This window comes from Hyperoodon ampullatus (assembly GCF_949752795.1).
Source record: "Hyperoodon ampullatus genome assembly, chromosome: 15".
Lineage (NCBI taxonomy): Eukaryota > Metazoa > Chordata > Mammalia > Artiodactyla > Ziphiidae > Hyperoodon > Hyperoodon ampullatus.
Window position 1 is genome coordinate 70,410,540 of NC_136928.1, and position 243,793 is coordinate 70,654,332.

At 39.2% G+C, this 243,793-nt stretch overlaps 5 protein-coding genes across 9 annotated transcripts; 3 read left to right on the forward strand and 2 right to left on the reverse strand.

Moving 5' to 3' along the window:
• Nucleotides 1-1,997: 1,997 nt before the first annotated feature.
• Nucleotides 1,998-4,727, forward strand: LOC307064251 (serine/threonine-protein phosphatase 1 regulatory subunit 10-like; the record flags this gene model as incomplete). Its single annotated transcript, XM_079720731.1, has 1 exon — nt 1,998-4,727. The coding sequence occupies one exon, from the start codon at nt 1,998-2,000 to the stop codon at nt 4,725-4,727; it is 2,730 nt and encodes a 909-aa protein (XP_079576857.1).
• A 12,707-nt stretch (nt 4,728-17,434) lies between these two features.
• Nucleotides 17,435-29,423, reverse strand: MFSD2B (MFSD2 lysolipid transporter B, sphingolipid; the record flags this gene model as incomplete). Its single annotated transcript, XM_079721517.1, has 14 exons — nt 29,233-29,423; nt 25,289-25,414; nt 23,993-24,117; nt 23,332-23,455; nt 22,938-23,016; nt 22,718-22,848; nt 20,783-20,873; nt 20,545-20,666; nt 20,032-20,115; nt 19,641-19,721; nt 19,326-19,435; nt 18,825-18,968; nt 18,269-18,439; nt 17,435-17,459 (listed from the first exon to the last, which is right to left on the reverse strand). Exons 1-14 carry the CDS (start codon nt 29,317-29,319, stop codon nt 17,435-17,437), a joined length of 1,500 nt encoding a protein of 499 aa, XP_079577643.1. The 5' UTR covers nt 29,320-29,423.
• Nucleotides 29,424-31,024: 1,601 nt separating this feature from the next.
• Nucleotides 31,025-77,728, reverse strand: UBXN2A (UBX domain protein 2A). Of its 3 annotated transcripts, XR_013811307.1 has the most exons (8): nt 77,500-77,728; nt 54,652-54,706; nt 50,918-51,056; nt 45,454-45,560; nt 42,181-42,318; nt 40,852-41,010; nt 37,921-38,137; nt 37,777-37,855 (listed from the first exon to the last, which is right to left on the reverse strand). XR_013811307.1 is itself a non-coding variant. In XM_079721519.1 (7 exons), exons 2-7 carry the CDS (start codon nt 54,690-54,692, stop codon nt 31,062-31,064), a joined length of 630 nt encoding a protein of 209 aa, XP_079577645.1. In that variant the 5' UTR covers nt 54,693-54,706; nt 77,500-77,728; the 3' UTR covers nt 31,025-31,061. The 3 variants fall into 3 exon arrangements, 2 of the variants coding, with proteins under 2 accessions (XP_079577645.1, XP_079577644.1); XM_079721519.1 differs by lacking the exons at nt 37,777-37,855; nt 37,921-38,137 and adding an exon at nt 31,025-31,107; XM_079721518.1 differs by having other exon boundaries at nt 37,759-38,137.
• On the forward strand, nt 56,691-59,374 carry LOC307064597 (serine/threonine-protein phosphatase 1 regulatory subunit 10-like; the record flags this gene model as incomplete). The annotated part of the gene is given in 3 exon segments (XM_079721241.1): nt 56,691-58,880; nt 58,884-59,274; nt 59,277-59,374. Coding segments are annotated over 3 exon segments (2,679 nt in total).
• Nucleotides 77,729-92,714: 14,986 nt separating the features above from the next.
• On the forward strand, nt 92,715-243,382 carry ATAD2B (ATPase family AAA domain containing 2B). Of its 3 annotated transcripts, XM_079720413.1 has the most exons (29): nt 92,715-92,976; nt 115,839-115,990; nt 121,782-121,831; nt 122,185-122,338; nt 123,578-123,680; nt 125,321-125,433; nt 126,278-126,315; nt 128,563-128,679; nt 131,469-131,544; nt 139,953-140,051; nt 141,634-141,745; nt 142,149-142,264; nt 143,968-144,142; nt 151,906-151,994; nt 159,011-159,170; nt 163,740-163,830; nt 169,640-169,951; nt 172,495-172,630; nt 180,289-180,475; nt 191,529-191,714; nt 203,520-203,655; nt 205,705-205,886; nt 209,654-209,813; nt 230,089-230,211; nt 233,104-233,241; nt 236,679-237,362; nt 239,932-240,059; nt 240,369-240,497; nt 243,260-243,382. In XM_079720413.1, the coding sequence occupies exons 1-29, from the start codon at nt 92,761-92,763 to the stop codon at nt 243,299-243,301; spliced, it is 4,404 nt and encodes a 1,467-aa protein (XP_079576539.1). In that variant the 5' UTR covers nt 92,715-92,760; the 3' UTR covers nt 243,302-243,382. The 3 variants fall into 3 exon arrangements, with proteins under 3 accessions (XP_079576539.1, XP_079576538.1, XP_079576540.1); XM_079720412.1 differs by lacking the exon at nt 126,278-126,315 and having other exon boundaries at nt 125,321-125,429; nt 205,705-205,901; XM_079720414.1 differs by lacking the exon at nt 126,278-126,315 and having other exon boundaries at nt 125,321-125,429.
• Nucleotides 243,383-243,793: the final 411 nt, after the last annotated feature.

Below are 243,793 nucleotides of genomic sequence, written 5' to 3' on the forward strand. Positions count from 1 at the left end.
TTGCCTTACTGTAAAAGTAAAAAGAAAAATAAGGTAAAGTTCTTAATACAGTATTTTAAATAAATTCATTCCAACGTATGCATTAAGATTCTTTACCATTAAGTTATTATGTACTCCTAAAGTAGGTCTTAAGACCCCTAAAGGGGTCTTCAGAACAAGTGACCTAACTCAAAGCTGTCACTTTCACTTAAAGTAAAGCAATAAAAAGTAAATTTTGGATTTGGATAATCTGACAAAAGAAAGATTTCATAAAAGTTATGATGAGGGGAATTCCCTGGCGGTCTAGTGGTTAGGACTCTGTGCTTTTACTACCAAGGGCCCACGTTCAATCACTGGTTGGGAAACTAAGATCCTGCAAGTGCTCGCGGCCAAAAAAAAAAAAAAAAAAAAAAAATTTATGATGAAAAATAATGTATGCTTTGGTCTAATAACAAACAAAAGTGAATGTCAACATTTCACTCAATCTCCAATACTAACAAAATATCAAATCAATATAAACTCATTCTTTTTTTTCCAATGTAGATGATTTTTATTGTCAATATTCTTTTTTTTTTAAACATCTTTATTAGAGTATAATTGCTTTACAATGGTGTGTTAGTTTCTGCTTTATAACAAAGTGAATCAGTTATACATATACATATGTCCCCCTATCTCTTCCCTCTTGCATCTCCCTCCCTCCCACCCTCCCTACCCCACCCCTCTAGGTGGTCACAAAGCACAGAGCTGATCTCGCTCTGCTATGCGGCTGCTTCCCACTAGCTAGCTATTTTACATTTGGTAGTGTATATATGTCCATGCCACTCTCTCACTTTGTCCCAGCTTACCCTTCCCCCTCCCCATATCCTCAAGTCCATTCTCTAGTAGGTCTGCAGAGTGAAGTCAGTCAGAAAGAGAAAGACAAATACCGTATGCTAACACATATATATGGAATCTAAAAAAAAAAAGACCAAAAAATGGTCAGAAGAACCTAGGGGCAAGACGGGAATAAAATAGAGCTCCTTCACAACAAGAGGAGCCACCTCGGCCAAGGACGACCCCGCAGTGCACAAGGCGGCAGCGCATCTGCGTCAGGACGGAAGCCTGAAAGGGGAGCCGGAAGCCTGAAAGGGGAGCCGGAAGCCGGAAAGGGGAGCCGGAAGCCTGAAAGGGCAGCCGTAGGGAGGGGCCAGTTTCAACTGCGTCACAATCGAATTCGGCCACACAATTGCGTTTTTGCTGAACCAGCCACTACGACTCTTAGATCCCACTCTTACAGTTTGTACTTGAAGCAATTTTGAAGTCGATTTTGACCGCGATCCTCTCTCACTGCGCAGGCACCGGTCCGATTCTACCAACCCTTGGTGAGAAATGATCTCGACGGCGGAAGTGGTGGAAGCAGAGGAAAGGGAGGTGCTAGGCCGCTAGGTCAAGCGCACGCGTTCGGAGGCCAGGAAGGAGGCGGAAGAGGGTGCCCGGGTGAAGAGGCTGAGCGAAGGGTTTGAATTTTCTCGGAGAAAGACAGGCCGGCCACGAGGAGAAAAGAAACAAGCCGCAGCAACATCTAAGCCCTTGAAAGGATCCCGAGAGAGGGGGGAAGGGAAAACAGCAGCCACCAGCGCAACCACTTGTGTCTTCTGGCCCTTCCCACCTCTCTTGCCCCCCCGCCACCAGCCCACGCTGCCTGGGACTTGAAATCTGTGGCCGAAGGACCGTCACCACATAACGTCAAGAATAATCAACCACCCTCCCTTCCCAAACCCACCCAAATTCACTCATCCAGCGTTTCCTTTTTTTAATCCACTCAGAACTTTTTTTCTAAGACCCCCCCATCCCTACATGGAGTTGGGTGGTGGGGGAAATGAATACTGAGTTGGCCTTTATTTTTTTTAAGGAGACTTTTTGATCCAATGAGGCCCCCCAAATAATTGAGTTTTGGGTCCTCTTGGTAGTTTTATTTTTTTTCTCCAAAATTTTAACCCCCTCCCCCCGTGAGCCCGAGGTGGATAAAAACCTCGATCATGGGTTCGGGTCCCATAGACCCCAAAGAGCTTCTCAAGGGCCTGGAAAGCTTCCTTAACCGAGATGGGGAAGTCAAGAGTGTGGATGGGATTTCGAAGATCTTCAGTCTTATGAAGGAAGCACGAAAGATGGTGAGCCGATGCACTTACTTGAACATTCTCCTGCAGACCCGTTCACCAGAAATATTGGTCAGGTTTATTGATGGTGGTGGTTACAAGCTTCTTAACAATTGGCTGACATATTCAAAGACAACCAACAACATTCCCCTCCTGCAGCAAATTCTCCTGACCCTGCAGCACCTACCACTCACTGTTGACCATCTCAAGCAGAACAACACAGCCAAACTGGTGAAGCAGCTGAGCAAGTCAAGTGAGAATGAAGAGCTCCGGAAATTGGCCTCAGTCCTTGTCAGCGACTGGATGGCAGTGATCCGCTCCCAGAGCAGTACCCAGCCTGCTGAGAAAGCTAAGAAGAAACGGAAAGAAGGGGGAAAGAGTCGAACCACCCCTCCTGAGCGACCGTTGACTGAGGTGAAGGCTGAGACTCGGGCCGAGGAGGCCCCGGAGAGGAAGAGGGAGAAGCCCAAGTCCCTCCGAACCACGGCGCCCAGTCACGCCAAGTTCCGCTCTACCGGATTAGAGCTGGAGACCCCGTCTTTGGGGCCTGTGAAGAATGATGCCAGTGCAGTGGTGGTTTCTGACAAGTACAACCTTAAACCCATCCCCCTCAAGCGTCAGAGTTCCACAGCTGCCGCAGGAGTTGCTGTGCCCCGTGCAGAGAAGAAATACAAGCCACTCAACACAACACCCAATGCCACCAAAGAGATCAAAGTGAAGATCATCCCGCCACAGCCTGTGGAGGGCCTGAGCTTTGTGTATGCGCTCAATTCAGCCCCTGTTCCAGGCATTAAAATTAAGAAGAAGAAGAAGGAGGTGCTGTCAGCCACAGCTGCCAAGCCAAGCCCATTTGAAGGGAAAACGAGCACAGAACCGAGCACAGCCAAACCTTCTTCCCCAGAGCCAGCACCTCCTTCTGAGGCTATGGACACAGAACGTCCAGGGACCCCAGTTCCCCCTGTTGAAGTCCCAGAGCTCATGGATACTGCCTCTTTGGAGCCAGGAGCTCTGGATGCAAAGCCAGTGGAGAGTCCCGGATATCCTAGCCAGCTGACCCGGAAAGGCAGGAAGAGGAAAGGTGTGACCTGGCCTGCGGAGGGCAAACTGAGAGAGTATTTCTATTTTGAACTGGATGCAACTGAACGAGTGAACGTGAATAAGATCAAGGACTTTGGCGAGGCAGCTAAGCGAGAGATACTGTCAGACCGACGCGAGTTTGAGACGGCCCGGCGTCTGAGCCACGACAACATGGAGGAGAAGGTGCCCTGGATGTGCCCACGGCCCCTGGTGCTTCCTTCGCCTCTTGTCACCCCTGGAAGCAACAGCCAGGAGCAGTACATCCAGGCTGAGCGAGAGAAGGGGATCCTTCAGGAGCTCTTCCCGAACAAGGAAAGTCCTCACGAGCCTGATCCTGAGCCCTATGAGCCTATCCCCCCCAAACTCATCCCCCTAGATGAGGAATGTTCCATGGATGAGACCCCATATGTTGAGACCCTGGAGACTGGGGGAACCGGTGGCTCACCCGATGGGGCGGGCGGTTCCAAGTTGCCTCCTGTTCTGGCCAATCTTATGAGAAGCATGGGTGCCGGGAAGAGCCCCCAGGGTCCTGGAGGAGGAGGCATCAATGTGCAGGAGATCCTCACCTTCATCATGAGTAGCCCTAACAGTCGTCCCTCAGAGGAACTGCTGAAGCAACCAGACTATTCAGACAAGATCAAGCAGATGCCAGTGCCTCATGGACTCTTAGGCCCTGGTCCCATAGCCAATGGTTTCCCACTGGAAGGCCCTGGGGGCCCCAAGGGCATGCAGCACTTCCCCCCTGGGCCTGGCGGACCTATGCCAGTGGGTCCACATCTTCTGGGTCCCCCACCCCCTCCCCGGGGGGGTGATCCCTTCTGGGATGTCCCAGGTGACCCCATGTGGGGTGGCCCAATGCATGGAGGACCAGGTCAGGGACTATACCATAGGGGCTGTGGTGGCCGAAGCGGGAGTGGACCACCTCCTCCTCCTCCATTCCGAGGGGCCAGAGGAGGTCGCTCTGCAGGAGGACCTCCAAATGGACGAGGGGGCCCTGGTGGGGGCATGGTCGGAGGTGGTGGGCATCGTCCCCATGAAGGCCCTGGTGGCGGCATGAGCAGTGGCAGCGGACATCGTCCCCATGAAGGCCCTGGCAGTGGCATGGGCAGTGGGCATCGCCCCCACGAAGACCCTGGTGGCGCTGGCATGGGTGGTGGCAGTGGCCATCGTCCTCATGAAGGCCCTGGTGGAGGAATGGGTGCTGGTGGTGTACATTGGCTCCATGAAGGCCCTGGACATGGGGGGCCCCATGGCCACTGGCCTCATGATGGCCCTGGTCACCGAGGCCACGACCATCGAGGGCCAGCCCCTCATGAGCACCGTGGCCATGATGTTCCTGGCCATGGCAGAGGGGGCCACCAAGGGCATGATGGAGGCCACAGCCGTGGAGGAGACATGTCAAATCGCCCTGTTTGTCGACATTTCATGAAGAAGGGTAACTGCCGCCATGAGAACAACTGTGCCTTCTACCACCCGGGTGTCAATGGGCCCCCCCGCCCTAGGGACCACCTGCCCGCCCCGCCCACACTCCTGTGAACTGCAGCCTTGCTCCTTCCACCCTTTTATGGCTTCTGTGAGGCCCATTTTCCCCTTTCCCCAGCTGATGAGGAGCCGGCCCCCTCAGTGCCCACCTGCCTGGGTTCCTGGGGGTTTTCTGATCACTGGTGCACATTGATGTACATATTTTCCTCCAGTATGGGGAAGAGAGAGACTGGACACATTCTGTACCCTGGACTGCTGAAGAGGAGACCCGGTTGGCTTTACTTTTTGAGGAGATTTGCCCTTTATGCCAAGCGCCTCTCCGGTATTACCCTTTATGCCTGAGAACCTAAAGCTGGTTATCCTGGAGAACACCTGTACTCTCCTCTTGTGGGTCCTCCACATGCACACAGAACTCTGACACGGGATCAGCTGCACTTATGAAATCATCCCCGCCAAATTCATGCTTCCTCGTGGGGTGGGGAGATGGTAAAAGGGGTATTGTGTATCCCACTGCACTGAGAGGACTCAGGCTGGATTTGAGTTCTGGAATACATCATCCCCACTCCTCCCCTGACACAGGCTTTACATTGAGTCCTTTCTCAAGTAAGATGTTGCAATCTTCCGTGAACACCCAAGTTTGCATCATGGGTATGCTAGGTTCAATGATGGCAAATTCACATCGGCATCCGGTGAAAAGTTTTAGCTGGCATAGGTGAGGCCACTGGTGGTGGTCCACCCTTGCCTGCAGCTCATTCTGGAAATTAAAACACTTCAGTGAGACCAGCTTTTCAACTGAAGCCCGGTGTGCTGGGCATGCCAGTCACACTACATGCACTGCCTCTGGGAGTTAGTGCGCTCCTGGTGCCCATCTGGAACCTTGTGGGTGTGAGGCCTCCAGCTCCCTTGTCCTGTCAGCCACCTCTAAAACCCAACCAGGTGCCTTCCTGGGTGGATTTGATAAGATGACCTGCCCTCTCCCAGCCCTCTCCTTCACCTGTCTCAGCATCAGTTGTTTTCTATGAAAACAGTGGATTGGTTGGGTTTTGTGCAGGGTCTTGGGTTAGAGCCACAATGGATTTGAGGATGAGTATTTTCTTTTTTCTTTTGGTTTTGTATATTTTGTACATTAATAATAAACAGTGGAAAGAGAAGTATTTAAAAAAAAAAAGAGGAGCCACCTCAATGAGAAGCCCACACACCACAACTAAGAGTAGTCCTCACTCACTGCAACTACAAACAGCCCACGCACAGCAACAAAGACCCAACGCAGCCAAAAATAAATTATTCAATTTTTGAAAAAATGGAGAGAAGCAAGAGTGAAAATAGTTATTGTTTGTGGGGGGATAAAAAATTGTGGATTATTTTCTCTCTTTCCCAAACTTTCTGCAATACTCTTTTGCCCTTACAACAAAAATAATATAAGAAATAAGGAAACAAATCAATGTTTAAAGGAGCCCAAGCCATCTGCCCTTTTTTTTTTTTTCCTGCGGTACGTGGGGCTCTCACTGTTGTGGCCTCTCCCGTTACGGAGAACAGGCTCCGGTGGCACAGGCTCAGTGGCCATGTCTCATGGGCCCAGCCGCTCCACGGCATGTGGGATCTTCCCAGACCTGGGCGCAAACCCGTGTCCCCTGCATCGGCTCGTGGACTCTCAACCACTGCGCCTCCAGGGAAGCCCCCATCTACCCTTTGAGAGGTCCTGGAAGCAATGACAGACTAGAAGCAATAAGCATACCAAACGCCTACATCTTGGCTTCTAACTAAAATTTTCCAAGAAAAGGAATCACGGCTCCTTAGAGAAAAGACTGATTCCAGGGTTGGACAGAGAAAGAACAAATGAGCCCGAAATATGTTGCACCAGAATGTAAGATGGTGTTCAGTGAATGATGAAGACATATCAAAAGGACACTGAAGCCACCTGAAGGGGTTCCCACTGGACAAGTCTGGGAAATGGAACATCAAAATAAATAATGATACTAATGGATTATAGCTCATTGAATACAACAAAAACCCATGAGGAGTCCATACTATTAGATCTTAAAAAATCAGGAAAAGATGGACTTTTAAATAAATTCAACAGTCATATGGAATCACCATTACCAAGATAAATTCCAGATATATCCAAGATCTAAAATTTAAACATTGAACCTGAGGGTGATGTCAGCAAAATGAAAGAATAGGCAGCTCCAAGCTCCTGTCCCCACAGAAACATTGAAAAACAAGCAGAAACTATTAGAACCAAGTTAGAACTCTGGAAAGTAGTCAAAGGTTTACAGCTATCAAACAAATGATGAATCAAGAAAAATACAACTTAAAAACAGCAGGGAAAACAAACCAATTCATAACTGGGCAAAGGATGTGAACAGACATTTCTCCAAAGAAGAAATATGAGTAGACAATAAGCACATGAAAAAGATGCTCAACATCACTAGTCACAATGAGATACCACTTTATACACATCAGAATAGCTATTATTTAAAAAAACAAAAATAATAAGTGTTGACAGGGATGTTGAGAAATTAGAACACCAGAATATTGCTGGTGGAAATGTAAAACAGTACAGCTGTTGTAGAAAAGGATTTGGTGGTTGAGGCATTACTCACAATAGCCAAGAGGTGGAAATAATCCAGATGTCCATCAACAGATGAATGTCTGAACAAAATGTGGTATATACATACAACGGAATATTAATTAGCCGTAAAAAGGAATGAGGGCTTCCCTGGTGGCACAGTGGTTGAGAGTCCGCCTGCCAATGCAGGGGACACGGGGTCGTGCCCCGGTCCGGGAGAAGCCACAACAGTGAGAGGCCCGCGTACCACAAAAAAAAAAAAAAAAAGGAATGAAGTTTTGATACATTAAGGGACTGGGAGAAGAGAGGAATGTAGAATTACTGCATAACGGGCACAGAGTTTCTGTTAGGGACCATGAAGAAGTCTTGGAAATGGACAGTGGTAATGGTTACACACCACTGTGAATATTATTAATGCTGCTGAATTATAGACTTAAAATTGGTTAAGATGGCAAATTTTATGTTATATATGTAGGTATTTTACCACAATAAAAAAAAACTTTAAAAAGGCAAACTTTTTAATTATTAAAGAAAACATGGTAAAGTTCCCTTATACCTTGGAAGAGAAGACAACTTTCCTATAACTCAAATCCAGAAGCAATAAGGCAAAAGACTGATACATTTAACTATGTAAGAAGAAAAAAATTTTTTTTTAATTTCTACAAAGTAAAAACACAGATGACAAACAAAAACAAACAAATAAGCAAAGGGAACTGGCATTACAACTAAAAGGTTAATATATAAAGAACTGATACAGAGAAGAAAAAGGCCAACAATCAAAAGGCAACAAATATGAACAGAGGCGTCTCAGAAAGAGAGAAGCAAATGGCCCTAAAATATGTGAAAAGATGTCAGTCTCACTTATAATGAAATAAATGCAATTGAAACTATATCATGATACCATTTCTCACCGATCAGACTGGCAAAAACTTACAAGTCTTGCAACACATTTTGTTGCTGAGAGTGTGGGGAAACAGCCTCAAACATTTTTGGTGGGAATGCAAAATGGCACATATCTGGGTAAGGGAATGTGGCATTACCTAGTCACCTATGCATATGACAAAGAATCTCTCCTTGACCAAACTGTAGTTAGGCTCCTCTGAGGCACCTTCTCAAGGAGGCATGACCTTGGGCTTCCATTTCTGTTCCTGTAGAGCCCAATTTTAGCAAGAATCCTGTTAAGCAGCTTTACCCAGAATCCCTCCACCCTTGATACCTGATCAAATTCCTCACTCTGCACTCCCCCCACAACCCCGCCACGATACTGATCACCCTGGCCTGCCTTCAGCAAGAATCTTGTAGTTCAGTTTAGCAAGAATCCCACCTTACCTTTGAGGTATCTCTCAGTAATTTTCCATCCACTGACCCATACCTTGCTCTTTGACTATAAATCCCCAGTTGTCCATCTTATAAAAAAAAATTATTTTATTTATTTATTTATTTTTTGGCTGCATTGGGTCTTCATTGCTGTGCGTGGGCTTTCTGTAGTTGCGACGAGAGGGGGCTACTCTTCGTTGCGGTGCGCGGGCTTCTCATTGTGGTGGTTTCTCTTCTTGTGGAGCACAGGCTCTAGGCGCACAGGCTTCAGTGGTTGTGGCACGTGGGCTTCAGTAGTTGTGGATTGCAGGCTCTAGAACGCAGGCTCAGTAGTTGTGGCGCACTGGCTTAGCTGCTCCGTGGCATGTGGGATCTTCCCGGACCCGGGCTCGAACCCGTGTCCTCTGCACTGACAGGCGGATTCTTAACCACTGCACCACCAGGGAAGCCCCTGTCCATGTTATATTCAGAATCGAGTCCAGTTCCACACTGAGGTCTCTTTTCCCCTATCACAATAGTTTCTGCTTTAACTACTGTCCAGCTCTGTTTTTTCTTTGACACGTATATCTAGAAATCCCATTATCTAACAATCCATCCCAATGATACTTTACCAAAAATATAAAAAGGTGAATACACTAGACTATTCGCTGTAGTATTATTTACAGCATTGATTGTAACAGCAAAGCCTGTAAAAAACCTCAACTTGTCCATTAATAGGGACTTCTTGAATAAACTATGGTAAATCCACACAGTGGGATGTACTGTTAAGTGAAAAAAGCAAAATGGAGAAAAATATATATGATACGATACTGTTTATCTAAGAAAGAGGTGAACATGAATATACGTATATTTGTTTACATTAGGAAAAAATGAAAAAGTAAACCAAAAAATAAATAATAAGGTTACTTATAAAGTGGGAGAGAGGGCACTGGGTGAAGGGAGTAAGGGCAGAACCTGGATTTCTCTGAATATATCTTGATTTTTAGATCAACTTTGGACCCATGTAAATATTTTATGCACATATAAAACAAAGGTAAATTTAAAAAAAGCAATCCCTAAAAACTGAAAGTAAAAATGAAATGAATTAACTGAACTGACAGAGAGGAATTATTTCAAGTAAATTTAAAACATGGTAATTTTACCATATATCCTAGTGGGATGAACCCAAAGAGGAAAAATGAAGTTTCTAGTAGTCATATTATTAGCAATAATATATTAGTATTGTTTATATGAAAAGTATGGTATAAAGATAAAGCAGTGGGTCTCAACCAGGAGGCAACAGTGCCCCTAAGAAGATATGTGGCAATGGCCGGAGGCATTTTTGGGCTGTCACAACAACTGGGGTGGAGGGTGCTACTGGTATCTATTAGATGAGGTTAGGGATGCTGCTGAAAATCCTACAATGCACAAGACAGCCCCCACAAGAAAGTATTGCCCAAAATGTTAATAGTGTTGAAGTTGAGAGACCCGGAGATAAAGCAAAGAAGTAATTATGATCTGTCCCTAAAAACCAAGATTTTTTTTCAGAGTAAGAGTAAAGAGATAGAAATATAAAAATCAAAGAAGCCAAGCAAAAATCCTGTCATCCTATATTTTAAATCGGAAACATCATTACGAACATTATCATTTCTCTTAAGAAAATACATAGTGGCTCTGTCCACTGAAAAGGCCAAAAAGCAATAAGCAATCAGACAACAATGAGCACAGCACACCTACCGCCCAGATTTGTGGTCTCCAAATACTATTTCCCACCAAAAGAAATCAGTTTCTTAGAGAAATGGCTGTCTCCAGGTCTGGGGCAAGAAATATGCACTTTATGCCTTGTATTGACACCTTGGATTAATGTCAAAAGGAATCAGAAGTTGGGAATTCCCTGGCGGTCCAGAGGTTAGGACTCGATGCTTTCACTGCGGGGGCCTGGGTTCGATCCCTGGTCAGGGAACTAGGATCCCCCAGGCCATGAGGCACAGCCAAAAATAAAACAAAACAAAACGAAAAAAAGGATTCAGAAGTCAGTTTGAAAAGGCTACCATTGGTGAAAGATGGGACTGAAAAACAGCTACATGAATTGAAACACATCAAATACAAGTTCATACTGATACTCATTAAAACACAGAAACTCATTCACAGAAACACAGAAACTCATTTCCAGAACAGTAGGGTACCAATTTATTTTGAAAACTGGCAAGTAAGGGAAAGAATCAAGTATTCATCCTGCCTTTCCTGTATGAACTAACTCAGAGTAATCAAAGAGTTAATAAAAGAAGTTTCCTTTATAAATGAATTCAGCTAAATGAAGGTTTATAGAATTAGAGTATCTCCAATTTGCAACCCCTAATGCCAACAGACCTAGGCAATGATATCAATGGCTGCTAACATCACACAAAGGAAACAGACATAAATATATGCCTCAGTGTGAAAGCTCAAACCACCACGTGTGAAGCCTTCTTTCTAAAATGAAACTGAATCCATTCAAGCCTCTAGGTCTAAACAGCAGATTACAGGAAATATAGGGCACAGAGGAACATGATCAGATGACATCACAGGGGCGCAATCAACAAAATCCAGCACTCGGGAAATTCTTCAGGAGAAATGATCCATTTTCTTCAATATATATATTACCAGGGAGAAAAAAGAAGTAGAAACAATCTTTTTAAATATTTAAGAGATATATCAATTAATTACAACATATGGACCATATTTATGTTATTATTTAAAGAAACTAAATGGAAAAAAGCTATGAAACAGGAACATTTGAACACTGGATGGATATTTGATGATATGGGGAGTAACTGTTAATTTTAAAGGTGTGACAATGGGATTGTAGCTTTTTAATGAATTTCTTTATTCATATATATATTTTTATTTTTGCCTGCGTTGGGTCTTTGTTGCTGCGTACGAGCTTTCTCTAGTTGCGGTGAGCAGGGGCTCCTCTTCGTTGCGGTGTGCGGGCTTCTCATTGCGGTGGCTTCTCTTGTTGTGGAGCACGAACTCTATGCACGCGCGGGCTTCAGTAGTTGTGGCATGTGGGCTCAGTAGTTGTGGCTCGCAGACTCTAGAGCACAGGCTCAATGGTTGTGGCACACGGGCTTAGTTGCTCCACGGCATGTGGGTTCTTCCTGGACCAGGGCTTGAACCCATGTCCCCTGCATTGGCAGGTGAATTCTTAACCACTGAGCCACCAGGCAAGTCCCCTGTAGCTTTATTCTTTTTTTTTAAATTTATTTATTATTTAATTTAATTTATTTATTGTTTCTGGCTGCATTGGGTCTTCGTTGCTGCGCACAGGCTTTTCTCTGGTTGCGGCTAGTGGAGGCTATTCTTCATTGCGGTGCGTGGGCTTCTCATTGTGGTGGCTTCTCTTGTTGTGGACTATAGGCTCTAGGTGCACAGGCTTCAGTAGTTGTGGTTCGCGGGCTCTAGAGCGCAGGCTCAGTAGTTGTGGCGCACGGGCTCAGCCGCTCCGCGGCATGTGGGATCCTCCCAGACCAGGGCTTGAACCCGTGTCCCCTGCATTGGTAGGCAGACTCTGAACCACTGCGCCACCAGGGAAGCCCCCTTGTACCTTTTTCAAGTACTTGTTTTAGGGACTTCCCTGGCGGTCAAGTGGTTAAGACTCCGTGCTTCCACTGCAGGAGGCATGGGTTCAATCCCTGGTCAGGGAACGAAGATCCTGAATGCCGTGTGGTGAGGTCAAAATAAATAAAGTATTTGTTTTAGCTACATACTGAAATATCTAGATGAAATCCAATTACTAGAATTTGCTGCAAAATAATCAAGTGGGGTGAGGAGTGGAGGGAGTATAATTGAAACCAAAATGGCTATGACTTGATAATTAGTGAAGCTGGGTAATGAGTATACATGGGAGTTTACTATTCTCCACATTTTTATATATGTTTGAAATTTTCATAATAAAAATTGGGATAAAAGAACTATCTTAAAAATATGTACATGTAGAGTTGTACAATGTCATTTCATTAGCTTCTTAAAAGGCAGTACTTTTGCTTTATCAGTAAGTTACTCAATAATCCAAGAATGGCAGTAGTTCCAAAGATCTGCATCCTCAGTGAGAAATAATGTATGTGAATCTTACTCCCCAAATTAGAAATGTGAAGTGGGGAAGAGTACTATGAACTCATATTTAAAGTGATGAACATGAGAAATAGATTGATCATGTTTAGGATAAAGATACATCTGTTTTAAGACAACCAAAGGAAAAAAAAAAAAGACAACCAAAGAGCTTCATAAGACATTTGGTTGACTCACGGCTTAAAGGCAATGTGGGCACAGAGAGAAATTTTAGCAGCACACGGATGTGCAGTGTGAAGTCAAACACAGACAATAGTTATAAACTGCCTATTGCACAATTAAAGTTATCACTTGTCAACATTCACGGTAGGAAAAATCAGATCTGTTCTATGGAACCTGGAATGCCTGATTATTAAAGGAAAACACAACCAAACGGATTATGGAGAGAAAAGTACAATGCTTTAGTAAACCTATATAGTTATAATTTGTAACCAGACTTTTAATTAAAAGTCCCCCAGACAAGATTACAATTACTTTTTACATGAGCTTAAAACAGTTAAGAGAATGTTACTATTAGGTCACGATAGACTGTTTATGATAATCAAGGTCCCAGAGTCTACTCTCCAGATTTAAAACGAAAGAAAAACAATTTTGGACTTCCCTGGCAGTCCAGTGGTTATGACTCCATGCTTCCAATGCAGGGGGAGCAGGTTCGATCTCTGGTCCGAGAACTAAAATCCCACATAAATAGAGTGGGGTAGAGGTGGTGGTAGTGAATGAAATCACATGGCCCTGGGAAGCCTAAGATGACCACAGAGCATCAAAGGAAGATGAAGCAACGGAAAAGTCAGAAAATGTATGGTCAGAGATGGTGGAGGAGAACCGGGAGGGAGGTAAGGGAGCCAAGGAGGACAGGGTTTTGAAGCAGCATGGTCAGCATTATGGCTACCTGTGATTGAGGTTTCCTTGGTCAGTGTTACCCCACCTAATCATTAGACCTGTCCCAACACGTAGGTAACAGTGTACACATTTCTTTCAAGAAATAAATGGAGGGACTTCCCTGGTGGTCCAGCGGTTAAGACTCCGTGCTCCCAACGCAGGGGGCCCGGGTTCGATCCCTGGTCAGGGAACTAGATCCCTCATGCTACAACTAAGAGTTCACATGCCTCAACTAAAGATCCCACCTGAGGCCCGTGAGCCATGGCCGCTGAGCCTGCGCGTCCGGAGCCTGTGCTCCGCAACGGGAGAGGCTACAACAGTGAGAGGCCCGCGTACCGCAAAAAATAAATAAATAAAAAAATAAAGATCCCACCTGCTGCAACTAAGACCTGGCGCAGCCAAATAAATATTTTTTAAAAAATGGAGGCTCAGATTTGTTTTAAAAAGTTGACTAAAACCACTAAGAGAGGAAAGCAACATACAAACTCCCTTCTCCCTTTCTCTGATGCTGGAGTGCGCCTGCCAGGCTGCACTGTCTCCTCAGTGGGGAGGCAGAGGCCAAGTTCAGTGGGTTAAGGAGGGAATGGTAGGGGCTTCCCTGGTGGCGCAGTGGTTAAAAACCCGCCTGCCATTGCAGGGGACACAGGTTCAAGCCCTGGTCCGGGAAGATCCCACATGCCGCGGAGCAACTAAGCCCGTGCGCCACAACTACTGAGCCCGCACGCCTAGAGCCCGTGCTCCGCAACAAGAGAAGCCACTGCAATGAGAAGCCCGCACACGGCAACCAGAGAAAGCTTCACAGCAACGAAGACCCAACACAGCCAAAACAAATCACACTCAAAAAAAGGAGGGAATGGCAGGTGAGGGTCAGGAGACAGGAGACAACGCTGTGGAGCGGGGGGGCGGAGGAGAAAGTGAAGGGAACAGGAAAGGCTGTTTTTGTTTGTTCGAGGACGAGGGCACCATGGACATTCACTTGTTCAGTTAGCAGACATTTATCCATGTTGAACGTTCACCTCTGGGCACTGAGGATGTAGCCCTCGTGACATTTCTGTTTTAACAGGGGTGTCAAGCAGTAAACAAGAAAGCCGTTGATAACTATATAGTTGTATGTGGAGGTGGGTTCTACTGAGCACAAGCAAAGTGGGTGGAGCGTAGAGAGCTGGGGGTGGAGCAGGCGATTGTGGGGAAGCAGGAAAGGCCTCCCTGAGGAAGTGATACTTCAGGAGAGACCTGATCTTGTGAGACCTTGAGGGGGACTGTTGATGGGATGCAGGGGTGGGGCTGAGAGGGCCTTGAGCAAGTGGATGGCATGCTCTCCTGGATTTAAGTGGGGATGGAAAAGGTCGTGGAGAGGGAAGGGACAAGGGGAGATGTCTGCCTTTGCTGGCGATAGGCCCTGGGCTGGCCGTGGTGGTAAGGAGAGATCTTCTCCCGCTGAAGCAGGAGGACGGGCTCTGAGGAGGGTGGGTGTCACGAGAGGGACGTGGATATGGGGCGAGCTCAGTGGGCAAATGTGAGCCGAAGGTCGAAGAGTAGGAATAATGGAATTACAGTGGAATCGAAGCATAGCGTCAGAGGCAGGGACGCTGGCGTTTGGTTTCAGAGGAGGAGTGGTCCTGTGATACCGAAGTCCTGGGTCAGCCATACCTCCAAAAACTATTTTAAGCCCTGGCTAGCTCCACAAGCTTTGGAATCAGGCCAACTTGGGTACAAGACCGTTTCTACCACCAACTGATCTTAGGCAAGTTGCTGAATCTCTCTAAGCCTGTTTCCTCATCTGAAAATGAGAATCTTAGTACCTGCTTCATAGGGCTGCTATGAAGAAGAAATGGAATAATACCTTTTGGCCAGCCCATGATTACCTCCTGTCTCTGAGATCTAATCCCTAACCCCCAGAGGTGGCCCCCTGCAGCTGTCTTTGTACAGTGAAGCTCTGATCCTTGAGACTGCATTCCCGGGAAATAGCACAGGTAACATAAAATGTGGCACAAGCTTCTGATCCCACCTGCGTTGCCCAGGTTTCCAGAGCACAGCATAACATAACATGGTAGAAACTACCTGGTCTTCGGTCGTACCAGGTACTGTCTCCACAGGGCCAGTGATTTTCCAGTGTTAAGAAACTGTTCTGTATGTGTGCGTGTGAGTGTGCAGTGTGTGAGGTATGTGTGTGGTGTGTGCGCCTGTGCACAGCGGGGGGTGAGTAGATCTTCCTATCAGCCCCTTCCTGAACCGGTCAGGTGGACAAGGAAGAGAGACGGAGCCCAGCTCTTTCTCTGGGGCCCTGTGACCTCAAGGATCAGATGCCCATGTCAGTGTCACGGGTCCAGAAAGTTCAGGTATCAGACAGACTGGGTCACACTCTGCACTCTCTCTCTGAGGTCAGCTTCCTTCTTGTGCTATAGCATTTGTAGAGGAAGCTGAACACTTTAAGCTCTGAGGGGCACATCCTGCCTGAGTGTGTCTGAGCTCTGGCCGTCTTAGACCTCGCACCTAATCTCACACCTAAGAGGCAGCCAGAGGTCTAAAGAGGAAGGGGGCCTAGCCCTGGGCAGTGGGCTCAGGAGGGGACTGAGCTGGGGGCTGGGAGAAATGTGGGGGGCAGGTCTATACCTCCTGGTCTCCCTTGAGGTATCTGGGCTTCTCTAGGAGGAGTTGCTGGGGCATCAGGGTCCCCACAGGTTGCTCAACTCTTCCCCAGGCCCCAAACCCACATGAGCCACCTGGCCACTATCGAGTCTCAACTTTTTTTCTCTTCCAAAGGAAGGAAGTAACCCACCTCCCACATGGCATCTCTGGTCTGAGGAAATGCAGACTCTGGGACATGTGGCTGATGGGCCACAGCCAGTTTCAGTGACATCAGGCACCCTCCCCTTCCCTCCTCGGGACGGGACTTTCCCAGGAGGTGGGATGAGAAGGCTGGCCACAGGCAAATTTTACAGACTCAATAGAAGATAAACCCTTTAATTTGTTTCTGAAAAAATAAATCTCAGTGGATCTTTCTTCCCCAAAGACATGGCCTCTAGAAAACGGTGGTTCCTGTGCTTTTATAAGATAAACTTTCAGGGGACTTCCCTGGCCGCCCAGTGGTTAAGACTCCGCACTTCCACTGCAGGGGGCACGGGTTCCATCCCCGGTCGGGGAACTAAGATCCCGCATGCGGTGTGGCACAGCCAGAAAAACAAAAAGATAAACTTTCAGAAAAATATTTCCACAAAAGTAACTTTTGTTCATAAAAATGATGGATCTTCGGTGGCTCAATATCAGTCAGTGTCCGCTTCTAGAAACAGTGTCATCCACTTAGCTGTACAAAGGGAAAGAAACACCTCATGCCCTGCTCAGTGTATCCCCACCACTGGCCCCATTCGCTCCCTCTGGGGTCTTCTGGCCTCGCTGCATCTGTCTCTCTCCTAATTGGACATCCCAGCATGTCCGTCTGTCCCCACTCTGCCCACTCACGTGCTGTCAGCCTCTCTCAGACATCCAGTGGAACATCAGGGGAAACGAGTTCTGTGTGTCTGTCCTGTCAGGTAGCTTTGCCATCCAAGCAGGTTGGTGGGCCTGGTGCTCCCACAGGAAGTCTGCAGACCAGGCTGTTAGGGGCTTCCTTTTTCCAGGAATAGTTGCTGCTGGTATGCTTTCCAGGTCACAGGTTGCCTGGAGCTGGGTAGTCAGGGGCACAGGCCTATCTGAGATGTCCTGCAGTCAACAGGCAAGACATGACAGGTGGGGGTCCTGGAGCCCAGGCCACTCCCTTCAGGAGAGTCACCGAAGACGCCATATCCCAGGGGAAAAGACAGGTCGTGTGTAAACTGTGAAGCAGGGGTGCCGAAGGGCTGAGAAGAAAGGGGGACTTGGAGTCCAGAAGACGCTGCTCCTGCCGCTCCAGCTCACACGAGTCTCAAGTTCAAGCGAGGCTGTAGCTGGTCCTCCTGTCGGAAAGGGAAGAAGCCAAAGGGAAGGAGGAGGTGGGTGGTGCCCCGTGGAAGTATCAGTGGCTGCTCCTTGTCTCTCTAGCAGCTCCTCCCCTTCTCAACCCCGTGAATGAAGCTAAAACCCTGTTCTCCCGAGTCCCACCAAGCAGTTCCCCATCCACCTGTTATTCCCCGAGTGTAGCGCATGAGCTCAGTAAGATGGGCTGGAGTCCCAGGCCGTCCACAGCAAGCAGTGAGGGACCCATGACAAAGCCACTTCCTGCCTATCGTGTGTGGTCCTCTGTATCTACATGGACTCGTGTTTGTAAACGCATGAGCATCGGCAAAAACGTGGACAAGGCTCGTGAACGTCTGCTGGACCAGACGTGTTGATACTGCAGCGCCTGCTTGGCCTCAGGCTCTGGGCTGAGCTCTTGGGACGCAAAAATGAAGAAAACAGACCCAGCTTTCAAGGTCCCCCCAGTCCACTGCGAAAGCCAGACAGTGAGCAGATCACCCTCGGGCAGTGGGATCGGTGGTGGTTCGCAGGGGGAAGAACAAGGTCAGAGAGAGCTGCTCGGTGCAGCCTGCGGCGGGGAGAGCGGGAGACGGCTCCCGGGCTGGAGGGTGGTGCCATCCACCGGGACCGGGGCACAGCAGGAGCAGCGATTGGGGAAGAAGATAAATTCGGTTTGCGGCCCATTTAGACTGACTGCCATGCTTGTGGGACATCAGGTGGAGGTGACCAAATGAGAGCCGTGCACATCTGCATGCCTCCCGGGCGTTGGCAGCCCTCCTGTGTATACCCGTGTGCGAGAGGTGCCTACCTCCCAAGGGAGCGGGAGCTGTTCCGACGTGGCACCTTTGGAGTGCGGCCGACCAGCAAGATGCACAGACCGATGAGGATCAAGCAGGTGGGCATGGCAGCGATGAGGACTTTGAGGGTCACCACTACCTGTTCCGCCTGCTTGCAGGCTCCTGGCTCATACCCCGCAAAGCTGGGGAAACACCATCCAATGCATCCAGCTCAGAGCCTGGCTTCCTGACGGAGGGGTCCCAAATGCCCAACCACCACGCTATCCTGAAACTTGGATAGTTTCCTGGCCACATCAGCCTAACTATGGGGGACGGAGTGTGAGGGAACGAAGAGACCAGGGAGTTCAGAGAAAGCTGAGAATGTGGGAAGCAGAGGCTTCAGAAGGGGTACAGCCACCAAGAAGGGCCCCTTCCAGTCATTTGCACAGAGAAAGCTAGGGTGGAGGTTCCCACACACCCTCCAGACTCACGGGTGACCCCTGGCTGGCTAAGGTGGGGGACTCTGCCCTCTGCTTCCCACGCCGCTAGTCTTTTGTGCCTCTGGTACAGCCCAGCTCTGTGACTCACTCCAGGCTGAGAGTGGAGATGCCCAGGGCGCCTGCACCTGAAAGCTTGGTGAAGAAGACATAGGATGAATAGAAGATGGTCTCCAGCCCTGGGCCGTGCTGGTGCTGCAGCTGGAATTCATCCACCACATCTGGAAGCATGGACCTGGGGGAGGGGGCTGCAGAATTATCCCTTTTATCCTCTCAACAGCCACCAGCCCAGGAGCTCTCTGGGGACAGAGAGTGAGGCAGATTCACCCCTGCGTCCCCGCTGCCCAGGACCGGCCCACAGAGTCAGGCAATATTTCCCCAACACACAACTGTCCACCATTCCTGCCGCCTGGCGCTCTTTCGGGAGGGCTCCACAGATGGCGCTGGCAGCCTCCATCTCCTGCAAGGCGGGGAGGGCCCCTCCCCAGCGCAGCCTGTGCACAAGGCCTGGGACAGCAGGTTGATGTGAAGGAGGGATACCCAGTAGGAAGGACGTGAGGCTCCCACTCCCATTTCCCTTCACCCAGCCTACCAGGGTAGCAGCAAGGACACGGCAATGCTCACGCCAGATACAAAGGCCACGACGTATGCCACGGGTGCTGTGGGCACAGCAGCCAGCAGGATTGCAAATGGCACCATCCCCTAGGGAGACAGACACACTAGCTGCTCCCTCCACCTGCACCACCCCCCCTCAACTGCTCTTCGATGCACACACCCACCGCTCTACTGATGAGCCCTGCGCCTGGTCCCCTGCAAGGCACTGAGCACTGCCGGCCCCCAGGAGGCTCAGGCTCCAAGGTCACTGCCCCCCAATATCCCTCCAGGCCTTGCTTCCTGCCTCACTCACAAAGATCCCGAAGGCCGACATCCTCTTCCCAAATCGCTGCAGAACCCACTCCCACATCGGGGTGCTCAGCACTGCCGAGACCTGTGAGCGGACAGAATCATCCCAGCCCAGGACACGCCACCTGCGCCTGTGCCTGTGCCAGGCCCTCAAAGCCCTGACTTTTAAGAGGGACCCTCGACGTTGACCTTGCCCCCTGGCTGGAAACAGTGGCTGTGAACTTTATGACCCTGGCCCCAATTCCACCCTCTGCTGAAATACAGGTGACCAAGACCACAGCAGAGTCCAGAACACTGACCACCGGAAGTCCGGCCACGTGTGTCATGGCAAGGGTCACACATCCCCAACTCAGGCCCCCGAGCGCCCTTGCCTCTACCGCCCCAGGTCCCCTCACCAGGATGGTTATCACCAGGCTCTGCACGTGGTCATGGAGCCGGGAGGCGTGAGCGCAGAACAGGACCAGGTAGTTCTGCTCCACCTGAGCAGGTCGACAGGAAGTGGGCGTGTATGGGAAATGGCAGAGACGTGGACGTCAAGGGCAAGGCCAGGGTCTCAAGTCTGGCCTCCCCTTTGGGACCTCAAGCGTCCGGTTCCTGCCGCCATCACGCAGTCCCCTCCCCAACGAAGGACGCGTATCCCTGACACACGTATAAATGCCATTCCTAGTCCCCCTCCCCGGCACAGCTGAGAACCACCCCAGACAGCGTCAGCTTCCTGGTGTCTGGGCCCTGACCCTCCCCAGCCCCACAAGCTCTAGGCAGGTTTCTCTCCTCCCAGCACCAGCCTCGCCAGGCGCTTGCCAGCCACTGGTTTCTCTCTGGTGCAGTGGGGACGAGAGACACCTGAACCTACGCAGGGTCAGTATGGCCAGAGCCAAGCCAGTGGGGATCAGCCTGGCCAGAGGTACCTGAACGGCTGCCGAGATGAACAGGAAGGAGATGACCAGCTTCAGGTAGGGCGGGTGCCGGACTGTGAGCCGCAGCCCAGCCAGGAAGCTCAGGCCCTGGCCGGAGCCTCGGGCAGAGGCATCTGCAACACAGGAAGGGGACATCTTGGCTTGGTGGAGTTCAAAACCCAAACCCACGCCCAAGAGGAGCCCGGCCGCAGCTTCTGCTTCCCCCACCCTGCCTGCACCCCGCACCTACCCGGTCGCTCCTTCACCCCCAGGCAGAGCAAACTACTGCACACGGGGTACGTCACAGCAACCACAGTGGCTGCCGTGCAGTAGAGACGAGTCTGTGGGACAGGACAGGACCTCAGTGGGGCTGATGTCTCCAACCCACGGAGGTGAGGATACCCAGGGGCCGGGCAGGAGTACGTCCCAGTGGGAGCACAGGGACCCTCAGCCCAAGCCCAAGGATGCGGGGTGCCCCTCCGCCCCACCAGCCCAGCAGGACAGGCAGATCTAAGGGCCCAGAGTGGTCCTTCTGCTGGCCCTCTGCCTCCTGCGGGCATCCATGCAGCCATGGGTCTAAACCCCCTTCGCCTCTTTTTTTTAAGCAAACGTTCATTGGGGCTGATTTCTGCGTGCTAGACCCTGTGGTTACGGTGATGAATAAGTGATCCTGTGCATCCACAATAAGGGGCTTGGAGTGGGTGGGGAGACAGATCCAGGAGCAGACAGTGTGATGCATGATGACGCAGATAAATGTCAAAACCAGAACGGTGCTACCTAGCATTCAGAGGAAGACACATATGTAATAAAATACATTCAAGGCATGCATGGGAGTAACAGCCACCCAATTCAGGACAGGGGTTGCCTTTGGTGGGGGGAGAAAGAGGGAGATGGGCAGGGCTTCACCAGTGTGGATCCAGCACAGTTGCACAGGGTCCCACATTCAGAAGGCACTGCACTTGGGAGTTAATGCTCCGCTGTCTTGAAATTCGTGATGATTTTATCTATGAATTTGTGTTTTGTAAGTGAAGTCGATGGAACAACAGAGCTGGAACTACCAAGAGGCACCTGAATGCTTCTCGCCTTGGCTCACACGAGGCTCCGCCTCCCGGGAGGGGTTCTCAGCCTCCTGCTCCCTACTTCTTGGCATCCCAGGCCCTGCCCAGCTCCTGCTCTCCAACCCAAGGCCACTGCCACCCTCTGTTCCACCCTCACCCAGACAGTGACCCAGTAGCTTTGGGGAGGGCACTTGTAGAGGCCTCAGTGGGGCCTAGGCATGGAAGAGGGGAGGGTGAATCTGCAGGTCGCAATCCCTCTGATCCCAGGCTCATAGCACCATGATGGGGTTTGAGGGCAACTGGGCAGAGTCTCTCCCCGACCCTGACTCAGGCAATCCCTAGACCGGGGCAGTGGGCCATGGGAAGGGGAAGCTGACTTCCCCGCTCTCTCTGGGGCTCTACAGCCTCACTGTGCACTGTGCTCAGGCACATTCTGTAGCCGGGCTACCGAGGGGTCTGGGGATGGGGGGGTACACAAGGACTTCATTGTAATGTTTCCTTACGGGTGGTGAACCATGGGTGTTGGTGGTATTATTCTCATACCATTAATTCCCAAATGTTGGTGGAGGTGAGTGATGTCATTTGCTTAAGGAGAAAGGGCTGGGGGGTGGATAGAAGATGAACTTGATGGATAAATAGAGGCACGTCCCCTAATTGCTGAAAAGGGACCTGCTTTGAGGAGACACGAAGGGGTACTAGCCCTTTCACACTGGGGGTGGGGTTGGCGTTGGCAGTCACCCGTTCAGGGATGGGTAGGACTGGTCATAGGTCAGGTTTTGCCCAGGGCTCTGCCAGGACACCAAACCGTTCTGCTGTCTCTCTCCCCTGTCCCTGCCTGTGGCCCTTCCCCACCCCATCCCTTCTCTGGGGTCCGCCTCCTCCCCTCCAGATGGCCTGCTGATCTGTTGTCTGACTCCATGTTTAGAAGGCACCCAGCAGAAGCAGAGTTAGCAGGGAGGACGGAGGGCCTGGGCTCAGCTAGAGGAGCAGGGAAGGAACGAGAGGGCATGGTGTGCAGAGCTGAGCCCCCAAACCACCATGAAGAGACCTGGGGGAGAAACGGCCCTGGAAGAAACAAGTGACCCGAAGCAGGGGTCCCAGTGGGTCTGGGTAGCCTGGGCACTCACCGCGTTGGGGGAGATGGACACTTGTCCTGGGAGCGCAGTCTCCTTGCACCTGTGGGACCCGTGGGCACCAGACACGATGAGTCCATGGACAGTGGCTCCCATCAGCGTCCCTGCCATCTCCAAGGTCATCCCTGGGACACAGCGTGGAGCAAGGTGACAGCTGGTGGGGCCAGGGGCAGATCCATCCCACCCCACGCACCCCACGCCTGCCTGCACTCACGGTACACGGTGGCCGAGTCCCGCTCCCTGGGGCTGGGGGTCAAGAGCATGGTCAGTGCCGTGTAGGGCACCTGGAAGAACTGAGGCACCGGGCAGAGTTTAGGATGGTGCCTGCCACCAGACTGCCAACCCAGGCCAGCAGCTTCCTGAGGCCAGGCCTGCGCCAGGCTGGCACGTCCCCACTGATCCCCTCAACCCGGAGTTAGGGGCTGAGGGACAGGAGGGGCACCCAGCCTGGAGCCCACGCGAAAAGCTAATGGTCTTTGGCCACCTGGTAAGCGGGTGGGCAGCGGGGACCTGGACCCCTATCCCCAGCACACACACACTTCAGAGGGGCCTCCAGCCAGCACTGGGGTTCCAGGAGTCCAGGCCGAGGAAGGGGGCCACCTGCTTACCGTGGCCAGGGCCTGGAACAGGCAGTAGAGGGCTGTGTACCAGAGGCCGCGCAGGCTGGTGAAGGGGGGCAGGAACCACAGGAAGAAGGAGGCCAAGGCAATGAACGGCGTGCAGCCCAGCACCCTGTGGAAGCACAGCCCAGGTGGAGCGCCCCGCGGCATCAGGACAGAGGATGCAAAGGGTGGGCCTGGAGCAACCTCACCCCTCTGGGTTCAAGCTCTTGGCCCCTGGAGAAACCCTGGGCTGGGGCTCTCAGGGTGGGTGGGAGCCATGGAGGGCGCGAGGTGGCCGAGGGTGAGGAGGTAGCCAGGAGTAGGGGCTGGGGCACTTAGTGGCTGGGTGGTGCCATTCCCTGTTCCCGGGGCCACAGGCAAGTCACATCTTCTCTTTGAGACCTTCCAAGACACCCAGCTCAGCCTGGCTGCACTCCTAGACTCCCAGGGCCAGGCCTGCGACTCTTGGAGGGTTTGTCCAGCTCCGTGCCACCAGGTGAGGGAGAGGTCTATGAACACCTGCATGACTCAGTCAGACCCAATCCACTCCTGTCACCTACTGTTCAGACTTGTCCTCTAACCATCCACTAAGCAGCAGATGTGACAAACACAGTGACCTCAAGCCAGGGGTGGGTGCCAGGATCCTGAGGACCATGGGGCTGCTCACCAGGGCATGAGTCGTCCAGACCCTGTCCTCCTGCTTCTGTTGATGAAGAACCCAGCCAAAGGGTCGGCAACTGCCCCAGACACCTTCCCTCCAAACAGGACAAGTGACACCTGGGCAGCAGGGATCTGAAAGGGACAAGGGAGGGGATAGCCAAGGCCCGGCAGAGTCAGAGAGGGTGTCTAGGCCTGCCCGCCCATCAGGAGGAAGATCTGGGAAACTGACAGGGGCCAGAGCCACAGGGCAAAGGTTTTTTGGTCTCTTCCCCAAGACAGGAATCCAGAGAGCTCCGAGGGCATATGTGCACCAGTAGAGAAGGGGGAGGGAGTGATAGCTGTTCCCTAGCACATTCCTGTTATACTTATGCCCGGTCACTTTCGGAGAAGACTTGAGAGATCCTCCCCTGAGGGCTCAGTGCAAGAAGCGTGCACTGAAGCTGACAGTCAAAGGCAGACCTTGTGTTTCACAGTGAAAACGTTTTATTGATTTTTCTGATTACATAAATGATACACTCATTATAAACACATTCAAACAGTACAGAAAAATATTGAGCAAAGCTCATCTGAAATCCCACCATCCTGAGACAACTGCCAGGAGTGTTTTGATCATCCTGTCCTGCGTTTCCTTATGTGCATCTGCAATTTATAATTTTACACAAATGGGATCGTATCAGCGTCATTTTAAAAAATCACAGAAAGATAAATAAATAAATCATGGATACCTTATTAAAAAGTCCTTTTTTGTTTACCCTCTATCCTCCACCATTCCCTCTTATAGCCAACATCAACACTCTGGCGGATATCCTTCCGGAATTTACTTTCCCCATGCTCATCCTTTAATCATGTACAGACATATATACATCCATATACCCATGCACCCACATATATGGGGCATGTATTTGTTTTGCTAAAATAGGATCATTTTATATACCCTTCTCTAAAACTAACTTTTCTCACTTGACAGTGCATCATGGAAATCCTTCTGAGTCAACTGGTATAGATCTAACTCATTCTTTTGAGTGACTACACAGTAGCCCATTATGTGGATAAAGCCCAACTTATTTTCCAACTACTTCTATATTTTGGGGCATTCATGTTGCTTCCCACTTTTCCACTACAAACAGCCTGCAGTACACATCCTTGAGGAGGCTGCCCGCAAGAGCATTTGTTTTTTTCTCAGGCTCGGGTCAGAAGTACCATCTACCAAGCATGATGGGGGTGGAAGTAAAGGTGGGGTGAAAGGACCAGACACCAAGGCAGACGGAAGCAGGGGGCCCCCGAGGCTGCTGCCCACACTCACCTGTGCCACATCGAGCAGGAAAACTTGCAGGTAAAAGGCTATGGCGCTGGAGGCCACCTGGTTGGGGACCCCTCCAATGCCGTAGCACACCTTCGTACAGAATGAGAGGCGACCAGCTCCGCTGTCCTGGGGGAGACACAGGAGCTAAGCCCCCACAGACACCCAACAGCTCCCTCCAGCCCCCTGACTTCCAAAAGCATCCTGAGGTCCCTATGTCTTGAAGGCTTTTCCAGCAACCTCTCAGTCCTAATTTGTCCCAAATCATCTTAAAAGGAAGTGAGACAGAAAAAGGAAAAAAAAAAAATCCTAAACCATGACCTCTAAGCATTTCCAGGGGGAAGTTCTTCCTTATATTTCCCCACAGTGCTTCCTGCTGCAGTCTGTTTTATTCTCCAAGTCAGCAAGCCAGAGTGAACTAGGGGTCGGGAGGCCCCTAACTTTGCCACCAGCTTCCTGTGTGGACTTTGAATAAATCACTTTATCTCTCTAAGCCTCATCTGTCAAATGGATATTCCTGCCAACTTCAAGGGATTTTTTTTTTACATCTTGATTGGAGTATAATTGCTTTACAATGGTGTGTTAGTTTCTGCTTTATAACAAAGTGAATCAGCTATACATATACATATGTTCCCATATCCCCTCCCTCTTGCATCTCCCTCCCTCCCACCCTCCGTATCCCACCCCTGTAGGTGGTCACAAAGCACCGAGCTGATCTCCCTGTGCTATGTGGCTGCTTCCCACTAGCTATCTACCTTACATTTGGTAGTGTATATATGTCCATGCCGCTCTTTCACTTCGTCACAGCTTACCCTTCCCCCTCCCCATATCCTCAAGTCCATTCTCTAGTAGCTCTGCATCTTTATTCCTTTCTTACCCCTAGGTTCTTCATGACATTTTTTTTTTTTTTTTTTTTTTTTTTTGCGTTACGCGGGCCTCTCACTGCTGTGGCCTCTCCCGTTGCGGAGCACAGGCTCCGGACGCGCAGGCTCAGCGGCCATGGCTCACGGGCGCAGCCGCTCCGCGGCATGTGGGATCTTCCCAGACCAGGGCACGAACCTGTGTCCCCTGCATCGGCAGGCGGACTCTCAACCACTGCGCCACCAGGGAAGCCCTTCATGACATTTTTTTCCCTTAGATTCCATATATATGTGTTAGCATATGGTATTTGTCTTTCTCTTTCTGACTTACTTCACTCTGTATGACAGACTCTAGGTCCAGCCACCTCACTACAAGTAACTCAATTTCGTTTCTTTTTATGGCTGAGTAATATTCCATTGTATATATGTGCCAGATGTTTTGATGAGCAAATGAGGCAATGGCTCCGGGAGCTGATCGTTAAATATTCGGGACTTTTGCAAGCCAGTGATTACTGGCAGCCTGAAATTGGCCATGGTGAGAGTATTTACACCACAGAAATCAGTAAACAGCAAAAATCAGAGTTTTTCTTTTCTGGAGAGACTGTTTACCAACCCACCACTAAAATGAAGTAACGCTTATGACCCCTAATAATATGTGTGTGTGTGTGTGTGTGTATCCCTATATATATATATATATCCCTAAGCTACCCAGTGAACTCCAGACTCAAATTAAACTGTCTACTCACAGCCCCACATGGTTGCCAAACAGGCATTTCAGCTTAGCATGGTCAAAACACAGCTCCTGATTTCCATCCCATTGTCTTAACCTCTTAACCCTGTCGTCCCGTCCCCATGGCATTAAATAGCCCCAATGTCCGCTCAGCAGCTCAGACCACAAACCTAGGAGTCATCCCTGATTCCTCTTTCCCAATTCCCCTAATCTATCAGTGACAGCCTCCTAAGTGGCTTCTCTGCTTCTACTCTCGTTCCCTACTATCCACTCTCCATCCAGCAGCCCAACTGATCTTTTCATAACATAAATCAGATTGTGTCTCATCTCTGCTTAAAACTCTCTAACAGCTTGCCATTACAGTCTGAATAAAACTCCAAGTCCTTCCCATATTGCCTACAGGAGCCCACCCAATCAGCCCCCACTCCCTTTCCCACCTCACTTCAGGTAGCTCTCCTCTACCATGGTAGCCTCCTCCTTCTTGTTACTCAAAATGACCTTTTCTGTTGCTGCCTCAGGGCCTTTGCACTTCCTGTCCCTTCTGTCCGGAAGGCTCTTCCTCCCGGTCTTTGCAAGAGCTGACTCCTTGCCATTCAGGCTGAAGCCTAAATGTCATCTCTTTAGAGAGGCCTTCCCTGACCACCCAAATCTCTCTCTCAGTTGTACTAACTACAGGATATATTCTTATTCATTTCCTGCCTCTCCCCACCAGCATATAAACTCTCTGAGAGCATGAACTATATAACTTTGATTCACCACCATGTCCCCAGTACCTAGAACAATGCTGGGCATATAGACAATATATATATTTGTTAAAAGAATAAATGCCATGAAGACACTGTGGAAAGTGCTATTTCTTCCAAAGACGCTGGGAATCCTTCTCTTTCATTTTTTGCCCGGGGATGGGAGGGGAAGTGGAGAGGCCCGTGGTTTCACCCATTTTTGTATCTTGCCAGACACCCCGAAGGAAAGGAAGGTCTTCCCAGATAAGGGTTTATCCAGTCCTCTGCACTCTGCCTACCCACACATGAGGCAGGATGTGGGCTTCTTTTCTGATATTTTTGTGAACACTATTTCAACTTCCAGAAAGCTTAACAACGGGCAGAATCCAACATGATAACTCTCCCCCCACCCTGCCCCCTCCATAATGGGACCCTGGTTTCCCACTAAACATAACTATCAAGTTTCTGATACATAGAAGGCACTTGAAACAGACATTCCAGCTGAAACTAGGTATATGATACAATCTTGGAATCTTGAGGAAGACAGTTTTACCTACTTAAATCATAAGCCCTTCACAGTCAACTGAGATCAAGTTTCAGATTTAGACAAATTCGACACATTTGAATGCAAACCCTGTCTGCCATTTCTAGCTGTGTGACCAGGACAAGGTACTCAGTGTGCTGAGCTTCATTTCCTCACATTTGAAATGGGGATAATACACCTCATAGAGTTGTTATGAGAATGAAATGCTAGCATTTCATGGACCATGTTTCCCCTCTAGCCATTCATCTCACCCTGAATTTCTAAATTTCCCTGGGAAGTGAGAGCCCCCAGAGGGCCTCTTAATCTTGCTTGCTTTCTTGGAGGCCACAATCTTTTGCTCCGAGGTGCCGGGAGAGGAAGCACTGAGTCAGCATAGGGAATTGAAGCCACAGACAGAATGAACGCGTTGAGCACAGGGCGGGCAGTGGATTTTTGCACTCGGCGGGAAAGTTGAGACGTCCTAACTCCTCTCCAACACAGCCACCCTGAGTGACATGCACCCCAGCCCCATCCAGGGGATGGGGGGAGGGGGGATGCGAGGGGCTGAGGGCGCCCCTAGGTTCCCGCCTGCCCGCTACCCTCACTTGGGAGCCCGGTTGCCAGGAAGGACATCTCTAGAGGCAGTCTCCTCAAGGAGAGCCCGGTGCCTGGAGGAAGCCAGCTTTGAGAGGGTCGCTGTGGCTGCCCGCAGCACCTGCCCGGAGACTGGGGAAGGGAGGCAGCCTCCTCACGCACCACTCAGCGTCCTGCCTGCCCAGGGTGCAGGGGGCCTGGGGAAGACCTGGAGTGCGGTGGACAAGAGCCCTAGACTGGCCCTGGCCTCACTAGGTGGAGGAATCAGCAGCTTACTTCGCTTGCCTAGGACTCGGTTTCCCATCCTGTTCTCTTTGGGGCTCCCGAACACCCTCAAGCCTCTCGGCTCTCAACTGTCAAACCCCACCAGGGGCAGTTCAACAACCTGGAGGCTTGCCGGGGCTGGCTGAAGGCTTACGCCCAGACGCCCGGAAGGTGCCCGGGGCCCGTCCGGCCCAGCGCCCGCTCTGCGCCCGGCTCAGCCTCCGCGCCCCTCGCGCCCCTCGCTTTGCGCTCACCGAACCGGGCTCCAAGGTGTGCGCTTCCGGCGGGGGTGGCGGCGTCTCGACTGGCGGGGCCGGGATCCCTTCGGGGGACACTGCCATGGCGCACGGCTGCACGCTCTCGGTGTTATCGCCCGGCCGGCCGCCCCCGCGGGGAGGGCGGCTCCCGGGCCGAGAGGGCGCGGCGCGAAGAGGGGCGGGGCGGCGGGCGCGCCCCGGGCCGGGGGCAACGCGCGGGAAAACGGGGAAGCCGCGAAGTGCGCGGGTTCGGTTTCCCAAAGTGAAAAACGCCAGAGCCCACATTTGCCGGGGGAAAGGCTGGCCAAGTCACTCGGGACCGTTTTCCTTGGGGTAGGTCTCCGAGGGAGGGAGGGAGAGCCAGCGGCCGTTCGCGCTAAACTCGCCTGCTAAATCCTCGTGAAAGCCGACAAACAAATTCATTAGAAAAACGAAGCAATAGAATTGACCTGCTCAGACTAAGATTGTGGCTGAGTAGGCTTACAACACTCTTTAAAAAGTTGATACAGGATGCCCGAAATACACATTCTCCAACCTCATACAGACAATGGGTATGGCCATGTAACTAAGTCCTGGCCAGTGAATAAAAGCTGAGTGGTGTAGGCAATTTCCCAGAAAGGTCCTTAAAAGAAAGGGAAGGGGTCACATCACATACAAAATTAACTGAAAACCCATCACAGACGTACGTGTAAAGGCTAAAACTATAAAACTCTTAGCAGAAAGCAGGAGCATATCTTCATAATCTTGGGTTAGACAAATGTTTCTTAGATAGGACGCCACAAGCATAAGTTGGACTACATCTAAATGAAAAACTTTGTGTTGTAACCTATGCAACCAGTGAAAAGACAACCCACAGAATGCGAGGAATGTTTGCAAATCATAAGGATTTGTTCTGGAATATATAAAGAACTCAAAACTGAACAGTAAGAAGATAGCCCAATTAAAAATTCGGTGAAGGATCCGAATAGATATTTCTCCAAGATAGACAAATGGGCAATAAGCACAGGAAAAGATACTCATGTCATTAGGGAAATGCAAAACTACAAGATACCACTCCACTAGGAGGGCTATAATTATATAAAAAGACAGTAACAAGGCTGGGGAGAATGTGGAAAATCATACATTGCTAGTGGGCATGTAAACTGTGCCGGTGCTTTGGAGAAGTTTGGCAGTTCTTCAAAAGTTAAGTATGAAATTATATGACCCAGCATTTATTCCACTCCTGAGGAGGCAACAGAGATGAAAACATGATCACCCAACAACCTGAACACAAATGTTCATAGCAGCACTATTTTTAATAGCTAAAAAGTGGAAACAACCCAAATGTCCATCAACTAATGGCTATTTAGGTTAGCAATAGTCATACAATGGACTATTATTCAGCAATAAAAACGACATGGATGAACCTTAAAAACATTATGTTGTGAAAAAAGCCAGTCACAAAAGACCACATATTGTTGATTCCATTTACATGAAAATGTCCAAATAAATAAACCTATAGGAAGAATGTAGACTTGTGGCTGTCTAGAACTGAGGGTGGAGAAAGACTATTAATGGGGTTTCTTTTAGAGATAAAAATGTTCTAAAATCAGATTGTGATGGCTGCACAATCCTGTGAATATACTAAAAAAACACTGAGTTGTACACTTTAAATGGGTGAATTGTAAGGTATGTGAATTACATCTCAATAGCTTTTTTAAAAAAGGGAATGGATATGCTTCTACTGGATGAAATGATGAAATGCAAATGTGATGGCTGGTGCCAACAGGCTATCTGAAGACCTAAAGTTAACTGGTGCTGAGATCCGCAGATTAACAATACTGGAGTCATGACTTTTGATCTAGCAGCTCTGAACTGCTTCCCTCCGGACTTCTGCATGGGAAATAAAATAAAATGTATTCTGTAAGCCATTATTTTGGATTTCCTATTACAGCTAAATCTAACCCGAAAGTATACACTACCCAGTATAAAGCAAGTCATCCCATTTTCTATGCCTCAATTCCTTAATCTAGAAAATGGGTACCTTCAGTTTCCTTGATTGCAGCCCTAGCAAACAGTGCAAAGATAACTAGGTAATGCATGTGTTAAATATTTAATTTCTTGGAAACTAAACAAACTCAAGGTGAGTTTCTTTGGATAATTTATGTTTGAACACAACACTTTATATGCAATTTCAGCAGGTTTGGAAACACTTCACTTACGATACTTATACTGTGTTGCATGTACTACCACAATTTTACTTTTGAAGGGAAGTGGGCAACAGAAAAAAAACAAAAAACACCTCCCTCTCTTTTTTGCACAGAAATGTAACTAAAAGGCAGTTTTTTCCCTAACAGTTACTATTCTGCTTAAAGTGACAGTATATTCCTAATGCAATTTTTAAAGACAAATAGACTTCAATAAATAAAACAGGCCGACAATAATCAAGAAGCCTGCCTTTGGAAACAAAACTAAAGACTGATACACTTAAAAACATCTGAAAGGATGCACACCAATATGTTATTAGTGGTTATCTCTGAATGGTGGAATAACAGGTGAGCTAAAGATCATTTTAGCATAACTGTATAATTTTCTCCAATGAATATGAATTATCTGTGCAAAAAACATACATTTAAATCAAGTGACAAAGAGCCAAATATTAGTCTACTGAATAAGCCACTTCTATTTGAAGATTCAGTGTGATGAGCAATGTTTAAATTAAATGGTTTGTACTAAGAGCAAAGGGGTAAACCTTACTAAGGAGGCTTCATGCTAGTTCAACTAAGGACACAAAGGATGGTGTAAGAAGTAAACACAACCATTGAGTTAGTATTAAAAATATCACATTTTAACACTTCTGAGTACTAAATGAAAGTAACATTGGTTAAAGTACCTGGCAAACAGAAAGCACCTAATAAATGTTTGTTGATTCTCAAACTGAATGACTTTGCCAAATAAAAATGACAAACGCATCCATATGTAACTATTTCATAACAAACAAATGTAAATTATCTCACTGATCCTTTTAATGAACAGTAAGTATTTCATCTTTTTTTTTTTTTTTTTTTTTTTTTTTTTTTTTTTGCTGTAGGCGGGCCTCTCACTGTTGTGGCCTCTCCCCTTGCGGAGCACAGGCTCCGGACGCGCAGGCTCAGCGGCCATGGCTCACGGGCCTAGCCGCTCTGCGGCATGTGGGATCTTCCCAGACCGGGGCACGAACCCGTGTCCCCTGCATCGGCAGGCGGACTCTCAACCACTGCGCCACCAGGGAAGCCCAGTATTTCATCTTTAAGACAACAGTTCTTTAACCATTAGCAAGATTGCTTTCAAAATACTTCAAGGCACTGAAATAGATGCATACATAATTTCAACACAATTAAGTATAAAGAAAAGTATTCTGAATGACAGAAGTATATAAAATAAATAAGATCATCTTTATAACCTGGATAATGCATAGTAATTTAACCAATAAATTAGAATCTGTAAAATTAGATATGTACTTCTGCATATCACCCCCAACAATGGTTTTACACTGATTGATGCCACTTTTGAAACTACTTAGGTCAAACTGTATTCCACATCTAAGATGCTGGCTTTATTTTCAAGTTTGCCTTCCCTTGCTAAATTCGGTTTGTTTTCTAAAGTCAACATGTTTTGGGTATTCTACATATTTAACTAACAACTTTAGAATTTTAAACTTTAATGTAAAAAGCTTTATCAGATGGTTCTCACTTTAGAAAACCTTTAAGTATATCATCCACATTAATCAGAGTTTTCACAGTTACAAAAATGAGGGTTCTTGCTGATGGCAGGTCTTTCTCTACAGAACTTCTCACTGGGGTGTATTCTGCATGTACACACAAGAAAATCTCTAATGTGTCTTTTGGTTATTACTATAAACTGGAAAATCCACAAAGGAGGTCTTTTTATATGTACAAGAAAAATATTTCCAACAAGAAGCCCCTTTATAGAAATATATGGAGAATCAAAAATTGACTTATATTTATGCAAATGAAAATTATAAAATGCTTCATGATAGGCCTATGTGAAACATTTTCTTACAGATTCTTGAAAATATATTAACAATAACTTACGTTATATCTGATTTTACCATCCCCTCATTTTTTTAAGAATGCCATTATTTTTGTTTTACTAAAGAGACGACTCTACCACAGCCGTAAACGTTACAGACAATAAATATTTTCTATTATATATCTGTTCATTTCTGAGGGTATATGACAAAAGGTAAAGGCTCTCCTTTGTTCTCCCTCTCTTCCTGATAAAAAGACCTCTACCACCTAGAAGGCTGCGAGCTAGAAAAGGAAGCATTCTTAAAATGAACTTCAAACATAAGATATACCTTATAAATCAGGTCATCTAGTTATGTGTATATTTCCCTTTTGTTGTCCCTGAGCCTTTAATAAAAACCTCATTTAAATGTTGCAGCCTTGGGCCTCCCTGGTGGGGCAGTGGTTGAGAGTCCGCCTGCCGATGCAGGGGATACGGGTTCGTGCCCCGGTCCGGGAGGATCCCATATGCCGCGGAGCGGCTGGGCCCGTGAGCCATGGCCGCTGAGCCTGCGCATCCGGAGCCTGTGCTCCGCAACGGTAAAGGCCACAACAGTGAGAGGCCCGCAGACCGCAAAAAAAAAAAAAAAAAAAAAAATGTTGCAGCCTTGTCTCAGCTGTGCTTACAGAAGATAAAGCACAGGTTTATCTCATGATTAGTTCAGAATTAAAGGGTGGGAGGACAGTCTAAGAAGAAACTGGTGGATTACAATAAAATTTAAAGGTCTAACAGTCCGATTTCAGTTGAGTCTTGCACGGTCCATGATGCAGCACACAGGTTTTATTTTATTAGGGTGGAAGCTTAGTGCAGGATTTCCTGAAGACTGGTTCTCCTACTACATACCTAAGAATTACTTGGGATTAAAAATGTAGACATCTGGAACCCATCCCAAATACAATGAACCGTTAAAATGTGTGCGGTAGGTGGCAGGTAATAGGCATTCTGAAAAGCTTCCCAAGTGATTCTTACATATTAAGGCCTGAGAATCACTGCAAATCACTGCTTTTATAAGATTAGCTCTTGCAAGGGTTCTGCAAGGTCAAAACTATTTTCATAATTATACTAAGATGTTATTTGCTTTTTTCACTTTCTCATGAATGTACAGTAGCATTTACTATAGGCTACATGATGTGTGATACTGCAAAAGACATACAGAAGCAGATGAGATTCCATCTGTCTTCTTTAAATCAGACAGTAAAGATATTTCCAAAAAATGAAATACAATGCCACGTTTCTCACTAAATCTTTTTAAATTTTGGAAAATAGACACTTTTCATAAATATGTTCTTTATATTAACATGTTATTTTTAATGACTATTTTATAAGTTTTTATTTTAAATATTAGTATTTATAACCCACATAAGCAAAAGGTCTTGAGACCAAAAAGTTTGAGAACTGCTCTTTCCAGCAGACATCCAGCACCCTATGAACATTACTGCTGTTAGGCATGGCCACTTAGTGCCTTGGCACATTCAATGTATATTTCACTTTAAATATGATTCAATAGATCGTCTGCAAAAAGCTTCTTAAACTTATTGTCAGGCAAGGGGATTTAATCTGACAGGGAAATACTGAGTGTAGCCAGTTTTAGTTAAAAATCTAGCATGTTTGGGCTTCCCTGGTGGCGCAATAGTTGAGAGTCCGCCTGCCGATGCAGGGGACACGGGTTCGTGCCCCGGTCCGGGAAGATCCCACATGCCGCAGAGCGGCTGGGCCCGTGAGCCATGGCCGCTGAGCCAGCGCGTCCGGAGCCTGTGCTCCGTAGCGGGAGAGGCCACAACAGTGAGAGGCCCGCGTACCGCAAAAAAAAAAAAAAAAAATGTAGCATGTTTTCCTTAGTGACATCAGAATGTAATAAATAATCCTGTAATATATAAATGAGCTGTGTGATGTATGAAATAGAAAACCATACTTTACACGACGCATTTAAAAAATGTTAATTAGTAACATGACAACACTAGCATTAGATTCTACATGAGTGGTGGCAAACAAATGGTCCACTCCAAATGTTAACTAAGAACAAACCCCTAATTTAATTTTTTTTTTTTTTTTTTTTTTTGCGGTACGCGGGCCTCTCACTGTTGTGGTCTCTCCCGTTGCGGAGCACAGGCTCCGGACGCGCAGGCTCAGCGGCCATGGCTCACGGGCCCAGCCGCTCCGCGGCATGTGGGATCTTCCCGGACCAGGGCACGAACCCGTGTCCCCTGCATCGGCAGGCGGACTCTCAACCACTGTGCCACCACGGAAGCCCCCAAATTCCTAATTTTTGAAAGAAAATAAAGTAGGGGATAAACTGCGGTTCCTAGAGAAAAAAGAATTCTTTTAAATTTATACGTTTCGAAAATGTTGAAATGTATGTCAGCAGATTGATACTGACTTATACTAAGCTACACAATTTTATTCTTAAATGAAAATACATCCCAGATACTGTTGCCAAGTTAATATTTGAGTGTATCTTACCATTAGATAATGCTAATTGAGAACACTTCTGAGGTTGAGGCATAGCTGTGGTGAAAGCAGTTCCTTCCAGCCTTTTGATTGTATCTCAGATATAAAAAAATTGCATTGATGTTTTTAACCTGCCATGTATGATTTTTTAATGTATTGCTATTTAAAAAAATCTGAGACAGCTAACATTTAAACAAATCACTGCTGTTTGGGAATGATGTTTGAATGAAAGATGCTATGAACATATTTGCTAATTTATGCCGTATTAAGATTTTAAATGATATAGTTATTTAATATATCTTACGTTAAATAACTGGTATTTGAAAATAAGTCTATTTTTCTTTCTGAGTAGCCTTCTGGGAAAAGTTCACTGAATATAGTTTCCAGTCATAGTTTATTTTCCTAACTTGTACTTATTTTAAAATCTTCTCATCAGGAGGGAGTTAAATAGTGCAAAGCCCAGCAAATCTGACTTCCCCCTCATTTTGGTGTGCATGTCCACTTATGACCATCATTTTTCTGGAAACTTTCCACTTAGTGTATCAAAAATCAATGTTATGAAAGTCCTTTAAAAGGTTCAGCGGTTTTTTTGAGTCTTTGAATGATTACAGCATTCTGTAAATTGGCTTCTTCCAGTGTGAGTGTTTCATCTAGTAATTTGAGGAAAGGAAGAGCTGTTGCCAGGGAAAAGGGAGGACTTCTTTGAGATCCTTGGTATTTTTCGATGAAGTCTTTGATGTGGCTTACCCTGCAAAATAGCACAAACTATTAATATAATTTTATGAAGACCTGAATTAGTTAATTTAAGGTAATAACTTGTAATGGTACCTGGCTATGTTAATACAGAATAATCAAATTATGATGATGTAAGTACTCACTTGGGCTACCTTTTAAAGGTTCACCCCTGATAATAGTCAGGAATTACTATTCCTTATCTTAGATGTGACAAGGGTATTATAGTTACATTTTGAGTCTCTATTTTTTAGAAACACACTCTGAAATATCTACCTATGAAACTATATGAAGTCTGGGATTTGCTTAACATAGTTCAGTGGGAACTGAGTGATGATGGATCATTATATCCTCTCTTTGCTTTTGCATATGCCTGAAAGTTTCTATAACAGAAAAATCTATATATCTTGCTCTGAATGGATCAGAAATGGTCCAACCAGTAATCCTACACAGACACAGGCTGTATCTCTTCAATACCACGTCAGGCTGTGCTTCAAATCTAGTTAAGAAAATTCTTATCTTTACCCAGTGCAGGTAGATTTTCAGTTAGTATAATGAACACTATAGTGTAATATAATCACTGCAGTCTTTTTTTTTTTTTAATAACAGTGATTTTAAAATATTTATTTATTTATTTTTGGCTGCATTTGATCTTCGTTGCTGCACGCGGGCTTTCTTTAGTTGCGGCAAGCGGGGGCTACTCTTCGTTGCACTGCACGTGCTTCTCATTGCGGTGGCTTGTCTTTGTTACAGAGCATGGGCTCTAGGTGTGTGGGCTTCAGTAGTTGTGGCACATGGGCTCAGTAGTTGTGGCTCGCAGGCTCTAGAGTGCAGGGTCAGTAGTTGTGGTGCACGGGCTTCGTTGCTCTGCGGCATGTGGGATCTTCCCAGACCAGGTCTCAAACCCGTGTCCCCTGCATTGGCAGGCAGATTCTTAACCACTGCGCCACCAGGGAAGTCCTCCCAATCACTGCAATCTTGAAGGTGGCTCAAAGTTATGTTCATGTAAGTATATGCGTGTGTATTTAGAAAGGTAAAGTACGTATACAGTTCATCGAAATTAAGAGGCCACTGGGAGTTCCCTGGTGGCCTAGTGGTTAGGATTCCGGGCTTTCACTGCCATGGCCTGGGTTCAATCCCTGGTCGGGGAACCGTGAATCTGCAAGCCAGGCGGCACGGCCAAAAAAACCCCCCTGAGATGCCACTGATTCTAAGACTTGTCATTTTATATACTACTAAAATTGTAAAAAAATCCAGATTATGACAAAATAGTTTCTTAAACACTAAGAATTTTTATATTTATTGAAAGAGCACTTTTAACTAATTTTCACACAAACATTCATCAAATCACTTTCTTCCATAATAAGATTAGAATAAAATGGTTAAGTCATTCCTAACAGTTGAACGTTATTCAGACTCAGATCCTTCAAATCACTTCTGATTCAGTCATTGATGTACATGTTTTTCCATATAATACTCCTTTCTGTATCATCGGGTGTGTTGATGATACAGCAGTACTTTGAAAAGTTCTCCACTACTGTCTCTGGGATGATCTTTCATCGAGCTGACACTTGTTCTGCATGCTTTGAGGCAGATGCCAAGGCAAAGTCAATTGTGTCATGACTGCCATATGGCCAACAAGAAATTATAAGGATGCATCCCCATTTCAGAGATGCTAAAATGTGAAAAAATGTGCAAACAAGAATTAATGAAATATGACATCATCAAAGACAGAATTTTCCCATTCAATCAAATTCACCAGTTGCCACCCTGTTAATCTGTGCAGGTTACCAAAAAAATCAAGAAAATGGTCACTTGTATTTATTTGGGTACCAACAATTGGATAACGAAAGGCTAAAGCTTATGGCAAAGAATATAAATTAAAAAAAACCCAATAAAGATTAAAGGAACTGTGCAGTAAAAAATAAAAATGTGTACTGTGATCTCTACAATACTACTACAAGAATAAAGAAATGCCAATCTAAAAAGCTATGAGAGGATAAAATATAGTACTCATTAGGCTCAAAAAGAGGCAAGAAAGGAGGAATGAAGAATAAAAAGACATGGGGTAAAGAGAAAACAAAAAGCAAGATGGTAGCCTTGGGCTTCCCTGGTGGCGCAGTGGTTGAGAGTCCGCCTGCCGATGCAGGGGACACGGGTTCGTGCCCCGGTCTGGGAGGATCCCACATGCCGCGGAGCGGCTGGGCCCGTGAGCCATGGCTGCTGAGCCTGCGCGTCCGGAGCCTGTGCTTCGCAACGGGAGAGGCCACAACAATGAGAGGTCCACATACCGGAAAAAAAAAAAAAAAAAAAAAAAAAAAAAGATGGTAGCCTTAAACCTAACTAGTTCAGGATATTATACAACATTACAAAAACTGGACTAAACAGTCCAATTAAAATACAAAGCTTGCTTAATTATCACTTAATAAATACCGTTGGCCAGTCAAAGGTTTTTAAATGCTTCAAGTCATTCAGGGAAAAAAAATGGTAGGTAACTAATTGTTATTGAAAATGCCAGAAGTATTTTTCTAGACAAAGAAGTTGGGATTAAAATATTTTATTTCCCTAAAAAGAAACAAACCTGAGTTGTAGAGAACAAACTTATGGTTACCAATGGGGGAAGGGTAGGGTGAGACGAACTGGGAGAGTGGGATTGACATATATACGCTACTATGTATAAAATAGATAATAATGAGAACCTACTGGCATACAGGCCAGATATGAGAGGGAGTTGTGGTGGCCCAGATCAGGGAATCCGAGTCCAGGTTGGGTGAAGAGGACATCTGTACAGGAAAGCGGCCCATCTTCCTGGTGTCAGAGTCTGACCAGCAGGAGGAGGGCGCCCATGTAGAGGAAGGCAGGTGGGGACGGTTGCAGTATGAGCAGGGTTAGGAGTGTGTCCACACAGAAGAGGTGTTCAGTGCAGAGTGTCAGAAGCCAAGATGGGTTAGGAATATAGGAGAGGTGGTACACAGCAGGCTGTCTCAAGCAGAATAAAAAGAGCATTCATACAGAGGAGGGGCCAACTGCAGTGTGTCAGAACCAGAAAGAGGTGGAAAGTGACCACTCATGGGGGAAGATAGGCAGCACTGACTGCCAGAGCCCAGGAAGGCAAACAGGTCATTGGCATGATGTGATGTGTCAAGAGACCCAGCAGGAAGAGGGAGGCTTCCAGGCTGGGGAGGAGGCAGCAGTAGAAGAAGGAGACTGGTTACATGTAGGAGAACTGATCAATAAATAAATATATTGGGGGCTTTCCTGGTGGCGCAGAGGTTAAGACTCTGTGCTCCCAATGAAGGGGGCCCAGGTTCAATTCCTGGTCAGGGAACTAGGTCACACATGCATACCACAACTAAGAGTTCACACGCCACAACTAAGGAGCCCTCAAGCCGCAACTAAGGAGCCCGCCTGCTGCAACTAAGATCCAGCGCAACCAATAAATAAATAAATATGTTTTAAAAAAATAATAAATATATTGAGAATAACTGGAGCCAGGTTTCTCACTGAAGGAAGTTAAACTGAAGAAAGTGAAGAAGTTAATTACAAATATGGAAAGGGGAAAACTAGAATAAACCCTGTGGTGGTGGATTGAAATTAGAGCTATCTATGTGAACTCATGGTTTTCGCTACGCAAAGATATAGAAATACATTTGTCAATGTGTGTTAGTTTGTGTATATATATGCATATGTGTATGTATGTAGAGACACCTGTAGCTCTTTCCACGCAGAGGGCCTGGAATGGTGGCAATAAGTATACCTAGTAACCAGATCCTCAATACCCTTGGCCACTAAAAAGAACCAGGGCTTCTTAGAAAACGTACAGAATGAACCTGAAAAAATATTTTGTGCCAATAAACAAGAAAATGCTCAAAGGATGATGGGAAGATGTAAAAAGTTTAAAGGAGGTCCCAGGGACTTGGAAACCTATATACAATATGTTCCTACTTTAATTAAAATGAAAAAACATTTTAAGACGAGATAAAAGACTGGAAAAATCCATCAAACTAGTAGTAGTGATTATCTCTGGGTGACGGAATTTAACTTGATTTCAATTTCTTTCAGTACTTTCCTGTATTATCATTCCTTTTCTACAATTAACAGAAAAATACACACATAATGCTAATGATCAACTTAAAAACATACTAAAAATAATTCTTTCAAAATTATGTATCTAGGTAAACAGGAAAACTAATGAAATGATAATCCATAAAACAGACTGAAAATACTTCATTAATGTCCAAGAATTTCCATTGTCATGAAACATTATGCTTAGAGAACTATTTATTAAGATCCTTAGTTCTTAAAAATAGCTGTTGACTGACCTGAAAAGAAGAAATACAATTAAAACTTAGGGAACAAATCAGACAAATAATGAAATGGAAGACTCACCTATGAGAAATGTTAAATTTCTGGACAATCCTTTTCCCATTGGCTAACCAGATCTGTATATTAGTGATGGGTTCCAGAGTGTTTAGTGGGACAGTAGACAACCTATTTTTATTCTCAACTTCAATAGTCTTCGCTTTAGAAACAATTTTTGGTGTAGCACTAAGAAAATCCAGACAACAAGTCAGATGCATGTTTTTCATTAAGCAGAACTTTATCATTAAACAATTACTATAAAAACTTTACAGTAAGTATAGCTTTTCGGAAGATTTTGGCTAGTCACAGCTGTTCCCTAACACAAAAAGATATTAGTATCAGTTATATCCATCATACATGATGATCATAGGAATCTAATAAAATTATGCACATCTAAGTAATTTGTAAGCTTGTGGACTGTTATGTAAGTATACCTGAAGAGTGTACTTATGTATTTGAATCGTGCCTTAGAGAACAATTTTATAGTGCTGACAGATCCATGGACTTTACCTTTACCTACTCCCCAGGTTAAAATTTCTAAAAGAAATGATAAGTTCTCTGTAGAGAACAGCCCTTGGGTTATAAAGGAAATGAAAGGAAACAAAGTATTCCCTCATCACTCTGAAAGTCACATTGGGATATTTTTACATGTGTGGATGAATATGCATTTATATACCTTACCAATCTTCATAATTAATATATGAGAATTCATAAAAATGAAAGCAATCCTATATTTAACCTCTTTGCATATTCTGCCATAGGCATAATTAGATAAGATGAATACTGCAAAGTCTGAGAATATTGGGCTGGTCAAAAAGTTCGTTCGGGTTTTTTGGAAGAGCTTATGGAAAACCCGAATGAACTTCTTGGCCAACCCAATAATTAAAAGCTCTGATACTAACTTTATCAGGCATTATTTCACTTTTATTACCTCAAAATTCAGATACTGATCAGAGGACACAATGCTGAAGGCATTGGTAACTATAATACAGAACCTTATATCCAAAAGCTAGCCTATGTACTCTGTGACATTAATGGCAAAGCTCAAGTGGTGGGTGCAAGGGAGAAAAAATGATTTATCCACCCAATTTTGCCCAACATCCTCATTAAGCCAGGCACTTTTGATCGGACAAAACCAAAGAAGCCGCCATGACTTTTTAGTATAGTGCCAGCATATGTTAATTTACACTAAGGTGAATATGACTTAGAAGTTCTCATAAAAGTTAACATGAAAAATGTCATTTCCAATGGGAGAAATGATAACTCTATATGTGTGGTCTACATAGTAAAATAATGACAAGCTGAATATTAGTCAAACCTCTGCTTATGGAAATTACACATCATGACCCTACTCACCTTCCCAGTCTGTGACCCTGTCCTGAGAAGGGCTGGAACACAGGCTTCGTTGACATACATACTTCATTTTTCTTATCTTCAACCTTAACATCGACCTCCTCTTTATCAAAAACTCCCTGTAATTCTAAAGGTAATTCCCTTGGAAAGTAAAGAAAGAAAGTGATAAAGCCCCTAATATGTTTTTTCTTTCTCTGAAAAACATACTGTGCATGTAAAAAGAATAGAAAAATATACAGAAATAAGAGGCATATATATTCTATACAATAAAAACTAAATGTATTTAAAATAATACAGTTAGAGAAAAATCAAGCTCTTATTTCATTCTTTAAAATGAAAATATAGCTACAGGCTCGTTCTAGAAAAACAAGACATAAAAAAATGTAAACACATGTAGACTTAAGAAAGAAAATGACAGCCCCCTCCCCCCAAAGTGACAGTCTTTATAATTCCACTCTCACTCTAATAAAAAACTTTGCGGTGTATCTCCTAAATTTTCTCTCTCTATATAGTAAAATTCCACATAATAATTACATTTTTTCCAAAGATGGTATCATTCTATGCACAGTATTCTGTATTTTGCAAACTGCTTTAAAAAAAAAAAAAGCAATATACCACAGAAATCTTCTCATGTTAGTATATGGATATATATCATTCATTTTTACCACATGCACATTGTTATTCTGTATAAAGTAGATCAAATGGTACAAACATATAAAATACTCTTTTCATCTTTTTCTTACTGATTTGTAAGAAATATGTATATATTCCATTTACAGGATATATGTGAAACAAGTATTCCCAGTTTGGCATTTGATTTTATATAATCAAATTTATCTTCTTATATTGCTTCTGGGATTCATGCCAACTATAGCTATATGCAACAACATGGATGAATATCCCAAAAAAATAAGTTGAGTAGACACAAAAAATAAACACATTGCATTTACATAGAGTTCAAAAAAACAGATAAAATGAAAAAATTATAAAGAAAAGCAAAAAACCATAAAGCAAAGCAAAGACCAACTTACTACTGAAGTTAAGATAGTATTACTTCTGTGATATTACTACAAATAATGTGTAATTTAATCTTATCATGAGGACGAAGTCAGATAAATCTGAATTGAGAGACATTCTACATAATTTGGGCCCATAATCTTCAAGTGTCAAGGTCATTAAAAACAGACAAAAACAAAAACTGAGAAACTGTTCCCTCCTGAAGGAGACTAAAGAGACATGACATTTACAAGCAATGTGTAATTCTGAATTGGATGCTTTTGCTATGAAGGATAATATTAAGATAAAAAGTGAAACTTGAATACATTCTGAGGAATAATTGGTAATAATATTATACATCAATAGATGGTTGTATTGTGGTTACATAGGAAAATATATTTCCTTTTTAATAAAAATACAAACTAAAGTATTCAGGATGATGGGGCATCACTTTAGCAACTTACTCTCAAATGCTTTTAGAGAAGTTCTTTGTACCACACTTGCAACTTTTGTATTAGTTTGAAAAAGATTCCAAATTAATTATATTATACAATATAGAGCCATTTAAAATCTGTATATACGTTGTACATATACATACATACAGACCTATATGTGTATGTATATATTAAAAATTGGTTAGATGTAGAATACTATCAACTCTTCTGAAATAAAAACTGACCAAAATAAGTACATTACACCATTAAATTGATGTTACACATAAAATCATGTGCTAAGGACAGTGCCATAGGACAGATATTAATTTTGTGTATCTTTTTAGGAAAGCAAGAGCATGAATATGAGCATCAATTGCAGAAAGAATGTTCATGCTTTTTATTCATTAATTTTCTTTCTATCAATCTATCATGAAAGAGTAATCGGAGGTTCTGTTAGAACTTTAATTATAAGAAAACATAGGAGTAAGGGACTTCCCTGGTGGTCCAGCGGTTAAGACTCTGCGCTCCCAATGCAGGGGACCCAGGTTCGATCCCTGGTCAGGGAACTAGATCCCACATGCCAAAACTAAAAGATCCCACATGCTGCAACTAAAGAACCAGCATGTATCAACTAAAGATCGCACGTGCTGCCACTAAAGATCCCACATGCTGCAACTAGGACCTGGCGCAGCCAAATAAATAAAATAAATAAATATTTAAAAAACAAAGAAAAGAAAAGGAAAACATAGGAGTAAAATCTTCAAGGCCCTGTGGCCTGTGTGCCACAACTACTGAGCCCACATGCGACAACTACTGAGCCTGAGCTCTAGAACCCGTGAGCCACAACTACTGAGCACGCGTGGCATAACTACTGAAGCCCACGTGCCTAGAGCTTGTGCTGCGCAACAAGAGAAGCCACCACAATGACAAGCCCATGCACTGCAATGAAGAGTAGCTCCCAGTCGCCGCAACTAGAGAAAGCTGAGCACAGCAAGGAAGACCCAAAAAAAAAAAAAAAAAAAGACACGTAGGGCTTCCCTGGTGGTGCAGTGGTTGAGAGTCCGCCTGCTGATGCAGGGGACAGAGGTTCGTGCCCCAGTCTGGGAAGATCCCACATGCCGCGGAGCGGCTGGGCCCGTGAGCCATGGCCGCTGAGCCTGCGTGTCCAGAGCCTGTGCTCCGCGACGGGAGAGGCCACAACAGTGAGAGGCCCGCGTACCGCAAAAAAGAAAAAAAAAAAAAGTGAGTTAATTTAAGTCAGCTATTGGTTGGTCAGAATTCCAATTCCTGACCCTTCAAAATTACACCTGTGGTTCTTTTAAGAAAACTCATCTTATGAAAAAATCTGAATTTATAAAAGAAAAAGTGTCTTTGAATGCACAGGAACATGTGAACAACATTAAAAAGAATCTTCTAAATGAAATATATCTAAAATATTCTTCTTGGACTTCCCTGGTGCAGTGGTTAAGAATCCGCCTGCCAATGCAGGGGACACGGGTTCGAGCCCTGGTCCGGGAAGATCCCACATGCCGTGGAGCAACTAAGCCCATGCGCCACGACTACTCAGCCTGCGCTCTAGAGGCCTCGAGACACAACTACTGAGCCCGCGTGCCACAACTACTGAAGGCCACGCACATTGAGCCCGTGCTCCGCAACAAGAGAAGCTACCGCAGTGAGAAGCCCACGCACTGCAACAAAGAGTAGCCCCCACTCTCCACAACTAGAGAAAGCCCGTGGGCAGCAATGATGACCCAACACAGCCAAAAATAAATTAATTAATTTAAAATAAATAAATAAATAAATAAATAAATAAATAAATATCCCTCTATTTACAAAGACTGCTTACCCTTTTTTGATGGAGTTCAGAAACTGCTGACTTGCACCATCAGAATAACTTCTGAAATCATCATTGACTGTGAATCCATTTTTCCATAATTTTATACTTACATCTGCCTGCAAAGCAGTAAGAAACAAGATGCATCATGTTAATAAATGAAGTGTACTAATAAACTAAAAGCCCCTTGAAACTTTCTTCTATCAGTGTATATTTTCTGTATCAATCTTTTCTTTAAAATAGAGATATAACTGACATATAACCTTGTATTAGTCTTAGGTATACAACATAATGGTTTGATATATATATCTATTGCAAGATGATTACAGAATAAGTGTAGTTAACATCCACCACCGCACACAGCTACAAATTTTTTAAATATACCATTCTTAACAGCAAGCTTCAAATGTAAAATATCAAAAATTATAATGTATACATAAAATAGGGTTCATAATGAATAATATTTTAAAATAATTCATTAATAATCTTCTTTAAGAGAGGTCATTTGCAAAAATATTCTGTGCCCTATCTAAGAGGACACTAAAGCTTTCTGGCCAGAACAGACTTCTCAACAGTTTAGAGAATGACTCTGAAATGACTTGAATATTAAGAATAATAAAGGGGGGAAAAAACTATGAGTAATTAATGGCTATTCCTTCAAATATAAACTATCAGTGTTACTGTTATCAATATTTCATCTCTCAACATCTTGTGGATCATCTCCTAAGAACATTATTTATTCACTCATTGAATCAAAGAAGTCACTGTACAAATACAGAAAGGTTCAGAAATACAGTAGGATGCAGGGATGCTTCAGGCTGAACACAGAAGGACTTATAAAAAACCATTTAAGAAAATAGACTATTAGAGGCCTTCCCTTGTCTCTAGCATTTATTCATTCAGCATATGTTTATTGAGTGCCTAATATGTAACAGACACTCCACTAAGATGTTAGGGAAAACAATCACAATAATGATAGCATATATTATTAGCCTGCCTGCCTATCTATCTGTCTGTCTGTCTATGTACTTATCTGGGAGAGCACTTGTGTGTACACTTACATGTACCAAACACTGTTTAAAGTACTTTCCCTACATGTATTTATTTAATCCTCCTAAAATCCACACAAGGTGGGTATTATTATCCTTTTTATAGATGGGAAATTAGAAACACAAAAGATTAATTAAATTGCCCAATATCACATAGTCAGTAAGGGTGGAGCTGGGGTTGGAATCCATACTCTTAACCACTATATTATATTACCTCTTTTTGTTTACCTATAACCAAACTGCCAAGACTCTGCTCTCATGGTACTCACAGAAAAGAATGAGAACTAAAAAAATTGTACAAATGAACTTACTTACACAAAAGAAATAGAGTCACACATGTAGGAAACAAACTTATGGTTACCAAGGGGGAAAGTGGCAGGGAGGGATAAATTGGGAGATTGGAATTAACACATATATAAAACAGACACCTAATAAGGACCTGCAGTATAGCACAGGGAATTCTACTCAACACTCTATAATAACCTATACAGGAAAAGAATCTAAAAAAGAGTGGATATATGTATATGAGTAACTGACTCACTTCGCTGTACAGCAGAAACTAATACAACATTGTAAATCAACTATACTCCAATAAAAATTAATTTAAAAAAAAGAAAAGAATGAGAACAAAACAAATAGGAAAAGAGTACATAAAGGTACTGAGGAGGGGAATTCCCTAGCAGTCCAGTGGTTAGGACCGGTACTTTCACTGCTGAGGGCCCGGGGTTCAATCCCTGGTCAAGGAACTATCCCACAACGTGCATGGGCCCAAAAAAAAAAAAAAAAAAAGACACTGAGGAACACAGAAGAAACTTAAAAACAAAAATGCAAACACGATAATTAATAAACTTATATGAGAGGATGTTTGAACGGGAGTAGAAGGGAATATTCAGGGAGCAAAAGAGCTCTTAGAAACTTAAAATGGAGATGAAACAAAAGGATTGAATATAAGGTGGAAGAAATAGTACAATTAAAATAGAACAAAACAACCACGAGGTGGAAAACAGGAGAAACAATAAGAGACTCAGTCCAAGAGATCCATTATCTAAGTAAAAATACTCTAGAGAGACAGGAAACAGAGGGGAGCAAAATATCGAGAAGCAACATGAGAAAATGTCCTAGAAGAGTAAACTACAAGTTTCTGTATTGAATGAATGAAAAAGAATCTATACCAAGGCCCATCAGAACATGAGGAGGTTAAAGAAAAGATTCTAATAGGTTGCAGGGAGCAAAAACATGTCACACACACAGGCTCAGATGCCAAAACAGCAATCTATCAATCATGTGTGAAGGCAGAATAAAGGCAAATTCAGGTGCGCAAGGTTTTAAGCCATCCATTTCCCACGCACTCTTTTTACCCGCACTTTCTGCATAAAACACCTCAAGACTGGCTTCATAAAAGTGGAAACATACAGGGTAGGGGTTGGGAGAGGCACAGAATTCAGTGCACCAGAAGTGAGAGGAGAGATAAATAAAGTGCTCAGGATCATAGATTCCAGGGCAGCAGCAGTGTAACTCCCCTAGAGGACATCGGAGAAAGAAGGGCTTCACCACAGTTGTCCTTCAGAAAAAATTAAACTGGTAAAATTATCTAATATGTTCAAACATACTGGAAAAAGATACAGCCTTCTATCAGAGTTCAGGGATAAATTAATGACAGCCACAAAGAAAATAAAGGCAATATGGAAGGGAAAAAACTACTAATTCTAGTGAAAATTTAAAAGGCAGTCAGGAAAAGAACTATCATCACACACTATATGACTCAGTGATGCTGGACAGTATTTACAAAGTCATAAAGATATAAACAATGATAATTGATTTAATCCCAAATTATGATATAATTATGTTAGTCAAATGAGAGGAGGTGGTTTGGGGATGAGGGGAAGGAAGAATAAGAGCTAAATTCTCATTTTCTATTTTAAAAAAGTCAAGACATAATTTGAAAAAACTAAAAAATCAAGAACTATCATTTTTAGTATATTCTTACAAATACAGTCTTTGTACAAGAAGAAATAGTTAAGACTACCTCTGGGTAGTGATTACCTCTGGGAATTAGATATCATGGCCATGGAGGAACCGGGCTGCTATTTTTCAACCTAAGCCCTTCAGACTTCAGTCTGAAGAACTAAAGAACTCTCTTCGAGCTCTCAATGCAGGGGGTCCGGATTCGATCCCTGGTCAGGGAACTAGACCTCACATGCGTGTCGCAACTAAGAGTTTGCATGCCAGAGCTCAGGAGCCCGCCTGCCTCAACTAAGACACAGTGCAACCAAATTAAATAAATAAAAAATATATTTTAAAAAAATTTTAAGGCAAAGTAGAGTAAAGGGATCTCTTTAATGTCTGACTTCGAAAAGCCAGCTAGATTCTCATAATTGCTGCTGCCTTCAGTCCGCTGTGATATGGCATTTTGATTGAAGTACATTAAAAAAACCAAAAATCAAGCCTCAAACAGATATGTAGTTGCAAAAAGCATTTTAATAGCTTTTCCAAGATACTACCTCAAAATGTAGTAAGTGGTAGTATCTCAAAAGTTAGTTGAGGGCTTCCCTCGTGGTGCAGTGGTTGAGAGTCCGCCTGCTGATGCAGGGGACACAGGTTCGTGCCCCAGTCTGGGAAGATCCCACATGCCGCGGAGCGGCTAGGCCCGTGAGCCATGGCTGCTGGGCCTGTGCGTCCGGAGCCTGTGCTCCGCAACGGGAGAGGCCACAACAGTGAGAGGCCCGTGTACCGCAAAAAAAAAAAAAAAAAAAAAAAAAATTTAGTTGAAAATATCACATGATAACACATATGTAGAATCTAAAAAAATGATACAAGTGAATATATTTACAAAACAGAAACAGACTCATAGATATAGAAAACAAACTTATGGCTACTGAAGGGGAAAGGTGGGGTGAGGGATAAATTAGGAGTTTGGGATTAACAGATAAACACTACTACATATAAAATAGATAAACAACAAGGGCCTCCTGCATAGCACAGAGAACTTATATTCACTATCTTGTAATAACCTATAATGAAAAAGAATTTGAAAAAAATATATAACACATATATTTTATATATATTATATATATCATATATATTTTTATATACATTATATATATTATATATATTATATATATATAAAAAAACTGAATCACTTTGCTGTACATCTGAAACTAACACAACTTTTTTCTTTTTTTGGCCATGCCGCGTGGCTTGTGGGATCTTAGCTCCCCAGCGAGGGACTGAACCTGTTCCCTCAGCAGGGAAAGCTCAGAGTCCTAACCACTGGACGGCCAGGGAATTTCTTAACACAACATTTTAAATCAACTGTACTTCAATTAAAAAAAAAAAAAAAAAAGTCGAGGGACCTCCCTGGTGGCACAGTGGCTAAGAATCCGCCTGCCAATGCAGGCGACACAGGTTCGATCCCTGCTCTGGGAAGATCCCACATGCCGTGGAGCAACTAAGCCCGTGTGCCACAACTACGGAGCCTGCGCTCTAGAGCCTGCAAGCCACAGTTACTGAGCCCACGTGCCACAACTACTGAAGCCTGCGCGCCTAGAGCCTGAGCTCCTCAACAAGAGAAGCCATCGCAGTGAGAAGCATGCACACTGCAACGAAGAGAAGCCCCCGCTCGCCACAACTGCAGAAAGCCCACGTGCAAAAATGAAGATGCAACGCAGCCAAAAATAAATAAATAAAAAATAAATTTATTAAAAAGAAAAGTTAGTTGAGAATCTGAACATGGAATCTTAAACTTAAAGGTATAGTTATTAATATGACAATAATCCTATCAGAAATATCTTTTAAGTTTTGGGAAGCTGTCAAGTGCATGATATCAAAATTCTTACTTTCACTTAACAAAGTTGATAAAATCGTATCTTATCATTTGCAATAAATACTGTAAGTTGTTTCCCTTGAAGTGTCAGATTTACTTCATACATTTTGAGAAAATGTCTGCAGAATATCCAAGACTGAATAACTAGTTGTCTGTAAATCACTTTCATGTAAAAACAGTACACCATGAAAAAGCAGAGTGTTCAGCTTGTATCTCAAGCGATGGTACTTTTCCTTAAGATACTTCTGTATATTGTAGAAATGTTTTACATACACTTCATATTTTATCACATAGAATATTGTAAGATGTGTATTAAAGAGCTGGGAATTAATGAACTGTGTAGGAAATTTTTAATTGAAACGAGTGTTTTTTCCCCCTGCAAGTTCAAGGAAAGAATACAGTAGTTACTGGTACAGAGTAGTGTCACTACCTCAATTCCTCCTAAGGTGCCAGTTTTGCCTACCATTGCTTTTGCAGTATCGGTGCAAACTCAACACAGTGAAAACAGTAAATAGTATCTTACTATTATTATGAAAACAGTTTTGACCTCTAAAGGGCCATATTTTGAGAAGCACTGGGAAAGAAAAAATTTATGGACACTTACCTGTTTCTTTTGTTCAGTGGGAGACAAACATTTGGCACCAACCTTCTGAGCTTCCTCAAAAAGGCTGTCAACAAAATATTCACAATTTGTTTGTTGATTATCAGTAAGAGGTTGGTGGTCAGATCCTGTTTCACAAACCCTATACACACACACACAAAAGAAAAAGAAGCACTATTAACCATTAATTCTCTTAAAAATTTACACAAATTGTTTTAGTTAAAGGATCTAGAACTGACATGCTACCTCCACGCCTGCAGTTGAGACTCTCTTCTGAATTAACACAGGAGATATGTGGCCTCGGGAAGTCGTTAACACTTGTGGTCCAGAGCAGGGTTTTCTCAACTTCAGTCCATTGATATTTGGGGAAGGTTAATTCTTTGTTGGGCAGGCTGTCCTGTACACCATGGGAAGTTTAGCAGCATCTGTGGCCGTTAACCACTAGACGCCAGTAGCATGGACAACCCCCAACCCCCCAGCGTTATAATAATAAAACACATCTTTAGACAATGCCAGATGGCCTCTGGGGGTGGGATGGGCAAAACTGCACCAGGTTGAAAACCACTGGTCCAGAGTAAAAAAACGTGTTCTTTGTAAAGCTCTCAAAATGGCTTTAAAGGGGGTTACTATGTACTTTGTGGTAACACAAAGCACTCTTGAAACTAAAGGTGGTAAGGTGTGAGGAACAGTCATAATCATAGTTTTGCTCCTTTGCACACTTCAGAATGAAATTTCCCACTCAAGACTTTCATCTGTAGTGGTTTAATACTCTACTGGGGGTTTTTTTTTCTTTCTTTCTTTCTTTTTAAATTGAGGTACAACTGACATACATTATTTTAGTTTCAGATATACAACATAACAATTCAATGCTTGTATGTACTGAAAAATAATCACCACAATGTCTAGTTAATTGTTAACATCCATCACCATACATAGTTACAGAATTTTTTCCTTGTGATGAGAACTTTCAGGATTTACTCTCTTGGCAACTTTCAGATATGCAGTACAGTGTTATGAACTAAAGTCTCCATGATGTACATTATATCCCATGACTTATTTATTTTATAACTGGAAGTTTGTACCTTTTGACCACCTTCCTCCATTTTGCCCGCCCCATCTACTGTTTTTGTATGTGTATGTGTGTTTATATTTTGTCATATAAGAAATATTACCTAAGATTTTGTTTGATAAAAGGATGGTTTCTGGTTGATCTTTTCTAAAGTCACATAGAAAATTCATAAATGTACTGAGAGATAATTTCTCAGATTTCTCAGATAATAATCAACACTTCTATAGTTCTTACACTGTGCCAGGATCTGCAAGGCAGATATTTTTATCCACATTTTATAGATAAGGAAAATGAGTCACAAAGAGGTTAAGTTACATGTTAGAGATTACACAGCTAGTAAGTGGCAGAAACAGAATTCAAACCCTGTTAATCTGTCTTCCAAGTCTATGCTCCTAGCCATGATACATTATAAAGCCTCTCTTAATAGCTAATATTTACTAAGCATTTATTAATCCATGTTAGGAACTTTTCTAAGCGCTTTACATGTGTTCACTCTTTCAATCTTCACAGTGACCTAAAAGGCACATATTGTTTTGTTTTGTTTTTAACATCTTTATTGGAGTATAATTGCTTTACAATCGTGTGTTAGTCTCTGCTTTATAACAGAGTGAATCAGTTATACATATACATATGTTCCCATATCTCTTCCCTCTTGCGTCTCCCTGCCTCCCACCCTCCCTAGCACATATTGTTTTTATCCTCATTTACTAGGTAAAGAAAAAGCTTAAGCAATTTGCCCAAGATCACAAAGCTATTGGTAGGCAGAGCTGGAAACTGAACTCAGGCTTCTAATGCCCCTACTCTTTTTCAATTTATTTATTTATTTATTATTCATGTTTGGCTGCGTTGGGTCTTCATTCAGGGTCTTCATCCCTGAATGGTATACTTTAAATGGATGAGTTATATGGTATGTGAATTACGTCTCCACAAAACTGTTAGAAGTCCTAAGTTAATTTTACTCTTTAAACTCAGTCATTCAGGGCTTCCCTGGTGGCGCAGTGGTTAAGAATCTGCCTGCCAATGCAGAAGACACGGGTTCGAGCCCTGCTCTGGGAAGATCCCATATGCTGTGGAGCAACTAAGCCCGGGCGCCACAACTACTGAGCCTGCACTCTAGAGCCTGTGAGCCACAACTACTGAAGCCCACACATGTAGAGCCCGTGCTCCGCAACAAGAGAAGCCACCACAATGAGAAGCCTGCGCACCGCACACACAATGAGTAGCCCCTGATCACTGCAACTAGAGAAAGCCCACGTGCAGCAATGAAGACGCAACACAGCCAAAAATTAATAAATGAAAATTAAAAAAACAAATTAGTCATTCAACTGGGGCTTCTGTGGTGGTCCAGTGGTTAAGACTCCGTGCTTCCACTGCAGGGGGCACGGGTTGGATCCCTGGTTGGGGAAGTTCTGCAAGCCACAAGGTGTGGCAAAAATAAATAAGCAAGCAAGTAAGTAAATAAATAAATAAATAAATAAGCAAGCCATTCAACTTATTTCTGTGTAGAAAAGAGTTAACGTAGCAGGCCTAACTGTTGCTATCCTTTTTACTTTTCTCATGAGTATGGAATTTTAAAATGTGCCTAGTCCCCAGTATAAACCCTAGGCTCATTTCCAATGAACTTCCCTGGTAGACAACATCTCACACGTGCTATATAACTTATTACTGGAGGAATTAAGTGTGTGTCCTGGTGGCTGCACTGGGCAAGGACTCTTACAAGCTTATGCCTGGTTTCCCCTGGACTTCACCCCCTTGCAAAGTATCTTTTCATTGCAATAAAGCTTAGTCATTAGTATGACTATAGGCTGAATCCTGTGAATCCTCTAAGCAAATCATCACATCTGGAGGCAGTCTTAGGGGCTCCTGACATAACCTCACAATTATATACTTAGTATCAGATATTTATAGAAAACAGTAAGTACTCTAGTGAAAAAATAATAAATAGTATTTGTTCGGTATAGAAAGTGTTCACAAAGTATTTGTAAACACCTGTCTCCTTAAATGGACTATGAATGAAAGATATTTACCTTTTCAAGTATTTAAAACACAGAACATAATACAAAAATAAACATTCCACTTCAGAGAAGTGAGAATAAAGAATTTTGTATTAATAAGAACGACAGACTTTGCATCTACCATTTATTGGGTGCCTGCTATATGCTAATACGATGCTCGGTGCTTTAAATTGGTTATCTAATTCTTACAAAAACCTTTCAGGTAACTATGTACACCTCCTCCTTTTTAGATGAGATATTGAAGCTCAAAGAATATACCTAAGTTGCTCAAATGCCAGAGAAGTAGTGTTAAGACAGAGATGGGATTCAAACCTAGGTTTATCTGATTCCACTATATTTCCACTATGAATTCAAGATGGTATAACACAAGAGGCTAATGAAGTAATAAATAGTTACTTTAATTTCCCCCTTAAATAAGAGAAATAATATGTGGGCAGAGAGAAATTTAACACTTAAAAAAATTAATCACAAAAAGACTTAAAACTTGACTAAAATCCATTTAATGCAGCTATGGAAAAAAAAACTTTAAAGTACATTACTATTTGGTATTTAACAGATAATCATGAAAACTTAACTAAGTCAGTGAAACGTAAAAAGAGAGAAAGACAGTAACAAAAGCATTAATAACAAAGAAAATGCATAAATTAACTCACCATTCTTCCTTTCTACTTTCAAGATTATCTACTTCTTTCATTCTCTTTTGCCTTACTGTAAAATTAAAAAGAAAAATAAGGTAAAGTTCTTAATACAGTATTTTAAATAAATTCATTCCAACATATGCATTAAGATTCTTTACCATTAAGTTATTATGTACTCCTAAAGTAGGTCTTAAGACCCCTAAAGGGGTCTTCAGAACAAGTGACCTACTCAAAGCTGTCACTTTCACTTAAAGTAAAGCAATAAAAAGTAAATTTTGGATTTGGATAATCTGACAAAAGAAAGATTTCATAAAAGTTATGATGAGGGGAATTCCCTGGCGGTCTAGTGGTTAGGACTCTGGGCTTTTACTACCAAGGGCCCACGTTCAATCACTGGTTGGGAAACTAAGATCCTGCAAGTGCTCGCGGCCAAAAAAAAAAAAAAAAAAAAAAATTTATGACGAAAAATAATGTACGCTTTGGTCTAATAACAAACAAAAGTGAATGTAAACATTTCACTCAATCTCCAATACTAACAAAATATCAAATCAATATAAACTCATTCTTTTTTTTCCAATGTAGATGATTTTTACTGTCAATATTCTTTTTTTAAACATCTTTATTAGAGTATAATTGCTTTACAATGGTGTGTTAGTTTCTGCTTTATAACAAAGTGAATCAGTTATACATATACACATGTCCCCATATCTCTTCCCTCTTGCATCTCTCTCCCTCCCACCCTCCCTACCCCACCCCTCTAGGTGGTCACAAAGCACAGAGCTGATCTCGCTCTGCTATGTGGCTACTTCCCACTAGCTAGCTATTTTACATTTGGTAGTATATATATGTCCATGCCACTCTCTCACTTTGTCCCAGCTTACCCTTCCCCCACCCCATATCCTCAAGTTCATTCTGTAGTAGGTCTGCAGAGTGAAGTCAGTCAGAAAGAGAAATACAAATACCGTATGCTAACACATATATATGGAATCTAAAAAAAAAAAGACCAAAAAATGGTCAGAAGAACCTAGGGGCAAGACGGGAATAAAATAGAGCTCCTTCACAACAAGAGGAGCCACCTCGGCCAAGGACGACCCCGCAGTGCACAAGGCGGCAGCGCATCTGCGTCAGGACGGAAGCCTGAAAGGGGAGCCGGAAGCCTGAAAGGGGAGCCGGAAGCCGGAAAGGGGAGCCGGAAGCCTGAAAGGGCAGCCGTAGGGAGGGGCCAGTTTCAACTGCGTCACAATCGAATTCGGCCACACAATTGCGTTTTTGCTGAACCAGCCACTACGACTCTTAGATCCCACTCTTACAGTTTGTACTTGAAGCAATTGTGAAGTCGATTTTGACCGCGATCCTCTCTCACTGCGCAGGCACCGGTCCGATTCTACCAACCCTTGGTGAGAAATGATCTCGACGGCGGAAGTGGTGGAAGCAGAGGAAAGGGAGGTGCTAGGCCGCTAGGTCAAGCGCACGCGTTCGGAGGCCAGGAAGGAAGCGAAAGAGGGTGCCCGGGGGAAGAGGCTGAGCGAAGGGTTTGAATTTTCTCAGAGAAAGACAGGCCGGCCACGAGGAGAAAAGAAACAAGCCGCAGCAACATCTAAGCCCTTGAAAGGATCCCGAGAGAGGGGGGAAGGGAAAACAGCAGCCACCAGCGCAACCACTTGTGTCTTCTGGCCCTTCCCACCTCTCTTGCCCCCCCACCACCAGCCCACGCTGCCTGGGACTTGAAATCTGTGGCCGAAGGACCGTCACCACATAACTTCAAGAATAATCAACCACCCTCCCTTCCCAAACCCACCCAAATTCACTCATCCAGCGTTTCCTTTTTTTAATCCACTCAGAACTTTTTTTCTAAGACCCCCCCATCCCTACATGGAGTTGGGTGGTGGGGGAAATGAATACTGAGTTGGCCTTTATTTTTTTTAAGGAGACTTTTTGATCCAATGAGGCCCCCCAAATAATTGAGTTTTGGGTCCTCTTGGTAGTTTTATTTTTTTTCTCCAAAATTTTAACCCCCTGCCCCCATGAGCCCGAGGTGGATAAAAACCTCGATCATGGGTTCGGGTCCCATAGACCCCAAAGAGCTTCTTAAGGGCCTGGAAAGCTTCCTTAACCGAGATGGGGAAGTCAAGAGTGTGGATGGGATTTCGAAGATCTTCAGTCTTATGAAGGAAGCACGAAAGATGGTGAGCCGATGCACTTACTTGAACATTCTCCTGCAGACCCGTTCACCAGAAATATTGGTCAGGTTTATTGATGGTGGTGGTTACAATCTTCTTAACAATTGGCTGACATATTCAAAGACAACCAACAACATTCCCCTCCTGCAGCAAATTCTCCTGACCCTGCAGCACCTACCACTCACTGTTGACCATCTCAAGCAGAACAACACAGCCAAACTGGTGAAGCAGCTGAGCAAGTCAAGTGAGAATGAAGAGCTCCGGAAATTGGCCTCAGTCCTTGTCAGCAACTGGATGGCAGTGATCCGCTCCCAGAGCAGTACCCAGCCTGCTGAGAAAGCTAAGAAGAAACGGAAAGAAGGGGGAAAGAGTCGAACCACCCCTCCTGAGCGACCGTTGACTGAGGTGAAGGCTGAGACTCGGGCCGAGGAGGCCCCGGAGAGGAAGAGGGAGAAGCCCAAGTCCCTCCGAACCACGGCGCCCAGTCACGCCAAGTTCCGCTCTACCGGATTAGAGCTGGAGACCCCGTCTTTGGGGCCTGTGAAGAATGATGCCAGTGCAGTGGTGGTTTCTGACAAGTACAACCTTAAACCCATCCCCCTCAAGCGTCAGAGTTCCACAGCTGCCGCAGGAGTTGCTGTGCCCCGTGCAGAGAAGAAATACAAGCCACTCAACACAACACCCAATGCCACCAAAGAGATCAAAGTGAAGATCATCCCGCCACAGCCTGTGGAGGGCCTGAGCTTTGTGTATGCGCTCAATTCAGCCCCTGTTCCAGGCATTAAAATTAAGAAGAAGAAGAAGGAGGTGCTGTCAGCCACAGCTGCCAAGCCAAGCCCATTTGAAGGGAAAACGAGCACAGAACCGAGCACAGCCAAACCTTCTTCCCCAGAGCCAGCACCTCCTTCTGAGGCTATGGACACAGAACGTCCAGGGACCCCAGTTCCCCCTGTTGAAGTCCCAGAGCTCATGGATACTGCCTCTTTGGAGCCAGGAGCTCTGGATGCAAAGCCAGTGGAGAGTCCCGGATATCCTAGCCAGCTGACCCGGAAAGGCAGGAAGAGGAAAGGTGTGACCTGGCCTGTGGAGGGCAAAGTGAGAGAGCATTTCTATTTTGAATTGGATGCAACTGAACGAGTGAATGTGAATAAGATCAAGGACTTTGGCGAGGGAGCTAAGCGAGAGATACTGTCAGACCGACGCGAGTTTGAGACGGCCCGGCGTCTGAGCCACGACAACATGGAGGAGAAGGTGCCCTGGGTGTGCCCCCGGCCCCTGGTGCTGCCCTCGCCTCTTGTCACCCCTGGAAGCAACAGCCAGGAGCGGTACATCCAGGCTGAGCGAGAGAAGGGGATCCTTCAGGAGCTCTTCCCGAACAAGGAAAGTCCTCACGAGCCTGATCCTGAGCCCTATGAGCCTATCCCCCCCAAACTCATCCCCCTAGATGAGGAATGTTCTATGGATGAGACCCCATATGTTGAGACCCTGGAGCCTGGGGGAACCGGTGGCTCACCCGATGGGGCGGGCGGTTCCAAGTTGCCTCCTGTTCTGGCCAATCTTATGAGAAGCATGGGTGCCGGGAAGAGCCCCCAGGGTCCTGGAGGAGGCATCAATGTGCAGGAGATCCTCACCTTCATCATGGGGAGCCCTAACAGTCATCCCTCAGAGGAACTGCTGAAGCAACCAGACTATTCAGACAAGATCAAGCAGATGCCAGTGCCTCATGGACTCTTAGGCCCTGGTCCCATAGCCAATGGTTTCCCACTGGAAGGCCCTGGGGGCCCCAAGGGCACACAGCACTTCCCCCCTGGGCCTGGCGGACCTATGCCAGGTCCCCATGGGGGCCCTGGGGGTCCTGGTGGCCCAGTGGGTCCACATCTCCTGGGTCCCCCACCCCCTCCCCTGGCGGGTGATCCCTTCTGGGATGTCCCAGGTGACCCCATGTGGTGTGGCCCGATGTGTGGGGGACCAGGTCCGGGGCCATACCATAGAGGCCGTGGTGGCCGAGGCGGGAGTGGACCACCTCCTCCTCCATTCCGAGGGGCCAGAGGAGGTCGCTCTGCATGAGGACCTCCAAATGGACGAGGGGGCCCTGGTGGGGGCATGGTCGGAGGTGGTGGGCATCGTCCCCATGAATGCCCTGGTGGCGGCATGAGCAGTGGCAGCGGACATCGTCCCCATGAAGGCCCTGGCAGTGGCATGCGCGGTGGGCATCGCCCCCAGGAAGGCCCTGGTGGCGGTGGCATGGGTGGTGGCGGTGGCCGTCGTCCTCATGAAGGCCCTGGTGGACGAATGGGTGCCGGTTGTGGACATTGGCCTCATGAAGGCCCTGGACATGGGGGGCCCCATGGCCACCGGCCTCATGATGGCCCTGGTCACCGAGGCCACGACCATCGAGGGCCACCCCCTCATGAGCACCGTGGCCATGATGGCCTTGGCCATGGCGGAGACATGTCAAATGCCCTTTTTATCGACATTTCATGATGAAGGGTTACTGCCGCTATGAGAACAACTGTGCCTTCTACCACCTGGGTGTCAATGGGCCCCCCCTGCCCTAGGGACCACCTGCCCGCCCCGCCCACACTCCTGTGAACTGCAGCCTTGCTCCTTCCACCCTTTTATGGCTTCTGTGAGGCCCATTTTCCCCTTTCCCCAGCTGATGAGTAGCCGGCCCCCTCAGTGCCCACCTGCCTGGGTTCCTGGGGGCTTTCTGATCACTGGTGCCCACTGATGTACATATTTTCCTCCAGTATGGGGAGGAGAGAGACTGGACACATTGTGTACCCTGGACTGCTGAAGAGGAGACCCGGTTGGCTTCACTTTTTGAGGAGATTTGCCCTTTATGCCAAGCGCCTCTCCGGTATTACCCTTTATGCCTGAGAACCTAAATAAAGCTGGTTATCCTGGAGAACACCTCTACTCTCCTCTTGTGGGTCCTCCACATGCACACAGAACTCTGACACGGGATCAGCTGCACTTATGAAATCATCCCCGCCAAATTCATGCTTCCTCGTGGGGTGGGGAGATGGTAAAAGGGGTATTGTGTATCCCACTGCACTGAGAGGACTCAGTCAGGCTGGATTTGAGTTCTGGAATACATCATCCCCACTCCTCCCCTGACACAGGCTTTACATTGAGTCCTTTCTCAAGTAAGACGTTACAATCTTCCGTGAACACCCAAGTTTGCATCATGGGTATGCTAGGTTCAATGGTGGCAAATTCACATCGGCATCCGGTGAAAAGTTTTAGCTGGCATAGGTGAGGCCACTGGTGGTGGTCCACCCTTGCCTGCAGCTCATTCTGGAAATTAAAACACTTCAGTGAGACCAGCTTTTCAACTGAAGCCCGGTGTGCTGGGCATGCCAGTCACACTACATGCACTGCCTCTGGGAGTTAGCGCTCCCCTGGCGCCCATCTGGAACCTTGTGGGTGTGAGGCCTCCAGCTCCCTTGAATCAGCCACCTCTAAATCCCCACCAGGTGCCTTCCTGGGTGAATTCAATAAGATGACCTGCCCTCTCCCAGCCCTCTCCTTCACCTGTCTCAGCATCAGTTGTTTTCTATGAAAACAGTGGATTGGTTGGGTTTTGCGCAGGGTCTTGGGTTAGAGCCACAGTGGATTTGAGGATGAGTATTTTCTTTTTTCTTTTGGTTTTGTATATTTTGTACATTAATAATAAACAGTGGAAAGAGAAGTATTTAAAAAAAAAAAAGAGGAGCCACCTCAATGAGAAGCCCACGCACCACAACTAAGAGTAGTCCTCACTCGCTGCAACTAGAAAAAGCCCACGCACAGCAACAAAGACCCAACGCAGCCAAAAATAAATAAATTAATCAATTTTTTTAAAAATGGAGAGAAGCAAGAGTGAAAATAGTTATTGTTCGGGGGGGGGGGTAAAAAATTGTGGATTATTTTCTCTCTTTCCCAAACTTTCTGCAATACTCTTTTGCCCTTACAACAAAAATAATATAAGAAATAAGGAAACAAATCGATGTTTAAAAGAGCCCAAGCCATCTGCCCTTTTTTTTTTTTTGCGGTACGTGGGCCTCACACCGTTGTGGCATCTCCCGTTGCGGAGCACAGGCTCCGGACGCGCAGGCTCAGCGGTCATGGCTCATGGGGCCAGCCGCTCCACGGCATGTGGGATCTTCCCGGACCTGGGCGTGAACCCGTGTCCCCTGCATCGGCTCGTGGACTCTCAACCACTGTGCCACCAGGGAAGCCCCCATCTGCCCTTTGAGAGGTCCTGGAAGGAATGACAGACTAGAAGCAATAAGCATACCAAAAGCCTACATCTTGGCTTCTAACTAAAATTTTCCAAGAAAAGGAATCATGGCTCCTTAGAGAAAAGACTGATTCCAGGGTTGGACAGAGAAAGAACAAATGAGCCCGAAATATCTTGCAGCAGAAAGTAAGATGGTGTTCAGTGAATGATGAAGACATATCAAAAGGACACTGAAGCCACCTGAAGGGGTTCCCACTGGACAAGTCTGGGAAATGGAACATCAAAGTAAATAATGATACTAATGGATTATAGATCATTGAATACAACAAAACCCATGAGGAGTCCATACTATTAGATCTTAAAAAATCAGGAAAAGATGGACTTTTAAATAAATTCAACAGTCATATGGAATCACCATTACCAAGATAAATTCCAGATATATCCAAGATCTAAAATTTAAACATTGAACCTGAGGGTGATGTCAGCAAAATGAAAGAATAGGCAGCTCCAAGCTCCTGTCCCCACAGAAACATTGAAAAACAAGCAGAAACTATTAGAACCAAGTTAGAACTCTGGAAAGTAGTCAAAGGTTTACAGCTATCAAGCAAATGATGAATCAAGAAAAATACAACTTAAAAACAGCAGGGAAAACAAACCAATTCATAACTGGGCAAAGGATGTGAACAGACATTTCTCCAAAGAAGAAATATGAGTAGACAATAAGCACATGAAAAAGATGCTCAACATCACTAGTCACAATGAGATACCACTTTATACACATCAGAATAGCTATTATTTAAAAAAACAAAAATAATAAGTGTTGACAGGGATGTTGAGAAATTAGAACACCAGAATATTGCTGGTGGAAATGTAAAACAGTACAGCTGTTGTAGAAAAGGATTTGGTGGTTGAGGCATTACTCACAATAGCCAAGAGGTGGAAATAATCCAGATGTCCATCAACAGATGAATGTCTGAACAAAATGTGGTATATACATACAACGGAATATTAATTAGCCGTAAAAAGGAATGAGGGCTTCCCTGGTGGCACAGTGGTTGAGAGTCTGCCTGCCAATGCAGGGGACACGGGGTCGTGCCCCGGTCCGGGAGAAGCCACAACAGTGAGAGGCCCGCGTACCACAAAAAAAAAAAGGAATGAAGTTTTGATACATTAAGGGACTGGGAGAAGAGAGGAATGTAGAATTACTGCATAACGGGCACAGAGTTTCTGTTAGGGACCATGAAGAAGTCTTGGAAATGGACAGTGGTAATGGTTACACACCACTGTGAATATTATTAATGCTGCTGAATTATACACTTAAAATTGGTTAAGATGGCAAATTTTATGTTATATATGTAGGTATTTTACCACAATAAAAAAAACCTTAAAAAAGGCAAACTTTTTAATTATTAAAGAAAACATGGTAAAGTTCCCTTATACCTTGGAAGAGAAGACAACTTTCCTATAACTCAAATCCAGAAGCAATAAGGCAAAAGACTGATACATTTAACTATGTAAGAAGAAAAAAATTTTTTTTTAATTTCTACAAAGTAAAAACACAGATGACAAACAAAAACAAACAAATAAACAAAGGGAACTGGCATTACAACTAAAAGGTTAATATATAAAGAACTGATACAGAGAAGAAAAAGGCCAACAATCAAAAGGCAACAAACATGAACAGAGGCGTCTCAGAAAGAGAGAAGCAAATGGCCCTAAAATATGTGAAAAGATGTCAGTCTCACTTATAATGAAATAAATGCAATTGAAACTATATCATGATACCATTTCTCACCGATCAGACTGGCAAAAACTTACAAGTCTTGCAACACATTTTGTTGCTGAGAGTGTGGGGAAACAGCCTCAAACATTTTTGGTGGGAATGCAAAATGGCACATATCTGGGTAAGGGAATGTGGCATTACCTAGTCACCTATGAATATGACAAAGAATCTCTCCTTGACCAAACTGTAGTTAGGCTCCTCTGAGGCACCTTCTCAAGGAGGCATGACCTTGGGCTTCCATTTCTGTTCCTGTAGAGCCCAATTTTAGCAAGAATCCTGTTAAGCAGCTTTACCCAGAATCCCTCCACCCTTGATACCTGATCAAATTCCTCACTCTGCACTCCCCCCACAACCCCGCCACGATACTGATCACCCTGGCCTGCCTTCAGCAAGAATCTTGTAGTTCAGTTTAGCAAGAATCCCACCTTACCTTTGAGGTATCTCTCAGTAATTTTCCATCCACTGACCCATACCTTGCTCTTTGACTATAAATCCCCAGTTGTCCATCTTATAAAAAAAATTATTTTATTTATTTATTTATTTATTGGCTGCATTGGGTCTTCATTGCTGTGCGTGGGCTTTCTGTAGTTGCGACGAGAGGGAGCTACTCTTCGTTGCGGTGCGCGGGCTTCTCATTGTGGTGGTTTTTCTTCTTGTGGAGCACAGGCTCCAGGCGCACAGGCTTCAGTAGTTGTGGCACGTGGGCTTCAGTAGTTGTGGATTGCAGGCTCTAGAACGCAGGCTCAGTTGTTGTGGCGCACGGGCTTAGCTGCTCCGTGGCATGTGGGATCTTCCCGGACCCGGGCTCGAACCCGTGTCCTCTGCACTGACAGGCGGATTCTTAACCACTGCACCACCAGGGAAGCCCCTGTCCATGTTATATTCAGAATCGAGTCCAGTTCCACACTAAGGTCTCTTTTCCCCTATCACAGTAGTTTCTGCTTTAACTACTGTCCAGCTCTGTTTTTTCTTTGACACGTATATCTAGAAATCCCATTATCTAAAAATCCATCCCAATGATACTTTACCAAAAATATAAAAAGGTGAATACACTAGACTATTCGCTGTAGTATTATTTACAGCATTGATTGTAACAGCAAAGCCTGTAAAAAACCTCAACTTGTCCATTAATAGGGACTTCTTGAATAAACTATGGTAAATCCACACAGTGGGATGTACTGTTAAGTGAAAAAAGCAAAATGGAGAAAAATATGTATGATATGGTACTGTTTATCTAAGAAAGAGGTGAACATGAATATACGTATATTTGTTTACATTAGGAAAAAATGAAAAAGTAAACCAAAAAATAAATAATAAGGTTACTTATAAAGTGGGAGAGAGGGCACTGGGTGAAGGGAGTAAGGGCAGAAGCTGGATTTCTCTGAATGTATCGATTTTTACATCAACTTTGGACCCATGTAAATATTTTATGCACATATAAAACAAAGGTAAATTTTAAAAAAGCAATCCCTAAAAACTGAAAGTAAAAATGAAACGAATTAACTGAACTGAGAGAGAGGAATTATTTCAAGTAAATTTAAAACATGGTAATTTTACCATATATCCTAGTGGGATGAACCCAAAGAGGAAAAATGAAGTTTCCAGTAGTCATATTATTAGCAATAATATATTAGTATTGTTTATATGAAAAGTATGGTATAAAGATAAAGCAGTGGGTCTCAACCAGGAGGCAACAGTGCCCCTAAGAAGATATGTGGCAATGGCCGGAGGCATTTTTGGGCTGTCACAACAACTGGGGTGGAGGGTGCCACTGGTATCTATTAGATGAGGTTAGGGATGCTGCTGAAAATCCTACAATGCACAAGACAGCCCCCACAAGAAAGTATTGCCCAAAATGTTAATAGTGTTGAAGTTGAGAGACCCGGAGATAAAGCAAAGAAGTAATTATGATCTGTCCCTAAAAACCAAGATTTTTTTCAGAGTAAGAGTAAAGAGATAGAAATATAAAAATCGAAGAAGCCAAGCAAAAATCCTGTCATCCTATATTTTAAATCGGAAACATCATTACGAACATTATCATTTCTCTTAAGAAAATACATAGTGGCTCTGTCCACTGAAAAGGCCAAAAAGCAATAAGCAATCAGACAACAATGAGCACAGCACACCTACCGCCCAGATTTGTGGTCTCCAAATACTATTTCCCACCAAAAGGAATCAGTTTCTTAGAGAAATGGCTGTCTCCAGGTCTGGGGCAAGAAATATGCACTTTATGCCTTGTATTGACACCTTGGATTAATGTCAAAAGGAATCAGAAGTTGGGAATTCCCTGGCGGTCCAGAGGTTAGGACTCGATGCTTTCACTGCGGTGGCCTGGGTTCGATCCCTGGTCAGGGAACTAGGATCCCCCAGGCCATGAGGCACAGCCAAAAATAAAACAAAACAAAACGAAAAAAAGGATTCAGAAGTCAGTTTGAAAAGGCTACCATTGGTGAAAGATGGGACTGAAAAACAGCCACATGAATTGAAACACATCAAATACAAGTTCATACTGATACTCATTAAAACACAAAAACTCATTCACAGAAACACAGAAACTCATTTCCAGAACAGTAGGGTACCAATTTATTTTGAAAACTGGCAAGTAAGGGAAAGAATCAAGTATTCATCCTGCCTTTCCTGTATGAACTAACTCAGAGTAATCAAAGAGTTAATAAAAGAAGTTTCCTTTATAAATGAATTCAGCTAAATGAAGGTTTATAGAATTAGAGTATCTCCAATTTGCAACCCCTAATGCCAACAGACCTAGGCAATGATATCAATGGCTGCTAACATCACACAAAGGAAACAGACATAAATATATGCCTCAGTGTGAAAGCTCAAACCACCACGTGTGAAGCCTTCTTTCTAAAATGAAACTGAATCCATTCAAGCCTCTAGGTCTAAACAGCAGATTACAGGAAATATAGGGCACAGAGGAACATGATCAGATGACATCACAGGGGCGCAATCAACAAAATCCAGCACTCGGGAAATTCTTCAGGAGAAATGATCCATTTTCTTCAATATATATATTACCAGGGAGAAAAAAGAAGTAGAAACAATCTTTTTAAATATTTAAGAGATATATCAATTAATTACAACATATGGACCATATTTATGTTATTATTTAAAGAAACTAAATGGAAAAAAGCTATGAAACAGGAACATTTGAACACTGGATGGATATTTGATGATATGGGGAGTAACTGTTAATTTTAAAGGTGTGACAATGGGATTGTAGCTTTTTAATGAATTTCTTTATTTATATATATTTTTATTTTTGCCTGCGTTGGGTCTTTGTTGCTGCGTACGAGCTTTCTCTAGTTGCGGTGAGCAGGGGCTCCTCTTCGTTGCGGTGTGCGGGCTTCTCATTGCGGTGGCTTCTGTTGTTGTGGAGCACGAGCTCTAGGCACGCGCGGGCTTCAGTAGTTGTGGCATGTGGGCTCAGTAGTTGTGGCTCGCAGGCTCTAGAGCGCAGGCTCAGTAGTTGTGGCGCACAGGCTCAGCCGCTCCGCGGCATGTGGGATCCTCCCAGACCAGGGCTTGAACCCGTGTCCCCTGCATTGGTAGGCAGACTCTGAACCACTGCGCCACCAGGGAAGCCTCCCTGTACCTTTTTCAAGTACTTGTTTTAGGGACTTCCCTGGCGGTCAAGTGGTTAAGACTCCGTGCTTCCACTGCAGGAGGCATGGGTTCAATCCCTGGTCAGGGAACTAAGATCCTGAATGCCGTGTGGTGAGGTCAAAAATAAATAAAGTATTTGTTTTAGCTACATACTGAAATATCTAGATGAAATCCAATTACTAGAATTTGCTGCAAAATAATCAAGTGAGGTGAGGAGTGGAGGGAGTATAATTGAAACCAAAATGGCTATGACTTGATAATTAGTGAAGCTGGGTAATGAGTATACATGGGAGTTTACCATTCTCCACATTTTTATATATGTTTGAAATTTTCATAATAAAAATTGGGATAAAAGAACTATCTTAAAAATATATACATGTAGAGTTGTACAATGTCATTTCATTAGCTTCTTAAAAGGCAGTACTTTTGCTCTATCAGTAAGTTACTCAATAATCCAAGACTGGCAGTAGTTCCAAAGATCTGCATCCTCAGTGAGAAATAATGTATGTGAATCTTACTCCCCAAATTAGAAATGTGAAGTGGGGAAAAGTACTATGAACTCATATTTAAAGTGATGAACATGAGAAATAGATTGATCATGTTTAGGATAAAGATACATCTGTTTTAAGACAACCAAAGGAAAAAAAAAAAAAAAAGACAACCAAAGAGCTTCATAAGACATTTGGTTGACTCACGGCTTAAAGGCAATGTGGGCACAGAGAGAAATTTTAGCAGCACACGGATGTGCAGTGTGAAGTCAAACACAGACAATAGTTATAAACTGCCTATTGCACAATTAAAGTTATCACTTGTCAACATTCAAGGTAGGAAAAATCAGATCTGTTCTATGGAACCTGGAATGCCTGGTTATTAAAGGAAAACACAACCAAACTGATTATGGAGAGAAAAGTACAATGCTTTAGTAAACCTATATAGTTATAATTTGTAACTAGACTTTTAATTAAAAGTCCCCCAAAGAAGATTACAATTACTTTTTATATGTGTTTAAAACAAACATTTAAGAGAATGTTACTATTAGGTCACGATAGACTGTTTATGATAATCAAGGTCCCAAAGTCTACTCTCCAGATTTAAAACTAAAGAAAAACAATTTTGGACTTCCCTGGCAGTCCAGTGGTTATGACTCCACGCTTCCAATGCAGGGGGAGCAGGTTCGATCTCTGGTCAGGGAACTAAAATCCCACATGCTGCGCGGTGCGGCCAAAAGAAAAGAAAAGAAAAATAAAGAAAAACACTTTATCAAAAAGATATAATCAAGCTAGACATCTCCAGAAAGCATTAAAAATATTTCAACTCTCAAACAGACTACATCAAATATGCTTCTTAAATTCTCTCTGGAGAATATGTATATAAAAAAACAAATGCCTCTATTTAAAAATATAAGTATTGGGCTTCCCTGGTGGCGCAGTGGTTGAGAGTCCGCCTGCCGATGCAGGGGACACAGGTTCTTGCCCCGGTCTGGGAAGATCCCACATGCCGCGGAGCGGCTGGGCCCGTGAGCCATGGCCGCTGAGCCTGCGCGTCTGGAGCCTGTGCTCCGCAACGGGAGAGGCCACAACAGTGAGAGGCCCGCGTACCACACACACACACAAAAATAATAAAAATAAATAAATAAATAAAAATATAAGTATTAAAAAATGTAAGTATTAAGCATATTTAAACAGAGGGCAGACCTGCTCAGTAACAGCCACTGAAGATCAGATCCATTTCAAAGCAATGAGAAACAAAAAATGGGCACTAGAAGTAGTAGCATACTGCTCCCACTTAAAAGTCTCCAAAGTATCTGGAGGTGGATTTAATCTGGGTAACTGAGGATCCAGCAGCAGCCTTTCCCCAGATAACATCAGTCTGAATGATCTTAGGTCCTGACTTCCATTCCAGTTTCCTGCTGCTAATGGAACTGGGCTCATAACCACAGCCAATTTGGCTGGAGCACTAATTCCCACTTAGCATCTGTTTTGCTAGGAATGAAAGTAGGATAGTAGAGTCTGCTCTGGAAAATATCATTGAAAACTGTTTTAAATGCTTCTATTGTTTTCATTACGAATTGAACATAAACTGTTAGTGAATTTATTTCTTAGCCGTTTTGTAACAAAATTGTGAGCAATTCTGAAAAACAAGGAGAAACTGAAAGGAAGGAAAAATGAGGAAATGCAGTGAGGCAGAGGAGTCAGTACCCAACATAAGGTGGGGGGAGGGCACCTTCAGCAGCACCCCCAACAAGAACTTCACAGGCTGCCTTTTAGCCTTTCAGCTAGCTTTTGGGTAGGAGTTACTAGAGCCACATCCGAGAAGATGGCATCCAACAATCAAGGCAAATTGGATGTCTTTATTGTGTCAAGTGGGTATTTTGTATTTCTAAAGACTTCTTAACCCCTCCTGTACTGCTCTTCAAAATTATTCCCTAGACTTAAAACACGAAAACAGGGCTTCCCTGGTGGCGCAGTGGTTGAGAGTCCGCCTGCCGATGCAGGGGACACGGGTTCGTGCCCGGGTCCGGGAAGATCCCACATGCCACGGAGCGGCTGTGCCCGTGAGCCATGGCCACTGAGCCTGCCCATCCGGAGCCCGTGCTCCACAACAGGAGAGGCCACAACAGTGACAGGCCCGTGTACCGCAAAAAAAAAAAGAAAGAAAGAAAACAGACTATTATTTCATCCAAAGAATTTTACTCAATATTTATTAAATGTAAGGCACTGGATTAAGCTTTAGATTTACAAAGTATCAATAATAAATCAGAGAAGGGGGAGATATTTTTTAAAATATCAAAAATGTATAACATCTTAAATGGATTACACAAATAAACTGTATGCTTTAAAAATGCAACCATTAAAGCTGATTGTTAAATATAAGATACAGCACTGTCAATGTCTTTTTGAGTTTGCAAGTGCTTATTACATTTATTAGATAAATATAATTATGTCATCTCTGGGCCAAGGATAAATCTGAGGTCCAAAGGGAAAAAAAATAGTGTATATATTTGTTTATGGTATGGAAAAAACTTAGCTAAAGCCATGAAAAGAATGTGAAAAGGAAAAGGGGATAAGCATTGTCGACTTTAAAAAATGCACAGTGTGAGAGTTTTGAGTTAAGTTTTATTTGGGGCAAAATAAGGACTGCAGCCCAGGAGACAGCATCCCAGGTAGCTCTGAGAAACTGCTCCAAAGAGGTAGGGGGGAAGGTCAGTATATATGTGATTTTGGTGAAGGGGGAGTACATGCAATCCAGCACAGACATTTTTGCAGAAGGTTTCTGCTAGTCAAGAGGAGTAGATGTCACCATGAAGGATTTTAGTGTTTTTCTAGATATTAGGAAATAACAAGAATTGGGCTCATAAAATCAGCTTCTGAAAATATCTAACTATCTCAAGACCTGTTCTGCCAGTTTTTCCTGGAGTACAGAGTGCCTCATTTCTGCTCTCTACCCTGAACTCCTTTCAGGGGGTGTTGAAAATCAGCAGATGCAGCAGCACATGATTTAATCCTTGAAGAGGTAGATGGCAAGTGCCAATGGAAAATGCCAATTTGTAGTTGACAGCATAATCGAGCTAAAACAGTAATCTATCCTAACAGCAACACAAAACTCAATGCTCAAAATTAATAACTCAAAACACATACTGTTCAGAAATACGGCTGTAAATTACATAAGAAATGGCTATGAGTTCAAAGCAGTTGTCTTTAGGGAAACGGAGTGGGAGCACTTTTAGTTTTAAGTCTTCTGACACTACATATTTGCCTTTTAAACTATATATTGTTTTGATTTAAAAAAAATTTAAAAACCAGAAAACCAACTGAAAATATATTCAGAAAGCCAGAATTTCATGGTTTTCTCCTAAGACCTTGTCCTTCAAATCTCATATTTCTAAAACTATTTAATTGCTTCACTTTAAGAATTACTTTCTTTTTGGGAATTCCCTGGCAGTCCAGTGGTTAGGACTCTAGGCGCTTTCACTGATGTGGACCCAGGTTCAATCCCTGGTCGGGGAACTAAGATCCCACAAGCCTCACGGTGCAGCCAAAATAAATAAATAAATAACTTCCCTTTCAAACATACACAAAAGAATAGAAAAATATAAACACCCATCCCAACTATTCAGATTTCAAAAGCTTTTTTTTTAAGGTTGGACCTCGATGCATGTGGGATCTTATTTCCCAGACCAGGGATGGAGCCTGTGCCCCCTGCATTGGGAACTCAGAGTCTTAACCACTGATCTCCAGGGAAGTCCCAAATTTCAGAAAAGTTTATCTTTTGACTTACTTGCTTCTTTTTTATTTAAGAACCAGTAACAGATAGTTAAATACTACTTCATTTTAAAATATTACATGGGGCTTCCCTGGTGGCGCAGTGGTTGAGAATCTGCCTGCTAATGCAAGGGGACACGGGTTCGAGCCCTGGTCTGGGAGGATCCCACATGCCGTGGAGCAACTAGGCCCGTGAGCCACGACTACTGAGCCTGCGCGTCTGGAGCCTGTGCTCTGCAACAAGAGAGGCCGCGATAGTGAGAGGCCTGCGCACCGCGATGAAGAGTGGCCCCCGCTTGCCACAACCAGAGAAAGCCCTCGCACAGAAACGAAGACCCAACACAGCACAAATAAATTAATTAATTAATAAACTCCTACCCCCAACATCTTCTAAAAATAAATAAATAAATAAATAAATAAATAAAATATTACATGGTATGTCAAATATGTGCATCTTACTACGAATTAATTATACCTAAATAAAGTTGTTTAAAATATTAAAAATGTATATTTATTCAGCTCCTACTATATACCAGGCATGATTCTAGGTGCTTGGGATACATACTGAACAAATAGACAGATCCCAGCCCCTGTGGACATTACATTCTGGTGGTGCTGTTTGCTTTTCAGTTGACAGTTTTCCAACATTATTTTCAACTACTCTAAAATAATCCTTTAGTTTAGATATGATCCTGACTGTCTCATAAACATAACATGTTCATTCCACTTCTTTGTTCACATTGTAACTATCCTTCTGATTTTGGACACAGGCAGCAGTAAGCGGCAGCTTGCACCAAGCAGTAGCAGGAAGCAAGATCTTAGTTCCGGGACACGGAGTCCTAACTACTGGACCACAGGGGCCAGCAGCTAGGGCCTGGGTCCCTGTTTCCTGCCTTGTCAGGAAAGAATTCAGGCAAGGAGGCAGAAGGTAAAGAGGAAAGCAAAAAGTTTATTGGAAAAACAAAGTACATGCAGAAAGACGCAGGGGCAAACTCAGAGAAGAGTCGCGCCCTCGGGAAGTTTAAATCCTTTATAAGGGGGCAGTCTTCCAGGTCTTTGTCTTCTTTTGGCCAACAGTAGTGTTTTGACCCCATGGCTAATTTGCTTCTGGACCCTCCCTTGGGTGCGCACGCACCCCTAAGTTAAGGTGGAGCCCACCATGAAGGCCTCTGGGATGAGATAGCAGGACTTACTATGGTCTGGCATCCCCTGCCTTTTTGACCCCATGAAGGCTTTTGCACATGCGTAATGTCTCCCTTGTCCCAAGGATGGGAAGTGTATGACCTACTGATCCTTTAATAGGGTTTAGTCCCACTCTGTCCCTGCCATAAAAATGCCCAATGTCTGGTTATTTACCCTATTCCTGTTGCTGGTTTTTATAACGAGGTGCAGATCTTGAAATATAAACAGGGGTCAGGTCATAAATATGTAGTCCTGGAGCCCGTTTGTCTCTTGCTTCAGGAAGTGTAAACAGGGGGCTGGTAATGAATGTTCAGCTTGGAGCCCATCTTCTTCTCACCCCAGGAGGTGTGAACAGGAGGCCAGTTGTAAATGCCTAGCCTGGAGCCCATCTATCTCCAGCCTCATTTCTAGGCATTCAAATCTAAATTATCCTTCAAGTCCCAGCTCAAGATCTACTTCTACTGTAAAGGTGAAATAGTAACCTTATTAATAATCTTCTCCTAAAGCATTTAGATTTTTGGCATTTAAATCATATTGTCTGATATTATTTACTATTGTTTCTTTTAGCTCTACTAGATCCAAGATCCTTGAAGACAGGTACCACAACTTACCCCTTTCCTGTTTCTTCCGTAGTGCTTAGCAAGCGCAAAACAAGGAGTAGCCATCCTTAGAGTATCTCACTATGTTTCCTGTTAATAGGTTATCGTTCTCTAGCAAATTACTAATATTTTTCATCATTTCGTAGTTATAAGCTACTGATAGTTGTTTTTACTTGTTTCATGACAGCAAAAGAGAATGAAGAACAGACCCTGGATTCAAAGTATCCTGTACTGGAATACTGCCTACATCCTTTTTGAGCTTAAGTGTTGTTATTTAACTTCTCTAAGTCCTAGCTGCCTAATTTGTAACTTGGAAATAATTATCCTCTTAAGAAGGTTGTTTTGAGAACAAAATAAATACAATAATGAAAATACAATAATGTTATGCTCCTTTCTCTTTTCCCAGCCCACAATCATAACCTCTGTTACAAGGACTTATGGTAAGAAAACACCTTCAGACTTAAGTCTCAAAAGTTTTAATTTGGGGACTTCCCTGGTGGTCCAGTGGTAAAGAATCTGCCTTCCAATGCAGGGGACGTAGGTTCAATCCCTTATCAGGGAACTAAGATCCCACATGCCACGAGGCAACTAAGCCCACGTGCCACAACTATTGTGCTCGTGCATCTCAATGAGAGAGCCCGCATGCCACAAACTACAGAGCCCACGTGCCACAAACTACAGAGTCCACATGCCCTGGAGCCTGTGCGCCACAAGTAGAGAGAGAAAACCTGCATGCCACAACTGGAGAGAAGCCCATGTGCTGCAACTAGAGAGAAACCTGAGCAGACCTGCGCTGTAACAAAAAGGATCCCGCATGCCTCAACAAAGATCCTGTGTGCCACAACTAAGACCTGACGCAGCCAAAAAAACAATTAAGGAAAATAAATAAAAACTCAAAAAAATTTTTTAAATAATAATTTAAAAAAAGTTTTAATTTTGACATGGCTATGAAATTTTAGTTTTAATTTCACTAATTAAACAACATTTGTATATTTACTGACCCTCCCACCACTGTGTGTAAAGCACTGGTTTAGAACTAATGATAGGAGAGTCAATAGGACAGACACAGTATCTATCACCAGGGAGTTTACAGACGAACAAGGAAAAACATACTGAATGTTTTTCCTTGGCATAGGATTATGAAGTAAAAACTCATTCTATAATGGACATAAAGTCACCATTATTTTAGGTATTTCCTACCATAAATTAGTAATATGGAAATTGACCATGTAAAATTTATATCTATTGGGTGTCTATAATCATCAGTCATGTGACACGAATGAACCTAAGTCATTGTGTACTGTATGTAGAGAATAAAAAAGCCATCTGACAAATATCTTAGTTACCAGTATGAGGCTGGGCATCAGAGTGGACAGATGAACAGAATTTCCTTCATTCTGCTTCAGTTTACTTCTAATCAGTACCACTACCATCTTACATTTGTACTGTATATCAGTTTACTCAACACCTTCTCAAATATTATCTCACTTACTCTCAACAACTGCAGTAATAAAATCAGTCAGGAGCCAGAGTAGACAGCTTTTTGGAACATATCGACTAAAAGGAAAATTCAGTCAAAATAGATTTAGACTACTAAGAAATGTAGTCTTTTAAATGTATACATTAGAATTTGAAAGAAAAACTTGCATATGACAAATTTTACTTATTTTTATAAACACACACTATGGGCTATTTTCTTTAAGATTATGGATTTACATCAAGATGTTATGCCACTAGGCCTGCTATGTAGAAGCTGAAGTTTCTCTTTAAAGAAACCATTGGATCACCTTTCAGTTACATCTTCTATGGAATAGGATTAGGGTTCCAAGAGCTAACTATGGGAGCATCAGATCAAACACTTTAAAAAACAGTTTATTTGTATATTTTGTGAATTCTAGTTTATTAACTATTATGTATACAACAAAAAAATGAAATCTTTTGTGAAGTTTCAGCTTATATTAGCTGTAATTGCAGTAATGAAGAAAATACATTTTTGTTGTCTTCTAGAAAAAATTGTTAATAAGGGAGTTATATGCTCCCAAAGACCAAAGTGATAGTGACAAAAGTAATTTAGATGAGAAAATCCTAGGAGAAAGGAGAAAGGTGAAACTTCTGCAGAAACTGTTAAGGTTGCTGAGTCAGCCATCCTCTTGACACCAAGATATTCGCATTTCAGAATGGGCTCCATACTGAAATGTTATTTACCTTGCAAAACCCATCTCAAATACAATCTCCTTAAGAAAACCTTCCATAATTCCTCCAAAAGGCATGAATATAGAATTGCTAACACAGCAAGGAGAGATCAGTTATGTGCTCTTGGTGTTACCGAGTCCAAGCTAGCTCTGCTTGCCACACAACTGGCCAATAAATCGGAGATGAGGTGCTGAGGCAAGGAACACAACTTTATTCGGAAAGCCAGAAGACGGAGCAGATGGCAGATAAGTGTCTCTGAAAAACCATCTTCCAGGGGTGTGGATGCCAGTTTCTTTTATAGCACAGAGAGGGGGAGGAGATGAGGAAGTAAAGTAAAAAGGCCATAAGTTTTGCAAATATCCCCTGGAATGGCCAGCCTCGAGGACAGGATGTGTTAATTTCTTCTTTCTTGTGGCCATCCACAGGTGGAACAGGGTCCAGATGTTCCCCTGAACAAAGTCACTTTGGTTTAACCTTCAGGCAGAGGGGCAGGGTTCCCCCAGGCAGGGGATTATGTATACACACTATCCTTTTAGTGAACAAAAGCAGCAGAAAGCAAAGGTTAAAGAAACAGATCCAACATGGAGTCCAATTTGGCTCTTCCCTGTTAGATTAGAATTTGCCCTACCATCACAGCCACAAACCTAGTCCCAATGACCATCTCTGGGTGGTTTCCCCACATCCATTCTTGTCCCATTCAATTCAGTGTCTACAGAGGAGTCAGGGTGACCTTTTTGATTAAGATACAAATTTGACTGTGTGACTTCCTTGCTTAAAATCCTTCAGGGACCTTCCACTACTCTTCAGATAAGGTCTAAATCCTTTGGATAACATGACAGGGGAGTTCACTGCAATGTTCTATTATTACATTTGAGTGGTTTGAAAACTTCCCTATAAAAGTTTAAAGAAAGAAAAGAAAAAGCTGGTCCTAAATCCTTAACATTGTTTAAAAGGCCCCACATCATCTCTGGGGTCCTAACCACAGCCCCCTTTCGCTTTCCACACTCTATCTAACTGCTCTGACCTTCAGTTCCCAAAACCTTCCCAAGTCTCTGTGGAACTGATTTCCTTTACCTGGACCTTTCTTCCCTCCTTTGGGAGTCACCTTCACCTACTTCCTACTTACCCGTAATAACTTGAGTACAAAAATTACTTTCCTAGGGAAACCTTAACTGATTTCTTCAGCTGGGATACGTACCCCGGTTATACACTCTCACAACACCCTACATTCTTCCTTTGTAGCTTCTCTCTAGGTAGACTGGCATTCACTTGTGTGGTTACTTGTGTCCTCCAAAGACAATGTAAAGTCTTTAAAGGCAAAAACCTATAATGGTCACCATCATATCGTTAGTACTCAGCACACAACAGGTACTAAAAACACTCGGATGATAAACTAGGTAATCAGCATTAAATATTAAGTAATTAAAGTATGCATGGAAAGTATTTACCACACGCAGGGCTAAGAGTCAGTGCTCAACGCGTTGTAGTTTTTGCCTTGCATCATTGTTTGTCTGCTTAATCACTCCCTCCATCCTGCACACAATTCTTATCCATTTTTGGATTCCATCGGTGCCTCGCTCTAACTTCGGTGTTACACATACGTGCTCAACATTCACTGGATTTAACTGCTTTTTAAACCAATACGACTTCCAGCATATTTACATAGAAAACACAACATCAATTTTTAAAGAGTTTCGCATTAAAACTAAAGTATCAATATAATTAAAAACCTTATCAACAGTCCAAAAACACACTTGAGCTATGACTATGAAGTGAAGAAGCTGGTTTTCACGTCGCTTATACAATCTGTCACACTTTACAATTCCACATTGACATAAACACAGACTGTCAATTTCCTATCTTTATTATTACTTTTTTTTTTTTTTTTTTTTTTTTTTTGCGGTACGCGGGCCTCTCACTGTTGTGGACTCTCCCGTTGCGGAGCACAGGCTCCGGACGCGCAGGCTCGGCGGTCATGGCTCACGGGCCCAGCCGCTCAGCGGCATGTGGGGATCTTCCAGGACCGGGGCATGAACCCGTGTCCCCTGCATAGGCAGACGGACTCTCAACCACTGCGCCACCAGGGAAGCCCTATTATTACTTCTTTTAAATTCATTTTTTTTGGTCGCCTTTCGGCATGCGGGATGTTAGTTCCTCCGACCAGGGGTGGAACCCGCGCCCCCGAAAGGGAAGCGCGGAATCTTAACCACTGGAACGCCAGGGAAGTCCCACCTGTCTTTATTTTCAATGATCTCGAATAAGTACGAAGGAAGCAACGCTGGATGCCACACTAACGTTCGTCATTGCTAACAAGTAACAAACTGCAAATAAAAACGGACACAGAGTTTAAAAAAAGAAATTAAATATGAAAACAGAGACCATCTAGCCTACAAAATAAAAGTGAGTTGCGGGAGGCAGCTAATGAAGTTACCGAAGAAATGTCCACCCCAAACAGACATGCTCTGGATTTCTGTACTGCACTTCTGCATTTTGAGAGAGATTAGAGAACTCGAAGTTTCCGAGCGCTCGCAGAGAGAGAAAACCACCGCGACGCTTTCCCGGAGTCCTCCGCTCGGGAAAGCAGCGCAGTCAGCGGGCCCAGAGCCGCGCCTCACCTGCGCTGACCAGGAGTCCCGCCCCGGCCGTCGCGCAACTGTGCCCTTTCGGGGTCGCAGACGCGAGCATCGAAACCAAGACAAAGACCGGGTGCGGCGACTCGGCCCGACCCAACGACCGCCACCGCCCCGCCCGGGAAACGCCCGCCCACCCCCGGCGGGCAGCCCAGCCGAGCGCGGAGCGGCCCCAGGAAACTCACCTCCGGGCGCGGCCGCTGGAGGGGGCCCCGCCGCGCCGTCGCCTCGCGGCCTCGTCCTCAATTCACTCAGGGGCCGCGGGCGCCGCCGCCGCCGCGCCGCCGCGCCGCCGCGCCGCCGCCCCTCAGACTGGGAGGACTACTGTCCCCAGACCCTCTCAAGCTCGGCTGCCGCGCCGCTGCGACCCTGTGCGCCTCCCTGGGTCACTGCCGCCTGGCGCCGAGGACGCGCCAAGGCCGGCTCTGCGCAGACCCGAGAGCGCGCGCGGGGCCGCGGAGGGCGCGCGGGGGCGCGCGGGGGCGGGGCTGGAGGCGCCGGCCGCCTCGGGCCGCAGCGTTACCCGCGCTAATGGCGGCCGCCTCTTTCTTCCCGTGGGCACTGCTGCTCCTTGCCTCTTCACCCGACGCGGAAAATGCAGAGAGCTACCCACCTGAGAACCCAGCATCAACTTACCTCCGTACGTCGTCAGCCGCTGATTGAATCCGTGGAGAGATTTACCTGCATTCTGACCATGTTGAACTTCACCTGAGACCTGTGATTCTGGAAAGAGAAGGTTAAAAAAAATCCTCCCATCCTTTCGTGCCCCTGAAAGGGCTGACAGCAAGGAAGAAACCACCCTTCCCCACGTGGTTTAGATAAGACTCAGGGATGCCCCCTTGTTTACCTATGACAAGGTCAGACATAGACCCTCCAAATGCCCTTTTTTTTTTTTTTTTTGCCTCATAAATGATTAACTTTACTTATTGTTCTCACTGACCAATCTGGACAAAATACCAGCTACCTTGTTTTGACCAAACTTAAGCTTCTCTTCTTCCTCCAGGCTCCTAAACTTTGACCCACCCTCATCCTGATCCAGCGTATGAGCCCTCCTTCACCATCACTCCTGAAAAATAGGCTGACCTCCATGTAAACCACTCTGATCTGCCACGCGATCACTGCCACCTCCACCAACCCATTCCGCTGTGCCCCACACCCAGTTCTTTGTAGCCTTTGTTCGCTCCTCCCTATACAAGAAGGGCCATTTTCTGTCTGACCTTGGAGACAGTTGCAGACTTCACGGTCATAGCGTTCCTCTGTAGCGATGGTTGTTGCCTCATCCCCAAAACCCCACTGCAGTAGTTCCTTTTCCTCTTCTTAGAATAAGCCTTTCCAATAAAGTCTCTCTTTATCTAAATCCAGGATTTTTTTTTTTTTGACAATGGAACATTCTCCCCATTGTAATTATCCTCCAGCCTTATTTCAGTAGCCTTCCCCTCCCCCACATAATCCTTTCAAATATAATCTCTATTTCCCTATTTGTTTTTACGTGACAGTTTTGTTTGTTTTTTTTTTTTACATAAATACTTGGACAAAACATGTATTATTTTAAACTAAGGGACATTTGTTACAGCAGGAATATTCTACTGGGTCAGGCAGTTCAGTGAAAGGTGCATCCTTTGTTCCTCCCTCTCTCCCTTCCTATTTCTTTCTGTCTCTATCTCTCTCTCTCCCTTTCTATCTCTCTCCCTCTCTATCTTTTTCTTCCTTTTTTCCTTATTTTTTTTTAAATAGATCTTGGAGTATAATTGCTTCACAATACTGTGTTAGTTTCTGTTGCACAACAAAGAAAATCAGCCATATGCATACACATGTCCCCATATCGCCTCCCTTCCAGCCTCCCTATCCCACCCCTCTAGGTCATCGCACAGAGCCCATCCCCCTTTTACTTGATAGTTTTTAGTGCTGGGATTCAGATTGATACTGGGCCTCACCTACAGACCCCTGCCATCCCCACACAGGTAAAGGCACCCTGTGAGTCTTTTTTTTGGGGGGGGGTACGCGGGCCTCTCACTGCTGTGGCCTCTCCCGCCGTGGAGCACAGGCTCCGGACGCACAGGCTCAGCGGCCACGGCTCACGGGCCCAGCAGCTCCGCGGCATGTGGGATCCTCCCGGACCGGGGCACGAACCCGTGTCCCCTGCATCGGCAGGCGGACTCTCAACCACTGCGCCACCAGGGAAGCCCACCCTGTGAGTCTTTTGAACTCTTCTTCAGGAGAGCAATTCTGGGATCCCGTGGTGAGTTCAACTTTCAAACCAGTTCTCCAGAAATCTTGTCTGTTGAAGCCACTGGTAAGGAGTTACTTTGATTCCTTAGGGCAAAGAGACTTTTCTATGGATGGCCTTTATGTGAGGCCTCTTCTTTTTCCTGTTCTTCTTTTTTGTCCCAGGACCATTTGATGAAGAGAGGACTCTTCCCTGGTCAAAAATCAACTGACCCTAGATATGTTGGTTTATTTCTGGACTCAAAATTCTGTTCCATTTATCTATATATCTGTCCTTACACCAGTGCTGTTATCCAATGGGGTTTCTGCTGCTTGCCACTTACAAAGTCAGTTACATACTCACAAATGTTGGTAGCAAAGGAAAGGTGCCTCTAATCAGAATGCTGGGGACTTCCCTGGTGGCGCAGTGGTTAAGAATCCGCCTGCCAATTCAGGGGACATGGGTTTGAGCCCTGGTCTGGGAAGATTCCACATGCCATGGAGCAACTGAGCCTGAGTGCCACAACTACCGAGCCCGTGCTCTAGAGCCCGTGAGCCACAACTACTGAGCACACATGCCACAACTACTGAAGCCTGCATGCCTAGAGCCTGTGCTCCTCCTCAACAAGAGAAGCCACCGCAATGAGAAGCCCACACACCATAACAAAGAGTAGCCCCCACTCACCGCAACTAGAGAAAGCCTGTGTGCAACAGTGAAGGCCCAATGCAACCAACAATAAAATAAATAAATAATAAATGAATTTATTAAAACAAAAACAAGAATGCTGGCAATCTGGGGTGATGGTGGACTAAAGGTCCCCCAAAAACCACCTCCGAAAATTCTGCTCAGCCATGAAAGTTTTAAAGGGAAGGAGGGAAGTAATCTCAGTTAATCATTGAGATATGGGGTCAGAGTTGTTGCCATCCCCCACCTGCCTGCAGGCTCGTTGACTTCTTGTGATCTTCCTCTAGATGTTATTATACAGTTTGGTTCACACAGTTTGGTCACACAGTTTGTTCAGGAGATTACTGAAGGGGAAGCTAGGGAAGAGATTTGGTCATCTGTTAATAACTTATTCTTCATTTTGACTTCTTTGATCTATGGAAAGAACCAACAAGTTAGGCAAAATATTGTGTGATTAAAAGATTTGAAAGGTGTGTGTGGGCCAGAGATGAGTAGAGTATGGGGGTTAAAAATTAGTTATAGTATAGCTTTGCTAAAATGACAAGAAAAGGGGCTTTCTGCTGAGGGTGATCCCCTTCAAAGATCTGCTTACAGTACCATAATGTTTTTTTCGTATTTTTTTTTAAGATGTTGGGGGTAGGAGTTTAGTAATTTATTTATTTATTTTTGCAGTGTTGGGTCTTCGTTTCTGTGCGAGGGATTTCTCTACTTGTGGCAAGCGGGGGCCACTCTTCATCTCAGTGTGCGGGCCTGTCACTGTCGCGGCCTCTTGTTGCGGAGCACAGGCTCCAGATGTGCAGGCTCAGTAGTTGTGGTTCACGGGCCTAGTTGCTCTGTGGCATGTGGGATCCTCCCAGACCAAGGCTCAGACCCGTGTCCCCTGCATTAGCAGGCAGATTCTCAACGACTGCACCACCAGGGAAGCCCCCCATAATGTTTTAATTACTGTAGCTTTGTAGTAGGTTTTTAAATCAGGAAGTGTGAGTCCTCCAACTTTGTTCTTTTTAAAAATTGTTTTGGTTATTCCAGGTCCCTTGCAATTTAAGACCAGCTCTTCCTTTTCTGTAAAAAAAAAAAAAAAAAGAAAGAATTTTGATAGGAATTGCTTTGAATTGGTAGATCAGTTCGAGTATTGACATCTTAACAGTGTTAAGTTTTTTCAAACCATGAATATGGACATCTTTCCATTTACTTATGTCTTCTTTGTTTTGTAGTTTTCAGTGTACAAGTCTTATACCTCCTTAGTTAAATTTATTCCTAAGTATTTTATTTTTATTGATGCTGTTGTTGCTTTCTTAATTTCCTTTGGAATTTTTCATCATTAGTGTATACCACTGATTTTTGTGTTGATCTTGTATACAGCATCTTTGCTGAATTCATTTATTAGCTCTGATAGTTGTGTGGGTTTTAAAAAATAGATTCTTGGGAATTCCCTGGCAGTCCAGTGATTAGGACTCCACGGTTTCACTGCCTGGGGCCCGGGTTCAATCCCTGGTCAGCGAACTAAGATCCTGCAAGCCGTGCAGCATGGCCAAAATATAAAACAAATAAAAATTAAAAAATTTAAGATAGATTCTGTAGTATTTTGTACATACAAGATCACATCATCTGTGAATAGAGATAGTTTTACTTCTTCCTTTCTAATTTGGATAGAATTTATTTATTTAAAAATTTTGAATTTTTGCCTAATTATTCTGGCTAGAACTTCCCATATAATTTTGAATAGAAATGGGAAAAGTGGGCTTCCTTGTCTTATTCATAATCTTAAGGGGAAAGCTTTTAACCTTTCACCATTGAGTATGATTGCCCTTTCTCACGTTGAAGAAACTCCCTTCTAGTCATAGTTTGTTGAGTGTTTTTATCATGAAAGTTTCTTGGATTTTGTCAAATACTTTTCTGTGTCAATTGAGATGATCACGTGTTTTTTTCTTCATTCTATTAATTTAGTGTATTACACTGATTGATTTTTTTCAGTGCAAATGTGTTTATTGGTTTCCTATTAATCTTTTAGTTGGGCATCTGGGAAGGGGGTATTAGTACATCTGTAGTTAACCTTCTATTTTAATCTGCTTAACTATATTCAGTGAATGATCTATTTTAATGCCCTTCCATCTTGCTTATTAAAGAACAAGTTCACATCTTGGACTTAGATCTAGGTATACTTATCTGGTGTAATATCTAATAGATAGAGCTCATGGTCCCAAGACCATTTATCAAACAGTCCCTTTTTTTCTTACAAATTTGTAATGCTACCTTATATACCAAATCCCCATCAATGCTGAGGACTGTTTCTGGGCCCTGTATTCTGGGTCTGTGTTCTGTTCTGCTGATCTATTTTTTTACTTCTGTAACAATAGAACAAAAATCAAAATACTGTAGGGTTTTTGTTATTGTTTTGTTTCGGTTTGTTTTTTTACCATTTTTTTTGTTGTTGTTGCGGTACGCAGGCCTCTCACTGTTGTGGCCTCTCCCGTTGCGGAGCACAGGCTCCGGACGCACAGGCTCAGCGGCCATAGCTCACGGGCCTAGCCGCTCCGCGGCATGTGGGATCTTCCTGGACCGGGGCACGAACCCGTGTCCCCTGCATCAGCAGGCGGACTCTCAACCACTGCGCCACCAGGGAAGCCCCCTTTGCCCATTTTTAAGTAGGGTTGTTTTTTATTGTTGAGTTGTAGGAGATTTTTTTGTATTCTAGACTTTAATACCTTATCAGGTATGTGATTTGCAAATATTTCTCCTATTCTGTGGGTTGTCTTTTCACTCTCTTGATAGTGAAGTTTGATACACAAGGTTTTTGGGGTTTTTTTCTTTCTTTTTTTTTTTTTTGCGGTACACGGGCCTCTCACTGCCGCGGCCTCTCCCGTTGCAGAGCCCAGGCTCCGGACTCACGGGCTCAGCGGCCATGGCTCACAGGCCCAGCCACTCCGCGGCATGTGGGATCTTCCCAGACTGGGGCACGAACCCGTGTCTCCTGCATCGGCAGGCGGACTCCCAACCACTGCGCCACCAGGGAAGCCCATTTTTTGGCTTTTTTAAAAGATTTTTTTGATGTGGACCATTTTTAAAGTCTTTTATTGAATTTGTTATAATATCGCTTCTATTTTTTTTTTTTTTTTTGGCCACAAGGCATGTGAGATCTTAGCTCCCCCACTGGGAATCGAAAACACACCCCCTGTATTGGAAGGTGACTTTTTAAAAAAAATAAATTTATTTATTTTATTTATTTTATTTTTGGCTGCATTGGGTCTTCACTGCTGTGCGCGGGCTTTCTCTACTTGCGGTGAGTGGGGGCTACTCTTCACTGCAGTGCGCGGGCTTCTCTTCTCATTGCGGTGGCTTCTCTTGTTGCAGAACACAGGCTCTAGGCACGCGGGCTTCAGTAGTTGTGGCACTCGGGCTCAGTAGTTGTGGATTGCAGGCTCTAGAGCACAGGCTCAGTAGTTATAGCACACAGGCTTAGTTGCTCCGTGGCATGTGGGATCTTCCCAGACCAGGGCTCGAACCTGTGTCCCCTGTATTGGCAGGCGGATTCTTAACCACTGTGCCACCAGGGAAGCCCAGAAGGTGACATCTTAATCACTGGATTGCAGGGAAGTCCCTGATACGCAATTTTTAATTTTGGTAAAGTTCAGTTTATCTGTTTTTTCTTTTTTTCCCCTTGTGCTTTTGGCAGAAACTATTGCCAAATCAAATGTCATGAAGATTTTCCTCTATGTTTTTTTCTAAGCATGCTATAGTTTTTGCTCTTACATTAGGTGTTCGATCCACTTTTTATTTATTTGTTTGTTTATTTATTTATGGCTGCGTTGGGTCTTTGCTGCTGCGCACAGGCTTTCTCTAGTCACGGCAAGCAGGGGCTACTCTTCGCCATGATGTGTGGGCTTCTCATTGCGGTGGCTTCTCTTGTTGCGGAGCACGGGCTCTAGGTGTGCGGGCTTCAGTAGTCATGGCACGTGGGCTCAGTAGTTGTGGATCACAGGCTCTAGAGTGCAGGCTCAGTAGTTGCGGTGCACAGGCTTAGTTGCTCTGTGGCATGTGGGATCTTCCTGGACCAGGGCTCAAACCTGTGTTCCCTGCATTGGCAGGCGGAGTCTTAACCACTGTGCCACCAGGGAAGCCCCTTAAATTTAGATTTAAATAGCCATATGTGGTAGTTATCATATTGGAGAGTATAAAATACTAAAGTCACCAATTCTGATTTTGTCTCATGATTCAGTGTTCATAAAATGTGTCATGCTTCTTAGAAATACCGTCTCTTGGAACTCATCTTCTACTTACGGAATCAGTACCAACTCTTCTCTAAGGACCTCCTTATAGAGTTACAGTGTCTACCTTAACTTCATCAGAAGTAAACCAAAAAACAAAAAACCCAACTAATTTTGTCCTTGCTTATGATTTCAGTTAAGTCTTTATAGTCTATTATCATTATTTTCTGTTCTTATTTTTATCAATACTTTCTCCCAGTCTGTGGCTTACCACAGCAGTGAAAGTGCCAAGTTTTAACCACTGGACTGCCAGGGAATTCCCCATGGCTTGCCTTTTAATTTTCTTAAAAGTGGTTTTCAAAGTGAGGGCCCAATCTATCAACTTTTTCCTTAATAGTTTATGTTTTGGTGTCCTTTTATTTTTTTGGCCATGCCCCATGGCATGCGGGATTTCAGTTCCCTGACCAGGTATCAAACAAGTGCCCCCTGCAACGGAAGCATGGAGTCTTAACCACTGGACCGCCAGGGAAGTCCCATTTTTGTGTCCTTTGTAATAAGACTTTGCCTACCCCGTGGTAGGTTTTATTGTAAAAAATTTATAGTTTTGGCCTTGTGTTTAAGTATGTGATCAATTTGAAGTTATTCTTTCTACATAGAATGAGGTAATGGTCAAGGCTTCCCCCCCTCCCCTGCCACAGGGATATACAGTTGTTCTATTGTAGAATCATTAATTGAAAAGGCTAGGGCTTCCCTGGTGGCGCAGTGGTTGAGAGTCTGCCTGCCGATGCAGGGGACGTGGGTTCGTGCCCCGGTCCAGGAGGATCCCACATGCCGTGGAGCGGCTGGGCCCGTGAACCATGGCCGCTGAGCCTGCGCGTCTGGAGCCTGTGCTCCGCAACGGAAGAAGCCACAACGGTGAGAGGCCTGCGTACTGCAAAAAAAAAAAAAAAAGGATAGAAAAGGCTATCCTTTCTCTATTAATTACCTTGTCCTCTTTGCAAAAATCAATTAACCATATATGTGAGTTTCTTTCTGGACTCTATTCTTTTCCATTGAGCTATTTGATTATATATCTACACTATATTATTATACCTTTGTAGTAAGACTTAAAATGAAGTAGTGTAAGTTCTCTATTTTTGTCTTTTCCTGATTGTTTAGGTGATGATTCAGTTTCTCAATTTCCACAAAATGTCTGCTGGGATTTTGACTGGGATTGGCTTGGATCTGTTGATCAATTTGGGGATAATAATTTTCATCCTAACAATATTAAGTCATCTGGTAAATCTCTCCACTAGATCTTCCTTTCTTTCCTTAGCAGTGTTTTTTAGTTTTTAGTATATAGATTATATATTGTTCATTACAACTGTACAAAAATAAATTTTTTATAAATTGATGTCTTGTGACTTTGCTAAACTTTATCACATATTAGACCTACTAGTTTATTTATTTATTATTATTATTGTTTTTAAGATTTCCCATGAGATTATCATAGGACATAATAGTTCCTTCTTCATTTCCAAATTATATACCTTTTTTTTTTTTGCTGTATACGGGCCTCTCACTGTTGTGGCCTCCCCCATTGCAGAGCACAGGCTCCGGACGCACAGGCCCAGCGGCCATGGCTCACGGGCCCAGCCTCTCCGCGGCATGTGGGATCTTCCCAGACCGGGGCACGAACCCGTATCCCCTGCATCGGCAGGCGGACTCTCAACCACTGCGCCACCAGGGAAGCCCTATATACCTTTTATTTACTTTTCTTTACTATTGCATTGCCTAGGACTTTCAGTCCAGTGTTGAATAGAAATGATTAGAGCAGACATCCTTGCCTTGTTCCTGAAATTAGGGGGAAAGAAATCACTTTTCACCATTTATTATGATGCTGGATATAGGATTTTTTAAAAATTATTATTTATTTTTGGCCGTGTTGGGTCTTAGTTGCAGCACGCAGGACCTTCATTGAGGCATGCGGGATTTTTCATTGTGGCATGCGGGTTTCTCTCTAGTTGTGGCATGTGGGTTGTTTCTCTTCTCTAGTTGTGGCACACAGGCTCCAGGGTGCGTGCGCTCTGTAGTTTGCGGCACGCAGAGTCTCTAGTTGAGGTGTGCGAGCTCAGTAGTTGTGGCACGCAGCCTTGGTTGCCCTGCAGCATGTGGGATCTTAGTTCCCTGATCAGGGACCGAACCCACGTCCCCTGCATTGTAAGGAGGATTCTTTACCACTGGACCACCAGGGAAGTCCCTGTGGTGCTCTTTATAAGGCTGAGGAAATTACCTTCTATTCCTATTTTATTGAGTTTGCTAAAATCACAAATAGATGTTGAATTTGTTAAATGTTTTTTTAGAGCTACTCAGATGACCTTATGGTTTTTCTTCTTTATTGTGTTGATATGATGAATTACACTGATTATTTCAGTTTCAAATGTTTAACCAATATTGTGTTCCTGGGGTAAATCCCACTTGGTCATGATTTATCAGTCTTTTTATATGTTCATGGATTTGATTTCGTAATATTTTGTTAAGGAATTTTTTTGTCTCTCTATATATGTATAATAATTAGTTTGTGGGTTTTTTTTATGCTATTGGTTTTAATATAAGGGTTATGCTGACTTTGTAAGTGAGTTGAGAAATATTTCTTCTTCTATATTCCAAAAGAATCAGGGTTAGGGTTAGGGTAAAACTGGTGTTGTTTTTCCTTACATATTGGATAGAATTCACCAGTGAAGTCATCTGGGACTGGTGTAACATTTGTGGGATAGTATTTAATTACATATTTAATTCCTTTAATTAATAATATGGGTATTCAGGTTATCTATTTCTTTATGAGTGAACTTTAGTAATTAGTTTTATTTCAGGTAATTTGTCTACTTTACCTATGTTTTGGAACTTACTGGCATAAAGTTAAGTTGTTCCTTATTATTTATTAGTTGTCCCTTTAAAATTTATAGTAGAGGTTGGCAATTAGCAGCCTGTGGGCCAAATCTAGTCTGTGGCCTATTTATGTACATTTGTGAACTAAGAATGGTTTTTACATTTTTAAAGTATTGTTAAAAAACAAAGAAAAAACCAAAAACCAAATCAAAACAAAGAGTATGTGAAATACACCATGGGTGGCCTTCAAAGCCTGAGATATTTACAAACTGGCCATTTATAACAAGAAAATAGTTTGCTACTTGAAGTCTAAGATCTTGAGTGATGTTTATACTTCATTGTTGAAATTTGTAATTTGGGTCTTCTCGCTGCTTTCTTTCCCCCTTTGACTGGTCTGGCTAGTGGATTATCTTTTCTTTCTCTCTTTCTCTTTTTTTTCCTTTTTACAGGAATGAACCTTTTCAATTTTTTATTTTATTTTGGGTGTGGCACGCAGCTTGCGGGATCTCAGTTCCCCAACCAGGGATTGAACCCTGGCCTCTGCAGTAAAAGTGACAAATCCGAACCAATAGACCACCAGGGAACTCCCAGGAATCAACTTTTGATTTTGAATTTCTCTATTATTTGCTTTCTATTTTGTTTTATGCTGTCATATATATGATTTCCTTCCTTCTGCTTCAGTGTAATGCCTTTGAGATTCATACGTTTTTATATATATCACTAGTTAATTCCTTTTTATTGTTGAGTAGTATTCCATGTTGGATGTACCAAAGTTTGTTTAACCTTTGACCTATGAGTGACTTTTTTTGGCTATTACAAATAAAACTGCAATGAACTATGGTCTACAGGTTTTTATGTGGATGTAATTTTCATTTCTTTGGAATAAATACGCAGGGTTGCAATAGCTGGACTGTATTGTTAAGTGTCTATTTAAATTTTTAAGAAACCATCAAACTGCTTTCCAGATTGGGATTTGCTGTACCATTTTGCATTCTCACCAGCAATGAATGAATAATCCAGTTTCTTTGCCTCTTCACCAGCATTTGGTATTGTTACTATTTTTTTTAGTTTTTCTAACAGGTGTGTAATAATAACTCATCATGGTCTCAATTTGCATTTCACCATTGGTTAATGATGTTGAAATCTTTCTTTTTTTCAAATATTTTATTTATTTATTTATTTATTTTATTTGGTTGTGCTCGGTCTTAGTTGCGGCACAAGGGCTCCTTAGTTGTGGCATGTGAACTATTAGTTGTGGCACGCACATGGGATCTAGTTCCCTGACCAGGGGTTGAACCCAGGCCCCCTGCATTGGGAGCGTGGACTCTTAACCACTGTGCCACCAGTGAAGTCCCCTGAAAACTTTCAGTATGCTTATTTTCCATCTATATATCCTCTTATGGGAAATAACTTCTGATCTTTTCCTCATTTTCTAATGGATTTTTTTTTTGGATTGTTTTTTTAATGCTGAATTTTGAGAGTTCTTTTTATATTTAAGTGAGTCCTTTGTGAGATACGTGGTTTGTAAACATTTTCTTCCAGTCTGTTGTGTGGTTTTTATAATCTTTACAGGGTCATTCACAGAGCAAAAGTCTTAAATTTGATGAGCTCCAAGTTATTGGTTTTTTTCTTGTTTAGGTCATGCTTCACCTCTAACTCTAATCTTTTTATCCTTATAAGTTCTATATCATTCTTTTAAAATTTACTATCATTTTTTGCTTATTATTAATATTTTCTAATCTTTGATGTATGTTACATATCTGAATATAAAATTGTGGGTCTCATTCTGTTGTCTATTCTTTTGTGCTGGCTGGCTTTTTGTGTGTGTATGTGTTGGCTATTTTTGATGATTTTTTAAAAACTGAGTCATATTCATGAGTTTTTGCATATCCTGTTGAAGGTGCACTCTTTTGGAGATAATTTACATTTGCCTTTGCTTTGTGCTTAGGATCATTTTTGACTTAAGCCTATTTAAATTATCGTCCTGAGGTTTTTCATACCTATCAGATTTGGTGACTTTAGGCTATAAATCTGAGGATCCGTTTGTTGTTTTGAATTCTTAAGGGATATTTTTTTTCCCCTCTCATTCTTAGTGTAAATGTTGGGAAAGGCAGTTCTCCTTGCAGCTTCCTGGAGATTAGTGATGGGAAGGTTGGTTGGTTGATTTCTTTTTTTTTTTTTTTTAATAAATTTATATTTATTTTTGGCTGTATTGGGTCTTCGTTGCTGCGCGTGGACTTTTCTCTAGTTGCAGCGAGCAGGGGCTACTTTTTGTTGCAGTGCGCGGACTTCTTATTGTGGTGGCTTCTCTTGTCATGAAGCACGGGCTCTAGGTGCATGGGCTTCAGTACTTGTGGCACAGGGGCTCAATAGTTGTGGTGCATGGGCTCTAGAGCGCAGGCTCAGTAGTTGTGGTGCATGGGCTTAGCTGCTCCACAGCATGTGGGGTCTTCCCAGACTAGGGCTCGAACCCATGCCCCCTGCAATGGCAGGCGGATTCTTTACCAGTGTGCCACCAGGGAAGTCCCAGTTGGTTGATTTCTAATTCACCCTTATACTAAGGTGTATCCTTTTTGTACCAGGATTTTGCAGGGTTATTACATTAGACTCTGTAACTTGAGCAGGTTCTGGACTTTGTCTTCTGTCTTTCCTATCTCCTGTAGGCAGAGGAAATAGAAGATCAAATTCACTGGAGTTGAGCAAATGTACTGAAAGTGAAAGCTGTCTTTAGAGCTTTGCTTGCTTTTCTGGGTTCCTCCTGTGACTTAGTTTCTGGTCTAAGTATTCCTTAGTATCTTGCCAGCTCATACAGTTTTTTAAAAACTTTTATTTATTTATTTTTGGCTGCATTGGGCCTTTGTTGCTGTGTGCGGGCTTTCTCTAGTTGCGGTGAGCAGGGGCTACTCTTCGTTGCAGTGCGCGGACTTCTCACTGGGGTTGCTTCTCTTGTTGTGGAGCAAGAGCTCTAGGTGCACGGGCTTCAGTAGTTGTGGCACATGGGCTCAGTAGTTGTGGCTCGTGGGCTTAGTTGCTCTGCGGCATGTGGGTTCTTCCCGGACCAGGGCTCGAACCCATGTCCCCTGCATTGTAGGTGGATTCTTAACCACTGCGCCACCAGGGAAGCCCTCATATAGTTTTTTTTGCGGTACGCGGGCCTCTCACCACTGTTGAGGAGCACATGCTCCGGACGTGCAGGCTCAGCGGCCATGGCTCACGAGCCCAGACACTCCATGACAGGTGGGATCCTCCCGGACCCGGGCACGAACCCATGTCCCCCGCATCGGCAGGTGGACTCCCAACCACTGCGCCACCAGGGAAGCCCCCTCATATAGTTTTAAGTAAAGTTTAAAAACGATTTTAATTGATTTTTTTCAGTTATTTTCTTCAGGTCATACTGTGTAAAACAAGCAACTCTTTCATATCTTTTTCAAGCTTTCCTTTTGTCCATGTTTCCTTTCTCCATTTTGTGGTTCAAGATTCATCTCAGGAGTCCCTCTCTTTCTTTCTTTCTTTTGTTTGGCTGGCACAGCATGTGGGCATATTAGTTCCCCAACCAGGGATTGAACCTGTGCCCCCTGCATTGGGGGCTGGGAGTCTTGGCCACTGGACGGCCAGGGAAGTCCCTCTGCCTTATTCTTTCTAATCACACTTTTCTGCAGCTTACTGGTTCCTTGCCTGTCTCCATTCCCTCCTTGTCTGTGACCTCTTTGAGGGCCAGAACTATGTTGTTTTCAAAAAATCTCCATTTCCTGGCCTGACAGAGTATCTAACAGCAATTGGGGTTAGAATAAACATTTGGCGTTAGTAAATGGTATAGGTATTTATAACCTGAATAACAATCTGGCTTTCTCAATTTGGGACTACAAATACAAACACAGAAACAAAGGAAGAAAGCACACAAGTCCTTTGTGTGCTAATTTGCATACCATACACCTCTTCAGGACACTTCAAATACTACTTAAAGCCAGCCTCTTTCTGCAGGAAATGAAATTGTTTATCCTGTTCAGTGATCTCATAGGTAATTGACACAGGAAAACTCATGTCTTCCATTATGAGGTCTCCACACCCAAAGAGGCCGGTTTTAAATTGTGGGTGAAGTGTTCTGGGGAGGGTGTGGTATGCAAATTAGTGTAAGAGGGACTTGTCTGCTTTCCTGGAATCTATTCTGATTTTCCAACAGAAAAACTATTTCCATTCCCATTGCATTATGCAGTTTTGTTGGCCAACTGGGAGCTTGTTGGATGGCTGGAATTTCTAATTTTGATGCAGCTTGTTGATTTTTACAGGACTGTTCTTGAGTCTTCAACTTTTCTTAGCGAGGCAATTTTTGGAAATGAACATAATTCTACTTACAGCATAGCTTTTCATATTAATTGCGTCCCTTAATCTTTTTCTTTGAAAGTTAAATCACACATTTTATATCTTTGTATTCAGCTTTTTGTATTCTTAATTCTTGCGCGGGCGGGGCAGCAGTGCTAAAAGGAGGCTTTTAGTACGAAGAATTCACTCTTCGTGACTACGCCTTAGGTCTGGCTAAGGTTATAGAAATCGGCAGTGCCTTGCTTTGTTTAAAGAGGCAGGGTTCTAGCGTTTGCTCTTTCTTAAGCTAATCGTGTGCCAGATACGGCACAGATATATTTTATCTCAGTTATCATTCACATTTTTACAGCCGTGAAAAGTACAACTCAAGTTCAGTGTCTTGCCTTGGGTATCCCTGGGATTCCAACTCAGGTCACCGCGCCCTCGTCTTCACCTGTTCTCCTCCATCCCCCACCTTTTCGGGTAGTTCCTCGCTCCATCGAGGCCACCTGGGATGATGCTGGGAGTGCGGGGGTAGTCGGGCCTGGCAGGCTACGAAGACTCCACGACCGACTACACCGCGCTAGCTAGTCCCGCGCGCATTCTGGTTTTTCCCATCCCCCCACTTCCTAGGCGGCAGCCAGACCTGGAAACCATAGAGCTGAAACAGCCCAGAGCGTCCCTTCCGTGGCCGCCGAGCGCTGACGGCGCGCCGTTGGGCGGGGCCTACTGGAGGGGCGGGGGAAGAGGAGGGAGAGCCGGCAAGGGAAGGGCTGGCCGGCCTTGCAGCGCCCCGCAGCGGCCAAGTCGGAAGAGGTCTTGTCGGCCCTGCGGCGCTGGAGCCCTGACGCACGGAGCTCGAGAGCGAGAACGGGAGAGAAAGGGGCAGAAATGGCGGCTCCGCTCGGCTCCCGCTGAGTAGGTTGAAGCCGGCGGAGGGTCTGAGCTCTCGGCCTGGAGCATCGCTCCCGTCTCCCGCTACCTGCCTTCGCACGCCGACTTCCCTTCCTCTGCCCTACCCTCGCCTGTCCTCGTCTGCGCTGCGCGGAGTCCGGGTCGTCTTGTCTTTCTCGGCCCGGCTCCACTAGCCCTGACTGCCCGGCCGGCGGGCCGGCCTTCCTCTGCTCTCCCCGGCGCGGCGGGCGCCGCGGGCGCGGCGTGGACCCCGTCCTCCTGGCTGGACCATGGTGAACACCCGGAAGAGCTCTCTCCGCCTTCTCGGATCTAAGTCGCCTGGGCCCGGGCCTGGGCCTGGGGCCGGAGTAGAGCCTGGGGCGACCGGAGGCAGCAGCCATTTCATCTCCTCTCGGACCCGCTCCTCCAAGACCCGCGCTGCCAGCTGCCCCGCCGTCAAGGCCGGGGGAAGCGGCGGCGCCGGCGTCGCTCTGGATGAGGCCCGGGTAAGAGCGCGGCAGCCCGAGTCCGGAGGCTTGCGAGTCGGCCCGGCCGCCGGGGCTTTGTCTGGCCGGGTTGGGGCAACAAGCCTCCAGTGGAGACCGCTCGGGCGGCTGGAGACCGGGTCTGCGGGTGCGTTGGAGGATGGCAGCCGGCTAGGTAGGGCCACGACAGCGTTGCTGGCCCCGCTCTTTTGTGTAAAGAACAGGACTTGAGTCCAGGGGAGAGGGCTATGGAGGGGGTGTCTTTTCGGGGACATTAGAACAGCCTGCTTTCCGTGTCCTTGTCCTGCCTGAGAGGGGAATTCTAGGGGAGCAAGAGCGAAGGGCCAGAGTTCCCGGGTGGAAGGGTTGGAGAGAAGTGAAAGTTTTATGCGGTGTCAAACCCTTCCTGTAAGTGTGTGAGCTCCTGCCGGTGTCTAACTCCAGCTTACTCTCAAACTGTTTGGGGGTGGTTCAAGTTTGTGAGGAAGTGAACGGAGAGCTCCAGTTGGCAGCCAGGCAGGGATGGTGAAAAAAGTTTGGAGCTGCTCTGACACCAACTTTAAAAACAAAATCAACACTATCGCCTCTCCAGGCAGGAGCGATCAAACGTGATGTTTAGCTGGAGAATCAGCCAGCCAGCTAACCAGGGTTCTAGTAGGGACTCGGTAGAGCTTTCTAGTAGAGTCTTGAGGTCACAAAAGCGGCACGTCGAAAGAAACGTGTCGAACATTATTGATGGTAGGCACTATCATCTCCAAATTGTTTGGTGTCTTGGATGTCTCCATTTTTGCTTTGGGAATAGTTTATAAAAGGTGAATTAACACCATCGTCCCACTACTGCGAAAGTGACATATGAAGAAGCCGGTGATGATTTAGTTTTTTTTTTTTTTTTTTTTTTTAAAGTGGTAGATCTTGAAATTTATTACAGGGTAAGGCTCTAAGCTAGCACGTATGTTTTATCACTTTAAAGGAATTGATACGGTTGTGTTATGAGATTGGTTATGAGTTCAGAAAAGGGAGTGTTGCTTCTGTCTAGAGAGAGGCTAATTTTCTAAGAGTAATTTGACTGGAACTTGCTCATTTAACATAGTCCTTTCAATCCACACCATTTTGTTATTATTAGGGGAGGAAAGCAATATTTCATTTTCTGTAGGGGTCTACAAGATTATGTTTGCGTGTATTTTTTTCTCTGTATCTCATACTGTTCTGACACTAATCAGAATGAACCGAGGCAAATACAATAGACATATTTTACTGTACTTATCTGAAATACGTTGTATCTTTGAAAATATAATTGGCCTTTATTTTGCTAAAAACCTGGAAAATATTTTTAAAATTGCTTTATGAGTAGACTTATTTTGGAGCTTATAGCTAGCTCTCTTAGGTTGAAGTAAGAAAGCTAAATCTGAAAGTTATGCAAACTCTTCAGAATAATTATTCTGAAAACTAGACTTTCTGTAGAAATTATTGCAAACATGTACAAGCTTACTGACTTTATGAAGCTAACATATGTTTTAAATAAAAGTAATTTAAGAAAGGTTTGTCCTGTATCCTTAAGGACAAATAAAATATTTAGAGTGTAAGCATTTAATTGTATAATGCTATGAATGCCTAGCCTATTAGAGCAGTGTCTCGTTTATGTGAATCAATTAGCTCATCTGTCACTGATCATTTTGTGGTCCCATTTTTGAATTCATGGATATTATGCTGTCCTTACCCCCTGAGGAATAAGGTGAGGTAATTTGTCAAGCAGCTGTTATGGAGATGTTAAAAGGCAAGGAATCAATAATCTAATGTAGAAATGAACATGCGGTAGCTTTTCAATTGCTAGAAGAATGAAAGATATTAGAGCTCTTTCTAGAAGGATACTAATGAAACTTTGTTTCAAAGATCTTTTTAAAATGTATTAAAAGACCATAAACAACAGGCCAGTGAGATTTACTTTGAAACATTTGATTGTCAGTTTTAAGAAGGTTGCTATTTTGACCCTAGTAGATGATGGAATGATCTAATTGCTTTCTCCGAGTAATTTAAGAGATTTACTAATCCTATGTTGTGATTGGTCCTTTAGAAGAAGATAAATTATAATTCTGAATTTAAGTTTATGTATATTTATGAAGCCGGCTGTATATTTCCTTGTTGTTTATTTCTGAAATGGGTTGATTTGAGTTTGGTAAGCTCTTGCTTTCCAGTTTGTTTTATGTTACAAGAATTTAGCACTCCTGGTTCACCCTTTCTGGTGTGCCTAAAGGCACCCTCTGTGTCTGTGGTGTCTTAGACATTTGCTGTAATCTGTAAAGACTTATTTGGTGGAAAATGGGGTTGCTCATGCCGTTGCTTTAGGAGACTGTTATTTTTGTAGGAAGAAATGTATTCCTCTTGATACGATATAAATTGAAGAGGTTCCCCTTTTTCTATTTTTGTGTGATATTCTTCACTTTACAGTTGATGCTGATTTCCACCCACCCCCCGGCCCTGACTCTTTTTAGACTATTTCATCCACTGTGTCTAGAGACATTTTATTTGCTCTAAAAAGCCTTAGGACCACGATCTGTCATAGCTTTGCTTTTCCCCCAAGTGTGTGTAGGGTGGGGAAATACACACATGATGCATTCTGTAGGTTATTGGAATGATTTTTTTGTGCCTATACTTTAATGTCAAGTTGACTTGTGCTCTGCAGTTAGTTGTATAACAGTTACTGCTATATATTGATACTTGGCTTTTTTGTTTGTTTAACATGTATAAAACTTCACCTCTTTTAGGTTAATCTAAACGTCAGTAATTAGCATTTATTTGCTTCACCTAAGAGTCACTCAGCAAACTAATACTGTAGTCACAGAACTGGAAAGCAGTCTTTGAAAATATTTCAACTCTTTTTCTACCTCTTTTAGGCCTGTTTGTTGGTACTTTTGGCTTGTCACTAGCTTTTTGTATTTTTTGAGCTTTTTAAAATCCACATCTTAGTTGAGAGAATCAAAGTACATATTTTAAGTAACTTTATAGGTAAATTTGTTTGATTTTTGATTTTATCTTTAGAAAATAACCTCTCAGTCCTTCTTTAATATGCTCTTTTATCATTCTGTACTTATTCTTTTCCAACATTCATTCGTTTCCCAATGTAACAGAAGCAGAGTGGTGGAAATTGAGGGTTAAACATGGAAAAGAAGTCTAAGAGGGAAATGTAACCATGTATATAACTCTCAGATGAGTAGGGAAAAATACAAGTTCCTCAGAGTAGAGCAAGTTTTTCCTTATATCAGATTCATATATGGGGCTTCCCTGGTGGCACAGTGGTTAAGAATCTGCCTGTCAATGCAGGGGACATGGGTTCGAGCCCCGGTCCAGGAAGATCCCACATGCCGCGGAGCATCTAAGCCCGTGAGCCACAACTACTGAAGCCCGCGCGCCTAGAGCCCATGTTCCACAAGAGAAGCCATTGCAGTGAGAAGCCCGCGCACTGCAACGAAGAGTAGCCTCCACTCGCCCCACTAGAGAAAGCCTGCGTGCAGCAACGAAGACCCAGCGCAGCCAAAAATAAAATAAATAAAATAAATAAATTTATAAAAAATAAAAAATCTTACCTTTAAAAAAAAATTCATATGGAGCACCATATGGGTGATATTGAGTAATGTTGTAAAACAATTTCCCCGTCACAATTTTGAACCAAAGCAGCTATAGAGTTCATAGGATTATCTCCGGTATCCAACTGAAAATATAACTTTAAAAAATTCATAGCTGATTCACTTTGTTATACAGCAGAAACTAACACAACATTGTAAAGCAATTATACTCTAATAAAAATGTTTAAAAAAAGATAAAATAAAAAAATTAAAATGTCAAAAAAAAGAGGGAAATGTGAAAAAAAAATTCAGTTTTTGGCCATTTCTGTAGTCCAAATATACAAACTTGCAGTTTTTTAGGTCAAGGATGAAATTTACACTTGTAGAAGCGAATGCATATTAATTCCTTAAATCATTTTCCCTGGCAAATAATCTTTTTAACCATCCTTGGATACATCCTTGATTGCATGTCTTCTAAATACCTAATTATAGATAAACCTGTAACCTCTGAAAGCTAGGTGGACAGGTGGTAGGATTAACACTTGTTATGAGAACTAAGGAGCCCAACCAGTGTCTGCACCTGAACGGGGAGTGATCCTGTCTCTTTAAGGTTCCACTTCAGAAAAGTGCCGCATTACTTTGAATTATGTATTTGGTATTTCTTTTTGGACATACATAATGAAGTTTGATTTGTTGATATTTTTGATCTTGTACTAGGAACATTTTATATTTCTGTTATGTCTCTGTGCTGGGGGAGGATTTTGTGAAAAATGAGTAAAAAGCATATGGAATTTTGGATTAAAAGTTCTATGGAAGTACAGAGTTGGGGAAAAAACATACGTAAAATGTGTTAACTTTATTTAAATATGAGCTAGACAGTTTTTAGAGAGGTAAGTATTGTGTGTGGCTTATATCAAACAATAGAAAAGTTATCTGTTAAAATTAATAGGCTGTGGTTTGTATTAGCTTTTAGATACTTTGAGTATATGCTGTAAGATTCTGAACTTCAGATGCTTTTGAACTGTGAGTATTTTGATATAAGATTTTTTTTTTCATTTTTAGATTGTTATTGTAGTTTTTTTTTAAATTTATTTATTTTATTTATTTATTTTTGGCTGCGTTGTGTCTTTGCAGGCTTTCTCTAGTTGCAGTGAGCGGGGGCTACTCTTGGTTGCGGGTTTCTCATTGCAGTGGCTTCTCTTGTTGCAGAGCACCGGCTCTAGGCACGCGGGCTTCAGTAGTTGTGGCACACAGGCTTAGTTGCTCCACAGTATGTGGGATCTTCCCGGACCAGGGCTCAAACCCATGTGCCCTGCATTGGCAGGCGGATTCTTAACCACTGCGCCACCAGGGAAGTCCCTGTTATTGTAGTTTTATCTGGAGGTAGAATATACACCTTTGGTTAAAGTCTTTCTCTCCTAGACTCTTCTATTAGAGTAGGCTGTAAGCTCCCTGGGACCAGCCACTATATTTTATTTTCTTCCAGACTGCTGCATTCCCAGGGCCTAGTGCATCATCTGGCATATAGAAGATGCTTAATAAATACTGATACTTGTTAAATGAATGAATAGCATATTAAGGAGCCGATCTAGTATGTGAAAATTGTGTTGATTGGACTCTGAGAATAGAGGGTAAATAAACCATAGCCCCTACCTTCAGAGCTCTAAGTATGCACACGGTATACACATGAGAAATTATTAACAGGATAAATCAGTTCAAGATAGGGGCCAGGGCTTCCCTGGTGGCGCAGTGGTTGAGAGTCCGCCTGCCGATGCAGGGGACACGGGTTCGTGCCCCGGTCCGGGAAGATCCCACATGCCACGGAGCGGCTGGGCCCGTGAGCCATGGCCGCTGAGCCTGCGCGTCCGGAGCCTGTGCTCCGCAACGGGAGAGGCCACAACAGTGAGAGGCCCGCATACCGCAAAAAAAAAAAAAAAAAAAAAAAAAGAGTTCTAATCCTTTATTCACTGTTTTGAGTGGAATTCTTTGATGTACTTTAAGGATAGGGATTGTCATGTTCACAGCTATATCCTAAGTTTCTGCAACAGTGCCTTCCAGACATAGTGCTCAATAAATAGTACCCCCCACCCCACACCTGTGCCACTCGGCTTGCGGGATCTTAGTTCCCCGACCAGGGATTGAAGCTGGGCCACTGTAGTGAAAGCGCCAAGTCCTAACCACTGGAGCACCAGGGATTCCCAATAAATAGTTTTTGAGTGAAGGAATGGAAAGTAGCCTCATTTGAAATTATTTTCATATTGGAAGTCTTCACTTTTGCTATATTTACATGTTGCAACTTGCCCAACAATTTGGCCCATTTGGTGGTAGCCTAATAAAGAGGAGAGGAGTAAACTAAGGTTTATTTAGCATCTAATACTAGGTGTTTAATGCTGTCTCATTTAATCCCTGCAACAACCCCGTGAGGCAGGTGATGGTATCCCCATTTTACACCTGAGGAAATTGAATTGCTGAAGAGGTTAAGTGGCCTGTAGAAGGCCAAATAGGCGTAAGTAGTAGGGTAATATTTAAATCTAGTTCTGTCTTTTCCATGTGTTTATCTTATTGTCTCATCTGTATTTATCACTACTCTTTGATGCTGTTCATTCAGTTTTCAAAAATATCTGAAAAAGTGAAGAAGGATGCCATTGTACAGTCAGAAAATACTGTATGCACTGTGTATAGACAGATTTTTACTAGAATATCTGGAGTTGTGGTGTTTAGTATTGAGACTGGAAGTATGAACAGTAGCCTATAGGGATATGAAATATAGGGCAGTGATTTTTCAGTAATTGCTTGCTGCCTGATTTCAGGGGGTGCGTGTAGGGAGAGGAGCAGGCATATCACGTAGAGACCACTCTTTGGCAATATTTTTGCTTCCCAGTATTTTAAAGATGGCTTGGGGAAAATACCCCTATAAAAAGACTAAGTCTGAGGCCTTGTGATATCCAGTGTACTTGTGCTGCCATCTTTCCCTCTACTTGATGATACTGATTTATCAGTGTGTACATTTATTTTATGCTCTAGGAATCTATCTCTGGGGTAGATAAGTGTTTTCCATTTGTAAAACATGTTTCATACTTTAAACCTGTTGAAAAGACATTATATGGTATATTTATATATGATGATACATACTATTGATTAAACATGTTTAGCGTTATTGGTTTCTATCTGTATTCTAGGACCCAAATTGGGATCTCTGAAACAGTGGTGCTTCAGCTACCCTTAGAATGAAATGTTCTTGCCAGGTAGGAACTTGGAAGTCATTGAGTTTAACTTTTGGTAGTGAGACTTGCTTATTCCTTTGTTTTTTCATTCAATCAATAAATATTTATCAACCAGCTACTACGTTAAAGTGTTAAGTGCCATGTAGACAAACATTTTGTCTCTTTGGTTCATTGTTATAGGGCTGCCATGTTGCAAAAGTCAAGGAGGCACCATTCACACTATAGTCTGTGTTACTGGCTCCCCCTGGAATTGTGCAGTGCACTCCTTGTATGTTACATACTGCAATTCAATACCCAGAAGTGGAATAGCGTATATGTGTACTTAAATATTATCTGTAGTTTGCTGTTCTGGTCTCCATTTTTGGAGTAGTGTATAGGAGTTCCTATATCCCTACACCCCTGCCAGTATTTGTCAATATCTAGCTTTTTAATTGCTTTTCTTTGGTTATCAATGAGAATGGGCAACTCTTTATGTCCTAGTAATTTTTTCTAAATTTATTTTATTTTGGTTGTGTTGATTCTTAGTTGCGGCCGGCAGGCTCCTTAGTTGCAGCATGTGTGCTCCTTAGTTGTGGCCGGCGGGCTCCTTAGTTGTGGCATGCGAACTCTTAGTTGCGGCACGCATGTGGGATCTGGTTCCCTGACCAGGGATCGAACCTGAGTCCCATGCATTGGAAGGCGGATTCTTAACCGCTGCGCCACCAGGGAATTAAGTCCCTGTCTATAGTAATTTTTAAAAAAATTTCTTCATCTTTAAAATGCTTGTTAATATTTTTGTTTTCTACCGGAGTTGCTATTTTTGTCATGTTTTCCAAGAGTATTATAGATCAGTGGCTTTTAACCTTTTTTGTCCCATAGTAAGGGATACTTTTTATGTTGTGATGCTGTACGCACATACAGTTTTACCGTTCCTGTTTAGGTCTTTGATTTATTTTATTCATTCTACTAGACAACCTATCCTTTGTAGCGCCACTTTATAATATACCAAGTTCCCATATATATTCTGCTTTGATCTCTGTATTCTTTTTTGTTGGTTTATTTATTCTTACAGCAGTATCATACTATTTCTGTGACTGTGGTTTTGAGGTATGTCTTAATATCCTAAAAGGCAAGTTCTTCCTCTTTGTTATTTTTCAAAGTTGACTTACATAGTCAAAAGATTTTGGTATATATTTCCAGTTAAGATTATGGACTTCCTTTAAAGATCCAACTAGAATTTTGACTTTTTAAAAAAATATTTACTTGTTTTATTTATTTTCCTTTCTTCCTTCCTTCCTTCCTTCCTCCCTCCCTCCCTCCCTCCCTTCCTTCCTTCATCCTTCCCTCCTTTCTTTCTTTGTTCCTTCCTTCCTTCCTTCCTTCCTTCCTTCCTTCCTTCCTTCCTTCCTTCCTTCCTTTCTTGTTGCGTCGGGTCTTAGTTGCGGCACGTGGGCTCTTTGTTATAGCGTGCGGGCTTCTCCCTAGTTGTTGTGTGTGAGCTTCCCTCTAGTTGTGGTGTGTGGGCTCCAGGGTGCGTGGGCTCTGTAGTTTGTGGCACGCAGGCTCTCTCTGTGAGGCGTGTGAGCTCAGTAGTTGTGGTGCATGGGCTTAGTTGCCTCGCGGCATGTGGGATCTTAGTTCCCTGACCAGGGATTGAACCTGCGTCCCCTGCATTGGAAGGCGGATTCTTTACCACTGGGCCATCGGGGAAGTCCCATAGAATTTTGATTTAGAAATTTTAAAATTTTAATTTAATTTTTTATTTTGTTTATTTATTTTGGCTGCTCTGTGTGGCTTGTGGGATCTCTGTTCTCCCACCAGGGATTGAAGCTGGGCCCTCGGCAGTGAAAACATGGAGTCCTAACCACTGAAGCACCAGGGAATTCCCCCAACTAGAATTTTGATTGGGAATGTTTTTGAATTCCTAGATTAATTTACAGAGAATCAACACTTTCATATTAAGTTGTCCATGAGCAAGGAACAGCTCTCACATAGCATAGTTTGCATATTTTTCTTGTGGAATTTGATGCTTTTTTTGGTGACCTAATATATTGTCAGTTTTGGTAAACATTCTTTGTGTGATTGGGAAAAATGTATATATTCTATTAGATGTAGAAAAATGTAAGTATATATATATATATGATGGAAAACATTGAGATGGAAAAATATTACAGTGTGAATTTATTGATTGTTCAGATACTCAAATATCCAATTTTGTCCCTTATTAAGATTCTACCTAGGGAGTAGTTCCCTGGTGTCCTAGTGGTTAGGACTCTGGGCTTTCACTGCCATGGCCTGGGTTCAATCCCTAGTCGGGGAACTGAGATCCTGCAAGCCGCGGGGTGTGGCTGGAAAAAAAAAAAAAGATTCTACCTCATTTTTTTATTGTTCAGATTCTTCTGGTATACATATATATATATATATTTTTACATCAACTTTTAATTGTAGAATAGTTTGTAATTTTCTTCCTTTTTAAAAAAGATTTATTTATTTATTTATTTATTTATGGCTGCGTCAGGTCTTAGTTGTGGCACGTGGGATCTTCGTTGAGGCATGCAGGATCTTTTGTTTTGGCTCGAAGGCTTATCTCTAGTTGGGGCTTGCGCATTTTCTCTTCTCTAGTCGTGGAGTGCAGACTGGGCGGGTGGGCTCTGTAGTTTGCAGCACGCAGACTCTGTAGTTGAGGCGCGTGAGCTCAGTGGTTGTGGTGCGCAGGCTTAGTTGCCCCATGGCATGTGGGTTCTTAGTTCCCTGACCAAGGATTGAACCCGTGTCCTCTGCATTGCAAAGCGGATTCTTTACCACTGGACCACCAGGGAAGTCCCTCTTAATTTTCTTCTTGCTTTATTCTTTGATCTATTGGTTATCTAAAGGTATATTTACTTTTCCAAATTGTTGGGAGTTTATTTTCTAATTACCTTTTTGGTATTTACTTCCAGTTTAATACTCCTGTGTGCAGAGAACATATTCCATATGATTTATTTTATTTTATTTTTTAAAAATTTGTGGGCTTCCCTGGTGGCGCAGTGGTTGAGAGTCCGCCTGCCGATGCAGGGGACGTGGGTTCGTGCCCCGGTCCGGGAAGATCCCACGTGCTGCAGAGCGGCTGGGCCCGTGAGCCATGGCCGCTGAGCCTGCGCATCCGGAGCCTGTGCTCCGCAACGGGAGAGGCCACAACAGTGAGAGGCCCGCGTACCGCAAAAAAAAAAAAAAAAAAAAATTTGTATTGGAGTATAGTTGATTTACAGTGTTGTGTTTTCTATATGATTTTGATCTTTTGAAATTTGTTATGACTTATTTTTGTCACCCTGTTTATGGTTAGTTTTGGTAATTGTTCCACATACACTTGAAAAGAATGTGAATTCTGCCATCGGTACAGTGTTATAGATATGTCCAGTAGACCATGTTTGTGCATCTTCTGGTTTTAAAGTTAAGTATTTTCCTTTTTGTGTGTGTGTGTGTGTGGTTGCTCTTAAGACCTAAATGTCTGTTTATTAACTCTTTTCTTTTCTTTTTTTTTTTTTTTTTTGCGGTACACGGGCCTCTCACTGTTGTGGCCTCTCCCGTTGCGGAGCACAGGCTCCGGACGCGCAGGCTCAGCGGCCATGGCTCACGGGCCCAGCCGCTCCGCGGCATGTGGGATCTTCCCAGACCGGGGCATGAACCCGTGTCCCCTGCATTGGCAGGCGGACTCTCAACCACTGCGCCACCAGGGAAGCCCTAACCACATACTCTTTAACATACTCTTGTAATGTTCTACCTCCCTTCTTGCCCTATATTGTCTAGAATTTTTGTTCTCACTTCTTTATGGGTATAAGTACTTTGTCTTTTTCTTTTTGTTGGAGTTTTTTCCAATAACAATAAATTTCACTAAGGTACCAGTTTATCTTACTTTTTATGTCTTGCATTATTATTCTGTATTTATTTCTCTTCTTTGTGAATGCTTCCTCCAAGAATATTTTCAGTCTGGGACTTTTTGTGACAAACTTTCTGAGGCATTACATGCCTGAGAATATTTTCATTATGCTCTTTAATTTAATTTAAATGAATTTAATTTAATTCATTTAATTTAAATGAAAACTTGGCTTGATGCAAAATTATGGGTCCAGTACTTTAAGAATATTACTTTATTGTCATCTTGTATCCAGTGTTACTCTTGAAGTTTGATGTTTGTCTGATTCTTTTGTAGGTGTTCTTTCTCTTTTGAAACTTTGTAGAATTTTTTGGTCTTATTTTCCATAAATTTTACTGTATTTTAGGTGTGGGTTTTTCCATCACTCTCTTGTTTGGCAATCTTAGATCTTTTAGTCTGTGGTTTTTCATCTATTTGATTGTGGTAAATTTATTTCTTAATGGTAATCTAAAATTATTATTATTTCTTCAACTGTTCTCTCTCTTTTCCATTCCTTCTGGAACTCATTTTATTCAGATGTTGGCACCTAGAAAAATTTTGTCTCTAAACTGATAATAAAGCAAACTTTTTAAAGAACTTTTGATGGCATGCTGGAGAACTTTACTGACAGTTATTTGAGTAAACAAGACTTGGTGCTTCTTGTTGCAGACCTCCATTGACCATTTGGTACCTGTATGTCAAGTGGCCCACTTGTCAGGGGATAAAGCCTTGAAGTTGCTTGATGAAAGTTCATTTCCTTTACGACTTAGTAACATCCTTTTTTTTTTTTTTTTTTTTAATGGCTGTGTTGGGTCTTCGTTTCTGTGCGAGGGCTTTCTCTAGTTGTGGCAAGCAGGGGCCACTCTTCATCGCGGTGCGCGGGCCTCTCACTATCGCGGCCTCTCTTGTTGCGGAGCACAGGCTCCAGACGCGCAGGCTCAGTAATTGTGGCTCACGGGGCCAGCTGCTCCGTGGCATGTGGGATCTTCCCAGACCAGGGCTCGAACCCGTGTGTCCAGCCTTGGCAGGCGGACTCTCAACCACTGCGCCACCAGGGAAGCCCCACACAGAATGTTCCAATCTATTTTTTTTTTTTTTTTTGCTGTATGTGGACTTCTCACTGTTGTGGCCTCTCCCGTTGCGGAGCACAGGCTCCAGACGCGCAGGCTCAGCGGCCATGGCTCACGGGCCCAGCCGCTCCGCGGCATGTGGGATCTTCCCAGACCGGGGCACGAACCCGTGTCCCCTGCATCGGCAGGCGGACTCTCAACCACTGCGCCACCAGGGAAGCCCTAGTAACATCCTTTATCTAACGCATACTTCAGTGCTCACACTTAAGGTGAGTGTTGCAGTTGTGTGCTTGATTGTGCAAGTTAAGGGAATCTACTTTTAAAAAACAAAACTAATCCCTGGTGCAGAGCTATACCTCCTTAATCAGTGACACATTATAATAATTTAAAATGTGTATATAGAGACAGTAGGAGAAACTTCTTTGAAAGATGTGTGCAAACAAGAGAGAAACCGGTGCGGGGTGGTTTCTATGTTAAAATTTTGTCAGTATTTTAAATTAATTTAAAATTTTAATTTAGTTTTCATTTTTTAGTTATTACTCTTCTATTTAAGTCTCCAAGTTTATTAGATGGGAGAATTGAGGAGAAATGATAGTTGTCCAAGACCATATGATTTTTTTTTTTTTTTTTTACTTCAGGAAATTATACTGTTTTATTTGAAACAATAAAAGATACTGAGCTAAGTAGGTGAAGACCACAGGTATTATAGAAATATAACCTCTAGGCTTTTTGTTTTAGCTTATTTTTAAACAAAGTATTATTTATGGAACAGTATTTCATGCTAATTCTCATAATGGCTTTAAAAACCCTTGTCTTTCCTGCCTCCCTTTCTTTTGCTTTTTTTTTTGTTATGCATGTTTTTTGTTTTTTTTTATTTTGCGGTACGTGGGCCTCTCACTGTTGTGGCCTCTCCCGCTGCGGAACACAGGCTCCGGATGCGCAGGCTCAGTGGCCATGGCTCATGGGCCCAGCCACTCCGCGGCATGTGGGACCCCTCCGGACCGGGGCACGAACCCACGTGCCCTGCATCGGCAGGCGGACTCCCAACCACTGCGCCACCAGGGAAGCCCTAAGACCATAGGTTTTTTTTTATTTTTTATTTTTTTATTATTTTTTTTTTTGCGGTACGCGGGCCTCTCACTGTTGTGGCCTCTCCCGTTGCGGAGCACAGGCTCCGGACGCGCAGGCTCAGCGGCCATGGCTCACGGGCCCAGCCGCTCCACGGCATGTGGGATCTTCCCGGACCGGGGCACGAACCCGTGTCCCCTGCATCGGCAGGCGGACTCTCAACCACTGCGCCACCAGGGAAGCCCAGACCATATGATTTTTAAAGGCAACAGTTCAACTGGAAATGGAAGTGTCTTTCTTTAATTCTTTAATATCTATTGAGTGACTCGATGTTCCAGACACTGAAGATAAAGGAGTACACAAGACTCTTCACCTCAGCTCCTTGGCAAAATATTTTTATTTAAAAATTATGAAATCAGTATTTCAAATAATATGGAAGTGCACAGAAAAAAGAAGGACTTTCCCCATCTCCCCTAATTCCTCTAGCTCGTTCTTCCTAGGGATAATCACTGTTAAAGCTGGTGTACGTCTTTCCAGACCATTGCACATGTATGTATGAATTATTTATATGTGTATGTGTGTGTATGCATATATATATAATAATAATAATTATTATTATTATCTTTTTTTGACTGCACCACTCAGCTTTCAGGATCTTAGTTCCCCGACCAAGGGTCGAACCCTTGGCCCCTGCAGTGGAAGCACGGAGTCCTAACCACTGGACCGCCAGGGAATTCCCTATATGTGTATACTTTTAACAGAAATAGAATCATACCTTATATACTATTTATGATAGTTAATTTTTCTACTTAAATATGTATCATGTACATTCTTTCATATCTGTCCTTCTTGCTGGCTTTTTAACATTTTGTTGTATCATTACACCATCACTTTAACTTTTCCCTGTTGATACACAGTTACGTTGTCTCCATGTTTTTAATATTATAAATAATGTCACATAAAATGACCTTTCTCTTTTAGGCAAAGTGGAAATAAATACTGAGTCAAAGGTATACTGTACTTTACATTTTTATAGGTTTTTCCAAATTGTTCTATAAATAGGCTAAATCAGTATGCACTCCTCTCCCCAATACTCTCAGCACTGTTAAGTTTTTATATACCTTTTACTGGCCGATTTAAGGAGTTAGGATTTAAGTTTCTTGAAGGGCAGAGTGTTTAATCATCAAGTATCTTTAGTATCTAACACAGTAACAGGTGTTAATAAATTTTGTTTGTGGAATGAATGGATCCCTGAAGATAATTAATAAGCTTATGAAATTATGTTAATACTACAAAGCCAAACAAGTATCCTTACTTGAGACTGTATCCTCCACTGTCAGACTGCAGGTGTAATATTTGTTACTTACACTTCTTCACCTGGTTCTAACAATCTTATGAGGTAAATAGTAGTTTTTGAATTACAGTGGTAGTGCTGCAATATAAGACTGGTTCTGTCTAACTTTTAAGTCTGTGGCATTTTTCGGTATACCTATTGTCTCTTTGTCATTAAAATTTTTTTTCTTTTATTATTTATTTTTGGCTGCTTTGGGTCTTCGTTGCTGCACGCGGGCTTTCTCTAGTTGCGGCGAGTGGGGGCTACTCTTTGTTGTGGTGCGCAGGCTTCTCAGTGTGGTGGCTTCTCTTGTTGCAGAGCACGGGCTCTAGGGCGCACGGGCTTCGGTAGTTGCGGCACATGGGCTCAGTAGTTGTGGCGCACGGGCCTAGCTGCTCCGTGGCATGTGGGATCTTCCCTGACCAGGGCTCGAACCCATGTCCCTTGCATTGACAGGCGGATTCTTAACCACTGTGCCACGGGGAAGTCCCTCTTTGTCATTTTAAGTAATATAATATTTTCAGGTAAAAGAATTATCTTCCAGGAAGAAAAATGCAGTTTAAACTATAATAGGCTATTTTTTAAATCTTTTTACAACTCCTCAGCTCACTTCTATATATTTTTTTCCCTTTCTATATTCTTTCATGATGATTGTTTAGAAATATTAAACTAGTAAGCCATTGCTCTTGGGATATTTGAGGAAATTTTAGGACATTTTGTGTGCCTGAAGTTTTAGGACTTTGTAGAATAGTACTGGCTCTAAGAAAATAAACAGCAGTGTGAGTTTTGTTTCCTGAAGTCATGGTAACTGCTGCCTCTGTGAATTCTTTTTACAAATGAAAGAGAAAGAAATTGACTGAATTTCTAAGCTCTCATGAAAACAGGAGTACCTATTTTTAAGAAAGGTAGAAAAAAAGGCTGTCTTATAAAGGAAATTGGAAAAGATTGATTGCACCCATATACTTTCTGATCTAACCTGTTGGCAGTTCCTATTCTGTTTTTTCTTGTTTCTTGAGGATCTTTTTCTCATCAGTTATCTTGCTCTTTTATTTTTTTGTTTTGGCCTTGCTGTGTAGCTTGTAGGTTCTTAGTTCCCCAACCAGGGATCGAACCTGGCATTGAGAGCGCCAAGTTCTAACCCATGGACCTCCAGGGAATTACCCTCTTTAAAATTTTATTGTATTTTATTCTCTTCTCTGGTTCCTTTTCTTCTGTTTACAAGAATCCAGGTCTTCTTTAAAAAAAAGAAAATCCTTCACTGCCTTCTTTGACTTTGTAACCTCTTTAAGCCTATTATCTTATTCTTCTTAATTCTGACACATAAGAGTAGCTCTGTAGTTTATCAGCTCTACATTCTTACCACTCACTGGGTTCTTCACTTAGCGATTTCCACCTCAGCATTTTGCAGAAATTGCCCTATCAGAAGTTACAGTGACCTCCTAATTACCAATCCACATGTTTATCAGCTTTCATCCTGTTTAGTCTGTTTTTTAAATTTAATTAATTTAATTTATTTACTTTTGGCTGTGTTGGGTCTTCATTGCTGCGTGTGGGCTTTCTGTAGTTGCCGTGAGCGGGGTCTACTCTTTCTTGCGGTGTGCGGGTTTCTCATTGCGGTGGCTTCTCCGTGTTGCAGAGCACAGGCTCTAGGGCACGTGGGCTTCAGTAGTTGCGGCACGTGGGCTCAGTACTTGTGGCGCACGGGCCTAGCTGCTCCATGGAATGTGGGGTCTTCCCGGACCAGGGCTCGAACCTGTGTCCCTTGCATTGGCAGGTGGATTCTTAACCACTGCACCACCAGGGAAGCCCCATTGTTTAGTCTTTTTGGAACCAACTTCCACTCCCCCTGTTTGAGTGAGACACTGTATTTTTCTTTAGTTTATATGAGATCCTTTCTGCTTATTCCTTTAATGTAGGCATTTTTTAAGGTTTTGACTTTGCAGGCGGACTCTCAACCACTGTGCCACCAGGGAAGCCCAAGGTTTTGACTTTTGCCCTCTTGTTTTTTATTCTATATTTATTACCTGTGACGCTTTTATTACAATTTCATATCTATCTCTAGTCCTCACATCACTCTGTCTCAGAACTGCATTTCCGACAGTCTGATAGACATCTCCCTAGATTTCTGGCTAGAATTCTAAACCTTATTTTCGAAATTGGAATTCACTGTTACATTTCTCCCGTCAACATATGCCTCCCGTCCCCCCCACCTTCCTCCATAGCTCCTAAAACACAAAATCCACTTTTTACACCTGCCCAGTCTTTATTTTGAATATTGGTATTACTAATATTTTAGTTATTCAGCTTTATGTAATCAATTTCTTATTTTCTACTTTTACAATTCTATATGAGGCCATCATCAAGACTTGAATTAGGGCTTCCCTGGTAGCACAGTGGTTGAGAGTCCACCTGCCGATGCAGGGGACACGGGTTCGTGCCCCGGTCCGGGAAGATCCCACGTGCCGCGGAACGGCTGGGCCCGTGAGCCATGGCCGCTGAGCCTGCGTGTCCAGAGCTTGTGCTCTGCAACGGGAGAGGCCCGCGTATCGCAAAAAAAAAAAATAAAAAAGACTTGAATTCATCTATTGGTCTGCTAATTCACTTATTTCCTTGAATTTTTCATTTTTTAATGCTGTACTTGGGTACATTCTTTTTGTCTTTACATTGAAGTACAGGTTCTGGATTTCTGACAAATTGTGATCAGGGCAGGAAGCCTTCCCTGAAAACCAGAGCAGCATAAATTCTTCTCTGTTTTATTATTTTCAACTTCTTTTACCTATTTTTACAAGATTTATGGTAGAATAGTGTTCAGTATTTGTGGTAGCTGATGAGTATGGTTTAAGAAATTCTTAAGACTCAAGGAGAAAATCATTTCTGTAAATTGGAAAAATTTTCTGCCTGATTTTAGAAGGTTAGAGTTTAAGAGAAAAAGTCACTTAGGTGGGGATGACTTAACTTTTCCTTTCTGTAGTATTTGACACTGTTACTCTTACACTTCTCATGGAAGTTATCTCATCCTTGAATCATGTTCCTCTGACCATTCTATGTGTTACATTACTGTTACAAAATAAAGTCCACGTGATTTATGATGTCTTCCTTCATCTCTTAGCAGTTTTCATTTTTTGCTTTCAGAGACTTGTGTATTTCTATTATAGTACTTAGTATAACATGCCATATATCATTACTGTGACTGTTTGTGAACTCAACAGATTGTGTATTGGGTTGTAAGTAGGTTTTACTCTTTTTTTACCACCCCCCCCAACCCCCATGTCTTATGTACCCAGTAGGTCCTCAACAAATGTTTGTTAAATGAAATTATTCCCTTAGTTTGAAATGCCTTTCCTGCTCGTGGATTGTAATCACTCTGACACATATTGCTAAATGACTGTGGGTAGGTTGCATAATCTCTCTTAAATATTTTTGTCCTGAAACTGGCAACGCCTTCCCTCAAAGGGTTAGGTTATAATTAACTAGTAAAATGCTTTGAAGAAGTTAAAGTTGAACATTATGATCATCCTATTAAAGGTGAATTGTTAGTATCAGGTTTGTAGGTAAAAACTTTCCCAAAGCTTGAAGTTAATTAAATGGTGTAGAAGTAATTATTTTGTAGTATTTACATTTTGGTTATTTGCTTTATTTAAATCCCTGCATTTCTTTGGAGGGAAGGAGTCTTTTGTAATGCTATTTATTCTGAGGTCTCTGTCACTGAGCCAAGTCACGACTGAAACCCTTTCATTGTAAGAGTGGTACAGTAGTGCAGTGCAGCAGTTAGGATGATGTGTGTCATATTATACTTGAACTGTTTTATATACCAGAGGTCCTCAGACTTTCGTGTACTAAGAATCATTCAGAGGCCCTCATTTAAAATATCCCCACCTCCAGAGCTCTAGTTTAGCAGGTTATGTTTGTTTAATGAGAAGTCAGGGGCTTTATGATTCAGTTAGTATGTGGACAACACTTTGAGAGACACTCCTGAATGCAACTGTAAAAAGCCAGTAGAACGTGAAAGAATTAGTAATAAATAAACACAAACTCATTTAAATCGATATTGAAAGAGTTATATAATAACTTACATTATTTAAAAAATGGCTAGACTTCAAATATTTTACTATTTTGTCTTTAATTCAGTAAGTACATAGTACTTATTCTCAGAGTGTGTTTGTGAAACTTCAGTACCTACAGATGCTCCATGAAAAAAGAGCTTGATCAAATAAGCTTGTGAAATGTTATATACTGTCTTTCATACTTAGAGCTATACTGCATGTTAACTTTTTTTTTTTTTTTTGGCGGCACCTAGCGGCATGTGGGGTCTTAGTTCCCTGACCAGGGATTGAACCCAAGTCCCTTGCATTGGAAGCCTGGAGTCTTAACCACTGGACTGCCAGGGAAATCCCAGCATATTAACATATTAAAGACTTATTAGAAGTCCTGAAGCAAAAAACCTTGGACCTCATTGTTTCTCAAATTTATTTGTCCACGAGTCTTCCTTTGTTTCTCCTAATAATTTCTATTAATTTACAGAACAAACTTGGGAAAGTCTTGCCTTTTTTTCCCTTGGTATAGTGTGGAATTAAAAAGAAGTAGGGTATTTTTTATAATTAAAGAACTTAAAATCTTGCTCGAATGTCAAGACTTGGATGTGATACTTTAAAGATGGTAAATATATAATGCTAAATTGAATATAATTAAGTGCCAAAATGTAGAGTTGCAGCTAGAAGAGGGAAAAAGGTCAATTTAGGTTAGATTCTTCAGGTAAGATTTTGAGGGACAGATGGGTCTTGAAGGATGAGTGGTGGGATTTGATTAGGAGTAATGCTGGCCTGGACTATCTAAATTGGTAAAGTAGTTTACAGGTATCAGTTTCTTTTTTCACAAATATGTCTTAGCTTAGAACATATGACAGTGCTTCCTCAGTGACTTATTTGTTGAATATGTTATATAGTAATGCTTTTCAAACTAACGTGTATAAGAATTATCTGGGGAATCTTGTCAAAAATGGTTTCTGATTGGATGGGTCAGGAGTGCAGCACATTTGAAATGACAAATGTAGAGGCTGATCAAGTCTTGGATCAGTAGTTGAGTAAGATGACCTTTGAGGCACACTTTAACCTTGGTATTTTATAAATATTCTAGGGTGGAGTGTCTGAGGTAGTAGACAGAGAGCAATATTAGGAATGGAAGGACCTAAATTCTATGTTTTTTTTTTTTTCCTCAAGTCTGTCAGTCATTTGTTAGCCATATGACCTTGGGCTAGTTAGTTAACTTATGTCTGAGCTTCTCTATTTACTCTGTTAAAGGGTGGGGTTGGAGAAGGCAAGGGCCTGAGGAAGTGAAATAATACAATTTAAAAAAACCCATTTCTGTGACCTCCCTGGTGGTCCAGTGGTTAAGAATCTGTGACCTCCCTGGTGGTCCAGTGGTTAAGAATCTGCCTTCCAATGCAGGGGACGCAGGTTCGATCCCTGATCAGGGAACTAAGATCCCACATGCCATGGAGCAACTAAGCCGGTGTACTGCAACTACCGAGCCCACGTGCTCTGGAGCCCGCATGCCACAACTAGAGAGAAGCCCGCATGCCTCAAACGAACAGCCCGTGCACTGCAACTGAGACCCAACACAGCCAAAAAAATAAATAAATAAAATAAAAAACAAATAAATAAATAAAGTTAAAAAAAAAGAAACATCCATTTCTTAAGTACATTAAGCATGTTTACTGTTAAATACTATTACATGATTGAATTGCATCTTAAATGGTTTTTCCCACCTCTACGTGGGATGGTTTGGAAGTAGCTAACTAGTTTTTCTGGGGAACTTAAACTAATAAGCGGAGGTGTATGTTACACAGCTAACATGTTTATTATCCTTACTTATAGACATTTTGTTGTTTGAATTTCTAATCGTTTTTTCCTTTGTGCCTTTTAGTATGAAATGTGGTCTTGTGGCTTTAAAACTAGTTCATGGTAAATTGTATTACAGCACAAAATAAAAAATTGGTCTTTTTGTGAAAAACATTTTAGTAAGTGGATATTAATTCTATAGGTTATACTTGGATACCTTTAAACATATATTGCAAGTATGTCTCATCTTTGTTTGCAAGTGGCTACATTTTGACTAATTATTTGTGTAATGTAGTCGTGTTGCTTTGGGAACATATGATACAGAAATGACATTTATGAAATGGATAGTTTTTATATATTTTTCCTTTTTTTAAATAAATTTATTTATTTTTGGCTGCATTGGGTCTTCGTTCCTGCACGTGGGCTTTCTCTAGTTGCGGCAAGAGGGGGCTGTTCTTTGTTGTGGTGCGCAGGCTTCTTGTTGTGATGGCTTCTCTTGTTGTGCAGCCCAGGCTCTAGGCACGCGGGCTTCAGTAGTTGTGGTGCGTGGGCTCAGTTGTGGCTCGTGGGCTGTAGAGCGCAGGCTCAGTAGTTGTGGCGTATGGGCTTAGTTGCTCCGCAGCATGTGGGATCTTCCCGGACCAGGGCTCGAACCCGTGTCCCCTGCATTGGCAGGCGGATTCTTAACCACTGCGCCACCAGGGAAGTCCCTATATATTTTTCTTAAAAGAATTGTAGCATAAAGGGAAATAACTCAAAAATGTTTAAATGGTAGTATATTGAAAATGATCATACATGCTTTTGAAATACTGATCAATAATCTTAAGTGATCAAGTATTAGCATATGAATTAAATCTTCTCTAAAGAAAAGGTAACCCTTTCCTCCACTCTCTTCCCCACCTGTCCAGCATCCAAGGAATTGGGTGGCGAAGAGGAAAGCTGCTCCTCAGAGACAGTGACTCCCCTAGTTTGAAGACATGAAACTAGGGAGGGGTTAGTGGAAGTGTGATGGATGGAGGTCTCGGGTTGAGAGATTGGTTACATTACACAAATTAATTAATTGAAAGAGCAAATGAATAAATGTATTTGAAGATAATGGAAGCCGTGTTTCTCATTGGAAAGGACTTACAAACAAAAAGGGAAAGTCTAGAAAGAAACTTAAGATATGGAATTAGTTGAAAGCATTGGTGTACACACATTTTTAAAATTATTATTTATGCACAGATAAAGAAATAGATATAGATGTCTATATTTCTATGTATCTATATAAATTAATATATCCTAGCTTTCTCTGCTGAGAGGACTGAATAGCAGTGAAACCCCGGTAACATTGAGCACACCTAGTGCCCAGATCTTGATTTCTGAATACTATCCTTGACTAAGAGGAACCTGAGCTTAATTTCTAGGGTCAGGAAGGGAGAGTACAAGATGAGCCTACAGATTTCTTTTGTGCCAGAAAGTAAGGAAGTCCTCAAAATGATGGGGACATGTCAAAAGAATATTGGAACCACTTTGAAAGGGCTCCTGATGGCCAAATCTTGTATAATTTGAGCAAAGAAATAGAGTAATGGATTAAAACCCCCAGAATAAAGTAAGAATCCATGAATCCATACTGATATAAATAAATGAGTGAATGAATTGAGAAAGGAGGGTTGGGAGGGAAAATTCTTTTTATTTATTTTTTGGTTGCATTGGGTCTTAGTTGTGGCACTCAGGATCTTTTGTTGTGGTGTGCAGGCTTCTCTCTAGTTGTGGCGCACGGGCTCATTAGTTGCGGTGCATGGGCTTCAGAATGCGAGGGCTTAGTTGCCCCGTGGCCTGTGGGATCCTAGTTCCCTGACCAGGGATTGAACCGGTGTCCCCTGCATTGCAAGACAGATTCTTAACCACTGGACCACCAGGGAAATCCCGGGAAAATTCTTTAAAGTAGGATGCCAACTAAAACATATAGGAGTGATACGATTAGATAATTACCATCATGATGGTATTGGATAAAGGCAAGAGCATTCAATGAATGCTGTGGCTAGTGGGTGGAGGTTTGATGAGGAACAGGATATTGGTGGATTATCAGAATGGTTTCATATAAACTAATCAAATACAAAGGGAAAAATAGTGACTTTATGGTGGAGAAACCTGGCAGACACCAACTTGACTAGGTGATCAAGGTTATACCTAATGATGCGTAGGTATAGTATGCATAATATCATGTCTGTATATTCTTTCTATGAATGTTATGGCCTGACTTGGGTTACGAGGAACATCAGATGCCCACATCACAAAAGGGATGAGGAACCAAGCAGGAACCATCTCTGACTGACCCAGACTGATAGTCATCCTGGAAAATAAAAAGCCTATATTCTTTACAGTCAAGGGCATGAAAATGGGGAAAGATTAAAGGATTGTTCCAGATAGAAGGAGACAGAGGAGATATGATAAGTACATACAATATATGTTCCTGGTTAGGATCCTGAACCAGAAAGGAAAGAGAGACCTTGTTGGGACATATGATAAAATTTGAATGTGTCCATGGACTGGCTCTGTGTTATATCAATGATGATTTCCTAATTGGGAGGGTTGAACGATGCTAATATAGCAGAGTGTTCTTATTTTGGGAGTTACACACCGGAGTATTTAGGAGAGGAATGATGAATCATGTCATAAAAAGTTGTATCTACACATATTCTGTAGGCTTGAAGCTATTTTAAAATAAAAACAAACTAAACATACTTTTCTGAGGATACATTTATCTTTCTAACTTTTTTGTTTCTGTATTTACAGATTATTACATTTTGCTACACTTGTAGAGAGATTCCTTCAGTAAATGTTTATTGGTTGAATAAGCACCGTACTTTTTCCAAGAATTTAAGAATTCTGTTAATTTTAATAGGATAATAAATACATTTTAAACTTTGTCTTTCAGAAAGCTGAAGTTGATGGTAGTTTAAGTGATAGCCATGTGTCTCCTCCAGCCAAACGCACTTTGAAACAACCTGATTCTGTTTGCAAAGACAAATCAAAATCACGAAGTACTGGTCAGCGAGAGGAATGGAACATATCAACTGGACAGGCCAGGTGAGAATGAAGAACTCCTCCATTGTTTTTTCATGAATTATTTGATGTGATTCAGGGCTGATAATTGCTAATTTTCTTAAATTGTAAAGCCACCTGGCTAGAAATACTTATAAATTGTATTAAGCTTATTTTATAATTTCTGTATGTAATTTTATTATCTCTAAATATGCCAAAAATATATGTAGTATATAATAGAAACTAATATTACTAAAGCAATAAGAATTTGGATAGGTCTTGAATGTGCATATGTGTTTATAGTCCTGAAAATTTAAATAAAAACATATGGTTAAAATTATATTTTTTACTTGAAAATAAGATAAAATCTCCCCTTCCTAAAATTAAGTATTCCACTTGAATTGGTATACTAAAATGTAATAAAATCTAAATTAATTTTTAAAGAAATCTTTTCATCTCTCTGGTTGTTTTCAACTTAAATTTGCTTTGTGTCTGTTTCGATATGTATTAGAAAACAATTTTACTCACTTAACCAAAGTAAGTGGTACTAATTTAATGTAGATAGGATAGGTGTACACACACTCAGAAAAGATTTAAATTTTGAGCTTAGAGTCTTTAGCTTCTCTTTTTTCCACTGTTTGATGTAGAAGTGCTGATGATGTGCCAACTGCAAACCAGAAGTAAAAGGGAATTCCCTTTTGACAGTATTTTGATTTTATGTGTGTAGGTAAATTCGGGATACTCTTAGGCTTTAATGAAAATAATCTTTGCAGTTATATAGATTTTGACAGGCATTGTACATTTACTAGTCTCTAAAGAGTCTTTACCTATTTTAATATGTATTTAAAATTTTAAATTTTGCATTGGCTGGGATTTGAGTAGAAGATTATGTGAATCATAGTCTATTGATTTTTTTTAACTTTACCATACTCCTTCATCTGTGAGATGAAACAGATCCAGATAACTATAATGATGTTACTTAAAATAAGTACATCCTTTTAAATACACTTCTACACTTTATCTGCCTGTTGTAATCTGTATCCTGTATTTATTAAATGAGTGAATCAAGCTTCTTTTTCTAGTAAATGTTTTAAAAAGTGTTCTTGTAGTGTTAAAAGTTTGACCTTTAATTGTAAGATAATTTTTACAGTTTAATTCAGGTGTAAGTTTCTGATACCATAGATTTCCCACATCTTATCCACTCAAATCTTTTATGTAAATTAATCTTGATCATGTCTTTCATGTAAAAAGGCTTAAAATTTTTTTGAGGGGAGAGATCTCGTTTTGCTTCCATTTAGGTACCTTAGAGTTTGATATTCCTTTAAAAAAATATTAAGTACATTTTGAATAAAAAGCTTAAGAAATAATGAATACTAATAAAATTTACTTTTTTTTGGCAGGAGAATAATGTTTAGCAGTTCAAACAATTTAAAAAGTTTTTTGAATTAAACTTTCATCAAGGGATGTGATTAAGTGCTACACTGTTAGAATTAGACTCTTTTAGTGTTTCAGATGACCTGAAAAGAAAATGCCATTTGACCTATCAGATTCAACAAAATTGAATTTTAGGGAAACTTGTAGTTAAAGATATTTTAGATTTTGAGATAGTATAAATACAAAAATCAGGATTTATTTGAAGGCTTGTATTAATTTTTATGTCATGAACCTGAGAATCCTAATTCCTTTATTTTGGTACTCTGAAGTCTTCAGAGTATCTAAGGTAAAATGACTTTCACAAAAATAATTTGTTAAAATACAATTCATTGGAGGAAAATTGAATATAGATGAGAATTAGTATTAGCTATGAAAAATAATGAATCCTAAAGAACTTTATTAACAACCACTGTATTCTTTTTTTTAAAACAAGTTACTTACTTACTTACTTCTTTCTTTCTTTCTTTCTTTAATTTATTTACGGCTGCGTTGGGTCTTCGTCACTGTGTGCGGGGCTTTCTCTAGTTGCAGCGAGTGGGGGCTACTTTTCATTGCGGTGTGTGGGCTTCTCATTGCGGTGGCTTCTCTTGTTGCGGAGCATGGGTTCTAGGTGCACGGGCTTCACTGGTTGTGGCACGCAGGCTCAGTAGTTGTGGCTTGCGGACTCTAGAGCACAGGCTCAGTAGTTGTGGCTCACGGGCTTAGTTGCTTCACGGCATGTGGGTTCTTCCTGGACCACGGCTCAAACCCGTGTCCCTTGCATCAGCAGGTGGATTCTTAACCACTGTGCTACAAGGGAAGTCCCGAAAATTTTGTTTTGTGGTCAGATGATGAGGGAGTAGTGAGGTGAGGCAGAAATGTAATCACCACTGCTGAGGCTCATTAGAATGAAGGCTGGTAGTGGTTAAAGTCTTTCCAAATGATTGATTTTGCTGAATTGAGGTTTAAAATTCTCATAAATCATGGAATGCCTTGGGTTTATGTGGGAAAGGGAGAGTAAGTAATGATTTTTGAGTCTGATATTGCATTTGTAGTGTGCTTCACATAATTAAAGGTGTGGAAACTTTTAATGTAATAATTATCTAATGCAGAGTGATACTGTCTCCATTTAAAAAATTTAGGATACAGAGATATAGGGAAATATCCCACACCCACACCCTCCTTTTTTTTTAATATCTTTATTGGAGTATAATTGCTTTACAATGGTGTGTTAGTTTCTGCTTTATAACAAAGTGAATCAGCTATACATATACATATATCCCCATGTCTCCTCCCTCTTGTGTCTCCCTCCCTCCCACCCTCCCTATCCCACCCCTCTAGGTGGTCACAAAGCACCAAGCTGATCTCTCTGTGCTATGCGGCTGCTTCCCACTAGCTATCGATTTTACATTTGGTAGTGTATATATGTCCGTGCCACTCTCTCAGTTTGTCCCAGCTTACCGTTCCCCTTCCCCCAGTCCTCAAGTCCATTCTCTAGTAGGTCTGCGCCTTTATTTCCGTCCTGCCCCTAGGTTCTTCATGACCTTTTTTTTTTTTTTTTTTAGATTCCATATGTATGTGTTAGCATACGGTATTTGTTTTTCTCTTTCTGACTTACTTCACTCTGTATGACAGACTGTAGGTCCATCCACCTCACCACAAATAACTCAGTTTCATTTCTTTTTATGGCTGAGTAATATTCCATTGTATATATGTGCCACATCTTCTTTATCCACTCATCTGTCGATGGACACTTAGGTTGCTTCCATGTCCTGGCTACTGTAAATAGAGCTGCAATGAACATTGTGGTACATGGCTCTTTATGAATTATGGTTTTCTCAGGGTATGCCCAGTAGTGGGCTTGCTGGGTCATATGGTAGTTCTATTTTTAGTTTTTTAAGGAACCTCCATACTGTTCTCCATAGTGGCTGTATCAATTTACATTCCCACCAACAGTGCAAGAGGGCTCCCTTTTCTCCACACCCTCTCCAGCATTTATTGTTTGTAGATTTTTTGTTGATGGCCATTCTGACTGGTGTGAGGTGATACCTCATTGTAGTTTTGATTTGCATTTCTCTAATGATTAATGATGTTGAGCATTCTTTCATGTGTTTGTTGGCAAACTGTATACCTTCTTTGGAGAAATGTCCATTTAGGTCTTCTGCCTATTTTTGGATTGGGTTGTTTGTTTTTTTTGATATTGAGTTGCATGAGCTGCTTGTATATTTTGGAGATTAATCCTTTGTCTGTTGATTCGTTTGCAAATATTTTCTCCCATTCTGAGAGTTGTCTTTTGGTCTTGTTTATGGTTTCCTTTGCTGTGCAAAAGCTTTGAAGTTTCATTAGGTCCCATTTGTTTATTTTTGTTTTTATTTCCATTTCTCTCGGAGGTGGGTCCAAAAGGATCTTGCTGTGATTTATGTCACAGAGTGTTCTGCCTATGTTTTCCTCTAAGAGTTTTATAGTGTCTGGCCTTACATTTAGGCCTTTAATCCATTTTGAGTTTATTTTTGTCACAGCCCCTTTTAAAAATAAAGGAGACTTCATAATCATAAAGGATTTATTAGAGGATTAATTTAAGCAGTGAACCCACCTGGTTACATTTTAAGTGATTAGTTTTTGGCAACATCGATTTAAGAGACTTTTTAGGCACCTTTATTATTGTATCGGCAGACCAACCCTTAAAATCCCAATATTCTCTATTTTTATACCCAAGTATTTCATATTCTACCTCCTTTTTCTCCTTTTTATAAAGAGAAACGATAATTGTAAAATGATGACAATAAACTATAATTGGTAATTGGATTGATTGAAGAACAAGTTTTTTTTTCTCCCCCCACCTTAAAATAGATCTTTCATTAGCAATGAAATAAAAGCCAATTAAGCACTGTCTTCTTTTTTTTGTTTTTTTTTTTGCGGTACGTGGGCCTCTCACTGTTGTGGCCTCTGCCGTTGTGGAGCACAGGCTCCGGACGCGCAGGTTCAGCGGCCATGGCTCACGGACCCAGCCGCTCTGCGGCATGTGGGATCTTCCCGGACCGGGGTACGAACTCTTTTGAATAATTTAAGTGTGTAAAATTCCAACCATTTGGTCTTACATACAGCTAAAATTCATATGGAGCCAAGACTTGTGAATTAAGTGATTAAACTGAGTTAATGTTATATTGGGTCCAAAGCCAAACTATATTTATTATTTTTCTATGTGGTTTTAAGTGGATTTTAAGAGTGATTCTAGGGAATCCCACATATATAATCTTCTAAGGAATGACCTGTTAACACATCAATTCTATTACTTTATAGTCAAACTCATATACCAGGAGGATTGTGTATTTGTACATAAAGGTGCTAAAAATGAAATACTTTCTAAGAGGTAGTATATTAGAACAAGATGGTTATGTTGTTTTTATGGGGAAAGGAGGGATGGAGTTTTTTATTTTGTGTTTTTGATAGTCTGAAGGCACAGAATAGTTTTTGTTCATACCTTTAGTCATCCTGTCTGTGACCTTTATTAGGGGCATTTATAATTAATATTTATAACGTTTAACATTTATAATTTTACATGAAGAATGCTGGAGTTACCAAAAATGTTAGAATATTTTAGTTAAAAAATGTTGTGCAAACCACATAGATAAGCAGATGACAGTCATATGTACTGTTTTTTGACTGTCCTCTCTCCCCCCTTTTTTAATCTTTGAAAATGATAATTGTTGGATATTTCAAAAAATACACTAGTAAGTTTAAATTGATAGCTCTTTTACTATGTAACAATTTAGTTTTTGGTTTTGAATTTCTAATTATAGTAAGGTGTACTGTGACTTTTTTCATAAGTCTTCATGTTTTAATGACCCTTTAAGTATCTTTCTAGTGACTTAACATTTCTGTTCCTCCACCAAAAGGGAGAGTTGTACAATAGATTTTGAGAAATTAGCTAAATTTTCATTTATTAGTTTAGAATGTGTAATATAATACTTTGAGGAAATTATTAAGTTGTGTTGGTGTTCAGATACTTTTTTTGTCTTACAGTTCATCATTTGAATAACTTTGTCATTGTTTGAATTTTATGTTGTCAACAAAAACCAATAGTAAATGTCTGTGACCATTGTTACTTATGGCGTCAGTTAACTTTATGATACATATTAAGCTTAAGCCTTTTCATTGGATTTTAATTTACAGAGTTGAAGACAGTAAGTTCAGTTTGTAATCCGTTATTAAAACTTTTCTTGAAGTAATGAAATGACTTAGCTAGTATATTTTATTAATTGGTATATTATCAGTCTTAGGGTAAAAAAATGTCTTTACTCTTAAAAAAGTAATATTACATTACAACATTTTAAAGATTAAAATGATTCCACCAGTATTTGCATTTCTTGCTTCTTTAAATGAATGTTGATGTGTTTGCATATTAAATATAATTGTGTTCTAGGTTAACTTCTCAGCCTGGTGCTACATTACCAAACGGACATAGTAGCTTATGTGAGTATTCTGTTATGAAACTGGTTAGTATTGAAATTCTTATAATGTTGTTAAGAGTATTAAAGTGGGGTAAAATAGCGTAGTTTACTAGTATGCTAAGTATACTGTTGGAAGTGACTGGATTTCAGTCATGGTAAATATGTAATTGTTAAACACTGAGAAATCAGTACAACTGAAATAGTTTAAATTATTATGGCAGATTGTAAACAGTTATAGAAATTTTAGATTTTGGATATTAAAGCCATTTAAGAGGTTATAGTAAGCTTTTTATAGTCTTTTAAAAGTAATTTTTGATTTTTTTTCTTTCTTTTTATGCTCTATTCTTTGAAATGGAAATTTCTCTCTTCTTGTAGCCCTTCGAAGCCATCCCCTTCGAGGTGAAAAGAAGGGAGATGGGGACCTTTCTTGTATAAATGGTGACATGGAAGTCAGAAAAAGTTGTCGTTCCAGGAAAAACAGATTTGAAAGCGTGAACCAGAGTTTGTTATTTGATCAACTAGTAAATAGGTATGAATGCTTTTGCAGTCAGCAGTTACATGTAACTGTTGGTTTTTTTAAGCCAGTTATGTTTTCAAAAGTAACTTAAGCACTGACTTAGCAATCAATACAATTATTTAAAAACTTAATTTGAATTAACCACGGTTAGCAACGATTGTCAGTTTCTGGTTACTTTATTAGATTTAATACAATTTATGTGATAGCTCATTTTTCTCATACTTTTTAAAGCTCTTGTGCATAGATAATATAAAAAGTAATTTTATTTTGACCTCACTGCTGTAGTCCTTTAATGTTTGCTCATTTAACATTTATGTTTTTCACAATTTTCAAGCAGCATTAAGTTTCATTATTGATATATAGTAGGCATAGTTTTACTTAGTCGAGATTCTGAATTGAAAGTCTTTTGAGACTGCCCATGTTGGATGTAGCCTAGCTGACTGCTCAGTGTCTACATGCAATGAAACTTTATTCTTCTCAGCTAATAAATCATCCTCCTTAATCACTGCAATAGCCTGGAGAAGTGAGGTCAGTGTAATTGCTATTTGAAATGAGAAGAAATTATATTCTATAGTGGTAGTGTCAAAATTAGTTATTATTCGTTAAGTACTTAGATCAGTATCTGGGGTATGTGTGTGTTTAAAACATAAAATGTGCCAATGTTACCGTATATTTTGTGGATGTCAGTGTCCTCTAATTTCTAAAAGTATCTATTCAGTTAACCTTATATTAGCTTTAAACTTTTTACAAATCCTTTTTTCTATACAATTTTTAACACCATCTTCAAATTAAAATATTTTAATTATTTTTTTTTCAGTGCCTTAGGTCTGTTAGTCAGTTACTTGTAGTAGCATTATGAATTTAAATATTTGGAGACTTATAAGCAAAGGTCTTATATTTGTAAGTTTTATTATATTAAGGTAGAAGATGTTCTGATTCCATCTTTTTTTTTTTGGCTGTGCTGCATGGCTTGTGGGATCTTAGTTCCCCATCCAGGGATCGAACCTGGGCCCCAGCAGTGAAAGTGCTGAGTCATACCCACTGGACCACCAGAGAATTCCCTGTTTCCGTCTGTTTTTGAGGCATTATCTTCTGGTGGATGCCAGTTCAGAAACAGATATTAATTGGGATGTTAGGTACAGTTACATATCAGAGATGATTTAATTATGTGTTGACGAAGAGCTGTTTTACATGTATGACAGTGTTTGATTCCACGGTTGTCTAAACCCTAGTTTTATTATATAATTGTAGTACTGCTGAAGCTGTACTACAGGAAATGGACAACATAAACATTAGAAGGAATCGTCGATCAGGAGAAGTAGAACGGCTTCGAATGTGGACAGATACAGAGTTTGTGAGTATATTAACTTTAACAACCTTTGCACGTATTTTTTATTTGGACTGAGGAATTGAGAGAGAGAGAGAGAGCAGCATTTGGATTTTCTTGAATTAACAGAATTGTTCCTTCTTTGTTTCCAGTTTAATCTGGGATTTTATTGTTTTCTTTCTTCTTTTATCCTTACCCTGCTTGCCACAACCTTCCCCAAAAGACCCTCTATACTTCTGCAGAGGGTCATCTTAAAATCCACCTCTGATTCTGTCACTTTTCTCATTGGAACCTTTAATGGTCTTTTTTTTTTTTTTCTTTTGCGGTACACGGGCCCCTCACTGTTGTGGCCTCTCCCGTTGTGGAGCACAGGCTCCGGACGCGCAGGCTCAGCGGCCATGGCTCACGGGCCCAGCCGCTCCGCGGCATGTGGGATCTTCCCAGACCAGGGCACGAACCCATGTCCCCTGCATCGGCAGGCGGACTCTCAACCACTGCGCCACCAGGGAAGCCCTCTTTTTTTTTTTTTTCAGCACTGTGCGGCACGTGGGATCTTAGTTCCCCGACCAGGGATTGAACCCGTGCCCTCTGCATTGGGAGGGCAGAGTCCTAACCACTGGACCAACAGGGAGGTCCCTTTAATGGTTTTTTAATGTGTACTGAATTAATTAAAAACACCTTGACCTTCATCATCTCGTTTCAACTTTATCTTCTCACATACCATTGCCCAAATATAAACAAATCATTCTTATCCTCCTATCTTTTACTCCTGTTAGTACTTCTGGTTAAGGACTGATGCAATTCGACCTTTGTTTCAAGGCTCATTTCAGATGCTTCCTCCCCTCCTCCCCCAAACACCGCTGGCGGGGCGGATTAATCTTTTTGAATTCTAGACTCTTCTGTACCTTTTGCTTGTGGGATCTCAGTTCCCTGACCAGGGATTGAACCCTGGGCACAGCAGTGAAAGCCCAGAATCCTAACCAGTAGGCCACCAGGGAATGCCCATGTACCTTTCTTTATGGCATTAAACTTGTTCTACTTTATTTTATTTTGTTATTATTACTTTTTATAAATTTTATTTATTTATTTATTTTCAGCTGTGTTGAGTCTTTGTTGGGCGTGGGCTTCTCATTGTGGTGGCTTCTCTTGTTGCAGAGCATGGGCTCTAGGCACGCGGGCTTCAGTAGTTGTGGCACGTGGGCTCAGCAGTCGTGGCTTGCGGGGTCTGGAGCGCAGGCTCAGTAGTTGTGGTGCACAGGCTTGGTTGCTCTGTGGCATGTGGGATCTTCCTGGACCAGGGCTCGAACCCGTGTCTCCTGCATTGGCAGGCGGATTCTTAACCGCTGCGCCACCAGGGAAACCCTCTACTTTCTTTTATAGTTACCTGTGACCTGACTTGTTTTATCTTACTAGGCTGTAATTTGCTTAAGGGAGAAAGTATGTCCATGGCATTGTAGTTTTACATTTTCAAATATTTTATGTTTTATTTGTTTTTCCTCTTGTTTCTTACATGTATTGAATTCAGTAAGGTCCATTTTCATGAATCTTTGCCTTGCAAATAGGTCCTCAGTAAATTTTATTGAATGGGCATGTCCCATTGGGTTAATGATATTTATAGCTGGGAATAAAATTCATGTTAATATTTGACAGATTTCTCTCTTTAAAAGGAAAACATGGATATGTATTCAAGAGTGAAAAGGCGAAGAAAGTCACTGAGAAGAAATAGTTATGGGATACAAAATCATCATGAAGTCTCTACTGAGGGTGAAGAAGAAGGTTTGTAAAAGCACCTTCTGAAATAAATACTACAAAGTTCAGGTGGGAGGGAAGAAAATATGTACAAGTAATATATGTGTAATGTTGCTGGATGGGTGATTTTTGGCTTTAGAGGTCTATGTTACATAATTTCGAATAATTTTTATTCCATTGGCATTTCTGAGTATTCATTTTCTTCATTTGGAAAAATGCCTTTGCTGTACACTATGCATTGTTATGTAATATATCTTATTAGTAGCTATTGGTAGTCCTTAAGTGACCTAATCTGGTGCAGCATTTGCCATGGGCTGATTTGCTTGTTCGGCGAGGCCTCTTTTGTATTTAGGTACGTTCTAACTGGAAGTCTCTGTCCATAGCCACCTTCTATCCATAGCCTCTAAATCTCGGATTATTTAGGTCTCCAATTTAGTTATGGACAGAGGAGTAGTTAAGAGAAAGAGAGGCAGCCAGTACTAGTGGAGGGAGTTGTACTGCTCTGTTCTGAGGCCGGTCTGGGTTTTGAATTGACGAATCCTGACTGGATGTGTCGGGCTGGAGCTGGGAACAGATGAAAGCACGTTTGCCCCAAGGATTATAAATTGATGACCAGGGCGTCCATAGGATTTAATTCTGTAGGTGTTAACCTTCTTTATTAAAATGGATTTTCAGAAGATTTGGTGTACTGTAAATGCAAGGTAGTTGTATTTCACCAGGGAATCTTATTAGTTCTACTATTTGTGTAGCTTAGATGGAGAAGAATGGGTTTATTTCTCAAATTCTGTAATTAATATATTATTAGCAAGTTTTGAAGAGGTGATATTTCTAATGAAGGTATTTTATTGAGCAGATATTATTGTTGTTACAGCTAGAACCTCTATATTGCTTCCTTTGGAGAAAATCAGTATAGGTGAGACAGATTTATAATGTGATTTTTGCCTTATCTTTAACTGAACATCTTTGTAGATTTCCCAGAGTAGATTTGCCATGTATAGAATTTCTTCCCATAATAAATAATGCAAGGTTTTTTTTTCAAAAAGTAATTTTTTTGAAGGTTTAAGGAAACTTATTTGGGTGCAAGTGATTTATAGTGTTATTTAGTTAAGTAATACTGTATTTGCTGATTTTCTCTATAACTTAATAATAAACATTTAAAGAAACTTAGAGTAAGATTTCAGATGTCATGAGTAAATTGTAAAGTCCTTTGTATTTTTAGTTTCTTATTTCACTGAGCAAGGCTGACAGTTTTAACATTTTTCCAATGTCTTAATATGATTGTATTATAGTGACAATTCCTGTGGTTAAAAAGTTAATCATAAAGTACATTGCATTTGAGGACCATAAGCTTGTAAAGTTTCACCCAGACTTTTATTTTAAACTATAAATAGATGTCACATTATAGCTATAGCCAAAGTGCTTTTTTTTTTTTTTTTAAATTTATTTTTTTGGGCCACGCTGGGCAGCATGTGGAATCTTAGTTCCCCCACCAGGGATTGAACCTGTGCCCCCTGCACTGGAAGCACAGAGTCTTAACCACTAGACTGCCAGGGAAGTCCCCCAAACCACATTTTTTTTTTTTTTTTTTTTGCGGTACGCGGGCCTCTCCCGTTGCGGAGCACAGGCTCCGGACGTGCAGGCTCAGGGGCCATGGCTCACGGGCCTAGCCGCTCCACGGCATGTGGGATCTTCCCGGACTGGGGCATGAACCCGTGTCCCTTGCATCAGCAGGCGGACTCTCAACCACTGAGCCACCAGGGAAGCCCCCAAACCACATTTTAAAAATAAACTTTTAGAATTTATGTACATTATAATTTACTATTTATTTATTTTAAAATTTATTTTTGGCTGCGTTGCGTCTTCGTTGCTGCGCGCGGGCTTTCTCTAGTTGTGGTGAGCGGGGGCTACTCTTTGTTGTGGTGCATAGGCTTCTGATCGTGGTGGCTTCTCCTGTTGTGGAGCGCAGGCTCTAGGCATGCTGGCTTCAGTAGTTGTGGCTCGCGGGCTCTAGAGCGCAGGCTCAGTAGTTGTGGCGCACGGGCTCAGTTGCTCCACGGCATGTGGGATCTTGCCGGACCAGAGATCGAACCTGCGTCCCTGCCCTGGCAGGTGGATTCTTAACCACTGCACCACCAGGGAAGTCCCGTAATTTATTTTTTAAATGTATAGCTAGGTGAATTATCATAAAGTGGTCACTCATGTCAAGGCATAAACTATTACCAATACCCCAGAAATCTGCTTTATGCTCTCTCCCAATCCCTGCCTGAATTTTTCTACCAAAATGACTAATCTGAGTTTACCTGTTGTCAACAGGCCTAACAAACCATTATACTGCCAACAAAAATTGCTCTTGCTGTAAGATTAGTAATTATCTTTTAAGCATTTTTTTGAACTATCAAGTAGTATGTGAATATTGACCTTATTCAGTGGTTAATTGGGCATTGAATGAAGTGTGTTGTAATAAAGGTTTGAATCATATTCTATTATTGCTTTGTATGACCAAAAAGGTAATACAAAAAAATTGGAAGGTCATAGGTAAATCAGGAGCTCAAATATGATCATATTTATATATTTAGCAGAGAACTAATATTTTTAAGAAAGGCATTTTCTTTTACATCTGTCTTTTTTTTTTAATTAATTAATTTATTTAATTTGGGCTGCGTTGGGTCTTCGTTGCTGCACGCGGGCTTTCTCTAGTTGTGGTGAGCGGGGGCTACTCTTCATTGTGGTGCACGGGCTTCTCATTGAGGTGGCTTCTCTTATTGTGGAGCATGGGCTCTGGGCTCTAGGCCTGCGGGCTTCAGTAGTTGTGGTGCGAGGGCTCAGTAGTTGTGGCTCGCAGGCTCTAGAGTGCAGGCTCAGTAGTTGTGGCACAGGGGCTTAGTTGCTCTGCAGCATGCAGGATCTCTTCCCGGACCAGGGATTGAACCCGTGTCCCCTCCATTGGCGGGTGGATTCTTAACCACTGTGCCACCAGGGAAGTCCCCATCAGGGTTCATTTTTCATTGTACTGATTTATGCTGTGTCATACAATGTTGAAACTTCTAAAGCTCACTTGTGCAGAAAGAATAAAATTAAAATATAAATATTCAGTTCTAGAGTGGACCAGTCTTTGTGGATTAAAACAGTATTTTGTGTGTGTGTGTGTGTGTGAAACTAGAATCTCAAGAGGAAGATGGAGATATTGAGGTTGAAGAGGCAGAAGGAGAAGAAAACGATAGGCCATATAATCTGAGACAAAGAAAAACAGTGGAGCGATACCAAGCACCTCCAATAGGTAAGAGACTCTAACTTATTTCCTTTTTGTAGTAGAGTAGCTTATTCTACTCCACCCCTTAAAAAAATCAGTGTCGCTGAATTTAAAAGAATGAAATCTCTTATAGCAGTTCTTTAGGGCAAGTTTCTCTGTGTTCCAAGTGGTTAAGTATTGATAATTTAGCTAAAGTCAGAAAAGGGCAACTTGTCCAGTAACCTATGTTTGTGTTTTGTTTTTGGTTTTTTTTTTGAGAAGGAAAAAGTTTTATCTTAATGCTCTTAAATCTAATGACGGGTAATCAGTTCCACAGGTACTGTTTTATTGACTTTCTTCCCAGCTGTTGGGAAATTCCATCACTATTGATTTCCTCCAATTCTTAAAAAATTGAAATAAAATTCACATATCATGAAATTCACCATTTTTGCTGGGTTTTGCTGATTTTTAATCTGTACAATTTATTGCTTTTTAGTATATTCACAAGGGTGTGCAGTCATCATCACTATCTAATTCCAGGACATTTTATTACTCTTACACTTCCATCCCCACAGCCCTTAGCAATCACTAATGTATTGATACTTTCTGTCTCGATAGCTTTGCCTATATGTGACCTTTTGTGTCTAGCTTCTTTCACTTAGCATAATGTTTTCAAGGAAGAACCTGGATCATTTTATTCAAACTCTTAAGGCTCTGAAGCAGTGATTGATTCTCTGGAATTATTAGAGTTACCTCACAAGAAGCTTGCCCAAGTATGTAGACATTTCTCTACTCCAGTTAGAAATCACTGTCAAAGATAGCCCTGTTAATAATGGGGGAGGTATGTTGGGACAGAAAAAAGATTGTGAGCCATTTTTCTAGTTTTTTTTTTTTAAGCGTTATTAAAGAGGTATAATTTATATGTAGTTCACTGCTATTGCATATATAATATTTCATGTGTACAGTTTGGCAAGTTTGAACTATCTGAGGGATATACCTATGAAACTGTCACCGCACTTAAGGTAATGAACATGTTCATCAACTCTCCCAAATTTCGTTCTGCCTGTTTATAATCTACTCCTAACTTTCTTTTGCCTCCCCACTCCTAACCCTCAGGCAGTGACAGATCTCATCTGCTTTCTGTCACCATAGATTAGTTTACATTTTCTTTAATTTTATATACAGTATATACTCTTTTTTTGGTCTGACTTCTTTCACTCAGTATAACAATTGTAAGACTCATCCATGTCGTCGACTATAACAGTAGTCAACAGTAGTTTTTCTTTTTATTGCTGAGTAGCATTCCATTGTATGGGTATATCACAATTTGTTTATCCATTCATTTGTTGATGGACATTTGGATTGTTGACATTTCTGGTGTCTGGCTATTATAAATAAAGTTGTTATGAACATATGTTTGCAAGTCTTTGTTTGGACATATATTTTCATTTTTCTTATAAACACCTAGGAGTGGAATGGCTGCATTTTATGATTATGTGTATGTTTAAGTTTCTAAGAAAGTACCAAACTCTTTTCCAAGGTGATTATATTGCTTACATTCTCACTAAGAGTGCATGAGAGTTTCAGTTGCTCCATATTCTTGCCAACATTTGGTGTGGTCATTTTTTCAAGTTAATTTTAATACATATTTATTGTAGTTTTAATTTACATTTCCCTAATTACTAATGATGTTGAGCATATTTTTATGTGCTGATTTGCCAACATTATCTCTGGTGAAGTATTCAAATCTCTTGCCCATTTTTTCAATTCAGCTGTTTGTTTTTTTATTAGTGAAGTTTTGAGAGTTCCTTATGTACTTCAGATATCAGTCCTTGTGATTTGTAAATAGTTTCTCAGTCTGTAGCGTTTTAAAAAAATTCTCTTAATAGTGTCTTTCAAAGAGAAGAATTTGTAATTTTGATGAATTTCAGTTTATGAAAACATTTAAATTTTTTTTTTTTTTTTTTTTTTTGCGGTCCGCGGGCCTCCCACTGCTGTGGCCTCTCCCGTTGCGGAGCACAGGCTCCGGACGCGCAGGCTCAGCGGCCATGGCCCACGGGCCCAGCCACTCCGCGGCATGTGGGATCCTCCCGGACCGCGGCACAAACCCGCGTTCCCTGCATCGGCAGGCGGACTCTCAACCACTGCGCCACCAGGGAAGCCCGAAAAAAATTAATTTTTATAAATTTATTTACTTATTTATTTTTGGCTGCTTTGGGTCTTCGTTGCTGTGCACAGGCTTTCTCTAGTTAGCTGCGGAGAGTGGGGGCTACTCTTCATTGCAGAGCGTGGGCTTCTCATTGCGGTGGCTTCTCTTGTTGCGGAGCACGGGCTCTAGGCACCTGGGCTTCAGTAGTTGTGGCACATGGGCTCAGTAGTTGTGGCTCTCGGGCTCTAGAGTGAAGGCTCAGTAGTTGTGGCACACAAGCTTATTTGCTCCAAGCCATGTGGGATCTTCCCAGACCAGGGATTGAACCCCTGTTCCCTGCAGTGGCAGGTGGGTTCTTAACCACTGTGCCACCAGGGAAGTCGCTTTCAAAAATTTTTTAATGGGTTGTGCTTTGGTGATGTGTCCAAGAAATCTTTGTTTAACCCAAAGTCACAAAGATTTAGCTTAACATTCTTTTTTAGAATGTTTATTTGAAACTTACAGTATTTATCACAAAGTTTTAATTTTTGTTGTGCTTCTTCTAGGCAGCATTTAGAACTTGAAGACATATGACTGGCTTCTGTTCAGAAAGTTAACAGAACTAATTTCTTCTTCTTTAATACATCAGTTTATCAATTTATTATCAGTTATTTCTATGTTGTCTTTTTCTTTTCTTTTTTTCTTTCAGTACCAGCTCATCAAAAAAAGAGGGAAAATACGCTCTTTGATATTCACAGATCTCCAGCAAGAAGGAGTCATATCAGGTATGTTTTGTTAGTTTTTGAAAGGAGGAAATATTTCCATCTATCATTTAGATACCTCCTTTAAGTAATACATAGTATAATGCCTTCCAGTTAGAATATAGGTATTGATGGTGTTAATGACAATGGCAATGAAGAAGTAAATAGCATCTTTCTTTAGTGACTAATAGTTTTTACCCTATATGTGACTGTTATCTTCCTGTTTCAGTTTGCCCAAAGCGGTTTTTGTTTTAACAATTATGTTCCCTAAAGCTGTACAGCTCTCTGGTCTCTTAGCAGAGTTGAATCTGAGAGACTCACATTGCTTTCATTGGGTGCATTGATTCAATTAGTTTTTGCTACTTTTAGTTTCCTTTTGCCCTTTCTTTTAGGTATATATACAAAGGAGGCTTTTTGATTTTGAAATATTATTTTGTCTATTATGTTTTCTGAAAAGGTAATATATTCCCCATGGCTCAAAATTAAAATTAAAAAATAAACATGAAAAGCTTTTTTCTAGCCTCAGTAGCCTCTCACTATCCCATAGAAACATTTTTATTGGTTTGTATATCCTTAAAGAATATGTTCATATATATGTATGTATATATGTGCTAATACATATATTGATTGTTATCCCATCTTTTTACACAAAATATACCGTGCACATTGTCCACACCTTGTATTTTTCACTTGATTTATTTTAACTGTCTTTTCATTTTAGTGAAATTTCACATTTATGTTTATAGTTGTATAACATTACTATGTATAATATAGATACACTGTAATTTTTAAATTAGTTTTTTATTGAGAGTCAGGTTGCTTTCAGTCTTTTGCTATTATAAAATACAATATAATGAATACCCTTGCATAATCATCATTTTGCATGTGTGCAACTATATTTGTAGGATAATTTCATAGAAGTGGAATCTCTGAGTTAAAGGGAATATGAAATTGTAATTTTTTTTTTTTTTTTTTTTTGCGGTTCGTGGGCCTCTCACTGTTGTGGCCTCTCCCGTTGCGGAGCACAGGCTCCAGACGCGCAGGCTCAGTGGCCATGGCTCACGGGCCCAGCCGCTCCGCGGCATGTGGGATCTTCCCGGACCAGGGCACAAACCCATATCCTCTGCATTGGCAGGCGGACTCTCAACCACTGCGCCAACAGGGAAGCCCTGAAATTGTAATTTTGATGACCTTCAATGGTATTGAATCAGTTTGCAGTCCACCCAGCAATGTAGCAAAGTGCCAATTTTTCCATATTTCTTCCAGCAAAACATGTTTTCAAACTTTTGGATTTTTGCCAGTCTGAGAATTGAAAATGAAATCTTGGTTTATTTTTATATCTCTTATGAGAGTAATTTTTCATATGTTTAAAAGACATTTACTTTTTTTCTGAAATGTCTCTTTGTAAAGTTTGCCTATTTTTTAATAAGTTCTTGCTCTCTTTTTTTTGTTTAATAACTATTGCTAATTTTACAAAAATATATGACCATGTGAAGGTTCTTGCTTTTTTATCTATTTTTAGTAGTTCTTTCTTTATATAGCAGAGAGATCAGTCGTTTGTCACAAATTGCCAGTCTTTTTCCTCAGGTCAGAGTTTGTCTTTTAACTTTGCCTTTGGTTGTCTTTACCAGAAAAAAAATTTTTTTTATGTCATCAAATTTATTAGCCTACTAAGGCTTTTAGATTTTGAATCATAGTTAGAAAAGCCTTCCCAAATCCAGAGTTTTAAGGAAGTTCACCTTTGTTTATTTTTATTTTTATTTTTTTCCATTTAGTATACTGTTTTTTTTTAATTTAGTTTTTATTGGAATATAGTTGATTTACAGTGTTGTGTTAGTTTCAGGTGTACAGCAAAGTGAATCAGTTATGCATATACAATCTTTGTTTATTTTTAATGTTTCATTTTTTACTCTTTAATTTTGATCCATTTGAATTTTATCCTTGTGTGAGATTTGTAGTATGGATCCAACTTTTTTCCCGGGTGGAAAATGGGTTGTCCCAACCTCATTTATTCAATAAGTCTATAATTTCTTCATTGATACCAGTTGCCACATTTATTATCAAATTATATATAATGTATAAATATTATATTACATAAAAGATGCCCCTGTCCTTTTTTTACCCCCATTATTCCATTCTTCATTCTTATATTTATTCTCAGGTGGTTATTTCTATATGTGAGAACAGTTAATTTCTGTATATTAATTTTGTACCCCACTTCTTTATTGGGAATGCCTCTAGCATGTCCCCATTAAGATTGATGATTAAGAAATATATTTTGTGGTAATGGTATTATATCTTCAAGGGTTGGTGGTTGTTAATAATCTTGCCATTGGGGCTAATAGGATTTTTTGGGTTTTTTGGTTGTTTTTTATTGGCCACACTGCGCTGCTTGTGGGATTTTATTATAGTTCCCAACCAGATTTGAACCCAGGCCCTCTGCAGTGAAAGTGCGGAGTCCTAGCCACTGGACCACCAGGGAATTCCTAGGTTTTGTGTTCCAATTAAGGATTTTGTACCTCAACCAGCTTTTGGGCCATTTTTACTTCAGTGTTGAATCTTAGCTTCTGATGATCTTTTTTCTGTACTTAATTTTTCCTATCAAAGTAATACATAGACTTGGTTCAAATAGCTAGTAGACTAGGTTTAATAAAAGTAATATTCCCCAACCCACTTTTCCTCACCTTCAATCTTATTGTCATTTAGCAATCAATTTAAACATTTCTGCTTTTGGTTATTTTGATAGCTATTTCCATATACTATATAAATGACATTCTATTTCTTGTCTTTTGATTTCTTCCTCAGCCTTATACAGTTGTAACACTAACCTCAGTTCTCTTTGGTCACAGGAAATTTGAATCATTATACTTGAATCTCCATTTTTGTTTCATTAACTATAGACAGTATCTTTTGACTCCTCACTTTTAAGATTAGGACCTTAATATCCACTCTCTCCACTTCACTCCTTCTACATTTTTATATTGCCAAGACTGATAACATTTATGGTTTGTTCTGGGACAGTTATTAAGCCTCACTTGATTTATTTCTAGGTTAATTCTAAGAGTTGAAAACCAGTGAATAGTTTTTACATTTCTATGAGTAATGACAGTGTTTTTCATCATAGAGCTATATAGAGTGCTAGAGTTAAATATCCTCTGTGGATTTTATTACTACCTCTGGCCACTTAATGGAATTAAGTTTATTCTTTCATTCAACAAGTGTATGTTGTATATCTTCGGTACGCACCAAATATCATTCAAGGCATTGGATATTCAGAAGTTAAAAATGTAAAAATTCCTGTTCTCTTGGAGCTTACATTCTACTAGAGGGAGATAAACTAATGGATACATAAACATAGTGTGTCAGATGGTGACAAATGCTTGGAAAAAGATAGTGGGGTGAAGGGGAACATAGAGTTCAAAGGGATAGGAATGGGGGCGATTGTATCACCTTTTGCACAGCCTTCATGTTCCTTCAGGGACAGGAATGTGTGGGGCTTCTTGAAGTGATTCATGTAAATGGAGAAAAAGGACCCAATGAGGTCTCCTGATAGTCTCAGTAAAGGTGATGATTTCAAGAGTTCTCCTTTTTAAAAAAAAATATATATATATATTTATTTATTTATTTATTTATTTAGCTGTGCTGGGTCTTAATTGAGGCATGTGGGATCTTTAGTTGCAGCATGCAGGATCGTAGTTCTGGCATGTAGGATCTAGTTCCCTGACCAGAATTCTGGCCCTCTGCATTGGGAATTCGGAGTCTTAACCAGTGGACCACCAGGGAAGTCCCAACAATTCTCCTTTTTAACATTCAAGTAGTCTCAAGTTTTCCAAGCTTCTGAACATACCAAAGCATTCATATTTTTTTTGTCAGATGACATCTCTCCTAATGTCATCTTTCTGTTCCACTTTGGGGGGATACTGTTTTAGACCTGCAGCAAAGTGACTGCTGTAGGACTTAAGATTGCTTTCATGGTTTGGATCCACCACTTACTAGATCTGATGTCTTTCTCCTTTTTGCTTTACTGTTTCATTTTGCAAGAATATAATCTCAACTAAATTACTCGGAAAGAATGTGTGGAAGTCAACTTTGCATCTTTGAAAATGTCTTTTATTTTCATAATTCCCAGTAGTTCTGTGAGTTAAGAGAATTGTAGATCCACATAGGTTTCCTCTAAACCCTTAAAGTTCTTGCTTCACCGTACTCCATGACATATTGTTGCTGTTGAGAATTCAGTCTGGTTTAATATCTTGTTTCTTTGTAGATGCACATATATATATATATATATATATGTGTGTGTGTCTATATATATTTTTTTGTTTGTTTGTTTGTTTGTTTGTTTTTTGCGGTACGCGGGCCTCTCACTGTTGTGGCCTCTCCCGTTGCGGAGCACAGGCTCCGGACGCGCAGGCTCAGCGGCCATGGCTCACGGGCCCAGCCGCTCCACGGCATGTGGGATCTTCCCGGACCGGGGCACGAACCCGTGTCCCCTGCATCGGCAGGCGGACTCTCAACCACTGCACCACCAGGGAAGCCCTGTTTGTTCATTTTTTTGAGCCTCTTGCTCTAGGCCCTATTGGTTTGGATATTTTTTTTTTTCAACTCTGGGATATTTTCTTGTATTATTATTATTATTATTTTTTGCGGTACGTGGGCCTCTCACTGTTGTGGCCTCTCCCGTTGCGGAGCACAGGCTCCGGATGTGCAGGCTCAGTGGCCATGGCTCACGGGCCCAGCCGCTCTGTGGCATGTGGGATCCTCTCGGACCAGGGCACGAACCCGTGTCCCCTGCATTGGCAGGCGGACTCCCAACCACTGCGCCACCAGGGAAGCCCCCTCTTGTATTATTTTTTGTTATGTTTCTTCTCTTCATTTTTTCCCCTCATCTGCTTAATAACTACTGTTATGTTAGTCCAACATTGGACATTGGTCCTCTGTGGCACTTGCCTTTTCTCTCATTTTTCTTTGTCTTTTTTGCGCTCCCCTTTTTTTTTCCTGAGAGATTTTATTCTTGTTATCTTCCATCCTTGCAATTTTATTTAGGCAAATATTTAAAAAAGTTTTTGGATAGCTTTCTTGTTCTCTGATTTTTCATAGCATTCTGTTTTTATTTCATATTATCTTGAGTCTCTTCCATGATATTTTTGGTAAACATTTGTTGTGAAAACACATAATAAAATAAAAAACATAATTAGCTCGCAAATAGTTACATATCCAAAGGACATTTTCTTATCTAGTAAAAACTATGCTCTAGCCACAGAGGACTGGAATAGCATCACTGATGTCTCACTTAGCTTATTTTATTTTTTTTTTTTGCGGTACACAGTCCTCTCACTGTTGTGGCCTCTCCCGTTGCGGCGCATAGGCTCCAGACACTCAGGCTCAGTGGCCATGGCTCACGGGCCCAGCCGCTCTGCGGCATGTGGGATCGTCCCGGACCAGGGCACGAACCTGTGTCCCCTGCATCGGCAGGCAGACTCTCAACCACTGCGCCACCAGGGAAGCCCTCACTTAGCTTTTTTTTAAAAAAAAGCTTTATTAAGATCCACATCATATAATTCATCTTTTTTTTTTTTCTGGTATATTCACAGATAACTGTGGAACTGTTGCCACAGACAATTTTAAATACTGTTTCATCTGCTTAGCAAGAAACCTGTTCTCTTTAACTCTAACCTTCCTACCACTACTTCTACGCTCTAAGTCCTAAGCAACCACTAATCTGCTTTCTTTCCTCATAGGTTTGCCTTTTCTGGGCATTTTGTAAAAATGAGAATATAATATGTGGTCTTTGTGACTGGCTTCTTTCAGTTTACATGTTTTCTAGGTTCATACATGTTGAAGCGTTTATCAGTACTTCCTTCCTTTTTATTGTCAAATAATGTTCCAAGGTAGGAATTTGTCACATTTTGTCCATCTACTCATTGGTTAATGGACATTTGAGTTGTTCCCAGCGTTTGGCTTTTATGAATAATGGTGCTATAAAAATTCATGTACAAGTTTTTATGTGAATATATGTGTTTGTTTTTTTTTTTTTTTTTTTTGGCCACGCTGCATGGCTTGTGGGATCTTAGTTCCCCAACCAGGGATCGAACCTTCCTGCATCCTTGGCAGTGAATGCATGGAGTCTTAACCACTCTACTGCCAGGGAATTCCCGGATGTATTTTTGTATTTCTCTTGACTATATACCTCAGGGTAGAATTATCGGGTCATGTGATTACTTTATGCTTAATCATTTAAGAACTGCTTGAATGTTTTCCAAAGTGACTATACCATTTTACATTCTCTCCAGCAGTGTATGGGACTTCCAGTTTTTCACATCCTTCCCAGCGCTTAATATTGTCTGACTCTTTGATTCTAGCTGTCCTAACGAGTATGAAATGTATCTCATTGTGGTTTTTGAATAGCACTTCCCTGATTACTAATGATGTGAGGCATCTTTTCATGTGCTTATTAGCCATTTTAAAATTTTCCTTTGAGAACTGTCTCTTTGTGTCTAGTGCCTGTGTAAAAATTGTGTTGTCTTTTTTTTTTTTGCGGTACGCGGGCCTCTCACTGTCATGGCCTCTCCTGCTGCGGAGCACAGGCTCCAGACGCGCAGGCTCAGCAGCCATGGCTCACGGGCCCAGCCGCTCCGCGGCATGTGGGACCCTCCCAGACTGGGGCACAAACCCGTGTCCCCTGCATCGGCAGGCGGACTCCCAACCACTGCGCCACCAGGGAAGCCCTGTGTTGTCTTTTTATCATTGACTTGTAAGAGCTCTTTATATATTCTAGATTCAAATTCCTTATCAGATATATGATTTGCAAATATTGTATCCTATGAGTTGTTACTTTCTTGATGGTGTTCTTTGAAGCACAAAAGACTTTAATTTGGATGAGGTTCAGTTTATCTTTTTTGTTGTTGTTCATGTTTTTCATGTCATATCTAAGAATCCATTGCCATATCTGCCGTCATGAAGATTTACTTCTGTGTTTTTTCCTAAGAGTTTATAGTTTTAGCTCTGTGTTTAGGTCTTTGATCCATTTTGACTTACTTTTGTATATGGTGTGGTCCCTTCCCTTTTAAGGTCCAGTCAGTTTTTTGTGGTATTGTTATACATGTTACGTTTATACATTTTACAAACCTAGCAATACATTATTAAAGTTATTTATATAATTCTCTGTTATTTAAAAAAGTTGAGAGAAGAAAGTCAGTCAAGTGCATGCTTATAGCTTTTGGATAGTAACCTTTTATTATTCTGGTTCTCTTCATTTGTTTTTGTGCATTTGAGTTATCATCTGGAATCATTTCTTTAGCCCAATACTTACACTGTTGCTTCTGCTTACCTCATTTCTGCTATTTTCAGATATATTACATTTTTATATATTAGGCTCACCACACACACACACACACACATACAGACACACACACACAGGGTAAATAAGAAACTTGGGAACAGGCATTTTCCCGATGGAGAGAAAGAAGTAGGAGAGAGGTTATATATCAGAATTGCAAAGATTGAGTAGGTAGTTATTTCAGCAGTCTTCCTGAAGTTTTGGGAGACATGAAAAACTGATGCAGGATGAAATGAAGGGACTTCTATTAATCAGGAGAAGGAATATTAGACAGGTTAAAGATCTTAATGAGAGTTGGGGAAAATCTGGGTTTGCTATTATGGTTGGTGGGAATTGCAGTAAAATAGGGATGCACAGGCTGTGGACCATCCTTGAAAGCCAGTTTGAGTTTGAAGTAAATTAATTTACAATGATTCCATTTTGTATGATTACCATAGGTATCATAGAGATGTCATCAAGTATATTAATAATGAAGCATTTATTAAGTGTTACTTTTCCTCGAGAATGATTTTAGCTTGATACATTATCTACTCATTCCATAGTAGTTCTGATTGTAAACTATTTCTTTGCTTATTTCATCAAAAATACTTTATACATTTTATAAGAAATTCAAACAGGATATAAGTCTTAAGTGGAAAGCAGAAACCCTTGTCTCTCTGTAAACCAATATATTATTTTCTTTAGTGTCTGGACTGTTTTCTGATTATTTGGGAAAAGGAAAATAAGAAGAGAAAAAGATAAACTTTCTTTTCTAATAAGAGTTTGATGTTATTTATCAATCAGTGATAGACATTCCCTAAATTTGGATGCAAATTCAATTTGTTGCTTGATGCCTTTATGAACTACCCTATTTAAAACATTATAGCCTCCCTCTCCTCCTCCTCCTGTTTTTCTTTTTTATCTGTAGAACTTACCATATTTTTACTTCATCAGATGTAAATTGCATGAGTATAGGGATCTTAATAAATATTTGCCAAATGAATGAGTGACCGTGTATATTTTCTACTGAGCTAGTAGTAGCTATGATGCTCAGAATGTGTTTTTAAAAGCCCTTTGCTGCTGTAATGATTTTAAGGATTTTACTCTCTTTAAATAGGAGAAAGAAGCATGCCATTCATAGTAGTGACACAACTTCTTCTGATGAAGAACGCTTTGAAAGAAGGAAATCAAAGAGCATGGCAAGAGCAAGAAATAGGTTAGTAAAGTTTTAATTGTTATTTCCACGATAGAAAAAAGGAATAACAGTTTAAACTTTTTGAATATGATTCTTACCTGTACTAGCATTTTGCTAACAGTGATACTTAACACATATTTTAGTCTAGAGTAATACACTGACTTGGTATTTACTTAGTAATTTTTAGAGTAGAAATCTAACCTTGGGAAACTTCCCATAAATTACTTGCTTTGTAAGTACTCAATAAAATAGTGTGTGGGAAGGTAAAAAAAGAGCCAGGGAAAGAGGCCAACCTCTTGGACAGTCTCTTTTTCAGTACCTCTCCTCTAATCCAAATCCACTTAATGAGGTTGATTTTAGATGCTTATAATGATTATAGCACTCAAGAGTAAGATTTGGTTTTTAATAGAATTATTTCAGGAGCCCTTGGGTTTTGTTGGAAAACCTGTTTTAGCTTTGGTTTAATGAGTGCTTCTGGTGATCTTTGCTTAACTAGAGTAAATGACTCATTGCTACATGGCTCACTAAAATCTTGAGAGTTTTCAGTGCGGGAGAGAATCAGTATTTTGTCTAATAAGTTATTAAAGCATCAAATTATAATTTATTATTTAAAATTTAAGTTAATTTTCTAGCTTATATTTATAATACTAAAGGTACATTTTATTTAGAAATTCTACGTTTAGGAAAGCATTTCTGTAATTTGGCATTATATATCTATTGTAGAAATACCAAGTTTTCAGTTAGCTGCTCTTGGAAACAAGTTTGGGTTGGTGTAGATTGTATGCTAAAAAGAGTTCCACATGTGGATGATGGAAAGAAAATGTAAGAGAAAAATCTAAGTTTAAATAAAAAAATTTAATGCCTCTTTAAACTGAACTATTCTGTTACCTGCTTTGGAAATAGATTTTTAAAGTAAGTTAGGATTCAGAAATGTCAGTGAAAGTACATTCATTGTAGAAGCTATACTTTTTTTAGGCTATTTATGTCATCTTTTGGTGTTTATGCAATGTTAAAAGAGGAAGTAGATTATATTTTCTTAGGGGTAATTACATTAATATCGTATAGGATTTTAAGTAGCTAAAAATGTATTTTAAGGTAGTTACACAAACGATAATGCTTAGTTTTCAAAATAGGGTCTAAAATTGGTTTCCCTTGAATAAAACGGAGGGAAATTTATTTCTTCAATCATGTAAACTGAGTATACATACCCACATAATATCTGAGGATAAATTTAAATGTTATAATAAAGCTTGAGTTCATTTAATGCCGTATATTATATTATAGTATTTATAGTAGGTCTTTTTATTTTATGCTTATATAATGTGGAATATCAGGTTTGTTAAGTTTTCTAATTTAGACTAGATTGGGTTTTTTGGACAAAGAGATTCATGGTCTTATTTGCTTTCTCTAGTGAATAAATTTATTTCTGGCCTGTTGAAAAGAATTTAGGAAAAGTAGTTTAAAAATATGAAATCTCTTGTCATTTTCTGGGTTATGAGAAAAGGGAGGATGATGAAAATGTGTCAACAAAGATTTAAACTTGCTTATGACATTAAGAATATGAAACTTTAATGCTATCTACTTGAATGTTTATGAATTTCAGATGTTTGCCTATGAACTTAAGAGCAGAAGATTTAGCTAGTGGTATTCTCCGAGAACGTGTCAAAGTGGGTGCAAGCTTGGCTGATGTTGATCCAATGAGCATTGATAAATCAGTAAGTTTTGTAAATGTTTTTCTATAAATAGTTTTTTTTTTAAAGTTCATTACTTGTTTCTAACACAACACACAATAAAAATAGAAGATCACCATTGTTAGTGGGTTTTTTTGTTGTTGTTGTTCTTTTGTCACGCGGCATGCGAGATCTTAGTTCCCCAACCAGGGATTGAACCCGTGCCCCCTGCAGTGGAACCGCAGAGTCCTAACTACTGGACCTACAGGGAATTCCCCAAAGTATAGTTTTTTGAACTCTGTTTAACTTTATATATGAACTTTATGTTTAAACTTCAGTTCCTGCTGAAGGCATATATTTTGGAATCATAAGATTATCTCATAAATTAAAAAGAAATCTATAAACGGTTAAAATTATTTTGTAATAAACTTTCCCACTTCTTTCCAAGGTGCGGTTTGATAGCATAGGTGGATTGAGCCATCATATTCATGCACTTAAGGAAATGGTAGTATTCCCACTTTTATATCCAGAAATTTTTGAAAAATTTAAAATTCAGCCTCCAAGGTGAGTAATGTCCTAGATGTTTATTATTTTTATTACTGTTAATTTATCAAATTTCAATTAGTAGGTGATTATAAATCTAAATGTTATTTATAAATATTTCATATGTATTTGATGTGTCTAGCAATGAGAATTAGGAATGAAATTTTATTATTTAGGGCTCAAAAGCTGTGGTACTAAGTGTGTTCTTGAAGTTTATATTTCAGCATTTAAGAGTCAGACACAGGATGAGATTCTTTATGCAGGCCTTGAATTTACAAGTGGATTGCCTAAGTGGATTTTCCTTAATTTGGTCTCCTAATAGCATTCAGTTTGATACGGTATACTGGTTAGTCTTTGAAAGCACAGTTTCAGCAAAGTGTTTCTTTGACCCATTGATGTGGTATTTTTGAAATGGTAAGCTTGATAGTTTATTTTTATGATCAGATTAATTGTGTTTGATCATGAGGTGGTTAGCTAGTTAACTATTAGGAAAGGCTGAGAAATTATGTCAAAGGAAATTGGGCAGAATAAAATATTTTGAAGATGTGCATATAGACTTAAACTGCGAAATATTCCTTTTTATTTCTAATTTATTATTCATGTGTCTCTAATTTATTATTCATGTGTTTAAGGATGCAGAAAATCTTGTTAAAGAGTCATCTTCTATTTGAGTGGGTTAAGAGTTGGCCTGTAATTATGCAGTGGCTTTTAGAAATCATGGTAGCAATTTATTTACGTCTTATACGATATAACTTGAATTTTTTTTTTTTTTTTTTTTTTTGAGGTACGTGTGCCTCTCACTGCTGTGGCCTCTCCCGTTGCGGAGCGCAGGCTCCGGACGCACAGGCCTAGCGGACATGGCTCACGGGCCTAGCCGCTCTGTGGCATGTGGGATCTTCCCGGACCGGGGCACGAACCCCGTGTCCCCTGCATCGGCAGGTGGACTCTCAACCACTGTGCCACCAGGGAAGCCTGATATAACTTGAATTTTAAAAATAATTGTTATTTTTTTCAAAGCCATTAAAGTAGTATAGCCTTGGGAGAAACTTTAAAAAATGGAGTTATAAACAAAAAGTATTATAAGCAGAAAGTAATCCTACTCCTTAGGGATGAACAGCTTTCTTTTATATATGTATGCATATATTAAGTTTATATTTTGCCTGTATTATGCACATTTAAACATTTAATATAAATGAGATTATTCAATAATGCCCTTATGTAACTTTATTTTTCACTTTACAGTGTATTATAGACACCTTTCCATATCAATAAATAATGTGTGTATTATTCTTTTTGACATCATACTAGTGTTTAAATTGCAGATATAGTGGTGTATTTATCTGTCCCTTGTTAGTAGATAGCATTTAGGTTTTTTTAAAAAATCTATCTTTATCACTTTCTTTTGATTATTTCTACATGATATAATCTAAAATGTGAAATTTCTGGGTCCTAGGGAAAGTACCTTTAAAATTTTGATGTAGCTTGCCAAATTACTCTCTACTCTGATTGAACTATTTCTTGTGTACCAAAGCTTGGTTCTTTGAGAACATCCTTGAGGACTCTCAACAAAGTAAAACTTTTGTCTGTATACTACAAAAAGCTATATCAGTGTCTAATACTAATAAAATATACATTAGTACAGAATTATAGGTGCATGCTTTTGTATTGGTTATTAGTGCTGTTGGTAACATTTATCTACTTTTATTGATTCTTTATTCCTCTAGGGGCTGTTTGTTTTATGGCCCTCCTGGCACAGGTAAAACCTTGGTTGCCAGAGCGTTAGCTAATGAGTGCAGTCAAGGAGACAAAAAGGTGGCTTTTTTTATGCGAAAAGGAGCAGACTGTCTAAGTAAGTGGGTTGGCGAATCTGAGCGGCAACTTAGGCTTCTTTTTGATCAGGTAAGTGAAGTCAGGTAATATGAGAATATCTTCTTTAGAATACTTAACACGTTTGGTCTATAAATACAAACTGTTCATGACGAGTCATATTTTCCAATCAATTCCAGTCAATTTCCAATGTTAAATTTAGGATCAGTAATCTGAATTTGTATGCCTTAGAGGTATTTAATAGCAGTTTCACTAGTACTAATTTAAGATGATTCACAAAATATTTATTGAGGTGGCTACTAGGCATATAATACCATGTTAAGTGCTTTTGAGAACCCTGGATATAACATATATATCACTAGATTATAATCTGAGGAAGTAGAACAAGCATAAGAAGTTAAATATCTGTGCAAGAAATCTCAGCAAGCAGTATATTATTTATTTTCATGAGTTGTAAATATGGTATTGGAAGAACTCAGTATTAAGTGAATGCTTTTAAAAGGCAGAGTAAGGTAAGTGAATAGTATCATATAGGCTGTCTTTACTATTTATATATAACAGTAACTTTAAAAATATCATTTCCTAATACTTATAAAAATTAGTCCTGATATAAATTTACTTTTAATTGTTTGAGCTACTGAAGGAAGTCATTCATACTTGGTAATGCAACTTATATTTTGTTATGTCTAAGGAAATTCACATGACATTTAAAAAAATGCTTTCAGCAAGCATTTGTTGAAGACCCATTACTGAGTTGATGTGTATCAAAGTCCTTTGTAATTGGTCAAGCACTTCAAATATTATTTTTAGTTATATTAGTATTAAAAACTGCTGTGTTCTAGGTAATGGGGGCTCTAGAAAGAGGAATAAAATAAAATTCTTAACCTCAAGGTGCTCAGTGTCCATTGGGAAGTCAAACATATGCAGTCTTCATGTTTCAAGAGAATTTAATAATAATTGGAAAATAATATAAAATAACATTGGTGGATTAGGGAAGAGTTAGCTTGGGAATGCTGGCAAATTGTCCATGACTTAATTTTAAATTTTTGACAGAGTTATTCCTTTTGCCACTTCATACTGGGGTAGGAATGTCTCTTGGTTTCATTCAAAACCATAGCATAAATCTGCTTTTTAAATCTATATTTACTTTATTTGCTTCATAGTTTTCTTTGTGGGTAAGAGTATTTGAAATGTTTGCTTTCTTTTTAAAAAAACTGCTCATAGTCATTTTTGTCTTTTTAAATGTGAAGAGTCTGCATTCCTAAATTAAGTATATGATCTATTCACTAAATGAGATGAAGGAGGTACAGTCGGCCTTCCATATCTGCTGGTTCCACATCCACAGATTCAGGCAACAACTTCGTCTCCGGTTGGTTGAATCCACAGATGTGGAATCCATGGATATGTAGGGCTGACTGTGCTATATGCTATTTTATATAGGGGACTTGAGCATCCTCGTATTTTGGTATCTGCGGGGAGTCCTGGAACCAGTCTCCCATGGATACTGAGGGATGACTGTACAATATTTGGTGTCAGAAAAGTGTTAGTTTATATCTAGCTTTACTGTTAAGTATGTAACTTTAAGTAAATGAAAGCATCTGATCCTTATTTGCCTCCTCTATAAAATGGGGGAAATAATACCTATCTAACTGGACTACTGTGAGTTTTCACCGAAAGGAAGTGTATACAGTTGACCCCTGAACAATACAGAGGTTAGGGGCACCAGCCTCTGTGCATTTGAAAATCTGTGTATAACTTTTGACTCCCCGCAAACTTAACTACTAATAGCCTACTGTTGATAGGAAGCCTTACCAATAACATAAACAGCACGCATGTTTTGTATTGTGTATTATATATTGTATTCTTACAATAAAGTAAGCTAGAGAGAAGAAAATGTTACTAAGAAAATCATAAAAGATTTACAGTACTGTACTATATCACAACCAAAATTTTATGTTGCCTGAATGCAAGATGAATTCTCTCTCTCAACCTACATCAGTATTGTCTTATGTGATACAAAACACTGTAGATGTTATGCATATTACTAACACTAGACATTAAGAACGAAAAGATAATATGAAAAAGAAATTCATATTTATTATAGGTATAATGATTCATGCATTGATAACAAAGAAGCAGCAGTATGATTGTTTCATGGTAGCCTAGCCTGTACACTAGTGAATGAATTGTTATAAACTTTTTATGGCATACACAAATTACAGTCATATTCATAATACAGAATTGGAAACATTGTTATATTAGGAAAAAAACTGTTACCTGTGATGATTGGCTGAAATGCAGCTTCTCCAATTACGAGAGAGGGTCATGCTGTATAGTAATATAGTTCTTTGAAAGCAAAGGTATAAAACTGTAAGAAAATGAACGCATTATTAATTTTTTATTAAATATCACTCACCTTATACCTATGTGAGGATATGCTGGCCATTTCAGTACAAGTCTTGTACACGATCGTCTACACAATGAATACTTTAAGTGGTAATTATGACAAAAATGTCTCATACAGTTCTTGCTGTACAGTTATTAGATTTTCACATGAAGACACTGGCACACATACATAATAGAAAGTTTATTAACTGTACAGAATGATGATTGTTTACTATTCATTAAATGGAAGTGGATTATCATAAAGGTCTTCATCTTTGTCATTTTCATGTTGAGCAGGCTGAGGCGGAGGAGGAAGAGGAGGGGTTGGACTTGCTGTCTCAGGGGTGGCAGAGGTGCAAGAGGTGGAGGAGGTGCAAGGGGCGGCAGGAGAGACAGGCACACTTGGTGTGACTTTATGAAAATACATCATAATTTCTGCTTGACTTTTTTGCTTTTTCATTTCTCTAAAAATGTTTCTGTATGGTACCAATCCTTCTTCCACCGTTTGCTCTAGTCTCAGTGCCCATATCATAGACAGGTCCATGTGGTAAAAGCAGTCAAAAGCAGTTTTGAGTAGTCGGAACATTTCTGCCAGATTGTCTAAGGTCAATTTGTTTTCTTTTTTTTTTTCTTTTTTTTTTTTTTTCAATTTTTTTCAATTTGTTTTCTGGCACTGCTTCTGCTACCTTTTCTTTCTCATTGCCTGGCACTAGTTCGGAAGCATCATATCCATCTTCTGGATATTTCGTCTTCTGTCAGTGCCTCTGGTGTTATGTCTGTTAGCTCTTGAGTTTCTCCAAGATTCATATCTTGAGGCCCTTCATGCCCCACCTTTTTTTTGCCATATCTACAATCTCTTTTGTGATTTACTTAATTGGCTGTGTCATAAATCCTGTGAAGTCACCCACAGCATCTGGACATAGTTTTCTCCAGCAGGAATTTATTGTTTTGGGCTTGGTGGCTTTCATGGCTTTTTCTAACAATAATGGAGAGAAATGGTGTAACCCTTCCAGACATTCATGATGTTCTCTCTATTGGGGCTCTCTTCCATAGTGTTGACAATCCTTTCCATAGTGTCCTGTCTATAATGAGGCTGAAAAGTCCTTATGAACCCCTTATCTAGAGGCTGAGTTAGAGTTGTTATGTTTGGGGACAAGTAGACCACTTCGACATCTTTGGTATTGAACTCATCGAGTTCTGGGTGGCCAGGGGCATTGTCCAATATCAGAAGAACTTTAAAAGTGGGTCTGTTACTGGAAAGGTGCTTCCTCACTTCAGGGATGAAGCATAGATGGAACCAATCCAGAAAAAGAGTTCTCATTGTCCAGGCTTGCTTGTACAACCAAAAGATTGGTAGCTGGTGTTTATCTTTTCCCTTCAAGACTCAGGGGTTAGCAGCTTTATAGATAAAGGCAGTCCTGATCGTAAACCCGACTGCATTTGCCCAAAACAGTAGAGTTAGCTTATCCCTTCCAGCCTTAAATCCTGGTGCTCATTTCTCTTCTTTACTAATAAATGTGAATAGGGCACTGTTGTCTGCATTAAAAACCTGTTCAGGCAGATACCCTTTCTCATCAGTGGTTTTCTTAATTGTGTCTGGGAACTTGTTTGCTGCCTCTTGGTCAGCAGATGGTGCTTCTCCTGTTACCTTGCCTTTTTTTTTTTTTTTTAATTTTTAAAAAAATGTTTATTTTTTTCAAAGAAAAACAGCAATAGCCAACTGGAAACCTACTTATTCTTCAACTCCAATTTTGTTTTCTTTAAATTTAGAAGTGACTTACTGATTTACTATTTTAAACAAACCCCAGCACTTCCCTGGTGGTCCAGTGGTAAAGAATCTGCCTTACAGTTCAGGGGACACGGGTTTGATCCCTGGTCAGGGAACTAAGATCCCACATGCCGTGGCCACTAAGCCCCTGCCAGAGCTCGTGTGCCTCAGCTAGAGAGCCTGCATGCCGCAAACTACAGAACCCATGCATTCTGGAACCTGCACGTCACAACTACAGAGCCCATGAGCCCTGGAGCCTATGCGCCACAGCTAGAGAAGAAAAACCTGCATGCCGCAACTAGAGAGACGTCCGTGCGCTGCAACGAAGAGCCCCCATGTCACAACAAAAGGTCCTGAGTGCCTCAACGAAGATCCCGCGTGCCGCAACTAAGACCCGACGCGGCCAAAAATTAAATAAAAAATGTTTAAAACCAAACCAACCCTCCCTTTCCCCTTTAAACGTTTACCATCTACTTATGCTGAATCCTTCCAAGGACATTGCTCCAGCATATATCTCCAGGTCCTTGCTTTGCTTCTTTTACCAAAAAATGCAAAACACAGTTCCATCATGCATCTGAAGGCTCCAATCGTCAAAAATAGGAAAAAAAAAAAAACTTTGGAATAGCCAGTTAACTTGAATAAAAAAAAATCCACATGAATGCCTTTTGGTTGGGGCAGGAATTCACTCCTGTGTTCCCGGTAATATGATCCAGCTCCATAAATCCTTGTAATTCATCCTCCCTATCCTATGCACATACCTCTATCTAAAATTATTTGCTGGCATTAATTTCTACAGGTTTAGATTTTTCATCTTCCTTTTGCTTTAAGTTTTCATAGAATGACCTTGCTTTTTCTTGAATTATATTACAGTCTACAGGAATGCTTTTCTTATATCCTGCATCCACATAAAAGCTGTATTTTCAATGAGATAAAAAGGTATTTTGCAAAGAGTTCAAGGTTTCACACCTGTTGGTGTAGCTGCAACAAGAGCTTCAGGGACTTCCTTTTCTTCTTCTTTTTAAAATACCCCTTACGCTGGATTCATTTATCTTGAAATGGCCACAACTGCAGCTGCAGACCTAAATCTACAGTACATATCAAGCAATTCAACTTTTTCTTGTAATGTCATGCCTTTTCTTTGCTTCTTGGGGGCACTTCCAGCATCAATAGTGGCACTTTGTATAGGTCCCATGGTGTTATTTAAAGTTTACCATATTGCAGTTAACACAAAGAAAAATATGCAACATCACTTTAAGTAAAAAGAGGTCACTTTTTACTGTGATGTGTAATTTACTGGAGAGGGGAACTGCTCATGAGGAGAAAATTAGCATCACACGGCATTTCAAGCGGATACTTGCAACACTTCAGTTCAGCGCAATAGCAACAGGAGGTGGCTATGAAATTATTACAGTAGTACAGTATGTACCACAGTTAATTTTATGCAGTTATGATTTAATACTGCATCTTTGTTAACATTTCTCTCGACTGTAAATGGAGCAGGTACAGTGTTTCTTCATGTAAGTTTTGATAAATTTTAACTTTTTATAATAGATTTGTGTATATTTTATGGTAGTAAATGATAAAATAGACTAGTATCATGTATATTTTATACACCCATGACACACTTTGTTCTTAATTTCTTCACTGTTTCTAGGCTACCCAGTTCATCTGTGAGTTTTTTCAAATTGTCATAAATCTCCCCCAAAATATTTTCAATATATTTATTGAAAAAAATCCATGTATACAAAGGTCAACTGTAAAGTGCTTATCACAATAACTGGTGTTGAATACACTGTACTTCCTTTTTGCAATTGTGTGAGGCCATAGTTCTAAAAAAGAGCTGTGTTTCATGTATGTAAAAGTAATGATTAAATCTTTACTCTTCTTCTCTTATTATGTAATTCTAGCCTTATAAAGTTTTTTTTTTTTCAAAAAAAGCAAAGTTTTATGGTTGAATTGTCCTTCATTTAAAGTTATTAGAGGAACTTCCCTGGTGGTGCAGTGGCTAAGAATCCACCTGCCAATGCAAGGGACATGGATTTGAGCCGTGGTCCGGGAAGATCCCACATGCTGCGGAGCAACTGAGCCCGTGAGCCACAACTACTGAGCCCGTGTGCCACAACTACTGAGCCCATGTGCCACAACTACTGAGCCCGTGTGCCTCAACTACTGAAGCCTGCTCGCCTAGAGCCCATGCTCTGTCCACAACAAGAGAAGCCACCACAGTGAGAAGCCCGTGCACCACAATGAAGAATAGCCCCCGCTTGCCACAACTAGGGAAAGCCCATGCGTAGCAACAAAGACCCAATGCAGCCAAATATAAATAAATAAATTTAAAAAATAAAATTATTAGAGAACACTGGAAGTTTAATGAATATCGTTATCAGTAAGGGAGAAATGAAAAATTTGTATCCATTCTTTAATAAGCTGACCTTCCTGTGAACTAAGAATTAGCTTTAAGTAATTTTGAAATGAAAATAAACTATATTCATTTGAGTAAATTATATAACAGTTTTCATTTGTAATCTAAAATTTGTTTACCTTAAATCAAGTTCCTACATAGATCTGAGATTTAGTGAGAAAAATGACACTGTGAAAGTACCAGAAGAAAACTCAGGAGAATTTTGTTTCTAATCTCAGAGTAGGGGAAGTCTAACTATGGAAGAAAAGAATCCACTATATAAAATCTTTTTTTTACATACTGCGTGGCAACAATATGGTAAGCAAAACCAGAAGATGATACCCTTTGTAGAGAAATATTTTCATTTCCTTTCATAGAGAGAGTCTAATTTTTAAGTAAATATAGCTCCTAGAAATCAGTAAGCAGACCAATGAGCCAATAGAAAAATTGGCAAAGGATATGAACAGAACTGGTGTAGAAAAAGCAATTTTAATGGCTCTTTTAAGATGTAAAAACTCATCTTCCTTGATAATAGAAATAAAAATTAGAATGAAAATGAGGTAACATCCTTTATCTTAAAAAGGTAGTCAAGAACAAGAAGTCTGATAATAAATTGTTGGTGAGCAGTCTTAAATATTTCTGGTGAGAAGGGTAAATTGATACATCAATGGAAGGTAATTTGCAAGTATCTAAATTAGGAATGACACATGCCTTTTGAAACATAAGTTCCACTTTTATAATTTTTTATATTGATATGTTTATACTCATGTGAAATGTTAAATGTACACAGATATTTGTTCAAGCATTATTGATAATAGGAAAAGATTGAAAACAGCTTAAATGTCCATGAGTAGGGGACTCGTTTAATTACGGCACATCCATATAGTGCGGCATTTTGTAGCTGTTAAAAAAGGATGAAGCAGATCTTTATGTACTTACATGTAAGCGAATTAAAATGTATCAATAACATAAAATAGGCTGTGTTATACAATAAAAGCAATGTGTATAGTGTGTTTAAATGTGTTTAAAAATACATGTTTGTGTATGTGTATAAATGACATGTATGGAAGAATAAACAAACGGAAAACACTAGTTGTCTACTGGGTGGAGACCTTGTGGTTAGAGTCTGGGGTGATAAGGAGCTTTCCTTTTTCCTGTATAATCTTTCTTACCTGCTGCATGTTGTACCATTTGCTTATATTACCTATTAAGAAAATACAGTAATTAAATTAAAAATGAAAACTAATACAATGAATAATGTTTGTTTCCTTTTTATACTAGGCATATTTGATGAGACCTTCTATAATATTTTTTGATGAAATAGATGGATTAGCTCCAGTTCGCTCTAGCAGGCAAGATCAGATCCACAGGTAATTTTTCCTAATCTGATTATGTTGAATTCTTTTCATTTGTTGACATAGTATTTAGATTTGCACTTGGATAAGTGCTATGAGGCTTATAAGATGTGACCTCTGTCCTTGAGGAAGACTTCTTTCATTAGCACAGGGGTCAGCAAACCACAACCCATGAGCCAAATCTTCTCCCTCTTTTTTGTAAATGAAGTTTTATTGGAACACAACCATATTCATTGCTTTTTGCGTTATATATATCTCCTTTTGCACTACAAGAGCAGAGATGAGCTAGGGGTTGTGAGAGAAGGATCATATGACTTGCAAAGCCTTAACACATTTACTTTCTGGCCGTTTACAGAAAAAGATGCCTAATCCTGATTTAGCATAATGTTTTTGAAATTTATCCATGTCACATACACTAATATTTTGTTCTTTTTAATTTCTGAGTAGTAGTCCTTGGGCAACACACACACAGACACACAAAGTGTGTGTCTCTGTGTGTATGTGTATGTCTGTATGTGTACCACAATTTGTTTAATTCCTCTGATAGAGATTTGGTTTGCTTCTAGTTTTGGCTATTATGATAATGCTGCTGTGAACATTTGCATACACATTTTCATGGGACCATATGTTTTCATTTCTGTTGGGTAAATACCTTAGAGAGAAATGGCTGAATCCTATGGTAAATGTTTGTTTAAACTGATACTACTTTCCAAAGTGGTTCACCATTTTATGTTTTTAACTGTAATGTATGAGGATTTGGGATGCTTCTCATTCTTCCCAGCATTTCGTATTTTTACTCTCTTTAACTGTTGCTATTCTAATGAATGTGTAGCAGTGGATTAATTTTCATTTTTCTGATGACTAATAATATTGAGCATCTTTGCATGCACTTATTGCTCATTTACATATTTTCTTTTGTGAAATGTCTGTTATATTATTTTACCCTTTAAAAAAAAAGAGATCATATTGCATGTCTCATTGTAGTGTAAGATTTTTTTTATGTGCTCTTAAAACAAGCCCTTTGTCAGGTCTATGTTTTGAAAAGTTTTCTACTAATCTGGCTTGCCTTTTTTTTTTTTTTTTTTTTGTGCGGTACGTGGGCCTCTCCCATTGCGGAGCACAGGCTCTGGATGCGCAGGCTCAGCGGCCATGGCTCATGGGCCCAGCCGCTCCGCGGCATGTGGGATCTTCCCGGACCTGGGCACAAACCCGTGTCCCCTGTATTGGCAGGCGGACTCTCAACCACTGCGCCACCAGGGAAGCCCTTGCCTTTTTCTTTTTTTTTTTTTTTTTTTTTTTTTTTTGCATTACACGGGCTTCTCACTGCTGTGGCCTCTCCCGTTGCGGAGCACAGGCTGTGGACGCGCAGGCCCAGCAGCCATGGCTCACGGGCCTAGCCGCTCCGCGGCATGTGGGATCTTCCCAGACCGGGGCACGAACCCGTGTCCCCTGCATTGGCAGGCGGACTCTCAACCACTGCGCCACCAGGGAAGCCCCCTTGCCTTTTTCTTAAATATGACTTTTTGAAAATCAAAACGTTTTAGTCTTGATGAAGCCCCTTATGTAAATTTTTTTTGCTATATATTTTTGTGCCTTGAGAATAATTTCCTAAACCAATTTGTCAACAATTCTATATTTTCTTCTAAAATATTAGTAGTTTTGGCCCTTAAATTTTGGTCAGTGATTCGTTTTAAAGTTAACATTCATATGTCAGCATAAGGTAAGGGTTTGAGTTAATTTTTATAGCTAGTGCAAGGTATGGACTGAAGTTTACTTTTTCCATATTTTTTTTCCAATTGTTCCAGGACCATTTAATGAAAAGGTTACCTTGTCTCCATTGAATTACTTGGCATCTTTGTCAGAAATTGACCATCAATTTGTCTATTCCTAGACTTGTTAGTTGGTTCCATTGATCTTTAGGTTTATCCTTATATCATTGACTTGATTACTTGGTAGATTTCTATTGATTTTTATTAGTATAAGCCCCCAACCTTGTTCTTTGTAATTTTGTTTTTCAATGAGTCATCAGAATTTATTTATGTGTTCATTAAATTTCAGGTATAATTGTAAGCAATTGTTAGCAAGCAGATAAAAAATTAACTTGCTATGTTGGTTTTAGAAATATATTCTCATTATTAAGTTAAATCACCTCATAAGTTGAACATTTTAAAAAATAAGCAAAGTAAGACAATATGGAAATTTTAAGTAAAATTAACACACAGAAATAATCACTCTAACATTGTGTTACATTACTCTTTAATCAAAATTAGATCAAACTGTAAATTCTGCTTTGTAACATACTGTATTTGTAATTATTGTAAACAATTGTCATGTTATTAAACATTAATCTACAATAAATTGATTGACTATATTCTGTCTCATTTTATGGAAGAATAAACCTTTAAATAATATTCTAATGTTAGATATGTAGATTGTTTCTGTTTTTCAGTCTTTAGGCTTTGCTGCAATGAATAGCCTTATATCTACATCCCTGCTCGTATTCATGATTTTTTTTTGTTTTTTTCTGACAAGTTTTTAAAATAACTTTTTTATTTTTTATTGAAGTATAGTTAATTTACAATGTTGTGTTTCTGGTGTATAGCAAAGTGATTCAGTTATACATATATATATTCTTTTTCATATTCTTTTCCATTATAGTTTATTATAAGATATTGACTATAGTTCCCTGTGCTATGCAGTAGGACCTTGTTGTTTATCTATTTTATATATAGGAGTTTGTATCTGCTAATCCCAAACTCCTTTTTTTTTTTAACATCTTTATTGGAGTATAATTGCTTTACAATGTTGTTGGTTCCATTGATCCTTAGGTTTATCCTTATATCATTGACTTAATTACTTGAGATATTTATAGAGTCTTATTAGTATAAGTCCCCAACCTTGTTCTTTGTAATTTTTAAAAAACTCTTTTTTAAAGAGCAGTTTTAGGTTTACGGCATAATTGAGAGGAAGGTACAGAGATTATTCCATTTACGCTGTGCCCGCACTGATGCACAGCCTCCCTCATTATCAACATCTTTCATCAGAGAGGGTACATTTATTACAATTGAGGAACCTACATTGACACATCATAATCATACAAAGTCTGTAGTCACTCTGGGTGTTTTGCATTTTATGAGTTTGGACAAATGTATAATAACATGCATATGTCATTATAGTATCATACAGAGTATTTTCATTGTCCTAAAAATCCTCTGTCCTCTACCAACTCATCCCTCCTTTCCCTCCCCACCCCACCCCCTCAGTCCCTGGCACTAATGATTTTTTACTATCTACCCTCGCCCTTTCCATAATGCTATGTAGTTGTAATCATCCAGCATGTAATCTTTCAGGTTGGCTTCTTTCATTTAGCAATATGCATTTAGCAATATGCATTGTGACTTTTCTTGGCTTTTTGTTTGTTTGTTTGTTTCTTCTGTTTGCTTTAGGTTTCTCTTTTTCTAGATGATTCAGATGGAATTTTAGACTTTGATTGAAACTTTTTTTCTTTTCTAATATAGGCATTGAAAGCTATAAATTTCTTTTTAAGCACTGCTTTAGCTGCATCCCAGTTTTTGACCTCTTATATAATCAGTGGCCTATAGTTCAAAATAATTTCCAATTCCTCTTGTCATTTCTTCTTTGACACAATGAATATTTAGAAGTGTGTTGTTTAGCGTACAAGTTGTGTTTTTTATCTTATTGTTTCTAATTTAATTTTTTAATTGAGGTATAATTAACATAAAACACTGTATTAGTTTCTCTAATTTTATTGTGGTCAGAAACGATAACTCTTAAAGTCATTTTAAATTCACTGCAGTTTTCTTTATGTCCCAGGTATTGTCTGTGTTGTGAATTTGTATTCTGCTGTTTGTGGTATAATATTCTCTATATATATCAAGTAAGACAGGGTTATAATAATGTTATGCAGGATCTTTTGTGTTTTTACTGATTTTTTTTTGTCTAGTTATTTTATGAACATTAGAGAGATGTGGTAAAATGTCCAACTATGATTGTAGAATTTTCTCTTTAATTCTGCCAGTTTCATTTATTTTGAAGTTTTGTTTTGGGTGCAAACACATTTATTATTTTGGATGTCTTTATTTTGAAGTTGCCTTCTTATTATGAAATGCCCCTCTTTATCTTTGTTGATACTTTTTGTTTTGAAATCTATTTTCATTAGAATCTAATGAAATGATTATCTAATGATTAGATAATGATTAAGCTAATCTAGACTTCTGATGTTTTTTGCTTGGTACATTTTTTTTCCATTAACTTACTACCTACCTTTCAGTGTCTTAATATTTAGAGTATTACTTTTGTGGATAATACATAGTTGGGTCTTGTTTTCCTAACTGAACAATCTCTTCATTTTAATTTGAAAGCTTAATCCATCATCGTTTATGTAATCATTGACACAAATGAATTGGGGAATACCATTTCATATTTGTTTTCTATTTATGTGTGTTTTCTGTTTATGTTTTTCATTTCTTGATTTTCTAAAGAGAATATTTGGAGATATTTTAGAAACTCCTTTTTATCTTACTACTGATTTTTTTTTAATTAGTTAATTTATTTTTATTTTTGGCTGCGTTGGGTCTTTGTTGCTGCGTGCAGGCTTTCTCTCGTTAGGGTGAGCGGGGGCTACTCTTCGTTGCGCTGCGCGGGCTTCTCGTTGCGGTGGCTTCTCTTGTTGCGGAGGACGAGCTCTAGGCGTGCAGTCTTCAGTAGTTGCGGCTTGCGGGCTCTAGAGCGCAGGCTCAGTAGTTGTGGTGCATGGGCTTAGCTGCTCCATGGCATGTGGGATCTTCCCAGACCAGGGATCGAACCTGTGTTCCCTGCATTGGCAGGCAGATTCTTATCCACTGCACCACCAGGGAAGCCCTACTACTGATTTTTTTTTTTTTTTTTGCGGTATGCGGGCCTCTCACTGTTGTGGCCTCTCCCGTTGCGGAGCACAGGCTCAGCGGCCATGGCTCACGGGCCCAGCCGCTCCGTGGCATGTGGGATCTTCCCGGACCGGGGCACGAACCCGTGTCCCCTGCATTGGCAGGCGAACTCTCAACCACTGCGCCACCAGGGAAGCCCCCTACTACTGATTTTTTTAAAGCTCTTTTATTGAGGTATAATTGATACAGAATACTATATATACTCATTGATATACTTAAAGAGTACACTTGGTAATTTTAACATGTATTTACTTGTGAAACTGTAACTATCAATACATATAAGGATACATATAAGAGAGGTTCCAAATGGTGGGAAAAAGGGATGCAAAAGCTTAGTCACAAATATTCACAGCAGTGTTATTCATAATAGCCATAACATGGAAATAACCCAAATGTCCATTAGCTGATGAATGGTTAAATAAAATGTGGTATATCCACATGGTAGAATATCATTCAGCCTCAAAAAGGAATGAAATTCTGACACATGCTACATTATATATGTAACATTGGTGAACCTCACATACTTTATGCTAGTGGAAACAAAACCAGACACAAAAGATCACATATTGTACTGTTTCATTTATGTAAAATGTCCAAAATAGTCAAATTCATAAAATGGTATAAAAGTGTATCAAGTAAATACTAACAGAAAGCTACTGTTGCTATATTAGACAAAAGAGACTGACAGAAAGCATTATTATACATAAAAAGAGGATCAATTTACAATGATAAAATCTTCAATTTATTAAAAGATGTAATAGTTTAAAATTTATAATTCCCTAATTACTACATTTCAAACTGTATAAAACAAAAATTGACAGAACTGCAAAGAGTCAAACTGATAATCATTGTGAGAGATCTCATGTACCTCTCAGTAATTAATAGACAAATGAGAATAAAATAAATTCTCTACAGATTATTTGAACAACTATATTATATTAATCTGATCTTGTGGGCATACTTATCTAAGGCAAATATAGAATGAACACTGTTTTCAAACAAACACAGCATTTATAAAAATTGACCATATATTGTGCCTTAAATCGCAGCTAATTTCCAAAGTTTAGTAATATATAAAATATAAGAAAATGACAAAAAGATAAGCAGAGAATTTTATGTTTTTTTATCAAGAACTATTGTCCTAACTCTAAGTAATCTATGGTATTAGTAAAATAAAAAATTATAGCTAACTATATATGAACTGCAAACAGAGATATGCAGAAATCAGGAAATTAGAAAGTCACTTCTTTGAAAAAAATAAAATTGACCAACCTGTTGCACAATTGGCCATGATAAAAAAAAGACACTGATAAAGCAATATTTAGGAATACAAAATATGTTATTTTAGATTCTGTAAACATTAAAGGTTAAGAGGATGAAGGCCTAAGCTTAAGAGGTAAAAGTATAAAACTTTTAGGAAAAATCCTATGGGAACATCTTTATAGCCTGTATGAATGTTCACAGCTTTTTTGGTAATAGCCAAAAACTGGAAACAGTCTAAATGTCCATCAACATGTGAATCAACAAATTGGGATCCATCCATAAAATGGAATATTGCTTAGCAATGAAAAGGAATAAACTATTGTTAAACCAACAATGTGGTGAATTTCAAAATAATCATGCTGAGGGAAAGAATCCAGAAAAAAAAAGTACTTATTGTGTGATCCCATGTATATAAAATTTTAGGTAATGGAAGCTAATCTATAGTGACAGAACTCAGATCAGTGGTTGCCAGGGGATTGGGTCAAAGAAGAGCAGTGGGGAATGGATTTTGAAGGGCATGAAGAGGAGCATGATGGATATTACTTTTTTTCATTGTGGTGATAGTTTCACATACTTCAAAACTTAGCAATTTGTATACTTTAAATATATTCACTGTATTGTATGTCAGTTATATCTGCAGAAGACTTAAACCTGTTTAGAGTGATATGAGAAAGTTAAATGGAACTTAGTTTTACTTGTGAACATGGATATAAAAATCCATTTTTTTAGTCTTTAAGACTGATAAAAGTTAGTATAAGCAGCAATTTTTGCAACTTTTTCTTTCCTCCCTTTTTAAAATTTTGTCTGAAAATTTTGTTACAGCTCTATAGTATCAACCCTCCTTGCTCTTATGGATGGATTAGACAATAGGGGCGAAATTGTTGTTATTGGTGCTACAAATAGACTTGATTCTATAGATCCTGCTCTCAGGAGACCTGGCCGTTTTGACAGAGAATTTCTTTTCAACCTTCCTGATCAAAAGGTAAGAGTTTTTGATATATTAAGATTTATTTGTGACTCAATTATGAAATATATATATATGTATACATATACTTTGAAAGTGGTATTTTATGAGCTGTCATTTTCAAAATTTTGTGCTTGTTGGATATCTTAGTTACTACTTAAAAAATTCTTGTAATTATTGAATAATTTAATCATTTTGTTAACAGTTATCAGAAAGTTTATGATTTTTAGGAAATAAGGGTATGATTTTTAGGTTATTATAGATGCTTACTTTTTTCTTTAGTTCTCCACATTGTATTAATTATCTTGTATGACAGGTTATATGTCTCTTGTTCACCAAAGTAGCTTTGTTCCCATAAAAATAACGTTTTTAGAGTAATGGTGGCTTTATGAATAAGAGCCCAATATGCAAATTCTCATAGAAAGAGCTATGACATCTTATTTCATTAAAAGCAGCAAATGCTATTCATTATAGTGTAGTTTTAAAAAGAACATAATAGAAAAAATAAGAACATAATTAAAACAGGGCAATGTGTAGTCATTGACTATGTAAAATGTTATTTAATATGTTATACAAAGTTCTTTTTTCCTATTTTTACTTGGCAATTTTTTGGTTAGTCTGACCAGTTTAATCATTGACTGTCATCTTCACTGCACATTTATATTTGAGAGGGAGGGACATATTCAGGGAAGATTCTGTATTTGACAATGCTTTGCATGTATTAAACATATCAAGCCTAATTAGAACCTTTATAACACATACCTATATAAATATAACCAAAAGAGAGCAGAGAAGATACTACATATGAATATATATATTTATACACACACACGCACACTCGAGCACTTGCTGTTATATGGTTTTGATTTTGGATCTCTGTAAAATGCCTTATTTATGTACATAGATGTGAGAAGCTTAGTGATTAGTACAGTACAGTAGACTATAGGGAAATGAAGGCAATGGCTCTGCTGTATAGAGCAGTCTGTGTAGAGCAGTCTCTACCTCAGTTCGACAGTCTGAACAGCCACTATATCTGTCTCAGTTTTGGATTGACGATCCAACTTATAGGCTTTTTTTTGGCACCAAGTTTATTTAGCTTTGTCAGGATAGGAAACATAGTGTATACAGCATCATTTTTGTTACCCAAGTGAGCTTCTAGGGCTGTACCAGTGCATAGAGGTATGCTTAGTTATAGGAGACAAGACTGAAGTCGTCTACTTCAGCATGGGGAAGCATCAGCTGTCTCGTTTGGGACATCTTACAACAGTTCAAGCACATCTTTTAGGCTCTACCAGTAGATGGGGAATGTGCTTATTAGCTCTAAGAGACACAGCCAGTGTTCATTTCAGCACAGGAAAGCCATTACCTTGATTTTCCAATTATCTTCTCTATTGTCCTAGTCATGTAGGCCTCAAAGTCCATATGCCAACCATAGTCCTCACAATTCAGATATAGTCCACACAAATCAGAGATTTAACAGTAAACGAGGCCTAGAACGGTACTGTCCAGTTGAGTTTTCTGTGATGATGGAAATGTTCTGTGGCTTACTATATTGTTGTATAAGTATGGATCTTGAACATAGTTTTCCATGTTAATTTTAACTTTCTAAGTTTCAAGAAAACAGTGCTTGAGACCTAAACCTAAGATCATTTTTCTTGGCCTGGGTCTGTGGAAAAAAACTAGACTGGCTGTTCACCTTTTTTTCCTTAGGTAATATTTAAGGTCATGAGACTAGATGATACAATTCCTCTGTCTTAAGAAGCAGTCAGTAAGATAAGAGGAAAACTAGGAGAGTGGGATTATGGAAGCCAAGTGAAGAAACTGTATCAATGGGGAAGGTATAATTAACTGTGTCAGATGTTGCTAAATTAAGTCACATGACAGAAGATTGGCGATTTATTTAGCATTATGTAGGTCATTGGTGAAACCTGATGGGAACAATTTCAATTAGTGGTGGGTGCAAAAAACTTGACTTGAATACGGTTAGTTTAAGAGAATGGGAGGGGAGGAATTGGAGACAGTGAATGGAGATAAATTTTTCAAAGTGTTTTGCTGTCATAAGAAGCAAAGGATTGAGGTGAGATGTTGAGCAAATTGGGGACAAGAGAAGGTGTTTTGTTATTTTTAAGATAGGAGAAATATCCAGTAGGGAAGGAAGTTTTGGTGATGAAATTGAGAAAGGAGAATTATCTTCTTGCCTTGATAGGCGAGAAGGGGGATTGGATTTAATATATGAGTGATGAGAATGACTTTATTTTTTATTTTAAATTTATTTATTTATTTATTTGTCTGTGCTGGGTCTTAGTTGCGGCATGTGGGATCTAGTTCCCTGACCAGGGATCAAACCTGGGTCCCCTGCCCTGGGAGCATGGAGTCTTAGACCTGGACCACCAGGGAAGTCCCGAGAATCACTATAGTTAGAAATTTGATAGTTCATCTGTTATAATAGGGAGAAGACAGAATATTGCGGGTATACATGCTGACAGGTGGACATAGTTGGTATGGGGTATCTTTGGAAGTTTTCTTCTGATTGCTTCAGTTTTCTCAGTGGATTAGGAAGCAAGTTCTGAACGAGAGGCTGAGCATGAAGACAGAGAAGCTATGAAGTAGTTTGCTGGAAGATAGCCTCATGAATAGAATAGAGAAGGGTTAAGGGCAGTCATAAGGCTCCATTTTGGGTTGTTAATTTAAATTGATACCAGTCAGTGTCTAATATTAGCATGCAGTTTGGGAAGTGGAATATCATGACTCTTGCTATTTGAGCAAGTGAAAGTAAAAAACAAACAACAAAAAAACTAAAAGTAAGTCTTGGTGCCAAATTTTAATAATTTTGTTAACTCTTTATTATCATAAAATAGCACGTACCTTCTTTATGCAGTAATGCTTTATTTCTTTTGTTTATCATCAGCAGCAGTATGATTATTGTTATAAATGTTATGTGTATATTCATGAATCCTAAAGAATGAGTGACCTGAGTTTGCTTTTGACTCTTAATAATAGAGGAAGCTACTTTCTATTAGGAGAAACCATATGATTTACTTTTCTGTATGCCATATAGAGTAAATTGTAATGAAACATTTCTTGATTTAAATAATTTCTTCTATTTCTTGTTTTTATGATAAAGAAAGGGAACTCTTTATATAGAAAAAGAGAAAGGCACTTAAATGTCTCAGAGACCTGACAATAACTTTTGACTTTAGGTAATTAATTTCATTTCCTCTAAATCTTTACTTATTTTGTAAAATGAAGGGATACAGATAGATCTTTTTTGAGATATCTTCCAGCTTAGATTTTTTTTTTTTTTTTTGCCGTGTTTCTGATTCTCTAAGGGTCTTGAGTGAGTGGCGCCCCTTCTGCTAATGAAGTCTATATAGATTCTTAATGTCATCTTCTAGACTATATAAGATCTCAGAATTATATTTTTTGGGGGCCTTGATTTTATATTTTTTTAGTATCTGTTCAGGCATATATTTCAAGTCGAAAGAAAATATTTGTTACATCATTGATTTATTTTTGGTAGCTGAAGGCCTAACTTAGAACTTGGAATTGAAGCAATAGCTATTGATTCCAGATTTTGTCAACTTTTTGAGCAAGGTTTATCTTGACAACTTTCAAGTTCTTTTTGTTTTTGTGCTAGACCCCAAATTCCTCACCAAGCCAATAATATTATCATCTTGGTTATAATTTGCCTTTTCATAGTCTCAAGAAACTCAAGTAGCAGTGTTGAGGAAACAAGTATACTCAATTTTAGAAAGCATTGTCTTTCCCTTGAAAGAAGGCAAATGTGAAAAAAAAATTCTGATGTGACTTTTCAGGTGATTATGGACTCATACTTCAGTGTTTCTTTTTTACTGTGGGAGAAAAAGAAATTTCATTTAATTTGGAACCAAGATGTTAAAATTTTGATTGTGCTATACAGTTAGATTTAAGGTAAAGAATGCTATTTTGAAAGATAAAAATCAAGGTAAAATTGTTTAAACCTTTGTTTTACAGTGAATTCAATTAATATTTATGGAGATTACCTTGTTATGTATTAAATGTGAAAGCATTAAGTAACTTAACAAGATGATAATGTTTATTATATTTCTTTACTTACTTGAAAACTTCTTCAACTTAAAACTTTAATGACACTTTATGCATATTAGAACCAAAAGGCCTGTGAAATCTAAATATAAGGTTTGTTTAAAAGTTACGATTATTATAACACATTAAAGTTTTTTTGTTTACATGTTTTCAAATGGTTAAAATGACATGGAGGAAAGTGAAATTTAGTTTTGAGTTCTAGTCCTATATCAGTCACGTAGTCATAGGTGCCGCTAGTCAAGTTCCTTTACCTCTCAGGATGTTAATTATCTTAGTTTGTGAAACAAAGATCTCTGTTACATAGCTCACAGGGTTATTATGGGAATCAGAGTTGATGTGGATGCCAAGCTGTTTATGTTTCTTTTAAAATAAACACTTGCTTTTCTGGGATATGGTTAGTTGATAAATTTGTTCCATCTAACACATTTTGGGGTTGATGATATTTTATTTATTTGTACTTTTTTCCTTAGGCAAGATTTTATTTATCTGTGCTTTTCTTCTTAGGCAAGAAAACACATTTTACAGATCCATACCAGGGACTGGAATCCAAAATTGTCAGATGCTTTTTTAGGTGAATTGGCTGAAAAATGTGTTGGTGAGTGCTACTGTTTGAATTTTTTGATTGTCATTGTTTGTTCTGATCAGCTTCCCTTTCCCCTTATGTTTGGAATGTGAATGAGTATAGTTGTGTTTTTGTGCAGTAGTTGGCTTTGCCTTTAAATGTAAGCATTTCACTTGAAGTTTGAACACTTCTAAATTAGAATTTTAGCTGCCATTAGGTGTTTTGATTATCAAAGCTCAGTGGTCATATGCCTTTCATTGAGTGCTGGATTTCCAGTATTACTACAGTGTCTCCTTTTAGGAATTGTTCCCTTTCAGAAGTTTTACTAAGAAAAATAAGCTTAAACGAGAGGTGAAGGTCCATGTACAGGGCAGGACTGTAGTCTTTTACTTCACAGATTACATGATGGACTCATCCTCATGCCGGTGGTTTAGAAAGAAGTTGAGTGAGAGGAGTCTTCAAAGAAAATACTTAATGGCATCTGCTAGTATTTCCCCAAATGTAAAACTCTTCAACTTAATGTTAAGTTATTCACAAAGTAGAAGATCTCCTACAGAGTGAACAAACACTACTGTCCTAAAAGGATATGGTGAGAGTGTTTTATGTACATACATGATCATACATAGGAGATGGAATTCAGAGGTTTTAGAATTCAGGGTTTTGGCTCTAATTAGGTCTGAAATAAAAATGAATGTGGTATTAAGCAGCTGAATATACACACAGGTATTTTTCCTTCATTCTTTTTCTGTCTTTTGTCTATTTTCCTCTCATTCTCTCAAAAATATAAATTAAAAAATCTCTCCATGAACTTTTTTTAAGCATTATGAAGAAGTCCCCCTAATAAGTCCACTAACAATCAGCAGTCTACTTGGGAAAACTTTAAAGTTACCAAAACCAAAAAGAACAACGTAGTTAAAAAATCATTGTGGTCCACCATCAAATAATTAAAACTTAAATAGAACATCAGTCCATTCAGTTAGCTACATCCGAATTATCCTCTTCATCCACAGGGACCTCCATCTCCGAAGCAGCATACCTCAGCTTTTGAACCACAAAGACCTCGACATCTTCTGGTGAGGAGAAAACGTAAATCTCTCCAGCACTACTCCAGTTTAAGCTTTGCCTGGTATAAGAGAGCATGCGCCAAACCCACTTCATGTAAATTTGGCTTGACCTTTGCAAAGCCTTGTGCTGCTTTATGGGAGAGGGTGGTATTTGGTACAAAATCCAGTCTTTGCCCTTTTTAAAATTTGACCCCTTTTATTTCCTGTTACTTTTATGATATTATTGTGTTAGAGTACAGATCAGAATGGGAAATATTTGTAGATTCATCTGTGAATTTGTCACAGAATGATCCTTAACTGAAATAAGCAGAAGTCTTCAAATAATTTTGGAAATTCCCTAAGAGTAATTTTAAAATTACTTTTTTACCCTATCTACCATCTGAAATATTATATACTCTAATTCTTCATCTTAAATATTAGACTCTCAGTTTCCTTTTTCATTTCGAAAGGCCACTCCTTCTCATTTTACCAAGTTATTTATTTTAGCTTTTAGTCAGTTTCTTAAGTTAAAAAAAATTTAAGACATACTTTTTTATAGGACTGAAAAATTTCTCTTGCCTTTTTTTTGGGGGTGGCATTGCTGGTTTAGAATCTGCTTATATATACTCTATTTTCTTCCTGGAGAGTGACATAAAAATCCTTTATAATTAACTGACTTCTGATTTTGATTATGACATTTATTTCATTTAAGAAACCAGTTCACTTTAAAAAAAAAAAAAAAGAAAATGCAGGTCTTCAAACAGAAACAGAATAGCAATAAATTTTTAATTCATTATGAGCTTAGCACTTATGTATCCCAAAGATGTTTTAACATGTATGGGTTCAGTTGAATGAAATTTATGCCTAACAAAAGAGTATGCAGTCTTAATGAACGACTGCAAAGATAGTTGACCTGTTATTAGAGGTTATGGATTTGGTAACTTTTACCTTGAAATGAATTCCCAAGTACTTGGAGGTTTGCATGCGTAATAGGTGTGATTTTTAGTAGTCTTCAAATAATTTGGTATCCAGAACATGTGCACAAATAGTAGGAGCTTAAGGTTAACGAAGAACTTCAATCTAATCATATTTCTCTATTCATTTTCACTAAGAGGGCCAAAACAATGAAAGGGTATCTGTCAATGTGGCATCTTAGCTTGTGGACCTTCATTGTTTGGTATTTTACTTAAAAAGTAACTTCATAAAATTTTATTACCTTTCTCTAGTTTATAACCTCTTTGAATAGCTTGTATTTTCATTCTTTCAGACAAATTTCCATCTTAATAGCAATATTCAGGAATGCGTTTTCTTTGGTATCTAGCTATGTGTGTTCATCAGACTATTAGAATTGTAATGGTAGAACTAGTATAGTTATGGAATTCTTATGGAAGGGATATTGATATTTAACATCAACTTTTAACTCTCAAAAGGCTGTATTTCAGTATTTCTAGAATAGTCATAGCGTCTATTTTTCTAAACCGGGACCCTTTTGAGAGTGAAAAAATACGCTGTTAATTATGACAAGGCAAATGGCCTAAACCAGGACATGTGGTCGCCCTTAATATAGCCTATTTAGCCATGGCTATGATGTACCTTTAATTCTGTTTTAGAGTCTAGTAAGGAAAGTGTATTATTAATTCAGTAGTTCTCAATTTTTTGTGTGTATCAGTATCACTTGTAAAGTTTTCTCAAAATACACATTTATGATATTAAACCACCACTTAGTGATTCTGATTCACTAAGTTTGTTGGGAATCTATTTTTGATTCATTTTCATTGTTTATTCAGATGACTAGTCAAGGTTGACAACCACAGATATAAACTAGTAATTCTCATTCACAAACAAATGTAAAGAAGATAAATCCTATCATTTATAGTCTGTTGGTTATGATAATCCATGAGAAAATTTACTTCTTTATTTTTTTCAAGGATTAGTTTATAACTAATGATGAAATTCAAACTTTCAAGCAAAAATTAGGATTTTTTTAAAAACAAAAAAGAGATTATAAGCCACACAGCAGTTGTCAAAGGGCATTCTATGACTTAGATTTGTAATTGTGAGCTGACAGCTTGCCAGCACTTAAAAGATTTTAGTGATGGATTGGTGATGATATTAACAAATGTGATTTTTTGATATTGTTAATAAAATGTGTCAATATACAAAACATCTATTTGACTCAGTGAAGAAAGTTTACTTCTTCAAGTGGAATCTATTATTGTTGATAAGCTTTAAAATTATCTTTAATAAATTAAGAAAAAATGAACAATACATTGCTATTTATATTATTATGTCAAACATAAATGTTATGGGCAGCATTTACTACATAAAATACCTTTTAGTGCCTTTTTTCTGTTCTGCATTGTTTTTGAACGTTTTCTCTTTTTTAATTTAGGTTTTTGCACTTAAAAATAGGGTCATATAGTATGTTCACTAAGTGTATATACTTTTTTTTTTTTTTTTTTTTTTTTGCGGTACGCGGGCCTCTCACTGTTGTGGCCTCTCTCGTTGCGGAGCACAGGCTCCGGACGTGCAGGCTCAGCGGCCATGGCTCACGTGCCCAGCCGCTCCACGGCATGTGGGATCTTCCCGGACCGGGGCACGAACCCATGTCCCCTGCATCGGCAGGTGGACTCTCAACCACTGCACCACCAGGGAAGCCCATAAGTGTATATACTTTTAAAGAGGAAAAAGAAATGTGGTTTATATTTTTTTGAAGACAGTAGTTTATTCTTTACTTCCTCTGAAATGGATTATTTAGTTAACTGTTTATAACTGAGCTGGTGTTCTACAGTTATTTTGTTGAACTAATGTAACAGATATGTATAGAACAGGAAAAGATACTTTTTGTCAGCTTCATTCATTGAGAAATAGAAAATAAAATGAGAGACATGGTAAACTTGGTTATTCTGAAGAATTATTTGGGAGATTGATTGCTGTCATGGGACAGTGTTAATGCTTAATCTGCTTATAGTTTTCTGAATTAAATTCTCATAGGTCATATTAAGTTTTCCCCTACGTCTGAATAAATGTTTATGAATATAGTACTTCATAATTTTCATTGAAATTTTTAGTTACAGTGAGTAAGTTGGTTTAATAATAAAAGAATTTAGATTTCTTAGAAAAAGAAAAGCCTAATAGATATGATTCATCCCCCTCTTTTTTGTAATACATGGTAACCTAATAGTTTTACATTTCCAAACTATAACCTTGGAGTTACTCTTTTCTTTTTTCATTCATTCTTTCACTCAAGAAATATTTTTTGGATATCTACTGAATGCCAGGCCAGGCATCGTTCTTGGTAGTTGAGATACATTTAGCGAACAAAACAAACAAATACCCCTATTCTTACAGAGGTCACATTCTAGTTGGGGAACGCAGACAGTAAACATAATAGGTAAATGATAAGGTGGTAAGTGCTGTGGAAAAAGGAGAGCAGGGTGAGGAGTTTTCTGTTATGTGTAGGGCTTGTTTAACGTGATCATTTGCCCTACTGAGGGATATAGGGATAGAATTTATTATAGATGTGTGAGTCAGTTTGATTTATATGGTTTTGTTCCTTAATGTTCTTTTTCTGCCAGTTAGTCTGGTACTATTTCTTCTCTGCTCGTAGTTTTCCTTTGTAATCACCATTTTAATTTCAGTATTTAAGTGTTCTACAAGGTCATTGTGAGATATAAAAAGATAAATAAATCTGATACCACTCTTTGAAGAGCTTAGGGACTAATGTTCTGTAACTAGTTCGGGTGGTTCCCGCTGCTGGCATAACTGATAAAGGTGGCCAAATGCAGGTTTAATTGTCAGTATAAAAAAACACCATGACTAGTTTGAGGTTTTCTTCCCATTTGTGGTAAAGACCTAACAGTTCATATGTTTTTCTATGTATTTGTCGCTCAAATGAATGAAATGATTTCAGAGCACTGGTGGCTTGATCTGTTGTTTAACTACATGATCAGTTAACTATGGGTAATGGATGATACCTCATATCTCTGTAGCCCTTTGAACTAGGTTATCAATCATTTTAAACTAAATATATATATAAAAAGGAAGATAATATAGAAATTTAATGGATTCTCATTCCCTGTAATACCTTTGGAATTATCAGAGATGATCATAACTTTAAAGTATAGTTTTGGGGGTAATAAGATATTAACCTGCTTGTGGGTTGCACTCAGAGTTAGTAGTAGAATAGCTCTGATTTTGAAGTTTCCGCTTATGTATACTACTTTGTACTGCACCATTATATGTATTTGGAAATTAGTAATATTAGGAAAATTTGTAGAAAACTGTAATGTCATGAGGACTAAACTAATGATTGGAAATATTGATGAAGGATGAAGGATGAATCTATTTTTTTTAAACCTTTCCTGAAGAAAGATGTACATTATAATCAGTGGTTTTGGCACAAAATATATGACTTGTTTTCTTTTAATATCATTAGTTCATGTGTTTGTTAATTAAAATATTCAAAACATTTTTAGTCTTAATGAGTAAACAGTTTTATTAGGTGACTTTATTTTATTTATTTATTTATTTATTTATTTTTACAACTTTATTGGAGTATAATTGCTTTACAATGGTGTGTTAGTTTCTGCTTTATAACAAAGTGAATCAGTTATACATATACATCTGTTCCCATGTCTACTAGGTGACTTTAAATGGTCATTTTTCACTTTGCTAGTGAAATTGCACATGATTGATTTAGTATTTTATTTTAGATAAAGATGTGCATATTTGCAAAATAGAGTTGATACTTGGAAAAATGGACTTACCTTTGTTATCCTTTTCCTTTTGTGCATTAGGCTATTGCGGAGCTGATATCAAGGCCCTGTGCACTGAAGCTGCCCTGATTGCCCTGCGGAGGCGTTATCCCCAGATCTATGCTAGCAGTCATAAACTGCAGCTAGATGTTTCCTCAATAGTGCTCAACGCCCAAGATTTTTACCATGCAATGCAGAATATTGTGCCTGCTTCCCAGCGCGCTGTCATGTCTTCGGGACATGCACTATCCCCCATCATAAGACCACTGCTGGAAAGAAGCTTCAACAACATCCTAGCAGTCTTGCAAAAAGTGTTTCCTCATGCTGAAATTAGCCAGAGTGACAAGAAAGAAGGTAGTATAAATTACCTTTTCATATTGTTAAAATGAAACAAGTACAGGCATAAGTAAATAAATTCTGAGTTTTCTTATAAGGTTATTTATGTGTTACTCTTTTGTATTTGCCATGAATATAGGAAATGTATCCATTTCATTGGCCACTGTTTATTCTAGGCCTAGCATATTGTCTAGCATCCAGTAGTTGCCTAGTCATTGTCCATAAAAAGAATGAATGGATGTTTGTTCTGTTTGTTCACTCTTGGGACATTCTGAATATCTTAATGTAGGAGTGTTGCCATCTTTAGAAAAGTTGGCTATGATAGTATTGGCTTACATTTCTTTTATTATTATAAAGCCCTTACATAAATTGTCATTTATTAATCCTCATAACAATCCTGGGGGTAGGTACTCTTACTCTATCAAAAATGAAGATGTTCACTTATATAGGGTCACTCAGTAAGTTCTAGGTCTTGCTCAAACCCAGGGAGCCTGACTCCAGAGCCCATGCTCTTAACCATGTTGCTATAATGTCCCTCTGGATTCAACTCATCATACTATTGTTATTGGCACAGCACTCTGCAGTGTGCTGTGCTAATGGAGTGTAAATTACTAGTAGGGCAGTAAATTAGAACCTGATGATAGAAGGTCTTGAGTTCTGGCCTCAAGATTGTAGTTTGGATTTGAGATAAAAACAGAAAGCTACTTTTAAAAATGTTACTTATGTACAGGAAAGCTCTAGGTTCCTGTGCTAATCAAAGTAAAAGCCCATGAACTTAGAAGAGACAGTAATTTAAAAAAAATATCCTAATTTTCTTTGTTTAACATGTAGTCTGCACTGTATAAAAAATTGTCCAATGAATTATGTTAATGGTAAAACTGTTATATATAGTAAAAATCATCGATATTCAATGAATTTTGCTTGTCATACATATATTTTTCAGAAACTTTTTTTTAGGGTAGATTCTCATGAAATATCACATCGATTACTTGATTTCTTAAATTTGTCAAATGAGGAGGAGAACAAATAATACGTATGAGCCAGCTACTCTGCCATGAATTGTACATTTCTTATCTTTGATTTTCAAAACTGAGGATATGTATCTTTTCCCAAATTTTTTTAATTTTTAAAAGACTATGTCACCTTTAGAAGGTCATAAAAATCTTACCTTCTCTTCTGAGAGATTGTAACTTCTTTACTTGCATTTGAGAATTTTTTTATGGCATTATTATCTGTGTTTTCTTACCATTTTTTCCCCATAAGTATAAAGTATGCTTTAGTTTCATTTTTTTTCTTCACATACCAGTGGAGGAAAGAAACCAAATTTTCTCTGATTATTAATAATTGTTTTTTAGTTATTTAGATATATTATTCTGGATTGTTTTGGTCTTTAATATTTTTCTTAGACAAGTATCCTTTCCTTATATATGAAATTATCAATCACAGGGTCCTCAATTATTTTCTGATTAACTTTTACAATATTAGTTGTATTAAATACTTGGCTTTAAAAAGCCATTGAAATCTGTGTCTGCCAGCACAATTCAGTATCTCATTTTAGAAAGCATGCCTATTTTTTTTCTTTGTTTTTTTGGAGAAGGGTATGATTTCTGTCAATCTTAATTTCCTCCCATTTCTCCTACACATGTAGCATTGCTTTTTATTGAATGAATTGACACTTTTGTTAGGTATGTATGAATTATGGCTATTAATACTTTAGGTTGTAGTCCAGATAAATTTTTAAGTATGGCACTTTCAGTTGGAATTTTAGTTCCCGTTAGTCCATCGAACAATAACTTAAGACCCAATGTTACTTGAATGAGTACATTTTTTATTTTTTTTTTTTTGCGGTACGCGGGCCTCTCACTGTTGTGGCCTCTCCCATTGCGGAGCACAGGCTCTGGACGCACAGGCTCAGCGGCCATGGCTCACAGGCCTAGCCGCTCCACGGCATGTGGGATCTTCCCGGACCGGGGCACGAACCCGTGTCCCCTGCATCGGCAGGCGGACTCAACCACTGTGCCACCAGGGAAGCCCTACACTTTTAAGATTGTTTTTTTTCCCACTGAATTCCCGAGTCCCTTCTTAACTAAGACTAGATTTTCCTTGAAATATGTGTGTGTGTGCCATGTGAAAAAATAAAGGTCAATTTGTTCCTTGTTGCTTTTGTAAGAACTGGGCCATACTTCAATTACTCTATTAATTAAACCATCTTATTTATATTAAATGTGCTGGTTTTGGTCAAAATTAACTTAGAAATTTTTAGTAAGTAGGTGAGTATTTTATGAGAGTGCCATTTCTTTTCCAGAGTTCTTGTAGTCTCCCAAAATGCATCTCATAACACTTAAGTAGTCTGTAAAGGTGAAAGAACTACATTGGTTCCATTTATAAATTATTCAGAATACTGTAGTTTGTCAATTTCCTCGGACAATCTGTGTTATTTGATGGATGTCTTATTAGTTTTTGCCACTTGATTTTTAAACCAGTTTTTCTTAGCTTTGGTAGCACATTAATATTAAAGGACTTTTTAATCCTCATAATCTTTGTGATTTTTTTTAAAACAGATATAGAAACTCTGATTTTAGATGATAGTGAAGATGAGAATGCTTTATCAATTTTCGAGACCAGTTGTCACTCAGGATCACCAAAGAAACAGTCATCAGCTGCTGCTGTACATAAACCTTACCTTCATTTTACAATGTAAGCAATTTATATCATTGATTTCAATTTATATTGAAATTTCTTTCAATTTAGAGTGATTTTTACTACTTTATAGTTAGAATTACCGTATATTTTTACTTATGGTTGTAACCTGGAAGACTTTGTTTTTCTGTTGTTTGGACAAAATTCTGGAAAACTTTACTGTGTCTATGTTTTTGTGTGGTAATAAATTAGTTTATTGGTCAACTCAAGATATTTTTTCCTAAAATGATAGTGGGATTTTTTTTTTTTTTAAGTAGGGTAGAAGGAAGAGTTGCCTTCAGAAAGTAAACCCATGTCCCCAATTTTATTGCTTTTTATTTGAACTAAAGTGGACAGAAATGAAATATTTACCATGATCTAGAATATTTTGATTGTAATAAGTTTCATATGATAATTTAGGACTCTAAGGGTACTAAAGAGGTTTTGAATTAGAAATTGCTCAGTAACTAAACAAATAACTTTCTGATTCTCCAAAACCTCATTAGTTTACACTTTCCTAATTTAGATTTTATGTTTTTTCTATTTACATTTACCTTTGTCTATATTAAAGCAGCTTTTGCTGTGCACTTCAATGGGTAAACAATTTTAGTGTGAATGTAATTTTAAATTAAGAGACTAAATAGTTTTCAAATACTAACAGGGTCATCACTTGCATTTACATAATTATCATGATAGTTAAAGAACCATAATGCTGCAGTCAAGTAGGTCTAATAGGACTTTTATTAGAAGACACTGGATTGTGTATACTTTTTTTTTTTTTTTTTTGCGGTACGCGGGCCTCTCACTGTTGTGGCCTCTCCCGTTGTGGAGCACAGGCTCCGGACGCGCAAGCTCAGCAGCCATGGCTCACGGGCCCAGCTGCTCCGCGGCATGTGGGATCTTCCCGGACCGGGGCACGAACCCGCGTCCCCTGAATCGGCAGGCAGACTCTCAACCACTGCGCCACTAGGGAAGCCCTGTGTATACTTTTAAGTAATTTTTCTTTAGAGATATTTTGAACAAATTTAAGTCTTTAATCGAAGTTTTTCCCATGTAGATTTTGGTGAAATGTTAATTTGATTATTTGCATTGATAACCCTTCCTTGTTTTTTAGTTTTTGAAATGAGACTAAATTACTTTAATTTACTCTTTAACAGCAAGCTCTTCTATTAGAAACTTTTTTCTTCACTCCAGAGCCTTTCTTTTATGCCCTCTGGGAAGTTTTCTTAAACTGTTTCAGTAATTTTACATATCTGTTTATTAATGGCTAAGGGAAAACCAAATAATCATTTTTTTCTGACTTTCACCTGGCTAGCCTGTGTGCCATGTGTGTGCTGTTTGTTTTGACAATTTTAGTTATTTGAATTGAAATACATAGTAGGAGCTAAGAAACTATCAATTTTTAAATTTTACATTAAGAACATTCTGTTACTGATTTAATGTATATCAGTGGTATGGCTTATTTTGGTTGGCTTAGCCTTTCTCAAGGAATTGGTTTAATTTTAACCTCTTTTACATACGCTTTTCTAGTTCATTGCTTTGACTTTGATTTAATAGTGAGACAGCTATATCCTAGAATGTGCTGTTTTTTAAAGATGTTTTGATAAATTACTTTATTTATTCACTCATACTGCCTTTTTTTTTTTTTACCCTGTGCCAGGCATTGTACTAGGTGCTCAAAGTATGAATAAGATATAACATAGTTCTTACTCTGGAAGAGTTCTTGTTCTTGGGGGTGACAAACATTGTGATATGGCTAAAGTGTTATGAAAGCAGAACTAAGAAGCTTCCACAGGGAAGTCCAGGCATGCTTCACAGAAAAAATGGTGACATTTGCTGTCCTTTTGAGTATGAAGGTATAGGAGTTAGCATCTGTTGCTCATTACAAACTAGACATGTGGTAGGTATATAAAACTGGGGCTTCGTATATGTTAATACATATAGACCTCTCAACAGTCATTAGCATTTGTGGTATCATCATTTTATAGATGAGAAAACTGAGATACAAAGAAGTTAAGTAAATTGCCCATGATCATGCTGCTAGTAGGGGGCAGACTTGGTACTGTTTGTTTCCTGGGATCATATTCTTTCTCTTGTACTATGTGGTTTCCAAATTGATTTCTGAGCTTAATAGGTAGATAGGGTTTTTTAGGGTAGGTTGGATGATATGATTTTTCACACTTTGCAAGAAGCATTTACTTTAGAACATACGCCTTTAATGAGGACTACACATGTATTTTGTTGTTGTTGATTTGGTTTGGTTTGGCTTTTTTGTTCGAGCAACATGTGTTAGCATGCCAGATTAATACAAAAAAGATTCTGGACAAGTAGAAAGCGTGACTTTAATGCTGGTGTCAGTAGCACTAGCTTGGGCATTGATGGTGGGTTTCTTTTTCTGGGAATAGTTTCCGAAAACAGTGTTTCAACCTTTTATTTAGATTTAAGATGAAATAGAAGTCAAGCTATTTAAGGCCTGTCAATCTGGTAGAGAACCCTTATGATGGAAAATAAGTTTTCTTTCTTATTGTATATTACCATAAGGGGATTAGAAACAGAACTTTTTAAGGTTTTCCAAATGAAAACAGCTTTGTTTTTTCTGATTAGAAAGATGATATACTCTGTAGAAAATTCAAGTAAAAAAGAAGAGCATAAAGAAGAAAGTAAAAATTAAAGCCCAAGCACCTGAAGGTAATATGTGTTAACATTTTGGTGACCACACTTCCATATTCTCTCTATCCATATAGACAGACCCATATATTATCTTATATAAATTATATTCTCCTGTAAGGTTGTTAATGTAACTTGCTTTCCCCCCCACTATGTTGGGAATGTTATTTCATGTCAGTATATATTTAATGTCATTCTTTTAAAATAGCTGCATAGTATTTTTTTTTGGATGTTTCATAATTTATATAACCTTATTGATAAAAATTGAAATTTCTAGTTTTCCTCTTTTATAAGCAGTGCTGTGATAGACATCTTTCTAAGTATACATCTTTATAACATTTTCTGATTCAGACCTTAAGGTAGATTTTAAAAACTGATTGCTGTGTCAAAGTGTATATACATTTCAAAATCTGATAGAGATTGTTAAATTGCCTCCCAGAAAGGTTGTACCAATTTACATTTCATCACTAATGTATGAGAGGGTTATTTTTTCTATTCCCTTGTCATTTCTGAGCACTGTTCATCTTTTAAAATCTTTGCCAACTAGATAGATGAAAATAATATCTTCTTATTTATTTGAATCGTTTGCACTTTCATATATTCATTCACTCATACAGATATTTTGTCAAAGTGCCCATCATGTGCCAGATGTTGTCCTAGGTAACTGGAATATGTCAGTGAACCAAATATACTAGGATCCCTGCCCTTATTCAGCTTACATTTTAGATGGAGACAGACAATAAAACAATCAGTGTGATAGATAAAATGTTAGAAGATAAGTACTATGGGAAAAAATGTAGAGAACACTAAGAAGTAAGGGAATCTTTGGGAGTGGGATGAATTGCAGAATATCCCTGAATATACATTTTGGCATATATTTGGCATACTTGCCAAATTTAATTTCAGAAAATTATACTTTTTTCCATTCTCACTATTCATGAGAATACCAATTTTCCCATCATCTATTTGCTAATAATGGTATTCTAATATTTATCAATCTAACAGATAAATGATGTTTCTCAGTATTTTCATTTGTTTTCATTATTTTTCATCTTTGTTAGTAACTACCAAATCTTTCTCAATCACTCTTGAGCTTTAAACTTTGTCCAGTTGCCTATCACCCTTTGTTGTGTCACAGATCTTTTGGTATATGCTGGCTTGTGTCTTTCCTTCTCTTCCCATGAGTCCTATGAGCTACCATCCATTCAGTTTGTCCCAACTAGAATTGGACATCATTCTCAACTCTTTCCTCTTTCTTCCCTTCTATATCTAGTAAATGACCAAGTCCTATGGATTTTTCTTACTAAGTAAGTCTAATTCCAAGCTCTTCCTTCTACCTCCTCTGACACTGTTCTTGTCTATACTGTTATTAACATCTCATGCCTGGGTTATTATAGCAAACTCCTAACTGGTCATCTTTCCTATTGTTTTGCCTTCTTTCAAAACCCTTTCCTATACTGACATGCTGAGTTACAGTTGTCATCCAAAGACATGTGTATGCTTATGTCACTTCCCCTGCTTAAGCATCTTAATGCTTCCTCATTGTCTTCAGTGTACATTCCAACTTTTAACGTGGTTTACAGAACCCTTCATAGCCCTTCACAGTCTGATTCTCCTTCCCCCTTCCACTCCCTTACCCCAGTATCTTTACCTTTACATTACCCTAAAACCTTAAAAGAAGCTGGCTGTAATGAACTATATCCTCTACCCCAAAGGGCCAAGAGGTTTTTTTTAGCCTCTGGTCCTTTGTACATCCTGTTTTTATTTCTTGAAATTCATCCTTTCTGCCTTTGATCTGTTGGGTTTGTGCTTTCATAACACTTTTTCAGGAAAGCCATTTATGAGTCTCTGATAGCACCCTGTACTTAAAGAGTGCTGCTTATTAATCACACTGAAATATAGTAATTTACTTCCTTTTTCCAATAAATGCACTGAGTTATGAGCTCTATGATAACAGTGGTATTGTTGGATAGCACGGGCCAAGACATTCAACCTAGGAAGCATTCTAAAATTGTTAAATGAATGAACATTTTTTAAGAAGTTATTTATTTCTATCTTCTTTTTGAATTGTCTACATTCTTTGTATAAGAAGGTATTTTTTGGTAAAATACTGTCATACAAGCTCTTTATGCATTAAAGAACCAATCCTGTTAATGGCAAATTTAATTATTTGTCTCATATGAGTGTTCGCCGTTTGGTTCAGATTGTAATTTTTGAGTAACAAAAGTTCTTAGATTTTTATGAATTAAAAATACATGAATCTTTTGTTTTTCTTTGTTCCTGTGTTAGAATTCATTTTGTTTTGTGAAATGAGGATCTGAATCCTCCCTATTTTTTTAATAGATTTATTTATTTAATTAAGTAATTTATTTTTTGGCTGCATTGGGTCTTCGTTGCTCTGCGCAGGCTTTCTCTAGTTGCGGCAAGCAGGGGTTACTCTTCGTTTTGGTGCAAGGGCTTCTCATTGTGATGGCTTCTCTTGTTGTGGAGCACAGGCTCTAGGCACGCAGGCTTCAGGAGTTCTGGCATGCAGGCTTCAGTAGTTGTGGCTCTAGAGCGCAGGCTCAGTAGTTGTGGCACACGGGCTTAGTTGCTCCGTGGCATGTGGGATCTTCCCGGACCAGGGATCGAACCCATGTCCCCTGCATTGGCAGGCGGATTCTTAACCACTGCGCCGCCAGGGAAGCCCCCTCCCTATTTTAAAACAATATTTGTGTTATAATTCATCTCTGTTCCATTTATTTTTATGCTTATTATCTTATATAAAATTCTTTCAATTACTATGATTTGTTTCCTGGGCTGCTATTTTCCACTGATCTGTGTTTCTTTTCTTTGGTGTATTCTTCATTCTATTATTCTGTTCTGTAATATGTATCAGTATAAAGTAGGGTGCATCTTAACTTTGTGTTTTAGAACCTGGGCTTTGCAGTTATATGGACACCCAGTTGTATAATCTTATACCTAACCTCTGTTAGCCTTGGGTTCTTTATCTATTTAGTAAGAGGAAACATGTATTTCATAGAATTGTTAAGAAAATTAAACAAGAAGTGTGTATGAAGTGCTAGTTACTAAAACAGGTTTAAATGTTCTGAAATTGGAGCTAGCACACTAATCCAAAATTTTCTTGATGTTCTTTTTCTTTAATTAAAAAAATATATTTATTTATTTGGCTGCGTCGGGTCTTAGTTGAGGCACGCAGGATCTTTAGTTGCGGCATGCGGGATCTTTTAGTTGTGGCATGCAAACTCTTAGTTGCGGCATGTGAGGTCTAGTTCCTGACCAGGGATGGAACCCAGCCCTCCTGCATTGGGAGTGTGGAGTCTTAGCCACTGGACCACCAGGGAAGTCCCCTTGATGTTCTTACTTGATTATTTTTTTCAGATAATGTTGCAAATAAGTTTTAATTCTCCCCCCCCACCCCCCCGCTCAAATCTTTTTTGGGATTTTGATTTGCATTTTTAAAATCTATAAAATAAAATACTATAAACCAACCATATGTATATAGTTAACTATAGCTAGGTATAAATGCATAGGAAGAATTGACGTCTATATTCAGGCTCATGATGTATTCTATATAGTTTCATACCTCTCTCGTTAAGATTATTTAATATTGTTTATCATTTGTATTTTTGCAGTTGTGAATAGAATCTTCTTTCCTTTTTTATATTGGTTATTGATGGTGTTTAGGAAAACCTTTTGGTTTTTCTATTTCCATCTTCAGTCTTGTTATTTTGCTGGTAGACTATGGCAGTCATTAGTTGATTCTCTTGGATTTTCTAGTGTATAATCATATTCTTTACAGGTAACAGTGTTTGTTCAATTTCTTTCCATTAGTTCCATTTTTAAATTTGCTTTATTCTTATTGCATTGCTTAGAATTTCCTGCATTATCTATAGTGATATTAGATAAACTTTTTTCATTTATCTTTTTAATGGTGCTGTAGAATCTTGAAAATACTAATTGAGTTTGTTTTAATATGTTATCCTAAATTTGCCTTCTCTGGTGTAGGGCTTTAGATGTTGTATATTAGGATAAGAACCGTTAGGTTTTTTTGGCCTAGAAACAAAATTGCTGCCACTGAAGGAGTCCTACTTTTTTTTTTCCTATTTTAAAAACTGTGGTAAAATGTAAAATAGCTAGCTAGTGGGAAGCAGCGGCATAGCACAGGGGGAGATCAGCTCGGGGCTTTGTGACCACCTAGAGGGGTGGGATAGGGAGGGTGGGAGGGAGGAAGACGCAAGAGGGAAGAGATATGGGGATATATGTATATGTATAACTGATTCATTTTGTTATAAAGCAGAAACTAACACACCATTGTAAAGCAATTATACTCCAATGAAGATGTTAAAAAAAACTGTGATAAAATATGTATAAAATTTACCATTTTAACCATTAAAAAAAAGAAGTCCTACATTTTTTTTTTTTTTTTTTTTTTTTGCGGTACGCGGGCCTCTCACTGTCGTGGCCTCTCCCGTAGCGGAGCACAGGCTCCGGATGCTCAGGCTCAGCGGCCATGGCTCACGGACCCAGCCGCTCCGCGGCATGTGGGATCTTCCTGGACCGGGGCATGAACCCTTGTCCCCTGCATCGGCAGGCGGACTCTCAACCACTGCGCCACCAGGGAAGCCCCCTACATTTTGAGTAATCTTTAGATGTACCTCTTTGTTGGAGAAGTGGAATTCTTAACATTTGACCTGGGATAACTAAATCATACTTACTGTCTGAAGCATTTTCCAAGTTAATATATGTGGTATGATAGGATGAACTTTCTTTTAGGATGGATTTTTATACTTTTATGTCTTGGTATTAATATGGCCAGAGAGATCAATATTTTAAAACTGTAATTATTGAAAAAATGCTTTGCTGTACTCAAAAAGATGAGAGAGGTAAACAAAAGTTCTATTAATTTGGCATTACATTATTTTATGTAAATATTTTCCTAATATTTTATTTTGGTCTTTCAGAGTGTATGGTTTTGAAATCATTATTATGTCTTATGTGTATTGCAGGTCACCATATCATCAGCCAACCTCTTACAGGCCAAGACTATTGCTGTCTGGAGAACGAGGCTCAGGTCAAACTTCTCACCTTGCTCCAGCACTTTTGCACACTCTAGAAAAATTCTCTGTGCACAGACTAGATCTCCCAGCACTTTATTCAGTTAGTGCCAAAACACCTGAAGAATCATGTGCACAGGTAGGTTTGTACTGTATCAAAGTGCTTCCTGCTTTCTTATTGTTTATATCTTAGTAGTGATTATAGATAAAATTTTTTCAAAGAACAGTAATATGAATATTAACTTTTTGTTGGTTATTCATTAACATTCTAATATTAAGGCAGAGGATCCTGTTGATTTTTTAAAGTGAGCTCATTGTTTTTCCCATGATACTTCGTTCTTCTCTGAAATTTTAATAATCCAATTTCTTGTATTAAAGGTTCATTTCATTAAACAGTGTAGAGAGGGAGCTTCTTTTTGCCTTTTCTGACCCTTTTTTCAGGGCCTCTTTAGACTTCTGTCTTTAGATCTCTTTAGACAGCCTTATTGTAGTAAGGGAAATGATATCGACTTTGAGAATGCCAGGGTTTAAAATTAATATAGAAAAGTGATAGCAATTTTAAAATTATATATATTTGTATCAATAATCAAGTGTGTTTGATATTTGATTTTCAACTACTTTATATTTGCTAGCTTGTGAAGCAAAATTATAGTGGGGCTGTTTATATTTCTTGATGTTTTAATATATAACTGTGAATTTATTATAAGTGTGTCATGTTGGAACTAGGGGCTAAGGGAATAAGTTTTTGAACCAAGAGACCATGTCTTCACCATTCCTGTGTCTCTGACACAGTGCCCAGCTCATAGTAAGTACTCATTAAGTGTTTGAATGTTGCTTTCTACTTTGATATTTAGCCTACTTTTAGAGATTAGATGGCTGGAGTAGTAACACCTAAGAGCACTGCACACAGTTTTGTTGTTTTTTCAGTTATAGTTCATAAATATTTAATACATAAACTATCTAATTGAAAACCATTCTGTACCTTGTAGCATGAAATAGATTTTTTTAAACAGTTCATAGTGTCATAGTTTTATTTCTCTTTTATTTACAATTCTTTGGGTATGAACATCCTAGCAGTACTTCACTCCTTCTAAAGCCCTATTTAAAGGTTTTTTTCCCAAAACCCATGGCCTGCCTTAAAAACTATATACCAGTAATTTTCTCCAAGTTTTATACATTTAATTTATCCTGGCTGTGAGTGTCTTCCAATAATGTTGATTTATATGTTTGCTCGTATTTTTCCTTTTTAGTGAGACAAAATTATTGCAGCTTTTATGCAAGTAAGAGAATTGCTTGGTACCATTATAAAATAAATCCAGGGGATTTACTAGGAAAATATAAATTAGCAAGGTTGACTTCAGAGGAGAGAGTATCTAAATAGACAGTAGTTGTGGAAGAAGAATTGAGTGTCAAAAAGCACTAAATCCAAATAGTTTCACAGGTGAATTCTTTTAATCTTAAAGGATAAGATTATTTTGATGCCAGTTAAACTTTTCCAAAGCATAGAAAAAGAAGGAAAGATGTGAAATCAAAAAAAAAGAGTGATGCTAAACCTTTGAAAGAAATGCAAAGAAAATTGTAATCTAATCTCACTTAGACAGTGGTCATAAAGTAAATATTACAAATGGAATCTAGTAGCACATTGAAAGAGTAATATACCATCACTAAGGCATGCAAAATTGATTCAGTTACATGTGAGATATATAAATATTGGAATGAACACACTGGAGTTGTAAATATTTGCCTATGTTATGATTGTAGTATTAACTGAAAACCTGTTAGGGCCAATAAGAGAATTCTGTAAGGCAGACAATTTCAAAGTTAATGTTATAAAATCAATAGTTTTCTTTTATACAAACAATAACAAGTTAGAAATATGGTTGACCCTTGAACAATGCAGGTTTGAACTGCACGGGTCCACTTATACATGGTTATTCTTCAGCAGAAAATACAGTACTACAAGGTCCATGGTTGGTTGAACCTGTGGATGCAGAGAACCTGCAAATCTAGAGGGCCTGACTGTAAATTATACACAGATTAACCCCTGCCTTGTTCAAGGGTCAACTGTGTAATGGAAGAAGTGGTCCCATTTAAAGTAGCAACTAGGGCTTCCCTGGTGGCGCAGTGGTTGAGAGTCCGCCTGCCGATGCAGGGGACGTGGGTTCGTGCCCCGGTCCGGGAAGATCCCACATGCCGTGGAGCGGCTGGGCCCGTGAGCCATGGCCGCTGAGCCTGCGCTTCCGGATCCTGTGCTCCGCAACGGTAGAGGCCACAACAGTGAGAGGCCCGCGTACTGCAAAAATAAATAAATAAATAAAATAGCAACTAAGTTTACCTAGGAATTAACTTAAGCAATTAATTTGCATGCTGAAAAGTCACTTGAGGACAGTTGAATAAGTGAAAGACACACCTTGTTTTTTTTGTTGTTGTTTTGTTTTGTTTTTGTGGTATGTGGGCCTCTCACTGTTGGGGCCTCTCCCATTGCGGAGCACAGGCTCTGGACGCGCAGGCACAGCGGCCATGGCTCACGGGCCTAGCCGCTCTGCAGCATGTGGGATCTTCCCGGACCGGGGCATGAACCCGCGTCACCTGCATCGGCAGGCGGACTCTCAACCACCGCGCCACCAGGGAAGCCCCCACACCTTGTTTTTAATTACTGTAACTCAGAGTGTAGACTCAAGTCATATTGCACAGATTAAAATCTCAGCTACTTGTGTATTGGTTGTGGCCTTGGACAAGTTGCTTAACCTGTTTGAGCCTTAATTTTCTCGTCTATGAAATGAAGTTAATGATACCTCATAAGATTACTGTGATTATTAAAACAAGCTCATCCAATAGTCTTGGCATACAGTACTCAACAACGACAGCTATCATCATGTTTATCACTACTGCTGCAGCTCCTTTCACAACTAATGGCTGGTAAGACTCAACATTGGATAGCTATGAGTTCTTTTCTAAATTAATCTATAAATTAAGTGCAATTATAATTATAATTATAATCCCTCCAAATTTAAGAGGAAATGTTTAAAAAAGGCTTTTCGTTTCCTCTAGAAAATAAATATGGGCGTAGCAAGGAGAATTCTGGAGAAAAAAGTGTAATGAGGAATCCCTACCAGATGTTTACACATGTAATAGAACTGTGGTAATAAAGTATTTGTACCTGTGCAGGGATAGACAAAACAATAGAACAAAAGTGAGAAATCATGCTTAGGCCTGTGTAGAAATAGAATTTAGTACCTGATGATGTTGAGTATATGATAATGATGATGACATTTGATATCATAGAATAGATGGATTATTTAATAAATAGTCTTAGAAAACTGGCTGGCTCTATGAAGGGAATAAGAAAAAACAAAACTGGATTTCGTACCTTTTTCTTTAGCCCCAAAATAAATTCTAGATTGTCAGTGGAACTATAAAAGTGTTAGGATAATTCACAAGGTCAGTATATTATCTTGGACATGAGAAAGTATTTAATTTCAAAGCAATGAACGGAAGCCAGGAAACATAAAGATAAGAACAAATTTGACTTTATAAAATTTTAAATTACACATGACAAGAAACTTTCTTTAAATAAGATTAATAGACATAACCTGATAAAAATCTGTATTTGCAACACATGTCAAGGACAAGTTTCCTTACTATACAAAGATATATTAAAATCAGGAAGAAGAAAGAATAACAACCTAATAAAAGAACTGGCAAAATAGGAGCATGACATTTATAGGGAGAAAAAAGTAGCAAAAGCAACCAATAAAAATTTGAAAAGATTCTTTACCTTACTTATAAGTGAAAAAAAAAGAAGCATATTAAAGCAGTAAGATGCTATTTTCAAACAACTATCAGGCTTGTAAAAATGAAAAGCTTGATAAACCTAATATTGGAGATATGGGTGCTCATACTTGGTTAGTGGAAATGTAAATTTATTTATTGATTTTGGAGTGTAGTTTGGAACTATCTTTTAAACTTTCAAGTATCTTTTGACCCAGGAATTTTACATTAAAAAACATTTCCTAAGGAAAAAAAAATGTCATGAAGAACCTAGGGGTAAGACAGGAATAAAGACACAGACATACTAGAGAATGGACTTGAGGATATGGGGAGGGGGAAGGGTAAGCTGTGACAAAGTGAGAGAGTGGCATGGACATATATACACTACCAAACGTAAAATAGATAGCTAGTGGAAAGCAGCCGCATAGCATAGGGAGATCAACTTGGGGCTTTGTGACCACCTAGCGGGGTGGGATAGGGAGGGTGGGAGGGAAGAGATATGGGAACATATGTATATGTATAACTGATTCACTTTGTTATAAAGCAGAAACTAACACACCATTGTAAAGCAATTATACTCCAATAAAGATGTAAAAAAAAAAAAAGAAAAAAGAAATAAACGCTTGTTGTTCAAAAAAAAATTTCCTAAAGATATATTAGCTATAAGTATTCACTGCTGAATGTACAAGGTTATTCATCAAAGCATTGTGTGTAGAATTACCAAACAAAATAAGACAAAAAGAAACAAACTAAATGTCCTTTTTATGGTGGACTGGCTAAAATATAGTAACAAAGGAATACTAGGAAGTTGTTAACAAGAATGAGGTAGATTTACATAGGCTGATACGGAAAGGTGAAGGAGGTACTAGTGAAAAAGCAAGTTGTAAATCTAAGTATGATCTTCTTCGTGTAAAAAAAAACTTAAAAATATATGTTCATGTTTATATATAAGTAGAAATTTTATCCAAGAATACCCCCCAAAAAATGTTAATAATCGTTGTTTTGGCTTGGGGGAAGGAATTTGGAGGATTTGGGGAATGGATAAACTTTGTCATTTTAGTTTACCCTCTGCTCTATGGTTTAGAATTTTTTGTTTCCTTTTACATGTATACTTGACAGTATCAAACAAACTGAAAGATAAAATCACTTTGAAAGAGGAACATTCTGTCTATAGTTGTTCCTTATGGCTAATGTGTGTGTATATTCACAAACACAATACTGGCTTAATGTTAGGTAAGGAAATATGAAGCACTGTAGTAAACTATATGTTGATCTTATTGGAATCCTGGGATTTTTTTTTTCTCTGAATCCTACTTGGCATCATTGGGCTAAATTTGAATTCTGACTGCATGTTCTTTGGTCTCTTTCACGTATCTTGGCTTTTACTACTTTTCTGTCATGTTGGTGAGGATGGTGGAGAGAAATGTCACTTGGTGGTGGAAAGCAACAAAAACCCTCCATTTTATTGTATTGGTTGTGTTACATTGCATCTAGTATGTCAAGACATCTCATCTTCTCTGCTTTCACCTATGAGCTTCTGGGTTGGAAGTAGGGCTTATTCTTAAGTGACCACCACCTGGATGTCTAATCTAACCAGGCACTGAGACAGAATTTTGTAGTCATGGTAGCTGAAGCTCAGACTTTCTCTGAACACTGACCAGAGACCATGTAAACTGTCACGGCTAATCCCTGATTGTTTGTATTTTAAGTGCATATTTTAAATTATTTATTATAATATAATATAACATAATACTGTCTTTTCTGGAAAATTCTTCAAAAAGAGGCTATTATATAATGAAACTGAGGAATTTTTTCTTAATTTGTAGAGATTGGCAAGCCTGGGTATAAGTAGGTATAAAAGTCCTAGGGAAGAGAGCGCATAAGTCAGGTGCTGAAATGCTGGAAAAATAAAAAAACCCTTCTTTCTATCCTTCTGTTCTGTATTCCCTTTCTTTTCTTCCCTTTTGCTTTACTTCTCTTTGTAGCTAGTCCTTCTATAGGTAGAATCCTCTCTAAATAGATGTGGAATATAAGGGTTTGGTCTGTGGCAAGTTATTCTTCTGTGATTTTCTTTTCCCCTGCCTCTAAAATATGTGATATAAATTAAGTTGGGTATTTAATAGTGTAACATGAACACGAAAGGTAGTTTTAAAGGAAAGAAGTCTTAAATCACCTTTAAAGATGTGTATTTATGTGTGTGATAAGATGGAAAGGGGAGAAGGGCCCTACTTCATATTTCTTTATACCATGGGGACCGTGTTTAATTCTATGCCATTCTTTAAAACATCCACACACAAGCACATATATGACAAAACTTCTGTTTCTTCTTCTGAATGTCCCAGCTAATATTATGCCCCAGTAATATTATCAGTTGCATGAAAAATGGTAGAGGAGTTAGTGACTGCTGTAGGGTTTTCTCGTTGTTTCTTTCTTACTTTCTTTTTGGTTTAAATGTTTATTTAGTTATTTGACTGTGCCGGGTCTTTAATTGTGGCACGCGGGATCTTTGTTGCTGTGTGTGGGATCTTTTAGTTGTGGCATGCGAACTCTTAAGTTGCGGCATGTGGGATCTAGTTCCCTGACCAGGGGTTGAACCCGGGCCCCCTGCATTGGGAGCGTGGAGTCTTAGCCACTGGACCACCAGGGAAGTCCCTCATTGTTTCTTAAAATTTAATGAGCATGAGAATCTCCTGGGGGTGCTTATTAAAATTTCTGATTCCCTGGCTCCACACCCAGAGATTCTGATTCATGAAATTTGGGATAAGCCCAGAAATCTGCACTTCAAACATGCATCCCAGTTGTTACTATTCTAGGTTTTCAGTAAACCACACTTTGAAATATAGTACTTTAGCTGATCACTGGACAGTAGTTCGACATTTATAACTGAAACAATTGCCAGAGTTCATAAAGTAGCTCTGTGTGTGTATGTGTGTGAGCATGTGTGTATGTATGTTACTGAGCATTTCATAGTCTTCCAAAGGCTCTGGAAGGAGAATGGAAACTGATGTAGCCTGCAAGATTTATGGTTGTCCCAGTAAGTTCACAAGTAATTATTGAACCCTACAACAAGGTCAGAGATGTTAGTATCTGTAGTAAAAGACTTACTGTATTAATACTCTTAAAAAAAGAAAAATAACAACAACTATGAGTCCCCTTACTGACATTTTCATATGTATTCTTTTCTCTCTTGTATTAGTTCTACTGCTGATTTAGGAAAAAAGGGATTGATGAGTGTGTTATATTTAATCTTTTCATTAATACAGAGGTATGATCGAATTGATAAATTTAAATATGGTCTGTTCAAAGCTTTGGAGTTTAGGTACTATATGGTGTTACGAGTAATTTCACATGGTCAGTAAGGAATTTTGGGGGGTGAAAATTTTAGTATTTTTTTGCTCCCTAGAAAGAAATTGTATCTGGAAATTCTCAGGGGAAATCTCTTTTGGTTATGTGGCATTAAGGAATTAATATACTTACCTATGTGTATACTTTGGATGCTCTTGTGTTTGTGAAAAAGGATTTCTGGGTTTCTCCATAACAGTCTGTGTATACTTTGGATACTCTTGTGTTTGTGCACGTGGGTACACATCTGTGTTTTACCATAGCACATTTTTTTTTGAATTGTAAACAAATTAAATTATCCTGGCCCAAATTGTATCACATTTACTGAAATTATTGACATTTTTAGCAATGAAAATATCAGGAAAGGAATGTGGGTGTTTTTAATTTTCAAGAAATGTTGATTTGTATTAAATCCATTGTTCAGAAACTCTAGTATAGTTGTGTTTTATAACAGGCTGATTTTATATGCTTGTAAAGAAATTGAGCTTTTTATTTCTTGAATCCTGAATCTTCAGATCCCAGACAGTGCCTTCTTTTCACAGAGATGCTCAGTAAATCTTAGGTCAATAGAACCTAAATGGAGTAAGTGACAAATATAATAAAGTTATCAGTAATGGAGACATATTATTTATTTTAACAGTTTTGATAGCATGGTTTAAGGAATTAAACTTATTTAAATAGTGCTTTTTAGTTTTTATAAAAATTGAGAACAGATTTAGCCCCGAAGATTTTTCTTTTACCTGTGTTTTATAATTTTAGTACTGTAACGTGACCAAGACAAATTCTGGAAATTTATTGATGACAAAAAGTTGTTTTTCTCATATAGCCCCTTTTAGGAAAGTGAAAGCTGTACTGGCTTGCAGGTTTCTGCTTCATGTACCTCTGTATTTAAAATTATTCCAGTTTTCAGTTTTTAATGAAAATGGCTTGTTATGGGCTGTATATTCTTCATTTTTTAAAGATACAGTGAATTTTCATGCACTGAACATTTTAATTTGGCATCTAGCGTACTGATTTGAAATTTAGCTTTTGAGATAAGGACCCTTATAAATATAGGTGCAGTTTATATTGTTAGTGCTTCCTTGCATGGATACTTCTAATTTCAGTGGCCTGATTTTTGCCTTTCATATCATTAATATTCAGAGAAAGTAGTTTTTGATATTTTTTAAATAAAGAAACTTAAAAAAAGTTATATAAGGGACTATGATGTCTGGGACAAGAAGAGGCCAGAAATATATTGTTTAAAGAATCAAAATGAACATTCACATACACTGGTGTACGTTCATTTTATTTGTGCAAGAGTGCTGGTCATGTCAGAGGTATTTTGAAACGGTTGGTTCAGTAATTTGGCCTACTGTCTTTTTTTCTCTATAACAGTTTTTCTGTTTTCTACTACACCTTGCACATCCACCAATCCAAGACACCCTGTAGGTGAGTATTTTTCTAGTTATCAAATGGCATCACTTGTTCCCAAGACAGTTGCCGCTTCACTAAAACGAGGCTTTATTTTTCTACTATGAGATATCTGGTTAATTGATTTCACAGAGTGTATCTTATTCCATAACTTCAAAAATTACCAGCAAACTGGTGAGGAAGCCGATTTTACATTATAGAAAAATCACAATAGGTTTAAACTTTTTTCTGAATTTTTAAATACTATTCTCAGACTTTATTCTTTTTGAAATTTCATTTCAAAAACAGGAGAATTAGGACAGCTTGGCTATTTAAAGAAAATATGAAAGTTTATTTTAATATTCTGAGATAACATGGGGTAAGGAATTAAAAAAGGAAACTTGTTTTAGTAGTATTTTAAAATTTTTCTGGAAATTAAGGATGTTTTTCCTTTAAAGGCTTCAGAGAAAATTTTGAAAATATTCCCTGGCTATTGGTATTGCATATAGTTAGATTAATTGTCAGTCCATGTAACTATATATTCATGGACCAGAAAGGTAGAGCCTTTTTATTTTTCTATATTTGTCTTAGACTTTTTTCCTGGTTGTTTTTTTCCCCCTCTAGGTTTTCAAATATAATTTCAAAAAGTTACTTATAAAGATACTTTCCTAAAGTCTTTGGAAATAAAAAGATTACTAGAGTATCATTATCATGTTCAGTTTGCTAATTTTGAGAGTTTTGGATGAGAAAAGGAAAGAAATAGAAAAAAAAACCTTATGTATCTAGTTCAGCCTTGCAGATAAGTTTAAAACACCTACAGTATTGCATTGTTTAACTTCTGGCTCTGTAAAGTTTTTTATTTATTATCACTTAACCTTCTGTTGCTTTGCCCATACTCTGATATTTGCTAGCAGCTAGATGTTCTCAACACATATAGAAAACCTAACCTACAAATACTAGACTGCAAGGCAGTATTTCATTTTTTTAAAAAGGCATGTTGTCTCATCTCTCCCTGGGCATGTGGTAACTTGCATGGCTGAATTAGGGTAGGTAGTTTTGTGAGGTTTCTCAGTAAGCTGTGTAGTTTGTTAGTCTTTTCATATAATCACCTTTCTCTCCCTGCTGACTTTCCCTAGTTTTATCAGCAACAGGTGTTGGTCAGTGTCTTCCACATACCATGCCTGATTTGGGTGGCATGTAATAAAAAAAATTTTTTTTTTTTTGGAATCAAATGCCTCTCTTGCCTTTGTGCTCCTGTGTGGTTCCTTCCTTTTGCCAATATTTATGCTTGTTTTTCTCTTATGAATCTTCTACATGAACTTTGGAAAACAGTAATCCTTGGATTTTCAAGATCCAGGATAAGAGGGTGCGTGTTTGCAGAAAAGGTCAAAATTTGAGAGTCCTGAAGGAGTTGTACTGTACAACTGTTCTGGATTGGTGGATATGCAAATATTAAAGGAAGGGAAGGAGCAAATGTTACTTTTGATGTGAGTGATCATAACATCTACATTTCCGATTTGGGGGAAATTTTATTTGAGTATCTTTCATCTGGCTTATTATTAAATTGGCAGTACATTTTATTTTACACAGGCGATTTAAAGCTATATAAAATATAGTATTTAAAAAATTCATGCAAGTGGTAGGCTTACTCATTAAAGAAAAACAATCCTTTTGAATTTTAGGAATATTTCTGATAATCCTAATCATTTAAATTATTTGATTCTTATTTCTGTATCTTGTACATTATATAGGTTAATTGAAATGTGTTTAAGAGAAAATAGTAGAAAATTTTAGAAGTAGAGTTCTCAAATTAAATTGAAGAAAGATAGTCATTTTTAACTTTTTCTTACGCTCGTTAAAAGTATTTAAGAGATGTCATAATAATCTGTGAGAATTTGTTGATGGGCTGTTGAGCTGTTGTTGACTTTTATGTAAAGGTCAGTAGTTCTGTTTAACAACTTATTAATAGCCAACCTGGTCTTTATTGGCATGTGTTGGCAGATTGTGACTGAAGCTATGGTTAAGACTCTTTTTAACACCTGAGGGAACTTTATTTTCTATTTTCTGAAGTGGGAGTATCTCATAGCTTTTAGCTAATTTATTTATTGTTCTTTAGAGCTTAAGGGTATTTTGTGACTATTTTATAGAAGATTGAATTAAGGTAATGGGAGGTAAACAAGTGGTTCAGCAGGTAGTTCATTAATTTTAAGCTCTAGGGTGGTACATCTTGGTTAAAATATTTATTTAATTCATATGTTGAGTGATTTTAGCCAATGTGCACAAACATGTAAGCTATGTCTCTTTTTCTTCTTTGTGCTTCCTGATAATCACTCTTAAGTGGGTGACATATAGGTACATGCTTATCTCTTTATTTGCAGCATATTTTATAGTGGTGTTTTGCTTTATTTATATGATAGATAGGTGGAACAATTTGATGCCTTTATACTATTAATATATACTGAATAGGAATAATAAAATAACAAAAAAATACTCCTTTTCTTAGGTGGGGTAAGGGTAGATAGAAGCTGTATGTATGGCTTGTGCATCGTATCTTGAACAGCTTAAATACTGGGGCTGAAAGTAATTATAGTAACAGGCCTGACACATTTAATGTATTTGGGGGTTACTGTGTAGACTTTAGAATAATATCTATTTGAATTTTTAATGCCAGTTCTTTCCTTAATTAGATTTTTCGTGAAGCTCGAAGAACAGTACCTAGTATTGTTTACATGCCTCACATTGGTGATTGGTGGGAAGCTGTCAGTGAAACTGTGAGAGCAACTTTTCTGACTTTGCTACAAGATATACCATCATTTTCACCCATATTTTTATTGTCTACCTCTGAAACCATGTACAGTGAACTGCCTGAAGAGGTAAGAACTCATTAAATATTTATCTTTTCTTATTATATGGTTTTAAAATAGTTGACCTTGTAAATTTGACACATTTTAGTTATTATAAAATCAGTACTGTCAAGGTTCATGCCTTGGTTGTACCACTTATTAGCCATGTGACTTAAGTTAGTTAACATTTTAAGTTTCAGTTTCTGTTTTTTGGTATGTATTTTGATATATTTCTCAGTGTTGTGAATTTTGAGATAATTCATGCTTAGACCGGACCTCGACATATATAGTACCTACTGAGAAGATCTTAGCTGTATCATCATCAATGCCATTATAATTATCCTTCTCATTCTTATCATCTGTTAGATTATTTGGTGAGATTTGACCTTTCAGCTCTTTCATTGGTAGCATCACGTTAAGCTGAAGATTATTATGACTGTGCATATTTTTCAAATCTGATATTTAGCGTTTGAATTCAAATCCAACTCAATAGTAGAGTATAAGATAAAAATCACAGTTGTTTCAGAAAAAAATTAGTAGATCAACTCATGTGAATGAAATTGATTTTTAAGAAATTATTTTAACATTCTGAGCTTACTGTGTTTTGAAATAATCTCCTTTTGAAGTGCTTAGAAATATTTTGCCCAGGCAACACAGTTCTTTTTAAAAATTTACATGTTTCAAATGCTATAATATAAATCTTGATTACGTAGAATTTTATGATTCAGATTTTTTTTTTCGAGTTCTTTTGTTCTGTTTTAGCTCTTATTATCTATCTTGTTGCTAAACTGGATTTGTACAACTTACTACTCCTGTAAGAAAATTATATGAAATGTAGACTAGTTCATTTTTTGTTATTCAGAATCTGATATTATTTGGAGACCATTAATCAAAATATTTTTTATCACAGGGAGCAATAAAGTTTAGTGGAAAGATGTATGTAGTAAGAGTCAGAAAAACCTTGGTATTGACTTACTTGTCTTTTGATTTTGGATAAATATTTGAACCTAGAGTAGCTTCAGTTTCCTCACCTATAAAACGTGGATAATAACAGACAGGCTTGTTGGTGTGAGACAATATATGTGAGTTTATTTTGGAAGCTACAGAGCTATAATATGTTTGGTATTATATTAGTATTATAAAGTAAGAATGCACTCAAAATTGATTTAGGAGAGTGGACTGAACCTGGACATAACCTAAGAGCCACTTTTAAAAATTAGATCTCACTGTCAACTACTTTTATTATAATTTTATAAAAAATAAAGAAAATTGGGATAACTAAGGGCTCTAGTTAGGAATATATACTTACCTGAAGTTTCCTTATATTGTTTGAAAAATTTGTAAATAAAAGTCTTACTGAACCTGTCTTGATACACAGCAATTTTAATTTTGCCTATTCTTGTTGTCTATTTGCATATGTGATTTTATTGTTGGTTTAGTTTTTTAAAAAACTAACATTGCATCTATATATTTTCAATGTTGCTATATTGTTATAGTTTTTAGTGGATTCAAAAAGCCTACGGGTGAGTAGGCTTTTTTCATTATTTGTTTACCAATAACCTTAATTAATAGCTAAAATATTAAACATTTACTAGCATTGAATCCTGAAATTTCAGCCCCCCCCCCTTTGTCTTCTGTATTCTTTGCCCTTATTATAGCAAATAGCTACTAAAGCTATCATGGATATTCACATTTGTGGGTGAAGATTATGGGGTTTTTCTTAGACTACTGATTACATAACATTTTATACAAATTGTCCTTAGGAAAGCCTCCTCTACCCCCAAAGCTTTCATTTTAATTTCAGCTTTGCCATTAGTATATTGCTTTGTTTAAGTCACAGAGTGAAAAAGTAGTGAATAATACTTAGCACGTACTGATAAATATTTGGTAAATGAATGAAAAATATGGAGAGTTGCAGACTGAGTAACTAGGTTAGCAAGGTGCCAGATCTATGGAAGAAAACATGAAGTAGACAGTGGGTAGCAAAAACTAAGTGATTCTAAAAGAAAGAAATAGCCAGTTACTATAGTGTATTTAAGAAAATACAATGGTAAGTTAAAATAGCAGTGAGATACAGATTTTAACCTATGAAATAGGCCAAAAAAAAAAGTTGGATAAACTCTCTCCAGGACAGTTCATAATAATAGATTTAAATACATCTATTCATTTTAGCGTAGCAATACCATTTATAGGTAAGTAGTTTTTCATAGATAAAAAAATACAACACAGACAACACAGAAAGTATCGTAGCCTTTCTTCATGGACAAACACAAAGATACAGCACAGGCAACACAAAAAGTGCAAGAGTATTTATCATAGCCTTTCTTCATCAATTGGAAACTAAATGTCCTAGAGTACGGGATTGATTATAGTGGATTCCTTCCATGAAATACAATGAGACCATTAAAAATATTGATGTAGAAGACATTTAATGTCATGAAAAGATGTTTGAATGTATTGCTAGAAATTGCAGATATTAAATCAATATAGCATTACCTGGGTTTATATAGAAATAATTATATATTAGTGACATAGTCATATATGAAAAACTATGTGTAACTTAATAGAAATGTTAATAGTAATTATCTCTGGGTCTTAAGATTATAGTTATTTTTGTTATCTGTTTTCTAAATATTCTGTAATAAGTGCTGCTGTTCTCATCAGAAAATAAACTCAGAGATGAAAAGAAAAGGTTCTCTACTCAGTTTTTAAAAACAACACCAAACAAAAAAAATTAGTCATCATGGGACTAATATTAGGGATACAAAAATGTTTTCTTTTTGTGGGACAGAGTGACAATCTCATCTTTTGGAGCCCTTTTAAAATTCTCTTGTAAATGTGTCTTTGTATAGCTCTCTCTTTTTAATCCCAAAGTAAGATAGTGCATCGGGATATTGAGAAAAACATAAGAAGTTCTATTCATTTTTATTTTTCATATTATCTTAAAAACGTGTGTATATGTTTCATAATAGAAATAGTAATATTAGCAGAATAGTACATTTAAGTAAGTATGTATATACTGGAGGGAGTATTTTTTTTTAATTAATTAATTAATTTTTGGCTGCATTGGGTCTTCATTGCTGCGCACCAGCTTTTCTCTAGTTGCAGAGAACGGGGGCTACTCTTCTTTGCGGTGCACGGTCTTCTCATTGCGGTGGCTTCTCTTGTTGTGGAGCATGGGCTGTAGGTGCTTGGGCTTCAATAGTTGTGATGCACAGCCTTAGTTGCTCCGTGGCATGTGGAATCTTCCTGGAGCAGGGCTCAAACCCGTGTCCCCTGCATTGGCAGGCGGATTCTTAACCACTGCGCTACCAGGGAAGTCCTTTTTTTTTTTTTTTTTTAAGTATCATTTATTGAGTTTGATATGCACAAGTGTCGTCTGGAGGTAGTATTTTCAAATTTTTTTACTGATGAGGTGTTTCATCAAAAAAAAAAGAACCCATTGGAAATCATTGTTCTAGACCAGCTGTTATCAAAGTGTGATCCAAGGACCCTTGTGGGCCCTACAAGGCTTTCAGAGGTTTGTCACATTCCTCTTTTTTGTATTTTGCAACTATTTATCTTCTTGAATATGGGTTTTTTTTCATGTATACCAATCAGAGCAACATTACTGTAACAGATTGAATGCAGAGGCAGAAAATGAGAATCCAGTTGTCCTTTTTTTAAATTATTAATTTATTATTTATTTTTTGGTTGCATTGGGTCGTTGCTTCTTTGCCCCTTGGAGGGAGGAGGTGCTGGGGGGACTACTTTGCATTGCGGTTGCGTGGGCTTCTCGTTGCGGTGGCTTCTCTTGCTTCGGAGCACGGGCTCTAGGCGCTCAAGCTTCAGAAGTTGTGGCTCCTGGGCTCTAGAGCGTAGGGTCAATAGTTGTGGCGCGCGGCCTTAGTTGCTCCCCCGCATGTGGGATCTTCCCTGACCAGGGCTTGAACCCATGTCCCCTGCACTGGCAGGCGGATTCTTAACCACTGCGCCACCAGGGAAACCCCAGTTGTCTTTTATTAAGCCAGACATAAGAGAGATTTGAAGAAATGTAAAACAGTGCCACTTTTCTCACTAAATTTTTTTAATATATATAATGTTTTATATTTTGGAAAAATATGTCTTTCAAAAGAATATATATATATTTTACATTTATTTTACTGAAGTATAGTTGATTTACAGTGTTGTGTTAATTTCTGCTGTACACCAAAGTGATTCAGTTATACATATATATGTTCTTTTTCATATTCTTTTCAATTATGCTTTACCACAGGATATTGAATATAGTTCCCTGTGCTATACAGTAGGACCTTGTTGTTTATACATTCTTTTTTTTTTAAAATAAATTTATTTATTTTATTTATTTATTTTTGGCTGCATTGGGTCTTCATTGCTGCCCGCGGGCCCTCTCTAGTTGTGGCGAGCAGGGGCCACTCTTCGCCGCAATGTGCAGGCTTCTCATTGCAGTGGCCTCTCCTGTTGCAGAGCACGGGCTCCTGTTGTGTGGGCTTCAGTAGTTGTGGCGTGCGGGCTCAGCAGTTGTGGCTTGCGTGCTCTAGAGCGCAGGCTCAGCAGTTGTGGTGCATGGGCTTAGTTGCTCCGCAGCATGTGGGATCTTCCTGAACCAGGGCTCGAACCCATGTCCCCTGCATTGGCAGGTGGACTCTCAATCACTGTGCCACCAGGGAAGCCCTATACATTCTATATGTAATAGTTTTCATCTACTAATCCCAAACTCCCAATCCAACCCTCTCCCTTGGTAATCACAAGTCTGTTCTCTATGTCTATGATTCTGTTTCTGTTTAGTAGATAAGTTCATTAAAAGAATATATATATATATATATATATATATTTTTTTGTGTGTGTGTGTGTGTGTGTGGTACGCGGGCCTCTCACTGCTGTGGCCCCTCCCATTGTGGAGCACAGGCTCCGGACGCGCAGGCTCAGCGGCCATGGCTCACAGGCCTAGCCGCTCCGCGGCATGTGGGATCTTCCCAGACCGGGGCACGAACCCGTGTCCCCTGCATCGGCAGGCAGACTCTCAACCACTGCGCCACCAGGGAAGCCCCAAAAGAATATATTTTTTAATGTTAACATGTAATAGGTTTTAAATGAATACATAATTTGGAAGGTTCTTAGTTTTAATTTTTAGTATATAAATATTGACAGATATAATCCAGAAAAGCAGAAGCTCTTTTGGGTTCTTGAGTAATTTTTAAGAGTTTAATAAAGTGTGGAGAGCAAAATATTTGAGACTCTGACCTAGACCACAAGCTCTTTGAGAGGAGGGGACTGTCTTACTGCCCTTTGCTTCCTGACACAGTGGAATTGCTTAGTAAATGTTTGTTGCATGAAAAAAGAAACTGTTGAATCATCACAAAGGCTTTAAGTAACTCCTGCCTAGCCTCATGCGTCTTTTTTTTTTTTTTTTTTTGCAAAATTCTAGTGTAAGTAAATTTACTTCTGTGGACCCTGAAGACCTTTTCTGAGAATAGTTGGAGAATTTTAGTTGCTATATATGAGAATTGCAAGTTATTTCTCTTCAGGAGAATTAGAAAAAAGAGGTTGAGCATAGTAAAGCGACTTTTAAACAAGGAAACAGATAAAAGAAATATTTGCAGGAAGGAAAGCAGACTTTGGAATTGCACTTAAATTTCTGAAGAGATTCACAGTATGTACTTTGGCATTAAATTATGGGCAGGCTCAGAATGGTATAATTCAATATATTAGAAGTGAATTTTAAAGAAATATCTCCTCAGCTACACTGATGAAAGTAAAGATTACGTACATTATTTTGTCTTCTCAGTATTTCATGTCATTTTGTGTCTCTCAGTTTATGGTAGGACCTGGGAGGTAAAAATTAGTAACTTAAGTAGAAACATCAAGTAGGGACATTGAAAACTCAGATAAATGATCATGTATACAAGAGAAATATCTTAGTATTAATTTTTTGGTTGTAAAACAATTTTATGATTTCTTAAAAGTTAAGAGGAAGGTGATCCTCCCAAGTTTTTTTTTTTTAATTAAAAAAGGTATAGTAAATGAACATGAATTATTACTATTTTAAGGTATGTTAAATACTAATGTTTATTTTTACTTGATGGATTGTTTACCTGTTTTGTTTTAAGGAAAGCAAACTTTATTTATGAAAACTATTGTAGATTCATTTCTGACCTCATTTTCCACACCTTTTCTCTTTGAGATTTTGAGGGGGTTTTTTTGTGTTTTTGTTTTTTGATTTTGAGTTTTAAACCATTAATTTTGCCCATTACAGAGGTCACATGGACACTACCTCCAAAACTGGGGGCTAACAATTCTAACATTTTAATAAATGAGGTAAAACAAAAATATTTGCTAATGAAAGAATTGCTGCTATTTATGCAACTATGTGCCAGGCACTGTGTAGGTTAATCATATATATTATCTAACATATGTTTTTAAACTGTTCCGTGAGAAAAGTATTACTTTCCCATTTGACAGATGAAGAAACTGAGGCCAACAGGGGTAAAGTAACTTGCCTAGGGTCTTACAGCTAGTGGCAGAGCAAGGATTTGAACCCAGGTTTGTCTGATTCCAAAGGCTATGCACTTATAATGCCCTGTACTCTCTAAAACTACAGAGAGACAGTTTTTGCATATTGTGATGATTAGGCTGATGAGTGGTTAGGGAAATGGAGTTTTGTATTCATCAAGTTAAGATCATTGTTCATTCATCGAAAATGTATTGCCTATTCTGTGCAATGTAATATAATTTATTTAAGAGAGTGTCTGTTTTCTTCACTCTTCCATTCACAGTGTCTAACTGCCTAACACAGTTTCTACACACACACACACACACACACACACACAATACTCACACACAGATGCATGTATACATGTACATATTTCTAGTACAGTATCTTCATTGAATGAAATAAAATAGGCGAAAATTCAGATAGCCACTGTTCTCCAAGAATTTAAAGTTTAGAGGGAAGGGAGACCTGGAAAAAACAATATAGTAGGAGAAGTGCTATAATAGTAGAATATATAAAAGCATGATCCATAAAAGAAAATATTGATGTGGTAAACTTTGTCAAAATTAAAACCTTTTATTCTTTAAAAGACACCATCAAGAAAATGAAAAAAAACAACAAATCACGGACTGGGAGAAAATATTTCAAATATATCAAATCACATATCTGGTAACACTTATATCCAGAATGTATTAAAACTCTTTCAGCATAATAATAAGACTAAGTCAAATGATTTTCGATAAGTGTGAATACCATTCATCAGGAAAAACATGGTCCTTTCAACAAATGGTGCTGGAAAACTGGATGTTCACATACAAAAGAAATGAAGTTCGACTTTTTTCTTACACAGTGTGCAAAAATTAACTCCAAATGGATTGAAGAACTAAACATAAGACCTAAAACTATAGGGACTTCCCTGGTGGCGCAGTGGTTAAGAATCCGCCTGCCAATGCAGGGGACACAGGTTCGAGCCCAGGTCTGGGAAGATCCCACGTGCCACGGCGCAACTAAGCCCACGAGCCACAACTACAGAGCCCGTGTGCCACAACTACTGGAGCCCATGTTCCTAGAGCCCATGCTCCACAACAAGAGAAGCCACCGCAATGAGAAGCCTGCGCACCACAACAAAGAGTAGCCCCCACTCGCTGCAACTGGAGAAAACCCACACACAGCAACGAAGACCCAGCACAGCCAAAAAGAAATAAATTAATTAATAAAAAAAAGAAGACCTAAAACTATAAAACCCTTAGGAAAAAACATAGGGGAAAAGCTCCATGACATTGGATTCGGCAATGATTTCTTGGATGAGACACCAAAAGTACAGGTAACAGAAAAAATAGATAAATTGGACTCCATCAAAAATAAAACTATTAATAGATTGAAAAGACAATACACTGAAGGGGAGAAAATATTTGCAAATCATATATCTGATAAGGGGTTGATACCCAGAGTGTATAAAGAACTCCTACAACTCAGCAACAGAGAAAACCCCAAACAGCTAGTTCAAAAATGGGCAAAGTACTTAAATAGATTTTCTCCACAGATGATACTCAAATGGCAATAAAGCACATGAAAAGATGCTGAACATCACTAATCATTATGGAAATACAAATCAAAGCCACAATTAGATACCACTTTTTACCCAATAGGATGGCTACTGTCATAAAAACAGAAAATAACAAGTGTTGGTTAGGATGTGAGGGAATTGGATCCCTTCTGCATTGCTGATGGAAATATAAAATTGTGCAGCCTCTGTTGAAAATAAATGGTTTGGTGTGGTGATTTCTTAAAGAATTAAACAAAATTACCATATGATCCAGCAATTGTACTTCTGGTTATATACCCAAAAGAAGTGAAAGCAGGGATTCAAACAGATGTTTGTATACCCATGTTCTTAGCAGCATTACTCACAGTAGCCAAAAGGTAGAAAGCAACAGATGAATGGATAAACATAATGTGGCATATACATACAGTATAACATTATTTAGCTTTAAAAAAGAAGGAAATTTTGGCACATTCTACAACAAGAGTAACTACAGCATGGGTAAATCTTAGGACATTATACTAAGTGAAATAAGCCAGTCACAAAAGGACAAATATTGTATGATTCCTCTTATACAGGGTTCCTAGAGTAGTCAGATTCGTAGAGATAGAAAGTAGATGGTGGTTGACAGGACCTGGGGAAAGGGAGAGTGTAGGGAGTTAATGTTTAATGGGTAGAGTTTCAGTTGGGGAGGATGAAAAAGGTTTGAAGGTAGATAGGTAGTGATGACTGCACAACCATGGGAATACACTTAATGCAACAGACTGTACAATTTAAAAATGGTAAAATGGCAGATTTTTTTAATGACCATTTTACCACAAATTTAAAAAGAAAACTACAATTTAAAAATGGGCTAAAGAGTTGAATAGGCATTTTACCAAAGAGTATATATATTCTTAGGGTAATAAACATGAGAAAAGATTCTCAATATCATTAGTCATTCAGGAATGAGATACCACTGCACACCCAACTTGGATAGCTATCATCACAAAGACAGCACCAAGTGTTGACAAGAATGTAGGAAACTTGAATCCTTGTGTATTGCTGGTGGAATTGTAAAATGGTATAGCCACTTTGGAAAAGTTGGCAGTTCTTAAGGTGTTAGACATAAACTTATGATACGACTCAGCATTTCCACTCCTAGGTAACTACTCCAGAGAAATATAAACGTACGTTCACACAAAAACTTGTACACCAGTGTTCCTACTAGTATTATTCATCATGGTGGAAATAACCCAAGTATTTATTAATTGGTGATTGGCAAAACAAAATGTCGTGTATATACATAGAGTGAAATGTGATTCAGCAGTAAGTGGAGTGAACTACTGATACGTTCTCCAGTGTGGGTGAGCCTCAATATATTATGCTAAAAGTGAGAGAAACTAGACACAAAAGACTACCAATTCTATGATATGCAATTTCTAGAAGAGACACATTTCTGGACACAGAAACCAAATCATTGGTTGTCAGCTGGGAGTGTAAGTGTGGATGGACTGCAAATGGCCACAAGGGAACTTTTTGGAGGTAATGGAAATATTCTAAAACTGACCTGTGATGGTTGCACAGCTGAATTAACTTACTAAAAATTATTGAACTTAAAAAAAGTTTAATGAGAGATAGTAGAAGGTATGTCTAAGTTTATCTGGGAAAGTCAGGGAAAGCATCACCCAGAAAGCACTGGCTTGAGTGAAGAGTTAAAAAAAAAAAAAAAAAAAAAACAGTTTAGGAAAGAGTGAATAGCATCTATAAAGACTGTTGTGAACCAGTGTGAAAGAGAACATGATTCGTTCAGGGAATTATATGAGGTTTGTCTTGTTGCAGTATGAAGTTTGAGGCTGGGAATGTCAGAAGATAGGAGTGAATTTAAAGAAAAACAAGCTGTTGGTAATAATCAGGAAGGCTGATATCAGGGGGATTATTGTAGACTTGCTCTTGGTATGCTTTTACATTTACCAGGTTCAACACAATGTTGAAAAATGATCAGAAGGAGGAATATTAAAAACTGAAATTAAATGTTTTACTACCCTTAAACAGAATCCTGGTACTTCTAGGGTATTGCATTCTGTTTATTTTTCAAGACCCAGTTAATGTTAGCATTTTCTGCTATATCTTATCTAATGCCTCTTCACCCATGCCCCTTGCAGGGTCTCCTCTGTTTCACTACCTCTGTTATAACACTTCTGGCATGGTATCATAATGCTTTCTTAGGAGACTGAAGAGACTTGACAGCAGGAAGTAAGCCTACTTTCTTCAGGTTTTTAACTGCAGTGTTTGGCATGATATTTGACACATGGTGGATGTTCAGTGGTAAATTTGCTTGCCAGAACTTTCAAGGGAAGGCCAGCAAAGTATAGCTCGAAGAATTGGAGGTGTTTTTACATGAAGGTAGTCTTCAAAGAAAATATCGGAAGGTCACAAGGTGAAATTTTATGTAAACTCTTTAAGGATTTGGCTTTGGGTTGACGTAAATAATTTCCCATCTAAATATTGAATTCTGATGGCTCCTTTTCATTGTCTCTTCTCTGTCTTAGGATCTTAGAGTTAGAAAAGACCTTTAGAGCTTATATAATCTAGTCTTCTCTTTTTATTCACTTTGTGACCTCAAGCCAGTTACTTAAACCTTTCCAAGCCTAGGTTTTTTCATCTGTAAAATGAGGGACTCCCTATGTACCTCATTGTTACAAAGATAGATTAAAATAATATTTAAGTAATTCTTCACTTCACAGTCTGCAATTCAGTAAGTGGCTAGACATAACCAATTGAACAGACTATCCAAAGTTTACCAGAAATATGTACCTATATTCGGGCTAGAATCTGATGTTTTAAGTTTTAATCCAGTATTTCCACACTGTCATGGTCGGTACTTCTTTCTGTATTAGTGTCCTTTTCCCTTCTTTATTTGCAGTTTCCAATTTGATGTGGGCTGGGTAACAAAATCACAAGCTTTATTCATTCAGTATATGCTTATTAAGCATTGCTAGGTACCAGGCATGGTGGTAGGTGTAGGAAAACAGATGAGTTCTGTTCTCAGGGAGTTTAGTATCTTGAAGTAGGAAACAGACCTTCTAGGAAAACATATGAATTAAAAAAAGTGTATCGACAAATGTGGATGTTGTAAAGAAGATTTAAACAGCATATCTTGCAAGGGGGACATCTGGGGTCAGAGTCTTTATAGAGCAGGTGAACAAAGGAGAGGTGGCAATCACTAACTGGAAAGAGTTGAGGGATATGAGCATGACTGGCTTAATTTTGCTTTTTGGGAGTTTTGCATGGAAGGCGGTGTCATTGTGGAGCATTCTGTGGTCAGATCGAAGGTATAGTTTTTCTGCAATGAAATCAGGATTCCAGAGGATACAGTGGAATAGACTTAGTAGGGAAAGAGCCCAGGAAGGGAAGTTAGTGGATAGGAAGCACACACAAACAGCTTAAGATAAGGCAATGTTGTTAGCATCCTCCCAGCTCTCTATTGTAAATAGGTTGTAGATAATTACTTTTCAGCTCTTATGCAACAGCTCTTTGAGATTGTTGCCATCTGATTATTACAATCAATTATCCTTTTTTATATTATAGTATAATTTATTATACTTGAGCAACTGGATCATTCTTTCATTCTTGTTTATTCCATGAGGTTGAACCTCTCAACAGCATAGCCCAAGAGTAGCTTAACCTTAACCGCACATGAATGTTCAATGAACATTGAAAATGGTACCGAAGTTGAAGAAATTATAATTTGGTATAATATGTAAGCTTTTAATTCTCTAAATATTTAATGTCTTTGTGTGTGTGTGTATGTGTGTAGGTTAAATGTATCTTTAGAATACAGTACGAAGAGGTCTTGTATATTCAAAGGCCTATTGAAGAGGACAGAAGAAAGTTTTTCCAAGAACTGATTCTCAATCAGGCCTCAATGGCTCCACCACGAAGGAAACACACTGGTAAAGTTCCTAAAGCCTTTAGGAAAATGGGTGGGTTGGAGTTAAGAGATACCCTATCTTGGAGTCATCTTTTTTAAAAACCCATTTCTTTGTGGAAATGAAGACAATTTTTCAGGTTTTGTTTAACTTTAGATGAACACATGTGGAAGTGGCCATTGTGTTTACCTGACTTGAGGAGATTGGGAAGTACAGCCTCATTGTTAAAGCTTTACTAATGAGTGACTGTTTATGAAGTAGTCTCCTTATCACTTCAATCCAGATGCTTTGGTAGATTTCACATTCTGAGGCTCAAAAAGTCATAGAAAAAGTCTCTGGTTCTGCTGTGTTTTAGTCACTTTAAGTACTAAGGACTCGAGCTATCAGGTTGTGAACAACAGGTGCTGTGCTGATTGCTTTCTGGGCCAGGGTAGTTTTGTTGGGCCAAGAACTGGTTAGAACATTTGCCTTTTCTGGTTTATTTTATTTATTGATTGATTTTTCAAATATTTATTGAGCACCTATTATGTTAGATATATTATGCTAGGCACTGGAAATCTATCATGGCTTTCTTTAAGCATTAGAGTGTTCTTGGATTTGGGCCTAATAGCATTAAGAGGGGCCTCAAAATTAGATTTTCAGTCCCCTGACTTAAGTAAGGACTGCATGCTAAGTCATTCAAAAGAGAGTTTCTTTTCCTAATACTAAAGGTGCAAAAAGATAAGATCCCCTTGCTTAATCTTTCATCCTCTTCTAGAAAATAGCACTCCTGTTTGTTAAAAAAATTTTTAAGCCTCTTTCTTTTTGTTCTGCTTTTTATGTTTCTCGTAGCTGTTCTTATAGGATATTAAATACATTTCCCATCCCTGCCAACTCGTTGCTTTTTCATACTTCTTTGTTTTCCAGTGGTTATATTATCCAATACTTTGTTTTTCAGTGGCTATACTATCCAATACTTTAATAATTTTATTGTCCTTTAGTGGCTCCTTTTCACATTTTCTCAGTGCTTTTAAGATGAACATCTATCAAATGACTATAGCTGTGGGGTTTTCCCCACAGAAACTTTGGAATATTCAACATGGAAGTTATACCTTCTGATTATTGGTTGTTGCCTTCTGTTAATCTAAATAACAGCATTTAAAATATTTCATTATTAAAATGATTCATTTTAATAAAGTATCTTGCATGTTCCTAGACATATTTTAGTCCCATAGATCTGAATTTTCTATGTTAAGGCTGAACATAGTTCTTTTTCTTTTTGAGTTGCTCCTGTGGACTTTCATTTTTCATCTTAGGGGCTATTTAGAAATTGGCGAGAATACTTAGGATTTTAATCCTGAGCTTCAGTGTGATATCAGGAAAATCTTTTAAGGAATTAGAGAGCATTATGGTTAGGCAAGTTAATACTTTACCTTCTAAGAAGATGTTTTGTTTGTTTTACAGTAGATAGTGAATACCATAGATTTTATATATCACACTTAAGCCTGGCTTTTCCATCTTCTTCATGTCTTTGGGATTCTTTTTTTAGTTACTACTTTTTTTTTTCCCCACTCCCTGCAGGTGCCGTTTACTATCCCAACTGTGTTGTAGTAAGAATATGAGGGTAGGAGACTTGTCTAAAATTAGAAGTCTTTGGGAATGGGAAGGATCAAAGAATTATTCTTTGTCCGTTTAAATTTCATGCATATAAGGCAACCTCATTTTGAGAAACAGTCTTTAAATAAGGTTGACTTCAGCAAATCAGTATACAAGTACTTCACCTGAAGATATTTATGTTGATACGAAATCTTTTTCTTAAAGTTGTATGTAAGTAATATCTCAGAATCAAATTATTTAAAATCATATCATTTGTGCTTTAAAGACGTCCTGTTGTAAGTTATTTTATAAAAGTAAAGCTATTCCCTAATGTACTTTTGGTTTCCATTCAAATTTTTACTTGCTGAATTCACATGGTTCACATGTATTTGGAATTCTCCTTTTCTTAAAAAAACATTTTGAGAGAGTGCCAGAAAAGTAATTGAGGTCCTGACCCTGCTATGTTGGAATCTTAACATTTTCTTCTACTTTCTTTAGGTCTTTGTGCTATGGAAGTTCTTCCACTTGCACTACCTTCTCCACCTCGTCAGTTATCAGAATCAGAAAAAATTCGGATGGAGGACCAGGAGGAAAATACTTTAAGAGAGTTGCGGTTGTTTCTCAGGGATGTAACCAAGAGGCTGGCCACAGATAAACGCTTTAACATCTTCAGCAAACCGGTGGATATTGAAGAGGTCTTGTTTCAGTAGTGTGCAAACAGTGAAGTTGAACTGGCTAAAAGAAAAAAATGTTGACATCTTTTTTTGGAAGGAAAAAAACAAAGGCATGGATGAATATTACCCCTAGCCTGTAAAATTTTAATCCATGTGATAACTACCAATGTCATCAGCAAACATCTGGTGACTTTTGGATGAAATTAATGACAATTTGTATATGTCCTCTTGATTAGTATTGATCTTTGTGATCTCCTACTCTTCAATTTAAGAAGAGGATTAAAAGTTACTTTAGTGAAATGTCCATACTAGACTATTTTTATTCCAGGATAAATCCTGCTTTCCAAAAGAATATTGGTATTAACCAATCAATACCAATTAAAATTGGCATTTCCCAAATTGGGTATACCTTACTGAAAGAGGTAGCTAAGAAACCTGAAATTTGTCTTTCATATTTTGGAAATGTCTGTGACTAAGATGCTGTATGAGGTTATAAGCACAGCCTATTATTTTTCTCTCCAAGAATTTTCTCTGCTCCGAGTGGAAAATTTCTCACTTTCTATGTGTATTGTTTTGTGTCCTTGTGGGAGCGTGGTTTGTGATGATGAGAAAAGAAATTTTCCATTTGGAATCTACTATAATACTGTAGAATAAATTTTATTTTGTTTTATCCTGGGATAATATAGTGTGTGGATGCACATAATGCAGTCTTTACTGGCATTCTTCTTATAGTTCAGACTCCATGTTTGAACAGCTTTGGTGTTTTTAGTTTTAATTTTTTTCTTCATCTTTTTTTAAATTTGAATTATGGAGTGATGCAGAGTTTAATGTTGTGTCCTCATTGTGAAATCTGTACTCTTGGATCAGAACAGATTCCTTTGGAATCATTACCTCATCTATGCCTGTGAGCTAGCATTATGTTTTTTCCCCTTGGAAAACCTGAAAATATCTATTCCCCCCACCTCCCCCTTTTGGGAATAAAGGGACTGTGTTTAATTTTATTTGTATGTTTATCCACAATACATAGTTTTAGCCATTTGATCCTTTCAGCAACCCCACAAGGTCATTATTATGTTGCAGTTGAAGAAACTGAGGCTTATTGGCAAGTGACACAGCCAACACTCAATGTTTCTTAAAATTCGAAGTCCACATTCTTTATATCACGGCTGTCAATCTTTTTCTACTGGAATAACAGGACTTGCCTATTTGCTCTTGCAATTAATACATATTTTATATTCGTGAAGCATATTTTTTCCCTCGTGGTATTTTCAGAAAGTCTTAAAACTATCAGCCCACTTTAAAGATTGTTATAAATGTTTATTTTTATTTCAAATTGGGTATGGGAACTCTGACACTTAATTGATAAGGACTTGCCCCCAAGTCAGCCTCCTATGCTGGGAGTGAACCAGTTTTGCCTTTGTCCAGGAAAGCTTTTTCTGTCTAACCAGAAGAGATTGTCACATTTCAAATGCCATCTGTGATAGATTGAAAGTTTTATAAATGATGGTAAGGCAGTGGAAGGGGATAGAAGATGTTGGTCAGTTAAAACGTTAATTTTAGGGTGATGTTTTCTCTTTTTCCTTTTTTTTTTTTTTTTTTGCGGTACGCGGGCCTCTCACTGTTGTGGCCTCTCCCGTTGCGGAGCACAGGCTCCGGACGTGCAGGCTCAGCGGCCATGGCTCACGGGCCCAGCCGCTCCGCAGCATGTGGGATCTTCCCGGACCGGGGCACGGACCCATGTCCCCTGCATCGGTAGGCGGACTCTCAACCACTGCGCCACCAGGGCAGCCCTTCCTTTTTTTTTCTTTTTTCTTTCTCAGGTTCATTTTGCTACTGCTTCTTTGTTTACTTTTAAGGCTGAAAACTTAGGGGTCTCTGGGACAGATAGAGGAAACTAAGATAACATTTTGATAACCTAAAACACAAAAACTTGTATTAAAATAATGAATTTGAAATGTCTAAAAACTTTATCAAATTCCAAAGCAAGTTGCAGAGGAAACAAAAGTTTAGAAAATAAGCGTTGAATTTAAATAAGCATAGGTGCTAAAATTTTATGGTCTTTAGTAATATAAATTTTCATAGTGCAAAAGTTTATTAAATGTTTTCCACGTGTACACAATACATGTCAATTGTCAGAGCCAAGGATCCAACTCATACCTTCTGGACTGTTCCTTGTTGAGTATAGTTCCACTATCTCCCCTATAAGGAGATTGGCTGGCTTTTTAGCTCCTAGAGAATGAAAAATAAATTAAAACATGCACACACATCTACCTAAAAATTTAAAAACATATAAATAATATGTATGTGTATATATATGCATATGTTTTTGTATATGCATATATGTGTATTTATTCATATGAATATATATTCAATATGTAAATTTTTAAAAAGGCATCAGTGGACTGCACTGGTGGTCCAGTGGTTAAGGCTCCACGCTCCCAATGCAGGGGGCATGAGTTTGATCCCTGGCTGGGGAGGATCCCACATGCCGAGGCCAAAAAAAAAAAAAAAAAAAAAAAAAAAAATCCCAAAAAGCATCAGTGCCATCTGCAATGGAGAAAACTAGGCTTTAGTTTCATAGAACAGAAATTACCCTATTCCCAGAATTTGGTCCCGGACTAATTGGACATTTCTAAGACTGTGTTTATGTCAGACCTAATTACTTGATTTGAGATTTGCATTAAGGAAGACAATACAGTCATACACACCTTGGAGATATTGTGGGTTCAGTTCTAGACCACTGCAGTAAAGTGAATATTGCAATAAAGTGAGTCACACGAATTCTTTGGTTTCCCAGTGTATATAAAGTTATGTGTACACTATACTGTAGTCTTCTTTAAGTATGCAATGGCATTATGTCTACAAAAAGTGTACATACCTTAATTAAAAAATACTTTATTGCTAAAAATGCTAACCATCATCTGACAACACAGGGTTGCCACAAACCTTCAGTTTCTAAAAAAATGCAATATCTGCAAAGCGCAGTAAAGGCAAGTGCAATAAAACAAGGTATACCTGTGGATATATAGGTTGGAAGAGCTTTCTTATTGGTCAAATGATACAAAACATACAATTTATTGGGCAGTCATGACCAATATCTCTATTTTGGGTTATCTCCCAGAAAATCACACTGAGGAAAATGTATTTTTTGCTGGTAGATTTGTTTATATTTAGGGACAAGGCCAGTAAACTTTTTCTAGTCATGAAAACAATACTTACTTTTGTTATACAGTTGACTCAAAATGTTTGTAATGAATCCAAAGGAGCAGAAAACTCTTTCCATGAAACGATTCATCCTGGAAAACTGAAAAAGATAATTTTTTTGTTTAGAGATTTTAAAGAGATTTACCCGAGAACATCTCTAATAAGAAGAAAAAAAAAATCTGTGTTTCTTTTTATTTTCCTTAAAAAATTTTTTTCTTGAGGTAACATTTATTGATGCTTACTGGGTATTTTTACCAATACATTTTCTTCTCAGGTGTGTCCAAAGGATTTAAAAAAAAAAAAAAAAGCTGACACAGTTTGTTTCATATTTCAAGATGAGAAACTTTTCAGAGTTGATTTAGATGTGACTTGAAACTGAAGCTTTTCATGGAAAGTATGACATAGTATCTTTAGTGGCATAAATTGTTCTATAATTTTATCCTTATCTGTAATTATTTCCTAGATATCTAGATTTAATTTTAAAATAACTGTATGGTTTTGTTGTGTGTTTTTATGAGTAGATTATATGAAATATCAGAAGTAATTTTCATTAAAATATCCTGTTTTAGGTTTCAGATTATCTTGAAGTAATCAAGGAACCAATGGATTTATCAACAGTAATCACTAAAATTGATAAGCATAATTACCTGACTGCTAAGGATTTCCTGAAAGATATTGACCTCATCTGTAGCAATGCTTTAGAGTACAATCCAGATAAGGACCCAGGAGGTAAGGATGCACTGGGCAATGTTGACTTTGGTGATCAATGAGAAGATAGTTTAAAATTTAAATAAAGCTTGACTATATTTCAGGTAGATAAATTAATCTTAATGACATATTACTGTATTTAGAAACTTCTTGATGAGGAACTAATAATATACTTAAATATTTAATTATTAAATTCATTTGTTAAATTACTAAATAATATATTTAAATTAGAGGATTTTATTCTTTTTTAAAAAATTTTATTGATGTATAGTTGATTTACAATGTTGTGTTTAATTTCTGCTGTACAGCAAAATGACTCAGTTATACATATATATATATTCTTTTTCATATTCTTTCCCATTATGGTTTATCACGAGATGTTGAATGTAGTTCCCTGTGCTATACGGTAGGACCTTGTTGTTTATCCATCCTATATATAATATTTGCTAATTCATTTATTAAATTATTAGATAATATATTTATATTAGAGGATTTTATTATTTTAAGTATTGTGTTCAGGGTTTAGTTTCTTGATTTACCTTTCACTTTTTGTACTTAGATTCTTATTTTTTTCAGGTAAGATGGAAAACTGAACAGTTGAGAATTTAAGATTTATTTATTTAGTCAACATCACCAGTGCTGATAGACACTGGTAATTTCGAATTTGTGGAAACTTATTGTGGATAAGTTTACTTATCAAAAGACCCCCTTTAGGTAGATAGACGTTATCTGTTCTATAGACTGCATGTATTTTTATATAATTTTATTATTTTACTCTTAATCCCACCCTGTACTCAAATCTGTAGTCCCAACTCTGTTAATGCCCTGCAGGGGAGACCTCCAGGAATAATCGGTAGTTAAACAAGATGAATTTATTGATACATTGTAATAAAGGAGAATGTATATCATGGGGAGCCATATAGGATTTGAGCTAGCATTAAGTGATTTTGGGGAGGGTTTAAGGAAGTAGGGCTTTGCAGTGGATTAGATGGTCTTAGGAAGTGGGAATAATTTGGGGACTAGGTATTTTTAGAACCTGGAAGGCAAGAAGAATGGAGCCAGGATAAAGTTGTGATTGGTAAAGAAGCGGCAGTCATTCATCTTACCCAGGATAGGATTATATTTGGTTATTTTTGTGGTTAGGAAAGTGTTCATACTTTTGTCTGTGTTCAGACATGATTATGGAGTGGTCTTGTTTTTATCTTGATCCATCATGGTCACAGAGTGGTGTTCTGTAAAATTGTTTATGTTTTTTTTTATTTTTCATTTTTAAAAATTATTTTATTTATTTTGCTGTGTTGCATCTTAGTTGCCGCACACAGGATCTTCGTTGCGTTGTGCAGGCTTCTCTCTAGTTGTGGCACATGGGCTCCAGAGTGTGCGGACTCAGTAGTTGCGGCGCGTGGGATTAGTTGCCCTAAGGCATGTGGGATCTCAGTACCCCGACCAGGGATGGAACCTGTGTCCCCTGCATTGGAAGGCAGATTCTTAACCCCTGGACCACCAGGGAAGTCCCAAAATTGTTTTTATGTTTCATATGAATACACCAAGGCCTGGCTGATAATGCCAGGCCCTTTCCCAGCTGGGAGGGGTCATTACTCTTTTTCTCACTCTGTTGAGAATTCTGTTTCTTCAACAGATGATATACAAGTAAGATGCTTTTTATTTTTAAAAAATTAACGCAAACTTTCAGTTATCCAAAGATATTCAGAATACAGTTTCTGCTTTATGTCTGTATTTATGGGCAGTGGTTCTTAACTCAGGCCACCTGTTAGAATGACCTGGATTTCTCATTTCTACATGAAGTTAAGTATTTCTTGTCTTAGTTTAGACCACAGTAAATTGCATACTTTAATTCCAAGTTAAGAGGCAGAATAAACTTTTATATAGCTACTCTTGGTTTCTAACAGTTTTTAAGCTTTGTATCAGGACATTTATATCTTATTGTTGTTTAGGTTTTTGTTTTTGTTTTTTTTACTTTTCACTGTATATCATAGAAAAATTTATGAGGATAAAAACGAAGAAAATTAAAGCAACCTATAATCATGTTACCTGGTGTTTTCTTTCTTTCTCTTTCCCTCTCTCCCTCCCTCCCTCTCTCTCTGCCACACACACACATACACAGATATTATATATGAAATACATGTATGAATAATATTTTTACTAAAATGAAAATATAACTTTTGTAAACATTTTCATTCATGTAATATTTTGTGAAAAGGTTATGAGTTAATGTATTTTTACCACATAATTTTTATCATGTGGATGTATTATAGTAGCTACTACCCTATTGTTGGACATATTAGATTTTTTTAGCTTTTTTCTCTATTATAACACTGATGAATATGGCATAAATTTTATGTATATCCTTAATTATTTCCTAAAGATATATTCCTTAAAGTGAAATTTCTGGATCAAAGATTGTATAATAATCTCTTTTAAGGCTTTTAAACTGTGTTGTTAAAACTTTCTCACAATTTAAAAAATCTTCTAGCAGCATCAGGGTCACTTGTTAACCAATATAGCAGTTTTGTGTGACTGAGAGAATCTCCTTTTCAGTGTAGATGGCATCTGCAACAGGGACACAGTTTGGCTAGTAAAGAATGGGCTGGCTGTCAGTCTCCTTTGATTCCCTTGCTGTGTTCTTGGTGAAGGTACAGTTGCACAAGTGTCTGTATAGTGGCCTTGAGCAGTGTGTGAGAGTACTTGAGTGCCTACACTCCCATCCTGTTAGTTTTTCAAGACATAGAGGTTACTGAAACTGTGCAGTAGGTAAGGAGAGCCTGGGCTTTGGATGTACACCTAGGCTTCAGTCCCAGTTTTATTTCCTAGTTCTTTAACTTGATCAAGTTAAGTCCTCTAAATTTTAGTTCCCTTAACTGCAAATAGGGATAATTATAGTACTTTTGTCACTGGGTAGATGTAAGGATTAGATGAGAAAATGTATTAGGTTAAACCTTATGAAATTGCCATTTTCATGTGGTTCAACTTGAATATGTTAGGCCCTTAGCATAGTGCCTGAGATGTGAGAAGTATTCCATAAAGATAAGTCATTCATGTATTTATTCTTGTTGTCATTATTATTTAAATTATGCTTTAATTTGTTATAAATTGTTTCCTTAGTGGGTACCTACATATTTGCTTTAGAATGACCCTTTGTACTTTGTGCTTATTAGTATATTCCCTGGATCACATTTAAAATTTAATCCTATTTTGGAACAAATCTAGGGACTGATAGTGAAAAATGAATTTGAGCAGTTAGAAAAAGCCAGTAGAAAGGATCAATCCAGATTCTCCCCCCACCCCGCCCTGTGTAACTTAATTATAACCACATTGAAATAATATTGCTTTTATGAAAGAAGCAATGATTTCTGGTGCATAATAACCTTTTACTACAGAATGCAGTTGTATAATCAAAGAATATGGCTCTATCTCACAGTTAGAGTTGACATGATACACTTGTAACTTTATTTCTTTACTGTTTTAGATGCAAAAAGTGTCATATAATTCAAAAGCATGATTTCGGCTCTGTTCAGATTTTTTCATATCTTCAGTCAAGAGCCCTTTTTTTCTTCTTAGCAACAGAACAACTTGTTATGTATTAGGAAAATAACCTCAGGGTCTGTTGTGTAGCAAGTGGAAATTACATGAATGTTGTATTACTTTTACAAGCTCCCATGAGTATTTGAAAGCTTACAGTGTTCTGTTTTGCAGAACACTTGGCCATTTGGGGAAAAAAACTAGCATGTACATAGAAGACAAAAGCCAGCATTCTGGAAGCTGTACATGTTACCTAAGTGTTTACCCAGATTCTCCCTTGAGGATAAAGTGGACAAAAGTTAAATATGTTAGCCAGAAGAATTTTAGTTTGTAGGTTCTAAATGTGACTAGTATCAGATATTTGATCCTAATTATTATCTTTTAAATATGTGATATATTTTATGTTTAACTGCTCCCCATTCTTTGTCTTGTACCACATGCCCCCTCTAGCCCTCAAGTGCATTCACATACATACCCTCATTTAACTAATTTTGATGAAATTTCAGGCCTAGTCTTGTAGTATTCTCAAAATCTTCTGTTTTGTACCAGTTGTTTAGGAATAAAGCTCACAGATTCACCCCAGCTTTTGGAGCCCTCTATGGGCTATGCTTCAGTCAAACTCATTCATATTTTCTATTAGTATTTGTAAGTATCATGTGCTGTTACTGAGCTGAGTGCTTAGAGTACTGTGACAGTCCTTGCCTCTTGAGATGGAGATATTCAGATCAGTAATACATATTGAATAATTACTATGTGAAATACATTATGCTATATGTTATAGTATTAATTTGCTAGGACTTCCTTAACAAAATACCACAGACTGTGTGGCTTAAACTACAGAAATTGATTTACCCATAGTTCTGGAGGCTAAAAGTCCAAAATCAAGGTGTTGGCAGATTTGGTTTCTTCTGAAGCCTCTTTGTTTTCGGAGGCTGCCTTCTTGCTGTGTCCTTACGTGGTCTTTTCTTTGTGTCCATGCACCCCTGGTGTCTCTTGTGTGTGTCCAAATTTCCTCTCCTTATAAGTACACAAGTCAGATTAGATTAGGGCCTGCTCTTATGACCTTCTTTTGCCTTGATTACTTCTTTAAAGTCTCTACTCCAAATACAGTAACATTCTGAGATATTGGGGGTTATAGTCTCAACATATGAATTTTTGCGAAGAACACAGTTCAGCCCATAACAGTTAATAAATAAGCTGCAGTCCTTCCTATCTAGAAACTCACTGTTTTATAGGAATGACAAATATCTAACTATTGGTAATTGTAATAGATTATTAAGGTGTAGAGATAGCATAGAGGTGGCAATTTTGAATTTTGTCTTGAGGCAGCAGCAGACGATTGTAATGCAGTTTCATAAGGTGTGTATTAGATATATGTACAGTGTGAGTAGAGCACAGAGGAGAAGACACTGGAGATGAACAAGATTAAAAAGGGCATTCATTTTAGGCTGAGAAAAGTAGTGTACAAAGGTATAAAAAAAAAGAGAATATGGCTGGAAAGTAGAGTGTCTGTGGAGGAATAGTGAGAAATTCACTCACTTCTCCACTCACTGAATCTCCATTTACTGAGCATCCATTTATGAAATATTTTCTGTGTGTAAATTGTGTTCAGTGCTGGAGATACGCACCTCTGGCCTGAGAGATGCCTAAAGGCTTCTTAGCGGGGAGTCCTGCAGATAAATAAATGTCATACTAAGTTCCCTATCTTCATTTGATCCTGTGTAAGGATTCCAGAGTTAATTCTCTAGATGATAAGGGGCCACTGGGTGGTTTTGAGACAGAAAGTGATTTGATTTGATTTGCATTTAAGAGTATAGTGTTATAGGCAGTATCAAAGGTCAAGGGAATGATGAGATGGAGGTTGGAAGACCAATTAAGATTCACTTGTGGGGAATTCCCTGGCAGTCCAGTGGTTAGGACTCAGCATGTTCACTGCTGGGGCCCAGGTTCAATCCCTGGTCAGGGAACTAAGATCCCACAAGCTGCGTGGCGTGGCCAAAAAAAAAAAAAAGATTCACTTGCTATGGCAGCATAGATTGAACATAGGGGGCTTAGTGACCAACCAATTATGTATGACTGACAGAAATCTAGAATGACATCTGAGTTTTTGTGGTCTGGGTGTTAGGAATCTGACAAGTAAACCAATGGAGGAACATGTTTATGGGCAGTATGCTAAGTTTAATTTTGGATGTGTTAATGTAAGTTACCTCTGGTACACCCAGATAAAATGCAGACATTGTATAGTAGTTGTATATGGGGGTTCAGAGATAGAAGTTTGAGTAAGAGACCTGGTTGGAGTCATAAGTGTATAGGGGTGAATGAGATCACATAGTCAGTATACAGAATGAAAAGAGAGGGGAGCCTAGAAGGAACCCTTCTCAAGGGAATATGGGTCCCAATTCTCAATTTAAGTCTCAGTCTCACTGTTGGTACTTCCAGTATGTTTGTTAAATGTGTTGCCTCTGCTGAGAGTGTGTATGTTTGTTCGTTCTTTCTTTTTTCTTGTTTTCATTCTTTCTTTTTAAATCAATTTTGTTGAGATGTAAGTTGTATACAAGAAAACCTAGTACATCATTTTTAAAACCATGCTTATCTTTTAAAATCCCACTTATCCTTCAAGGAATATTAAACGCTATGCACATGAAAGTTTTTTCTGATTTCCTTCCAGTTACACATAATCCCTTCGTCTTGGAATCATAACACTATGTAACTTTTCTGAGACACTTATTCCTTTCTTTTTTTCCTGGAGTGATTACTTATTTACATATCCTTATCCTGTATTTTAGACTCTAAGCTGATTGAGAACAGGATCTGTATAGACATCTTGTATGGAGCATATTCTTAATAAATGTGACCAGTGAGTAAATTTTATGAATTGTCCTCTTCTTAGATACTAACTGAAGTAGTCTCAGAGTACATAGAAATTATAAAATGGAGACATAATAACATAATGCAGATATCAACTAGTAAATACAGTAAAATTTCTTATTTATGAAATGATTTAGGACGAAAAATCATCCCATAAAAAATCAGTTTTAAAAAAAATATTATTAATCTTTCTTAATAATTTTGTTGAAAAAAACCCAGCTAATATACTTCTGTTCACCAAAATACAAAAGAAACATAGACACATTGAAGTAATTGTTACCTTCATAAAAGTAGTGATTGTATTAATTTTATTAATACTTATCAATTTATTCTAATAGCCATTACTTTTTATTGAAGGCAAAACTAGGTGGTAATATCTTTATTTTATAGATATAAGGAGATTGGGTCTCAGAGAGGTTATGTAATTTGTGTACAAACCCACAAATATTATATGGCACAACTGAATGGATTGTGATCTGTCTTAACTTCAAAGCGAGTATATATGGGGTTTTTCTGCTACGCTTATGTTACTTTTAAATTTCATGGATTTAGAGAATCTTAAGATTTTAACATATGAGACAAAATAAAAGAACTGGTGGTAAATATGTAGCTATTATTCATGTATAATTTTAAAGCAAGGAATTTAAGTCTGGTGGCCATGAGAGGGTCTCTGAACAACTACATACAAAATTGCATACATGTATACTTTTCCACCTTTATCACAAGCTTATAAGATTCAGGATGACTCCCCTACCCCTCAGAAAGATGAAGATCCAAGATATGGACATATCTTTTAATTTTAATCTGTGAGCTTACAGTTCTATGCTATGTATAAACTTAGACACTGTTCTAAGTTAAGAATGATTAAAAAGAATTGTAATGATAGGCATATTTAAAAAGCATTACCTTGTCAGATGCAGATGCTATTTATTTATTTATTTAGGCTGCTCTGTGTGGCTTGTGGGACCTCATTTCCCTGACCAGGGGTTGAACCTGGGCCCTAAACAGTGAAAGTATGGAGTCGTAACCACTGGAACGCCAGGGAATTCCCACAGATGCTCTTTATTGTTTATTTATTTTTTTTAAAAAAAACTTCTTGTTATTTTTTTTTTTTTGGCTGTGTCGGGTGTTTGTTGCGGAGCACGGACTTTCTCTAGTTGCGGCGAGCGGGGGCTACTCTTCGTTGCAGTGCACGGGCTTCTTATTGCGGTGGCTTCTCTCTTGTTGTGGAGGATGGGCTCTAGGTGCGTGGGCTTCAGTAGTTGTGGCACGTGGGCTTAGTTGCTCCGTGGCATGTGTGATCTTCCCAGACCAGGATCCAACCCTGTGTCCCCTGCATTGGCAGGCGGATTCTTAACCACTTTGCCACCAGGGAAGTCCCCACAGATGTTCTTTAGAATAAATTCCTTGTCCTTCAGATCAGTGGGAAATTTTTATGGAATTCTTTTCTTAATTAATTAATTCATTTATTCTTCTCCCCCCTTAAATTGGGGATGGAATGTGGGTGGGAAGCATGTGTTTAGAAAAAAACAAAAAGAAAGATCACTGAGTTATTTTAGAGTATAATGTGCTAGATACATGACCTTTATATTTAATTTTACCTCTTTTTTAGCTTTTTTCAAGCTGAAATGGAAAGCCAGTGGCAGAAAGTTGCTTGGGCTACAAATATCAGCTTGAAAGCATAGCTCCTTCTAAGGATATTCATTGTAGTTTTTTGTTTGTAGTGGTTAAAATTTGAAGGAACTTTAAAGTTCCAACAATAGAGCAATAATTTTGAAAAATTAAGGTTCATCTTTCTTTGGATTGTTACATAACCATTAAAATTTGGTTTTCAAAGAATGTTTTAAAATATCAGGAAACTTCTGATTCTGGCCAAGATAGAGTAAAAGGGACTGAATTTCCCCTTCTGCCTGAAACAATGGAGAAAAAAACCTGAACAAAATATTTGAAAAAACAATTTTGAAGACATTGGATATCAGGAAACGATGGAAATGATCTCTGAAGGATGGGAAGCTAACAAGTTGAGCACTACAGTTGCCTGGATAGCTTCCAGACTGTGGTACGGGAAGGAAGAAGCCAGGCAGAGCCTGGAAGTCTCCCTGAATTGCTGGGAATGTAAGGAGGCCAAAGTGGATCAAGTTCTCAGGGCAGGGTACCAGGAAGGAGAAAGCTGCACAGAGAGAGCACTCTGGAGATCTGCAGAAGAGCCTCCTCCAGTCTTTAGCTGAATACTGATAAGCACATATGTGTGAGGAAACTACCTGAGGCCGGAGAAACAGAGGGAATATTCCTTGATGTTTATATAGGGCTAGCAGTAGTGTAGCGAATAGTTAGAGGTGATAAACCAACAAGGAGAAAAGCTGAATCATAAAACTGTACACAATCCAAAAGAAGTGAGAAAAAAGAGGAAAAAGGGAACAAAGAGAATGTGGGACAAGTAGAAAGTAAATAGCAAGCATATTAATAATCACATAAATTATATTAAAAGCAAATGATCCCCTAAACCAGGGATCAACAAACTACAGTCAAACTGACTGCCTGGTTTTGTAAATGAAGTTTTTATAGTTGGAACACAGGCATGCCCATTTGTTTACATGTTGTCTAAGGCTGCTTTTATGCTACAGGGGCGTCTTTGAATACTTGCCAGAGACCTTATGGCTTAAGAAGCCTAAGATATTTACTCTCTGGCCTTATACAGAAAAACTTGCTGATAGCTGGCTTGAACATCACAAATATAGGCAGAGAGTGTATCTTGGATAAAAAAGCAAGACCCAACCATATGCTCCCTACAAGAAACCCACTTGATGAGACTGATACTCTACCTACTGCACTAATGAGGTTCCTTTACAAGAAACCCACTTTCTTGTTTGTTTATTTAAGGTTATTAAAAAAAAAACTTTTTCATTCATTCATTTTCCTCCCATATACTTTTTAAAAAATTGAGGCATAGCTGATTTATAGTATTATACAACTAATGATTCAAAATTCTTATAGATTATACTCCATTTAAAGTTACATAAAATATTGGCTATATTCCCTTTGCTGTACATTATATCCTGTAGCATACTTGTTTTATACATAATAGTTTGTACCTCTTAATCCCCTACCCTTATCTTGTCTCTCCCCCTTCCCTCTCTTCACTGGTAACCACTAGTTCTCTATATCTGTGAGTCTGTTTCTGGTTTGTTACATTCATTTGTTTGTTTTATTTTTTAGATTCGACATATAACTGATAACATACAGTATTTGTCTTTCTCTGACTCATTTCACTAAACATAATACCCTACAGGTCTATCCATATTGTCATAAATTGCAAAATTTCATTTTTTTAATGGCTGAGTAGTCCATATATATATTCCATGTGTGTGTGTATGTGTGTATATGTATATGTATGTATATATATATATATCATCTTCCTTATCCATTCATCTGTTGATGGACACTTATGTTGCTTCTGTATCTTGGCTATTGTAAATAATGCTGCTATTAACATTGGGGTGCATATAGCTTTTTGAATTAGTATTTTTTTTTTTTTTTTTACAAGAAACCCACTTTTTTTTTTTTTTGCAGTACGTGGGCCTCTCACTGTTGTGGCCTCTCCCGTTGCGGAGCACAGGCTCCGGACGTGCAGGCCCAGCGGCCATGGCTCACGGGCCCAGCCGCTCCGTGGCATGTGGGATCCTCCCGGACCGGGGCACGAACCCGTGTCCCCTGCATCAGCAGGCGGACTCTCAACCACTGCGCCACCAGGGAAGCCCCCCACTTTAAATATAAAGCTACAAATAGATTAAAAGCATGAAATACCATAATCATACCAAGTTGGAGTGATTATATAAATATCAAAGTTGATTTCAGGCCAAAGATACCTGGGTTAAAGAAGATTATTTCATAGTTATCAAGTACACATAATAATTCTAAATATTTATTGCTTCTGAAACAGCTTTAAAATTCATGAAGCAAAAATTGATAGAACTACAAGGAAGAATAGAGAAATTCGTAATTTCTTGGAGACTTAAATATCCCTCTCTTAAAACTAGATAAGGCTAGTACACAGAAAGTCAGTAAAGATATAGAAGACTTGAACAACCCTATCCATCAACTTTATCTAAGTGATATTTATAGAACACTTTTCCCAATGGCAACATATATACACATTATTTTCAAGTGCACTGGAATGTTCACCAAGATAGAACATATTCTGGGCCACAGAATGAGTCTTATTAAATATAAAAGGATTCAAGTCATACAAAGTATGTTCTTTGACCACAGTGGAATTAAATTAGAAATCAATAACAAAAGGTTATTTGGAAAAGATATTTGGAAACTAAATACCACGCTTCTAAATAACTCCATGGATCAAGGAAGAAATCAAAAGAGAAGTTTAAAAATTATTAAAGTGGATAAAATGAAAATATAAAAACTTACAAGGTACAGCTAATGCATTACTTAGGTGGAAATTTATAGCACTAAATACTTAAATTAGAAAAGAAGAAAAGTCTCAAATCACTGACCTGAGCTCCCAACTTGAGAAACTAGGAAACAGAGAGCAAATGAAACCCAAAGTAAGCAAAAGAAAGGAAATAATAAAGATTTGAGCAGATCAATAAAATAGTAAACAGGAAAAAAAATTGAGAAAACCAAGGAAACCCAAAGCTGGTTCTTTTAGAAGATTGGTAATTGATAAATCTCTAGTGGGGCTGGTCAGGATAACGAGAAGTCACAAATTACCATTAACAAGAATGAAGGAGGTAACATTACTACATATTCTGCAGATATTAAGAGAACAGTAAGGGAACATTATGAACACCTTTATGCCAATACATTTGACAACTTCGGTAAATTGGATAAATTTGTTGAAAGACAAAAAAAAAGCTCATGAAAGAAGAAATGTATAATGTGAATAGGTAATTCTTTTTCTATTAAAGAAATTGAACTAACAGTTAAAAACATTCCCATTAAGAAAACTTCAGGCCTGGATGCCTTCACTGGTTAATTTTACTGAACATTTAGGGAAAAAAATAATACCAGTTCTACACAAACTTTTCCAGAAAATTGAAGTGGAGAGAATTCTTTCCAACCTAGTCTATAAAGTTAGCATTACTCTGAAAAAGATATTACAAGGGGAAAAAAGAAAAAAGACCAAATAAACTATAGACCCGTATCCCTCATGAACATAAACAAAATTTTGACAAGTTACATCCAATATGTTAAAAAGATAATACCTTGTGATTAAGTAGGGTTTATTCCTGCTTGAATATGCAAGGAATGCAAGATAGGTTTAAAATTTGAAAACCAATCGATGTAAGTCACTGTGTTAACAGACTAAGAAATGATTATCTCAGTCAGTGCACAAAAACATTTGACAAATCCAATAGGTATTCCTGAGTACAAAGTGTAAGCAAACGAGGAGTAGAAAGGACCATCCTCAGTCTGATTAAGGATATCTACAAATAGCCTACAGTTCACATCATACTTAATGACAGAAGACTAAATTCTTCCCCTTAAGATCAAGAACATGGCAAAGATGTCCACTTTTACCACTTCTACCCAACATTATACTGAAGCTTCCAGCAAGTGCAGTAAGGTAAGAAAAAGAAATAAGAGGCATCTAGTTTGGGAATGAAGAAGTAAAACTATCTTCATTTGTAGACAACATGATGTCTACATAGAAAATCCTATGGAATTTGCAAAGACACTGTTAGAACTAGCAAGTGTGTTTAGTGAGGTTGCAGGATACAAGATCAATATATAAAACTCAGTTGTATTTATGGAAATACAATACTAGCCCCAAACAATAGCAAATTGAAATTTTAAATTACTATTTACATTAACATGAAAAAACATGAGATGTTGATAAATCTGACAAAAGATAGGCAAGACCTATACATTGAAAACTACAAAGCATTGCTGAGAAAAATTAAAGAGAACCTAAATAGACTGAGAGATATATTGTGTTCATGGATTGGGAGACTCAACATTGTGAAGATGTCAGTTCTCAAATTGAACCACCTCATTTGGAATTCCAGAAGGCATTTTATAGAAATGGACAAGGTGATTCTAAAATTCATATGAAAATGGAAAGGATCTAAAATAGTCAAAACAGCTTTGTAAAGTAAAAACAGAGTTGGAGGACTTAAAGTTAGGGTAATCTAGACAAGTTAGGGTAATCAAGACATAAATTTAGGGTAATCTAGACAGTGTAATATTGGCATAAAGAATGACAAATAGAGGGCTTCCCTGGTGGCGCAGTGGTTGAGAGTCCGCCTGCCGATGCAGGGGACACGGGTTCATGCCCCAGTCTGGGAAGATCCCACATGCCGTGGGGCTGCTAGGTCCGTGAGCCATGGCCGTTGAGCCTGCGCGTCCAGAGCTTGTGCTCCACAACGGGAGAGGCCACAGCAGTAAGAGGCCCACGGACCGCAAAAAAAAAAAAAAAAAGAATGACAAATAGAGCAATGGACTAATATGGAGTCCTGAAAGGGACCCACACATATAGAGTCAGTGGCATTTTGACAAAGGTACAAAGTCAGTGCAGTGGAGAAAGTAGTCTTTTCAACAAACAGTGCTAGAACAATTGGATATAAGTATGCAAAAAAAAGACCTCTTATCTATATAAAGAATCTCAATGGATAATATACCTTAAATATAGAAGCTATCTTGTATCCAGACTATTAAAAGAATTCTCAGAATTTAATAATAAGGGACTTCCCTGGTGGCACAGTGGTTTAGAATCTGCCTGCCAATGCAGGGTATACGGGTTCGAGCCCTGGTCTGGGAACATCCCACATGCCGTGGAGCAACTAAGCCCAAGTGCCACAACTACTGAGCCTGCACTCCAGAGCCTGCAAGCCACAACTACTGAGCCCGCACGGCTAGAGCCCATGCTCTGCAACGAGAGAAGCCACCACAGTGCGAAGCCCGCGCACTGCAATGAAGAGTAGCCCCCGCTTGCTGCAACTAGAGAAAGCTGACGTGAAGCAACGAAGACCCAACGCGGCCAAAAATAAATAAATAAGTTTATTTAAAAAATTTAATAATAAGAAAACAACCCAATTAAAATAATAGGTATAAGATTTGAAGACACTTCACCAAAGATGATATACAGAGGGAAAATAAGAACATGAAGGTATACTCAACTTCATTAATCTTTAACAAAATGCAAATCAAAAGCATAATGAGATACCACTAAACACCTATAAGAATGTCTAAAATTAAAAAGACTGATCATACCAAGTGTTGACACTTGGAACTGGAATATAGGAATATAAAATGGTGCAACTTTGAAAAAGCTTGGCAGTTTTAAGATTGTTAAACATACATACACCCATTGTTGAGCTAGCCATTCCACTCTTAAATATTAACTCAAGGGAAATGAAAGCATATGTCCATATAAAGACTTGTTCATGAATATTTGTGTAACACTGTTTATAATTGCCAAAACCCAGAACCATCCCTAATGTCCATCAACATGTGAATGGATAAATTGTGTTATATCCAATAGTGGAGTACTACTCAGCAATAAAAAGGAATGGAGTGTTGATGCATACAATGCAATAGGTTTTTTTAAAAAATTAATTTTTAATTGAAGTGTAGTTGCTATACAATATTATATAAAACAATAGGTATTAATGTCAAAATAATTATGGCAAGTAAAAGAATCCAGACAAAAAAAGAATATATACTTTATAACCCATTTATATATGTATTTATAAATATGTTAGAATTATATATACATTAATATATAGAGATATATATGCAATTCAATATATATTATAGTGTACATAATTATAGAAAATATGAAGTAATCTATGGTAACAGTAAACAAACAGATCTGTGGTTCCCTGGGAATGGAGGGTTGTGTAAAGAGTGAAAGGAAGGATGACAGAGGGGCACAAGGAGACTTTTGGTGATGGTGGATATATTCATTATCTTGATATAATGATGATGTTATGGATTTGTACTTATGTCAAAGCATATCACAATGTATACTTCAAATATGTGCAGTTTATTATATGTCTCTTATGCCATAATCTTTTTTCTTTTTTTTAAGGCTTAGGGAAGTACAAAATTTTAAATAATAAATACAGATTACACATTGTGGCTTTTGGTCATAAACTGTCGAGATCTATATTCATTTGCCTACATGATATCTCCACTTGGATTTTTTTTTTTTTGAATTATATTTTACTTATTTTTTTATACAGCAAGTTCTTCTTAGTCATCAATTTAATACACATCAGTGTATACATGTCAATCCCAATCTCCCAATTAATCACACCACCACCCCCACCCGCTGCCGCTTTCCCTGCTTAGTGTCCATACGTTTGTTCTCTACATCTGTGTCTCAATTTCTGTCCTGCAAACTGGTTCATCTGTACCATTTTTCTAGTTTCCACATGTATGCGTTAATATATGATATTTGTTTTTCTCTTTCTGACTTACTTCACTCTGTATGACAGACTCTAGGTCCATCCACGTCTCAACAAATGACCCAGTTTTGTTCCTTTTTATGGCTGAGTAATATTCAATTGTATATATGTACCACATCTGTACCCATTCGTCTGTTGATGGGCATTTAGGTTGCTTCCATGACCTGGCTATTGTAAATAGTGCTGCAATGAACATTGTTGTCATGACTCTTTGAATTATGGCTTTCTCTGGGTATATGCCCAGTAGTGGGATTGCTGGGTCATATGGTAATTATATTTTTTAGTTTTTTAAGGAACCTCCATACTGTTCTCCATAGTGGCTGTATCAATTTACATTCCCACCAACAGTGCAGGAGGGTTCTCATTTCTCCACACCCTCTCCAGCATTTGTTGTTTGTAGATTTTCTGATGATGCCCATTCTGACTGGTGTGAGGTGATACCTCATTGTAGTTTTGATTTGCATTTCTCTAATAATTAGTGATGTTGAGCAGCTTTTCGTGTGCTTGTTGGCCATATGTATGTCTTCTTTGGAGAAATGTCTATTTAGGTATTCTGCCCATTTTTGGATTGGGTTGTTTGTTTTCTTAATATTGAGCTGCATGAGCTGTTCATATATTTTGGAGATTAATCCTTTGTCCGTTGATTCGTTTGCAAATATTTTCTCTCATTCTGAGGGTTGTCTTTTTGTCTTGTTTATGGTTTCCTTTGCTGTGCAAAAGCTTTGAAGTTTCATTAGATCCCATTTGTTTATTTTTGTTTTTATTTCCATTTCTCTAGGAGGTGGATCAAAAAAGATCTTGCTGTGATTTATGTCAAAGAGTGTTCTTCCTATGTTTTCCTCTAAGAGTTTTATAGTGTCCAGTCTTACATTTAGGTCTCTAATCCATTTTGAGTTTATTTTTGTGTATGGTGTTAGGGAGTGTTCTAATTTCATTCTTTTACATGTAGGGGTCCAGTTTTCCCAGCACCACTTATTGAAGAGACTGTGTTTTCTCCATTTTATATCCTTGCCTCCTTTGTCATAGATTAGTTGACCATAGGTGCCTGGGTTTATCTCTGGGCTTTCTATCTTGTTCCTATGATCTATGTTTCTGTTTTTGTGCCAGTACCGTATTGTCTTGATTATTGTAGCTTTGTAGTATAGTTTGAAGTCAGGCAGTCTGATTCCTCCAGCTCCCTTTTTTTCCCTCAAGATTGCTTGGGCTATTTGGGGTCTTTTGTGTCTCGATACACATTTTAAGATTTTTTTGTTCTAGTTCTGTGAAAAATACCATTGGTAATTTGATCAGGATTGCATTGAATCTGTAGATAGCTTTGGGTAGTATAGTCATTTTCACAACATTGATTCTTCCAGTCCAAGAACATGGTATATCGCTCCATCTGTTTGTATCATCTTTAATTTCCTTCATCAGTGTCTTACAGTTTTCTGCATACAGGTCTTTTGTCTCCCTAGGTAGGTTTATTCCTAGGTGTTTTATTCGCTTTGTTGCAGTGGTAAATGGGAGTGTTTCCTTAATTTCTCTTTCAGATTTTTCATCATTAGTGTATAGGAATGCAAGAGACTTCTGTGCATTAATTTTGTATCCTGCAACTTTACCAACTTCATGGATTAGCTCTAGTAGTTTTCTGGTGGCATCTTTAGGATTCTCTATCTATGGTTATTTGTCATTTTTCCCTTGCTGCTTTCAATAATTTTTCTTTGTCTTTAATTTTTGCCAATTTGATTACTATGTGTCTTGGCGTGTTCCTCCTTGAGTTTATCCTGTATGGGACTCGCTGCGCTTCCTGGACTTGGGTGGCTGTTTCCTTTCCCATGTTAAGGAAGTTTTCGACTATAATATCTTCAAATATTTTCGCTGGTCCTTTCTCTCTCTCTTCTCCTTCTGGGACCCCTATAATGCGAATGTTGTTGCATTTAATGTTGGCGCAGAGGTCTCTTAGGCTGTCTTCATTTCTTTTCATTCTTTTTTCTTTATTCTGTTCTGCAGCAGTGAATTCCACCATTCTGTCTTCCAGGTCACTTATCCGTTCTTCTGCCTCAGTTATTCTGCTGTTGATTCCTTCTAGTGTAATTTTCCTTTCAGTTATTGTATTGTTCATCTCTGTTTCTTTGTTCTTTAATTCTTCTAGGTCTTTGTTAAACATTTCTTGCATCTTCTCAATCTTTGCCTCCATTCTTTTTCCGAGGTCCTGGATCATCTTCACTACCATTATTCTGAATTCTTTTTCTGGAAGGTTGCCTATCTCCACTCCATTTAGTTGTTTTTCTGGGGTTTTATCTTGTTCCTTCATCTTGTACATAGCCCTCTGCCTTTTCATCTTGTCTGTCTTTCTGTGAATGTGGTTTTTGTTCCACAGGCTGCAGGATTGTAGTTCTTCTTGCTTCTTCTGTCTGCCCTCTGGTGGATGAGGCTATCTAAGAGGCTTGTGCAAGTTTCCTGATGGGAGGGACTGGTGGTGGGTAGAGCTGACTGTTGCTCTAGTGGACAGAGCTCAGTAAAACTTTAATCTGCTTGACTGCTGATGGCTGGGACTGGGTTCCCTCCCTGTTGGTTGTTTGGCATGAGGCGACCCAACACTGGAGCCTACCTGGGCTCTTTGGTGGGGCTAATGGCGGGCTCTGGGAGGGCTCACACCAAGGAGTTCTTCCCAGAACTTCTGCTGCCAGTGTCCTTGTCCCCACGGTGAGCCACAGCCACCCCCCGCCTCTGCAGGAGACCCTACAACACTAGCAGGTAGGTCTGGTTCAGTCTCCCCTGGGGTCACTCTTCCTTCCCCTGGGTCCCGATGCGCACACTACTTTGTGTGTGTGCTCCAAGAGTGGAGTCTCTGTTTCCCCCAGTCCTGTCAAAGTCCTGCAATCAAATCCCGCTGGCCTTCAAAGTCTGATTCTCTAGGAATTCCTCCTCCTGTTGCCGGACCCCGAGTTTGGGAACCTGACATGGGGCTCAGAACCTTCACTCCAGTGGGTGGACTTCTGTGGTATAAGTGTTCTCCAGTCTGTGAGTCACCCACCCAGCAGTTATGGGATTTGATTTTACTGTGATTGCACCCCCCCTACCGTCTCACTGTGGCTTCTCCCTTGTCTTTGGATGTGGGCTATCTTTTTTGGTGAGTTCCAGTGTCTTCCTGTCAATGATTGTCCAGCAGCTAGTTGTGATTCTGGTGTTCTCACAAGAGGGAGTGAGAGCACGTCCTTCCACTCTGCCATCTTGGCTCAGGCTCTCTTAGATATTTTTTAGTCATGTCAAAACTAAACTCTTTAAACTAGCACAAATCTCTAACTTCTTTTCCAACTTCCTTTCTAATTATACTCTAGGATTTTTTTTTTAATTTTTATTTTTGTAAGCGGTACTTCCATCCTCCCATTTTTCATGCAGGAAGCTAGGGAATCTTCCCTGATGCTTATCTCACCCCCTGCTTTACCACCAAGTTGTGTCACTGAGAACACATTTCAAAGCTGTAGTCTTCCTTTCCTTCACTACCACCACCATTACCTGGTTCCGTTCTCTCTTCTCTTTTCACTAAAAAGAGCCTTCCGATTATACTCCCTGGTTTTATGCCTGACCCTCTCAATCCAGTCTCTAGGGAACAGCCAGAGAGATCTTTCGAAGATGAGCATTTAAATCATGTAATTTCTCTGCTTGGACCTTTTCAATGACTTTTCATTGCTCTTGGGATAAGATCTAAAATCCTTTGAATTTGGTCAGATTCCCGTTTGCCTCTTGCTTATTGTGTTCTAATCACATAGGCTACCTTTCAGTTTCTTAAAATCTCCAAGTTTTTTGTTTTTTTTTTTTTTTTTGCGGTTCGCGGGCCTCTCAGTGTTGTGGCCTCTCCCATTGCGGAGCACAGGCTCCGGACGCGCAGGCTCAGCGGCCATGGCTCACGGGCCCAGCTGCTCCACAGCATGTGGGATCTTCCTGGACCAGGGCACGAACCCATGTCCCCTACATTGGCAGGCGGACTCTCAACCACTGCGCCACCAGGGAAGCCCTCCAAGATCTTTTTACTCCAGAACCTTCTCACATGGTATTTTCTGAACCTGCACTGGTTTTTCCCTTTGTCAGTGGCTACCCCAATGCATGCTTTAAGTCTCAGCTTAAATGCCACTAATTCAGAGAAGTCTTTCCTGACTTGCCCATTCAAAATTGGTATCCACACCAGTATCCTGTAGGTTTTCATCATAGCTGTTACAGGTTTTTTGGGGGGTGAGGGAGGGGTAGGAGGAGGTGTTTATATGTGTATATGAGATTATTTGGTAAAATACCTCTTTCCTATACTATTCTGAAAAGCTCCTTGAAAGTGGAGACCTGTCTGTTTTGTTCACTACTGTGTAGCCATCACCTGACTTACTTCCTGGTACAGTTGACAATATTTATTGAGTGAAAGTTTAGAGAAAATACATTGGAAGGAAATACACCAGTGGGTTGCTTTTTGAGTGCTGCATGTTTGTTTTTATAAGATTTCTACAGTGAACTATTAGACTTTCTAATAAGAAAAGTTATAAATAAAATACATCTTTATACTTTTTGTCTTTACTAGAGATGAAAAAGCAGATGTTATTTTGTGACTTAGATGCTAGTGCTAAATTCTGTTACAAATTAAGTGACCTTGATATATTAACTTGACTTTTAATATCTTGGAGTTGCACAGCTCTAGGGAGCACTGTTTATGCATATTGTTAGTTAATGAGGACTCCTCTGTTAGTGTAAAGCAGAGACTCTTCTTTTAGTAGCAATTTTAGGTATAATTTACCTAGAACAGAGTATGCACTTCTCTCCTAGGTCTACCTGCAATTTATGTCATCTTGCATTCTTATCTTAGAGTGCCTTATTGTATTTGTCTGTTTCTGTCACAATTTTTTAATCAGTCACCCTTAATTTAGCATAGTTTTGACCAGTTCTGTCTCGTGGAGAAAACTGTGTAAGGTTTTCTGAAATCTCAGTATCTATCCATGGTAGCTCTGGTGCTGGACATACGGTGAATATCCTGTAAATCTTTTAAAAATTTTTATTGAATGTCATACATTTTTGAAAAATATAAAATAAAGCCATATCTTTGAGGTAATGATTTGTTAAGTAGGCTTAGTACTTTGAAGTTCTAAAAGTATAGTTCTCAGCGGATTGTCAACTTGATTGAGTAGCCTATTATATTTATTTTTTGCTCATCATTTAAATGAGCTTGCTTCTTAGCTAGAAATGCTTTTCAGTTTTTTTAATTAATTAATTATTTTGATAAAGCCTTTTTAAAAAAATTTTTGTTGGCTGAGTTGAGTCTGTGGCTGTGCCTGGGCTTTTTCTAGTTGTGGCGAGCAGGGGGCTGCTCTTCGTTGAGGTGCCCGGGCTTCTCATTGCAGTCACAGTTTTATTTAAATGTTTGTGTTCCTTTTCTTTTTAAGATGCCCTTGTTCATGTTCACTTGTATGTATAATAAATGTATACCAACTTTTTAACAGATAAAATAATTAGGCACAGGGCTTGTACCCTGAAGGACACTGCGCATGCCATCATTGCAGCTGAATTGGATCCAGAATTTAATAAACTCTGTGAAGAAATTAAGGAAGCAAGAATAAAAAGAGGTAAGTTATAGAAATGAACTTGCTACTGAAGAGTAAGAGGTCATTGAAGGTCATTGAATGGTGTTTCTTTACAGTTGCTGGTATTATGAAAATGTATTTTGAGGCCCATCCTTAATTTCTGATATGAAAATGTGTCATGTAAATTCTCAAAGATGTTTTAGAATTTTACTTTCTATAACAGTTTTAGTGCAGATTACAGAAATAAAGTACTTCTTAGTGAAATTTCTTTTGCAGGCATATATCTTTAATTATGGATTTCTGTTCTTAAAGGATTTAGGTAGGCTTTCATATTTGAAGAGGGTTTATTTTCATCAGTTTATATCTAATACCGATACTTAAAAATTTTTTTTAGGAATACTTTTTTTTATAAACCTATTGGAATTTATGTGCAATTTTGTTAGTATAAACACAGAATTAGCAGATGTGTTTTGTTCGTTCTATATATAATCCTGTCCTTGAGGAACTCACACTTTAGTAGGAGAGAGTAAGTGTAAAACAAATCGAGTATAGTGTGGCATATGCACTGATTGAAGCATGTTCATAGCACAGAGGAGAGACGTCCTGGTAGGAAACCCAGCATTTTGATCAGAGTTTGGGGAATGAATATAGAAGTGTTGTCTGTAGTGAAGTAGTGGAAGGGAGGCAGTGACGGAGAAGGAGGAGGTATTGTAAGCACAGCACACTACGTATACGGGCGCAGAGACGCGAAATAACGTGTTGTATCGGAAGAACTGCAAACTGTTTAGTATTGCTAAAGATGTACAGAATGGTGGGAAACAGAGCTCAGAAGGTGAGCTGGGTCCAGGACACTGAAGTTGTGAAGACGCTTTTCTTCTACTGCCTTAGAGAGGCCTTCCCTGGCCACCTAATCTTATTAGGCTCTGGTCACCATAGCACTTGGCATTTTGTTACTGTTGTTGTCTCTCTCCTCCTTATTTAGAATATAAGTGCTGTGAATGTCTTATTCATAGCTCTACTGCAGTCCCTAGAACTATCTCTGGTATACAACAGGCTTTTTATAAATATTTGAATGAATCAATGTCATGCTAAGGAGCTTGGACTTTATCCTGTAGGTCTATGTTTTTTAAAATGTGTTTGTGTTTATTACCCACATCAGCTTAGAACTACTGAATTAGATTCTCTGAGAATAGTAAGGCCGAGAAATCTGCGCTTCAGCAAACTCAAGTGGTTTTTATGTACACTAAAGTTTGAGAACAATTGCCATAGTCAGTAGGATTCATAGAAGTATTTGACACAGTGGAATGGATTGGTAAATTGCTCTGGCAGCAGGAAAATAGCAAGGTCTCAATGTGGCTGGGTAGGAGGACGAGAGACCAGTTAAAAAGCTGTTGGAGCCAGTTTTGAAAACATTTTTGCAGTTTCTAAAAAGTTAAGCATAATATTTACCATACGACCCAGCGATTCTACTCCTAGGGATCTACCCAAGAGAGGTGAAAACATATGTCCATATAAAGACTTGCACGTGAATGTTCATGGCAGTATTCACAACAGTTAAAAACCGGAAACAACCCAAATGTCCGTCAACTGATGAATGGGTAAACAAAACAGGGTATATTGTACAGTGACGTACTGCTCAGCTATAAAAAGGAATAAGGTACTGATACATGGTACAGCATGGATGAACTTTATAAATGTTATGCTAAGTGAAAGAAGGCAGTCACAAGAGAACACATATTGCATGATTCCATTTATATGAAATGCTCACAAAAGGCAAGTCTATAGCGACAAAAAGTGGACTAGTGGTTGCCTGGAACAGTTACCTAAATTGGATTGCTGTGGTGATTGCACAGCTCTGTAAATTCACTAAAAATCACTGAACCGTACGCTTAAAATGAGTGATTTTTATGTTGTGTAAATTGTACCTCAATAAAGCTTTTGGTGGGGGGAGGGCTGTTGGAGTAGTCCAGAGTTTTAATTAGTGAAGTGGGAATGAAGGTAGGATTAACATGAGAGAGATGCAGCTGCAGGGGTGGAGGGCATTGTGAAGGAAAGGAAGAGGCAAAATTGGCTGCCATGTTACTGGTTTAATGACTTAAGTAGATGCTAACACCACCAGTAGAGAGAGGGAATGTATAAGGACAGGTTTTTTTTTGGTGGGAAAAGAGAAACCAGTTATCTTTAATTTGACCCATCTCTAGGATATCCAGTTGGTGATATCAAGTAGGCAACTGATATGAATCAGAAGCTCAAGAGAGTTTTGGACTAAAGATGTAATTTGGGAATAATTATATAATGCCAGTAGGAGCTGAAGGCATGAATATTTGTGGTGGAAGGTGTAGATTAAAGTGAGAAGAAAAGGGATTCCAGAGACACAGCCCTTAGAGACGGTTAAGGAAGGCAACGTTTAAGGATGGCATAGAAGAAAGAAGTCTAGTAAAGAGAATTGAGATGGAGTGGTTATTTTTATGAAGGTCAGTGCACGAAAACCAAACTTATGCAGTGTGGTGTGACAGCCAGCTAATGTCAGATGGAAACAGTTCATATGAATGGGGTTCAGTGGCCCAATATATGCTTATACTTTCTAAGACGGCAGAAATCATGACTTTTAGGCTATATATAATCTTACTGTCTCACAGTCATAAAAATGTGAAATGTATCCCTCTGCAAAGTACAATGAATAAACACAGGGCCCTTTGGGGATTAAGTGTAAACAAGCATGGCCTGCCATTTTATTTTTATGATTTTATATGATTTTATATCTAGTTTCTTTCCCATCTTAAGTCAAAAGATACTATTTCATCCGAATTACAAACTGTCCAAGTATAATTAATGACTTTAAAATTCAGTTTTGTATTTCAGACTTTTTTTTAACCTTGTTGGTTTACGTAGCTGGGAATATTTAAATAGGTATCGCTTATCTTCTGCTTGCAGGCTTATCGGTAACAACAGAACAAATAAATCCTCATGGTACTGGAGCTCGAAAGACGGAAACTAGAGTTGAAGAGGCATTTCGGCACAAACAAAGAAATCCAATGGATATCTGGCACAGCTCTGCAAATAAATGTGCATGTGAGTATTTGAGATCATGTTATCCAGTAGTGGGAACAACTGCGAATGAGGCAGATGTGTTAGGAATTGGGCACATATACCAAAGGGCTGCTAAGAGCTTGTGGGGTAAAATGCTGAATCAGAATACATTTCTTTAACCTCATTTGCTTTTCTCCTATCTCCATTCAGTGCTTGCTGTTGTAATTGAACTAGATTTGAATATCTTCAGTTTTCAACTTTCGTTTTTAGATAGAGATGTGGAGCCAGTAGATTTTTTTTATCCATCCCGCCTCCAACCCCTTGCTGTATGTTACGCAGAATGTTCTTGTTATGGTGGGAAATGGAAACTCCGGCTTAGGAGAGTGACTGAATTGACAGCAGGAAGTTGATTTTTCTGAGAAAAATCTGTGTAGCCTTCTTTAACTGGTTTTGTTTAAGTCAGATGTATTTAGAGGGGGAAAATTCAGTGTTCTGGGTTCTCCTCACTTTTCCATTCATGGTGATCTGTAAAATTTCTAAAAGACAAATGTTAATAAACACAGCATCTTCCTAACGTAATCTTTATGTTTCAATAAAGATAGCCATCTTTGGAAGATATACGCTGTTCTTCTGATATAAAGGTGGTAATTCTGCTCCAACTGTCAGTAAAGATGGCCATAATAAGTTCTTTCACCAGTGGCACGGAATTTGAATGAATGAACCAGACTCAGTTTTTTTAATCTTGTTCTCTTTGTGATAAGTGGCACTCATGTGTGAGTTTGAAGGACTTAATGGTGCATTTAGTTCCATGAAACTGATTAAGCTTTTTATCCTAGTTGTACCTTGGATTGTGACCTGGATTCTGTGACACAGCACTCTAATTTAAACCTTGAAACCCCTACATTCTCTACAACTGATAAAAATATTTACTAACTAAAACACATTGAATATTGGCTTCAAGCAGTTTTAATTTCCTTTAAGTATTAAAATATTATTGTAATCTACAAATGTGAGTCCTGTTTTCTCTTACCAGTAGATGGCATATGTGACTCATCATTTGTCTGTTTTACATTAAGTTATTTAAATCATATGTCTAAATCTCCCTTTGGAAGAGTTGCTTTTCTAAGGTCTTAGTTTTGGAAACAAACTCAGAGATGTTATAAAACTTGATTTTAAAGATTGTGCCTCTAAATGGGCTTTTCACACAAAGCACCCTTGTAAAAGGAAGTGGGTATATTAAAGATTAGTCCTGTAAATATATACTACCACATGCCAGGTGCTGTGGGGATAGAGCAGTGACTAAAACAAAAATCCCTATTCTCGTGGCACGTATATAACCAATTCCTCTTATTTTACCAAAATCATACTAAGCATTAGAAGTGATTATAAAAGGACGGGGAAAATATCTCTAGTTTGACCTCTCCCCAGATAAGAACATTTTCTTTTTCTTAGCTGGGATGAAAGCATTAGAAATAAACTTACTTCAGAAGGGCTCCTAACCTTTGCTTAGGGTATGAGTACATTTTAAGGAATTGAGCTGGCTCCTGATCAAGCAGGGTCCAGCCTCTTGCTCTAGTGCTCCATGGCTTACTGAGGAAGGAAAAAGGGAACCTCTTGTACCTTTGGTTATTGGAGAATAAGCAAGGACACAATGTCAGGAGTGACTTGTCAGGTAGTAAAACCTAACAGTTCTACATTTTAGAGAAAGGGCAAGCTGAATACTTTTCTTACACTTTTAATGTGGACTGGATTAGTTTTTCATGTAAGTAATGGAATGCTTATGAATTCCTATCACTTATAGCCTGTGCTTTTAAAAGTAGACTAATATAGAAATTTCGTCTCCAATTACACTATAACTGTAAATCGTAAAAATAGAAACTAATAGGGGATAAAGGAATGGAGAGATGATGGTAATGATAGTACAGTTTTGAAGGCAAAATAAATTTTGAGCCAAGTGACTAAATAACTTGAATTTTGCAAATGATTTTAGAAACCTTTAGTAGATTTATTCTTAGATGAGAAAGAAGAGTGATAGTTATGACAAAATTTGTCAACACTTGTGAATACCTTGGTGTCTTTACAGAGACTCAGTAAGGATTAAAGATGAAAGGATGGGAAAAGTATGTAAACACACTATATACTGTTGATAGATCACAAGTTCATATTAAGTGCTGGAGTAAAGAAGTGAGGGTTGTCTTAAGACCACATTCCCCTCTATTTGTCTTTCAAAAGCAGTTTTTAAACTGTGTATTAAACAATCTACACTTAGTGCTCTCATATTTGTATTTTCTTTTTAAAATGTCTTTGCCCAGGAAGCTTTCAACATTGACATATTAAAAATATATATTATCTCTTTTAAAATTAAGCCAGATTTGACATTACATTTATAGCCTTGGAAAAAAATGAATTATTTTTACTCTGATGGCTTTCAACAAACTAATATTTAGAATTCGGTGTTTGATACCAGAAGTGATAGGTCTCTAGCTTAACTAGTTTGCTTTAATAACTTTGTATTTAAATTTCTTTGTGAAAATGTCCCACATTGCAAAATAAAAGTTAACTTTTTATTTAAGGGACAATGGGATTGACTTGCATAACCAGCTACCTTTGATACATACATGGGAAATTAAAGATTCCTGGGTCCATCATTACCTGGAAGTACCAGCTATCTACTCATAAAAGCTCATGACAGCTTCTAACATCTAAGAGTATAGTCCCTACAACTTTTGTAGGTCTCCCGTTTCACATAACTGACCAAATATTTATTTTCATTGTTTGTTAATGTTGTTGCTGCCTTGATAGCAGAGGGCTTAATTTTTCTACATATTTTCAAATAACAACTTTGCAAGAAATTGATCCTGATAGGTGAACCATTTGTGGTAGATGTCTAACAGCTGGCTAACCACATTGTCTATATAACCTTCCTAGGGCTTCTATTTCTTCCGGAAGGAGAGGCAGTAGAGATTGCTTTGTAGGGATACCTGTAACTATTCTCTCTTCATATACTGGATCATACTTTAATTTCCTTTCATGGTTTAGAAGCTTTTGGGTGATCTTGCTGACAAAGCACTCATCTTCCTGGTGGAAGTCCAGGGCTGTAGCCCCAAACCTTCCAGGCAGGTTGGTAGCGTGGTCATTCCCTAAATGTGTGTATAGTACGCTTGGCCCCTGGATGTTAGGAATTAGGAACAGCTATAAAGCAGAATCCAGGGCAGTGGTAAAAAGTGAGTGCTGAGTGAACTCATACAGGAAATAAATTTAAATTTCTTTCATTCTTCAGAGTTCATCCCTGACTTCATATCCATTTTACTTGTAGTTTGTGAGGATTAGTCAGCATGGATGTCAAGAGCTAAGTAGTTTTTGCCTGTGTGTTACGCTAGTATGGGTTTACTTTTGTTTGGGTCTTATTTAATAAACATTTGTAAAACAAGCATTGCATTCCAAGTTCTACATATCTTTTTCCCTTCTTTGTAAAATAGTTCGAGTTCGGAGAAAATCAAGGCGGCGATCACAGTGGGGTAAAGGAATTATTAAGAAAAGGAAAGTCAATAATTTAAAAAAAGATGAAGAGGACACCAAATTTGCTGACTATGAGAATCATATGGAGGACAGGAAATTGCTAGAAAATGGAGAGTTTGAGGTAAGCACTGACTGCCATGAAGAAAATGGAGAAGAGACTGGAGACTTATCTATGACCAATGATGAATCATCATGTGACATCATGGACATGGACCAGGGGCGGAGGCTTAACAGTGGAGCGGGCACAAAAGAGAACTTTGCATCTACTGAAGAGGAAAGTTCCAATGAGTCTCTACTCGTCAACAGCAGCAGTTCTCTAAATCCAGAACAGACATCTAGGAAAGAACCTTTCCTTAAAGGAAGCTGTCTAAATGGTGAGGCCTCCACTGACAGTTTTGAAGGAATACCACTTCTGGAGTGTCAGAATGGCAAAGCTGAAGTAGTTTCTTTCTGTGGTAGTGGAGACAAATGTAATTCTGAACAAAAGAATCTTCTGGAGGACCAGTCAAAAGAAAAACCAGAAGCTTCAAATGAAAATCATGGAGATGATCCTGAGAAACTAGAGGCAGTGGAATATAGCAATAATGAGAAGTTCGAACCTAGCCCTGATGTGGAGGTTAAAGATGCAGAACTGGATAAAGAAGGTAGAGCTAATGTTTTAAAATTTTTCCTAAAGGTTTTAACTCCAGAGTTAATTAAGTGCATATTTTATCTGGTCCCCAGTAGCAATAGTTGATAAATAATTATACCCCTTTGAGAATCTTTTGCAGTTTTCACCCCTTTCCCTAGAAAAGTGTACACATACATAATAAATTTTGGTGAATGTTTCAGAGGGTTTGTGGTCCAGAATGCATTGCTTACCTGGCTGCTTCCTCTTCTGCCTCCCACCTGATTATCATCCCTGTCATAATGGATTTATGACTGAAAACTGAGTAGATCCACAAGTGTTAAGAAGATGGATTTCTAACAGAAGGATTATTGGGGTGGGGTGGGGGTGGGGGTGGGTGAGAAGACTTGGATATTGTAGAAGTATGGTATAGTATGGTCATATAAACCCACATTAAATTACCACTCCTGTTCATTATAATCATGTGACTCTGAGCTAGTTGCTTATATTCTCCAACCCTGTGTCTTTTATCTTCTAAATTAAACTTCAGAATGGTGTCACTGCAGGGATTATATGTCATGTATATTAATCGCCTCCCCTGGTACCTGGCACATACTAAGGTATATTCATGCCAGGCAGTCACTGTTAGTTGAATCTGAGGGTTGTTTAGTCTAGGAGACTCTTATCTATACGACCAGTGGTGGAAGAAAGCAGCAGAATCCTCACTGTCAAAGTTACTTTATCCTCGCAGAGTCAGAGCACTCTGCCCACTGCTGACTTGCTTTGGATATATGATTCTTTTAAGAAGCAGCAGAAAGGGGGAGTTGAGGGTTTCTGGCCCCGCTTTGTTGTTTATCATTATTCTTTAGCCCATAGTGAGATGGGGTGATTTAGAGATCCACTCTGCTCAGTGTACTGAATTTCCTTCCCGAATAAACACTCTTCTTATACCAGGTTATCTTGAAATTGTATCGTGCTCTCTAAATTGTGTGGAGGGTATAGTGTTAGCCTGGGATTTGGGCTATGTGAGAAAAGCTTTTTAATGCCAGTTTTTTAGCCCTCCAGTAGAATTAGAGAGTAGGATGGTATTATTCAAAGTCTTAGAATTATTTTAATGGATAAAGAGAGAGGTACGGTTCTTAAATGCTGCCTGTTGAGAATTTTTCTTTTTCTCCAATATTTAATAATAGAACAATTTTAAGAGCATGATTTATCCTGGGCTATCATATAGACAGAACTTTAAAAAATGTGTTGCAGCTAGAGTTAAGTAATGAATGGGACAGAGCAGGAAAAAGGGAGAGCTTCCTGTTATGAGGCAGAATGGGTGGGAGGAGAAGTTCTTTTTAACACTCGTTCACTATGAGATTTTAGTAAGCTTGCAGAAAAGGTTTAAATGAATATTATGTTCAACTGGTGATCTAAAAGCCTTAAAGATATTTGTTGTGTAAAAGCTTTACCTGAAGCTTTCATTTGTAACTGTCAGGGCAATGTAACCTCGTGTAGTGGTTCCTAATTCAGGTTCTTGGGCCTCTAGAAGTCCATGGATGTGATAATGAGGATCCGTGTGGTCTTAACAAAACTCCTAGCATATATTAATTGAACTATAAATAAAGGCTTTCACTCTAAAGGCTTTCTGAAATATAAAATTTCTCTGGTATATCAGGGTATATGTTTTTGAAGGCAACATTTTGGTTCATTTATTATTTCTCTGTATAGCAGGCACTGAGGAAAAGGAATTGTTTAAAGACTTGCGACTAAGAGAACTAATGCAGGAGGGAGGAAGAAGGGTCTCCTTAGTGGCCCTGAGCATGGGCCAGGTCCTGTATAAAGTTCTGAAACAGTCCACGTTTGTCCTTGTGTTCCTCCCCCCTCGGCCTCCTCTAAGAGTGCTCCTGCTTAGGGAGCGTAAGGCTTGATGGTCTGCCTGCCCTCCCTACCCATCAGGGTGCCTGGCGCTGTCAAGTTATACTCAACGACCTCACAGTTTCTGTTTTTTCAGTGTGGCTGGTCTCAGCAAGATGTTGGGAGGAAAGTAATTAGATTATACTAATTCACTCTAAGGTAGTAGGAAAGGACACTAGACCTTTTGCATTTTTAATGGGTTTATATTTTTAAGAGAAAATTTTGTGTAACACAGGCAGTATAACAGAGAAAAGTAAGACGTTTCAGACAATGTTGAAGAAAGTGTTTTGCATTGGGAGGCAAATATGAGGCAGGTTGTCCTCACTTTGTGTTAGTATCTGCTTTTCTAGGTTGCTTCCTTTCTTCTAGTTCTGAGAGCTCCAAATTTTAAAATGATTATCATACAGAGAATGAAGACAGTTTATAAGTTACTGCTTAGAGCTGAAGATTACTCTTATCTTCCTTTTAGGGGATATGTTTGTTAAGATGATATTCTGGTATGACTTGGCTTTCATAGTTGTGGTCTAGTTCTCTTTAATCTGGGTTGCTTAGTCTTACCCCCCTCAAAAAATCATTTATTATTTAAAGAATTACACCCTTATTCCAAAAGGATTTGTGGTGGGTAAAAGAATGTATAATTGTTTGTCTGATTTTTCTTAACTTTTATTTGCTGCAGTGCTTTTTTTTTCCCCCCCCAATTGTAGGTGCTTCTAAAGTAAAGAAATATCGTAAGTTAATTTTAGAGCAGGCAAAAACAACAAGCCTGGAACTGGTTCCAGAAGAGCCATCTGAGCCTGTGCCACCTCTTATAGTTGATCATGAGAGATTGAAGGTAAGCTTAGCTCTTCCCAGGCAGTTTTAAATGAATGGAAATAAAGCTAGTTTTGATAATCTTTTGCTTTAACCTAGGAATATAGGTACTTTAGGGCTTCTAATGAAAAAGAGTTGTGTGTGTTTTGAGGGGTTTAGAAATACGAGAATGTTCTTGGTAATAAACTAAGCCCTGGAATCTTCTAAACTCAGGTGTCACTATTACACCATAGCATGTGGTGTCTGTTGCCTAGCATTTGCGTGGAACCGTTTCAGTTTGAACAATGAAATCAAATTTCATTTTATTCCTTTTTCTTTTAATTTTTCTTAGAAATTGCTTGATTTGTTGGTGGATAAAAGCAACAATCTGGCAGTTGATCAACTTGAGAGATTATATTCTCTTCTTAGTCAGTGCATCTACCGTCACCGTAAAGATTATGACAAATCACAACTTGTAGAGGTGAGTGCTTATTAGTTCATCTGTGGAATAAACAAATATGTGCTTTTACTTGTTCCAAAGAAAAGAGGAGAAAAAAAAGGTTATTTTAGTCTAAATCTTTCACCAAGTAACTGAAGAGTGGTTTGAAGATTTAAGATTAGAAGAATCATTAAGAGTTACAAAAATATACTCTTGGTACCATTTTGTCTCAGAACAGAAGTAATCTGGGGTTCTTTGTGTATCAAAACACAGAGATTCATGGTTGGCAAATACACAGATTAGCATGTCACAGTTCTCCCCTCCCTTACTTATCACTGACTTGACGGATTAAGCATATCACTTTGGCCTATTGAATGTGAGCATGGCCTCACAGTCCATGTTACCACTGCTCCCTAGGCAGCCACTACTGGTTAAAAGGAGTTGGCATGGGCCATGAGACTTACTGGCCACCCCATTAATGATTGGAAGAGAGCTTAAAAGTCATCTCATTTAATCAGATCTAATCCTGTGAAATAACCACATGAAGGAGTGGTTGTTCTTGTGCTTAGACACCTTAGAGGTGAACCATTCGCTTTCTGGACAACTCTGGGCCATAAAGTTTTTTATAAATACGAGCTTATATCTCTATTCATATAATTTACATGATTAATTCACACTTCTTTTTGAGGTCATCTGAGCAAATAAAATGTATAAGACAAAAGTCTCTGCTCTCAAGAAGTATTTCTAGTATGTTAAAGATTTATGTGTAGAGGATGTGATTATTTTGCATGTGTAATAAAGAATATAAGCATACCTTGCTTTATTGCACTGTGCAGATATTGCATTCTTTGCAAATTGAAGGTTTGTGGCAACACCGCCATTTTCCAGCAGCATTTGCTCACTTCGTGCTTCTGTGTTAACGTTTTGGTAATTCTTGCAATATTTCAAACATTTTCATTATTGTACTTGTTATGGTGATCTGTGATTAGTGATCTTTTTTTAAAATAAATTTATTTATTTATTTATTTACTTACTTACTTATTTATGGCTGTGTTGGTTCTTTGTTGCTGCACGCGGGCTTTCTGTAGTTGCGGTGAGTGGGGGCTACTCTTCTTTGCGGTGCACGGGCTTCTCATTGCGGTGGCTTCTCTTGTTGCAGAGCACGGGTTCTAGGCGTGCGGGCTTCAGTAATTGTGGCCCGCGGGCTCTAGAGCACAGGCTCAGTAGTTGTGGCGCACGGGCTTAGTTGCTCTGCGGCATGTGGGATCTTCCCGGACCAGGGCTCGAACCCATGTCCCCTGCATTGACAGGTGGATTCCTAACCACTGTGCCACCAGGGAAGTCCCTGTGATTAGTGATCTTTGATGTTATTGCAAAAAGATTATGACTCGCTGAAGGCCCAGATGTTGGTTAGCATTTTTTAAAGAAATTTTCTAAAGCATTTTTAAAATTAAGATGTGTACATTGTTCTTTAGACATAATGCATTACACAGTATAGTGTAAACATAACTTTTATATGCGCCGGGAAGCTAAATAATTTGTATGATTTACTTTATTTGCTTTCATCTGGAACGTAACTTCTCCGGGGTATGCCTGTATTGGACTTGAATCAAAGCAAGAGAGCATTTAAAAGTTACTTTGTAATCACATTTTTATGAGTCACATTTTTACGAATCTATACTGACCTTATACAATATATAGATATAACAGAAATAAAAAATCACCCATATCCCACCATCTAGAGGAAACTAATCAGCGTTAATCTTTTAGAATATCTTCCATCCTTTAAAAATGTCTAGATGTACATAATCTGTATAAAAGTGTGAATATATATTTAAAAATTGGGATAGTATTGGATATTGTATTTTATAACAGAACTTTTCTCCTACTCAGTAACATGATGAAACATTTAGCAGAAGTAATTTTGATTGGTCATTTATAAGAACTTTTTGATGCGATGATAATCTGTTAGTATGGCCTGTTAGTTCTGTAGAGAGGTAGGATATAATTTCTTTGGAGGTGTTTAAAGATGGAAGGGAAAACCAAATGTCTTAGATGTATTTGACATTTGCCCATCTGAATGTAATGTGTGGGGGTAGAGTTCTTTTTAAAAATTCTAGAACTTCTTTGTTTACGTGCTTGACATTTGATTAGCGTGAATGGATTGAATACTCTTCAGCAGTTGAAACATCTTGCAGTATGGGTCTTGGAACCCTGTAATCTAGGGGTCTCATTTAGGAGAGAAGGAATCTATAGCAGAATCACCAGTGAGTGGCATTCCTGGTGTGGATGGCATCGACTCTTTCTGGCTTTTTTTTTTTTTTTTTTTTTTAAATTTCATCTCTGATTGAAGTGAGTAGCACTGGGAGCAGGGTGCGTTCTACTTTGGGTACAAGTTTTATTATACTGAGTACATTCATTGTGCTTTGGGAGTCAGTTGAATATAATGAGTCAGAAAGGGTGCAGGCTCTGGAGTGAGGTTACCTGTATTCAAATCCTGACTCTGCTGTTTTTAGCTGGCAGATTACTTATACATGTGAATTTCTTAGTAAAGTATCTGGCACAATAAGTACTCATTGTTGGCTAGCATCATCCTCAGTAGTCTAAATGTCAACTAGGAGGCATCTGGAAGTGCCTAGGGCAGATAGTCTTACACAGTAGCTCTTGTACTGTAATCAGGAATATATTTAAAGCTTAACTTTGTATCTAAAATTCTTTATCTAGAGAGTTAATTTGAAGTGAACTTTTCTGTAATGCTTTTGTCTTTCCCTTAATAGATAATGTGTACTTTTCCCCCCTTATAGGAGATGGAAAGAACAGTTCATATGTTCGAGACATTCCTGTGAACCTTCCAAGAAGAGTGGTGTGTCCTCTCCAATCTGCTCCCGCCAGAGCAGTCTTCTGAGCCATTCAACTTCAAATTGCACCAATTACGGGCAGAGCCTTGGTGTAAAGTGCTCTCTCACTCATTCTTTCTCTCTGTTGAATTTGGTGCTATTGTCTCAGGTACCTGAAACCAACCAGCCTACAAGAACCAAACAGAACTTCGGAAACATGTTGTATTTTCCACAAATAAAAAATACAACCCCACAGATTGGAGATTTTGGTGCTACAGAAACTGCTCTCACTTCGGCCCCTCTTTTTGTGCACTCTGTTTTGGAGACCTCTCTTAGGGGGCAGACCAGCAAAACACGAGGAAACTGGATGGGGCAGTTCTAAGTGTGTTGAATTGTTTAAACAGTGGGCAACCTGTACCCCCCTGCCCCCCCTTTTATCATATTTGTTTTTATTTTTTCTTCTGGGTAATGGACTGAAGCCTGTTTTAAAGTTGGCTATGG

Excerpts from the sequence above, each read along its gene's own strand:
- UBXN2A (XM_079721518.1), bottom strand. The coding sequence starts at position 54,692 with ATGAAAGAAGTAGATAATCTTGAAAGTAGAAAGGAAGAATG. Across the intron at positions 51,057-54,651 it reads GAAAGTAGAAAGGAAGAATG|GGTTTGTGAAACAGGATCTG; the intron begins GTGAGTTAATTT and ends GTGTGTGTATAG. Across the intron at positions 42,319-45,453 it reads CTGAACTCCATCAAAAAAGG|GGAATTACCTTTAGAATTAC; the intron begins GTAAGCAGTCTT and ends TTACTTTCCAAG.
- ATAD2B (XM_079720413.1), top strand. The coding sequence starts at position 92,761 with ATGGTGAACACCCGGAAGAGCTCTCTCCGCCTTCTCGGATCTAAGTCG. Across the intron at positions 115,991-121,781 it reads ATATCAACTGGACAGGCCAG|GTTAACTTCTCAGCCTGGTG; the intron begins GTGAGAATGAAG and ends ATTGTGTTCTAG. Across the intron at positions 230,212-233,103 it reads GGAAGCAAGAATAAAAAGAG|GCTTATCGGTAACAACAGAA; the intron begins GTAAGTTATAGA and ends TTCTGCTTGCAG.